Source organism: Pseudorca crassidens, chromosome X (genome assembly GCF_039906515.1).
Source record: "Pseudorca crassidens isolate mPseCra1 chromosome X, mPseCra1.hap1, whole genome shotgun sequence".
Lineage (NCBI taxonomy): Eukaryota > Metazoa > Chordata > Mammalia > Artiodactyla > Delphinidae > Pseudorca > Pseudorca crassidens.
The window spans coordinates 4,727,248-4,954,314 of NC_090317.1; the positions used below are offsets into that span (position 1 = coordinate 4,727,248).

Consider the following 227,067-nt stretch of genomic DNA (forward strand, 5'->3'; position numbering starts at 1 on the left):
GCCCACTGCTCTGCCTTCTTCAAAGAAAGCCAGTAGCCTGGGTCGACTTGGGTGACGTGTGGCTGGCTGTCTGAGCCCGAGAAAGCGCAGCGGGGCCGGGGCCACGCATGCAGCGAGCTCTGCTGCGGACAAGGCGTGCGCTTGTCACACGGTGCGCCTTGCAAACTGAGAGGAGAGCGTGAGGAAGATGCGGGGCCGCTGGCTGGGCTTCACACTGCGGTGGGTGGCGCCTTCCTGCCATAGCGGCCTTGTAGTAAAATAGCACCGAGTCCTCAAACCCAGCCCCCACGTGACTCTGCCGTGCAGAAGTCGCTCGGGCGTCGCTGCCGGGGCCTACGGCTGCAGTGACTGCTGCGTGGAGAAGGAAAGGGACACCAGGCCTTAGAAGAAGGGTGGTCCGCAGGGGCTGGTGTGGTTTCGTCCAGGCCTCTTATAGCCCCGTAAAGGCCAGCATTCCCTCCGGAGACTCTGGGGCAGGGGGAGGGGGACCCCAGGGCTTCTCAGAAGTCTGTCCCACTTAAGATCTAGGACTCATGGGCTGGAAAGCTGGCCCTGCTTCCTCGGGGCCACACCTGCCTCTCAGGGGGTCCAGTCCTTTCCTCACATCTTTAGCATTTTCTCAAGGTTAAAGTGCAGGGGCGTTTCAGATTTTAAAATCAGAATAGTTACCCATTTCAGCCAAAATACTCAACTCTTATGATAAATTGCACTTACAACTTAGTAAATGAATTAAATCATGTAAGGGTACTTTACATGTACTAACTAACTGTGCTTGGCATATAATATAATGACATGTATTGAATGCTTACTAATTTTCCACAAGGGAAAAATCACCAAAAAAAAAACTTAAAAGGACAACAAAAAATGAGACCACAGAGCAAACATTATTTTAATTACGGATTGAAATACTGTGCATCAGATGACGCAAATACAATACTGCACCAGTCTTTAAAAACCTGAACCATAAAGATTTTACATTCTAGTACACTTAAATAAAACTGAAAAAAGAAGTGCTTAGGTAACAAAACTGTACTTCAAGTTGTTTTAGAACAGTTTTGTGCTAGGAACACACAAAGGAAAATGATCTGTTGTGCTGCTTTCAAACGGAATGGGAGCTTCTAGGGGTCCTCCTAGGGCCCAGGACGTTGACATTGGCAAGAACGACCCACTCGGCCTCTCTGGCTCTGTCAAAAGCATCCCCCAGTCCACACCAAGGTTGGCAGTCTTAGTGCAGCTGGGGATTATGTGATATTTCTGGGGAAAAAATGGGTCCCCATTTTTAAAAAATCAGTATGTCAATGTATAATCCAGTTTATCCCTTCGTAAATAAGGTTTCAGCTGTGTGGGAAGCATGAATCAAAAGTTACGTCAATTAAAACAGTTTAGAAGCAAATCCCCCAGATGATAAAAATGGAGAATTGATTTTAGGTTATCAAATTACCTTGAATAAATATTTGATACCTTATAGATACCAGATAATTTTCTATAAGAATCAGAAGGTTCCAAGTTGAAAAAACATCTACTCTCTAAGTATTTGAGTGTAAAAAACCTTTAAGGATGTTTTCAAAAATCAGGTCCCTGTGTAGGGCTTGGGGTAGCATCCAGGAATTTGAAACCAACCAGATACTACAAGGCAGTTGCATGCAGGTCTGACCCGATGAGCTCCCCCCACTCAAAGGCAAGCTTAATTCCTGCAGCGCTGGGGTCCCGGGCGGGGCTGGCAGGAATGGGCGCGGCCCTGGGCACCAGGAGGAGGAGGGCGAGGCGCAAATGTGCAAGATTCTGCGTGACGAGCCACGCGGAGCAGCTCAGAGCTCTAGCTCTAGTGGATGGACCAGCTGACGGTCAATTAATTCCTGCCCAGACTGATGGAGTCCCAGAGCCCAGCCAGTGAGTGGAGGTGTGAGACGGGGAGGAGAGGCCCGAGTGGCTCTGAGATGAGGAAACGGAGGGAGGCGAGTGCTCTGCTTTCGGCATCCGAAGTCACAGCACAGTTGTTGCTTTAAAACACCGACATGCAGTGACGGGAATAAACCGAGTTGAAGGGATCTCGATAAAACGAGAACGATTATTTCAGACAGCAGATAACAGGCGAGAGCAGACCCGCTGTGACAGAGAGCTGTCAGCAGTGGGAAGTGGCAGGTCCCAGAGTCGGGTGAGGACAGAACACGTGGCCTTAAGTGGCCACATTCAAATTGTGCTTCAAATGTACCACATAAAAGTTAGCACGAGCTTGGTTTGAAAATTCCTCACCCAGTCCCGTCAAGCAGATGCCTCCTTGGGTGACTAGTCTAAACATAAAAAAAGGACGTAGGAAAATAAAGGCATGTTTCTCTTTTTTAAAAATACCTTATATGTACACAACAGGAAGTGGTACCGGAGGACCCCTGGCGCGAGGAGACCCTGGGGAAGACGGTAACGGCCTGTCTTCCGCGGCACAGAGTTAACTGAGAAACCCTGGAGGGGAGCAGAGAGCAGGAAGGAGCCATGGGGCTGGCCACGGCCTCTAGGGGAGTGGGGTGGCTTTTCACGAGGATTCCCCACCTTGAGCCTGAGCCCTGCGTTCCGCTCGCTTGAGTGTCCCCCACTCGGCCCTGGGAAAGCGCTGGCAGGAGGGAAAAGGGTGTTGACGGCACAACAGCACTTACGCTGTCCCCTAGCACACGGTCGGTCACTGGTGGAAAGCGCCGTCGAGACGCGGCGGGCACGGGCCTTAACCGGACAAGTCGCAGGCGCCCCGCCCAGGCCGCAGGGACAGCGGCGTCAGACCGACGTGTGCACGGGCGTGACCGAGTGTGACGGCGAGGAGCCCCGCTCAGACGAGGCCGAGGCGCGTGCGGCCACCTCCCGCTGCAGGTCCTCCACCCGCTTCTGCAGCTCCGCGCGGACAGCCAGCAACTCCTTGAGGTTCTGGTGGATGGGCGTCTGCGGGCAGAGACACGGGTCAGCGCCGCCGCCGCTCCCCAGCCTGGTCCCTGCCTCCCGCCCCTCGCCCTCACCGCCGCGGGCACAGGGGCCCCTCCCCGCGAGCCGTGGCCTGGCCATCCTCCCCAGCGGGTGCTCCCAACGCGTGCCTCGACTGAGGCCACCACCCAGCAGCATCGATGGCCATGGCCCCGCACACCCCCTGCACCTCCATTTCTAAATCTCTGTACGTCACGCTGCTAACTGAAAACCCTTCTGTTAAACCGGCACTTCCAGCACCTGGCAGCCACGTGTCTTCATCAGCCAGGACGGGCGCGGGCAGAAGGCCCTGGAGGGGGCAGTGCGGGGGGAGAGGCCCGGGCCACTGGCTCCCATCCCTGTTCACAAAGCCTCTGCCGGCCACGCCAGCGCCGCCCCCCGCCTCAGCCGATTCCTGCACCCGTTGATGCGCGGAGCAGAGAGATGCGAAGGGTGCTCCCGGGCCGTGGGGCCTCCCAGCCTGACTCTTCTGGCCACAGCACCCACTCCCTCCCGTGCTCAGCTCACAAGCTGCCCTGGGCACCTGCCGCAGCCCAGACAGCCCAGACCTGGCATTGCCCTCATGGAGCGAAGCAGACGGGGGAGGGAAGTCGCCACCTGAGGGGCGAAGGGGGTATGGGGTGGGGTCTGGGGAGCTCCCCCTGCTTCCCCTTGGCCCCGGTCCAGCTTCTGCACAGCAGCCACCAGCCTGGGTCCTGAGCCCCAGCCAGGCTCCGAGACGCCACTGAACAGCCTCCAGTGGCTTCTTCCCGCCAGCCTGAAGGTAAGATCCTGACCTTGGCTTCAAGGCCCTGTGTGGTCTAACCCCAGCCTGCCTCCCCTGGTCACCCCTCACCAAGTCCTGCCTCCCCTGGTCACCCCTCTCCAAGTCCTGCCTCTTCTCCCCTCCTGCATTCCCGAACATTCCAGGTTTTGGAAGATGCCACACATGTGCTGTCCCTTCTGCCTGGGGCACTATCACCCGACCCTTTTCACTCACAGACTGGGCTTCATCCTACAGGGACTGGCTGGAAGGGCACTTGCTCTGGGCGGGGGACTTTTGGAGACTCTGCACTCCTGCCACGCCTGCGTGTTTCATCATGACCTCCCCACGAAGTCTGGGAGCCGTCCCATCAGGGGTGCCAGTGGTGACCACCCCAGTGCACAAAGAGGGAAGGTAGGAGACAGGTGAGAGAGAGACGAGACCTGAGAGTGAGTGACCAGAGAGGTGAGCACATGCGAGGGATGAGTGACAGAGGGACAGGGACGACAGAGTCAGACAAGGCAGGGGCGGCGGGGGGAGGCAGCCAGGTGTCTGCAACACACGAGGGTGCTCGGTAACCCACACAGAAGCGGCTCAGAACACACTCCTGACTTTGGCCCCAGGAAGGAGAGAGAAGGCGGCAGTGTGGGAGTCCGATGGCAAAGGCCCCCAGAACAAGGGAAGCTGCCTTGTTTGTTGCTGATTCCAGAGGCCGCTGCGAGGTGGAGAACAGCTCCCCTCTTAGCCTTGGACCTACTGGGTATTTTCTTGTTTTGTGGGACTTGATTCCAGTCGCTTTGCGATCAAGCTACCATTACTAACAGCCAGGCCCTGGGGTCAGAGAGAGGCGAGCCACGCGGGTAACACACGACTTCACACCCACCCAGGCCCGAGACTCTCATCTTAGTCTCCACGCAGCCTTCGTTATCTTTTCTCACACGTTATCTTCATTTACAGTAGACCAAAGGCATGCTTGTTTGAGAAAATGCCCATCTCGGGGCCAGTCGCCCAGCGCTAGCATGTGTGACACAGAACGCCACAAGAGTCCCACACAGCCATCCTCTGATGGCGGCGCAGGCGGCCCCCTCCAGGCAGCTATCCTAGCTGCTCCTCCTCAAAGAGGCCAGCCACCTTGTGCCCCTGCTTTTCTTTTCTGCCCCCCGCCTCTGCTCTGGCCAGCCCGGCTCTCTGCCCCATCACTGGACACCAGCCTTCATGCTGATCCCCTGGCCAGGCCCCGCTGCTGCCCTCCCCGTGCCTGTGCTGCGCTGCTACCGTGAGCTTCCTGCAACGCTGCGGTGGCCCACAGCCCCTGCGATCAAGGCCTCACTTGAAGATGCAGGGGGGACGCACAGAGCTAGACCACCCCCTGACCGCCCTCCAAGCACTGTGCCGGGCTCTGTAGGGATCCATTTGCCACTCGCACCCCCGCGAGGTCTCAGGAGGCTGGGGACCTTCCCCGCAGCGGGCACTGCCTCACCGCCAGGGTCAGGGTCTGGCCCTGGCCGGGGCGCCCCCGCCAGCCTCATCCCGGAGCAGCGATGCCTGCGCTTCTCATGATCGTCCTGAGCTGAGTGTGCTCGGGTGAGTACGAATTCGCGTGCTTTCGAGAACAGAGGAGCGTGCAGCATGCAGGCTTGAAGAAGGAGTTGGGGCCTGTCCTCACCAAGTTCGTGACCAGCACAGGGCCAGGCTGGTAGTGCCAGCAGAGGGAGCCAGGCGGGTGAGGGGGGCGGGGCGGCAGGAGACCTCAGCCCTGGTGTATTTCTAACAACACAACACGTAGGAAGAAGCTGCCAGAGGCTTGGGTGCCTAAGTGACTCAAGACTGGAAAGCAGCGCTCCAGGGGCCCTGGGTTTGGCAGCCTAGGACCACGAGCCGGGTCAGGGCACCGGGTCAGCGCAGAGCACCGCTCTGGGAGCTCGCCTGGGGGTGATTCAATCTCATCACAGCGCTTGTGTCAGGGGCCAGCCTTGCAGAATGCCACATCTAAGAGGAGAGGGAAAAGGTGAGGAACACCACCTTGTCCCTGTGGCCTGGAGAAGGGAATCCGGGAGCTGAGATGACAGACCCAGAGGCCTGGAGCGGGGGCGGGGCGGGTGACAGGAGGCCGCCAGGCGCCAAAGGGGCCGTCGCAGGACTGACTTTGGCTACACGACTCCAGAGTCACAAGGCAAGACACGTGGGTTACAAGAGGGAAGGGGACAGGTTTGGGGACCATGCTTGTGAGGTGGCCTTTTGAAGGCCACGGCCGATTCTTAACTGTCCAGATGCCATGGAACTAACAGGAGGGGTGCTCGTTGGCACAGGCGTGAGCACAGGACGCCTGAAGTTGGTGACTGATGGCTTACTGGCCACGAAACTGAAAACCTGTATTTTGAATACTGACCACTGACCAAAGAAGTTGCCTAACTGTATACTGTTTGTTTGGTTTCATGGGAAAAGAGCTGAGACTGTGCCTCAACTTCCGATGTTGTTCAATAAAGGGAACATTTTACAACTCCTAAAAGTTGGCATTTTTGCGACTCAAAACACACATTACATCCAGAACCCTGGTGTTCGGTAGGTAGAAACGTGCTCTGGCCCTGCTGGCGCCCAGCATGTCTGCGCCGGTGTGGCCGTGCCCGCTGCCCTGGCCACTTCAACACGGGAAGTAGCTAGTGGCCCCATGCCCGCGTTAGACATTTGCCTCATATGTGGTGACAGAAGGGCCCTCAGAGTAAGTGCAGGGGCGGGTCAGGTCAGGGAAGGTTTCCTAAGAAAAGGTTCTCTGAGCATCCCCTGTTGGCATGGTGTGAGGCCGAGGGCAGGGAAGGCATTCTGAGGTCAGAGGGTTTGAGGGGCCCCTGGCGGGATGTGGCATCCATCGCAGGCCAGGAGACGGGCATAGGTGGGGGGCGACGGGAGGCCCGGTTCAGGGGCTGCTCCGGGAGAAGAACAAGTACTGTGCTGAACAGGCCCTGATAGTGGCCTTCTGGAGAACAGTCCTCAGGTCTCCAGGGCAGCGCAGCCAACTCAGAGGGTTAGAGGACAAAAGGGCTTCCATAGCTGAAGCTTCGTGGAACTGGTGCATGGAGCAAGGAAGCAGAGTAAGGGAAAGAGGAGGCGAGTGGCGAGGCGAGGAGAGGGGAGTGGTGAGCCGCGCACAAGCAGGAAGTGGTGCCCCAGGCGGCAGGCTGCACTGTCAGGACGGAGCCCGAAGCCAAGGCTACAGCAAGCGAATTTCTAGCATGGAGGGAAGGTTAGTGAAGTGACGGCCTTGTCAACGTTCACATGCCACGCAACTGAGAGGGACATGAACAGTTCAGTCCTCCCCGTGGTTAGTGGGGCTTGGGGACTATTACAGGTGTCCCTCCTAAATTCATAAGTTGAAATCCCACCCCTCAGTACCAAAGAATGTGACCTTATTTGCAGAGAGAGTCTTTACAGAGGTAATGAAGTTAAAATGAGGTCAGTAGGGTGGCCCTAATCCAGTATGACTGGTGTCCCTATGAAAAGGGGAAATCTGGACACAGATACACATAGAGGGAAGATGATGTGAAAAGGCACAGGGAGCAGATGGCCGTCTACAAGCCAAGGAAAGAGGCCTGGAACGGATCCTGCCCTCACGGCTCCCAGAAGGAACCAACCCTGAGACACCCTGATTTTGGACTTCCGGGCTCCAGAACTGGGGGACAATACACTTCTGTTGTTGGACCCACCCAGTCTGTGGGACTTTGTCACGGCTGCCCAAGCAGGAGGAGACAGATGAAACATGCCTGGAGAGGCTCTGAAGGTGCAGAGCAAGAGGGAGGGATCAGCCAGGAGGGGGGCAGAGAGGAAAGACGTATCTGCACATCCGGGGCCAACAGAAGTGATGAGGTCAAACTGGGCCCTGGAGACGTGCTCCTGGTGCACGGCCAGTAAACCCGAAGATAATTCAACTTTAAAAAAAAAGAAAAAGCCCAGAACCCTCAGTAGAAAGCCACGTGCCCGTGGAGGTGAGGGCTGGCGCCTGGTCCTCCTCAGCCACACCCACCATGTCCCGGCCACCCAGCTGGAAGAGCTCAGCCACTGAACGCCAAGGGCGACCACAGCTGGTTGCCTGGCCCTGCTGTGCACTGTTCTGTAATATTTTTTCAATCTCAGGAGATGTTACAGTGAAAAGGGAGGGGGAAACGACCCCTTCCTCAAGGGGGTACGTGCTCTGTGACTCGGCACGTGCCCTCTTTCTGTTGTGCTACCAGAGTCTATAAGCTGTGACCGAGTCGAGTCATCGGAAGGACTGACAAATGCAGTAATTTACAACACTTCATCAGCTGTGTACCTTCACTTAATTCTGCACCACCATCCCTCCTTGGGCAGAAAGATATGCTTTTTTTGAAAAGAAAAACAAAAAGATACCTGAGGCCTCATTCGTGGATTCCATCGCACGTAATAGTTTACCCATAATTCCAAATGACTCAGACTAGTAACAGGATATAGGACGTGGTTTTCATAATTCACAAAGAAGGGATTAGAAAACTCATCCAGCTGGCTATTGGTATAAGACCATAGAGATATAGTCTTTGTATACACATCCTGAAAAACAAAAAAGGAACACACTGAAATAAATTCAACTTCATAGCCTCAAGAATTTGTACCACGTGGAGAAAAGGACTTGAATAATGAAGGGGGTTCAACTGATAAAAACCAGGAACATTTACTAAGTCCCACCCCATCCCTCTGCACACATGACCCAAAAACAAACTAGTTACTGTCCTAGAAAAACGTACTGCTGAGTTAGATGACATCTGGCGACTGTGTCTGTTTGAAGGCAGAATGAGAACCTTCTAACAATCCCAGGATGATGGGGCCCATATTTAACAAATACATTTTTTATTCTTTTTTGCACCTTGCTTGTGTGACCCTTAATATTAAGGACCATAGGTAGAATTTACAGATAAGATTCCTTTCACTGGAAAATCATGGCTATCTGGGGGAAAACCTGTGGGGTGGCAGGCTGAAGAAGCCTTATATAGAGAATATATCATTAAATTATAGATCCCCACCTCCCAATTTTACAGTACACTGTAACTTTGCATTGCTCATCGGAATGCAGGCACCCAAACCCACAGGCATGATGGGGCAGATCGACATTAAACGTGGATCAAGTACAAAGCCAAAGTGAGAAAACAGTGAGGCCACGAGTGTTTTCCACCATTCTGCTGCTCCCAAGCCAGCTGACTTCTCCCCAAGTTATCTAGACACAAGAGATTAGGATCTCTTCATATTTTATATTTACAAGAGAAACACCAGCAATAATTCAAGGGACCCCAAATAGCCAAAACAATCTTGGGAAAAAACAAATTTGGAAGTCTCACACTTCCCAATTTCAAGACTTAACTACAAAGTTGCAGTAATCAATACAGGTGGTACTGGCATAGGATGGACAGACATAGACATACACATCAATGAAATAGAATAGAGAGTACAGAAATGAACCTTCACATTTATGGTCAACTGATTTTCAACAAGGATGCCAAGAAAACTCAATGGGAGAAAGACAATGTTTTCAACAAACAGTGCTGAGACAACTAGATAACCACGTGCAAAAAAATGAAGGTGAACCGTTACCTCACACCACATACAAAAAGTAACTCAAAATGGATAACAGGCCTAAACATAAGAGCTAAACTCTTAAAAGAAAACATAGGCTTAAACTTTCATGACCTTGAGTTAGGCAATAGTTTCTTAGATATGACAACAAAAGCACAAGCAACAATAAGAACCAAAAAAACCCAGATAACTTGGACTTCATCAAAATTAAAGACGTGTGTTTCAAATGACACCATCAAAGAAGTGAAAATACAGTGCACAGAATGGAAGAAAATATTTGCAAATCGTATCTGATAAGGGACTTATGTATGTAAAGAATACATAAGGAACTCTTTCACTCAATAATAACAAGATAACCCAAATAAAGATGGGCAAAGGGTCTGAATCAACATTTGTCCACAGACATATACAGTTGGCCAATAAGCACCTGAAGAGACGCTCAGCATCATTAGTCATCAGAGAAATGCTCACAAAAATCACAATGAAATACCACTTCACACCCAACTGGGATGGCTAGAATCAAAAAGATAAACAATAACAAGTGTCTACAAAGATGTGAAGAAAATGGGACCCTAAGACATTGCTGGTAAAAATGATAAATGTTGCAACTGCTTTGGAAAGCAGTCTGGTGGTTTCTCAAAGGGTTAAACATAGAGCTACCATATGAACCCACCAATTCGACTCCTAGGTGTCTCCCCAAGAGAAGTGAAAGCATATGTCCTCACAAAACCTTGAACATGAATGTTCATAGCAGCAGTATTCATAAGAGCCCAAAGTAGAAACAACCCAAATGTCCATCTGCTGATGACTGGATGAACAAATTATGGTCTGTCCATACAATGGAATATTATTCAGTCATGAAAAAGGAACGACACACTGGTATATGCCAAACATGGATGAGCCTTGAAAACAGTATGCTTAGTGAAATCAGCCAGACACAAGAGGACAAATACTGTATGATTCTATTTATACAAAATGTCCAGAAGAGGTGAGTTCATAGAGACGGAAAGTAGATTAGTGGTTGCCGGGGGCTGGGCAGAGGGAGGAATCGGGAGTGACTGCTAACGGGTATGGGATTTCTTTCTGGGGTGATGAGAATTTTATGAAATTAGATGGTGGGGATGGTTGCACCCTGAATATACTAAAAACCACTGAACAGTCCACTTTAAAAGGGTTAATTGTATGGTATGTAAATTATATCTCAAGAGAGCTGATTTTTTAAGAGTACATTTTGATTTAAAAAAAAAGATAAGACCATAAGGATTTAAATTCTACATATGAACCATATTGTTCTGTTGACATTTTCTTTAAAAACAGCTTTATTGAGATAAGTCACATACCATAAAATTCACTCATTTAAATTCTTTTTCTTCATTAGGAGGTTAACAGGGCCCCATCACACTGGGCCCTCAGGAATGTGGACTTCACCCTGATCACAGTGGGAAGCCACAGGGAGGTTTCAAGCAGAGGAGAGGCACGTGACCAGTCTGAAGTTTGGGAGCGCTGCCCTGGTCGCTATGCTTGGATTCACTGGAGGTCAGAAATGCTCGTTTCTGGGCAGCTGCCTTAGTTCCAGATGCAAGACTGCGGGCTGGGTAGGCTTCAACTAGGCTTGTCGTGGTGGAGTAGTGAGGGGTGGCCAGATTGCAAATCCATCCTGGGACAGGGCTGGCAGTACTCACTGAGGGACTGAACGTGGCAGCTGAGGTGAGGGCGAGGGAGGGATTGAAGATGGCCCCTATGTATGTGGCCTTAGCATCTAGATGGGCAGAGGTGCCACTGAGTGGGATGCAAAAGGGTGAGGGAGGAAGAGGAAAACAGCATTTGGATCCCCAAGACAGATGAAGCTACCTGGAGAGAGAACAAGAAGAGGACCTGGGCCCGGGTGACTCCAAGTTTAGAGATGGGTTAAAAGGAAACAGACGGAGCAGGGAAGGCCAGCGAGGTGGGGGAGAACCGGAGAGGGCATAGGATGAGGGAGTGGTCAGCTGTGCGCTGAGAGAGAGGGAGGCGGGCTCTGGGGGCCTGCCGTTTTCTCCTAAGTTCTTGAATGTTCTAGCACACTAAACCCGCTGGCAGAAGTCCTTTTCTGTGAACCAGAGGACACTCTTTAAGCTGCCTTCTCCCAATGCTTCCTCACTTTTGATCATTTCTGTCTTTTATCCCAAAGTGAGGAGAAAAGGAAGAGGTAAATCTAACAGAGAAGCTTGGTAACTGCTCCTTTATCAGCTTGATGGAAACAAAGTTGAGCTTGCTACCTCGGGAGAGGTTTGGGCTCATCTACAGACTTCCTTGTCCATGGTCTCCCAGTACCCTTCTGCCCAAGAGCACAGAGAAAGACGAGCAGCATCATAGCATTTGGAGATTAGGGGGTCCAGAGTCTAGTCCTGACACTAGAGACCTCAGGGAGCTGTGGGCTCCCTGGGCCCCCGCACCCATAAAGGAAGGGGCTTTCGTCAACTCAGCTGGAAGATTAGACACATGCGCTGGGGCTGGTGAACCCTGGGAGGGCATTTCGTGCAACCCCTCCATTTACAGACAGCAGCAGGGTGAGACCCAAGTCCCCTCTCCATTTCAGTCCCCCTTCTGCAGTGGCACTTAGTGGGAAAGGCACTCGAGCAGTCAGGAAAGCCAGAGGATATAATACACTTACCTCTTTCAGTCGCTGCTGTTCACAGTTGCACAAGAAAGTCCCAAAGAGACAGCTATAAAGGTGATCCAAAATTGTAATCAAGAATAGTTCATTAAACTCGAATGCTGAAGGAAACTTAAATGGAGAGAGAAATAAGGTTTAGTTTTAAAGTTCAATTTCTAAAACAAATTGGTACTAAGTTTTTTGTGAAAGACAGCTAAGCTACAACTTGGAATATAGTCAAAGATTAAAAGGAAAACTGAGGCCATGTAGAACTTAATTGTCTCCAGGTTCCAGGCCAAGCTTATAGATCTGGCTGAGAAACAACCTGAAGCAACAAAAACTGTTGTACTTTTCAGTGCCTAAGAAAGCTTATGGAGCTTCCACTTCTCGCCACGACGACAGAACAGCCTGCATTCATCCTTGTGCCAGAAACAACTAGAGAGCTGGACAAAATATATGACCCAGCTGTTTGTAGACACTGGCAACAGCCAGGAGCACAGGACTGTGATAACCACACCCCGCCCCAGCTCAGAATGGAAACCAATGAGACAAGTCCTACTATTGTCCCAGCTTCCCTTGTGGAAGCACATTCTGAGTCACAGAGAAGGGAGGGGGATTCCCAGGTAAGTGACTGAAGAAGAAATAGAAAGTCCTTTTCTATTAAACAAACAACTCGAAATTAAAAGCCTTCCCACAGAGACAACTCCATGGACATACATCCCCAGATTCTTACCAATACGTAAGCACACTGAACCTGGCAATACACAATGTAAAAGGGGTAACACCACATGGCCAAGTGGGGTTTGTCTCGGGAATGCAAGGCTGCTTTAAGAGTTGAAGATCAAGGTTACCAAAAACAAAAAAAAAAACAAAAAAAACTATTACTGTAATTCGCTATATTAACAGAATAAGGAGGAAAACCACATGATCCTCTCAATTGCTGTTTCAGGTAATTCTTAATGGGGCTAGCAGAATTCCAGCAAAGAATTACCACTGCCGTGAGTTTCTAGCCAGTAGCTGACATTTAGTAGCCATGATAGAGACGATCTGGAAATGATGATAATGATCCTAGCAGCAGGCATGTACTGGGAGCCTACCATGTACCAGAATTCTAATGTAAAAACATAGTGAAATATTCATCACCTATTCAGTGAAGCAAAGGCAATTAGAACAAAACCAAATAGAATTACCCATCATATTTTTGTGCATCAGTGTACTTTAAAGATCTATTCCCTAATCAGAGATGTTTGCAGACTGTCACAACTAATTCTGTCACCTCTAGAGTGACAACCAGAGTCACTGATGGAAAGTTTATTTTTTAAGCTTATCTTTATTACTTTACTAGACCAGAGACAAGCTTCTCAATTCGAAACAATGGTCAATGCAGGACTGTCCAAACTCCATCTGAAATTGTTATTTTCCTCACCAAGCTGTGACATTAGCCAACCTAAGGAATTCTGCTCAGCGGCCCTAGATTAAGATTTGCCTCTGTCTACCTTAAGGACTGCTCTCAGAGAAACACATAACTTTTTTTTTAATCTTGTTCTTAGATGAACTAAATCAATGATGAACCAAATCAATGATGAACTAAATCAACTAAATCTGGCCAAGTACATTATGTCAATTTTTTCTAGTATTTTTCTATGCAGCTTAGTCATGCTCTGTTTATAAGTTATTGGCACCAAGAAATTTATGAATTTTAAGCAAAAATATAACAGTTACATATATACTGAAGCAATTAAATCAAGGATAGAAATGGAAGGTCTGTATTTCATTTTCAAACGTTTAAAAATATACATTTATCAACAGGACAGCAAAGCTTCTATTGACATATTTTTGAAGTCATGAGTCTTTAGTCCTAACCCTGAGCCCGCATTCTGGATCTGCGAGCTTGGTTGGGCGGGCCGTGGAGGGGGGCATCGCCACTGACTACAAGCCTTACTCCGGCCAAGTGGGAAGCAGGTATGGGAGGTCAGGGTGGGCGGGGCTCAGCCCAAGCCGGTTGGCACCCGAAACACGGGGACACAAAGGCTCCATCTATTCATGTTAGGTCAGGACTGCTATTCGCATCCGAAGGGCATTGTGGTGTTAAACTCAGTTCAGGAAACATTTCATCAGAGGAAGTAGCAACTGCTAGATACAAATACAAGATTAAGCCTCTGTGATTCACAGTTTCTTTTAGCCTTTTCTCCTGGAAACTATACCATACACTTTAAAAAGTGTGGTCTCAAAAACCCCATAGAAATCCATAATGAAATTCTGCACCTCTTGATGGACAAAAACATCAACTATTAAACCGATCCAAAAGCGTAAAAAGTCTGTTTAAACTGGGGTTATTGCAGAATGTCTTTGAGACTCTTCTCTGGAGTCCTTCAATGACTTTTTCCCTCAGTTCCTTTGATATCAATTTGTGCACACAGACTAGTTCATTTCATTGAGATGTCTAACAACGTTAACACTGACTTAGCTTATTTGATTTAGCAGTAGGAAACCTAAAAATAAGTTAATCTTGTCACATTACTGCATCTTTTCTGACAAGCTACATATCTCATTCACTTGTAACTTAATTCATAGTTAGACTGATTACTGGTGTGTCTCCTAATGCATTAACAATGGTATTTTAAAAGAAATTAATTATACACATTTCACGGACAGAATCTTAAAGCTTGTAAGAAGCATCTGAAACCTAACCCAAACCCCTCATTTTCTTTCTTAAAAATCAAACATTACAAAAATTATATAAATTAGACATGAAAATAGACACTAAGCAATATGAAGAATGGAAGTCAGTTTGAAGATGTTACACACACACACGCACACACACACACACGCACGCACGCACACACGCACTTTAGGCAGTTGGGAGGAATAAGCTACTTCACATCCACAAAAATGGTGCTTATCCCTTCAGAAGCATCAGAATTATTTTCTGTGTTCAGCCTTTTTATGTAATTTTTCTGAAATGTATTTCATATCTTCCTGTCTTAACCTGAATGTAACCATCATTTAATTTGTTACTGGCTTGGAATCAATACAAATTGCGAGTACATGGCACTACAAAACAGTAAGACTTGAGGCCAGTGTCCGTGCCTTTTGAGTATGTGTTTGCTGTTCCCTGTTACTCATACCATCGGGTGCCCGCCGCTGAGACCACCCCTCCTCTACCCCCACCCCTCTACCTAACTGGCTGCTTTGAATCAGCCGGGAACTGCGCACTCAGATGATGCAAGAGCCCAATCAGCTTGGGGAAGCTGGGTCTAAAAGTGTGAGGAGGTTCTAAGGGAGGGCCTGAGGACTCTGTGAAATGTACTTCGGCTGCTTAGAACCCCACGCCAGCCCAATTATTTTCTAATTTCTGAAGGCATATCTATCTATTCTCTCATGATCCTTCCTACTCCAGTGTGATCTGTGGACCAGTAGCACAGCCTGGGAGCTTGTTAGAAATGCAGACTCTCAGGCTCTGCCCCAGACCCGTGAATCAGAACTGCATTTTGACAAGATCCCCAGGGTATCTGTGTGCACAGTCAAGTTTAAGCAGCACCCCAGTAGAGCAGAATCCCTGGAGGGCTTGTGAAACAGAGTGCTGCCCCCCATCCAGGGTCAGCAGGTCTGGGGCGGGGCCTGAGAACCTGCATCTCTCAGTTCCAGGGAGGCTGAGGCTACTGGCCCCAGGACTGCACTGGGAACCACTTGTCTGGATCACTTGTCCTGTAACTCATTTTCATATCAGAACCACCTGGGGAGCTTTTAAGAACTACACACACCTGGGCCTCTCCCCAGGCCCACAGGAAGAAGGGTGTCCAGGGGCAGGGCCCAAGCAGGCGCATCTTTAACATGATATGGTCCCCTTCGTGTGCCCGAGGCAGTCAAGGCCAGACCTCCAGGTCAACAGGAAGGAGAGGGCCCAGGCCATGCTCTTCTATCCTCTCTTCCCCATAGTCCCACCCAAGCAGGCACTTTGGAAAGGGCTCTGCATTTTGCTTGCTCTTTCTGCCTCTCCCTCGCCTCTGTCCCTCTCACTGTATCTCTGCCTCTATTTTGGTTTCCCTCCTGTCTCCGGTCCCTCTGGCTGTCTCCGGCACTCTGGCTTGTTCTCTGGCTCTGATTCCAGGTCCATTTGCATGGCACAATGTCCTATCGTGAGGGTAAGACCCCAAACTTGGGTTTCGACGCTGGAGATGAGGGAAGAAACAGCACATGCCTTCTGGCCTGCTGACCATCGGGCCGAGTGGCTTAGGGAAGGGAGACCCCTGCGTGGCCACCTGGCTTACCAGGGCCCCACGCACTGCCAGGTAAGAAATGACAAGATGCTCAGCAGCTTCGTATCTGCCACCGGTCCTGGGACAGTCCTTTTCCTCCTCACCTTGGGGTGGGAGGGGCTGTGGCCTGGGGCGGGGCGTAGAGGGTCCTGGATTCCCTGGTCTCCACCCCCTTTGTTCAGTCACATCCCCATTTCTAACTCCTGGGAATCTTCCAGTACCTGCCCAGCAGCGGGCTGTGTGTGCTTACCCTGACAGAGAGAGGGCAAGTGAAAGAAAGAGAAGGACTGAGGGGCAGGGTTTGCACAGCTGCCGGACAGCATGACGGACAAAAACTGCTTGCAGGAGAAAAGCACCTTTAGGTGTGAAGTTGGTTTCCAATTTTCTGCTTATATTTCTAAGTAATTAGAATCAAACTGAGTTAAATAACAGAAGGGGTCATATTTAACACACACACATCTTCACTTTGAACGAACCTGAAATTAAAGTTTGTCTTCAACTTTAAGATATGCTTAGATCAGACTATAAAGGTCAGAAATAGACTTGAAATCTCTCACCTGTCTTGTCATTTGCCAAACACAGTCAATAAACTGAAGAAATATAGGGGATCGGTCAGCATCTGCATGGTTGTCATTGCCATGGCCCACTCGCTGAAAACAATCAAGAGGTTAAACATTTTAATGTATGCCATGGTCCTCTCAAAAGTCACTTTAAATTGCCTGGTGGCAAGAAGCATGTCTCATTTATATGTCCCAAGGCCTAACAGAATTCCAGGGACATAAAAGGCACTCAAAAACGTTCATTGCGTTGAACCGACTGCCATTACTCTTAGGAAACAAAATTTCAGCGTCCTGTTTTTACACGTTGATTGCTTTATAAGTGCCCTTTAGTGTAGTGGAGATGGAGAAGTCATAAGCAAAAGGCCAGCCGACCTTCCAGTCCACCCCAGCCACCACGCCAAGTGCTTGGTGTCAATGTGGGACCAGCAATTAGCAGCTCACAAAGCACATGACGACTGCCGTTTTCTCCACAAGTGTAGTTTTTTTCCCCCATTTTTCAGAAATGTCAAGAAGTCTGAGAATCAAAACAACAATTAACAGTCCACAAGTTTTAGCCAATTCTGCATGACTCAGAGAACCTCAAAGCCTCACTGTTGAAATGGTAATGGGGAGTCTTCAAGGCAGTTCGGGATTGTATCTCCAGGTTTTCTTCCAGTTTTAAGACATAACTGATATCCACTATTGTATATCATACCTTTTGATATTTTACAAGATGTTAATAGATTCACATTAAAAGGTAAAAGATAATTTCAAACACATAAACAGGACTGACAAAAACACTGAAAATGTCAAGTTAAAAACAGCTCACAAGTGAGCATTCTAACAAAAACTTCGAGTAATTTGATGCCTAAGCAAAAGGATGAAAAGGAAAGTTATGAAGATACAAGGCAATCACCACACAGGAAGATCAAGAAATACTGGCCTATGAAATCGCCACCAAGAAAGACAGAAAAAGAAATAAATGATCAAGTCAACATGAACCCCTCAAAGGAACAGTATACTGTCTTCTTTTTTAAAAAAAATTTAATTGTAGTGAAAACTACATATCAAATTTACCAGCAAAACCATTTTAAGTGTATAGTTCAGTGGCATTAAGTACATTCACACTGTTGTACAAGCATCGCCAGCATCCGTCTCTAGAACTTCCCAAACTGAAAGAGTAACTCCCTATTCCCCTCCGCCAGCCCCTGGACCCCCTCATCCTCCTTTGTCTCTACAGATTCGACTGCTCTAGATACTTCATACACGTGGAATCGTGCCGTTTGTCCTTTTGCAACTGGCTTCTTTCATTTAGCATAACGTCCTCTTAATTCATCCGTGTTGTAGCAGGTATCAGAATTTTCTTCCCTTTGGAAGCTGAATGACATCCCACTGTATGGGTAGACCACAGTCTATTTACCCGTTCACCTGTTGATGGACACTGGGTTACTTCCACCTTTGGGCTACTGTGAGTCATGCTGCTATGAACATGGGTGTGCAAGTAAGTGTCTGAGTCCCTGTTTTGGGGGTATATACTCAGAAGCAGAATTGCTGGATCATATGGTAGTTCTATTTTTAAGTTTTTGAGGCACTGCCACACTGTTTTCCAGAGTGGCTGCATGTATTGCATTACTTCTGTACTTCTATATAAAATAAGTTGTGGAACCTACTCCTCAGTATTTAAGGCACCAGGGGAAGTTTTGCACTGACAGTTTACAACTTAAGATCCATTCTTTCTTTTAATAGAGACGCATTGAACTCTTACGGTGCGTGCAAGGCGTCCCCCACCCAGCCCTTAGGATTTCTGGTGGTTTCATGGGGTCCAGTGGAGGCCAAGCCCCTGGCTAGGAACCTGGGGTACACTATACATGAGACCCAGCATCTGTGCTCAATGAATAATTCACTTGTGGTTTAGTCGCAGGAGAACACCTGTAAACAACAGAGGCGATAAAGTGTGCCGGGGCTTCCTAGTCTGAGACACATATGGTGGGGCTGCAAAGGAACAAGCAGCCATCCCAGGATGGTCTAGAGGAGGAAGCTAGGCGGGAAAGTCACGAGTCACGGTCATGGAGGAGGTCTTACTTGAGATAGAACTTGAAGGACCAGGAGGAACTTGCTGCTGGCTGGCCAGGGATAGATTCTATGAGAAGCAGTGGGGAGGCTCAGGGGGTGGGGGGTTGGTGGCGGCCACCAGGGGTGCCATAAGTAGCAGGGCACGGTTGAGGCAAGGCGAGAGAGGTGAGACGAGGTTGGAAAGGTGGGCCAGGGCCAGATCACCAAGGGCCCCAAACGTGGCGCTGAGGAGTTTGCCCACAACCCAGTAGGCCGTGGGCACTCAGAGGGGTTTGTGCTGGGGAGAGCCGGCACCAGATCTGCTTTATGTAATGCCCCATCTGCTACAGTGGGGACAGTGGGTTGGAAGGAGACAGGGAGACTGCCATAATAGTCCCGAGGGAGCTGGCCAGGCCTGAACTAAGGGGGATGGAGTGGCAATGGGGAGGGGATGACAGATTTGAAATACATGCATTTAAAATCATGGGACTGGCTGAGCTCAGTAAGGGATGAAGCATACAAAAAGAAAAGAAACGATGTGAGGACTGAGCCCTAGGGCACCCCAACATTAAGAAGTTGGGGAAGTTGAAGCCTCATGAGCAGTGGATTAAATCCCCACAGTCAACTTGATGCACCCTGCATCTGTGGAATACATGAACAGACGACGAATCATTGCAAAAGTGAGGCAGTGGACTTTGGGAGCAACTGTAGACTTGGGGTTTACTGTATGCAACTGACTGGTTCCTGATTTTTATGTTTATCTTAGTATAGTTTTTAGCACTTGATATCATTGGTGGATTTGTTTATTGGTTTGGCTGCTCTCTTCTTTTTTTTATTACTTAAATTTTTTTTTATTTTAATAATTATTTTATTTTGTTTCTTTTAATTTTTAAATTTCTTTCTTTCTTTTTTTTCTCCCTTTTCTTCTGAGCCGTGTGGCTGACAGGGTCTTGGTGTTCTGGCTGGCTGTCAGGACTGGGCCTCTGAGGTGGGAGAGCCGAGTTCAGGACACTGGACCACCAGAGGCCTCCTGGACCCACGTAATATCAATCGGCGAGAGGTCTCCCAGAGATCTCCGTCTCAACGCTAAGACCCAGCTCCACTCAACGGCCAGCAAGCTCCAGTGCTGGACACCCCATGCCAAACAACTAGCAAGAGAGGAACACAACCCCATCCATTAGCAGAGAGGCGGCCTAAAGTCATACTAACTTCACAGACACCCCAAAACACACTACTGGACATGGCCCTGCCCACCAGAAAGACAAGATCCAGCCCCAGTCACCAGAACACAGGCACAGTCCCCTCCACCAGGAAGCCTACACAAGCCCCTGAAGCAACCTTAGCCACAGGGGGCAGACAGCAGAAACAACGGGAACTACGAACCTGTAGCCTGCAAAAGGAGATCCCAAACACAGTAAGTTAAACAAAATGAGAAGACAGAGAAACACACAGCAGATGAAGGAGCAAGGTAGAAACCCACCAGACCAAACAAATGAGGAGGAAATAGGCAGTCTACCTGAAAAAGAATTCAGAATAATGATAGTAAGGATGATCCAAAATCTTCAAAACAGAATGGAGAAAACACAAGACACGTTTAACAAGGACCTAGAAGAACTAAAGAGCAAACAAACAGTGATGAACATTATAAATGAAATTAAAAATTCTCTAGAAGGAATCAATAGCAGAATTAATGAGGCAGAAGAACGGATAAGTGGCCTGGAAGATAAAATAGCGGAAATCACTACTGCAGAGCAGAATAAAGAAAAAAGAATGAGAAGAATTGAGGACAGTCTCAGACACCTCTAGGACAATATTAAATGTACCAACATTCGAAATATAGGGGTCTCAGAAGAAGAAGAGAAAAAGAAAGGGTCTGAGAAAATATTTGAGGAGATTATAGTTGAAAACTTCCCTAACATGGGAAAGGAAATAGTCAATCAAGTCCAGGAAGTGCAGAGGGTCCCAAACAGGAAAAATCCAAGGAGAAACACTCCAAGAAACATATTAATCAAACTATCAAAACTTAAATACAAAGAAAAAATATTAAAAGCAGCAAGGGAAAAGCAACAAATAACATTCAAGGGAATCCCCATAAGGTTAACAGCTGATCTTTCAGCAGAAACTCTGCAAGCCAGAAGGGAGTGGCAGGACATATTTAAAGTGATGAAAGGGAAAAACCTACAACCAAGATTACTCTACCCAGCAAGGATCTCATTCAGATTCGATGGAGAAATTAAAACCTTTACAGACAAGCAAAAGCTAAGAGAACTCAGCACCACCAAACCAGCTTTACAATGAATGCCAAAGGAATTTCTCTAGGCAGGAAACACAAGAGAAGGAAAAGGCCTACAATAACAAACCCAGAACAATTAAGGAAATGGTAACATGAACATACATATCAATAATTACCTTAAATGTAAATGGATTAAATGTTCCCACCAAAAGACATAGACTGGCTGAATGGATACAAAAACAAGACCCATATATATGCTGTCTACAAAAGACCCACTTCAGACCTAGGGACACATACACACCAAAAGTCAGGGAATGGAAAAAGATATTTCATGCAAATGGAAATCAAAAGAAAGCTGGAGTAGCAATTCTCATATCAGACAAAATAGACTTTAAAATAAAGACTATTACAAGAGACAAAGAAGGACGCTACATAATGATCAAGGGATCAACCCAAGAAGAAGATATTACAATTGTAAATAGTTACGCACCCAACATAGGGGCACCTCAATACATAAGGCAAATGCTAACAGCCACAAAAGGGGAAATCGACAATAACACAATAATAGTAGAGGGCTTTAACACCCTACTTTCACCAATGGACAGATCATCCAAAATGAAAACAAATAAGGAAACACAAGCTTTAAATGACATATTAAACAAAATGGACTTAATTGATATTTATAGCACATTCCATCCAAAAACAACAGAATACACTTTCTTCTCAAGTGCTCATAGAACATTCTCCAGGATAGATCATATCTTGGGACACAAATCAAGCCTTGGTAAATTTAAGAAAACTGAAATCGTATCAAGTATCTTTTCCAACCACAATGCTATAAAGCTAGATAACAATTACAGGAAAAAACTGTAAAAAATACAAACACATGGAGACTAAACAATACACTCCTTAATAACGAAGTGATCACTGAAGAAATCAAAGAGGAAATCAAAAAATACCTAGAAACAAATGACAATGGAGACACGACGACCCAAAAACTATGGGATGCAGCAAAAGCAGTTCTAAGAGGGAAGTTTATAGCAATACAATGCTACCTTAAGAAACAGGAAACATCTCGAATAAACAACCTAACCTTACACCTAAAGCAATTAGAGAAAGAAGAACAAAAAAAAACCCAAAGTTAGCAGAAGGAAAGAAATCATAAAGATCAGATCAGAAATAAGTAAAAAAGAAATGAAGGAAACAATAGCAAAGATCAATAAAACGAAAAGCTGGTTCTTTGAGAAGATAAACAAAATTGATAAACCAATAGCCAGACTCATCAAGAAAAGAAGGGAGAAGACTCAAATTGATAGAATTAGAAATGAAAAAGGAGAAGTAACAACTGACACTGCAGAAATACAAAGGATCATGAGAGATCACTACAAGCAACTATATGCCAATAAAATGGACAACCTGGAAGAAATGGACAAATTCTTAGAAAAGCACAACCTTTCCAGACTGAACCAGGAAGAAACAGAAAATATAAACAGACCAATCACAAGCACTGAAATTGAAACTGTGATTAAAAATCTTCCAACAAACAAAAACCCAGGACCAGATGGCTTCACAGGTGAATACTGTGAAACATTTAGAGAAGAGCTAATACTTATCCTTCTCAAACTCTTCCAAAATATAGCAGAGGGAGGAACACATCCAAACTCATTCTACAAGACCACCATCACCCTGATACCCAAATCAGACAAAGATATCACAAAAAAGAAGACTACAGGCCAATATCACTGATGAACATAGATGCAAAAATCCTCAACAAAATACTAGCAAACAGAATCCAACAGCACATTAAAAGGATCATACACCATGATCAAGTGGGGTTTATCCCAGGAATGCAAGGATTCTTCAATATATGCAAATCAATCAATGTGATACACCATATTAACAAACTGAAGGAGAAAAACCATATGATCATCTCAACAGATGCAGAAAAAGCTTTCGACAAAATTCAACACCCATGTATGATAAAAACTCTTCAGAAAGTAGACACAGAAGGAACTTACCTCAACATAATAAAGGCCATATATGACAAACCCACAGCCAACATCATCCTCAGTGGTGAAAAACTGAAAGCATTTCCACTAAGATCAGGAACAAGACAAGGTTGCCCACTCACCACTATTATTCAACATACTTTTGGAAGTTTTAGCCACAGCAATCAGAGAAGAAAAAGAAATAAATGGAATCCAAATCAGAAAAGAAAAGTAAGACTGTCACTGTTTGCAGATGACATGATACCATACATAGAGAATCCTAAAGATGCTACCAGACTACTACTAGAGCTAATCAATGAATTTGGTAAAGTAGCAGGATACAAAATTAATGCACAGAAATCTCTTGCATTCCTATACACTAATGATGAAAATCTGAAAGAGAAATTAAGGAAACACTCCCATTTACTACTGCAACAAAAAGAAGAAAATACCTAGGAATAAACCTACCTAAGGAGACAAAAGACCTGTATGCAGAAAACGATAAGACACTGATGAACGAAATTAAAGACGATACAAACAGATGGAGAGATATTCCACGTTCTTGGATTGGAAGAATCAACACTGTGAAATTGATTATACTCCCCAAAGCAATCTACTTTGATTGAGGTTCAATGCACTCCCTATCAAATTACCAATGTGGGCTTCCCTGGTGGTACAGCGGTTAAGAATATGCCTGCCAATGCAGGGAACACGGGTTTGAGCCCTGGTCTGGGAAGATCCTACATGCCGCGGAGCAACTAAGCCTGTACGCCACAACTACTGAGCCTGCACTCTAGAGCCTGTGAGCCAGAGCTACTGAAGCCCATGCATCTAGAGCCCATGCTCTGCAACAAGAGAAGCCACCGCAATGAGAAGCCTGTGAACCACAACCAACAGTAGCCCCCATTCACCACAACTAGAGAAAGCCCGTGAGCAGCAACAAAGACCCAGTGCAGCCAAATATAAATAAATAAAATAAATAAATTTGTTTAAAAAAAAAAAAACCTACCAACGGCATTTTTCACAGGACTAGAACAAAAAATTTTACAATTTATATGGAAACACAAAAGACCCCGAATAGCCAAAGCAATCTTGAGAAAGAAAAATGGAGCTGGAGGAATCAGGCTCCCTGACTTCAGACTATACTACAAAGCTACAGTAATCAAGATAATATGGTACTGGCACAAAAACAGAAATATAGATCAATGGAACAGGATAGAAAGCCCAGAGATAAACCCATGCATGTATGGTCACCTTATCTTTGATAAAGGAAGCAAGAATATACAGTGGAGAAAAGACAGCCTCTTCCATAAGTGGTGCTGGGAAAACTAGACAGCTACATGTAAAAGAATGAAATTAGAACACTTCCTAACACCATACACAAAAATAAGCTCAAAGTGGATTAAAGACCTAAATGTAAGACTGGACACTATCAAACTCTTAGAGGAAAACATAGGCAGAACACTCTATGACATAAATCACAGCAAGATCCTTTTTGACCCACCTCCTAGAGAAATGGAAATAAAAACAAAAATAAACAAATGGGACCTAATGAAACTTCAAAGCTTTTGCACAGCAAAGGAAACCATAAACAAGACCAAAAGACAACCCTCAGAATGGGAGAAACTATTTGCAAACGAAGCAACTGACAAAGGATTAATCTCCAAAATATACAAGCAGCTCAGTAGCAAAAATGCAAACAACCCAATCCCAAAATGGACTGAAGACCTAAAGACACATTTCTCCAAAGAAGATATACAGACTGCCAACAAACACGTGAAAGGATGCTCAAGATCACTAATCATCAGAGAAATGCAAATCAAAACTACAATGAGGTATCACCTCACACTGGTCAGAATGGCCATCATCAAAAAATCTACAAACAATAAATGCTGGAGAGGGTATGGAGGAAAGGGAACCCTCTTGCACTGTTGGTAGGAATGTATATTGGTAGAACCACTATAGAGAGCAGTATGGAGCTTCCTTAAAAAACTAAAAACGGAACTACGCTACGACCCAGCAATCCCACTACTGGGCATATACCCTGAGAAAACCATAATTCAAAAAGAGATATGTACCGCAATGTTCATTGCAGCACTGTTTACAATAGCCAGGACATGGAAGCAACTGAAGTGTCCATCGACAGATGAATGGATAAAGAAGATGTGGCACATATATTCAATGGAATATTACTCAGCCATGAAAAGTGAAACTGAGTTATTTGTAGTGAGGTGGATGGACCTAGAGTCTGTTGTACAGAGTGAAGTAAGTCAGAAAAACAAATACCGCATGCTAACACATATATATGGAATCTAAAAATAATAATAATGCTTCTGGAGAACCTCAGGACAGAACAGGAATAAAGACGCAGAGGTAGAGAATGGAGTTAAGGACACGAGGAGGGGGAAGGGTAAGCTGGGACGAAGTGAGAGAGTGGCATTGACTTATAAACACTATCAAATGTAAAATCGATAGCTAGTGGGAAGCAGCCACATAGCACAGGGAGGTCAGCTCGGTGTTTTGTGACCACCTAGAGGGGTGGGATAGGTAGGGTGGGAGGGAGGGAGATGCAAGAGGGAGGAGACATGGGGATGTTTTTATATGTATAACTGAATCACTTTGTGATACAGCAGAAACCAACACACCATTGTAAGCAATTATACTCCAATAAAGGTGTTTAAAAAAAAAGAAGAAGTTGGGGAGAGAGGGAGGACCAGAAGGTAGGAGGAAATTCAGAAGGTTGCAGCCACCTAGAAGCCAAAGGAAGAAAGTGTTTGCAGAAGAAGGGAGCAATGACCAGTATCAAATGCTCAGGCCAAATAGGAGAAGCACTTGGCAGAGTGGCAGCCATTGGTGACTGTGACAAGAGCAGTGGCAGGGCGAAGGTGCAGGGGCGTGAGGAGGAAGCCTGGCTGAAGCGGGTTCAAGAGAGACCAGAAGGAGAGAAACAGTGAGAGCCAGAACAGACTAGTTTTGTGCAGATTTGTTGTAGTGGGGAGCAGATGTTCAGGGTGACACCTGGAGGGGGAAGTACAGTCAAGAGGGTTGGGTTTTAGGATGGGATAAGTAACAGCACGTTTCTATCAATGGAAACGATCAAGGGGAGAGGGGAGATGGAGGCAGGAACCACCCATGAGCCGGATGACGGGACAGGTGGGCAAGGAGAGAAATTGGCTTCAGGTAGGAGCTCATCCACAGAAACTCGAGGGAAGGAATAGTAGACAGACCCAGTGGGTGAGTGACTGCAGGCTTGAAACCCCTGCCTGAAGGTTGGCTGTACCCTCAATAGCTGGGTGACCTTGGCAGATAGCTCATACTCAGTTTCCCCATCTATCCATGGTAGCATCTGCCTCGCAAGGTCACTAGAAGATTAAAACTGGAGGATACACGTAACTGAGCACCACTGTGTGTCCAGCACTGTTGAAGTCCTAACCCTCAGTACCACAGAATGTGAGTGCATTGGGAGAGAATCACATCCTTAAAGGCCCTAAGTTGAAATGAGGCTGTTCCAGTCTGACTCATGTTCTTATAAGAAGAGGAAGTCTGGACACAGAGAGACACCAGGGACGTGTGCACACAGAGGAAAGGCCATGTGAGGACACAGCAAGAAGGCAGCCGTCTGCAAGCCAAGGAGAGAGCCATCAGGAGAAACCAACCCTGTCAGAACCTTGATCTTGGACTTCCAGCCCCCAGAATGATGAGACAATAAAATTCTGTTGTTTAAGCCACCCAGTCTTATGGTACTTTGTATGGCAAAATCTGGTACACCAATGTTCACAGCAGCATTATTCACAATCACCAACAGATGGCAATAACCCAAGTGTCCACCAACAGGTGAATGGATAAACAAAATGCAGTATATCCACACAATGGAATACCACTCAGCCATGAAAAGGAATTACTGATAAAATTTGATAGGTTCTGTAAGATGCATAAACCTTGAGAACATTGTGCTTAGTGAAATAAGCCTGTCGCAGCGAGACAAATATTGTGTGAGTCCACTTATGTCAGGGAGATGGAAAGCACATTAGTGGTCTCCAGGGGCTGGTGGGAAGAGGGAAATGAGGCGTGACTACTTAATATGTACAGGGTGTCCTTTTGGGGGTGATGAAATGTTTTGGAACTAGATAGAGATGGTGGTTGCACAACACTGAATGCACTAAATGCCGTGGAACTATATACTTTAAGATGGTTAATTCTATGTTATATGAATTTTACCTTAATTCTTTACAAAAATAAAGGCATACCTACGTGGAAAAAAAAAAAAGATTGCCCTGCCAGGAACATACAATGCTGAGGTCCATGGCATTCTCTTATGGCAATTCAGGTCTCACACAGAGCACAAAGCCGTCTCGTGTGTGTGTGTGTGTGTGTGTGATGTGTGATACAAATATGCATATGATATAGCAAAATAATGAAGCGTGCACCTCACTGTCTCAACTTACCAGTGCAAACCTATGTCCAAAGCTTATCCACTCCTTTTCTATGAGAGCCTCGAATCCTTTAATGGTGCGGTAATAACTGTCCAACATCAGCATGGCCAGAGACGTCAGCTGGGATGTTCGGTCCCAACCGTCGCTGCAGTGCACCACCACCGAGGTTTTCCCAGATTCTATTTTATCAGCAATTCTTACTGCCCCAGCAAGAAGCATCTTCAGAAAAGAAGGCACATTAAACCAGGCTACATTTAATTTCTATTACAGCAAAAAGAATTCTGTGGAGAACACTGGAAGTTCAGGTCAATGAACCAAACAAGAATGCAATCAATTTAAGAATCACTAGGAAACATTAGTATCTGGAGGGAAAAAAGAGAAACTTACACTAAGAAAAAAACTACAGTAGTAAATAGGGTCCTTTATCAAAGGGCCACAAAGTACTTTAAAAACCTGATCTGAGGGCTTCCCTGGTGGCGCAGTGGTTGAGAGTCTGCCTGCCGATGCAGGGGACGCGGGTTCATGCCCCGGTCCGGGAGGATCCCGCATGCCGCGCAGCGGCTGGGCCCCGTGAGCCATGGCTGCTGAGCCTGTGCGTCCGGAGCCCGTGCTCCGCAACGGGGGAGGCCACAACGGTGAGAGGCCCGCATACCGCAAAAAAAAAAAAAACAAAAAAAAAAACCTGATCTGAGGCAAGCATTATTGCTTTCTGTTATGTCACAACCCGCCCCCCCCAACAAAGACCACAGTTTGGATGCTGCCCATGGAAACTATGAAAGCCCAAGTACGCAGCAAAGATGCATTCATTTGCAATGCTAAGAAACCATCCAGATAGACAGACAGACAGATAGCTTTATGGCCCAGCTGCAGAGAAATCTTAAGCAGAAAGCACGTAAAGGATGGGCCCTCTCTGTACCCGAATGTACTCCAGCCAGTGCGTCCCGTCCACGTTGGACAGCCACCGCGCCTCCTCGATGGCCGGGTACGCGATCTCCTTCAGTTTTCGCAGCGACTCTCTCATCACGTGAATGTTGTGGATCTCCAGGAACACGAGTTCTGCGTTTGGGTATGCACTTTCACTTTCATAGCCCCCACCCTTTGCCTGTGAAAACAAAAGATATATGTCACTTCATCTGAGTTAACTTTTCTGTTCTTTCTAGTTTTAACCAGATAGAGACCATTAAAGAAGCGACAAACTCATCTGTTTATAATAAGCCTCCTACATCCTTGTATGAGTTTCCCATGGCTGTTGGAACAGAGTACCACAATCTGAGTGGCTTAAAGTGACAGAAATTTCTCCTCTCTCAGTTCTAGAGGCTGGAAGTCCAAAATCAAGGTACTGGCAGGGCCGTGTTCCCTCAGAACCCTCTTGGGGAGGACCCTTCTTTGCCTCTTCCAGCTTCTGGTGGCCCCAGGTGTTTCTGGTTTATAGATACGTTAATCTCTGCCCCATCTTCACATGGCCTTCTCCTTGTGTCTGTATCTCTTCTTATAAGGACACCAGTCAGACTGGATTAGGACCCATCCTAATTCCATACGACTTCATCTTAACTTGATTACATTTGCAAAGACCCTATTTCAAATCAGGGCCACAGTCACAGGTGCCAGGAGTTAGGGCTTCAACACATTTTTTTTTTAATGGAAACACAGTTCAACCCACAACAATCTTCCATCACCCATCATCAGTTTTGAAAACGATTAACAACTGGATCTTACACAAGGTGAATTGGGTTCTAAAACGTTCTACCATATATCTGAATAAAAAAGTTGTACTGTGGACTTCCCTGGTGATGCAGTGGTTAAGAATCCGCCTGCCAATGCAGCGGACACGGGTTCGAGCCCTGGTCCGGGAAGATCCCACATGCCGCGGAGCAAGTAAGCCTGTTCGCCACAACTACTGAGCCTGTGCTCTAGAGCCCACGAGCCACAACTACTGAGCCATGTGCCACAGATACTGAAACCCACGCACCACGACTACTGAAGCCCACGCGCTTAGAGCACGTGCTCTGCAACAAGATCAGCCACCACAATGAGAAGCCCGCGCACTGCAACAAAGAGTAGCCCCCACTCACCGCAACTAGAGAAAGCCCGTGTGCTGCAACGAAGACCCAACGCAGCCAAAAATATAAATAAATAAATAAATATTTTAAAAAATAAAGTTGTACTACCACAAAACTTCTATATAAAACAATTTGTAAATTCCAAACAGTGAGATTTATTTAAGTAATTTAAGTAAAATAAAATGCAAATGTAACAAAAAAGGGGGATACGGCTCACCCCTTGGTAATCTCATAACAAAATCTGGTCTACAATTAGCTTATATTTTGCAGAAGTCAACATCCAAGACACATCTGTTATGAGAATATAGAGAAATTGAAACCCTAATACATTGCTGGTAGAAATTTAAACTGTACAGTCTCTGTGGAAAACAGTCTGATGGTTCCTCAAAAAGTTAAACATGGAACTACCATCTGGTACAGAAATTCCAACTCCTGCACAACTAAAATCAGGTATTCACATGAAAACTTGTACACAAAAAATCATAGCAGGAATATCCACAACAGGGATCAGGTGGAAGCAACGCAAATGTCCATCAATGAATGAGCGGATAAACTGTGCTGTATCCATACAATGGACTATTTTTCGGCCACACAAAGGCATGGAGTACTGATACATGCTACAGTATGGAGGAACCGCAGAAACATCACGCCAAGCGAAAGCAGCCAGGCACATAAAACCACACAGTGTATGACTCTATTTATATGAAGTGTCCAGAAGAAGGAAATCTACATGGAAAGTAAATTAGTGGTTGACAGGGGTTGGGGACAGGGGTTGGGGAGAGTGGAGGATGGGCGGCGACTGCCAGTGGGCACAGGGTTTCCATCTGGGGCTATGGAAGCGTTCTGGAATGAGATAGTGGTGACTGTCTCACAACGCTGTGAATAGACTAGAAGGCATTGAACTGTAAACTGTGGACTGGTTTCTGGAGGAGGAACAGAGCCCTGGGCTTTGAGTGGTGGAACTGTCTCGGGAGCAGGACGCAGAGCTCTGGAGCACGGAAGAGGGGCAGGGCGGTGGCTCTGGGGACGGCGTCCAGGGCTCAGGGACGGCGTGTGTGGTGAGGAGAGCAGTCAGGTCCAGAGCCTGCGGAAAGCCGACATTTAGGGAATGCAGAGCAAAAGAGACTGAGGAGAGCGGCCAAAGACTGGAGGATAAAGAGAAAAGGGAAGAGGGTCTTTCAAAAAGGAGACGGTACTCACTGTGTCAAAAGCTCGCGAGGTCGTGACAAGAAGGTACTCGGCGGCCTTACCATGAAGAGTCCAGGCCAAGACGGGCACGGGGGTAGGGGAACGGCGGAGCCAGCTGCGAGGGGACGGGGACGGGGACTCCGGGGAGGGCTTATCTGCACAGCTGGGACAGACTTCACGGGAAGGAGTGGGCACAAGAGCAGGGTGGGCTGAGCTGGCAGGGGGTCAGGGGAGGACGCAGCGGGGAGGCCACCCTAGTTTCCGGGCTGTGGAGGTAGGGACGGGGTGGGGGGCAGTTCCCGTCTGAGGCTGGGTGTGTTCTGTGCAGAAGGGTCGAGGACGAAGGGCGTGGGGCAGGGCCATCCAGGAGAGAAAGAGTTGTAAAGGGCTGACCCAGCCCCTGGAGGGCCCAGGAGAGGCAGGGAGCCTGGCAGGAGCCTGGGGCCCGGGGCCGGAGCCTGGGGTCCTGCTCGGCGGCCCGGGTGTGGGCCTGGGGTGGGTGGGCAGGGAGGCGGGGGTGGGGGAGTGTGCCCCGAGCCCGTGCCACAGCCATGCCGGGGGACCGGAGCCCAGCCACCGGGGGCGGAGCAGGGGCCGAGGACCTGCTCGAGCTCAGGAGCCGCAAACACGATTGGCGGGGAAAGAAGAGAATGTCGTCATCGGGTCTGGATGCGCCTGTCCTCTGGCCGGTACAGGATGACGTGAGGCGCTCTCACTCAACAGAACACTCTGAACACAAACTGTGGCCAAAGTAGCCTAGAGCTTGGTCCTGCCTGTGTGGCAGGATGATGTTTTCATAAATGATATCCTCGGTGCCCACTGAAGACACTGCTGGCCGAGGGGTTAAAGGCACAGGCTTTGGTGGCACGGAGCGTGGGTTCGTCATCCCAGGTCTGCCACTCAAGTAGCTATGGGTCCTCACCATCTCTCTGCGCCCAGCTTTCTCACCGGAAAGACTCCAGGGGCTCACTGTGGGGATTAAATACTAACTAAATAAACGATCTTAATGAACGCTAATCCGTGCAAGGCTCGGTGCACGCCCCCCACACTCGGGCACTGATGTATTATAACCTCTCCCAGCACCTACCTCGAAAAGCCCCGAGCTGGGCAGGGACCCCTGAGGGAGACCTGAGGCTGGGGCAGAGGCCCCACACCCAGAAAGCACTTCAGCACGGAGGGCGTGCGTGCTCAGGGCTGGTGTTAACCAGGAGAATGTAGTTAAAGCCAGTTTGTTGCCTGGAAACTGATTACTAAAGCTCCAAACAAGACAAATGACAATCAGAAAATGGGCTCATGGGAGAAAAAGGGCATGAGTGCCTACTCCGTGCTAGGACAGGGAGCAGGCGCCCGGAGGGCTGGAGACAGAGGAGGGGGAAGGAGGGGGAGAAGGGGCCCCACCTATACCCCAGCAGGAACAGGGGCAGGGGGCTCAGAAAGTTCTGAAAGACTCGAACCTGCTGGCCAGGCCTCTCTCTATGGGGGCAAAGCAGGGTTCCAGAAGGAAGCCAGCGATGTTTGGACACTGTTCCCCACTGGCCCCCAAGTCCCCAAGGATCAGCTCATAGCAGCAGTGGCGGCAGGGCCATCCTCAACCCTCAGGGAGAAGAAAGCCTAACACCGCTTGGGACGGAGGCAGCTGAAGGATGGACTCGGGTTCGTGATTTCAAGCCAGCTGCTCAGCACCTGGTGAAGGCCCGCCAGGATGCCGATCCTAGGCAGCAGGGAGGATTCCCAGGTGAGAAAAGCAAAGCCTCAGAGAGGGCTGGCAACTCCCAAAGGCCAAAGGCAGCAAGTGGCAGGACAGGTTTCCCATGCCCTCAGACTCTGAAGTCCACACACCTCCCCCAAGACGTTGCAGACTGAGCGTTTGAATCCCCCGAAATTCCCATGTTGAAACCTGAATTCCCGATGGGATGGTGTTAGAATGTGTGGCCTCTGGGAAAGATTAGGTGATGAAGGAGGCGGCCTCACGATGGGATTAGTGCCCCTCCCAGAAGAGACGGCACAGAGCTTGCCCCTTTCTGCTCTGGCAGTGTGAGGACACAGCAAGAACGGGGCTGTCTACAGCCAGGAAGTGGGCTCTCACCACGCACTGAATCTGCTGGTGCCTTGATCTTAGACTTCCAGCTTCCAGAGCTTTGAGAAATAAATATTGCTGTTTATATGCTACCCAGCCTATGATATTTAGTTACAGCTGTCCAAGCTAAGACACCCCTCCCCCTAGTTCTCTCCTGGACACTCCTCCTCTCCTGGCATCTGGGACCTCTCCCTTCTTCTCTGCGGTCTCCTCCTGACCACCTGGAGCACCCTTTCCTTCACTGAGTTCCTCTCTTACCCTCCACAGACAGCATTTCAGGCGGTCTGGTGCCTGGCCCCGCCCACGTGGCCTAGGCTCCTTAGGTAACTTCATCCCCTCCCCTCCAAGGCTGCAACCTCCACTGGACCTCCAACCTGACCTTTTTCTGAGCTCCAGAGCTTTACTGTCCCCACACAGGCTCCTCAACTGCAACAGGTTAAAATGAAATTCCTTGCCTGCATCTTCACTTTCTCAAGAAGAAAGTTGACTTGAAACCCTCCATAATGGAGTCTGGACTTTTGAATTAACATACAATGCCACTCACCATCGGGTCCTCCATTGAGAGACGACCCCGCCCACCAGCCAGCAGCTCTTTGTTCCAGTCGGGGAGGAGAAGACCCAGAGACACAATGAGGGGGAGGCTGTGGGAAGACAGGGGCAGGGACTGGAGGGCGGTAGCCATGTGCACAGAGGAGCCACCAGAAGCCCAAAAACGCAGGGAATGGATCTCCCCGGAAGCCTTCAGAAGGAGCACAGTGCTGCCAGACGCCGGAACTGTGCGAGAATAAACGTGTGCTGTTTTAAGCCGCCAAGTTTGTGGCCATTGGTTCAGCACCTCAGGAAACTCACGCGCTGCCCATCTTTCTCCCCACCCTGGTCCTCTCCCAGCTTCCCCGACTCAGTAGCTGACACCACCACTCAGTGCCAGGCCAGACCCCGGGGCAGGGTGGGGCTAGCCTCTCAGCATCCTATACTGATACACCCGGCACTGTGCATTCTCCTCACCCAATTTCAATCCTTACGCAGCCCTCTACATGAGAGACTGTAGGGGAGACAGCTCCCCTGTTACAGAAGAGGCTTCTGGAGAGGTTAAGTAACTTGCTCAGGGTTCTATCGAGCACTAAGTGGCAGAGCAGGGAGGAAACCCCACATGTAACTGAACACAAAGCTGAGGGTTCTCACTACCCTGTCTCTTAGGCTGGTCTGGATACACTGAGGTTTTGTTACCTGGGAGACAGCCAAGAGGGGATGCCAACCAGACGACGGGATGGAAATCCCATCTGGACCTCAGGAGGGATCAGAGCATGATAGAAACTTGGGTGGCAAACTGAACACATAGGGAGTGTTGAGAATCAGGGCACTGGAGGAGATGGCCCAGCGAGACTGGGCAAAGGAGAAAAGAGGACCCCAGACTGGGTTCCAGGCGTGCTGCCATCTGCCAGTTGGGAAGAGGGAGAGGAAGCAGTGAAGGAGGCTGAGCCGGCCAGGGTACAGAGAGGGGGTGGTCCAGGGCAGAGATGTCATGAGAGTCAAGAGAATGGGGCCGTCCACTCCGGGTCAGTAGCAGAGATGGCAAACTTGACCCGAAAGCTTTCTCTGGGACAGGCACCCATGCAACTTCACATCCACCCCAGGAAGGAGGTGTGCTGCCGCTCCCAGTTCAGATGAGGGGATCGTGGTCTAGATAGAGGCAGTAACTGCCCACGGTCAGGTGCAAACAACCACGCTGCCTCCACGCTCCCGCGGAGCACGCTGCACGCCCCCCGCCACCCCGCCTCACGGTGGGGGCCGCTTGGCAGGCATGTGCCTCAAGGGCCATGGGTGCACCTGACGGCTTGTTTGCTCTTTGAAGTAAGAGGGAAGGGATCCTCCCGAGAGTGAGACGGGGGGCACAAGACGTTGGCTCTTTGGAGACTGTGGTCAACGATGGACTCATCAGTGAGCAAAGAAGGGGCACAAGCTGCCACGAGAAACAAAGACCCCCAAGCACTGCTTAGGGGGACACGGCGGGGGAACCCTCAGACACCCCCCCCCCCCGCTTGCCATTCTCATGAATGGCATGCTCTGGCGCACTGCTGAAGGAGCCTCGTGCTGTCTAGAGTGCCCTGCCCGTCTCATCCCGCTGATCACCCAGGGCCAGCTCAAACGCCACCTCCTCTGTGAAGCCTCGCCCAGCGGCATGAGCTCCCCCGGAACACCGAGCTGGCACCTCCTACATGTAGCCTCGTCTGTCCTGGTGTTTCCCCCAGCACCTTGTCCCTAGTACGTGCTCACTGCATGTTGATTACCCGAGCATCACCTTACAGGTAGGCATGAGATGGTAAGGGCTGTGGCCACCATCCTCATACCTGAGACTCCTTGTGGAGGGGTCAGGACTCTGACTGCCAGAGGCCTGCCTGCAGGACCACACTCTCAGCAAGTCATTTGCGGGAAACAGAAATGACGCCGTTCAGAGCCCTTCCCGTTGGAAAGCGGGTACTGGAGGCTTGACAGCACAGCCTGGGCCTCTTCAGCTGGTGGGGATCAGATGGGAGCTGGGTGCGGATGGCAACTTTGTGTATCTGCCTTGTTTCACATAGCTGACTCCAATCTAACAGAACTTCAGGCAGATATGAATTAATCAAGCAATCACCATAGTTCACAGGTTAAAGGGACTTCCAAGGGCCTCATGATCCTTTCATTAAAATACTTACTAGATTCTCTAGGCGATCATTCTCTTTCTGGGTCTTTACTTAATTAGTTCAGCAGACAGGATTGTGGAGGGGCAATGAGACGACAGGATTCCCAAGGGCTAGGGACCCAGGAGGCCCAGCTGTGGGCTACACCGCAGAAGTCCACCTTCCCTGGGCTATTTGAATGGCATGATGACTTACAAACAGTACAGGAGAAAAACTTCTGCAGCAGTATCAATAATGTACCTTGTTGGTGCTGGCGACCTTGTTTTGCCGGGCATCAAAGATGATGAGTTTGTGAGCCTGCGCATTAGCATCCATTATCGTTTGCAAGTACTTCTCATCTTCCTTGCAGCGTTTATCATTGGGACCCACAAGTGGCTGGCTGCAACGGGTAATCGTTGCCTGACTTTCTGGATGAATCCATGACAACACCTAGTGTTTGAAAGCCATAAATATTAGTACGGTCCTAAAATAATACGTGCTCTATGACCAGGTAGTGAAAACAAGTTCTCTTCTCAAGCACAGCTGCTTCGGCATATTTTCCTCAAAGGGGAGGAGTCAGCCTGAGGACAGCGTGATAGTGGCCCTGGGACTCAATGTTTGGGTCAGGCTGAAAGAAGTCTGACTAAATGAGCTCTAAGAATCCCCGTCTACCTTTAAAATTCTATGATTCTAAGAAAACCAGAGACTAAGTCAAACTATGACTGACATCAAGCCCCATTTCTATTTGATTGACTAGTTTTATTTTGTTTCCTAATTTAAAAACACCTTTGGATCTCAACAGTGGCATACGTGGCCATATGAGGACAAAGTAAATATACAGTCTCTTAATGAAATCTAAAGCTAAGCCCCCCAACCTCCCATTTTCCTCCAGCAGCCAAGTGACTCAGGGTTATACCAGAGCACAAACTCGGGTCTCAAAATCGTTCGCTCCCCGCTTCACTGTGGTGATAGAATCCTGGGTGTACACATATATCCAAACTCATCAGATTGTATCCATTAAACACATGGAGGTTTTTTATATACCAACAAAGTTGTTTAAAAAACTTCACCCCCTGCTGGCTGCTGTCTACTTTTGCAATGGTGCCCCTTCCAGTATAGGTAGAGCCTTGCACTCAGTATCTAAGAAAGAATGCATTTTCTCAAGGATGATTCACTAATTTTTTTCTGTCTTGCTTTTTTCCATGTTAGATCGAATACAGTACACGTTTATATCTACATGACAATGTTTATTACTTACTGGGATTCTGCCTTTTGCTCGAAACGCTGCCACTTTTGAAAGGTCGTCATCTTTTACACTAGTTGGCACGACAATGATGGCGGGGTAGGTGTCACAGAGCTCATAATTACTGTTTACTTTGGATATTTTCCAACTCTCATTTGGCAAGCCCTGCAGGGTGTCAGAGGAAAGTCAGGGGGTGGAGAGGAGCACACTTTTACACTTTCAAAAAGTACTAAGCATGAACCACATCCATTTCTTCTTTTCTTTTCTTTTTTTTCAAAAATTTATTTATTAATTTTTTTGGCCATGGCATGTGGGATCTTAGTTCCCCGACCAGGGATCAAACCCGAGCCCTCTGCAGTGGAAGCGTGGAGTCTTAACCACTTGACCGCTAGGGAAGTCCCCATTTCTTATTTTCTACTAAAATCCATTTGTAATTCATTGTTCATTGCTACTTAAAAGTTTAAATATACATTTATTTTATATAACCCATTTCCTACCTAATTCATTAAAAAAAAACCTAATGAAGCATAATTTCCAAACATACTAAAACATGAAAATTGTATACTTGAATCCCAGTCGTATGCATTTCTTGTCATGTTTTCTATAACAAATGAGCATAGTGCTGTTCTTAAAAATACCCATGGAAGTCATTTAGAGAAGCAGAAAGTTCTTAAAAATGTCTAAAATAAGGAATATAAAATCACCATACCAAATATAAGGTGCAGGCAAAGAGTAAATGTCATGAAAATAACGTCTTGTTGGAATATCTTCAAACTAACAATGCACTAAAGAGCTTCTAGGTATAGGAACACCTCATCAGACTGATGTAGCCATGCCATATACTTAAAATCTAACTTAAACCACTGGTTTCGATCCTTACTCATTCATTTGCTACCAGAATATGTAATAAAAACCATCTGGCTGGTTTGGTTTGTCAACCCCCGTCCCTGTACTCCACTTGCACTCTGGAAAAAGGAAGAACAAACAGTGCCATAACCAAAGGTTTGGTATGGGGAGAACGGACATCCAGAGCTGAAGAACCCACAAGCCAAGTGAGTTACACCCATGGACAACTTGTTTCAAAAGGTTTCTTCTCCACTACATTTCTACCCTTTTAGGAAAAACATGCTCAACCTATTATTTCCCGATTGATAAGCAACACACTTTACCTGTCTTTTATATTCAGATACTGGATCATAAATTTTCCATCCATTCACTGGAAATTTTTCTTTATAGTTGAATGCGAAGAGTGTCTGGATACAAAACCACAAAATACATATGTCAGCATTTCTTTGCTATGTCATATGCCTGCTATTAAAGCTTTTCATTCAGTTATGAGCTGAATGTATTAAGATTCCTACTTTAATCTGTAAATTTTGAAGCAACAAGTTGGCAGTTTTCTTCATCCTACACAGAACTGACAAATTTAAAATATTCTAATATTAGTTACCAACAGAGAGAAAACAGATAAAGGAAACCTCTGGAAGAAAGAACAGTTAAACATGAAATTTTTACACCTCTGTGAAGGCATTTAGACCCACACATAAAAAGATTTATCTTGGTGTACGTACCTGCCCATTGGAAAGAGGAAATGCATGTTTGTTGAGGTTATCAAATATCCCTAGTTTACTCTGTTCTTCCTGTTTATAAGCAAGTCGCAAGTTCCTCATATCCTGTTAAACAATTAGCAAAACTCGTTTATTCAACATGTATTGAGTACCTATGAAGTAGACACCACGCTATGAAGAGATAAATATTTTTATTCATTTCTCATGAAACATAGTCGGCCCTCCCTATCTGCAGGCTGCACATCCACAGATTCAACTAAGCATGGATCAAAAACACTGGGGGAAAAGTTCCAGAAAGTTCCAAAACACAAAACTTGAATTAGCAGAGTGCCAACAACTACCTACATAGCATTGACATTGTATTAGGTATTATAAATAATCTAGAGATAATGTAAAGTACACAGGAGGATGTGCGTAGGCTCTATACAAATACTAACGCCATTTTATATAAGGAGAATTAAGCGCCCCAGATTTTGGTATTTGCTGGGGGGAGGGGGGTGTCCTGTAACCAATCACCAGTGGATACCGAGGCAATTCGCAAAGCACCTCCAACAAGATAATAAAAGATTAAGTGAGAAAATTGGAACAAAGGGGACGTGTTGGAGAAAAACCTCATCAGATGGAACCAAGAATAAGCTTAGTACATAAAAGACATGCCATCAAGTCCTGTGCACTTACTTGCTAAAGGTGTGCTATAGAATCAATCAGTTGTGGGCTTTAAGTTGCTAAAAGAGTCAATTACGGAATTCACACCATCCATCAAATAGAAATGCGACAGAGGTTTCTCCTCTGAACTCAAAGCAAGGACTCTGTGTCATGTATGGCCCTCACTGACTTCCTTACAGAAATTATAATGCTGTTTCTCAAGATCGGTTTCTGAAAGCACCCTGCCATGCAAGCTGCCAGCCAAAAGATCAAGTGGAAGTTTTCAGGAGCAATGCCAACGAGGTGGCTCTGACGGTGCAGTTTCTTCCTGGGACTGATCTGAGCACTACCCCCTGACCTTTCTAAACCTACGTCGTTAGCTAAACACAAAAATCTCATTCTTCTTTAACCTTACATCAAATTTGAAAATAAATATGACCACAAACAAATTAAACCAAGAGCAATTGGGGAAGTGAGGAAGTTACTGTTGTGATATTATTTCTAACAGCGAAAGAATGGAAATAGTAACTTAAATGTCCATAAATAAACAGGGTCTGGCTAGAGATTACTACAAGCAACTGTATGCCAATAAAATGGACAACCTGGAAGAAATGGACAAATTCTTAGAAATGCACAACTTTCTGAGACTGAACGAGGAAGAAACAAAATATTAACAGACTAATCAGAAGCACTGAAATTGAAACTGTGATTAAAAATCTTCCAACAAACAGAAGCCCAGGACCAGGGGGCTTCCCAGGCGAATTCTATCAAACATTTAGAGAAGAGCTAACACCTATCCTTCTCAAACTCTTCCAAAATATAGCAGAGGGAGGAACACTCCCAAACTCATTCTACAAGGCCACCATCACCCTGATACCAAAACCAGACAAAGAAGCCACAAAGAAAGAAAACTACAGGCCAATATCACTGATGAACATAGATGCAAAAATCCTCAACAAAATACTAGCAAACAGAATCGAACAGCACATTAAAAGGATCATACACCATGATCAAGTGGGGTTTATCCCAGGAATGCAAGGATTCTTCAATATACACAAATCAATCAATGTGATACACCATATTAACAAATTGAAGGAGAAAAACCATATGATCATCTCAATAGATGCAGAGAAAGCTTTTGACAAAATTCAACACCCATTTATAATAAAAACCCTCCAGAAAGTAGACACAGAGGGAACTTACCTCAACATAATAAAGGCCATATATGACAAACCCACAGCCAACATCATCCTCAGTGGTGAAAAACTGAAACAATCTCCACTAAGATCAGGAACAAGACAAGGTTGCCCACTCTCACCACTATTATTCAACATAGTTTTGGAAGTTTTAGCCACAGCAATCAGAGAAGAAAAAGAAATAAAAGGAATCCAAATTGGCAAAGAAGAAAAGCTGTCACTGCAGATGACATGATACTACACACAGAGAATCCTAAAGATGCTACCAGAAAACTACTACAGCTAATCAATGAATTTGGTAAAGTAGCAGGATACAAAATTAATGCACAGAAATCTCTAGCATTCCTATACACTAATGATGAAAAATCTGAAAGTGAAATTAAGAAAACACTCCCATTTACCATTGCAACAAAAAGCATAAAATATCTGGGAATAAACCTACCTAAGGAGACAAAAGCCCTGTATGCAGAAAACTATAATACACTGATGAAATTAATTAAAGATGATACAAAGAGATGGAGAGATATACCATGTTCTTGGATTGGAAGAATCAACATTGTGAAAATGACTCTACTACCCAAAGCAATCTACAGATTCAATGCAATCCCTATCAAACTCCCACTGGCGCTTTTCACAGAACTAGAACAAAAAATTTTACAATTTGTATGGAAACACAAAAGACCCTGAATAGCCAAAGCAATCTTGAGAAAGAAAAACGAAGCTGGAGGAATCAGGCTCCCTGACTTCAGACTATACTACAAAGCTACAATAGTCAAGACAGCATGGCACTGGCACAAAAACAGAAATATAGATCAATGGAACAGGATAGAAAGCCCAGAGATAAACCCACACACATATGGTCACCTTATCTTTGATAAAGGAGGCAAGAATATACAGTGGAGAAAAGACAGCCTCGGGGGACCTTGAAGATGGCGGAAGAGTAAGACGCGGAGATCACCTTCCTCCCCACAGATACACCAGAAATACATCTACACGTGGAACAACTCCTACAGAACACCTACTGAAGGCTGGCAGAAGACCTCAGACCCCCCAAAAGGCAAGAAACTCCCCACGTACCTGGGTAGGGCAAAAGAAAAAACAGACAAAAGAATAGGGACGGCACCTGCACCAGTGGGAGGGAGCTGTGAAGGAGGAAAAGGTTCCACACACTAGGAAGCCCCTTCGTGGGCGGAGACTGCGGGAGGCGGAGGGGGGAGCTTCAAAGCCACGGAGGAGTGCACAGCAACGGGTGCGGAGGCCAAAGCGGGGAGATTCCCGCACAGAGGATCGGTGCCGACCAGCACTCACCAGCCCGAGAGGCTTGTCTGCTCACCCGCCGGGGCGGGCGGGGCTGGGAGCTGAGGCTCCGGCTTCGGTCGGAGCGCCGGGAGAGGACTGGGGTTGGCGGCTTGAACATAGCCTGAAGGGGTTGGTGCACCACGGCTAGCCGGGTGGGCGTCCGGGGAAAAGTCTGCACCTGCCGAAGAGGCAAGAGACTTTTTCTTCCCTCTTTGTTTCCTGGTGCGCGAGGAGAGGGGTTTAAGAGCGCTGCTTAAAGGAGCTCCAGAGACGGGCGCGAGCCGCGGCTAAAAGCGCGGACCCCAGAGACGGGCGGGAGACGCTAAGGCTGCTGCTGCCGACACCAAGGGGCCTGTGTGCGAGCACAGGCCACTCTCCACACCCCTCTTCCGCGGAGCCTGTGCAGCTCGCCACTGCCAGGTTCCCGGGATCCAGGGACAACTTCCCCGGGAGAACGCACGGCGGGCCTCAGGCTGGTGCAAAGTCATGCCGGACTTTGCCGACGCAGACCCGCCCCGCACTCCGTGCCCCTCCCTCCCCGCCGGCCTCAGTGCGCCAGAACCCCCGAATCAGCGGCTCCTTTAACCCCGTCCTGTCTGAGCACAAAACAGACGCCCTCCAGCGACCTACACGCAGAGGCAGGGCCAAATCCAAAGCTGAGCCCCTGGGAGCTGTGAGAACAAAGAAGAGAAAGGAAATCTCTCCCAGCTGCCTCAGAAGCAGCGGATTAAAGCTCCACAATCAACTTGATGCACCTGCATCTGTGGAATACCTGAATAGACAACCAATCATCCCAAATTGAGGAAGTGGACTTTAGGAGCAAGATCTATGATTTTTTCCCCTTTCCTCTTTTTGTGAGTGTGTATGTGTATGCTTCTGTGTGAGATCTTGTCTGTATAGTCTTGCTTCCACCATTTGTCCTAGGGTTCTATCCGTCCATGGTTTTTTTTAAAATTTTTTTCTTAATAATCAATTTTAATTTTAATAACGTTATTATACTTTACCTTCGTTCTTTCTTTCTTTCTTTCCTTCCTTCCTTCCCTCCTTTAGACAACGAATCATCCCAAATTGAGGAGGTGGTCTCTGACAGCAAGATTTATGATTTTTCCCCCTTTACCTCTTTTAGTGAGGGTGTATGTGTATGCTTCTGTGTAAGATTTTGTCTGTATAGCTTTGCTTCCAACATCTGTCCTAAGGTTCTATCCGTCCCTTTTTTTTTTCTAAATAAGAATTTTTTAATTCAATAACTTTATTATACTTTATTTTATTTTTACTGTATCTTCTTTCTTTCTGTTTTTCCTTCTTTCCCTCCTTCCTTCCTCCCTCCCTCCCTTTCTTTCCTTCTTGCCTTCTTTCCTTCTTTGCTTCCTTCTTTCTTCCTTCCTTCCCTCCTTTCCTTCTTTCTTTCCTCATACTTCTACTAATTCCCTCTACTTTTTCTCCCTTTTATTCTGAGCCGTGTGGATGAAAGGCTCTTGGTGCTCCAGCCAGGAGTCAGGGCTCTGCCTCTGAGGTAGGAGAGCCAATTTCAGGACACTGGTCCACAAGAGACCTCCCAGCTCCACATAATATCAAACGGCGAAAATCTCCCAGAGACCTCCATCTTAACACCAGCACCCAGCTTCACTCAACGACCAGCAAGCCACAGTGCTGGACAACCTATGCCAAACAACTAGCAAAACAGGAACACAACCCCACCCATTAGCAGAGAGGCTGCCTAAAATCATAATAAGGCCACAGACACCCCAAAACACACCACCAGATGTGAACCTGCCCACTGGAGAGACAAGATCCAGCCTCATCCACCACAACACAGGCACTAGTCCCCTCCACCAGGAAGCCTACACAACCCACTGAACCAACCTTAGCCACTGGAGACAGACATCAAAAACAGCGGGAACTACGAACCTGCAGTCTGCAAAAAGGAGACCCCAAACACAGTAAGATAAGCAAAATGAAAAGACAGAAAAACACACAGCAGATGAAGGAGCAAGATAAAAATGCGCCAGACCTAACAAATGAAGAGGAAATAGCCAGTCTACCTGAAAAAGAATTCAGAATAATGATAGTAAGGATGATCCGAAATCTTGGAAATAGAATGGACAAAATGCAAGAAACAGTTAACAAGGACCTAGAAGAAATAAAGATGAAACAAGCAACGATGAACAACACAATAAATGAAATTAAAAGTACTCTAGATGGGATCAATAGCAGAATAACTGAGGCAGAAGAACGGATAAGTGACCTGGAAGATAAAATAGTGGAAATAACTACTGCAGAGCAGAATAAAGAAAAAAGAATGAAAAGAACTGAGGACAGTCTCAGAGACCTCTGGGACAACATTAAACGCACCAACATTCGAATTATAGGGGTTCCAGAAGAAGAAGAGAAAAAGAAAGGGACTGAGAAAATATTTGAAGAGATTATAGTTGAAAACTTCCCTAATATGGGAAAGGAAATAGTTAATCAAGTCCAGGAAGCACAGAGAGTCCCATACAGGATAAATCCAAGGAGAAATACGCCAAGACACATATTAATCAAACTGTCAAAAATTAAATACAAAGAAAGCATATTAAAAGCAGCAAGGGAAAAACAACAAATAACACATAAGGGAATCCCCATAAGGTTAACAGCTGCTCTCTCAGCAGAAACCCTACAAGCCAGAAGGGAGTGGCAGGACATACTGAAAGTGATGAAGGAGAAAAACCTGCAGCTAAGACTACTCTACCCAGCAAGGATCTCATTCAGATTTGATGGAGAAATTAAAAGCTTTACAGACAAGCAAAAGCTGAGAGAGTTCAGCACCACCAAACCAGCTTTACAACAAATGCTAAAGGAACTTCTCTAGGCAAGAAACACAAGAGAAGGAAAAGACCTATAATAACGAACCCAAAACAATTTAGAAAATGGGAATAGGAACATACATATCGATAATTACCTTAAATGTAAATGGACTAAATGCTCCCACCAAAAGACACAGATTAGCTGAATGGATACAAAAACAAGACCCTTATATATGCTGTCTACAAGAGACCCACTTCAGACCTAGAGACACATACAGATTGAAAGTAAGGGGATGGAAAAAGATATTCCATGCAAATGGAAACCAAAAGAAAGCTGGAGTAGCAATTCTCATATCAGACAAAATAGACTTTAAAATAAGGACTATTAAAAGAGACAAAGAAGGACACTACATAATGATCAAGGGATCGATCCAAGAAGAAGATATAACAATTGTAAATATTTATGCACCCAACATAGGAGCACCTCAATACATAAGGCAAATACTAACAGCCATAAAAGGGGAAATGGACACTAACACATTCATAGTAGGGGACTTAAACACCCCACTTTCACCCATGGACAGATCATCCAAAATGAAAACAAATAAGGAAACACAAGCTTTAAATGATACATTAAACAAGATGGACTTAATTGATATTTATAGGACACTCCATCCAAAAACAACAGAATACACACTTTTCTCAAGTGCTCATGGAACATTCTCCAGGATAGATCATATCTTGGGTCACAAATCAAGTCTTGGTAAATTTAAGAAAATTGAAATTGTATCAAGTATCTTTTCTGACCACAACGCCATGAGACTAGATATCAATTACAGGAAAAGAGCTGTAAAAAATACAAACACATGGAGGCTAAACAATACACTACTTAATAATGAAGTGATCACTGAAGAAATCAAAGAGGAAATCAAAAAATACCTAGAAACAAATGACAATGGAGACACAACGACCCAAAACCTGTGGGATGCAGCAAAAGCAGTTCTAAGGGGGAAGTTTATAGCAATACAAGCCCACCTTAAGAAGCAGGAAACATCTCGAATAAACAACCTAACCTTGCACCTCAAGCAATTAGAGAAAGAACAACAAAAAAACCCCAAAGCTAGCAGAAGGAAAGAAATCATAAAAATCAGATCAGAAATAAATGAAAAAGAAATGAAGGAAACAATAGCAAAGATCAATAAAACTAAAGGCTGGTTCTTTGAGAAGATAAACAAAATAGATAAACCACTAGCCAGACTCATCAAGAAAAAAAGGGAGAAGACTCAAATCAATAGAATTAGAAATGAAAAAGGAGAGGTAACAACTGACACTGCAGAAACAAAAGAGATCATGAGAGATGACTACAAGCAACTCTATGCCATAAAATGGACAACCTGGAAGAAATGGACAAATTCTTAGAAATGCACAACCTGCCAAGACTGAATCAGGAAGAAATAGAAAATATGAACAGACCAATCACAAGCACTGAAATTGAAACTGTGATTAAAAATCTTCCAACAAACAAAAGCCCAGGACCAGATGGCTTCACAGGCGAATTCTATCAAACATTTAGAGAAGAGCTAACACCTATCCTTCTCAAACCCTTCCAAAATATAGCAGAGGGAGGAACACTCCCAAACTCCTTCTACGAGGCCACCATCACCTTGATACCAAAACCAGACAAGGATGTCACAAAGAAAGAAAACTACAGGCCAATATCACTGATGAACATAGATGCAAAACTCCTCAACAAAATACTAGCAAACAGAATCCAACGGCACATTAAAAGGATCATACACCATGATCAAGTGGGGTTTATTCCAGGAATGCAAGGATTCTTCAATATACGCAAATCTATCAATGTGATAAACCATATTAACAAATTGAAGGAGAAAAACCATATGATCATCTCAATAGATGCAGAGAAAGCTTTTGACAAAATTCAACACCCATTTATGATAAAAACCCTGCAGAAAGTAGGCATAGAGGGAACTTTCCTCAACATAATAAAGGCCATATATGACAAGCCCACAGCAAACATCATCCTCAATGGTGAAAAACTGAAAGCATTTCCACTAAGATCAGGAACAAGATAAGGTTGCCCACTCTCACCACTCTTATTCAACATAGTTTTGGAAGTTTTAGCCACAGCAATCAGAGAAGAAAAGGAAATAAAAGGAATCCAAATCGGAAAAGAAGAAGTAAAGCTGTCACTGTTTGCAGATGACATGATCCTATACATAGAGAATCCTAAAGATGCTACCAGAAAACTACTAGAGCTAATCAATGAATTTGGTAAAGTGGCAGGATACAAAATTAATGCACAGAAATCTCTGGCATTCCTATATACTAATGATGAAAAATCTGAAAGTGAAATCAAGAAAACACTCACATTTACCACTGCAACAAAAAGAATAAAATATCTAGGAATAAACCTACCTAAGGAGACAAAAGACCTGTATGCAGAAACTTATAAGACACTGATGAAAGAAATTAAAGATGATACAAATAGATGGAGAGATATACCATGTTCTTGGATTGGAAGAATCAACATTGTGAAAATGACTCTACTACCCAAAGCAATCTATAGATTCAATGCAATCCCTATCAAACTACCACTGGCATTTTTCACAGAACTAGAACAAAAAATTTTGCAATTTGTATGGAAACACAAAAGACCCCGAATAGCCAAAGCAATCTTGAGAATGAAAGAAGGAACTGGAGGAATCAGGCTTCCTGACTTCAGACTATACTACAAAGCTACAGTTATCAAGACGGTATGGTACTGGCACAAAAACAGAAAGATAGATCAATGGAACAGGATAGAAAGCCCAGAGATAAACCCATGCACATATGGACACCTTATCTTTGATAAAGGTGGCAGTAATGTACAGTGGAGAAAGGACAGCCTCTTCAATAAGTGGTGCTGGGAAAACTGGACAGGTACATGTAAAAGTATAAGATTAGATCACTCCCTAACACCATGCACAAAAATAAGCTCAAAATGGATTAAAGACCTAAATGTAAGGCCAGACACTATCAAACTCTTAGAGGAAAACATAGGCAGAACACTCTATGACATAAATCACAGCAAGATCCTTTCTGACCCACCTCCTAGAGTAATGGAAATAAAAACAAAAATAAACAAATGGGACCTAATGAAACTTCAAAGCTTTTGCACAGCAAAGGAAACCATAAACAAGACCAAAAGACAACCCTCAGAATGGGAGAAAATATTTGCAAATGAAGCAACCGACAAAGGATTAATCTCCAAAATTTACAAGCAGCTCATGCAGCTCAGTAACAAGAAAACAAACAACCCAATCCAAAAATGGGCAGAAGACCTAAATAGACATTTCTCCAAAGAAGATATACAGACTGCCAACAAACACATGAAAGAATGCTCAACATCATTAATCATTAGAGAAATGCAAATCAAAACTACAATAAGATATCATCTCACACCAGTCAGAATGGCCATCATCAAAAAATCTAGAAACAATAAATGCTGGAGAGGGTGTGGAGAAAAGGGAACACTCTTGCACTGCTGGTGGGAATGTGAATTGGTTCAGCCACTATGGAGAACAGTATGGAGGTTCCTTAAAAAACTACAAATAGAACTACCATATGACCCAGCAATCCCACTACTAGGCATATACCCTGAGAAAACCAAAATTCAAAGAGTCATGTACCAAAATGTTCATTGCAGCTCTATTTACAATAGCCCGGAGATGGAAACAACCTAAGTGCCCATCATCGGATGAATAGATAAAGAAGATGTGGCACATATATACAATGGCATATTACTCAGCAGTAAAAAGAAACGAAATTGAGCTATTTGTAATGAGGTGGATAGACCTAGAGTCTGTCATACAGAGTGAAGTAAGTCAGAAAGAAAAAGACAAATACCGTATGCTAACACATATATATGGAATTTAAGAAAAAAAAATGTCATGAAGAACCTAAGGGTAAGGCAGGAATAAAGACGCAGACCTTCTAGAGAACGGACTTGAGGTTATGGGGAGGGGGAAGGGTGAGCTGTGACAGGGTGAGAGAGAGTCATGGACATATACACACTAACAAACGTAGTAAGGTAGATAGCTAGTGGGAAGCAGCCGCATGGCACAGGGATATTGGCTTGGTGCTTTGTGACCGCCTGGAGGGGTGGGATAGGGAGGGTGGGAGGGAGGGAGACGCAAGAGGGAAGACATATGGGAACATATGTTTATGTATGACTGATTCACTTTGTTATAAAGCAGAAACTAACACACCATTGTAAAGCAATTATACCCCAATAAAGATGTTAAAAAAAAAAGAAATATTAAAAAAAAAAAAAGATATCAGTAATACCAGAAGAGCTTGCTAAAGATTTTACAAGAGAGAACAATAAGCCTCAGTGCCTTCAAATCTCTAATACTTGCGCCAAACAATAATATGTTTAAAAAACCGTATCAACTATAAGCCATAAAGAAAAAAATATAGCTTACTAGAAAAAAATTAAGGATGTCTATATGCCAGAAAGATGATGAACACATTTCTCAAAAGACAAATGGAATCTGGGTACCATTTTAGACAGATCCATTTGACAAACAAAAGGTAATTTTACATAATACAGTATGACCTTCACACAATTAAAGAGTAATTACTTTATACAGATAGAGAAATTAAGGACAAAGAGGCCCAAGGAAAGGGACATGAATAAGGACATCAGAGGAAAGAAACACCAATGGCTTACTGGCATGTATAAATATGTATTAGTCTTAATGAAATGCTTATTTAAACAAGATGAGGATTATTCAACACAATAATCATAGATGATGATGTGAAAGTTGACATTTAGTGCTTCCCAGTAGCAGTATTCTCACGGGTGCCTATTTGTTTATTCATGTGATCATTCACTCACTCATCCAAGCATTTACTGAGCCGTTGTTACATGTCCACTGCCTGAATAGAGAGCAAAGCCTCCCACTTTCTGTTCACTAAAATCTCACATTATAATAATAAAAGTAAAGGTGTGAAAGATCAGAATCAACTGTGATTAAAAATTTCCGAGCTGGGGGAAGTCTCAAATGTTTCAGTTCTACTCCCCACAAGCACAAATGTAGGGGGATTTCCCCTCCACTCAGTAGGGGTCCAGAGACCTGTACATTTTTCTAATTCTTGCAGATGTTCCGGGACTTCGCAGTGAAGGTTCAGCCTAGGGCCATCAGATGGACACCTGGAAAAGTTTTTAGGCTCAGGCAACTGTCCAACTAGATTAGTCAGCGGAGGAGGTACTGACTGCTGACCAAGTGTGGTCCTCATCAGAATTATGGTGGGTGAAGGGGAAGAGATGGAAATCATTATGCCAGGCAACAAGAAACCAAAGGAGAAGGAGAGAAAAAGCAAAGATAGAGGATCTGAATAATAGAATTAATAAGCACAAACTGGTATAGAGAAAACTTACCCTCCACAAGTAGAGGATACACATTATTTTCAAGCACTCAAGGAATAGTCTCAAAAGTTTACCATGTACAAGTTTACAAAGAAAGTCTCAGAAAACTTTAATGAGTTAATATCCTACAGACTGTGTTGTTTGACTATAATAAAATTAGGTCTTTTAAAGGATAGCTTAAACACCTAACATGCTTAGAAACTAAAATCATAGTACCTAATAATCCTTGGATTAAAGGAGAAATAATAAAAATGAGATACTCCTAACATGAATTAGCAGGAGAAGATTTGTGACTTGTAGCTAACACAGAACTCTGTGAGAAAATTGCTGCTCTGAATACGTTTATCAGAATTCAAAAAAGTATATTGAAGACAAATAAGCTTTGTGTTCAATTTAACAAGCTAGAATGAAGGGCAACAGACTAAATGTGAAAGAAACCATAAAGGAGGAAATAGATATAAATAAACATATGAGGAAATACAGACCAAAAATAAAGAATAATTATAAAATCAAGAAATGATTACTTTAAAAGATTTACAAGATAAACCATGGGAGACATCAGGAAAAAAAAAGAGCCAAGACTAAAGCAAAATATGAATGAGAAAAGTAAACATACTATAGCAATTTAAAAAGTAATGAAATAATATTATGAATTAGTGTACGCCAATAAGCTTGAAGGCCAAGAAGAATGAGCATACTGCTGGGGGAAATAATATAAATGGCTAAATTTTGCAGAGAAAAACGTGAAAAGGCCAATTGTTTGGGAGACTCTTACTTGTTCTAGTGTAACTTTTTATTTTATTTTACTTTATTTTTGGCAGCGCTGTGTGGCATGTAGGATCTTAGTTCCCCAACCAGGGACTGAACCCGTGCCCCCTGCAGTGGAAGCATGGAGTCCTAACCACTGGACCACCAGGGAATTCTCTCTGGCCTAACTTTTAAACACATTTAGCCTCACTCGCTTCTCGCCAGGAAGAGACAGGGATTTCTTTGGTAAAATTGTAAGCAGCAGTGGGGCATGCTTCACCCAGCCCCTTCGGATCCACTCACTTTTCACAGGATCAACCTACCAGCTGAATGATGAATTCTGATCTGCCACGTAGTAAGGAGTGGAGCAAATTCAGGGGTGAATTGTTAGCAAGTCTGCTTGGCTAGAGATCTAAAGTCACAACTTGCAGTCAGCTTTATCTATGTCTCTCTGATGCATACGTATCTACCAATAGGTTCCAAACTCGGAAGGGGAAGAAATGGGTATTATTAATTAGCCCATCTCACAAATCCAAACGCCTGTAACTATTACAGAAATAAAACAGTCATCAGACTCACCCTTGTCCACTGCTCCACATACAGGAAAGCCCTAGATCTATATAGCTTTAGAGATATATTGTACAAAATGTTCAAGGAACAGATAATTCCACCTCTCACACAAGCTGTTTCAGAAGATAAAAAATGAGAGAAACCTTACCAACCCGTCTTATAAGGCTCATATAAACCTTGGTTTCATAGCTGAGATAGAACGGATCACACAATGAAATTTAAAGGCTACCTCCCTTATGAACATAGATACAAAACTGTAAAATAATATATGATCATAGGATAATGCATCATAATCAAGTAAGATTTGTCTTAGGAAGAGAAGACTGATTTAAGATAGGAAAATACATCTGTGTGATCCCCCACCCTAAGAAGATAAGGAAAACATTTAATTTAAATAATCATCTCAATGGGGAGATCAAAAGCATTTGGTAAAGACACATGATTTTTTACAAAGTGCTTTCCAAAACCTAAGAATAGCAGGAAACTTCTTTAACATGATGTAGTCTCTGTAGCAAATAAAACAAAATAAAACCCAGAAAACCTTCTCCTAATTACTATAACACATTAGGCACATAAATTTCAGGATATCCATGTCTGATATTGTCTCTACATTCAACCTAGTACTAGAGGCCATGATCAATGAAATAATACCCCTTCAAAATAAAAGGTATATGATAAAGATATCACCACATACCACATGGTGCAGGAACTCTATGTGGAGGATAACACAAGTATTGAACATTACCCAAAGCATACCAAAGTTCACTAACAAAGAATTAGTATCCATAAAATACAAAGGAATGGTAAAACCAACATGAAAAAGAGAAGAAATCCAATAGAATGAGAAACATTATTAACCAAGAAACAATTTAAAGAATAGAAAATCTAAATAGCTGAATCACTAGTAATCACAGAAGTGAAAGGAGGTTACACTATTTACCAATCAGAGTTTTTTAAAATTAAAAGTCGGGTAATACTAAGTGTCTTTGTTATCACTTGCTGTGTAAAAACTTACCCCAAAACTTAGTGGCTTGAAACAACAGACTCTATTATCTCAGAGTTTCTATGGATCAAGAATATGGGTGCAGCTTAGCTAGTCCTCTGGCTCTGCATATCTTCTAAGGCTACCTCATCTCAAGTCTCAGTTGGGAAGGATCTGCTTCCCTAATTGGGTGTTGGTAGCACGCAGCTCCTTGTGGGTCGTTGCACTAAAAAGCTCAGGTCCTCAGGAGCTGTTCCTTGATATGCGAGTCTCTTCACTGAGCACCACACAATATGCTTTCATCAGAATGAGAAAACAAGGGGGCAAGAGAGACCGTCAGCAACAAAGTTCTAGCAAGAGGAAACTTAATCATGTTGATCACATCCTATGACTTTTGCTGGCTTCTATTGATTCAACTCATTAGAAGCAGGACACTAGGTACAGCCCACACTCAAGGAGAGTGGATTACACAAGCATGTGAACATCAGGAGGCTGGGATTATTGGGAGTCATATCAGAAGCTGCTTCCACACTGTGTATTGATGAGTATGCAGGGAAACAAGTAATAATAGAATTCTATCGGGAAAACAGACTGGTACTGTCACTCTGGAGAGCAACCTGGCAGTATTTAGAAAAAAATATTGCTTATAGACAATGTTTGTGTCCCTCCAAAATCCATATGCTGAAACCCTAGCCCTCTAGATGTGATGGTATTTGGAGGTGGGGCTTTTGGGAGAAAACTAAAGTTGGATTAGGTCATGAGGATGGGGGCCTTATGATGGGATTAATGCCCTTAGAAAAAGAGGAAGACACAGGAGATAGCTGTCTCTCTCTGTGTGTACACACTGAGCTAGGCCATGTGAGGACATAAGCAGGAAGAGGGCCCTCAGCAGAACCCAACCATGCTGGCATCCTAATCTTGGCCTTTCAGCCACCAGAACTGTGAGAAGTAAATGTTTGTTGCTTAAGCCACCAGTCTATGGTATTCTGTTCTAGCAGCTCAAACGGACTAAGGATATCTATGACCTAGAAATTCTATTCCTGAGCGTATATTACAGAAAAATATATGCAGAAGTCCATAGGGAGACATGAATGAGAATGCTCCTCATAGCAATGTTTCTGGCAGTGGAGTGGAGAGCCAACATAGATGTCCCTCAAAAGAGGAAGGAATGGACAAGTTATACTTGGGATATTCGTTCTAATGGAATATGATGCAGCATTAGAAACAATTAGCTAGAGATACATATAGCTACATAAGTTGAACTTAAAAGCATAAGGTAAGAAACAGAACGAGGTCTACGGCACAATGCACCATATTCACACACACACACATTTCATAAGGCTATATGTTTCGCAAGAGTACAAACATATACGAGGGCATGATTCAAACACATCCGAGTAGGTGCCTAATTGTGGGAAGGAAATGAGTGTTGGACTCTAGGATGAAAGAAAAATAGAAAAACTGTAGGAGAAAGAACCTTGTCAAACTCAATGATGACAATATGGCCAGAGTCCAAGAATAGAATAAAAGAAAAAATAAAAGCAACCTTCATGAGTGGGCAGTTAATTCTAATCCCTGCCTTTAAGTTGCAGAGCGGGCAGAAGATAATTTAATCAAAATCAGCAGGCTTTAATGCCAGATGCTCTAGGTAGGGAGATGTTTATTCATGGGAGCTGTCTTTTTGTTAGTTTGTAAGATGATTCATATCTCCACCACTATTTAAATTCAGCCATACAGCTTTTGGAGGGATTTTAAGTAAGATATCCAAAACACTAGCTGATAACTAAGGGTGGGAGATCTCAGAATAAACCACTGAGTAGGGGTGGCCTTGGAGAATAGCTTGGAGGAAAGGTTTGTTCTCTACCATGTGCACCACCACAACTGAACATAGGGATATGAGGAGGGTGGCAGTTCGGCTTGGGAAGACTCTTCTCTCTAACCGAGCCATCCTGGCCTCATCATCATCCCCCCCCCACCCCGCCTCATCATCATCCCCACCCCACCCCGCCCCAGGTGTCAGGAATGGTTCTTTGAAATGTCTGAGCTACATCAACAGACGTGTCACAAGGGCTGCTTTGTGATGGCTAAGTCCCTCCTTAGCCACCATTGGCTGAGGGTACGGACCCTTCATTGTCCTGGGGAGCTGTATATATAGCGTGGTCAGTAGGCCCGGAGTAGACCACTGGTAGGCTTCAATACAGCTGAGGCGTGCCGAAGACTACGAGAGCCTGACACAGACATGGATCGAAAACCCTCGAGAGCCAAACGGAGGAGGGTGGATGAGGCTCCCTATAACCTCAGACCTAGACGTGGTGGCCACGTAAGATGACCCTACCCAAGCTGTTTTCTTCATGGATTCCCTCTCCCCCAAGAATCCTACCCTCTCCCTGCCTGCCACAAACCCCCTCCTCAGCCCTGACCCCTTCTCATGAAGTCTCCCTTTCCATCAGTAGCCCATCTTCTTCTCCCTAATCCAATGTCCTTTTGACCTCACTCTGTTGTCCTTCCAGGTGCTGAAAACAGCCAGGACCGTGAGGAAACCCCGTCAAAGGAGTCTGAATAAAAAAGCCTCTAAGAAAGCTGTCAACCCCACAAAACAGCAGAAGAAAGCTACAAGACAAACACTCTCCAGCTGTTCTCACAGGCTGGATGAGACACTAAATCAACATCAGAATAATGCAGAGCAGAACCAAGAGGCCGAGCAGAACCAAGTGCCGTGCGGCAACACCCCTCCAAGCGAAGAGCTGGTGAGCCAGTAAAGCTCAGGGGGAGGCCAGAGACCTCAGAAATATCTGCCAAGTCTGAGGTCTGAGAAATGGCCAACTGTGTAGACACGGAATTTTATAGCATCAGGGTACACGGATGCTAATTAAATAAAAATCAACTTGTGAAAATTTCTGTGTGTTTCTGCGAGTTCTCTCATGGTGGGAGCAGGGAAGGAAGGGAAGAGGCAGGTGTGTGAGGAGGGAGGGACATTGAGTCCTGCAAGGTTGCGGGGGACACTGGCAGAATCACAGTTAACCAGACAGTGGGGATAAGGAATGGGTCAGGACTGAGTGCTGAAGATAAATTTCCTACTTAATACTTGAACCCACAGGCAAGGTGGAAAGGGGCTTGGCGTTTCTGTCTTTGGGGTAGGGGGCTGGACGAGGGGCACGACAAAGTGTACATTGCCAGAACCTATGTGGTTTGAGGTGTGTAGGTGGCAGTATCATCCCAAGAAATAGACAAACCACTTCCAGGCCACCTACGTCATAGAAGTGTTTGCTACATCTCACCCTACGATGCCAGCGACTAAAGGTCCTCCAGAGGGCCAAAAATCTCACCCTACTAAAAGTTATTGAAAGCACCCTGAGGACTAAAATAATGGTGAATGGAAGCCACAAACTCAACACTGATCAGCCCACTTTCTAAAGAAACTTAAGGTGGAGCAGTGGCTTCCCAAGGGCAGGGAAGTAAGAGCTGTCTGCTCTCAGTACAGGCAACTGTCTACAAAGAATTCTAAAACAACATCATCTCCCCTCCAAACATCTTTTATCTCTATTCCTTCCAAAGTTGTTCTTGTTTTTTCTCTGAAGAGACGATCCTTTTAAGTGGTTTTATTGAAGTATAATTGACATATAATAAATTGCACATGCTTAAAGTGACCGCTGAATGAGTTTGGTCATATGTGTATACTTGTTAAACCATTACCACAATTATAAGTGTGAAAATACCCATCACCCCCATAAGTCTCCCCTTACCCCCTGACAATTGCTTCCTCTTGTCCCTCTCTGCACCTCCATCCTCAGATAACCACTGATTTGCTTGCTGTCTCCATAGATTACATGTTCTAGCATTTTATATAAATGGAATCAGTATGTACTCATTTTTATCCAGCTTCTGTTACTCAGCATAGAGAGTCAATGTTCTTGTGTACATCAATATTACATTTCTTTTTAATATTATGATTGTTATTTTGTTGAGAGTTTAGTAGCATTTAAATGATGCCACAAACTTGCTTTAATTTTATTTAAAAATTAAGATCATTGTGAAGCCATGTGCAGTCATAAGAAATAGAAAGATACCTTATACCCTTAAATGTTGCATATAATGCAACATTTAATAATCTCCCACTACATAATTTTCTCTTTACATCCCATTTTAACCCCCAGTATCTACCTCATGGGTTTCACTGAAGTATATCTGTCATATACAAAGAAAGAGAGAGAGAAAGAGGGAGGAAAGGAGAAAGAGGGAGAGGGAGAGGAAGGAGGGGGTCGGCGGGGGAGGGAGAGAGATTCCACTATAATGCCCTGTAAGGGGTGTTTATTTTCCTATAAACATTAGAACACACTATGCACATCATTATGCAGCTCATTTACTCTTCAGATCACTCCATGGACATCCATGCCAAGATGTAGATATATCACTGGATAGATACATAGATTTATGGATATAGACAGCAGATTTTAAAATTTAGCCTCTGTAAACCACAATGTCTTGTGGGAAGAGCTAGTTTTTGTAAAATGGAATCGATTTTTCAATGGGAGATTCAAATTTCTCTAACAGCATTTTATGTGTTCATTTATTTTCCTACTGTACACGTCATTAAAACTCTAGCTATAAATATATATTAAAAAAACTCTAGGTAATGCCATATTTTAAAAATGCACGTATGACAGAGCCTTCATATACTCTGGTTTCTGCTATTGCCAATCTTCTCAGCAGGCTCCTTTTTTATGGTAAATCTAGAAGATTTTTGTTAAGACTTCATGTGGCAACTAACTAAAAGTTGCGCAGGTTTGCAAATACCAGTTGTGTTGACTGGAGATTTGACTTATAAAAAGTGAAAATAAAATGAAATATCCAATATTTGGGGGGAAAAGATAAAAGCTGTGACCACTGGTGAGAATAGGAGAGTAATAATATAATAATAGCCCAATAAGATAATGAGGAATTATGATATATACATTATAAGCAGGGGTCCTAGAATCTGGGAGACTGGATCTAAGTCTCAGCTCTGTCAGTTACATATTAGTGTGAATTTGGGCAGGTTACTGGACTTCTCTGAGATTCACTGTTCTGATCTATAAAATACTGGGTCAGTAAACATTTTCTGTAAGGGGTCAGGTAGTAAATACTTTAGGCTTTGTAGGCTATATAGGTTTCTGTTGTGTTAGCACAAAAGCAACCACAGACACTATGTAAGTAAAAGTGTACAGCTATGTTCCAATAAAGTTTTATTTGTAGAAATAAGCAGCTGTGATCTATATTTACCCCCACATGGACACTGGTTTTCTGGCCCCTAAATCCCAGTGACTATATATATATATATTTGTTTTTTTCAATAACTGCCATCGAGAAAGAACTCAAGCAAGAATGTAAAATATCCCAACATATTAAATACCCATAAAAGAGATTTTAAAGTGAAGGATTACTATAAGCCACGCTAAGATAATAGGTTTGAAAAATGCAGTCCGATCGATTTCCTTAAGATTATAAAATACCAATTTTCACATATTAAATTTCAAAAAACGGAAAGAAAAGCAGAATAACCGACCCAACTATAAAATTATTAAATGTATTCTATAAATCTCATTTGGTCCTTATTAAAAATATAATAAAGGAGATTTCATTCTAAAGGTTGTTTATAACGGAAAGGCAAAGCTCTGACAATCTGGCCCATCAATACAACCCCCAAATGATTTAACTGTGATGCAAATAAGATAAAATGTGGAAGTACAATATTACAGAAAACACTTGATTTTTTAAAAATATATTTTAAAAATTATTTGTCAGCCCTGGATTTATATTTAGAAAGATAGATTTCTCATATCCTGAAATTGCTTTATCAGGGGGAGAGCATATATATATATTTTTTACCAGTAATAAGAAATATTAATCAGGTCATTACTGACAGTCCAGTCCTATATTGACTATTTCTTGGTACTCCATGCAAAAAGGATAATTTACTCATTAATATTTTACTATTAGAAGTTCTTCTGGGCTTGAAAAGTTAGTTCAGGTTCCAGAAAGACCTATTTGTAAATATTGAGTTACGTAAAGATCAACATTTAAACATTTAAAAATATTCCTCCTTTGTTTTAAGGTTTTTGCTGTTTTTAAGTGGATTCTGAGGCTGCAGCAGAAAATTACGGCACCATCAATTAGCTATGCTTTCATATATGCATTATGGTGGTTGTAGAAATGTCATTTCCCTACCTATTTCTAGCATGAAAGACAGACACTAACAAAAAACTATTAAAACTTGTGAAAAATGTCATAAAAGACATGTATATAAGACAAAAGGTACTTAAAGATATCAGAGGGGGGACCTTGAAGATGGCGGAAGAGTAAGACGCGGAGATCACCTTCCTCCCCACAGATACACTAGAAATACATCTACACGTGGAACAACTCCTACAGAACACCTACTGAATGCTGGCAGAAGACCTCAGACCTCCCAAAAGGCAAGAAACCCCCCACGTACCTGGGTAGGGCAAAAGAAAAAAGAATAAACAGAGACAAAAGGATAGGGACGGGACCTGCACCAGTGGGAGGCAGCTGTGAAGGAGGAAAAGTTTCCACACACTAGGAAGCCCCTTCGCGGGCGGAGACTGCGGGAGGCGGAGGGGGGAGCTTCAGAGCCGCGGAGGAGAGCGCAGCAAAGGGGTGCGGAGGGCAAAGCGGGGAGATTCCCGCACAGAGGATCGGTGCCGACCGGCACTCACCAGCCCGAGAGGCTTGTCTGCTCACCCGCCGGGGCGGGTGCGGCTGGGAGCTGAGGCTCTGAGGCTCGGGTTTCGGTTTTGGACGGAGCTCAGGGAGAGAGAGGACTGGGGTTGGCGGCTTGAACATAGCCTGAAGGGGTTAGTGCACCACGGCTAGCCGGAGGGAGTCCAGGGAAAAGTCTGCACCTGCCGAAGAGGCAAGAGACTTTTTCTTCCCTCTTTGTATCCTGGTGCGCGAGGAGAGGGGTTTAAGAGCGCTGCTTAAAGGAGCTCCAGAGACGGGCGCGAGCCGCGGCTAAAAGCGCGGACCCCAGAGACGGGCATGAGACGCTAGGGCTGCTGCTGCCGCCCCCAAGGGGCCTGTGTGCGAGCACAGGCCACTCTCCACACCCCTCTTCCGCGGAGCCTGTGCAGCCCGCCACTGCCAGGGTCCCGGGATCCATGGACAACTTCCCCGGGAGAACGCACTGCGGGCCTCAGGCTGGTGCAACGTCACGCCAGCCTCTGCCACCGCAGGATCGGCCCGCACTCCGTGTCCCTCCCTCTCCCCGGCCTGACGGAGCCAGAGCCCCAGAACCAGCGGCTCCTTTAACTCCGTCCTGTCTGAGCACAAAACAGACGCCCTCCAGCGACCTACACGCAGAGGCAGGGCCAAATCCAAAGCTGAGCCCCTGGGAGCTGTGAGAACAAAGAGAAAGGGAAATCTCTCCCAGCAGCCTCAGGAGCAGGGGATTAAAGCTCCACAACCAACTTGATGTACCCTGCATCTGTGGAATACCTGAATAGACAACCAATCATCCCAAATTGAGGAGGTGGGCTTCGAGGGCAAGATCTATGATTTTTTTCCCCTCTTCCTCTTTTTGTGAGTGTGTATGTGTATGCTTCTGTGTGAGATCTTGTCTGTATAGTTTTGCTTCCACCATTTGTCCTAGGGTTCTATCCGTCCATGGTTTTTTTAAAAAATTTTTTTCTTAATAATCAATTTTAATTTTAATAACGTTATTATACTTTACCTTCGTTCTTTCTTTCTTTCTTTCCTTCCTTCCTTCCCTCCTTTAGACAACGAATCATCCCAAATTGAGGAGGTGGTCTCTGACAGCAAGATTTATGATTTTTCCCCCTTTACCTCTTTTAGTGAGGGTGTATGTGTATGCTTCTGTGTAAGATTTTGTCTGTATAGCTTTGCTTCCAACATCTGTCCTAAGGTTCTATCCGTCCCTTTTTTTTTTCTAAATAAGAATTTTTTAATTCAATAACTTTATTATACTTTATTTTATTTTTACTGTATCTTCTTTCTTTCTGTTTTTCCTTCTTTCCCTCCTTCCTTCCTCCCTCCCTCCCTTTCTTTCCTTCTTGCCTTCTTTCCTTCTTTGCTTCCTTCTTTCTTCCTTCCTTCCTTCCTTCCTTCCCTCCTTTCCTTCTTTCTTTCCTCATACTTCTACTAATTCCCTCTACTTTTTCTCCCTTTTATTCTGAGCCGTGTGGATGAAAGGCTCTTGGTGCTCCAGCCAGGAGTCAGGGCTCTGCCTCTGAGGTAGGAGAGCCAATTTCAGGACACTGGTCCACAAGAGGCCTCCCAGCTCCACATAATATCAAACGGCGAAAATCTCCCAGAGACCTCCATCTTAACACCAGCACCCAGCTTCACTCAACGACCAGCAAGCCACAGTGCTGGACAACCTATGCCAAACAACTAGCAAAACAGGAACACAACCCCACCCATTAGCAGAGAGGCTGCCTAAAATCATAATAAGGCCACAGACACCCCAAAACACACCACCAGATGTGAACCTGCCCACTGGAGAGACAAGATCCAGCCTCATCCACCACAACACAGGCACTAGTCCCCTCCACCAGGAAGCCTACACAACCCACTGAACCAACCTTAGCCACTGGAGACAGACATCAAAAACAGCGGGAACTACGAACCTGCAGTCTGCAAAAAGGAGACCCCAAACACAGTAAGATAAGCAAAATGAAAAGACAGAAAAACACACAGCAGATGAAGGAGCAAGATAAAAATGCGCCAGACCTAACAAATGAAGAGGAAATAGCCAGTCTACCTGAAAAAGAATTCAGAATAATGATAGTAAGGATGATCCGAAATCTTGGAAATAGAATGGACAAAATGCAAGAAACAGTTAACAAGGACCTAGAAGAAATAAAGATGAAACAAGCAACGATGAACAACACAATAAATGAAATTAAAAGTACTCTAGATGGGATCAATAGCAGAATAACTGAGGCAGAAGAACGGATAAGTGACCTGGAAGATAAAATAGTGGAAATAACTACTGCAGAGCAGAATAAAGAAAAAAGAATGAAAAGAACTGAGGACAGTCTCAGAGACCTCTGGGACAACATTAAACGCACCAACATTCGAATTATAGGGGTTCCAGAAGAAGAAGAGAAAAAGAAAGGGACTGAGAAAATATTTGAAGAGATTATAGTTGAAAACTTCCCTAATATGGGAAAGGAAATAGTTAATCAAGTCCAGGAAGCACAGAGAGTCCCATACAGGATAAATCCAAGGAGAAATACGCCAAGACACATATTAATCAAACTGTCAAAAATTAAATACAAAGAAAGCATATTAAAAGCAGCAAGGGAAAAACAACAAATAACACATAAGGGAATCCCCATAAGGTTAACAGCTGCTCTCTCAGCAGAAACCCTACAAGCCAGAAGGGAGTGGCAGGACATACTGAAAGTGATGAAGGAGAAAAACCTGCAGCTAAGACTACTCTACCCAGCAAGGATCTCATTCAGATTTGATGGAGAAATTAAAAGCTTTACAGACAAGCAAAAGCTGAGAGAGTTCAGCACCACCAAACCAGCTTTACAACAAATGCTAAAGGAACTTCTCTAGGCAAGAAACACAAGAGAAGGAAAAGACCTATAATAACGAACCCAAAACAATTTAGAAAATGGGAATAGGAACATACATATCGATAATTACCTTAAATGTAAATGGACTAAATGCTCCCACCAAAAGACACAGATTAGCTGAATGGATACAAAAACAAGACCCTTATATATGCTGTCTACAAGAGACCCACTTCAGACCTAGAGACACATACAGACTGAAAGTAAGGGGATGGAAAAAGATATTCCATGCAAATGGAAACCAAAAGAAAGCTGGAGTAGCAATTCTCATATCAGACAAAATAGACTTTAAAATAAGGACTATTAAAAGAGACAAAGAAGGACACTACATAATGATCAAGGGATCGATCCAAGAAGAAGATATAACAATTGTAAATATTTATGCACCCAACATAGGAGCACCTCAATACATAAGGCAAATACTAACAGCCATAAAAGGGGAAATGGACACTAACACATTCATAGTAGGGGACTTAAACACCCCACTTTCACCCATGGACAGATCATCCAAAATGAAAACAAATAAGGAAACACAAGCTTTAAATGATACATTAAACAAGATGGACTTAATTGATATTTATAGGACACTCCATCCAAAAACAACAGAATACACACTTTTCTCAAGTGCTCATGGAACATTCTCCAGGATAGATCATATCTTGGGTCACAAATCAAGTCTTGGTAAATTTAAGAAAATTGAAATTGTATCAAGTATCTTTTCTGACCACAACGCCATGAGACTAGATATCAATTACAGGAAAAGAGCTGTAAAAAATACAAACACATGGAGGCTAAACAATACACTACTTAATAATGAAGTGATCACTGAAGAAATCAAAGAGGAAATCAAAAAATACCTAGAAACAAATGACAATGGAGACACAACGACCCAAAACCTGTGGGATGCAGCAAAAGCAGTTCTAAGGGGGAAGTTTATAGCAATACAAGCCCACCTTAAGAAGCAGGAAACATCTCGAATAAACAACCTAACCTTGCACCTCAAGCAATTAGAGAAAGAACAACAAAAAAACCCCAAAGCTAGCAGAAGGAAAGAAATCATAAAAATCAGATCAGAAATAAATGAAAAAGAAATGAAGGAAACAATAGCAAAGATCAATAAAACTAAAGGCTGGTTCTTTGAGAAGATAAACAAAATAGATAAACCACTAGCCAGACTCATCAAGAAAAAAAGGGAGAAGACTCAAATCAATAGAATTAGAAATGAAAAAGGAGAGGTAACAACTGACACTGCAGAAACAAAAGAGATCATGAGAGATGACTACAAGCAACTCTATGCCAATAAAATGGACAACCTGGAAGAAATGGACAAATTCTTAGAAATGCACAACCTGCCAAGACTGAATCAGGAAGAAATAGAAAATATGAACAGACCAATCACAAGCACTGAAATTGAAACTGTGATTAAAAATCTTCCAACAAACAAAAGCCCAGGACCAGATGGCTTCACAGGCGAATTCTATCAAACATTTAGAGAAGAGCTAACACCTATCCTTCTCAAACCCTTCCAAAATATAGCAGAGGGAGGAACACTCCCAAACTCCTTCTACGAGGCCACCATCACCTTGATACCAAAACCAGACAAGGATGTCACAAAGAAAGAAAACTACAGGCCAATATCACTGATGAACACAGATGCAAAACTCCTCAACAAAATACTAGCAAACAGAATCCAACGGCACATTAAAAGGATCATACACCATGATCAAGTGGGGTTTATTCCAGGAATGCAAGGATTCTTCAATATACGCAAATCTATCAATGTGATAAACCATATTAACAAATTGAAGGAGAAAAACCATATGATCATCTCAATAGATGCAGAGAAAGCTTTTGACAAAATTCAACACCCATTTATGATAAAAACCCTGCAGAAAGTAGGCATAGAGGGAACTTTCCTCAACATAATAAAGGCCATATATGACAAGCCCACAGCAAACATCATCCTCAATGGTGAAAAACTGAAAGCATTTCCACTAAGATCAGGAACAAGACAAGGTTGCCCACTCTCACCACTCCTATTCAACATAGTTTTGGAAGTTTTAGCCACAGCAATCAGAGAAGAAAAGGAAATAAAAGGAATCCAAATCGGAAAAGAAGAAGTAAAGCTGTCACTGTTTGCAGATGACATGATCCTATACATAGAGAATCCTAAAGATGCTACCAGAAAACTACTAGAGCTAATCAATGAATTTGGTAAAGTGGCAGGATACAAAATTAATGCACAGAAATCTCTGGCATTCCTATATACTAATGATGAAAAATCTGAAAGTGAAATCAAGAAAACACTCACATTTACCACTGCAACAAAAAGAATAAAATATCTAGGAATAAACCTACCTAAGGAGACAAAAGACCTGTATGCAGAAACTTATAAGACACTGATGAAAGAAATTAAAGATGATACAAATAGATGGAGAGATATACCATGTTCTTGGATTGGAAGAATCAACATTGTGAAAATGACTCTACTACCCAAAGCAATCTATAGATTCAATGCAATCCCTATCAAACTACCACTGGCATTTTTCACAGAACTAGAACAAAAAATTTTGCAATTTGTATGGAAACACAAAAGACCCCGAATAGCCAAAGCAATCTTGAGAATGAAAGAAGGAACTGGAGGAATCAGGCTTCCTGACTTCAGACTATACTACAAAGCTACAGTTATCAAGACGGTATGGTACTGGCACAAAAACAGAAAGATAGATCAATGGAACAGGATAGAAAGCCCAGAGATAAACCCATGCACATATGGACACCTTATCTTTGATAAAGGTGGCAGTAATGTACAGTGGAGAAAGGACAGCCTCTTCAATAAGTGGTGCTGGGAAAACTGGACAGGTACATGTAAAAGTATAAGATTAGATCACTCCCTAACACCATGCACAAAAATAAGCTCAAAATGGATTAAAGACCTAAATGTAAGGCCAGACACTATCAAACTCTTAGAGGAAAACATAGGCAGAACACTCTATGACATAAATCACAGCAAGATCCTTTCTGACCCACCTCCTAGAGTAATGGAAATAAAAACAAAAATAAACAAATGGGACCTAATGAAACTTCAAAGCTTTTGCACAGCAAAGGAAACCATAAACAAGACCAAAAGACAACCCTCAGAATGGGAGAAAATATTTGCAAATGAAGCAACCGACAAAGGATTAATCTCCAAAATTTACAAGCAGCTCATGCAGCTCAGTAACAAGAAAACAAACAACCCAATCCAAAAATGGGCAGAAGACCTAAATAGACATTTCTCCAAAGAAGATATACAGACTGCCAACAAACACATGAAAGGATGCTCAGTATCATTAATCATTAGAGAAATGCAAATCAAAACTACAATGAGATATCATCTCACACCAGTCAGAATGGCCATCATCAAAAAATCTAGAAACAATAAATGCTGGAGAGGGTGTGGAGAAAAGGGAACACTCTTGCACTGCTGGTGGGAATGTGAATTGGTTCAGCCACTATGGAGAACAGTATGGAGGTTCCTTAAAAAACTACAAATAGAACTACCATATGACCCAGCAATCCCACTACTAGGCATATACCCTGAGAAAACCAAAATTCAAAGAGTCATGTACCAAAATGTTCATTGCAGCTCTATTTACAATAGCCCGGAGATGGAAACAACCTAAGTGCCCATCATCGGATGAATAGATAAAGAAGATGTGGCACATATATACAATGGCATATTACTCAGCAGTAAAAAGAAACGAAATTGAGCTATTTGTAATGAGGTGGATAGACCTAGAGTCTGTCATACAGAGTGAAGTAAGTCAGAAAGAAAAAGACAAATACCGTATGCTAACACATATATATGGAATTTAAGAAAAAAAAATGTCATGAAGAACCTAAGGGTAAGGCAGGAATAAAGACGCAGACCTTCTAGAGAACGGACTTGAGGTTATGGGGAGGGGGAAGGGTGAGCTGTGACAGGGTGAGAGAGAGTCATGGACATATACACACTAACAAACGTAGTAAGGTAGATAGCTAGTGGGAAGCAGCCGCATGGCACAGGGATATTGGCTCGGTGCTTTGTGACCGCCTGGAGGGGTGGGATAGGGAGGGTGGGAGGGAGGGAGACGCAAGAGGGAAGACATATGGGAACATATGTTTATGTATGACTGATTCACTTTGTTATAAAGCAGAAACTAACACACCATTGTAAAGCAATTATACCCCAATAAAGATGTTAAAAAAAAAAAAAAAAAGACAGCCTCTTCAATAAGTGGTGCTGGGAAAACTGGACAGCTACATGTAAAAGAATGAAATTAGAACACTCCCTAACACCATGCACAAAAATAAACTCAGAATGGATTACAACCTAAATGCAAGGCCAGACACTATCAAATTCTTAGAGGAAAACATAGGCAGAACACTCTATGACATAAATCACAGCAAGATCCTTTTTGACCCACCTCCTAGAGAAATGGAAATAAAAACAAAAATAAACAAATGGGACCTAATGAAACTTCAAAGCTTTTGCACAGCAAAGGAAACCATAAACAAGACCAAAAGACAACCCTCAGAATGGGAGAAACTATTTGCAAATGAAGCAACTGACAAAGGATTAATCTCCAAAAGTTACAAGCAGCTCATGCAGCTCAATATCAAAAAAACAAACAGCCCAATCCAAAAAATGGGCAGAAGACCTAAAGAGACATTTCTCCAAAGAAGATATACAGATTGCCAACAAACACATGAAAGGATGCTCAGTATCATTAATCATTAGAGAAATGCAAATCAAAACTACAATGAGATATCATCTCACACCAGTCAGAATGGCCATCATCAAAATATCTACAAACAATAAATGCTGGAGAGGGTGTGGAGAAAAGGGGACCCTCTTGCACTGTTGGTGAGAATGTAAATTGATACAGCCACTACGGAGAACAGTATGGAGGTTCCTTAAAAAACTAAAAATAGAACTACCATACAACCCAGCAATCCCACTACTGGGCATATACCCTGAGAAAACCATAATTCAAAAAGAGTCATGTACCACAATGTTCACTGCAGCTCTATTTACAATAGTCAGGACATGGAAGCAACCGAAGTGTCCATCAACAGATGAATGGATAAAGAAGATGTGGCACGTATATACAATGGAATATTACTCCGCCATAAAGAGAAATGGAATTGAGTTATTTGTAGTGAGGTGGATGGACCTAGAGCCTGTCATACAGAGTAAAGAAAGTCAGAAAGAGAAAAACAAATACCATATGCTAACACATATATATAGAACCTGAAAAAAAAATGGTCATGAAGAACCTAGGGGCAAGACGGGAATAAAGACACAGACCTAGTAGAGAATAGACTTGAGGACACGGGGAGGGGGAAGGGTAAGCTGGGATAAAGTGAGAGATGGCATGGAGATATATACACTACCAAATGTAAAACAGCTAGCTAGTGGGAAGCAGCCGCATAGCACAGGGAGATCAGTTTGGTGCTTTGTGACCACCTAGAGGGTTGGGATAGGGAGGGTGGGAGGGAGGGAGACGCAAGAGGGAAGAGATATGGGGATATATGTATATGTATAGCTGATTCACTTTGTTATAACGCAGAAACTAACACACCACTGTAAAGCAATTATACTCCAATAAAGATGTTAAAATAAATAAGTAAATAAATAAAAAATAAACAGGGTCTGGCTAAATGTAGTACAGTACCACTAATGGAATACTACAGAACTGTTAGAAACAAGAAGCAGCTCGTTATATACTGCTCTTAAGGAGACACAAGGTACATGGTTAAGGGAGGGGGAAAGGGGCAGGACAGTGTATATAATATACAACCATTCACATTTTCAAATACATACTTGTGTGCATAGGCCATCTGTGGAAATTGGTAACAGTGTGTGGCCGCAGGGAGCAGATCAGGGTGGCTGGGTGTTGGGTGGAGGGAAACTTACTTTTTACTACACTCAGTGTTTGTACTTTTTGAATTGCATATCACCTGTTTAAGCACGGCCCTGGTAATTCTAGGCTGGAAAACATTTTAAAGAAGCTATTAGCAAAAACTCACCCCAGCCACAAGAAATACCATAGGAAAACAGCCACAGGACATCTGCCTAAGTAACATTAGGTTCCTGCTGTGCCCTCCCTCCAAGCTTCTGTGGCTACACACGTGCCAGCTCACTGACTGAGCTGACTTGCTATTTAGGATTGCTCAGAGGGAAAGGCATTACAAGCAAAGGAAACAGCACGTGTGAAGCCCCAGGAGTTTGTGTGGGGTGGGGATTGGGGGTACAGGCAAGTGTGCACAACTCTAGGAACCTGGATGGCAAGAACAAGGGGAGGGTGGCTGGAGAGGGAGCTGCCGAGGAAAGGAAGTCCGGCTCACACCGCGGGGTCTCTGTAAGCTTTTCCTCCAGCCCAAGGGTAATGGGCAGCTAGTGAAGAGTTCTGAGTAGGGAAATGACCTGTTCCAGAATTACAGAATTGATCAAACCCCCCCTCTGGTTTCAGTTCTGCAACGGCTTCGCACTGCTCTGCGTGTGGCGCCCTGGACTGAGAATCAGGACAGCAGTGATTGGTCCTAGGGGAGGACTGCCGTGTGGTGCCCAAGGTGAGCCTAGTAAAAGCCAGCAGATTCCCGACCTGGCACAGTAAAGGGTTATTTGAAAAAGTGGATTCAACTGCAGTCTAGGGCCAACCAGAGGAAGGTCTCCACAGAGATTTGATCAAAGCAAACAGACTGCCAGGAATCTAATCCAAACCCCAAGCTGGGAAGGGACCTTGATGACGCTCTAGGCAGGATCTCTTGCCTGGTATTTCAGGTGGGTTTGTTAATAAACTGTATTCCATGAGGCAAAGTCATTGGGAATAAAACATCAGTTAAGGCGGTTCTTAAACGACTAGTCCTCGTCAAAGCTGTCACACAAATTTTACTTAACCCTTGGAGGAAGGGGCGAAAACCAAAAATAAGCAGGGCTCAGTGCAAATTCCAACATAGCCAAGAAACTTAACTGTGTTTTTAATCACAGAATTTATGAATATTGTCCCTTTGGGAAGTCTCTGACTGAAGACTCGTCTTATCAGGACAAACTGGAAAAAATATTGATCTCTGCTTTCCACTTGATTTCTCTGAAATGTAACAAATATCGTCACCGCCTAGGTTACAGGTCCATGTTAATTAGAACACTTCAATGGAAAAGAAGCGGTTTACTACCATGGCTTATATAATGGTCTGAATTGGCTGATGAAAGGTTGAAGAGGTCTGGGTCCTGAAAACATCTGAGTCACTAATGTCCAAATTACTCTTACTGTCCAAAGGCTGTGAAGAAGTTCCAAGCTACCCGCCCCCTCTAAGTTTCTCTCATGTCTGGACCGTACCTTGCACATGATCTCTATGCCACAAGAGTTGTCTCCATGGCTCTGCACTCCTATCTTCTCAACTCTGCTGATCACTCCCAGGGGGACATCGAGGACGAAATGCGGGTCCTGGGTTCACAAATTAACATGAATGCCAATCAGTGTCGGCTAACAGAGCTTTCCCATTTTAAGTCTTCGCTGGCTTAAAACACCTTTGCTTACTTCGCATTTCCTCTTGGTCCTGGCTAAGACACCAAAGTCTGATTTATAACCTGCTTTGTGAAGTAGACACTGAGACTACAATTAAACAACCCCCTCACCCCCAGCGCAGGTGGAAGTGCTACTTTAACAGCCCTTTTTTTTTTAAGATACAAAATCTGCTTGCAAATGCACACATCTTAAAACTGACCCTCTGCTTCTCTCAGGGTGATGGCATTTCAGGATACTATTTACTGTATTCTTTATTGTTTACTTTCTTCTGCAGTTATTTTAAAAAATAAAGCACACTTTTAAATACTCACTCTCTCTACATTCTTGAAGTACATCTTAAAGTCTGTCACTGTCAGGGTGCCACTCACTGCTCCCACAAATGGGCAGATATACATGACATCTTTCACTGAAAGAAAAAACCCAAAATATCATCTACTGCCATTGACTTGTGTCAATAAATCTTAACATGAGTTTCCAAATATATAAATTTGTGATTCCAGTTTTCTAGAAATTTAAATTCTTTCATTACTTTAAATAAAGGCATAGATGGATAGTCTTCTAATAAAATTCCACTTTTTAAAACAAAATTTTGATTTGCTACTTGAGGTTTTAAGTAAAAGGCCTCATAATAAGTTACATTTTGTCATTTTTTTCCAAGTGGTTCACATTTTCCCTGAGTGATAAATTAATCACATTCAAAAACACATTAATTAAACTCTGAAGAACCTGGGCTACCATTTCATAAATCACTGCTAATGAAAACTAACTAAAGCTAAACACTGTCCCCTGATGCACCTCCAAAGAAACTGCTTTACAGATGACAAAAACCAAAACCACATCAATGAAGTGGGAAAAGACTGCTTCAAATTCTTCATCAGCTTCCATATCAATTTTATTTTCTTAATGTTAATATCAATATCTTTCACATCAAAATCAACAACATATATGACTCCTATGAATGTTAAGAGGCTCACACCTATCACAAAGATACCACATCTTCCCAATCTTCCCGAAGTGCTGTTCCACTCAAATGGCGGGAATGGACACAGCTACAGATGAGTCCGAGGGCATGAATAATGGTACTAAAGATGTCATTCAGCCAAACTCTCAAAACATTTGCATAAACTTTTCTGTAACTCATTATATACCGAGCGGCTCCTATTGTTGGGGTTCTGGGTATAACTGGACAAGGTTTCTGCCCACCAGGTAACCCGTGAGAGATACTACACAGAAAATTACCATATAGCCTGATAAATGCTATCAGAACCATGTGGACTCAATGTGATAAGAGCTCAGAAGAGGAATGACTTAACTCAGCAGGGAAGCGGGGGAGGGGAAGGGAGGAGAGATCAGTGAGTTCCCAGAGGTTAGTGTGGCTGGGTCAAAGGGTGCACGAGGATGATGGGACACGAGGCCAGAGAAGACTTGTTCATGAGTGTTCATAGCAGTTTTATCTGTAATAGCCAAACAGCAGAAACAACCCAACAGTCCACCAATAGATGAATGGATAAGCACACTGTGGTGTATCCACACAGTGGAGTACTATGCAGCAATGAAAAGGCATGACTGCTGACCCATGGCACTCACAATATGGAAGACTATCACAATAATTATGCAGAATGGGATAAGTAGACAGAAGAACATACTCAATGATTCCATTTCTATAAAACTCTAGAAAATATCAACTAGCCTATAGAGCCTGGGGAAGGGGGAGAAGGCACGGGAGAGAGGGATATAAAGGGGCCTAAGGAAACTTCTGGGGGCTGATGGATATGTTCATTATCTTGACTGTGATGATCATTTCCCAGGGGTATAAATGTGTCAAAACTGTTCACGTTCACTTTAAATCTGTGCAGTCTGTTGTCCGGAGAAGAAGAGGCATGACATAATTAGCTCTGCACTGTAGTCAGATTGTTCCAGAGCAGCACGGAGGCAGGGCTAGAAACGCTCCCAGAGGAGGAAAGCCCAGAGAGGCCAGAGGAGCACCAGGAGTGAATGAAGTTCCAGAAGCCAAAGAGAAAAACAGTTTGGAAATTCAGGTCGGGCTGAACAGAGTCCTGAGCCACAGACTAGGCTATCCAGCAGGAGTAGTTGTTTGGAGGTCCTGGTAGGAGAGCCCAGCTACCCCAACACAAGATGACCGTGCTCTGAGACCCGGCACGCGCCTTTGGGAGAGAGCCATGAGGGAAGAAGGCGACACTCGGCCTCACAAACCAGACCGTCCGACCTAACCCCGGCGATCGTGAGGTGAAGAGGCCACAGCCGGCTGCCCGCCCCTCCAGCCCCGGGCAGTCCGCCTCAGGCCGTCGCCCTTACAATCCAGGGTGGCGACACATGCCCTTTTCCTGCACTAAAATTGTACTTTCTGGACTCTTATAAGCCCCCAAAGTGTCTTTGCCAAATTCTCAAAACTGTCATTAAAAGTATGATATGGATCGTCTGTCAATACGTTTTCCTTATAGTGAATCCTTCCAACAAAGCAGCGAACTGACGTTACCGTGAGAGTCTCATCAGCCTTCAGTTCATGGGGAAAAGCTGGACCCCTCTTCTGTTGGTACTGCCACCTAAGACTCGTTCGGAGCTTAAACGGATCCTCTGCAGTCCCTTACCTCTTAAGGTCATGATGACATTAATAAGAATGACTAGGTCTAGTCCATCTGTCCCCTAATTAAATTGGTCTGGCTGATCTCCAGCACATACATCATCTGTGCTTGCGAGTAAAGTGTCAGTTCATTTTATGGGTCTCTATAAGCAAAGTGTACTTGTTAGACTTACCAATGGCCTTGATTGATTCTCCTGGGAAAAGGGGCGCCTCTTCCATCTGTGCCAGCTTATTTCCATCCCTTAGACCCTGGCAAGAAACCAAACAGGAGTAAATCTCACTTTCCAACTGGGAAGAATGGTACTGTTCTGTGCTCTTGCTACGAGGCTACAGAAGCGTGCAAAATGTATGCCCCCCCTCCCCGTACAAGACAGTTTCAAAGCTCAGCATCACAGGACACCATGCTGCATAGTCTAGCAAATTGTTACACATATTTAAAGTTCACAGTTAGAAAGCATTAATACAGAAATGGCTTGACGTGACAGATAGACACTGTGATCATGACACAGACAGCTATTACAAGGTGCCTCCAGAATTTGGAAATAAGGTCAAAAAAGGTTACCTTCTGAGCGTGAAACTAATACAAAGAAAATCAACATTAGATGCAGATGCTTAGTTAGCTGTAGAAATGGCCCAGCTATGAGACTGCGCGGGAAACCCCAAAGTCTAATTAACAAGAAACCAGGGAGGGGTCTCTTACTAAGGAAAGCCCTAGGCTTCTGTACTGCAGCCCAGCTACCTGCGTCTGCACAAAGCGTACAGGTGGGACGGGCGAGTGGGCCTGTCAGTGTGTATCCCATTCAGGCCACAAGAATGCGCCCTCATCTGGCAGACAAGAGTATTTCACCCACTCCTGTGGAGCAGGGTGTGTTCATCAGGCTTCTCGCAAGTCAGTTCACTCTGTGCTGATTCCACACTCACCAAGCAAATTGCTAATGAGGTATCAGGGTTCCTGCTACAATGCCACTAGGAAAAGGGTGTCTTGGATGGCTGGAAAGATACATGCCCACATTTCTAAATGTTCGGATCTGCACTGTGGCCCAGTAGCTAGTCTCTTGCAAGCTTGGTTGGATAGTACCAGATAACTCAGGGGAGCTGAGAAAATGGTGTTCTTGAACTACAATGCTGGGGACCAGAGCCTGAACTCGGTGCCTATTCCAAGGTACTGCCACCCTGTGAGATGCTGCCAAGGAAACTGGTCACTTTCTCCTGGGCATCTCTGACATAACGTGTCACGAATAAGAATAAGGTGTTCAAAACTCCAGCAATTCCCAAGCTGTGTTTCATAGAGCATTAAATTCCCAAGGGATGTGAACAGGACTTTCTGGGAAAAGTTTGGGAAATGCTGGGTTAAAGGAAACAAGTTTAGCTAGGTTTTTTTTGTTGTTTTTTTTTTTGTTGTTGTTTTTTTGTGAGGCAAGGCTTTAGCATGTTAGTGCATGCCAAATCGGCCAGAGGGCGCTGGAGTATGCTGCATTTCCCCTACCTAGTCCATCAGGGGCTTTCTCCAAAAAATACCTGTTTACATCAGGAGGTCACTAGTGTTCAGCGGAAAACAGATTAGACAATACTAAGTTTTCAGCATAATTCTGTGAAGCAAAATATTAAAAATTGATATCTTTTATAATTCTAATCAAAATTATTGAAAATTCAAAATAATTATTTTTCACAGTTATAAGAATATTTCAATATATTTTATAAAGGGACTTAAAGGTCCATTTAAAATACTATATATAGTAGGTTCATCCAATTTTATAAAATAAAGAAGGGAAAATGTCAAAATATAAAGAGCAAACTCAATGCTAAATGTTGGTCAAGGTATGTCCGTTCGGGGAGGGCACAGACTGACACAGTGCACCCTCCTCCTCAAGATACACGGTGAAAATCATACAGATTAGTGTTCATGGTTCCCCTCAGCAATTTTATTCAGTTTAACTTTTTAGCCCAGATTGGTTTTTATTTTTCAACTTTTTTTAACATCTTTATTAGAGTATAATTGCTTTACAATGGTGTGTTAGTTTTCAGATTGGTTTTTAAGACACTTCTCAATTAACATTTTTAGGGACATAGAGCACTGTTAAAGGGGACTCAGATAAGTGTTTGTGGATGCATTTATACTCACACCTGATTTGGAAATACATCTTTAACACAATAAAGCATAAACCAATATTTATACTTCTAAATGTCCAGTTTTAGAAACACTAAAAAAATCACCAATCTTAATAGAAGCCTTTTTTTTTGAAAGTCTGCTTTCTTTAATTTATTGCCTAAACTAGTGGCTATTTTTATAATATAGTTACAAAGTCAGAAAGCTATTTTAATCAATATTCAAGTTTTAAATAACTTCAAATGCTACACTGTTAAAGCTTATTTTAATGGGTAAATATTATCATGTAGACTTAAATTCCTTAACTGATATTTTAAAATAAATGGGAATAGGTTATTTTGAAATATATTTACTAAAGCAAGCTGTTCTAATCAATTGAATCTGGAAGAGGTGAGGGGAAGTCTGATTCACTTTAAGCTTTATAGCAAGTCATGTCAAACACTTTAAAGTCCTCAACCCAGGACTAACTAATAAAATGTCGTTGATGGGAAGTGCAGTGATTGGGACCATTTTGAGATGGTACAAGGCTCTCAAGATAGAGGCTGGAGATCAAAGGTTTCTCTTCTCTTCTGATAATCATGTTAAATCTGGCTTGAAATACTTGTGCATTTGTATGAAGCATGAACGTGTTGGTGAGACAGAGTGAGACAAACCTCTCACTGATAATTAAATCTAGGACATGCTTTTTTAGGTGATGAAAAAGCAACTATCAGAATAAAACAAGTCAATTGATCCTACTGCTTCAGATATCCCCATAAAAGGTTCGCTGTGTACAGGAAAGACATTCAGCTTTAGCATAGGAATTTGAGAGAATGGCTATTAAAGGCTCACTGCTTTGCGAGTACAGTAGATTCCCTCTATAAAGCTGGTGTTAGGAGATAGCACTCACACTTGTGCTATATTAAGCTTTAACTGCAACTTCCGAGTTGCACAGGACATGATTTGACCCTTGATTTATCCAACCCATGTACAGCATAATCAAAGAAGGAATGTCCTTACGGATAAAATGTGTCTTGTGAACACACCCAGCCCTCTTGGTGCTTTTGCTCAAGGTGCTGCCCAGTTGAGGAATTCTCTCTGATGATTTCATCCCAACCCTGTGCCGGCGACCCGGAAGAAAGGTCCAGCTGAAGGCCCATCAACTTCCTGGCCTCTCCACTACCCTCTCCTCCTCCTGAACCTAAGGCTGCTGGGTGGACAGTTTCTGTAACAGCCGCCTGCCGAAAGCAGTGCTTTTCAAACTGGCTCTTCAGGGTGCTCCCAGGGTCACCAAAGGAGGGTGGGCTGGGCAAAGGCACAACTGAGCACAGGGAATTTGCCATGCTTCCCTAGAGCAGCTCTTCTAGAGGTTTCATACATAAGCTTTGGGGAAAATTCTGCTGCTTTAAAAAACTCCTGAGAGTCCAGAGGTACTGAGCAAAGAGTAAGCACTCAAGAAACCTCGATGAATGATTTTTTTTCTTCTATAAAATACATGGACTCATTCCACAAACACCTACAGCGTGCCAGGCGCTGTGCTGGGTACAGACCTTGCAAATTTGAATAAAGCAAAGTTTGCACCCTCGAGGAGCACCCTTAGCGTATGCATCTGCCCCTCTAAGTCTTTGTGAAGGCACTTCAGAATCCTGTCATGACTGAGGCTCGTTAACCTCATCAGTAAATCTACCTGGGAAAACCAAGAAGCAGAGATGAACAAATTTCTGGTTGACAAAATGTTGGATAAACCAATTTTTGCAAATAATGTCATAATGGAATCTACCAAACTTGGACAGGAGAGTACTACTGTAGTGGAAAAAGCATTTGCTGATTGTCTAGAAATCTAGTATGAAATGGCTTCTAAATACACGATCTGTAACTACAAACAGATGAACACGTAGAACTTGCCACCTGATCAGCTTCAGCTTCAGAAGGGTAGCCCTTGTGTTCTTCCTGAATCTCCTGCACAGCACCAGGTGCATGGACAAGAAAAGGCAAAGAGGGGAAGAGAAACACGTGCAAACAGACAGGTGAAAGGACGGAAGTTCTTTTTTAAAGAGACAGTAAGCATGTAAAAGTCGACACACCTTTCATGGCTTTGCATATCCCAACATTTTCCCCCTTGGAGTTAAGGAAAGAACGTGTAGGCCATCTATAGCATCCTCAGCCTAAAATGGAGTATCTATTCTGTGTTTGTGTTGGGGTAGAAAAATGAAAAGCAAACAAACATCATGGGTTTCAAAGAATGTACTGTCTTTTTAAAATCAAGCAATACTGCAGCATACAGCCAAGAAACAAAATAACAGACGCATAACATGCTCATAGAAAATAAAACATACCACAGAGGGCAAGGAACAAAATCAAGCCAAAAATACAAAGGCAGTTCATAGACATGTGTTTTCAAAAGGAACTATTATGCTGCCCAGGGGTCAACACCACTGGAATTAACAACATTTCCACACACATGTGCATGCGCATATCACATGCTGGGGTCATACATATGCAGATACATACATACACTCTGTTACTTATTGCTAATTAAATACTGTGATTTATGACTCAAAACCATATTAAATCTTTCTAATTATAGTATCAACGTGCTTCGAAGAAAAGCGTCACATATCTTTATCTAAATTTCTTCCAATCCCTTTACATGTATGCTCTTCTTAATTTAATTTCTTTATGGAATCAGCTTATGAAACTCTAAAAACTTGGACTTTTAGTTTAGCAGGTGGTATAATGAGCATGAATATTGACGATGACAAGATTATAACACCTTTTAAAAGTTGTATCAAGTCTCTGAGGCTGAAAATATTAAAATTTAGCATCAATATATTTTTCCTTCAAGAAACTGGTTCTAATGACTACATTTCTTTAAGAGGCAATCAGTGAAGAAGTAGCAAAGCTTTAAAAGAATTTACTCTTTCCCACCACCTTTCATTTTTGTCAATAAAATAAAATAGCTACTTAAAATATTTTTATACTTTATCATCAGACTGAATTTAGTACACAGTTGGTACTGCTACCCTTCAGAGCAGGACAACTTTTTAAATGCAGCCAGGTTTTTTAAATTTACATTCTTTTTTTAAAGACAAAGAAAACGGAATCATTCTTTGACAAAAATTTTAAAAACAGATGAATGAATGACTAAACAACAACAACAACAAAAAAACCCCACAGCATTTCAAAGTCCATGCAAGTGTAAAGCCAAACACTAATATTTAACAATGTGAATCAGTGAAAGAAAATGATTCCCATGAGCAAAAGAAAACATGATAAAAACAAAATTAAACAAAGAAAAACCAACTAGAATAACAATAATTTGATTTAACCTGCTTATTTTTGTACTACTTCATTGGCTTCAATAAGATTAAAACTTTAAAACTGAAGTCATGAAATGATTCTGTCAAAATCCACATTGTTTTCATTTAATGGAAATAGGTTAATTTTCAACATCTGATACTCAGGTTTAAATGCATGCACATTACCAATCTTTGTCTTGCTTTATGAATATTCTGAAATAAAGGGAAGGAAAATCATGAGGAAACTATAAACTATAATCTACTAGCTGTAACAGCTACCTCTATATTTTAAGAAATACTAAATGGGGCTGATTTTGCTAAATTTATCTTTAAGATTAGCACTTCTGCTTTTGGGATTCAGCATGCAAACAGGAAATCTTACTTGATCTTGTGATCAAGACTTGAAATCTTACTTAGATCTCCTACTCAGGAAGGAGGACAACTGACCACTTTGTTGTTGTTCTTGTTGTTGTTATTAAATACTTCAGCATGAACTACATGACAAACGAGGTTAAATTAAGAGGACTCTATAGGCCTAGCCTTATAAACCCGGTGCCATGAATACCCATTTGGTCAGAATTCATGTAACACAACAGAAGTCAGTATTGCACAGTGGTAACAATTTTAGCATCCTGCCCTCACACACATCGGCTTTTTCCGCACATAGAAACACTGTAACAAATAAAGCATTTCTAGTGAACACTGAAAGCTATGACACAGCAGAGCAAACTGATCTGAGTGACTCATAAAATCAGTGAGAAGGCAAAGAACGCTAAATAGACTAAGTGTTCGATAAAGCACAGAAACACACAAGGAGGAGGCCCATGTGCTGAAAGCCAAATATCCTTACCCTTATATCAGGCCTCCTGAAAACCTGTCAGTTAAAACACAGAACATCATCATCACGGACACGTCACTATTGACCTGTGAAAGATGCCATTAAGTTCGCCAGCCCATGCCCTAAGAAACATCATAATACTCCAAATAAAACCGAGCAGATCGATCCTAACACATTTGCCCTCTAAGTTCCATTTGATATCCAATCAATCCTAACACGTTTGTCCTATAGTTTGCAGGCAAGTCTATGACTTGGAGAAACTTATTGCCCTTAGGCTAAGACAAATGACATTATTTTAAACACAAACCCCTTCTGTCAAGGGCTATTACAAGACAGTGTGAACAGGCCGTGTGTGAAAAATTCATTTGTGTGTCTGTTTGGAATACTGAACGCATTTTCCGCATAGAAACAATGATATAAAAAGGCGGTTCTGCTCCCAAACCAGCCCACAGAAACAAAACAAAACCGAACCAAGAAACCACAAAAGCGCCCACAGCTGGCGCAGAGCACAGCTCAGCCACAGCGTTAATGGGATCATAAAGCCTAGTTAAGCAGAAATCTTAATCTGGTTTCGACAGGAATTCTATTTCCAATTCGCACTTGGGACTCCAGAATTAAACTTCCCGATGCGGCCGCCCCACCGGGAGAAGGTGCCCGTTCCTTGCGCCAGCCCAGGAAAGGGTAGCTGGCAGGGAGGGGAGGGCCGGGGAGCGCCGGGGAGGGCAGTCTCCGGGCAAGGAAAGCCAAGCTTTACTAAATCCGGACACTGATTTTAGAGAGGTTATTCCTGTGACTCCTACTTGAACGTGCAGCATGAGCGTTCGGGGAAACAGCCCAGAGAAGGGATGGAACTTTTGAAAAGCGAATAGTGCTAACGGTCTGAGGAAGACATGAATCATCTGTTCCCCACTCTCGAGTCTGAAATCTGATCATTGTTACATACGATAAACACTGGAGGTTCTATGGAAAACAGATCACTTTTTAAAAAAAAAAATCACTGTAGGTTCTTATTAGCTTTACAGGTTTTACTCAGGAAAGATAAGAAGATCACATGAATACAAGAATATAGAGTTCATCACTGTTACCATTAAAAGAAAATACTCTTTGAAGTAAAAAAGGTATCTGAATTAAGGGATGCTGTAGCTCAAAGGGAATTAAAGCCCAGAAGTTCCTTAATATAGACTACTCAGACTAAGAAGCTTAAACCTAGCTTTTTTTTTTGAGGGGGTGGTGGTGATGAATATGTTTATCATCTTAATTATGGTGCTTGTTTCACAAGTGGGCACCTATCAAAACTTATCAATCTGTATACTTTAAATATGTGAAGTTTATCATTTGTTAATTACAACAGGAAAGTTAGTACAAAATAAATAAAATGCATGCTTATGTTCATAAAAAACTCAAACTGGGACATACATGATAATAAAAGGTCAAAATAGTCTCCCCTCCCAAGCTTCATTTGTCAGTGATAACCACGTTTAGCGAGATTTCTTTTTTAATTCTGAGGGTTGCCTCCATAACCTAGGAGTATGCTTACACCACTACTTCTTGATTTCTCAGCTTTAAACAGTACCTAGTGACCTAGCTAGATGACAAAATACGCTTTCTTAGGCTTCCCTGGTGGCGCAGTGGTTGGGAGTCCGCCTGCCGATGCAGGGGACACGGGTTCGTGCCCCGGTCCGGGAAGATCCCACGTGCCGCGGAGCGGCTGGGCCCGTGAGCCATGGCCGCTGGGCCTGCGCGTCCGGAGCCTGTGCTCCGCAACGGGAGAGGCCACAGCAGTGAGAGGCCCGCGTACCGCAAAAAAAAAAAGAAAATATGCTTTCTCAAACTACTCCCTCCCTCTTCCCAATCTCTGCTGATTGAAATTGTAATTTTTAGTTTTTATCGTTGTCCTTCTGCAGCAGCTGCATCATTTTAAAAAAAGCTCAGAAATAATTTTTTGGTGGCACTCTTCTAAGAACCTTGTCTATACTAACTCATTTCATTCTCAGAACAACCTTGTGAGATAAAAATTATTATTGGCCCCATTTTTTGATGAGAAAACCAAGGCACAGTTAAGTAATCTGGCCAAGTTCAAGGTTTCAGAGCAAGTACTTACACCCAGAGAGTCTACTACACCGCCTCAGCCTAGCACCGCTGTAATTAGCCCACAGTAACTAAAGCCTTCAAACGTTCATCTGCTTTCTCTTAGCTCCCTCAAGGGTGGATGAAGAAAGCAATACCACGACCTCTGCCCTCGCTTCTCCTTGCTCCCTCCAAACCTCTGCTCCAACAGGTTATTATTTTCACTTTTGTTCTGTAACTGCAATTAATTTTGTAAAGTTTTGTCTATAAAGTGATAGTAACAATTGACAACTAGAAAGCAGCATTCACAAGCAGCATAACTGGGCCTTAAATGTAGGAGATATACTGCTGTCAACACGCCTTTTGCTACTGGAAGGAGAAACTAAATCAAAAGGAAAGGGGCAGGATGATGGTCCCCTTTGCCACCCACACAGTTCTTCACCTGCTGTATGTAAGTCCCCGCTACTCTTGGTCGGAGGCCGGAAAGGTCAATGGAGGTCACCTGAGTTGATACCCATGTGTTTCTGCTTTATAGTTTTCATCTCTCCTGAAATAAGCCATTTCGGGTGCACAGAGAGGCTCATTTCCTTTTTCTTGAATCTGAATCTGATCGAAGCCAGAGAGCGGTGGTTTGAAGTCAGGCGGCCTGGGGCCAGCTCTCACTGGCAGACTCGGGGCCTCCGTGTGCCTGCACTTGGCCTCAGTTTCTACACGTACAAAAGGAAACGAGTCCACGAATGGCTGCGAGGTCCTGACCAGCCCTCAAACCTTAGGAGTCATTTAAGCTTCATTGGAAGACTTCAGAAAACATCTCCCCAACCTAAACTTGGTGGGGGGCAAATCGGCCTCCAGTGCTGACAGCCCTCGAGAACTCAGACAGCCGCACAGGCTGTATCATTCTTTATATTCTTTATTATACAATGAACTGGTAAACCTCAGTGTTTACCTGAGTTCTGTCAGTTTTCCTAGCAAATGATTGGACTCAGGGAGAGACTTGTGGGAAGCCCCGATTTGTAGCCAAGCTAAGCAGAAGTTGTGAGTAACCTGGGTACCCACTACTTGAAACTGGCATCTGAAGTGAGAACTTCTGTGGGACTGAGCCCTTAACCTGTGGGGTCTGCACTAACTCTGGTTAGTATCAGAATCAAATTGAATTGTAGAACACTCAGCTGGTTTTGGAGAATTCGTCAGTGTGGGGGCAAAACCCACACATCTGGTGTCACAAGTGTTCTAAGAGGGTGGGGATTCAAACCCAAGCTGACTGGTTTTAGTGCCCACGCTCTTAATCTCCATACAGCCCCACCTAAACCTGTTCCCTTTCTGAGGAGGCTGACAAATACCCGCAAGGCTTAATGCCCAGAATGCCCTGTACTGTATTTTTTGGAGTCTCTTTTCTATGAATTCCAGACAGCCCAGCCCAGCCCCACTCCTGTGCATGTTAGGTGCTCACATCACATTTATGGAAGTGGACTGGTGTTCAGCAATTACAATACACTCCTCTTGTAGTCATTTTTACATATCATATACATTTTCATAGAGTAACAGCATACAGTAAATGAGCACTGTATGCATTTCGTACATATGCTGCCCTTTTTAATACATTAAACCTCTGCTGTAACACCCACTATACAGATGAGGACACTTGAGGCTCAGCAAGGTAAGCAACTTGTTGGGCAGCTAGTCAGGTACAGGGCTGGACTCAAGGCAAAGTGCCCCGACTCCAAATTTTATGATCTTTTTGATAAACCATATGATTCTAAGTGAAATAAATATCAGTTTTTTGTTTTTTTTTATAAATGAGTTATCTTTGAGCTTATGCCTCTAAGAAGCTTCTTTTCATGAAAAGATTGTAATAGTGGAGTAAAAACACCACTGTTCTCTGTTTTAGGCATAAAGTCTATAAAGTAATCCTGCTTTAGCAATCAGACCACTACGAAATGAGTTAAAGAGTTTGACCTGCTGGGTCAGGAGATGGCTCCACTTGCTGCAGGGGCCTCAGTAAGCAAGAGTCTGCGCAACTTATTCCTCACCACCGGCTGCAGCCAGAGGCCAAGGACAGGCCAATACAAATCTCAACCAGTCATCCAAATACAACCCTGGTCTTTGGGAAACAAGCCACACCTGAACCTGGCCTGACTCTTGTCAAACCCTAGCCTGAAGCAATCATTCTCCTTCTCTAAAGCCCTCCAGGAAATGTGACCAATGAGCTGTTCAATGAAGCATGCTGGCCCCAACTGCCATGTACAAAAGGGATGAGCATACTTGCAATTGAACTAGTACAGGATAATTGCTGATACCCTTTTCACTAACCAGTTTCTAACATCTTTATTTGCATAACTATATGCTCCATTTAAATAATACTTCTGATATATCATGAGTTGTTAGAAATATTAATCAAAATTTATTCTACATGCAATATAGAGTCGCTGAGCAGTCTGTAAAACTCTTGACTTTTTAAAAATTAAATTTCTAATTTTGAGATAACTTGATTCACAAGTGGTTGTGAGAATAAGAGATTCCATGTACAGTGTACCATGTCACCAAATTTCCCCGATGGTGGCATATTATAAAACTATAGAACAATACCGGAACAAGGACCCGGACACTGACACAGCCAAGATGCAGAACAATTTCCTCACCACCTAATGTTGCCCTTTTATAGCCACATCCACTTCCCTCCCAGCCCCTCCCCTTCTTAGCCCCTGGCAATCACTAATCTGTTCTCTATTTCTCTAATTTTGTCATTTGAAGACTGTTACACAAATGAAATCATACAGTATGTGATCTCTTGGGAGTGGCATTTTCTACTCAGTGTAATTCCCTTAAGAGTTAGCCAATTCTTTTCTCTGACCTCTCTATTCTGCTGTTGAACCCATCCACTGAGGGTTTGGTGGTTTTGTTTGTTTGTTTAGTTTCGTTTTTTGTTTCTTTATCATATTTTTCACTTTTTAAATTTCCATTTGGTTCTTATCTCATATTTTCTTGCTGAAACTTTCCTGTTTCTTGTCTCTCACTTTCCACGTCTTCATTGTTTCAAGCATATCTGTAATTGTTTATTGAAGCAGTTTTATGATGGCTTCTTTAAAACCTTTTTCACGTAATTCTAACATGTGTCATCTCGGTTTTGGCATCTACTGATTCTCTTTTTTCATTCAGTTTGAGATCTTTCTGGCTCTTGGTATGATGAGTGACTTTCAGTGGAAATCTGGCCATTTTGAATACTATAGAGTGTGGGTCTTATGTAACCCTCCTGTTGCAGCTGCTTTCTCTGCCACTGCTCCAGGAGAAGAGGGGCAGTGAGCACTGCCTCATTACAGCCAGGTGTGGGTACGAGTCCAGGTTCCCCTCTTGGCCAACGCTGCCATCCAAGGACAGGAGTCTCCTAGTTACTTCTGGGTCGGGGTGAGAGCTCTAGCTCCCAGTTAGGCTTCCGCCCATACCTGCCCAGCTGGCAGTGGCAGGAGTGCTCATGACTGATACCACTGTAACCACAGTGGAGGTGTGGCCTCCTTGCAGTGGGCGGTAGTGAAAGTCCTGACTCTCCACCAGGCCTCCGACACCACAGTTGCAGGGGTCACTGTGCCTTGCTACAGCCTCGCAACAGTGGAATCTAGCCTCCCCGCTTGGCCTTGCTGGCGGGGTGGGTGTGGGGCCGGAGCACAGTGGTTAGTGTCTAAAAGTTTTCCTTCTACTCGGCTGCCTCCTTCCTGTCCTTTGGCTAGAGAGACTAGGCTTTTCTTGTCTGTACCTGTTGGCATTTCTGGGTTGCTGGCTTCTTCAGCAACAAGTCTGGGTTATATATGGCAAAAACATAACCCAGGGATAGCACCACCCTGTCGTTCCTTAGGTGCTAAGGTCCCTAACCCGTCTGCCTTCTTCTCTCTACCTTTCAAGGCATTCTTACGTCTATTTTATAGATAATGTCCAGGGTTTTTATTTGTACTGAGAGTGAAAAATAAGAAAAAAGTACATCTGCTCCATCTTTCCAGAAGCAGAAGCCCGAATCTTGATATTTTTAAGAAATAATTCTACTCCACAAGTAATCCTGAGACATAGGATAGTACTTTGACATTACAGTGGTTACAAACTGGAGGCCTATTGCTCCAACAGGCAATAGCAGGGTTGTTTTTGTAATTTAATTGTTTTTAGGGGGACATGCTGCAGTCTCCAGTTCTCCACAGCCATGTGTGTTTAGCTTGTTAGCTATACCCTGTAGACATCTGTGTTTGCAAACTCTGATTTAATAAACAGATCACGAGGCCAAGCTATTAACAGTGGACTATGGTCATGGATTCGAAAAGATCGTGCTCAAGCTTCCCTCCTTCTAGACTAGTACTCAATTTAAGAAGTATTAACTAAGACCAAGCTCAAGCATAATGAAGCCTTTCCCACACACTGCATCCCACTTCCCTCCAAAGATCTTCTGGAAACTTTTGTTTAGGATCCAGAGTTTAATCACTGTACTAACCTATTAAATGATTAAATGTAGTATAGGACTCTCTCCATTTTCTCCTTTTTCTTCAGAATGTTTATGGAAGAGATCTAGCTAATGTGTGTGCAGGGATGAGAGTAGGAGAAACAGGAGGAGAGGGACAGAGGGGTGGTGGTGGTGGTGGTGGTGGTGGTGGTGGTGGTGGTGATGGTGATGGTGATGGTGATGGTGATGGTGATGATGATGATGACGACGATGTTGGAGCCAGAGGAAAGAGTATGATCACATTAAAACTATAGTGTCCTAATTTCCTGAAGGCTGGCCAGAATCAAATCCTTTTGGACAAAACAGAATTGAAGAATGTTCTAGAAAGAAAGGAATTTAGAGACTTCAAATCTAATCCAAATTCTCTTAACCTTACACAAAAGGAAACAGACACTCAGAGGTTATACAAGGTCACAAAGCTAACCAGTCCCGTCTGTACTACACCATGTTCCCTCTTCTTGGCCTAGTTCTGCTTTGCAAACAATGGAAGCTGATCAACTGTGTCACTTCTGCTAGCAGTTCCTAAAAATGTTTCATTACAAGTTATAACTGTATTTTTTCATCTAATCTTTGGAACATTACATTCAGATCTTGTTCTTAAATGTTTTGACAAATTCAAGAGAGAGATTTGTACTCTTTCTTAGCCCGTTAAAAATGGAAGCAACTGAGTTAGTAGTAGGGGGGTGGGCAAACAAAACATTTTATTACATTTCTTCTAGTAGTCTTAATTATCAGGTAAATCTTCAGGATGACTTGGCATTAAGGCATACATTTATTAATTTAGTTAATCCATAATCCACATAATAGCTATCTACTCTTTCAACAGGGACAATGTTTTCCAAACTTCTGTTATCTTATATAACACCTCTACAAGTCTGGTTTGCTATATGCATATCACCTGTACTAATATTAGTATTTATCTTTATGTTGACTTTATTTATTTATTTTAAATTTATTTTTGGCTGCGTTGGGTCTTCGTTGCTGTGCGCAGGCTTTTCTCTGGTTGCGGCGAGCGGGGGCTACTCTTCGTTGCGGTGTGTGGGCTTACTTGCTCCGTGGCATGTGGAATCTTCCCGGACCAGGGCTCGAACCCGTGTCCCCTGCACTGGCAGGCGGATTTTCAACCACTGCGCCACCAGGGAAACCCTTTATGTTGACTTTGAATCCACTCTTTTTTTCATGTTTCGCCTGGCTTTAAGCAATAATACCCATTAAATCACAAGTCTGATGTGCCAGGTTTCCTACTACACATTAAAATAATTACATAACTGTTAAAACATGTCCATGGGCATATCACCTAAACTCATCTCACGTGATGACAGTGATATTCTTACCACACCTTGGGTGATCTGACTCTAAGCTAACTGTCAATTTATGACATGGGTAAATAATAAAACAATTGTACTCTAAAATCTAACATGAGTTGCTAATTATTCAGGTTTGTGGGAATGTACCAGAAATGTATGGTCTCATCACCAATTTCAACAGATACAAACCTAGGGAAGCTGAACTTTTTACAATTTATTGTACGAAATAAATAGGGACTTCCCTGGTGGTCCAGTGGTTAAGAGTCTGCCTTCCAATGCAGGGGACGCAGGTTTGATCCCTGGTCGGGGAACTAAGATCTGACATGCTGCGGGGCAACTAAGCCCACCCGCTGCAACAACTGAGCATGCAGGCCACAACTAGAGAGTCCACGTGCCATAACTACAGAGCCCACGGGCTCTGGAACCCACATGCTGCAATGAGGAGCCTGTGTACCACAGTGGAGGATCCCACATGCCGCAACGAAGATCCCACGGGCTGCAACTAAGACCCGACACAGCCAAAAATGAAATAAAATAAAATTAAATGAATGAATGAATGAAATACATGAGGATGGAAGACCTAAAGAGACATTTCTCCAAAGAAGACATACAGATGGCCAAGAAGCATGTGAAAAGATGCTCAACATCACTAATTATTAGAGAAATGCAAATCAAAACTACAATGAGGTATCTACCTCACACCAGTCAGAATGCCCATCTTCAAAAAATCTACAAACGATAAATGCTGGAGAGGGTGTGGAAAAAAGGGAACCCTCTTACACTGTTGGTAGGAATGTAAAGTGATACAGCCACTGTGGAGAACAGTATGGAGGTTCCTTAAAAAAGCAAAAATAGAACTAGCATATGACCCAGCAATCCTACTACTGGGCATATACCCTGAGAGAACCATAATTCAAAAAGACACATGTACCCCAATGTTCATTGCAGCACTATTTACAATAGCCAGGACATGGAAACAACCTAAATGTCCATCAACAGATGAATGGATAAAGAAAATGTGGTACATATGTACAATGGAATATTACTCAGCCATAAAAAGGAACAAAATTGGGTCATCTGTAGAGACGTGGATGGACCTAGAGTCTGTCATACAGAGTGAAGTAAGTCAGAAAGAGAAAAACAAATATTGTATATTAACGCATATATGTGGAATCTAGAAAAAAGGTACAGATGAACCTATTTCCAGGGCAGGAATAGAGACGCAGATGTAGAGAATGGACGTGTGGACACAGGGGTGGAAGGGGATGAATTGGGAGATTAGGTTTAACATAAATACACTACCACGTGTAAAACAGGTAGCTAATGGAAATCTGTGGTATAGCACAGGGAGCTCAGCTCGGTGCTCTGTGATGACCTAGATGGGCAGGATGGGGTCGGGGGTGGGAGGGAGGTCCAAGAGGGAGGGAATATATGTATACGCATAGCTGATTCACTTCATTGTACAGCAGAAACCAACACAACATTGTAAAACAATTACACTCCAATTTTAAAAAAGCAAATTTAACAATAATGTGTAGGATATAATCCCAATCTTGTAAAAATAAGTAACAAAACACCATCAAAAAAAAAAAAGAAAGAAAGAAATGCATGAGACACACTGTTCCCCGCCTTCAGAGATTCTGATTCACTGAGGGGACGGGGACCATGGAAGCTGCATTTCTGCAGGCACCCCAGGGAGTGCTGGTGCGGGAACACCCAAGGGCCACATTTTGAAAAACAGTGAACAGGTAGGCAGTACAAAATTTTAAAAATCACTCTAGCTTTTCAATAGGATGACTTGGGTTCAAACCCCAAGTCTAACTGCATGATACTAAGCAAGTCACTTAACCTCTCTGAGCCTTGCTTTCCTCATCTGTTAAATGATGATTATAATAAAAGCCATCTTACTGGGTTGTTTTAAGAAGTAAATGGATGATATGTCAAAAGAGTATTACAAAACCATAGAGTGCTGCACGTGCTAGAGGGCTGATGAGGATGCTGCCGCAGCCTACAACTGAGAACACAGTGCTCCAAATCGAGGTGCAAGCGCTCTGCTCCACAGAAACATCTGTTCCCATTTCATTACTGACGCTGAGTTTAACCTATAATAAATTAACCCCCAAATTGAGTGTGTATTTCAAATAAGATATTTGCACAATGTATAATTTCAAATATTATCAACGGATGACTGCACATTAAATCCTCAAGGAATTGTATCTGGACCTTCAGGGCAAACCCCATGCATGGCTCCCATGCAAAAGGTGTCCCAAAGGCCCACGCTGGTTACCCTGATTCTAAGAACTACTTTATACATAGCATGTAAAATTATCTGTGGTTTAGAAACATTTTATTCTTTTATTATTTAAAAGAACTCTCTCCTTGAAGAAAACATAACAACTGAATTATAAATTTAACACCAAATTTGCAGACTTGGTTACAGGGCGAATCTAACAAAGACAATGGTTAAAAAATGCTCTCTTACAATAATTCATCTAAAGCTTTAGCAATGATCTGATGTAGGTACTTAAAATTCAATTTACAAAATATAGAAAAGCCTTCTTTTTCTCTGAATACCATCTGTTAAACCATTCCAACACGAGCTAATTCTGCTATACAAAATTCGTAAATAAACTAAAAATTTTTTTTAAAAACCTTAGTTGCTTCATGTTAAAGCATAGATTCAGTCTGATCTATTAATGTAGAGGTTAGACAGCTATGCACACAGTCACCATCCTTTTCTAGAACCCACACAGCACTAACAACTATTCAACCATAATGAAAACCTTACAGTTAACACATAATTGTCCATAAAGAAAATCAATCCGAGGTCTAAGAGCTATTCTCTGCCAATATGGGTCCTTGAGCCTCTCCACTCAGTAGGGCAGTTTCTCCGCTAACGTGGGGCAAGAGGGCGCCTGGGACCAGTGGGGTCGGCAGCTGCCCAGTGATCAGCCGCTCAGGCACAGGTGATGCAGCAAACGCTTCTGCCACCTGGAAACAGCAGTCACGTTTTGCCCAGTCAGGTTCTGAGGAACAGGAGCCCCAGCTCCTCCTACGTGGGCAAACATGAAAACCAGATAGCAGAGAAAACTATCAAGAACTATACTGCCACTCTTCTGGCTGGCCATACTATCCAACTTCTGTTCATCTCCAGCCATGCTTTCCTCTGGGAGGCATAAGCAACAGCATCCAATGGCTTGGACGAAGCAAGTCCAGCACCATAGCCAAATCTCAATTACACAGCCTCTGGAGTCAGTTTCTGCACTTGTTACAGGACAGCTAAAGAGGAAGTGAGGCTAGAGCCCTTCAACACGGACAGCTATTAAGAATGACTTAAGATCGTTATCGTAGCTCTTGAACTCTTCGTAAGATTTGATGCCTGGCAAGGACTATGATTTTGAGAGCCATTGACCTAGGGTAGGACAGGATACTAAAATGTCATTCATACATACCTGTGAAAATCTATTCTCTCTTACTAGTGGGCAAAAATGACTATAATAAACTGAATCCTCAATTCAAGTAAACTGTACTACTGAAATGGAGACATGGTTTCACTTAATGTACCTGTTAATAGTTTCTTGACATTAAAACAAAGTTAGTCTTTAGCCTTAACAAAGATGGAGCACGCAAGCGTTTTATTTGTTAATTGATTCAACAAGAATTTATTGAGCACCTGTTACGTTCCAGGATCGTGCTGGGGGAGCAGTGGTGAGAAAAAGAGCCCCAGTCTCTGCTGACAAGGAGCTTATCACTCTTAACTTTAGAATAAGCAGGGAATCCAACTTTTAAAATAAACAAGAAGAGATTTCTCAATTCAATAAGGACTAAAAAATGAGGCTGCCCATACAACATTCTTGAGATTTTGCAAGTTTTTTGCATTCTAGTATCACATATTAATGCTGAAAACCCATAGGTAGTACATAAATACAGAAACAAATTGTGAAGTTAGGGAAATACTATCTATCAGATATTTTCTGAAATTCAGAATACTAATAAAGAAAATATAGGCATTTATTATAATCAAATCTAAAAATATAATATATAATAAAATGGATCTGGAGTTTTAAAAGAATGATCATAATTGAAAGTCAGCTTTTCCTCTCAATTATAAAACTATGATCACATATACTAGATCCTGGTAAAAATGTCTCTTCTAAAGTTCAGAACTCTAACAACAGAGAATCTTTCACCCTTGTTCCCAAGCAAATGGCCGGTGAGCATTCAAGGGGCCAAAGTCTCACTCGAATTAAAACTGCAATGCTTCTTGGCTACTTAGGATATTGAAAATGAATTAAGGACTCAATTCCGCTTACCTTGTAATCTCTGGATACATTTTCTGATGTCACTGAACCTGAAATCTGACTAGAAATTGTAGCAGCTATAAGCTGTTTACACCATTCAACATGTGATCCTGTAGGACTAAAAGAAATAGTGCAATTAAAATATTTTAAGACATAGCCTCTGAGTGAGAAAACTGAGCACTGACTAGGGATATATGTACATTTCTTTTTTTTAAAGAATGAACTTTAATTAGACTATTTAGTTACCTTTACATTTAATGTAAGAACTGAAATATCGACTGACCACTAGGAAGTAAGATTAGGTTCCAGGTTGATTTGAAATGAATCAACCAATTTATTTTAAGGTTAAGATTCTAGACCTCAGACAGTTAAATATGTTATTTTCTAGCATTTAATAAAATATCACTCAATTACAATTATATAGAGTGAATATTCTTAATGTAAGTAGAAAATTAATTCTAAAGTGAAATATTTATCTTACAGCATATGCTTTTCAAAAATGCTATCACTTTCATGCTGGTGGTTTTAAATCTAGAAAACGATGTAATTTCAAGTGAATCAAAGTGACTCTTAATGGAGCAAAGCTGATTGTATGATTTTAAAAAGAACAGACTAGAAAAGTCCTGTGTGTAGTAATAATGCCGCCTTACATTTCTGTAAGTGCTCTGACAACTTACAAAAGGCTTTTCCAGTCCATTATGATATCAGAGCCTGACAACCACATGTGATAAGAAGGCAGAACGGGGACGAGCCAACAGGTTTCTGGGATGAGAAAATTGAGGTGCAGTGGCGACATGGCCCATCAGAAAGTGGTGGGGCTGTCCTTCCAGGATATGGTACCACCAACGGCGACCAACTCACCGAACCACAGGGCAAAACAGAGGCCAGCGCTACAGATGCTAGCCACTGCCTTATACGAGAACACAAGGACGCAGAGGAAATGGCATCTCGCGCTTGTGTGCTGCTCTCAAATGTTCAACACATTTCTGCACACAGCCTCACCCGAGCCTCACAGTGACCCACCTTACAGAGGAGAAAACTAAGGCTCTAGCGTTTGACTAAGGTCACACAGCTGGTAAGTGGTCGGGCTGTGCTCACCTGACTTAAAGGACCACGTAAGCAAAGTAAGCACTGAGGGAATTAAAAATTGCCTCCAGAGGCCAGGCTCCTCTCTCAACTCATGAAAGCACTGAAGAAATCAAGTAAAAGGGCGAAAGATACTTATGAAAGTTTACCTTGCAGGTGGCTTTCACTGTAAACAGTGTTCCAGACCTTTGAAAATCTCATCACTAATTAAATCCACACTCGTGTACTGGAAGGATTAAAAAAAACCTGGAATCCCTAGGCAGTGTGTGAAATAACGTAACTAGTGAAATAAAGACATCTGATGTGCTCTACGAGCGACCTAAATTGCATTCTCTGACCAGGACAGCCTACAGTAGTTATCTGTGGGGCCGAAAATATAAGTCCAAACATTCGCTGAATGGGCAGACATTCCTGTCATACACCAAGACTCTATTTACCACAATTAATAACTAAGAGGAAGAAGGAGGGGAAAGGGAGGGATATTAGTTTCCTCTTAAATGCTAAGGCACCTTTATTGTCCGGTTCTCCCATACTTTTCTTGCCAAGCTGCCTTTTCCTCTGCCAGCACCTGGGCCTGAGCACAAATCTAACAGCAGGAACCCACCTGTTCACCCACCGCGGACGGGGTGGGTTGGAGGGGGCTGCTGTTATCCTCTAGCTTCCGTTCCCCTTCCTTCTAATGAGGACCCTTCTCTCCACGGTAGGGAGCTGCCCCTCCGCATTTCATAGGATTCTGCTCCACTTGGAGGGGAGTGACCCCAAGCTTTCCTCTTGGACCCGGAGCTGTGTAGACCCGCCCCCAGCACTGGCGGAGGCCACTCTCCACATCCACCACCTCGAGGAACCCACAGAGATAGAGAGTAAGACATGAAGAAAACAGAGATGGGAAGCCTCATCCACACTGTTTGCAACTCTGGCTCTGAATGTGCCTGCGGCCATCTTTCACCCTGGCTGCAGCAGTGATGGGAGCCAACACACTTCCTTTTTGGCTGGAGCTAGAATGATTTGTGTTTTTGGTACCTGCAACCAGAAGCATCCTGGTCAACAGAGTTATAAACAGTGTGGCACGGTGGGCTGGTAGACAGGAGGCCTGGCTCCGGGTCCTGTTTCTGTCACCAGCTAGCTCCGTGACCTTGAGCGAGCCACATCCTATCACAGGCCCACAGCTCCATCAGCATTAAGAGAAGTACGATATTCAGAAGAGAGGGGAGGGCCCACGGTCCACGGCTGAGCCACAGCTGCAGAGCCAGGGTCTACTCTGGGGGTCTCTTAAAAGAAGAACGTGAACCAGAGCCGGTCACAACGACGGGACTGAGGAGGAAGGCCACGTCTCCTCTCCCCTCTCTGCTCTTTAGTCAGTGCAGTCTCCCTCCACACTCCTGGTGGCAACAATCACTTGCAGTCTGGGAGCTCCCAGCTTTGTTTCTCCAGCCCGGACTCCCCCGATCTGGACGCCGAGGATCCCATGAGACAGCTCCACTAGTCGGTCCCAGAGACCCTGCCGGCTCCACGGGTCTAGACCAGCATCAGCCGCCCAGCCTGCAAACTGCTCCTCCAGCCCTCACGTCTCCTAAGTCAGGGAAAGGCACAGCCTCATCCAGGGGCCCCAGGGCCCAAAGCTGGGGTTTACCTTGGAGCCCACTCTCCACTTGGCTCTCACATCTGAATGCTCACCGAGTCTCATCACTCCTATCTGCTAAGTATCGTAAGAATGCACCTTGCCCATCCCTATTCCAATTACCTTTTCCACACGCCCATCATCTGTCGGTGTTCTCCCACCTTATGAATTTAAGCCCCACCTCTATGCTGGTGACTCCAGCCCAGACACCACCCCTGAACTCCAGGCTTAAATAAACCAACTGCCTCTTTGACATCTGCTCTGGGAAATCCAACTGACATCTCATTACTGTTACAACCAGGGCTGAGAGCCTGCTAACTTCCTAACCCCGCTCCACATAGAGGCTTCTCCATCTCAGCAACATCGTTTTCCGCAAGCCGAAGACATTGGGATTGTCCTTGATTCTTCTTCTCTCCTACCCGACAACCAATCTTCACAAACCCTACTGGCTCTACCCTGCAGATTTTCTTCAAATGATAGCTTGAATCGGATCACTTCTCCCTTCCTCCAGCCCACGGCTCCGGTCGCAGCCACCATCCTCTCTTGCCTTGATAACTGCGACAGCCTCCCACCTGCTAGACTCTGATTCTACTCCTTCCCCTTCCGGTGCGTTGTCCACACAGCAGCCATGGAGAGCATCCTGAAATCCACACCATCTGCCCCTGTGACCTCTCTGAGCTTGTCCTCTACTGCTGTCTCCCTAGCTCCCTCCCTGCTGGTGACACTGGTCTCCTGGCTGACTCTTGAACCCTTGGCTCCCCCTCCCGCCTCAGGGAGCGCAGGCCTGTGCTGCCACCTGGATATGTGCATGAGTAGGCCCCTCACCTCTTCTGGGGTGTGACTCAAAGGCCACCTTTCTCAACTAGGCTCTCCCTGACCACCTGGCACAAAATTCCAACCACCCCCCAGAGTGCACAGCCCCACCACTTCCTACCCGCTCCCAGCTGACTTTTCTCCCCCAGCACCTAACACAGAACACATTTGACGTGTTCTTTTGTCTCTCTCTCGCACTAAAAAGATGCTCCAAGAGGGCGGGGATTTGTGTGTGTGTGTTCCCTGCTGTATCCTCAAGCCTAACACAGTGCCGGACACAGAGCAGGCACTCATATCTGCAGAATAAATGACTGAGAGATTAGCATTTCCACAACCAACTTAACCCAACTCAGTGAGACGGCCCACCTGCAGTCCATTCACAACACTACTGCACAGCAATTGTTCTCAAATGCCTACCCCATCCTGTAGCTTCCCTGATAGAAATCCTTTTGTGCCCCCCATAACTAGGGTGACCATATAATTTCTCATCCAAACCAAGACACTATTGTGAGTTGCAGAAGGATGCTACTGATAATTACACTGGCTCGACCAGTACCCTGTACCATCTGGTGCCAAAGAGACCACAAAGCCCACCCTACTTATAGCTAAGGTGGTTATTAAAAATGCAGAATTTCAGGCTCTACCCAGGAGATGGTGGATTAGATTTAGGGTGGGATCCAAGAGTCTGCCTTTCAATCAAGCACTGGAGGTGATCCTGACTCAGGTTATACAGAACTGAGCAGAGAAGCATCGGCCCAGAAGACAAGGGCACAATTCCTTGGAAGGAACACGGGCCCCTTCAGGATCTAACTCCTGCCTTCCCGCAAGTCTTCTCTATTATCAGTTCCCCACATCCAGCATCCAGCCCACATGGCTGCACGTTCCACTCCTGTGGCCAAAAAGCGTCCCCTGCCCCCGTCCCGCCACTAAAAACTGAAGCGAATATCCCACCTCCGTATACCGCAGTGCAGTGGATCACAACTGAGGCTGCGGAGTCTTTTTGAAAAATTCTAACTCCTGGGCCTCACCCAAACCTCCTAAATCAGAAGCCTCAGGACTGGGGTCTGGCCACCTGGAGTTCTTAAAAAGCTTCTCAGATGATTCCCACGCACACCACATCCAGAGCACTTCCAAGCGCACCTCCACCCTGGCACTTATCACACTTGATTTCAATGGCTGGTTTGTTTGTATCCTCCACTCGATGGTAAGCCAGAGAGCAAAAGCCGTCGGGCATTATTCTCTGACTCTCCAAGCCCTCATACACTGCAGAGTATCTGCAGATGAGTGAAACCCTGTCCAGTGCACGTACTGTCTTGGCTGTGGTTAGTTTTCAGTGAAGCTGACGACTTGGGTAACTACTTCATTAAAATACATTGTAATTACACTGAGGTAGAAACAAAGGGAATGTTTCTTGTTGTTCCTCTGCCTTTGGAAACTCCCAAAAGTTCAGCTCAGGGGTGTGACTAAGAGGCAGGAACCAGCATCTGAAACTGACCCAGTGGCGTTACAACAGTATGTCTCGCCTAATTGCACTTTAGCGTCAGCGAAATGGCCAAGATGTGGAAAAGCTGCATATTCCAGGCTATGGGATCACCCACCCCTTGTCCCGAGTGTCAGGGTGGCCCTCCCAGTTGGATCTGGTCGGTTTGTGCTTCTAACTGATTCATCTTAGTTCTCGGACTGCCTAAGAAGCAGTAGCCTTACGTGTTTGTGAAAACAATGAACCGGTTCCTTCAAAGTGTGAAGAACTGAAAGTAAACGATGATGTGTTCTCGAATAGGGAGCAGTTTGGAAGTTTTCCATCCCAGCTTTTCAAATGAGGGTATCTTTGCCTCTATCTGCGCCAGCCCGACACCCACGGGGTGCCGCCCTCCAACTGCCCCTACCAACCCCAGCATCAAAGACCCCAAGCAGCGGCGGCGGGATTTGGGTCTTCAGACCACACGAGGCAAGGGCACGCTAAAAAGGGGCGCCGGGGTGAAATTTCCTCCCAAACGATTCGTGGCCGGGGCAAGGGCTGCCGAGGTGGCTCCAAGGTGCAGTAGGAGGCGGCCTGGGACACGGTTTGACAGCTGTGAAGCCCCTCGGGGTGCGGGGAGCTTCGGCGCGAGGCGGAAGTGAGCCAGGTGCGGGCCCCGGGGACCAGGCGGGGGTTCCCGGGGCTCCGGAGGGGACGCGGGAGGGGGACGCCCCAGCCTGGCCTCGGCCCGGCGCGCGGGGAAGGGGCAGCCGGGCCTCGCGCGGGGCCCTCGGGAATCGGGGACCGGAAGGCCGCGGCGGCCGGGCCCCGCTTACCTGTCCAGGGTCTCCACGCTGGGCTGCCGGGAGCCGGCGGCGGGGGCCCCCACGCCCCGAGGGGGCCTCCTGCCGCCCGCCGGCCCCGGGCCCAGGCCCCCGCCGCCCTCGCCGCCCCCCGCCGCCGCCGCCGCCGCCGCCGCCGCCGCCGGCCTGTCCATGGCGCGCTGAACCCTCTGCCGCGGGGAAGCCGCCGTCGGGAGGGGAGTGGCGCCCCGGAAGGTCCAGCCGCGCGCCTCTGGCGGCCCCAATCTGCCGCCCGCCCGACTCAGGCGGCCGCCGCCATTAGCTGTCACCTGGCGCCCCGCGTTACCCACAAGGCCTCGCGCGTGGGGTGGGGGGCGGGGAGGGCGGCGCGCGGCCGGGAGCCGGGTCCCCTCCCCCGCCGCCCCGCCCGAACCCCACCTGGGCGCCCGGCCCGCGAGCCGGCGAGGTAGGGCCCGGGCGACCGGGCACGTCCTCAGCCACTTGGGGTCGAAATCCACCAATGGATTATGCAGAAAGAACGTGCTCTGCTCGGGAAACTATCATACTGACATTAGAGATGCAGGGTTAAAAAAAAAAAAGTTCAGGGAAATTCAACTACTCAGCGTGATTTGTTTTCCCTCAGTTTTCCTTCCCAGAAAAGTTTGGCGGTGGGAGAAGCCCAGGCCCCCTGGACCTCCCTGGTCTTGACGTGTCCAACCCCGAGCAATCCCACACATTTTACAACCCCTCCTCACTCCGTTCTTACCCAGCCGTCTGTAGGGCAACCAAGTGTTCTGATACCGCCCTCGGAACTTCCGCCCTTGCTTTATATTAACAGTAACATTTAACTTCTGTCAGCTGAATCACGGCTTGTGAAAATCAGGGCAGTAGCTGATGATAAAGGCATTTAGGACATTTGATTCCTGTTCAGTATTTATTTCCCTGCTCATTGTGTTAGGGTTTGCATATCCAACGGGCTCATCCCCTCTCAACCCACCCCTGATTTAGTTGGGGACGGGGATGGGAATCATGGCTAAGCCCCTTTGCCTGTGATTGCCCTGAGTATGACCTATGACCCAAGTCTGGCCAGTGAAATATAAAGGGAATGCTTCCATCCTGATAAAAGGCAGACCTGTAGACAAGGAGTAACTAGTTCCCATCCCAAACCCATCCTGCCCTCCCAGCTTAATAACTTCCAACTGAACTGTGAGCATGTGATGCCTGAAACCCCAGCAGCCATCCTAACACCCACGAGGGGATGAGCCTGGGGTGAAAGGGTGACAGGGTGAGGAGAGCTGGGAGGAAGGAAGGGAAAATCTCCAAATACACTGGAGACCCACCTCTTGCAGGCTTCTGGTTTTCCAAAATTACTAAATCAAATGTTTAACCCACTATTATAGACTGAATGTTTGTGTCTCTCCTGCCACCTCCACCATTTATATCGAAGCCCTAACTCTCAAATTGGTATTGAGGTATCTGGAGATGAGGCCTTTGGGAGGTGATTAGGTCATAAGATCATAAGGCGAGGGCCCTGAAATGATGGGATTAGTGCCTTTTTTTTTTTTTTGTCTGCATTGGGTCTTCGTTACTGCGCGTGGGCTTTCTCTAGTTGCCGTGAACCAGGTCTACTCTTCATTGCGGTGGCTTCTCTTGTTGCGGCTCTAGGCACACAGTTGCAGTAGTTGTGGCGCACGGGCTTAGTTGCTCTGCGGCAGGTGGGATCTTCCTGGACCAGGGCTCGAACCCGTGCCCCCTGCATTGGCAGGTGGATTCTTAACCACTGCACCACCAGGGAAGCCCTGCCAGACTTTTAAAAGGTTTGCCAATATGTGGGTGTGGGGTGGCATCCCACTGTGGTTCGAATGTACATTCCCCTGATATCACCGAACTCCTATTTAACTAAGAAGACTCAGTTCTGACTGCATTCCCAAGAAGTTCCTCCTTGACCCCCTATCTTGGCCCCAAAGCCCCCCAATCTGCCTCTATTAGAGCAGGGTGCACCCTGCATGGGAATTACCAGTTAACTGAACTATCTTCCTACTAGGTCAGACACTTCAAAGGAGGCCACTGTTTTACTCAGTTTTGTTTCCCAACAAAGATCAGCTGACACAGGTCTGGGTCATAGTAGACAGTATTTGTTGATAAATACTGTCTAAAAAAATACTATCGAAAATATTGTCTAAAAAAAACCCACTTGTGGTTCTTAGTCTCATCTATAAAACGACCCCCCAAAAAAACCCCAAACAAACAAAAAACCCCTAAAAAACCAAGCCTATCAATTTTATAAGGTTGTGGGGAGGCTAAATAGTACAGAGTTTGGCACATATGCCCCCAATAAATATCTCCCTTTCTTCCATTCAGGGACCAAGGGGGTTGAAAGTACATGGTCTGGCTTTAGATAGATGCGAGGATAGAAATAGGGAATAAAGTCAGAGGCAGCTCTTAAGTCTAAATATCGCCTGAGATGTAACAAAATGAATTGAGCTAGTTGTTTCCCTAATTGTGAGTCACTGTATAGCTGGTAACAGGAGAGTGCGTCTGACCTCTCAGCTTGCAGGCCCACCATCATCTGCCAACACGGACTGAGGTGTGGTAGCAGCATCATAGCCTCCCCAGATGTCCACATCCTAATGCCTGGAACCTGTTGTGTTACCTTACACAGCAAGGGGGCATTAAGGTTGCTGATTCTCTGACTCTGAGGTGGGGAGAGCAGCCTAGGTTATCCAGAGGGGCCCAACATAATCACCAAGGTCCTTTTTTCCTTTTTCTTTTTTTGGCCACGCGGGGAATCTTAGTTCCCCGACCAGGAATCAAACCTGTGCCCCCTGCAGTGGAAGCGTGGAGTCATAACCACCGGACTGCCAGGGGAGTCCGCTAGGGTCCTTTAAATGTCAGCAAGGGAGGCGGAAGAGTCAGAGTTGAGAGATTTGAAGGTGCTGTGCTGCTGGCTTTAGACACAGAGGAAGCGTCCACGACTCCGGGAAAGCAGGCGGCCACTAGAGGCTGGAAAAGGCAAGGAAAGGATTCGCCTCTAGAGCTGCCAGAAGGAACGCAGCCCTGCTGACACCTTGACTTTAGGCCAGGGAGGCTAATTTAAGACTTTGGACCTCCAGAACTGTAAGAGAATAAATGTGTGGGGAAGATAATAAATCAGCACTAAGTTTGTGGTGATTTCTCACAGCAGAAACACGAAACTAATACACAAGGGCCAATGCCATCTTCTACCATAAATACTGTATGTGCATAAGTGAGGAAAATGTGTTTCTGACAAGGGCTGTTTGACTTGTACGGATCTTCGAGAACGTGCAGTCCATACCCTCACTGAGCAGGTGGACACTAAAGCCTCCTCCCGGGCCTCTCGAGGGGGTGCTGGGAGGGCCTCACATCTTCCAGCCAAGAAGCAGGTCCAGAGCCCAGACGGGAACCCAGGTCCCCACCCGCCCCGACCAGGGTTCTTTCTAATACAGGTTTGTGACATAAAGCTCCCGAAATGAGATGAACAACTTTCTTTTGTAATTTATGTGGACTGCACTGTGGAACAGTCCATTTCAGAAGCACATACGTATTAACCACTATAAATGAATAAGCCGTGTTCTCCGTAACTACTAGAAAAACAAACTAAATCTTAATGGTCATGTCTAAACATTTTAGCTACCTTACATGGTTTAAATACTAAGCATTTAGCTGCCCTACATGGTTTAAATACGTTATCACCTTTGCTTTTAAATGACGAATTACTGCAAATAAGGAATAAACCGTATCTGAATCTGAGCCTCATGAGGAAATGAGAATACTTTGTTTTGCTGATCTTTCATCTTCCAGATATGTTTAATACAAAAGACTTTACTAATAATTCCTTAACTAAGTTATAAATCTAACAGTAGATGCCAGAGTATTAGACTCATTTCAAAAATTGGTATTCCGGCAGCATGCTTTAGTGATTCTGTGAACCGAAAAGAATTTGACTGCAACCTATTTCAACCATTAGGTTTTCCTGCGGATGTGCTAATCCTCGTTCTTGTTTGTGCTGCATGCTGCATATATTTATTTCCTTTGGGTGTCCCCAGATTTTACTTTAAGGGCCACCAATGGCTACGTCCTCCAGTCAGAGGTGTATATACCCTGTAATCAATTCCTGTATTTTAAGAGCATTCCCCTTATATAGTCCTGCCTTTGCCTAATGCTCCCAAATGCCACATGAGCTGTCCACATGACTGACAGCTGCATTCTGTAGAGGGCTGCAAGTGATGAGATACTGGTCAACAGATTTTCAAACTTTTGAGTATTATTCCTTCCCCAAAACTGTAAGGAGAAGCTTTGCTGCATTATCAAAAATAGATCAGAAAGTACTATGACTATAGTTAGGAAAAACCTGTTATACTGTCAGAAATAGATATGATTCCAACTTACTTGAAGGGCTGTCCCAGGAAGAGATTATTCTATTTCATTGCAGAAGGCAAAGCTAAGGCTATTCAGTGGGAATGCAAGAGAGGCAGAATTCAGTTCGATGCCTGCATACGTTTGTTTCAATGCTCTGGGACTTTGGGCAAGTCAATGAACCCCTGCAGCAACAATGCCCTCCACGGTTGAAAAACAGGGATAATAGAACATCACGTGGCCACGAGGGCGCAGTGAGGGTGAAATATAGCCGTGTCTGAAGAAGAACCTTGGAGAGCATTTCAAATACTCATAGTTTTAAAAGAGATACTTACTCTTTTAAGAGTCCTATTGGGATTTTTTAAAAATGGTAAGTTTACTAGTATAACTATTTAGCGTTCTTAGGACACACGTAGATGAATTTCCAGTTGGCCGCATTTGAAGAATTTTAATAATTCTTACCTAAAGAGACATCGAGTATGACTTGTTTCAACCAGTCTCTTAATCTCCCTTAATGTCAACTGCTGTGTTCTCCATCCGGAGTCTGAAAGTCTTGCGTCTCTGCAGCCCAGCACTTTTGTGAAAGCTATCCCTACTTTAATAAAGACAGCTGTGGCCTGACATAGGGAACAGGCTTGTGGTTGCCCAAGGGGGAGAGGGGATGGGGGAGGGAGGGATGGGGAGTTTGGGATTAGCAGATTCAAAGTATTACATATAGAATAGATAAACAACAAGGTCCTACTGTATAGCACAGGGAACTATATTCAATATCCTATGATAAACCATAATGGAAAATATGAAAAAGAATATATATATATATTTATAACTGAATCACTTTGCTGTACAGCAGAAATTAACACAACATTGTAAATCAACTATACTTCAATAAAATACATTTTAAAAAATGAAGGTAGCTGTGGCTTAAAATCTGCATTGTTAATGTACTTAAATTTCCAATATTGTTGGGACTTGGGGAGAGCCCTATACAAGGTTGCTAGTAAGATAAAGGGCATGTGAAGTAGATCCAGGAAAAGCAAGTAAGATGGGCAACATGCACATTTAAGACACATACACAGTTACAGCCCTGGGAATAGAGTGCAATGTTTAGTTAATATATTTATTACAGCAGGTCTTTAGTCATTATTGCCATGAAACATTTGTCATGAAATTTCACAAAATCCTTTCAGCTATTAGTATTAGCTTTTTTTCTTTTCATGGAGTGACACTTTGTTAATTTATGAAATATTTACAGCGTTTACAAAAAGCAAGAGACTGTCTAAAAAATTTCTTATACATACAAAATTTATACATTTATACTACTGCATTTGAGATGTCTTATTTGGTAGACCATTAAGCTATGACATAAAATAATTTACAAAGATATATTTAATCTCTCTTAATTCACTGAAAACAAAACCATATTAGCTATAAATAGTCCTTTACAAATCACTGTAGAACACATTAATTGTTTTTTAACTGTAGCCTTAACTTTTACAAATATACTGACTAAATGAATTAGTTCAGATATCAAATAGAACTGCATTTGAAATTGCATTTAATACTACAAAAAAAAAAAAAAACCTGAAAAAGCAAACCGCTGGGTACTTCAAGTAAAAATTTGTAGAACCAGTTTTTATGCACGCCTGGGTGGGGAGGGGTGTCGAACACCACTGAAATTGAAATGCATAAACACCATACTTTCAAGAATACGCTCAACAAATGTACATCTGCGGCTTTTATTTCAAAGGATGCTGCTCTAGCGACAGCTCACACATCCAAGATGGTCAACCCGACACTTTGGCAGATCAGCTAGTTTGACTAGAGCAACGTTTGCGAAAACATTCACATAAGCAGCATAATGCATCCGACATCTTCAAACAGTGCTATAGAAGGGGTTTCTACCACCTGAAAATAGGTCAGAATCCTAGGCAAGCTCATGAAAGAACTTAGGAAACAGAACTGGCAATGTTAAAAACAATCAAATCATATTTAACTGGGCGTTATCAGTTTTTTTTAAATATAAAAATATGCTTCTCTTGGGGAAAATACTTCATATTCCAAAATTTCAAAATGATGGAAAGCTCATCTACACAGCTATTTGTCCTTAAGCCATCACACTTACGATGGTATGAAATTTGGCAATTATTTAAACACCTTGCTTGTGGATTATGCCTTGGAAGCTGAGCTCAATTTGGTTTTGGCAGGAACACACATCTTTCACATTTGGGTTCCTTTTAGATCACCCTAAGCAACTACTGTAAGCAGTTCGAGGTAAATCCATTTCACAAACATATATTCTTTCCCCTTTAGTTAAAAATGTTGTTCCAATGAGGCCCACAAGATACATATTGTACACATAGTATTTCTGAAGAGGTAAATATAATTTAAATATTATCTTTCAAAAACTGCTTCTGGAAGGTATCAGGATTTTCCAAAACCCCATCTGGGCTCCTTTCTTCCAATTGCCGTGTAGACACTGTAGTTTTCTTGCAATATGTATTCTAGAAGGCACATGTTCAAGAGTTTAAGATTATGTTAGTTCAAGTTCTACATGGAGGCAAATATTTTAACCTACTCTGTACAGAGGCCCCGAATGAAAGTCAGCTATTTCCTTTATTAGAAGTGAGTCTGCACGTGGGGCATCATTTGCGAAGGACTAGAAGGTGAGGTCGAGGGATCGGAAAGCTTGGGAGAGTTGGCGAGCTGCAGCTCCTCAAGTCGCTTTATGTACTCGTCGCGCAAGGCCAAGAGCTCCATGTAGCGCTGCTCCACCGGATTTGGCTGCTGGAAAGAAGCACAGATGTGAGTTCCCACTTTCCGCCACCATGACACGCCTGTGCCCCACATCTGCTGCGGCTGCCGCTTTCTGAACAAACTCACTCGTTGTGGGTTAACACACATCACTTCCTTCAATACTGCGTAATTTACAAATACAGAAAAGCACAAAGATTAATTAAAAAACACCCAGCTATTTGCCACCAAGAAATAACTCACGTACACATATCCACACACATGCGTCAGCATCTTTTTAAAATGCATCAACCCAGGCACAGCTCCGGGCTCCTGTGTCACCTGTCCCTGCTGCCCGCTTTCACTCCCAGAGGCAACAACTCTTCTCAGGTTGGCATGCAGCCTTCCTTCCCGAGCAGACTTGTGACACTTTTCCTCTCAATGAATATCCAGAAACAAAGTACACCATTCTTCTCTATTTGGTGAAAATTTACATCAATGGTGGTATTCTGTACTTATCGACCGACATTGTGATCCGACTCTTTTTCTCAAGCGGATCCCAGTTGAATTCGTTGAATGAATAAACCACAGCTGATCTATCCATTCCCAATAGTGGGATATTCCCCACTAGTATAAGCGACGCCGGGCCATCTTTGGACACATCTCCTCAGACTTGTATGTGAATGTTTCTCGAAGGAATTTTCCTGGTGGGTGAGGAAGGAACTGCTGGAGAGGACAGTATGGTCTTTTCAACTTTACTAGATGCTGCCCAATTGTTCTCTGAGGTGGGGAGATGACCTTATGCTCCCACTAGTGGCATCTGGTGATTCCTGTAGCTCTACATCCTCATTAGAACTTAGCAACGTAAGAGAAAGAGTTTTTGCCAATTTGATGAGTATAACATGGTATCTCATGGTAGCTTTAGTTTGCATCACTCTGCCTTAGCACATCTTTTCACGTGCATGGCTGAAAGCAGTGGCTCTGACGGGCAGCCTAGTGTGAATCTCCAGTCTGCCTCTTAACAGCTGTGTAACAACTCTCTGGGCGCCTCCATTTCCCTATCTGTCAAATGGGAATAAAACCAGCCCAGACCACAGGGTTGTCGTGAGACTGAAGTTGGTCAATACAGTCTGTTCTGGTACAACACTGATGTCTTTGATTGATAAATAGGGGACTGATGGCAGTACAAAGGTAGAAGTAACACCAAAACACAATGAGATTCTCCCTGGTACCAAGTACCAATTTAATACTTGGTACTTTTATTTAATATCCCTGGGATGTTAATTGTTTAAACTTTTGTATTGAGACAGAAATTACATACAGTGATGCAAACAAATCTTTAAAAAATGTTCGGCTCAATGAATCTTTGCATACATATACACTAATGTAATCACCACCCAGGCCAAAATATACAACAGAACAGACCCTAGACTCCCTTGCCAACATGTTAAGGTTCTGAAGTGATCAAGGGCAAGCTTCTAGAAAGCTTGAGCAATATATGAGGACATTAAGAAAAAAGCTGAAAGTCTACAGAAGTGCCTTCCTTTATGGCTGTGGCTTCTAGAACTGTCCTGCTTTCCACTGCATTAAGCTATCTGCTGAAGCTGCGAGTACCAACAAGGAAGTTGAGAAGATGCTACGCTGATGAAGAAGGCTATACCCTGGATCTGAGTTGTACTGGTCAGAATGGTCTGTATCAGAGGCAGATGCTCTCCAGGACCTGCATCTCAGAGAAGGGGGCAGGAGCCCTGGGGTTTAAGACTGTGTATGAGTTTCCTGTGGCTGCCATAACAAATGAACATCAACTTGATGGTTTAAAACAACAGAAATTTATTTTCTCACAGTTCTGCAGGGCAGAAAGCCCCAAATCAGGCTGTCAGCAGGGCCACACTCCCTTTACAGGCTCTAGGGGAGGAGCCTTCCTTGCCTCTTCTAGCTTCTGGCAGCTCTAGGTTTCCTTGGCTTGTGGCCACATCACTCCAATCATTCTCTGTTTTTACATGGCCTCATCCTGTCTCTCAAATCTTCCTCTCTTCTCTTATGAGGACACGTACCATTGGATTTAGGGCCTGACTAAATCCAGAAGGATCTCATTTTGAGATCCTGAACTTAATTATATCCTTAAAGACCCTTTTTCCAAATAAGGTCACATTGACAGGTTCCAAGTGGATGTGTCGTTTGGAGGCCACCATTCAACCCACTACGGGCTGCCAAGGCCTGATTGCTGCTTTCATCGGCGCTCTGGTTACAGAGGTGCACGGGTTTAGAGTGGTCTCCTCCTACCTCCTAGCCCCATCCCTCTTGTTAAGTCCCTGTTCTTTTTACTGCATGACTTTGCAGAATGTAAGGTTTTTTCCAAAATGCGTATTGGCATTAGAACAGGAATGCTTGGTAGAGCACCTGACACCCAGTAAGTGCTGCGCACTGCCCGTTAATATCCTTTGCCCATTTTTCTCTGAATGTGCTCCACCGAGGGCCGGACACTGCTCTAGGTGCTCAGGGTACATCAGTGAACAAAGGAGGCCCAAATGCCCACTTTTATGGTGCTTCTCTTCCAGCAGGGGGAGACAAACAACGAAGACAACCCTGTGAGGTACATAGGACGTGGAAGGTGATGAGGCCTACGGAAAAGGAGAGAGCAGGGTGAGAGGGACGGGGACACGCTGGTTACACTCTCAACGGGGAGGCGACCAAGCAGATGCTTGAGTGTCTTGAGGCTGAGCAGGGAGCCCAGTGTGGCCAAATCAGGGTGTGTGGGCACGAGTCTTCGGTGGAGAGGCCGGGAGGTCAGAGGGGTCAGGCATGGCGTGGGGGCCACACAAGGCCTCAGAGGTCTGAGGCTTTGGGCCTTGGGCTTTGACCCCGGGGGAGGCGAGCGGCTGCCTGGACAGTGCTGAGGAGAGGAGTGCTGGCATCTGGGGGGTATATTTCACAAGGAGCACTTTGGCTGCCGTGTTGAGAACACACTAGAAGGAAGCAGGCTGAGAATCTGAGAGTCCAGCTGGAAGGCTCTGCAGCAACGCACAGCCCCAGGCTCGGAGGCTGGACAGGTTTCTGAAGGCCGAGCCCAGCAGGCTCTCCTGACAGCCTGGAATGAGAGAGCAGGGAGACGAGGATGACTGGAAAACGGAAGCTCACCTGTGGTGACACGAGCGTTTGCTGGGGATGGTATGTTCACAGCCTCGACTGTGCTCATAGTGTCACAAGTATAGACACGTGTGAAAACCCACCGCACTGCACACTTGGAACGTGTACAGATTACTACATGTCAATTATACCTCAATGAAGCTGTTGTTTTAAAGTGGGCAGGCGGGAGGATGAGTGTAAGGTTTCTGGGCAGGGCGTGTAGGATGGAGCTGCCGAGTGCTGCGATGAGGAAACCCGCGGGAGGAGCAGGTTCGGGGAACGGGAGGTCTGTGTGGACGTGTGACATCTGCTGTGTCAGGACCACTTACCAGTAAACATTTACCACCAACAGTCCATCCTTTCCCCTCCGCCACCTTCTCACCCTCCCCAGTCTCCGAACCTCCATGCTCTGTTTCTGGCCTTGGCTATTTTGAAAACCTCTCTTTCCCATATGACTGTCAGAATCTGTTTGTTATTGTACCAGCAAGTACAATTAAGACAAGACAAATAAATGAGGGGTAACACAATCATTTTTGCCGATGACGAGGCTATAGAGTTAGAAAACTATTAGAAATAAGACAATTCTATCTAGTAATGCGTACAAAATATGTAGAAGTCATTAGTCTATAAACAAACAAAACCAATTTAGAGGATATAATAGAAGGAAAGAGTGCATTTGTGACAGTGTATCAAAGGACACAATGATGAGAAATGAAATTCGTAGTCAAGTGACTATAAATCCCACACCTCGACGTCTCCCTTGGGGAATGAAGCATGAAGTTCTAACTTTTCTATCAGAAATGACTTAAACCCCACCCACGTAAGCCTGTGAATGTCTGTCCTTGTTGTGATCCTAAGCAAAATGGGAACGGCCCGGGGCAACTCTGGTTCACAGCCACGTGGAGTGCAGAGGTCCCCAAAGGACAATATGCGACTCACCAGCAGCCGAAGGTCCCACGCAGGTTTACGTGACTAAATTATCCTTAGGCTTTCAGTATGAGCAACTTCCTCATATTACATAAAAGTACCAAGTTTGCTTATTCATTGCTTGTCAAATGTAAGCATCGGTCTGATAGTTTACCACAGTCACTGCCTGTATACCAACTGGGCCACACAACTGAGTAATGGCTTCAGTGGTTAAGGATATTCTTTTAGGTCTACATTATATAATTTGCAAAGTCCTGTGTGATTGGATTGTAATCTATTTCTGTATGAAATAATGTCCTGCATAAGATCTTTCGGGAAACCTGATGCACTTCATTCACACTTCCGTTTCCACATTTCTCCTCGATTGTTTATCATCATCGGCTTACGTTCCTGGGTGCCCCTGCCAGTCTGGGAGCTCCTTGTGGGCAGCGACCACCTCTTCTTAATTTCTGGGTCCCCCCAGTGCCTGACGCATGGGAACGCTCAGTACTCGGTAGATGAAAACACAAGATGCCGAGCGACAACAAAGACGCGTGTAGGACCCTTGACGTTCAGAAAATCTATATAGAAAGGGTAAGCTATTTTCTTCGGGTAAATGTCACAGATCCTAAAACACACCAATCAGTGTCTCAAAATAAAAACCTCAATCAAACAAATATGCATTCCTACCCGGCCCAGTTCCATTTTGCTAAGAGAGAACAAGGGGGAGAACAAGGGGGAGAAACACATCACAGTAAGTTCTGCCAGTGATGTCCCTGCAAACTTGACTTGTCACACAATTGTCATTACCTTTGTATATCATAAATGAATTGCTCTAAATGGTGCAATTACAAGAATTTCTCCAAGTACAAATGGGTGACGGGAGATTATAGAATCTGTACAGAAATTGTCAACATTTTCTAAAAAACAATGGTTTTTTAAAAAGCCATGATAAATGCAGAAAAGGTGAAATTTATAGGACAAACAGTGCTCATCTATATTTTTTAATCAGAAAAGGAACACACCCCAGGTAACACTGCTTAGAACCCTGTAAAAATTCCCATTTCCTCTTTACTTGATACTCCAAATGCCGGAGCTGCGCTCAAGGCATTCCCTCTGTGTGCTTCTCAAATCCCAAACTAAACAAGCCCTGGAATCTGTCACTTTCCAAACGACTACACATTCCAACCATTACGAAATTGCAAAAGGCTTTCATGCAAGCAAGCAGAGGCCTTGAAACAAGAGGGCCAGCTTAAACGTGCATTTCCCCAGTGGGAAGAGAGAGCACACACACACTGGCGCGTGGCCAGCTGCCAGAGTGGAATAAACAAACCGAGGGCCAGACCGAGCACCGGGCCCTGCTGTTGCCCGACTACTCGTAGTGGGATTAAAGCTGCTGCTTACGCAAGACTGGCCTGGGACTGCAGGAAAACGTGCAAACCTTTACAGAGAGCAACCGCAAATATTGACTATTTAGAGCACTTAGAACAAATGGCTCAGTGGACATACTTCTGAGCCCTCACAAACAGGCTGGACTTTCCTTCTGAGCTTGGATGCAGTGAGGCTGGGAGAAGGGAAAGCCTGACTGTGCCTTTAATAAAATGTGCAGTCTTTCGCTTCAAAAATCACCATCGCCACGCTGGACCGAGAAATGGCCAAATGACTGTACTATCCTGTGACAGATCAATTATCTCTACTTTAGAAGCAAAGACCTTCAGTAAAGAGCACTCTCATATTAGCTGACAAGTACATACACCTGAACAGAGAGTAGAAAATGTTCCTTTTCCTTAAAGGACCATCTCAGTCCAGTCGCTGGAAAGAACCTTCTTATGATGTCTAACAACTTACAATGATTAAAGAAAATCCTTGACAATCAAAACTCAGAAATTTTCCAGAGCTTTAAAATAGTTTACATCTTAGTAAAAATAAAAAATGTATTATTCATGTTGTCAGGAAAAATGTAAGTTTAACACCAATCAAAATAAATGGTTTAGTGGGTCTTCCCTGGTGGCACAGTGGTTAACAATCTGCCTGCCAATGCAGGGGACATGGGTTTGAGCCCTGGTCTGGGAAGATCCCCCACGCCGCGGAGTAACTATGCCCGTGCGCCACAACTACCGAGCCTGTGCTCTAGAGCCCACGAGCCACAACTACTGAGCCCGTGAGCCACAACTACTGAAGCCCACGCTCCTAGAGCCCATGCTCCACAACAAGAGAAACCACTGCAATGAGAAGCCTGCGCACCGCAACAAAAGAGTAGCCCCCACTCACTGCAAGTAGAGAAAGCCCGCGTGCAGCAACGAAGACCCAACACAGCCAAAAATAATAAATTAATTAAATTAATTTAAAAAATAAATGGTTTAGTAATTAACAATTTTTAACTAAAGTTGTGTTTAAAAGCAAGTGTCACGGATGAATGGATAAAGAAGATGTGGCACATATATACAATGGAATATTACTCCGCCATAAAAAGAAACGAAATTGAGTTATTTGTAGTGAGGTGGATGGACCTAGAGTCTGTCATACAGAGTGAAGTAAGTCAGAAAGAGAAAAACAAATACCGTATGCTAACACATATATATGGAATCTAAAAAAAAAATGGTTATGAAGAACCTAGGGGCAGGATGGGAATAAAGACGCAGATCTACTAGAGAATGGACTTGAGGACACAGGGAAGGGGAAGGGTAAGCTGGGACGAAGCGAGAGAGTGGCATGGACATATATACACTACCAAATGTAAAAGAGATAGCTAGTGGGAAGCAGCCACATAGCACAGGGAGATCAGCTCGGTGCTTTGTGACCACCTAGAGGGGTGGGATAGGGAGGGTGAGAGGGAGGGAGACACAAGAGGGAAGAGATATGGGAACATATGTATATGTATAACTGATTCACTTTGTTATAAAGCAGAAACTAACACACCATTGTAAAGCAATTATACTCCAATAAAGATGTTTAAAAAAACCCATTAAAAACAGATGCTTAGTCAATAAAATAGTTGAGCCAAGTGGACTCAAAAAATAAAAAAATGAAAGCAAGTGTCATTTTTTAGTCTGCTATTTTTCCTTTCGTAATATTTTTGAAAAGCCACAAAAAAGAACGAAATAATGCCATTTGCAGCAACATGGATGGACCCAGAGATTGTCCATACTGAGCGAAATAAGACACAGAAAGACAAATATCATATGATATAGCTTGTAAGTGGAATCTTAAAAAAGGGTATAAACGAACTTAGTTACAAAACAGAAGTAGAGTCACAGATGTAGAAAATAAACTTATGGTCACCAGGGGGAAAGGTGGGGGGAGGGATAAACTGGGAGACTGGGAGTGACATATACACACTACTATATATAAAGTAGATAACTAATAAAGACCTACTGTATAGCACAGGGAACTCTACTCAGTACTCTGTGATGGCCTATATGGGAAAAGAATCTAAAAAAGAGTGGATACAGGTATATGTATAACAGATTCACTTTGCTGTACACCTGAAACTAACACTACATTGTAGATCAACTATACCCCAATAAAAATTTAAAATAAAATAAAAATTAATAAAAACGTACTACATAACATTATTTAAGTCCAGAAGTGGTACTCAGTCGACATCACTATAGTTCACGATGCTACTTCACTTACTTGTTGCTTGATTCTGGGGTTCCATCTAATGTAGTAATTCACCCAAAGTTCCAAGTGACGCATACTGGCAACTGGATATAAAACTCGATTGATGTCTTTAGTGTAGAAGGGATTTTTGAATTTGTCTTTATTACTGTTTATCAGCGACCATAAAGAAACAGTTCTTTCTGTAACTTTCTAGAGGAAAGAGAAAGTAGAAAGCCTAAGTAAAAACACACCCTGGTACACAAACCATTTTGCAGGTTGCGGCGCTACAGCTGAGCATCAACTTGAATCACACATGTACATTATCCCCATAATAGCTCAAAAAGCCTTCTGCACCTGCGAGTGCCGAGCACCACTTCCCAATATTTGCATAGATAATGGCTTGAGAGCCACTGTTTCTGCCTGAAGAGAGAGGGGAAGGATGCTCTAACATTAAATGCAACTCACTGACCTAAGAAGACTATTCCTGGCTAGGGAAAACATTTATGAACAGATGGGCAGTACGCTCTTTTGAATTCAGCAGCAAGAAAAATTATCATAAGATCTCGCTGACTTTTTCCATTTTTGTGTTTGTTAGAACTACAAAATCTCAACCTGTATCTACTTGACAGCAGGCATCTAGACAAAGCGCTATGTTAATCAAACATCCAGATGTTTAATGCATCATGCCAGTATCCAGATATTTGAAACACGTGGATAACTGACTTCACTGAATCTTCAATTTTCAGTCTGGTGTCCATCATCTCATACAGATATTCACATCTTCACTGTTTTTTAATTATAGATTTTTACCCATTTTGATCCTAAGTAGAGGAAAATCAAAACTTGGGAAATAAAAGTACAAATATTAAAATTACTGAAGGCAGAATTGGAAACTCTTCCTAGTAATGACATCAAGAAGAAAGGACCAGTAAGCTAAAACTGGAAGCTGAAAAGAACAGCTTGAAATAGTGACTGAAGAAATTGTTTGAACATACACGTTTCGTGAATGTGAACGGTAATAATAGCAGCATAATTTTGCCTTCCTTGGGATCCACCTAAAGCTTCACTTGTCCCTTTCTGATTCCACAGTCTACACTGCCTTGTGTTTATTGGCATGCTTGTTTTTATTTTTATACAGACACACAGTTGATTTAAAGTCAAACAGCTTGACAAGGTTTGTTATGAAAAAAGTAGTCTCTCACCTTTCTCCCCCAAGCAACTGTGTTTGATTTTTAAAATTGATTTGGTTATTTGGTACTTACCTCCACCCCCGTGAGAAACACCCTTTTCTTGTTACTTGCTGACTATAAAGTTACAGGCATTAACTGCTGACACTGCCACAGCGAGAACGTTCCTCCCCATCCTGCTGTGCTCACACCTTCTACCCTGCCTCAGACCCCCAGTTTACAGCGTTGCTCTGGTTAGATCCATGTTTAGGGTTTAGATTGCTATGACTCAGCAAATGCTATTCCCAGGTAAGTCATGTCTTTTCTACTCTGATTTCTTTTCCTGTTCAATTTCTGTTTTTGTTTTCCTTTAATTTAACAGCTGTCTATTCTGCTTGCTTACTTCTTTTGGCATCTATCACTCATTCAACCCCAAACTCTTCCTCCAATGTCTTTAAAACTCTGATCAGGACACTCAGCACATCTGGAGTCCCCAGGTGCATCCTGGGAGGAAGGAGCTGCCCCGGCCGCCCCCGCGCCATGCACCCAGCTCTCGTTCAGGAAGTCTCTTCTGTTTCGCCCTCTGAGGCTTCCCTCTGGCCTCTCTGTGCTGGAGCTCCTAGCTTCCTGAACTCCATGCAGTCTTCTTTCTTGATGCCACGTGTGTCTGAGGACACGTTTGGTCTACTTCACATCTGGTTGACAGTTGGGTGGCGAGAGGATTCTAGGTTGAAACCATTTTCCTTTAAAATTCGGAAGGCAACGCTCCGCTGACTTCTACTTTCCAATATTGCTGCTGAAGAATTCAGTCTTCCTTATTTCTGTTTCTTTGCAAATAACCTACTCTTCTTCTCTTTGGGAGCCTGATCTCCTAGTTTTCTTATCTCCATTTCCTACCTGTCTCTATGCCCTACTTTTTGGGAGACTTTCACCCTCATCTTACAACTCTTCTGCTGAATTTTAGATTTCTATTGATAGCACATTTTTTTTAATTAATTAATTTCTTTTTGGCTGCGTTGGGTCTTTGTTGCTGCGTGCAGGCTTTCTCTAGTTGTGGTGAGTGGGGGCTACTCTTTGTTGCAGCGCACCAGCTTCTCATTGCGGTGGCTTCTCTTGTTGCAGAGCACGGGCTCTAGGCACAAGGGCTTCAGTAGTTGTGGTGCACGGGCTTAGTTGCTCCGCGGCATGTGGGATCCTCCCCGTCCAGGGCTCAAACCCGTGTTCCCTGCATTGGCAGGTGGATTCTTAACCACTGCACCACCAGGGAAGTCCCTTATAGCATGTTTTTAATTTCAAGTTTTCTTATCTCTAAACGTTCTTTCTAAATAATATCCTGTTATTATTTCATGGTACCAATATTTTCCTATCTTTCTTGGGATATTAACTGATAGCTTCCTGTCTAGGTTTCTCCCCACCCTACATGGTAACTATTTTCTCCACGCTGTTTTATTTCCCTCCTGCTTGTTGCTATTATGTAAGCTCTGAAGTCATGCGGCTTGGCAACTTGAGCTTCACCATGGGGAACCCTAGCTGTTGGTAATCTTCAGGTCCTTCTTCTTGGGCTAGTCAGTTTCTCTAGAGATGATTCCTTCTTTTTTTTTTTTTTTTCCAAATTGAAGTGTCGTTCACGTACCATAAAATTCACCATTTTAAAGTCTACAATTCACTGGCTTTTAGTACTTTCCCAGTGTTGTCCAACTGCCACCTCTATGAAGCTCTAAGACATTTTCATCATCCCCAAGGGAAACCCTGTACACATTAAGAAGTCACTCCCCATTCTCCCCTCCCTCCAGCCCGTCAACCACAAATCTGCTTTCTGTCTCTATGGACTTGTTTTTCTGGAAGTTTCATATAGATGAAATCATACAATATGTGCCTTTTTTGTGTCTGGCTCCTTTCACTTAGCATGTTTTCAAGGTTCATCCATTTGTGGCATGGCTCAGAACGTCATTCCTTTTGATGGCTGAATAATATTCCACTGAATGGATAGACCACATTTAGTTCATCTATTCATCAGCTGATGGACAGTGGGGTTGTTGACGTCTTTTAGCTATTCTGAGTAGGGCTGCCGTGAACATCTGTGTCTAAGTTTTGTTTCAACCCCTGTTTTCATTCCTCTTGGGTACATGCCACTAGCAACATCCAAGGGTTCCATTTCCTCCCCATCCTTGCCAACAGGCTCTCATCTGAAAGATAAGGACCTGCTGCCAGAATGCTGGGAGTGAGCAGGCGGCATGGGCTGGGCCTTTCACAGACCAGCTCTTCCCATTCACCTCATCCCCTGAGGACACTCAGGTCCCCAGCCCGGATACCTACTCTCACCCTCTCTCGAGAAGAAACCTCTGTCCTTAACTCCAGAGACAAGTGGAGGTGATCTGGGGAAGCTACCTGCTCATTCTAAACAGACCCTCAGGTTATCTTTTTTGTTTTTTCCCTTCAGGTTATCGTACCCTTCCCTCTTTGTCCCATACGCTGGTACACCCTTGCCCCAGAACCCCTGAGTCATATGGGGTTGCTGTGATGCAAAGTGGCCTGGTTCTTGGCTTCCCCACTGCTGGTTTGCGAGTCACTTTTCTCAAGTAAAGTTATTTCCCACTTATCTACTTAGTTTCCAGCTTCCAAGTTTGTTGCTGTGTCTCCTTCCTTATTTCCCCCTGTTCTTGTGGGTTTATGCCTTTTAAAAAAAAATTTCCCTTATTGACATTTTTATGGCATTTTGGGAGGGTGACCTTGCATGCCTTTAACAGCCATTCCTACTCTAATAGCTAAGATATGGAAGCAACCTAACTGTCCATCAACAGATGACTGGATAAAGAAGATGTGCTAGGGGCTTCCCTGGTGGCACAGTGGTTAAGAATCCACCTGCCAATGCAGGGGACACGGGTTCGATCCCTGGCCCGGTAAGATCCCACATGCCGTGGAGCAACGAAGCCTGTGCGCCACAACTACTGAGCCTGCACTCTAGAGCCGGTGAGCCACAACTACTGAGTCCGTGTGCCACAACTACTAAAGCCCGCGCACCTAGAGCCTGTGCTCCGCAACAAGAGAAGCCACTGCAATGAGAAGCCCGTGCACTGCAATGAAGAGTAGCCCCCGCTCGCCACAACTAGAGAAAAGCCCGCGCGCAGCAACGAAGACTCAATGCAGCCAAAAATAAAATAAATAAAAATAAATTTTAAAAAAAGAAGAAGATGTGCTATGTATATACAATGGAATATTACTCAGCCATTAAAGAATAAAATAATGCCATTTGCAGCAACACGGATGGACCTGGAGGGTATTATACTAAGTGAAATAAGTCAGACAGAGAATGACAAATACTGTATGTGTCCACTTACGTGAGGAATCTATAAAGCAAAAGTGAGCAAATGTAACAAAACAGAAACAGACTCACCAATATAGAGAACGAACTAGTGGTTACTAGCGGGGAGAGGGAAGGTGGGAGGGGCAAGATAGGGGTGGGGGATTAAGACGTACAAACTACTAGGTATAAAATAAACAAGCTATAAGGATATGTAGCACAGGGAAATATAGCTGTTATTTTGTAATAACTTTAAATGGAGTATAATCTATAAAACTATTGAATCACTGTGTTGTACACCTGAAACTTATACAATATTGTAATCATCTATACCTCAACAAAAAAGTCATTCCTACTCCCTGAAGGCAAAGTCAATGTCTTACCCCCGAAATAAACACGATACACTCAACAACCCCTGGTTGAAGTGAAAACGCCCAAGCTTGGGGTACAGAATGAGACACTTTGCATTAACCACAAACCAAGCTATCAAATTCTTTGTTATTTCACAGCAGACTAAACACGTTTTGGTGAGTCTTTAGCTAAAAAGATGTTAAAGATGTTAAAACACTCACCTGTTTCTCTCGAGCGGACTCACAGTTGTATAAGAAAGTACCAAAGCGGCAACTGTACAGATGATCCAAAATTATAATCAAAAACCGTTCATTGAACTCAAAAGCTGTAGGGAACTAGACGAAAACAAACAAGCAAACAACGCATGAAAACTTGGGGCTGATCTCACACAGAGCCGAAAAGAGGTGCATAAATGCTCCAGGAGGACAGCTGAGGCTGTGGTCTGCAGCGTGCTACAGCTCACCTGTTGGTGCTTTGCACAGGGCTGAAGAGCTTAACTGAGCGTCAAGTAAAGGAACAAAGAGGGAAAAAGGGAAAATAAGCCCATTTTCTGGGCTCTCCTGAGCGTACAGGACACACAGGATGGTTTAATTATTTACGGTAGTCTAAGGTAGCAGACTCGCCTACACACAAATGCCAGTGTAGGATGAACTGGAAAAGACGACTTGCTATTGTCAATTATGCGGCTCCTCCACCAGCAGAGAGAGTACAGTTAAATAGTAAAATTTTAAAACGTTATTATGAAAAATCCCAGTCAATATAAATAGTAGTGAGAATAAAAAAAGTGAACCCCGTGTACCCATCACCCGGCTTCAACAGTTATCCGCACGTGGCCAAACTTGTTGCATCTCTATCCCTACCCTGTGTTACTCTGAGGCAAATCCCAGATATTACATCAAAATATTTCAACATTAAGTCAGATGTATTTTCATCCTAATATCTCTTACCTGTTTTGACATCTGCCATACACAATCAACAAACTGGAGAAAAATAGGAGATCGGTCAGCGTCGGCGTGGTTTTTATCGCCATGACCTATTCTCTGAAAGGAAGTGATGATTTGTTTTAATCTCTGGGTACAAAACTGAGGAAGCATATTACTCACAAAGTGTGACAATCACAACTCGGCAATCTGCATTCTAAACGCCAAGCTTCCCAGAGAGTGAATAGTATTTTTTTTTCCCATGGCAATACAGAAAATAACGTATGGTTTCAAAATAATGGAAATTAAGTATATAAACTTCTATAATATATCAATACAAACTGAGAAAGCATCATGATGCTATGTGAACGTGACAACTATTTTATCCGATTGGAATTTTGTACAAGTCGTGGGCAGCTGCAGGTAGAGTTAAGTTACCAGTTGCTAAGGGACCAATCCCAAAGTTTCAAGTCTTGAAACCATGTCCAAAAGGGTGTGATTATTATAATTAAAAGTTCTTTAAAAAAAAGGTTCTTTCTCAAAAACAAGACAAAAACCTCACCATTTATTCATTTACTAAACAATGACTCTTTCTACTTGACGATGCTATTCACACTACTTGTGAAATTCAGATGAAGGCTACAAGGCTACACAGCAGTGTTTCTGAAACTGTCTATGGATTCTCTTCATGAGAACCATGTGGGGAACTTGTTCAAAATGCTTATTCAAAGGGTGCCTGGAAACAAGACACCCTTTTAATAGGAAATTTAATTTTAATAGGCTCTTTAGGAAAATAGGAAATATGAATTTTAATAGGTTCTTTTGGTTTTCAAAATGTCTATCAGAGAATAGTAAAAGCCTCAACAAAAAGTCTAGCATTTCTACAAAATATTTGGCTCTAATAGTTATAATATTAGTTGAGAAAGGAGTATCTTCCTTCTTTTGCACAATTTCAATTTAAACACTTTTTGTATTACTTTCAAGCGAAACTATTAATAGTGCAGATGGACAAACATGTCTCCTAAAAAGACTGGCTAAACCCAAGGCGTCACACATTTTCAAACCTGCAGAGTGTTTTTCATTACACTCCTCAGATTTTCTTTTTAAAAGGAAATCACTGGTTTCACAAATAGTTTTTTTAATCCCAGATGGTGGTGATCAGACATTTAAAAAACTAGCTTTATTGTTTACTTACAGATGCGAATTTGTGTCCAAAACTGATCCATTCTTTTTGGACCAATATTTCAAAGCCCTCGATGCTCCGGTAATAACTGTCCAACATCAGCATGGCCAGGGATGTCAGCTGGGCAGTCCTGTCCCATCCGTCGCTGCAGTGCACCACCACCGAGCTCTTCCCTGAAGAAACCCTGTCTGCGACCTGGATGGCTCCCGTCAAAACGAGCTGCCAAAGAAAAACATGCGAGTCAGTAGCGAGCTGGAAGGGACTGCTTGAATTTGAACTGATAGCTTTTAGCCCTAGTTAAAGTTCGTTTTAAAATACTATTAATGTCTAGAACAGAAAGAGTTCTGAAAACGGAAGGCCAGAAGCTGCAGGGTCTGTTGCTTTTCCTCTAAAGAAACTGCCTTCGAATGCAAGTAGGTATTAAAAAACAAGACAAATACACGAAAACCAAACCGCATTTCAAGCTTTCTTTCACATATGTGATTGTACGAGTTCACTAGGGCTGTCGTAACAAAGTCACACAGACTGGGTGGCTTAAATGACAGAAATGTATTATCTCCCAGTTCTGGAGGCTGGAAGTCCAAGATCAAGGTGTGGGCAGGGTCACGCTCCCTCTGAAGGCTCCAGGGAAGGACCTGATCCAGGCCCATCTCAAAGCTTCTGGTAGTTCCTTGCCTTCTGGCAGCATAACTCCAATCTTCAGATGGTATTTTCCCTGAGCATGTATCTGTGTCCAAATTTCCCCTTTTCATAAGGACACCAGCCTTATCGAATGAAGGGTCCACCCTACTCCAGTCAGACCTCATCTTAACCAATCACATCTGCAGTGACCCTGTTTGCAAATAAGGTCACACCCTAAGGTACTGGGGGTCAGGACGTCAACATATAAACTTTGGGAGGACACAATGCAACCAATAACAGTGATCACGTTAGAAAAATCACTGGCCCAAGAGGTCCAGTCTAGACCTTAAAGGCATGATACAATGGAAATCACCTTCTGGCCTTTAAACCGACAAGATATGAACCCTTATGTGGCTCATAAATTGCGGAATCCTCACCTGAAGATAAACTGACAGCCTCTAGTAGAAATCTGAGACCTAGCAGTGACTAAATGTATGCGTACGAAGAGCTACTGCTCTGATGGCATTTTTTGATGATTTAAGTATTTACAGAAGTACACTTTACAAACAGTAGAATTTACCTGTAAGTGTACACTTCGATATGGTTTAATACACTTATACAGTTTTGCGACCATCACCACCATCCAGTGGCAGAGCAGTTCTATTACCCAAGATAGTTCCGGGTGCCAATCCCTGTTCCCACCCTCAGCCCCAGACAACCAATGATTTGCTTTCTGTCTCTACAGTTTTGCCTTTACTAGAAATTTCACAGAAATGGAATTCTACAGTAGCTGGTCTTTTATGCCTGGCTTCTTTCACTCAGCATAATGTTTTCAAGGTTCATCCATGTTGTAGCCTGTACTGGTTAGGCTCCATGACCAAAGGGCTGGGTTTGAAACCTCATTCTATTTTTAACATGTCTCACCTTGAGCCAATAACATAACTGTGGTTCTTTTCTTGCTCAAGTGAGGAGTGAATGGTACCCCCAACCAGTATATTCACCTTTTCAGACCTGTGTAGTTATTTCCTTTAAAAAATTAAACACACCTATGCAGTGGTTAAGAATCCATCTGCCAATGCAGGGGACACGGGTTCGAGCCCTGGTCCAGGAAGATCCCACATGCCGCGGAGCAACTAAGCCCGTGAGCCACAACTACTGAGCCCACACGCTGCAATTAGTGAAGCCTGTGAGCTCTACAGCCCGTGCTCTGCAACAAGAGAAGTGACCGCAATGAGAAGCCCGCGCACCGCAACAAAAAGCAGCCCCCGCTCACCACAAGTAGAGAAAGCCCGCGCGCAGCAACAAAGACCCAAAGCAGCCCCAAAATAAATTAATAATAATAAAAAAAATTTAAACCCACCTAAACTGTATCTTTTTGCTTTGTCTACAAAAGCCCTTGAAGAGCCATTCTCAAAATCTACAGAAAAGTTATAAAGGTACTACAGAAGGTTCCCATATACTCGACCCAATTTCCCCTATTATTGACATCTTAGAATAGTATGGTACATCTGTCACAACTATGAACCAATATAGATATATTATTAAATTATTAATAAACTTAATTTTAATGAAGGCCATGCTTTATTCAGATTTCCTTAGTTTTTACCTAATGTTCTCTTATTCTAGTCCAGAATCCTATCCACGATACCATATTACATTTAGTTGTCACAATTAGATTTTTTGCAATTCATTTTTGAGGATGATAAACTATGAAAAAAAACCCGAAAGTTCGAGAGACTGACTAAAATTATAACTCCTGTCAAGTTGGAAAATAAATTTTGACTAGAAAACACTCTATCTTCAGAATCCACCTATTTAAGGTTGGCTTTTTGTTTGTTTATAGAACTAAATGGTGGCTTCTAAAATTGTTAGTTCCCTCACATAACTTCAAGTACTTTTTTTTTAATTATTATTTATTTTATCTATTTATTTTTGGCTGTGTTGGGTCTTTGTTGCTGTGCGCGGGCTTTCTCTAGTTGCAGCGAGCGGGGGCTACTCTTCGTTGCGGTGCATGGGCTTCTCATTGCAGTGGCTTCTCTTGTTGTGGAGCATGGGCTCTAGGCGTGCAGGCTTCAGTAGTTGTGGCACAAGGGCTCAGTAGTTGTGACTCATGGGCTCTAGAACGCAGGCTCAGTAGTTGTGGCACACGGGCTTAGTTGCTCCACGGCATGTGGGATCTTCCCGGGCCAGGGATCGAACCTCTGTCCCCTGCATTGGCAGGCGGATTCTTAACCACTGCGCCACCAGGGAAGTCCCAACTTCAAGTACTTTTAAAAGAATGGAGGTTTTTGATGCCTCTATCAAGATGAAGGATTGAATATAATAAAAACACAAAACTCATTCTTTAAACAAAGTCAATTTGAGGTAAGTTTCAATAAAAACAATTGCTCTAGGTTCTTGAGGGTCATACCCAGTAATGGTTCAATAATAAATTATCTACTCCTAAATAAACCTGGGTGAAAGCCTCAACTACTTGCTATTGACGAGTTGGAAAGTGACATCTCTACAAACTCTAAAAAATATTCTGGAGATAATATTGTGAAATCTTTAATTTAGGTAAGCAAATTGTAAAGAAACACAAAATTGTCAAATGTAGAGCTACATACAACAAATATTTTCTCTCTCGCTGTTCAGTTTTTTTTTAAATTTAAGGAATCAAAAAAATTTCCTGATCCACTAAACCATTACTTTCTTTTTTATATATGTGTATCTTTTTTCAAAAAGATATACTTGCCTTGATATGTTCCAACCAGTGAGTAGATTCTAAACTGGACAACCAGTGGGATTCTTCCACATTAGGATAAACAATGTCTTTGACTTTCTTCAAAGATTCCCGCATGACATGAATGTTATGAATGTCTAAGAAGAAAAGTTCGGCGTTATGATACGCATCATCACTTTCATATCCTCCTCCTGTCGCCTAAGAAACAATAAGATACACAAAACAGTAAGTTGGGTTTTCTATTGCTTCAGTAACTTACACAAATATTTCAAAGGTTATTGGTCCTCCAAATCTCAACCTAAAAACTTGCAACTTAGATACGATAATTGATGTGACCCGACTTCCTATCTGACGCTAGGCGTCAACAACATTAGTCACACTTTGAGCTAGGGAAAAAAGACGGTGAGTTGGCAATTTCCGGAGGATCTGTATTTGTGAGAAAAAATCATTTTCAAAATGTTCTATAATTACTAGCTCTTCTTCTGGATCTGGAAAGGCAAGAGCAGGTTCTGAATGGTCGTTGTCTTCCATCGGATTTTAACAGTACTCTTCAGGGGCAGGCTCCCATGGGACTGGACGGGCTAGAGGAAAACGACAGGCTTTGGAGACAGATAGACCCAGGTCGATAGCTCAGTTTCAGCCCCTCTTTGCTGTGTGATAAGGGGCAAGGCACTTAACCTCTCTGCGCCTCAACGCTGTCTCCTGTAGAACAGGGGATAATACTACCCAGGTCTCATAAGATTAAAAGGAGCCAGGCTCTATAACAGTTAACACCAGCCACCATTTAATGATACTGTGATTCTTGCTTTACATAATTTTATCTAACTCTTACAGCAATGCTGCAAGACAGGTATTACTAACTGCATTTTGAAAATGAGAAGAGATGCTATTTAACTACACCCAAAGTCAGAGGTAAGCAGCAGAATTTAAGTCATCTGACTTCACAGCCTGAACCTTTTCTAGTGCCCCATGACTGTCTGTGTGCTATGCAAACACCAGGACAGTGCTGCACGTGGTGGGCCCTGGAGGGACAAAAGGTTTCAAGCGGGGACGAGATGGCTACCACCTGCCGTGGCGCCTACCAGCATCCACCCGCTAGGCTGGGCGTCACTTCCCTTTCACAGGGTCGTGAAGATGCCTCTTTTCCACGAAGACAAAAAGAAACACTCCGGCTTTGTTTAGGAACCTGGCTGCATTCTGCTTAATGCTTTAAAATGCCATGGAACGTGTGGCCTCCGGCCTTTTAAGAAAAAGTTAAATTATTCGGGGACCTTCGAAGAAAGCAAGCTGAAATGGAAGGATGCTAATTAACATCATAAAAACATATGAATATGTAAACTCACCAGTAAAGGTAAGTAAACAGTCAAAGCCAAGTTGCACTATCTCGGCAGTGCCCGCAGGTAAAGGACAGACAAGCGACATGCCTGCCATTGCCACGGAATACCTCTTCTCTTTTCATTTACAATTGAAGGAATATAAACTTGTAGCTCGGGACAGAAGGGCCAATACATCCTATGGTTTTTTTCCGGGGTTAGTCACAGAGAAGGTTTCCTGCAGTAGAAGTAAGGCTACCACTTGAACTTCAAACCTGGAGACCTATGTACAAGCCAGAGGCCTTGATCTCCAGAGACTCTAGGTAAGAAATTGTATTTTATTTAGACAGAAATGTGTTTTTAAAGCTTGCTACAAATGGCATCAGTAGTAAGTAGACAATAAACGTTCACTTTGTTTTTAAATAGTTATCAGCTAATGAATCCATACACAAATGGGTCATATTCCCCTCTCCTTGGTTACCCCTACCTCAGGGAATAACACCTTGCAGCTGCCATCAGAGGTCACAACAGAGGTGCACCTATCCCCCTGGCAGTCACTGTTGTGAACTGGATCTGCAAGCCTCTCACACGAGGACACACGTTACCCTCCCACGGACATGTGACCTGTTTCTCTGTACATGTGGTTTGTAAACAGTTAGTGATTTTCAAAGACATTCCTAACTCTGGAGTTTCTTTCGTAGATCACTGAAGATGATAGGAGGAAAAAGTAATAATTCATTGCCAAAGTTTCTGCCAAAAACAGACATTAACACAGTCCTGCTTTAATTCATCACAGGCTGCTGGATCTTATCTGCCTCTAGGTTTCCTTTGTTTGTTTTTTTCTTTAATTTAAAATGGTGCAATGTTGCTTGTTACATACAGGGCTGTAAATGTCTAAATATCCACAAGGGCAGAACAATTCGGTCCAAAGAGGAGAGAATTCAGAAGGGTAAAAATCAATCAGTCAAGCAGAGACTGAGTCCCCAAAAGTTCAAATTCCACATCTCTGATTAGTTTTGAAGTTTTCTTTTCAGTTCTCTTCAACAAAAAAGAACCACCCATGTCACCTAGTACAACCACGTACACAGCCTGTTGCTATGGATACAGATGACTAGGAAGACACGGTCGAGGGAGGAGGGGAACCTGAGTGTGTTTTTTTAGAGAATGATGCACAGATCTTTCAAGCCTAGGTTTTTTTGCTTAATTTTTTCCTTCCCTTCATTCCTAAATGGACTAGAAACACAGGCATATTTCCTGAGTGTTAAAAAGGCATTCAAGAATTCTACTGCTACAACAATGAGCTTTAGAGTTAATACAATAAAGTTATTCATTTTATACATTTTATATACTTAAAAAAATTCTTTCTAAATACCCCATTTTAATGTTATATGATATCTGTTTCAGGCTAAATGTATACATGGAAATACTTCATTTTATACATGTATTCAACTCTGAATTATACCTGAAGGATAGCAGGAACAGAAATATAAAGGTAAGGATAATACAACAAGATATTCATATTTAGACTTAATTTCCTAAATGTTGTGTTACATTTCCTAACCTATTTATCGATTTCACTACCTGACTGCTTTACAAATAATTTCAATACCATTTTCGTCTTGTAAAACAAAACCAACTGCAGTAACAAATACCGGGTCCAAAAGTAAATGTGTAAGGTGCACAATCTGTGTGCAAATAATTATGAGTGGAGCCCCACACACACGCCTGTGCAGACAGACATCACAGGGTCCATTTAGGAAGCTACTGAAACTATCTGAGCTGCTTGAGGACTTGTTTTGCTTTCAGGTTCTTGTCTTGTGCTCTGAATAATTGAAGATGCCAGATAAATGACCTTGGGATAAGCAAAATATTCAAGATGATGAAATTTAAGCCTACATCTGACAAGAAGCCATACATCTGAAAGGTGGAATGGGGCAGGCCCACTGTGAATACTTATAAGTGACAGCTGGCAATGGGAGAGGGAAAGGGAAAAAAAAAACAAAAAGGTTAAACTGAATGTCAAAGGTATTTCTGAATCTTGGGCCCTGTAGTGCAGGGGCAAACAGCCTTCCACCTTGAACATCTGCTGAGGAGTCCTGCAGGCAACACTGCCTTGTCATTCAACTTTAGGGGCAGTCTGCATACTCTGCTTAAGAAGGCCAAGACGACCCTTGAGACAGATTTCTTTGAAAATATTACCATTATGTGTATAACTGTAAAACTCACATACATGGATCTACTCATTTCTTGGATTGTCTCATATAAATGAGAACACACACTTCTGAGTATGGTGAAGAGAATGCTTAGATAAAGCTACAAATTTAGGATTTTAACAACTACAGCTTCCCACAATCCTCACAGATGCCTCACTAGTGTACACACTGAGAATCACTGTCAACAGCCTAAAGAGCTCCAAAGAGATTCTCTTTCCCAAGTTCACTACAGCTCTAGACTTCTACTTTACCTAAAGCTTATTTTCATTTGGCTTTAATGTATTCAACTTTTAAGATATGTTTTGTGATTAAAACTACTTTCTACCTTCAGTGAACTCGTTTTCCTCTTTAAGCGAAGTTTAATTTAAACCCACATGTTGATACGCCATGGCAACAACCTTCAGGTAAAACACTGCACACTGTACGTAAGGCAAGTTTCTACCATGTCATTAAATATACTTACCTTGTTGGCCACTGCATTTACATTGGGTCTAGCATCATAGATTGTGAGTTTGTTAATTTGTCTATTCGTCTCCCTGATGACGTCGAGATATTTCTCATCATCTTTATTTCGTTTACCACTCATACCAACAAGAGGCTGACTGCAACGCATGATGACCGTCTTGTTTTCTGGATGAATCCATGACAGCACCTACGGTTGGTTCAGAAATTTTAAGCTATCGAGAAAGAACCAAATGTCAAAACAATTAAAACTATAAAAAAAAGAGAGCACTAACAATCAGGATGAAGTGAATCTCATTTTGCTGAAACGGGATGCTTGTTCACCTGCCATTTCCACGTGTGCCCAGAAACACACATTTAACAACGATGACTATTCAGAGCCAACGAGAATAACCAGTTGCTTTACTAGTCTTTTCTTAATTCGCACCACATCTAAAAACATTAAATGCTTACCTAAAAATAGTTACATCACTTAAAGGAAACAGAAAGCTTCAGATATTTTATTTCAGTCCTGTAGCTTGCACTGGATTTGTCATCACCCAGAAACAGCTTTAGCAAAAGGTGAGAGGTAAAGAAAACCACCCCTGGTACCTCACACCTGCAGGTCATTTTCCCAACACTCTCAACTCTAGAGTCTAACACAGGGGCTTGAAAACCCAAAGAAAGCAAACAGGATCTCAGGACAGCCAAAGAGCTGCCAGAGTCTCCACAATGAAGCTTGGACACCCGCCTCCTGGGAGAGCTCTGAGCCTTTACTCAGAATCAACCTTCTCCAATTTTACACACAAGCCCAGCACACTTGCTACCTGGTCTCTCAGTTCATAGCACCTGAGAAACAAGACCTGCAAAAGGAAGCTAAAAATGTAATACAGCAAAAGCTACAGAACTGTCCACTTTCAATGAATGAATGGTTTCATAGATGAATTCTATCTCAATAAAGCTGTTAGAAGAGAAAAATAAAATAAAACTAACAGAAGCTGGAAGGTAAGTGTGGTGGCTGAGTTCACAGCCTCTGTAGCGTCCTTTCCCTCTTTCATCAAATGCGGAGCCACGTGACAGCATGACGCTACTGGGAGAATGAATGGAGAACGCATGTACGAAAACCCATGAAAAGCAGACACAACCCCAGAAGCACAAGTGTTCGAGCTCACTTAATACAAGGCCAAGTACACTGTCGTCTTTGAAGTCACCTCCCCACTATGGCAAATGACGAGCAATGATGTTCATAAAAATCACTGTGTATAATAATGACAACACGTCAATGAGAAAAGATTATATAATACGAATGAATACTCATTCAATTTAGTCTCTGTGCCTGCCAGGGCCCAGTCAAAACACCACTGTGGCCCCCAACTAAGACTCCAAAGGCTCAGGCCTGGGAGGCCTGGGCACAAGTGCTGGCCTCCCTCAACCTCCACTTTCTAATCTACAACATGGAGGTGAGACCTGCCCTGCCCACCTCCTATGGCTTTGCCTCCAAGAGGGAAAAGACGTGAGATCGCTTATAAGTATCTATGTATTTTTAATTTTTTTTAGGTTTATTGACATATACTTGACCTATAACACTATGTAAATTTAAGGTCTACAACATGTTGATTTGATATAAGATCACTCTTTTTTTTTAATTTTATCTATCTATTTATTTAGTTATTTATGGCTGCGTTGGGTTTTCGTTGCTGCACGCAGGCTTTCTCTAGTTGTGGCGAGCGGGGGCTACTCTTCGTTGCAGTGCACAGGCTTCTCACTGCGGTGGTTTCTCTTGTTGCGGAGCACAGGCTCTGGGCATGTGGGCTTCAGCAGTGGAGGCGTGCGGGCTTCAGTAGTTGTGGCATGTGGGCTTCAGTAGTTGTGGCACACGGGCTCAGTAGTTGTGGCTTGCAGGCTCTAGAGCGCTGGCTCAGTAGTTGTGGTGCACAGGCTTAGTTGCTCCACGGCATGTGGGATCTTCCTGGACCAGGGATCGAACCCGTGTCCCCTGCATTGGCAGGCAGATTCTTAACCACTGCGCCACCAGGGAAGTCCCCACTCTTTTGTGGAGGGGCCGCGCTGGGCAGCTTGTGGGATCTTAGTTCCCCAACACAGGGCTGGAACCTGGGCCCTCGGCAGTGAAAGCGTGGAGTCATAACCACTTGACCACCAGGGAATTCCCAATATGAGATCACTTTTAAAAGAGCAAATCGCTGCACATACAAGACAGTTATTATTTGATAAAGACCCTCATCAAGTTTTAAATTTAAATCAGGTCATATGCAAGAAACGGCCCTGTTCCCCGCATGCCCTCCATTCTTCTGCCCTTCTTCTCTCTGCTTGGGAGATTTAAGACTGGAATCACCAGGCCATGTTAAGAAATGCTATTGTTACGAGTGGTTTCACCTCTTACCTGCTTTTTCTTTCGGGATCTCAACTACCTTTATAAAAAGGATGCTTGCCATACAGATGACCAGGTACAAGTAATGCAAATATCACAACATCAACTACCGTGAGTGCTTTTAAAGTATACGCTACTATATCAGGCTATTCTTTTTGAAGTTAATATGTAGAAGCCATAAATAATTAAGGATGTACACAAATATTTAGCCACCAAAAGATGTTTATCACAGCACTGTTTATAATAGGAATAGAAAACTGACTGACAGTTTTCTGTCAATCTATACAGTACATCTACACACCAGCACATGAAACAGACAGTCATCAGTGTAGAAAAAGCAGACTGAGACATAAACCACAGAATAATTTTCTTTTTTCCAAATAAAAATATGTATGCATAGAAGGAAGTCTGGAAGCACATAACTGTGGTTCTCACTAGGTGGCAGTCTCCTTTAGCCTTACCAGTATTTTTATAAATGTCTAAAATAAATATGTATTACTTATATGTTAAAGAATTCGATAACATTAAGACCAACCTGTTTGAGAACAAAGGAGTAAGTATCCATTAATGGGAACACTAATACATGTGGATCATTTTGTTATTCAGTGATATTTTATAATACTCTGCATCTTATTTATGGACAACATAACAAGACTGCTTTCTCATCAATGCTTTTTGTATCTTTATATGTTTTTTTAAAAAGAACTGAATATCAAATATTAATGATTTCATATCAAAAGCAAATACATTTCCTGGGTTATAGTCAAGAGTCAGGTGATTAGAAGGTATATCACAAAGAGTACATTATCTATTATTAGATATTATATATATATTTTTTTCGGTACGCGGGCCTCTCGCTGTTGTGGCCTCTTCCGTTGCGGAGCACAGGCTCCGGACGCGCAGGCTCAGCGGCCATGGCTCACGGGCCCAGCCGCTCCGCGGCATGTGGGATCTTCCCAGACCGGGGCACGAACCCGTGTCCCCTGCATCGGCAGGCGGACTCTCAACCACTGCGCCACCAGGGAAGCCCTATTATTAGATATTATTAAGCATGGTAATCTATAAAAGATAGAGAAGTGATGGAGAGCTTAGCCTCAGTTTTTTTAAGGAAAAATAAATGCAAATTGGCCATCACAAAGTAAGAAGGATCAATAAAATGGCTAAGTAAAAAGCTAAGCATTCTATTTACTCTACGGTGGGCTCCCATTCACTCAGAACAGGGGGAACAACTGGATCAAGACGGCAGCCTGAGCACAGTGGGCTGGGTTCAGTTGTTTCATTTCCTCTCCTACCCCCAATCCCGTGAAATTCACACACACACACACACGCGCGCGCGCACGCACGCATACACACACAGTAGATGTTCAATAAATATTAACTGAATGAAGGAGTGAACAAAATCAATTCACACTATCCTAGCCCAGTTCTCCTGCAGGTGAGGCATGGATTAGCAAGACAGCTAGCCAGGGCAGGGGTCGAGCACGAGAGGAGCGAAATGGTAATTCTAGCTTCATCAGCACAGTATTCTCGCAAAAGGAGCCAAAGAACATACTTTCAAGTATAATATATATCGTGAAGATACGAAAGGACACTCGTGCTTAGCGAAGCAAGTGCATTAAAAAAGTTACAATTCATATTATGTTGATAGCATAACGAAAGTTTCACACAAATATCCTTTTAGGGACAAAAATGTCTAGACTTGGAAGTTAAAGGCAACGTGACATTAAATCTTAATTGTTCAACCCTTGTTTTTCAAAATCAAACCAAAACAAAATAAGACAATGTACTTATTATGACATGCCCTGGAAATTAACAGAGGGGAAAAATTCTCTAAATTTTTAGCCAACAAGATTTATGGACACAGAGTAGACAGGGTGACTCGTACATAAATATTTAAGAACCAAAGACTAATTTATGAACTAGGTCCAGTGATACCGTAAATATAGTTTGGGATAGTCTGCACCTGACCCCAGGTTGCTAATGGTATGAAGGCAGCTTACAAACGTGATGAGGATAGACAAATCCTAATAAAGGTGGTACGTAAAAGCCTATACTCATAGGCTCCATAACATAGGCTAGGTGCACGGTTTCCAGCATAACTCAACCGACATTACCCAGAGCCTAATGCCTGTCAGTTATTGTGCTACGAAGACACAAGCCACAGGGACCCTGTCCTTCCTTCTTCCTTTCCACCTGGTGTTACCTGTACCCTCTCCTGTATAAGAATTACTTGAGTTCATTCTCTGTCCTTGATCGCGAGCTCCTGGAAGGCAGGTGACGTCTTACTTCTTTCCCCATTTGGCCTGCTGCTTTGCACTCAGAGGACACTTGATAATTATTTGTGTGACTGAAATTCCAAAAGAGTGTTCCTCTGACTACTGTTCTCACGGAAGAAAAGGCACTCCTTACAGAAAACATTAATTGCAGTACTCACTGGAATTCGATTTCGGGATCTAAAAGCTGCAACTCTCCTGAGATCATCATCTGAGGCGCGATATGGAACCACCAAGAGAGCCGGGTAAGTGTCGCACAGTTCATAGCACTTATTAATAAAAGTGATTCTCCAATGGTGATTGGGCAAGCCCTGCAGGAAGAAAGGAAGTCCACGTCAGCACTGATGCTTTCATCTCTGGATCTGGCCTTGGATGGGTCTCCTTTCTTCTTTCGAGCAGAATGTGCGTGTGCCTCTGACAGCGGGGTAGTAACGGTGTACTGATTTATAGTAAGGGAGGCAGATCGATCGATAATCCAGACAATGTAAGAACACAAGACAAAACACTGGCGGGTTCCAGAATTCTAAACTATCGCTGGTAAATACAAATTCTCTTGAACTTGAGATCTTCCTTGATTTCATGTCAAACTTTTCTCTACTACTTGTACAATAAAGAGAAACCCAAGTTCCTCCCCGACCCGTGCAAACCGCCCCACGCCCTAAAGAAAAGTACACTGTGTAATCTTCATCTGTGTCTGATTGAGGGTAAAAAAGCCATCAGGCCAATTCCACTCCCCACTCGCTTCAACCTGCTCCAAAGTAGAAAGAGGCTGAGCTTATGAAGACATTCACAGAAGGGAAGTAAGGAAAACCCCTCCGGGGAGGCTCATTTCGCCACCTCCTGAGAGTTTCTTCAATCAAGTGGTTTGGGATGGGTGATTGCTCTATGGGCTGTGTGAGAAATACACTCATCTGCATTCTAAGCAGACTGCTAGTGTGACACGGAAGACACCTCCCATCCTATCGCCTACCCACAAAATTGTAGCTACTGTGGACAAGGTCCAGAGGTGGTGGAATAACTCTCTCCCCATGCTCACAAACACACAAGTACACACACAAAAGTGAGCCATGTGGGTGCTTGCTCTGGGGACGCAAATAGTACCTCATCTTTACGTCTGGCCCTATAGAGCTCGGGCCAGACAGATGAGTCGGATGTCGAGTCCAATTAGAGAGTTACAAGTCCCATCAGAAAGGTATAAGAAAAAAAGATGGAATATAATGGCATTCTAGAACTAAATACCTTCAAGAGTTCATATATGCATGCAAGCTTAAAAACAGGAAGCCCTAAAAAGTAAGTCTTAATATTGTCAATAACACTCAAAAACTAAGGTGCAAATATTTTAATACATAACACTACAGAGGTCTCCAAAACATGCAAGATGTTTTCATGGTCCCTCTTCTGCCTCCACAACTGACCTGGAATAGAGGTTATTAAAATGAGAGGTACACACAGCCTTCAAAAACTCAACAAACTAAATCTGAGTTCTGGAAGCAACAGGACATACTACCGCATACACGTGCCCTAGAGATAAATTCCCACACCCACATCCCTGAGCACCGAACCTTCTTATGAACAGAGGCAAACCACTGATCAAGACTAAACGGGTCACCACAGAGCACTGAGTAGAGTTCCCTGTGCTATAGCTGATTTACTTTGCTGTACAGCAGACACTAACACAACATTGTAACATAACTATACTCCAATAAAAATTAATTTAAAAAAGAAAAAGGCTAAACCGGGAAGTCAACCCAGGTGCCTGGTAGTGGAAGTGGTGGCTAGAAGGTTCTTCTCAAGTCTAGGGTTCTACGATTTTACTTTACATTCACTGGGCTTGATTTGATTCTCAAACCTCATTCAACAAAACTTCCCAATTACTTTATGAGCTTTGTAGAACGAGAATTATGAAAAACCTCATCACAAAACTCCTAACTGTCCTATGATTTGGTTACAGCAGAGGTCAAAGTGTAGCTGTTGCAGAGAGACCTTTGCCCCGAACAGCAACAATACACGAAGGCTCCCGCTTTATTATTGCAAGTAAACATGCATGTGGGTGAAGTTTACTAAGACAGCAGTAAAGGCAATTCTCATACACATTCATCAAAGCATTCTTGGAAAAGTCATTACAGGAAAACAGTTCTAATTCATTTGAATCTTTAAACTGAAATGAATATAACAGAAATCTAACTGCCAGTAATACTTAGGCTCCCAAATACATACATCATGACATCAACTCCTGAGTAGTAAGGTACAGAAGTCTGGCTTCTCTAGACTCTGAGTATTTGATTCATTTCACGGACAACAATATAATGGATGTTCTTCGCGTAGCGGAAGGAAAGAGAACTTAGCCATGCAGCCTCTAGTGCAGCTTGAACATGGCCCTGGGATGAGCCTGTAGGTTCCACAGTACTAGAATGAGCCATATTATACCACTGCCAGGAAAAATTTATTTAGCAAGGGTGTTACTGATACTCAAAGAGCGTGACTGATGGCATATCATCACCAGGCAGGTTTGAGATTCCCCACATCTACAGTATCTACTGACTTACCTGCCTTCTGTATTCTTCAACTGGATTATAAACCATCCATCCATCCACGTCAAACTTTTCTTCATTTAAAAATGCAAATATTGGCTAGAAAAGGCAAAAAAAAGAGAAAGAATTTCAAGTTCAGTGTAAAGGAACTAATACTCTATTAATACTACATCCTTTGATTTTTTTTTTTACTAGATTTGCCTACCATGAAATCACAACCCCAACTGAGACTTTTAAGCAAGAAATAACAGTGAAAAATTTAGACTAGACCTACACTACCTTCTATCTTGATTAACAATTGTATACTTTTGAGACCGCAATTTTCTATGGCTACAAACATCTCTTTTGGTGTTTTTTTTTTAAATGCTGCTGCACAAAACTCAGATTTCCAGACCCAAAAATGCCTATCAGTTTTAAGCAGTATTAGCAATCGACGGGTAAAAGACACTAAAATATAAAAGAAAAAGAAAAGCAATGATTATTAAATAGTGCAACTGTCTCAAAAGGGACCAGTGGTGTGTTAATCCATTAAGAAAGTGACAGAACGTTAAGAAAATTCTTAATTAACTGTTCTCTGTGAATTCGGAATCAATGCCCTGATCTCTGAAACAACAGGCCTCAGGCCTCTCACCTCTTCTCTATGCTCACTCTCAAGGTGACACTGATGAATTTCAGGGCTTTGAATACCATCCATACCCTGGCGACTCCTAAATATCTATCGCCCTCCAGCCCCACTGTGATCTGCAGACTTGGCCACTGCCGCCGGAGGACTGCAACGTTCACAACTCCTCCCAGTCTCCCCATTTCAGCAGATGACAGCGCCATCCTTCACACTGATTGAACCCAAAACCTTAGCATTATCCTCATCACCTCACTGCTACCACCCTGGTGCAAGGCTCTGCCATCTCCACTTGGATTATAATAACACCTCCTAACTGGTCCTCTGCTTTCATCTTTACCTCTAAAGTCAGAGTAATTGTGTCACAACCTAAGCCAGGTCAAATCCTTCCCTTGCCCCAAATCCTCCTGTGGCTTTCCATCTCACTTTGGGTAAAAGTGGAAGTACTTGCCACCTGGCTATGTCCCCCACCACGTCTCTGCTCTTCCTCTCGCTCAATCCATTCCAGCCACGCTTTCGGTGCCGCTCCCGGAAAGCAACAAGCGTGCACCAATGTCAGGGCCCTTGCACCTGCTGTTCCACTTGTCTGGAATCCTTTGCCCTCATGGTTTCCTCCCTTACTTCTTTCACATCTCTGCGCAAATGTAACCTTAATCAGTGAGCCTTTCTCTGACACATGTTCCCCCACAACAGGACCACCAATCCTCCTTCCCATTTTATTTCCATCACTTATGACCATTTGACCTATATTTATTTATTTGTTACTGTTGGACCCCTACCGTCCTCCCTCCTAGACCACGGGCTCCATGAAGGCAGACACTTGCTTTTTTCCCACCCTGGATCCCCAGTAACCAGAATGCTGTCTGGCCTGTGTAGGTGGAATACATATTTGTTGACCGAATGAGGACGGGAAGCATTATCCAGCCCCTGCTCAAGCGCTTTCTCTGGAGGCACTTTTCCTCTAAGTATCTTCCTTCCACCCATTTTCCTGTTATCAGCCTGTGGCCTCCAATGCTAGTGTTCCCCCGACCCCAACGTTACAGAGAACTTCTGGTAAAGCATCAGTTAGCGGCAACGGTTTTCTGTACTTAAGTGGCAAGAGGTTTAAGGTGAAAACTGATCAAGATCATGCTCTCCGGACTGCCTTCTTGAACTTTCCAAAGCGTGTGGCACCCTCAGCAGGTCTCATCTCTGGCAGCACTAGGCCCGAGCGCTGTGTATTCTGTGACCGCACATTAGCAATGCCGCTGAGCTAGCTATGAAATTGAGGCTTTAGGCTGACGGGGAATCCACAGGAATACTTAGTTATTCAGTACTCCCGGGGACAACAAGTGATTGCCGTTAACTGAAGTTCAATTCAGAGACAGAGGGACTTCTGGTGCAAAGAGCACTAAAATGTATAGCATGCTTCTCTGTCCATACACGGAACCTACAGAACATGTCCAAGCATCCTCCTGGTGACATCTGAGCACGGGATACTGCCCTGGTCAGTACCTGGCCCGGGGAAATACTCAATACTGCTGAACCTTGTACTGGTGACATACTTGTAGATGATGTAAGGCTGCACTGTCACTCACTTTAGAAGAAAACCTAGAATCTGCTTTCTTGAAATAAGTTCCTGATCTCAACGTGAGTTTTGTTCATTTTTCGGTTTTTAGCTATTTGCATCTTTCCCATGAAACTCAAGCAAATATGGTGTCCTTTTAAGAAGAAAGAATAAAATTGTTCACTCAGAGGCCAAATAAACTTTCTCTCCAGAAAAACCATCATGTGTCTTAATGCCCAGAGTGTCCTCTGACTTGCCGGCAGCATTTTCAATGTAACTTTCTATTTCTCAATCACTATAAAGCAACTCCTTCTTTGCTTCAAATATCTATCCTCTTGCGTCTTACATTAAAATTACCAGTAAGTGTAATCTAAGTATACAAAACTGTTATCATCAGAAGATAAAGTTCTATAGCTCAAACCAAAATTATGCCCATAATTTCTTTAATGTCTGAAAATAATTCATATAAAAGAATTGTCATTAATATGGGAATGATAGTGTCCTCAAGGTAGCGACCTACCAGGTGGCCTTTCTCATGAAATCGGTCTGCAGTGACACTGAGTGATGTCCAGATATATAGGACGAGTGCATGACTGGCATCCTTTACCTGGGAAACGCGCCTATGGGAACTCTATGACGGACAGAGCTTCCAGGAGACTCTTTTATTTTATTTTATTTTATTTTTGCGGTTCGCGGGCCTCTCACTGTCGCGGCCTCTCCCGTTGCGGAGCACAGGCTCCGGACGCGCAGGCTCAGCGGCCATGGTTCACGGGCCCAGCCGCTCCAGGACATGCGGGATCCTCCCGGACCAGGGCACGAACCCACGTCCCCTGCATCGGCAGGCGGACTCTCAACCACTGCGCCACCAGGGAAGCCCACCAGGAGACTCTTGATGCTAAGAGCCAGACCTCAAATATTTCAGGCAAGTTTATGAATCAAATAACAGCCAGATAGTTCTTGCCATGAATACGTATCAACACATCTAACATTGAACTGGAGCTTAAGGTGGAAAAGACCAGGTGCTCAAGCCAATATTTTAATCATCCAAATAAATCAGCTTACAATTACAAGAAAACGTTTCTTTAAAAAAGCATTACTTGTTAGTTTTTAAAGGAAAACACAATGTAAACACTAAGCTGTCATTAACTCCTTGGCTCTATTGAAGCAAGCGTCCTACAAGAACCAACACTGACAGTTTCTAAAGTTGAACGTACAGGACTTACTTCCCAGATATTTCAATTTTTACCTTATTTCCCTTAAAGATTCAGATAAGAGAACAAAGCAAGACTTAAAACACAAACTCTCAATAGACTAACATAAAGGTGGATTATTACAAAAAACTTAAAACTACTAAGCATCAAAGCAAGGACAACAGAACCCATTCATCTATATCTCATTATTAAAAAGTACAAAATTCCCTACAAGTGGTTTACTTGTTACAAGGCTAATTACAGCTCTTGCCTGGAAATTGTTAAAACCTAAAGTTAGCAGGTTACGTGTCTTGAGGTTTATGGCTGTCCTTTATTTTCTTATAGACTCGCAGTTTTTAAAGCTCTGAGTCTTTTAGAACTTGATCTGCGGATTGACGTTTTCCAGTTGTTCCTAACCACACCGCTGGGTCCGTAGGGACCCTGGTTGGGAAACACAAGTGCCACAGAGGGAACTGCTTCTAGAGACTCTCCCTCCTGAGGGCACGCAGGGAGTCAGGTTCGCCAAGTGAGTGATGATGTGCCCTCGGTGACCCCGTTCCCGCACCCATTCTGCTTCACGGCCTGTGCAGAACCCCAGAAGGATTCAGTCCCAGCTCAGCAAAGCCCCGGGGCAGAGGATGGTTTGCCGAAGGTCAGCGTTCAGCGGGCACTTCCAGAAGCCCTCCTGGCTTTCTCCTGGGGCCCGGGCCCTGCCTCGCCTCTGCCTCGGCACCCTGGGGTGGGGAGCACTTCCCCACCGTGCCAGGCACTGCCAGTGCCCCGGCTCGCCCCGCTGAACCAGAACCTCCAGGGGGTGATGCCCTGATCCTCAAGGGCCACGGAATACTCCAGAACACGTGGGAATCTTGCCTGGGGGTTCTGTGTGGCCAAGCTTTGGGGGGCTGCTTTACTTTTCTTAAGTGATTTTGCAATAATTATAGATATATGAGAAGTTGCAGAGAAACGTACAGGGAAGGCCCATGCACCCTTCACCCAGCCTCCCCAATGTGAGCATCTTGCATAACCGGAGCCCAGCTTCAAAGCTGGGAAACCGACATCAGAAAACAGACACACTCAAGTGCTCACCCCTGGCTTCAAGTGAGCAGGTCTTCCTTTAGTTGGCTCTGTATGAATACCTGGGCATTTCACCAATTCAGATTCCTACTAGTCAAGAGATACCATGCATGGAGCGCATGGAGACTTGAGAGGAAAAAAGGAAAAAAAAAAAAAAGCAATCCTGTGCATTTTTTCCAGGATTAAAAATAGCACAATGTAACATTTGAAAAATGTTAAAGGACAAAGTTGAGATGAAAATCTCCAATTTCACACTAGAGATAAAAACAGCTCTGACAAAGAGAATGTAACTTGTCTTTTTAATTTAGCTACACTTATCACTGTTATGTCTTGTGGGAGCAAACATCTGAAATGACAGCAGATTTTAGCTTTCACTTAATTAGCCCTTATTTTTAAATGGCACTTATATAAAGATGCACTGCCTTGCTTTAAACATCTAGATTGGATTTATTCTTACTGAGTAGAATCTATAAATAATGAGTGATTCATGAGTTTCCTTCTTTGGGGAGGGAGAACTGTCTGTCACCGAATTAGGATTCCCTGATCTCACGATGGCCCCTCATGGACAGCCTCTTCTCCCAAAGGCTTGTCAACAATGTCGTGTCTCAGAAGTGGATGTTTGAGAGTTAGATTTATAGAAATTAAAGATCATTTAATAGGGAGACAGTCACAGAAGAAAACAATTTTCTCAGTATTGAGGAAAATAAATTGATAAGCTATGTAGATGCAATAGTGCTTTCAAATGGTGCTGCCACCACACAAAGGCATGGTCATCAGTGGACACGATTTACTACATCTCTGAAGACCTAGCCTTAAAAATTCAGGAAACTGGTCACTAACTCTTTCCTGATAGAATTTTGGAATGTTTGAACAGGAATCTAAGTGAGCATTTTTTTCTAATTTGATTCCTGAAATTCGCCTTTTTCAAAGCTTCCATCTACCACTGAAGGAAGCAGCTATGTAAAATGATCTCATTTTCATCTTTTAGATTACACTTAAGAAATAAGACCCCTTCGTCTAAGAAAAATAATTCTTTCACTCAGGTTAGGAGAAAAAGTCCAAAATTTTAAGGAAGAACCATAGGAGGTGCTGAAACTTGGCAGAGTTCATAATTGTAAGTAACAGCTTCATGCTAGATAGGGATTTCAGCCTCTTTTCACACGACTTGACATAGTTAATTCATACAACTGCATCAAAAGTAATTTCATCCAAAAATCTGACAAAAGGCTCATAGGTCAAAAAGCAACTTGCTTGTCCTATTTCTACCACTTTCCCTGGAGAAAATGGCTTTAATATTCTTGAGTCACCCTTACCTTCATATATAAATGTACATATTCATTTTTTCAGGAAAGGACTACAAAAGGACATTTGAAATGTCATTTGAAAGCATTTTAGAAAAAGGACATTCTTTACTACTTGGCCACAATCATAAGCATTTAAGGCTGACATTTCTCAGGGTTCATCCACTGCACCCCGATTCTCACTGTAATTCTCTCTCCTGGCAATTTTGGTCGCATCGATGAAAATGCCGATGATCACAGCTGGTCTCCCAAATAAACCTCTCCCCAGGCCAGAGCTCCAGGTCTTCGTAGCCACCAGCCCCCCAAATACCCATACTTGGTTGTCCCACAGACACCTGCAACTCAGCACAGCCAAAATGGAACGTGCCCTCTCTGCCTCACTCCCCTCCTATGTTCCCCATCTTGACCACTGGTCCCACCATCGACCTGTTTATCCAGGCTTGGTTCTTTCCTCTTTATCATCCCATCCCCCCTCGTAACTATAACCAGTCAATCAACAAATTCTACTGATCTTACCTTCTAGGAACATTCTCAAATCCATTCTCTCCTGTCCCTGTCCATTGCCCCATTTCAGGGACTCACGATCATACACCAAGGCAACTAGCAAACACCCCCAGAAATGGACTACTGCCCCTCTCTATCTACTCTGCATGCTGCAGCCCAAGGAATCTTTTTGAAACAGAAATCTAATCATGTGACTTTCCTGCCTAAACCCCTTTAACGGCTCCCCTCACCTTCAAATAAAAAATGAAACTTCTTGGTGGGGCACATTAGGCTCTGCCACCCTCACACGGACACCAACTCCCGGACTCTAATCAGCGTGTGGGGGTCAGCCTGTGTCCAGCCCCTGGACAGCTGCACATACTGTCCCAGCACGCTCATCTTTCAGGATTGGCCCCCTCTAGGAAGCCCTCCTCGACACCAACCCACTGACTTTCCCCTCTCCTGACACCCTGTGTATCTGTATCTGTATTGTATGCATTTGTTCGTCCACATCACCCAGGAAAACTGTGCTCCCTCTGGGGACAGGGAGTGGGTATCAGCTCCAGCTCCAGCTCCAGCGCACGGCTGTAATGTAGGCATCGTCTAAATGTCTGCTGACCAAGACTAGGGATGAAAGGAATGAAAAAGAGAAGGAACAAAAAGGGGCTTGCCCTACCAGACCTTACATCTTATAAAGCCTTGATAGTCACAAGACTGTTACTGGTGCATGAAGAGTGATTGATGCGTGAAATGAAACATTCAGAAATAAAACCAAATACAGAGAGGAATTTGGTGTGTGATAAAGGTGGTATTTCAAACCAGTGGATTGGTCTTCAAATGATGTTGCAGTAAAAGGGGGAGAAAGAGTTGGATCCCTATCTTACAAGGCAACCCCAGATAAATTCCAAATTGCTCAAACATTTACATGTTTAAAAGGAAATTAAAGTATTAGAGGAACATGGGATAATTTTTTTATAACTCTGACTGGGGAAGACCTTCCTACCTGGGATGTAAAACCCAGAAGCTATAAAAGAGAAGTGTGCAGAAAAGAGTTAACCTAGCAGGTCTGAGACTGCTGTCCTTACAGAGGCCTGTGGCATGGCTGGCCCCTGGCTGGCAACGGGGAACCTGGATTTTGGGAGAGTGCCCACCACTCCTTAACTGATAAGAGTTTAAGTTTACGGCACCTAAAATGTTTATACCAACAACGTGCTTTAAGTCGAACCCCTGCCTTCCTTCTGGGACTCTGAAAGTTTGGTATGTGCTAGGCAGAGGGTGTCTACGTGACCAGCCCCCTGGTTGGCAACACTTCCCATGGGTTGTCACAACTTGCTACTGTAGGATTTAAGTGTGTCCTGGTTTCCCCCCAACATCGCCCCACGCACCTTTTCCTTTTGCTCTGTATCCCTTTGCTGTATTAAATCATACTTGTGAGTATGACTATATGTTGAGTCCTGTGAATTCTCCTAAGGAATCTGAACTTGGGAGTGGGCTTAGGGACCCCCATCTCTCTCTCTCTCTCTCTCTCTCTCTCTCTCTCTCTCTCTCACACACACACACACACACACACACATACACACACACAAAAAATCGATAAATTCTACCAAATAAGTATTTTTAAAATTCTCCACAGCAAAAGCCACCATAAAAGTCAAAAGATAAATGGGAAAAATATTTACAATTCATAAAGAGTTCCTACAACTAACAACAACAAAAAAGACCAAAATCCCAAAAGAAAATGGGCAGAAGCCAAAGAGAATGAAGAAACAGAAATACAAATAGCTCAAACCAAAAGATACTCAATTTCACTCAAATAGGATAAATACAAAATAAAACTAGGAATCTACATTTTCACCTATTAGATTAGCAAAGATCAAACAATTAGAAGGTATACTGGATTGGTGTGGTAGGCAGAATAACGGTCCCCCAAAGATGTCCATGTCCTAATCCCTGGGACCTGTGTTATGTTATCCTACACAGCAAAGAGGAATTAGGTTGCAGGTGGAATTAAGATTTCTAATCGACTGACATTAAGATAGGCTCTGAAGACGGAGGGAGAGGCCATGAGCCAAGGAACACGGTGGCTTCTAAAAGCTGAAAAATGGGTCTCACGGGCTAAAATCAAGAGCCTCCAGAAGGAACACAGCCACGCTGAGACCTTGATTTTAGCCCGTGAGACCCATTTTGGATTTCTGAACTCCAGAACTGTAAGATGACAGACTCGTGTTTTTAGAAGTCACTACGTTTGTGATAATTTGTTACAGCAGCTATAGGAAACTAAGACAGTTGGAGAGGATGTCTGGAAACAGGCACTGACACACTGCATGTGGGAGTGAAAGCCAGTACCTCTTCCGTAAAGGGGAACTTGGCAATATCAGTAATTCCACTTCTAAGAATTTATCGTACAACATACATGAACACGTACAAAATGATGTTTATGCTAGGTTATCCATTGCAGTAGTTTGTATAATAGAAAATGATTGGAAATGATGTCAATATCCATCAACAGAGGATTAAATAAAGTATGATACAGTCAACAGAATATTGTGCAGTCATTAACAGAGTGAAGAAGCCCATTTGGTAGGCAATACGTATTGGTAAATTTAAAAAGCAAGGTATGGAAAAGCATACGTAGCATGCTCCATTAGGGTCCAAGGAGGAAGGAATATAAATAACAACTTGCCTGCATATGCCTAAATATCACTAGTTGTCTGTGAGGAGGGGAATGGCATGGCTGAAGGGTGCTGGGAGGGAGTTATTTTTACTATTTTTACTGTTGTGGTTAGTTGGGCCTACTACAATATAACAAGATACCACAGACCGTGTGGCTTAGAACAATAAACTATTTCTCACAGTTCCGGAGGCTGAGAAGTCTGAGGTCAAGGAGCCAGCATGGTCTGGTTCTGGTGAGGTCCGCTTCCTAGATGGCCTTTGTGCTGTACCTCACATGGTGGAGAGTGCGAGTTCTGGTGCTTTCCTCTTCTTTTAAGGGCACTAATCCCATCGTGGGGCCCCACCCTCATGACCGCATCTAAAGCTAATCACCTCCCAAAGGCCCCACCTCCAAATACCATCACACTGAGGGTTAGAGCTTCAGCACATGATTTTTGGGGGAACACAATCATTTAGTCCTTTTATCCTTCCTGACTTTTCAATCATGGGCATACGTTAGCCATTTTTGAAAAGTTTAAAGTATTGGGTTGGCCAAAAAGTTCATCCAGCTTTTTCTGTAAGATGGAAAGGCTTTTTGGAAAAAAAACGGATGAACTTTTTGGCCAACCCAGTAAATGCTTGCTGCATAAATGCCCTAGCTTCTAAACAGCAGAATATTCTTATTGGTCACTTGGTTGCTGCTAGCTCCTATTCATTCACTCTACTGCCATTAGTAGATTCACTTAACAAACATTTACTGAGGGCCCACTTACGAACAAGGTATTAAGTAGAGAAAAAGATAAGACACCACCACTGTCTTTAAGGAGTTAGAAATACTCCGAAGGAGAGAGATGAGGAGAGCGCAACTACTGATCACGTAAAGAGGAGAACGGTAAGTGCCATGAGAGGTACAGATAAAGCGCCAGGGGCGCCAGGGGATGCCAGGGTTACTTCTGGACAGATGGGCCTGGAGGAGTGGTGATGGCATGTAGCTCCCCTGGAAGGGTAAGACAACTTTGGACAGGGTAATGACGACGATGGCAAAAAAGTCACAAATGAGAGCCAAACTCAGAAAACACGTGGCCATCAGCAAACACCTCGGTCTGGCAGCCAGAGCATAGACAGGTAGAAAACCAGGAGACCATGGAGAGATGCAGCCCCACAGTGGAGGAGACAGAGGTTTGCGTTTACACTGACAGGGAGGGAGGAATGGCTGAAGTTTCGGAGGTGAAGGGATGAGGTAAGCTGAGCTGCATCCCAGGGACAGCGACCTGACAGGAGGCACGTGTAGAAGTGGGTTGGATCGGAAACAGAACAGAAATAGGAAAACCAGCAAAAGCACCATCCCCACAGTTTAGAAAAGAAGAGATGGAAACCTGAACTAAGTTGGGTTGGGGAGGAAGAATCCCCTGGATTCAGTAAATGTTATGGAAAAGGAAAATCTCACAATGACCTTGATTTTGGAGGAGGAGGAAGAGGTGGAGAAAGAAGTGACAGCACTAGAGAAACTGGGAGCTCAAAGGGGGCTTGAGGGAAAGATGAGAGATTCATTTTAAACAAAGGTTTAGGCATCAGTTGAAGTTATGGAGCAGCTAACGGGAAACATGAAGCTAAGAAGGCAATGCTAGTCAAAGTGAGAGAGAGAAATACAGCTGAGGGGATGGCACGGAGCAAGGAGGAGGGGAAGGATGGACTTCTCTAGAAAACCCATATTTAGATGACGGAAGGAAGCCGAGGAACTAGAAAAGAAAAGGAAGACAAGGAGATCAAGACCTCAGAAGCAACAGGGCAGGTAGGTGTCCAGCAGTATGATGGTCTAGTTGCTCTAATTGAGACTTCTGCTGACAACATCTAAAACTGCTGGAGAAAAAAGAAACCCTTTTAAAAAATGCATTTATGAGTCAGCTAGGGAAGAAGAAATACTCAGAAGCCCAAGCCAAACTGCGAACAGAATGCAGAGAGCAAGAGGGACACGCCGGCTTCCCCCCAGGGCAGGACCGGTTTTCGTGGCCTCCTGGGCTCTAGGACAGAGGATGTAACACCCCGGGCCTGCCCCAAGATGCCAAGATGGATGTGAAACTGGAAACTTCCTTCAATAACACTGCGCCCGCAGGGTGAGGACGAACAGGAAACAAGCACCTGAGACTCCGAGGGATCTTACCTGTCTAGACGATCCGTGCTGAGTAACGGAGCCTGTAGCACAGGGCAGCCAAAACTCATAAAGCTTGGATGGTCCGAAAAACATCAAGCAGACAAGTTAATCTGTGGCTGGCCCAGGTTGGGAGTGCCCCCCAGACGCCTGGCAGAAGAAAACGTAAAACTGCCTTCAATCCCAGCCTCGGAGTCTTCCCATACATAGACAAAGGTCCGAGGAATGAGTCCACAGGCAAAATCATCACAAAATAGCCCAAGAAAGTAGGCCCCACGAGCCAGCAGATAAGACGGCAGCAGGCCAGGCCCGGCTGAAGAGAGAGGGGGTAAAGGAAGTAGAAGACATAGCAGCCCCGAGACAAAGGGATGCCCCGAAGATCCTGACTCTGGACATTTGATGGGCATTTTATAAACATTATCTTGCAGCTACTCAATATTTTTAAAAAACCTTTGAATGGTGGTGCAGTGGAAGAGGCCAAGTCCTCCCAAGTAGCAGGGTGGGCAGTGGGGCAATAAGGTAGGACGTGCAGGCGGGCCATGAGCGCTGTGCTCATGGGCACGGAGGGCAGCGTGGGGGGGGTCCAGCCGGGACCACGGTCCCTGGAGATGGGTGCGGGGAGGACGGTCGGACACATCCCGAGGCCGGGGGGAGAGGGCAGCGGAGAGAGAGCCACACAAAGAGAACCGGGGGCCAAGTCTTGGAGGAGGCACGAAGGGAGGAGATTTAAAAGCATGATTAGACCCTCAATTAGCCAAGTTTACTGTTTATTCAAGAAAAAAAAAGGAAACGGAGAACAAAGCCACACTTCAGTCTCAGGCCGCATCCAGGCAGAGAAGTGTGGCTTCTCGTTCAATTCCCAGCTGAAAATGAGCTTTTTGCTTTTAGCTATTAATTCTGTAATCAGCCTAGAAGGTAAGAGCCTGCTCCATTTCAGCCTGGTTTACAATCTCAAAGCAATTTATAAAAACGTCCCCGCCTTCTGAACTGAAAAACGAAGGCACAGGAAAAAGTACCCTATGCTCTTCATTTTCTCTTCGTAGGGTCATTTATACGCCTCATTTAAATGGTCAAAAAAGATGCACAGCCCCATAGCCCAGCGTAGTAACCTTTACGGAATTATTTTTGTAGGCAAGCGCCATGGGAGTAGAGCCAGAGAGGGCACAAGGGGAAACGGCACTGCTTATGCCACACGGCAGGGCGTGACGGGGTTCAGTGAAGCCCAGGAAAAAGGGAAGGGCCCTGCTCGCTGGTCGCCACAGAAAGGCCTTGCGAGCCCGTGGCTTCTCTCGAGATTAGAGCCAGCGGGTCTTCTCTCCTGTGCCCATCTCCACCGCCCATAAGATGCTCAAATTTATCAAAACAAACAAATACCAGAAAACTTAGAAACTCTATGACTGCCGATTAGCTCACAGAATAACAAAAAGTAGGAAGCACTGCAACGCTGAAGAGCTGCGTCCCGAGAGAGCTACATTACCCCGCGCAGAGTCACCGGTGGAAAGAAAAGAAAACAATTTCTGAAGAATTCTGTGTATTGCATAGCATCGCGGCCCATATTTCCCATTTCTACTTAAGATGCTTTCTGGGTTTAATGCTCTGAAACTGAAGACTTTCAACTAATCCTTTAGCAACGTACAGGCAATGGTTTGTTAATAAGGATACTGACCTAGTATCTGTAGAGCATCTTTCTTTTAAAGGGCTCAAAGTGTCCCATATATGATCACAATTACTTTACTCACATTCTTGGGAAGACTGGGTTGTGGTAATCATCCTTACTCTCTGCACCTGCTGGGAAAAATGGGGCACTAAGAACAGAAGCGCTGACATTTATTGGGCACTTACTGCGTGCCACGCACTTTTGTGAGCGCTTTCCGTTTAATCCTCACAAAACCCCTGTGAAGCAGAGAGTGTTATTATCCCCATTACAAATGAGAATGCTGAAGCACAGAAATATTACATGATTTTCAAAGTCGCCGAGCAGGGTCTGGGCCGCCGGGAGCCTGGCAGCCAGGTCTCCGGCTCCATCTCTTCAAGCACTACGTTTCCCTTATGTGTGTCTACAGGCCATGAGCTCAGTCATACACTCAAGCCCTTCACTTAAAACAAAAGTCAAGAAAATCCACGCAGGCCTATAGCTGTAAAGATAGATTTAAGTGACTGTATTGGTGCCTAAATTAACTTAAAATGCATTTTATTCTCCATATTCTACCATTATCTAAAAGACTGTTCATCACACCATGACCCAGACACACACACACACACACACACACACACGCAGATAACCGAAAGAAATCTTTCATGAAACCATACTTATCTATATTATGTGTTATGCTCTTAATGTTTTCTATTTCATTAAAAAATGCTGGTTACAACCTAGTCAACTGATTTCATGACTCAATAATACAGTGGGATTCAGAGTTTAAAAAAAAACCTCCCATCTAAAATTTGAATTATCTCTGACTATCTCATCTGAGTAAAAACTGAGCAAACAGTAAAGGAAATCAATGAAAGAGGAGCTTTGGCATTGAACATACCACTCCAACAATTAAACTATTTTTCTGTAGTGCTATCAGGTTCTGTTCATATGTACACACTTTTTGTTCCTGCTTTTAAAAAAAAATTACCATCATATCAGAGGCATTGCCACATTTCTTATCATAAAAATGTAGCATTTACTTAGAATTGGTATTGAGTTACAATGCAGTTGAGAAAATGGCATACAATTTCTACTGTTTGAAAAGCAAAGCAAAAATAAAACAAGAAAATAACTGCTTTGGTGGAAATAGAAAATGTAATCTAAATAATTTTCAAGTCTTAATGGATTGACATAATATAGAAACAATCAAGGTAATGGTTTGGGGTCCACTGTTGTGTGGCTAAGTTTAATTCAAGTTCAATTCAAAGTTTTAAGTCTCCAACTGAACACACTGAGTGGTGAAAATACTAATGGGGAAGGAGGCAAGAGAGCTGGGGCTGGTGTGAAAGAAAAAAGCTCACTCACACACCGCTCACCCCATGGCTGGATTTAGAACCCAGCTCTCTTGGCCTCCAGACACCATTTCAGGAGGCAACAGCAAGTTTACTTCTGGCTTCCAATGCCAATAACAATCACTGAGATAATCTGCAGTTGCTCTAACAGTTTCAATAATATTAACAACGTGATCTTTTTCAAGCAGGGGCCCTCTGTATTGTTGAATGCAATCAGGCTTAGATTACGCTTCCAGGAAGTCCCTTTCTGGCACACTCTCGCATTCCCCAAAGTGGCAGTTTGGAAACTTTTCTTCCCCTCCTGTCTCAGAGGAATAATTGTCCCTTCTCCTTTCCCAAACTGCCCTACAAACTGGCCTTAATCCCATCCCCCTCTGCCTTCCCCAGGATCCCGCTCAGGAAAGGAACCCTTCTCTCTCTTGCCCACAAATCTTCATTCACCTTTTTCGGATTCTCAGGGAAACACACCTTCCCTCAACCTGGCCGCTACCACCATTTTTGTTTTGAAACACCACCCTCTCTCTTTAAACCTCTACCAACTGGCTCTGGTCCCCTCTACCCAGACCATCCTCTGTGATTCAAAAAAGTTCGATAAGTGTATGCCAGGCACTGAACTTGGCGCTGGGGAACAACATGAGGACAGAAGGTCCCAGCTTCAAGCAGTCCACAGCTAGCGCGTCCAGGCCCCAAGGAACTCGTAGTCATCGAATGTAAAGGACTCTTCCTGAGCCTCGTCTTTGTCCCCGCAGCCTCACACACCCATCACTACCTTCTCAGACCTCTGTCTGCCTTCGGCCTCAGCAGACCCCACCCTGCAGGCTCTCCCGTCACCTCTCTAACCATCCTCATTCACCTTGCTGGCTCCTCTGTTACACACCAGGGTTCCTCACCTGGGACCAACAGGTGAGCTTCCAAGGGGCTGCGAGTCCCCTAAAATCTTATGTCAAGTTTTGTACATAGCGCATCTTTCAGGGGATGAGACACCCTAATTTACGCCGTATCACCAAAGGAATCCACGACTCCGAACAGATTGAGAACCACGATTCTAGATCTACACCTCTGGACTCTCTTCTGAGGGACAGGCCCGCAATTGCTGCTGTAAGTTCTGTCAGAAGATGCCAACTGCCCCGCAAACGAAACAGAGCTCCCCATTCCTCCCTCCTCGCCCCCTCTTCCACCTGCTTCCCCAAACGAAATCCTTTTCTCACTTCCCTGCTCTGTCACCACTCGGGCCGCAGACCTCAGAAGGAAGGATGATTCAGCCTTCTCCCTGTTCTCCAGGATCAAATTACTGCCCAAGCGTGTGGTTTCCGGCCGCATCACCACCGTCTCGCCTGGCCCTCCCTCTGACTCCCCTCCCAGCTTCCTGAGCTCTCCTCTCCTATCTGTTCTTCGTGACGTTGTATTCAGTCCCATCACTTACTTCGAAACCTTCAGTAAGTCTCTGCTACTTCCCAGGGTACAAGCGCCTGACTCCGGCAGGGCCGTCCACCAGATGCGCCCAGCCTTCCTCCTCCCCGCCACACTCCAGCCAAACATCCCTGCCGACCCTCGTAAGCTCTCATCACTTCCAGCTTTCCCTCCCTTATGCTGAGGGTCAGGGTCTTGTCTCTGCCTGAAATGCCACCTCCTCCACCAGGAATCCTTGCCCACTGGCAACGATGACCATCCTGCCAAGGCCCAACACAAATGACTATCGATTCCACGCAAGCTTTTCCAATCTAGGCTGGACCTGTGCCCTTCCCCCTGGGAATCCCCAGAAGGCTTCCTCGGCCTTTCTCTTACAGCACTGAATATCAACCGCCCTATATCGGAACCATACACATCTGTCATATCACTTCTGTCACATCCCCAAATGGGAGCAGGTATCACTCATCCTACTACGACTTTTCAACTGCCTTCATGGCTCCCCAACACCACCCAACAACACACTACTCTGAAATGAACCTAACTGATGAAATAGCTGCACACACTGAATGGACTAGCAGGGGCTAATATTCCAAGGGCCACGTCAATAGCTGATCTGTTTTTATCTGTATCTTGTATTGTTTTGGTGACTAGTTTTTTTTTTTTTTAAGATGACTTTTACTGGTTAGAACTTCGAGAATGTAATTTTCCAAAAATTTATATAAGCAATTCAGTTCCCATTTTTCTCTCCAGTTTTTCACTTTACTGACTTCCTAAAGAAAAAAGTAGGGATTCCTAGCACAGACACGAAAAATAAGGCAAAGCACCATAGACTTGAGAAATCAACCCCTCTGTGGACCACTCCAATGACAGCCACCCAGAATCCTATGCTCTGGCACTAGCTCCACAATATCCAGAAACCCAGCCCATCTGTTTCCATGGAATGGACTTTTCCTTCACTTTCCACTAAACCTGTGTTCAATAAAAAAGCCGTCATTATACAACTGCCATGCAGCAGTCATTATGCTGAGGTTAGAGAGATAAAGCCTGATCCCCGCCTTGATAAGCTTACAGTATAGGAGGGGGATGGGTAATTCCTACATAATTATGACATAAGGCAGACTGAGGGAGATAAGTGCTCTAGTAGAAGGACCTGCAAAGTCTGACAGGTTGAGAGGTAAGAGGAACTCCCACCAGGGAACACACATGGCATGGGAAAGGACCTAGGACTGAGCAAGATGGCGGAGGATAGGCTCTAAAGAGATGAGGGGACCACAGGTAAAGGGCACAGGAAAACCAAAGTTTCCCTGAGTTGAGAAAGTTCTATGTATACCAGAGAAGCACAGGGTGGTCCTGTGTGGTTGGAGTCACTGAGACTCCATGGGAAGTCACTGAGAATTTTTTGTGTGTGGAGAGTGGGGTATAGAGTGACATGATCATACCTAAAAAAAAAAAAAAAAGACAACAGCATTGTGTAGGATAAGCTGGAAGGGAAGGAAACTGAATGAAGGGAAGTGAGTTGGGAAGCACAGGGAGAAATGGGAAGAAATATTTGAGAGTTACTAATAAGCAAAACCTACGGGATTTGGAACTGATGCGGCTATAGGAGAAGTAAGGCAGGGGAATGAGAAAGTTGACTTCGTACATAAGACACAAGGTTGTAATGTACAGCACAGGGAATATAACCAATATTTCAGAATAATAACTTTAAATAGAGTATAATCTGTAAAAATACTGAATCACTATGTTGTACACCTGAAACTAATATAACATTGTAAATCAACTATTTCAATAAAATAAATAAATGTTATGCCTGATTGGGGTGGGGAATTGACTTCAAGTTCTCGAATCTGAGCAACTGAGGATCATCCACATTGAGGGAGATGTCGGCTGAAGAGCAGGCCTGCTGACTGCAAAGAGGTCAGGGAGATGCTGAGCCTATGATTCTCACAGGCTTCCAGAGGAAGCTGTTTGAGAGGCTCATGAAGATTCACTCAAGGCCAATGTCAGAGCTGGATTTAGAAATCGCCCATACAGCAATGACAGCTTAAGCTATGGATTAAATGAAATCATCAAGGCAAAGTGAGTAACATGACAAGAGGGCTGACAGGGAACCACCATCAAGATGTCTACCTTTAAGGAAAAGACAGAGGCAGTGGAGACTGGGAAGGAACAGTCAAGATGGTACAGAAACACAGAAACCAAGACTTGCAAGAGGGTGGTCAAAATTATTGAACACTGAGGGGAGATAAAACAGAATGAAGATTGAAGTGAGTCACTAAATTTGGCCAGTAAGAGGTCTGAGTTCCAAGAAGGTACTTGTGATAAAACTGGATACTAGAATGGGCTGGAGGAATGAGTGAACTGGAGATGTGGACAGCCTAGAATATTCTTTCCAGAAGTTTGGGTTCAAGTGAGAGATGGGACAGTAGTTTAGAGGAAAGCTGGTCCGACACTTGACCTCTTTTTAGGGGAGTAAACTCTCAAGGAGATAGAAGATACCAGAGAAAGGGGATGACTGATGGAGCAACATTGTGTAGGAGACGGACTGGGGCCTCAGCTCGCAGGAGGTTTGAAGAAACCTGCTACGTGGGGCTTCGCTGGTGGCGCAGTGGTTAAGAATCTGCCTGCCAATGCAGGGGGCACGGGTTCGAGCCCTGGTCCGGGAGGATCCCACATGCCGCGGAGTACCTAAGCCCGTGTGCCACAACTACTGAGCCTGTGCTCTAGAGCCCGCGAGCCACAACTACTGAAGCCCACATGCCACAACTACTGAAGCCTACACGCCTAGAGCCCGTGCTCCACAACAAGAGTAGCCACCACAATGAGAAGCCCGTGCACTGCCACGAAGAGTAGCCCCCGCTTGCCACTAGAGAAAGCCCGTGAGCAGCAACGAAGACCCAATGCAGCCAAAAATAATAAATAAATAAATAAATAAATAAATAAATAAATAAATAAATAAACAAACCCTGCTATGTGAACCATCTTTAAATCTCTGATCACTTAAAGCCAGATATGCAAAACCCAAGACATAACCCATTCCCTCATTGAATTTTCGTGGATTAGATGTACATTCTCACTTTCATAGGAATTCCGAGGATGTGTTCCCATTAAACTCTTTTTATCCTAATAGTTTAAAATTTTTAATATTGAAATATCTTTTAAATCACATATTTAATCAAAAACTGAGGAAAGGCTAAGAATGTATTCAACTCTATGATATCAGTGCATTTCCTGGAAGCATCACATTTGAATCTACAATCAACACATGACTCATGACGAGTACTCCAGATCCTTCTAGACCACCACAGTCTTTGTATAATTGTCCTTTCCATCAACCATGAATTTCCTTTGACGGAAACAACTGCTGATGAAATTTGGGAAGAGAGAAGCCTTGTCTTGCTAGAAAAAAAATCTAAGCCTTCATTGCCCCCAAATAAATAAATGAATATAGATAAATAGATAGATAGATAAAAGACGGGCATAGGAAGAAGAGCTCCATTACAAAGCAGCTCTTCTATTTAATGATCTCTTTCATCACCTTCAGTCTAGCTGGAGGCATATTTACTCCATACTTAAAATAAAGGCATACCTTTATTTATTTATTTATTTATTTAAAGAATCATCTTTAAAGAATTATTCCCCTGCTCTCCCCTTAGCAGACGTCTGCTTCCACATTTGTTTAAAGTCAAGCAGAGAATCCTGTGATAAACCATAATGGAAAAGAATACGAAAAAGAATATATATATATATATATATATATATGCATAGTAGAGTCACTTCGTTGTACAGCAGAAATTAACACAGCACTATGAACCAACTATACTTCAATAAAATTTTAAAACAACCATTTGGGGAAAATGCTAAGAACACTACCAAAAATAAAATCAATAAATCTTTTGAAATTTACATTTCAAAAAGAAAAACAACAAAGTCAAGCAGAGGAGAAGGAGGGGGTAAGAGGACAGAAAAAAAGAAGGCAAGATCAAGGCAGAATATGAAGGAAGATGGTTTGAAGAGCAAGACACGTGGAAAGCTTTATTTCGGTCCCGTGGTAGAACAAAGTGAGACTACTCAGTCTACTAAATAGGAAGGAACAACTCTCGGTATACACAGCCCAAAACTTGCGACGGACTAAGTCATAGGTTGTAAGTAATTAAATGCATAATAAGTGTGTCCTGCCAAATATATAGTAAACGCTATCAAATGACATTTAAAGTGCCGTTCCTTAAAAATAAATAAAGAAACCTCCCCTGTCCAGTGATGGCCTGCAGCACCTAAGCCATGAATCTGCATTTGAGAAGCACATTGGCTTAAATGGCACTTAGGCTCACTCTTGGGTCCCAAGTAGGGGGCGACGAGCTCTGGGATGTGACGTCACAGTGCTACACTGACATGCTCGTGGTCACCTCGCCACCTGCTGCCTTTGGAAGAGGGCTGGCCCAGGTGGAGGGCAGGCTCGGGGCTGGCAGGAGCCACCCCACAAAGACTGGCAGAGCAGAGGCCCGCTCCTTCAGGGAACGGGTCAACCTTCTGTAATGAACAGCCTCGTACACACAGCACACTGGGGAGCGCAGCACAGAGGAAGGAGCGGACACCCAGAAACCCTCTGATGCCACCGCGGAGAACCCTGGAATTTACCAGACTGTGGGCCAGGGGGAAGGCATATCTCGTGAGGATCTCAAACATATCTCTTCTGCTGTGGCCCTCCTGTTTCAGCGCGAACCTCAGGTTTCTCATGTCCTGGGGGCAGAGGAGAAATGCGCCAGTTCAGTCTGCAAATCGAGTCACATTTGTTAGCAGAAACCTTCTATTCAGGTAGAAGATCCACTTACCTGAATGGGCAATAAATCTAGACTACTAAGAAAATTACTTTGTTTTGTACAATATTTTGAAACATCCGGTTTAAGAACACCTGAAAATATTTCCATCAGAGTCATGATTGTAAAGACAAGACAACTCGTGTTAAAGAGTAGACAGAGCTAAAGTTCACTGGATAAAAAGAAAAATCAAACCTTGCCTTGCGCATCATGTCTGTGCCTGTCTACTCTGGTTTTCCGAGGTATTTTAATTATAAAACAGTATTTTATTCTTAGGACTTTTCAAATGTGTATCTGCCACAAAATATCATTTCAAAATTGTCAAACATGTCATTAAAATACAGAAGCTCTCTCCCTCTCCCCTCATGCTTTTAACTTTAAAGTCTCCCTTTTAAAAATTAGGAAATGACCGGCATTTTAAGCTCTAATACAAGTAATGTAATACATTTTTTACTAAACAATTTTACTTTCACAGACTTCTATAAAGAGCACATTAAGGTGCCCCATAGTAGGAGTGACTATGATTCTAGGAACTAAGAATTAATGCTCAAAACCAGATTTTAAGGATAGTTTCCAACACATATCTAATAAGCAGGAAAACCTTCTTTTAAACCAAATTCAAATAAAATAAGCTCCCTTAAATATCAATTTGTATTACACAGCAAAAGATACAACATTCGAACTTCTTTTCGAAGCTGGCGGGTTTTGAGGTTGTCTCCTAAATCACTCATGGTGCTGTGGCTGAGTGATGGCTGTTACCTTCTGCATTGCACTTTCAACACCTCAGGAGTGAGACAGATCCAGCCCCTGCCCTCTCGGATGTCACCATCTTCATAGTTTTCCAAGTGCTTTTTCATTTGTTATGTCAACAGCGTGCTTGAAGCTTCCTAAGTCTTCAACGTGTAGGAGCAGCAAAGGCCGTGCCACACACATCCCAAAATGCAAAGGGGAGTGAAGGGAGTGTACGGCCACGGGCTCTCAGACCGCTCATCAACGACCCCAAACCGATCTCCCTGTATACAGATGGCATCTACGGGGCCTCGCCAGCTCCAGGATCCCATGCTTTCTATTTTAAAAGCACGTAACTCAATAACATCCAAAAACTGATTCACGACATATCCCAAGAACGCTGGGATGCCAGTTGTTGTCTCATGATGCAAAGCACTAGGCAAGTAGATGGAAAAATAATCATTTCAATCAGATGACGTGCTTTCAAGGGGTTTGCAACGAACCCCAAGTATAGCACCTGCTAGCTGAGTATCCCCAAGGCTCACAGACGTATGAAGGATTTTCTTCTGACCAGCCTTGGTTCCGATGATAACTCTGTAACATCATGCTCTTAACCACTCAACCAGAAACTAGACCATTTCTAGATAAATATTTATTCTGGTCCATCAGTGATTCAAACCACGACTTTCGATGTGCCGAAGTACAAGTGATTCCAGCGACTTCGTGTGGCCATCTGATTCAGATGGAATTAAAGGACAGGAAGAATCACTACCCTGTCTTGCCAACAAGAAAAGTGAAGTGGAAAAGGCAAATGGCTCACAGGTGGCAGATCACCAAATCTGTAACAGAAATACGAGCATATACTGAGGGGTAAGTTGCACCTGGTCTCCTAGAGCCTGACCCATCAGGGAAGGACACCTGGGAAAGAGCCTCTTGGTAGAAGAATCTCGCAGTCAGACCTCTGGTGTTTAGCAATTGGGGCGCTCGGCGCTGAGCCAAGCCTCGTGATGACAAACGAGTAAACACACCCCTGTTGCAACAGCCCTGGTGGGATGGTTCGGCTCTGTTTTTTTTTTTTTTAAGCTCTGAGTTGTCGGCAGGGGATGGCATGGGGCCTGGCAGGTAAGAATTCACATATTCGGAGCTACCTTCTCCTCGGTTGCTAGATGACAACCACTGCGACTTCTATCCATCACGTGCAAGTTGCCACTGGCAAGCAGAAATCCCCACGTACGGACCGGGTGGAGCCAAATTTGTAGGGGTTCTACGTTCTTGTTTCGGTGAAGCAGCACAGTTGTACTGTGGTTACTGCCTGCAGGTGAAAGGGGACCTACGGGAGACAGGAGGCAAGTCTCTGCCCCACTGCAGCAGATTCTCTTTCTGTCACCTTCAGGTCTGTTCCTGAGAAAACGGAATTCAACGCTCAACATCCGTGTTTCCAGGGAGATAACTGAGTTAAAAGGTTGTGCTACAACACTGTTCTAGGCCATTGTCTTTGGGCTTGACACTAATTCCAAGAAACATACATTCTTAACATTTGAGAATTATGCCTGCCGAGTTGTTCCCAAGACCTTTGTTCTTAGAGTAAACAGTCAAAGGGTAAGAGTGTGCTTTGTCTTATTAATTTGGGGGGGTTAACATTTAAATACAAGTTTTTCCCATTGATAAGGCAACAAATAGGATTTTTTTTCAACTTGCTTAGAATGAAAGTCACTTTGAAATCATCAAAACCTCATTTTCCCTGGAGTACTGTAATATAACACTCTCCTCCCATGGATTTTTTTATGCAAAATGCAAAAACCTTCCTTAAAAGTAAATCCCCACATTTCTAGGCCCAAAAGGGTAGACAGTAGCTGGGATTACAGGTAAGGCATTAAGGGAGCTTGGATTCAACCAAAAACAACAAAAACAAGCCAAGGTGGGGAGTGAGGGAGAATTTCAGTTCAAGTTTCATCGTGACAAAATCCTTTGCTTTCTAATAGAGTGTACTAGTCTTGACCTTGTACAAACTGGAGACAAAAAGGTATTATCTTCATAATCCAAACAAAAGTACAGGAGATTGGCTTTAAGAAATCACAGTGCACAAGACCAGGAAAAGGAGACTTGGGCTGGGATTCTGACTCCTGCATCAGCTCCTCGGGGACCCATAGGCAAGGAAGCCCGTTGAGCAAATGCCTCATTTCCCATCCACAGAATGAAGGACTTGGATTGGCCAGGGGTCAGCAAGTTTCAGCCCAGGTCAGTGTTGGCGTGGTCTTCAAGCCAAAATTGCTTTATATTTTAAAAGGGTTGAGAAAAAACAAAACGCAAAGAAGAACATATGACAGAGATCCTGCTGGCCCACAAAGCCTAAAATATTTGCTTTCTGGCCCTTGACAGGAAAAGTCTGCTGACCCCTGCACTAGATTGAGGGTCAGATACATGAAACAGCCCCAGCCTCTGGGACCCAGCCTTCAGAGATGATCTGGGGATTTGGGGTAGAACCCAGAGCTTTACCTTTGTCAACCCAAAGAGGGCTTCCCAGGTTCCCTTCATGCATATTTAGCTGCGGGAACCACTGGGACAGATGACCTCCAAACCCCTTCTAGCTCTTTCTAGGACTGGGCACTGTAGTCTTCCGATACAGAATACCTGAGAAGGAAGTTTTCTTGCAAGAAGGTTTATTCCGTCGTTTGCAAAATGATTATCTCACCGGATTTGGATTCCAACTTTGCCATCTGTTGGGTAATCTTAGCTAAGTTACCGAACTCTTCTTAGCCTCAGGCTCCCCATCTATACAATGGGGACACCACTGTCCATCTCAGAGGACTGCCCTGAGGATTTAATGCAAAGCCCCTAGTACCTCTTTGGACCGACAGAGATGTTCAATAAACAGTTACTATTATAACTGACTGAACGTTATTATCGCTACATCTCTGCTGTTCCCCATGCCGAAACATAACAGGAGGCCACCATCTAAGCAAAAGTGGGAGGGGCTGTGAGAGGTAAGAACACAGACTCTTCACAGAGGGAAAAACCTCCTGTATTTCTCCTTCCTGTTACGATGTGAAGGTGTCTGGCTGGAAACACATCACACGAAGGAACACCAGGAGCAGACTTGTGCAAAAACAAAAAAGTGTGAAACGTGATTTATGAAGTTTTCTTCCTAGTCAGTCAAGCAAACCAATTGACTGGCTCGGGTTCTCACACTTAAGAACGACAGCAGGTCCCTTTCATAGGAACTCTTTCCCCAGGAGGCTCTGGAGCGCTTGATCATGAAGGGAGAACCACACCAGGGCCTCAGATAAACAAGGGTCTTTGACTTTTCTTTTAAACCCACATTCACTTTTTACTTGTCATTCAACGCTAACGTGCCTATTTTCCCGTAAGAAAGTACTGAATCTCTTACTTTACAAGTAATATCTAGCCCATAGGAATTCTCTCCTCTACTTGTGGCGCCTCCCATTTTTTCAATTCTTGAGATCACACCCAGAGGAACATCAAGTATTAGAGCAGAATCCTGTAATGGACAAAAAGACACAAGTCAGTATTTCTGTCAGTACAATTAAAACATCAAAAACATATTAAAAAAAAAAAAAAAACCCATGTGCTTTCAGGGCATTTCTACCTTGGCCCTTTTACCACCTTTTATGAATAAAAGCATGATAGCGATCACACATGAAAAAGCAAGCGTGAAAATAGTCAGTTATGCAACCAAAATCCATCCCCAAATGTGTGCCATTCTGCACTGCCTGCAGAATAAAGCCTGAACTCCTAGGTACACAACTCGAGGGCCCCGGGACGTGGCTCCCAACCTGTCTCTGTGGGCTGCTGTCCCACAACGTTCTCCGCTCCAACTAAGTAGATGCCTTCACCATTCTCCAAACATTTTGTCTACACTCAGGCCTAGGGGCTCTGTGCACGGTGTTCCCTTTGCCTAGGATGATCTGACTTTCCCAACTACCAACATTCTCCAACGACGCCCCGCTTCCCATTAGATCAGAGTTGACCACTCCCTCCTCTGCAGTTCTGCAGCACTCGGTTCGGACTGGTGTTACACCACCTGCTTCAAGTCTCATTGTCGTGAACTTCCACATCCGTATTCCCCCACTGGAAGCCAAACATCGGGAAGCGGTGCCTATCTTAGGCATGGGTGCTCTTCCCAAAGGAAGGGCCTGAGGGCATACAATGCTTCTCCATAGCTCCTTACCCAACGCTGGACTCAAGGGGTCCAGAGGGCTGTTGGCACGAAGGACGGAATAACGTCAGTAAAGTCGTACCGAGATCGTCCCACCAAGATAACAGCAGCTGCTGTGTTCGGAATACATCATCTGTGCCGGGTACCACAAAAGGCCAATGCGTGTATCGTCCTCACAACCATTCTGGACACAGGTGAAGTATTCCCATTTCCTGATGTTGCAACCAAAGCTTTCAAAAGCTTCGGTAACTGGCTTAGTAACTACAGGGAAGGGTTGAGATTCAAGCCAAGGTCTGGGAACACACAACAACAGAGCCATAAAAATGGTCCTACCCTTTGACTCCACAATTGCACTCCTAAGACCTTATCTTACAGCTGTGGAGCAACAGGAGGAAAAGCTACATGCGTGAAGATGCTCGATAGAGCCAGAGGTGGTCACTGGGGCGAAGAAAATTAGTCAGTCAACTTGATGGAATAAGCACGCAGCTACTAAAATAATTATGGTACACGGAAAAATAAGTTTAAGTGCAAAAAAGCAGCATACAAAATACACTGTGACTACAATAATGTAAAATATATATTCATATGGACAGAGACAGAAAGGGCTACACAAATGTTTTAAGCCAGTATCTTCTTTAATGCTCTGTTAGATGACTTTGCTAACAAATACTTTATTTTTTTTTTTTATTTTTATTTTTTTGCGGTATGCGGGCCTCTCACTGTTGTGGCCTCTCCCGTTGCGGAGCACAGGCTCCGGACGCGCAGGCTCCGCGGCATGTGGGATCTTCTCGGATCGGGGCACGAACCTGTGTCCCCTGCATTGGCAGGTGGACTCTCAACCACTGTGCCACCAGGGAAGCCCACTAACAAATACTTTAAAAGCTGCTTGTTGAGTTTTTGTTCTTTAAAAGATGTCCTCTGGGGGGAATACAAATAATAAAGTTAATTTCTTCTTTTACTTTAAATGCTTCTCTTTAAAACACAATACAACAAACTAAGCATCTCTTCACAAAATATAAATATGGCTCATGGGTGTTCTAGAAATTAAAAAAGTATAAGACTGTGGTGTATCCATGCCATGGGATACTGTCAGCCACAAAAATGAATGAACTATGGATACACGCAACGATCCGGAAGAATCTTAAGGGCATCATGCAGAGTGGATAAAGCCAATCTCAAAAGGTGCTGTATGGTTCCATTTATATCATTCTTGAAATGACAAAGTTTTAGAGCTGGAGAACACAGAAGTGGCTGCCGGGGCTGAACGGAAGGAGGGCGTGGCTATAAAGGGAGCACAAAGGCTACAAAGGGAGTTCTGTAGCAACAGAAGAGTCGCATACTTTGACTGTTGGTGGTGGTGACATGAATTTACACATGGCATCAGATGTCACTGAACTGTACGCAAAAACACGCCAAAAATGAGTGCATGCAAAAACCGGTGAAAGTCAAGTACAGAGTCTTAGTTAACTATACTGTGCCATTCAATGTCCTGGTTTTGATAAAGCAGTGCAGTTATTGGAGAAGTGGGGTGATGGGTACCCAGGAACTCTCTGGACTATTTTTCCAAGTTCTTGAGAGTACATAATTACTTCAAAATAAAGTTTAAGAAGTGTGAGAGTATGGCTATCGTGGTGTAGAGAAAAGAGCACAGACTCTAAAGTTGGACAAAATTGCTTCCAATCTGAGTTCTGACATTTATTAACTGGATGACTTTGGCAAGTTACTGTATCTCTCAGCCACGTTTACCTGTAAAATAGGCATGATTAGAGATAATGGACTTAAAGTAACTGGCATGGTGCCCGGTATATGGTAGCTAGATAACAATGCAAGTTATTATTATTATTAGAGCAAAGAATATCTTAGTATGTGAAAGACATAACTGTGCTCTGCAAATATAGTGGATCAGTATGCTGTAGCAAGTAGTTACAGGGCTTTCTGTTTGTACCTATGAGGAGGTATCTTTTAGCTGGCGCCATGCGGTGAGACCCCTCACTCCATGACCGAATTCCAAATGCATAGAGATTAAAGACACTACTCAGTAACCATGTACATATGTAGCTGCATATTATAATGTATTTACTTCTCAATATAATCTAGTTATTAAAAATATACTATCAAGGGACTTCCCTGGTGGTCCAATGGTTAAGAATCCACCTTCCAACGCAGGAGATGCAGGTTTGACCCCTGGTTCGATCCCTGGGTAAGATCCCACATGCTGCAGAGCAACTAAGCCTGCGTGCTGCAACTACTGAGTTTGCGCACTCTAGAGCCCGCGCGCCACAACTACGGAAGCCCACAGGCCACAATGAAGACCCAGTGCAGACAAAATTTTAAAAAAAAAGATATTAAAAAAAATACTATCAGGCTTCCCTGGTGGCACAGTGGTTAAGAATCCGCCTGCCAATGCAGGGGACATGGGTTCGAGCCCTGGTCCGGGAGGATCCCACATGCCGCGGAGCAACTAAGCCCGTGCACCACAATTACTAAGCCTGTGCTCTAGAGCCCGTGAGCCACAACTGCTGAGCCCGCATGCCGCAACTACTGAAGCCTGCACGCCTAGAGCCCGTGCTCTGCAACAAGAGAAGCCACCACAATAAGAAGCCCGCGTACTGCAACGAAGAGTAGCCCCCGCTCGCCACAGCTAGAGAAAGCCCACGCGCAGCAACAAAGACCCAATGTAGCCAAAAATAAATTTAAAAAATAATAATAATAAAAAAATACTATCAAGCAGTCTGTTACTATGCTTAGATTATATTGAAATTTACGAGTGTCTATTCAACTGTACCCCTAAATATCAAACTTGTACCTAAAAATACATAGAGTAGACAATAAATAAAAGTCTGATATCCTAATATCAAGATGGAAGCAAGAATGCAAATTTAAAAAGCAGAAGGATTAGAAGTGAGTGAGACCTTCCTGTTCTTTGTTCCTGCAGCAAGAAAATTCCTATAGCTCTGATTACCCTGACCCAACACAAACCAGAAAATGGGACACTGAGGAGAACCAGCCAGCTCCTGACCAAAGGCACCCACAGTCTAATGAGGCTAACCTGCCACGTTCTCCCCGAATGACAGGTTCAAGATCAGATAACCCAGCAAGCCCAACTGGAAGATCCAGGAATAGGAAAATTAGCTTTACTCTCTAGAAACCTGAGTCATCACTATCTAAGTATCATTAAATATTTAAGGATTCCCAAAGGTCCATGCTAACTCAAAATCTATTCCTCTGTACCTGTACGTATCTAAAATAGCTGAGAAGTAAATGTAACAGCTTAGAAGATGCAATCATTTGCCTTCTCTCTCGAGTGCATACTGAGTAACAGAAACTACTGGATGCTAGGGACCACGGGGAGAATTAAGATGTAGGTGCTGCCCTCACAGAGCTCAAGGCCCAGTCTGGGAAATGAGACACATGTACGCAAACAGCCACAATGCCAGGTTGTAAGTGCCAAGAGCCATTTAAAAAAATCCAGATGAAGTGGAACGGGAGGTCAGAGAGGGCAGGACGATTTCTAACTGATGGGGTCACACGATGGTTCTGCTGTGATGGCAATGTTAAAGATGATCCTTAAAGGGTGGAATAACAGCAGCTGGAGACTGGCCTTCCAAAAACAGGTACAGTGACAGTGGCTACACGTGTGGGAAAGCATGGGAATTTTATTTTAAAAAAACAAAAGCAAAACCAAATGGGCCAGGTTTAAGATCAGGTGGCAAGGGAATCCCCTGGGGAGTAGCCCAGGGCTTGGCTCAGGGTGACTGGGATCTGGGAAATGTGTCTTGGGCAGAGGTCTGCAACGCCGTAAGGTGGCTGTATGCAGCTGCGTCCAGCAGCGCCGAGCACTCCGCACCAGCACAGGGAGGGTCCACCCATTCCCTGCAGTCCTGGAAGCTAATGTTTCAGTGCAAGCGACAGGATCACCGTGAGGGTCTGAAAGTGGAGAGTGTCCGAGGTGGAAAGCAAAAGAAGGAGGTGAGCCGTGGGGAAGAATCACAGAGGCAGGCCCAAGTGTCTGGGACAATGGTGGTCCCACCAAGACACATGAAGGGCACAGGAGGGGGTTCTGGAGAAAGGTTAACATTATGAATTTTAGACACACTGGGTTTGAGTGTCTAAACACCCTGGGTTTGGAATCTAAAAAAAAAAAAGAGGTCATGAAGAACGTAGGGGCAGGATGGGAATAAAGACACAGATCTACTAGAGAACGGACTTGAGGACATGGGGAGGGGGAAGGGTAAACTGTGACAAAGCGCGGGAGCGGCACGGACATATATACACTACCAAACGTAAGGTAGATAGCTAGTGGGAAGCAGCCGCATAGCACAGGGAGATCTGCTCGGTGGTTTGTGACCACCTAGAGGGGTGGGATAGGGAGGGAGGGAGGGAGGGAGACGCAAGAGGGAGGAGATATGAGGATGTATGTATATGTATAGCTGATTCACTTTGTTATAAAGCAGAAACTAACACACCATGGTAAAGCAATTATACTCCAATAAAGATGTTTTAAAAAATAGAAAAAAATAATAAAATAAAGTGAAAACTAATAAAAATAAACACCCTGGGTTTGACTGAGAATCAAGTACAGACATCCAGGAGGCAGCTGGAAATGCAGAAGTGGAAGATCCCAAAGGCCCCTCAAACTCAAAATGCCCAGAACGAAGCGCACGATGTTTCTCTCTCCAAACTACATCTTCCTCTCAGTGGCTGGCACTCCACCGTCCAGTGACAAAAGCTGGAAACCTACAAGTCATCCTTGACATTCCCTCTTCCACTAGCCTTAATCCAATCTCCATGTTTACTTCTTAAATCCATCTTGAATCTGTCCGCCTCTCTCCAATTCTACCAGCAACTTCTCTGGGCCACTGGAATAGACGCAGGGGTCTCTTTGCATCTACTTCTGCTCCCTTACAATCTGCCCACCGCACAGCAGCCCAGGTCATCTTCTACAGAAGTAACTCTGATGCTACCATCCCTCTGCTTAACCCATTTCCAAAGCTTCTCATTGCTCAACTCTAAAAACCTAAATCCTTAACGGGGTCTACAAGGCCTAGGTCATCTGGCCACTACCCACATCTCCTGTTCATCCCTTGCTGTTCTCCCAACCCCCAACCCAACCACACCATCACTTTTTCATGTCCCCTTTGGTCCCAGGTCCTCTCCTGTGCTGTTCTCTCAGCTTACTGTCTCCGACCCAGTCCACGCCAAGCATCTAGGGAACTGCCATTCATTCTTCAGACCATGGGTCAAGCATCATTTTCTCAGGACAATTTCCCGGGCTCCTCAAACGACCGCCCTCCTGTGCTGCTCCCAGGCAACACCTAGCATAGCTTGTTGTTACACCCTGGTGTGATTATCTGACTCATGTCTGTCAGTCCCACCGGAACCAAAAGCTTCGTGAGGGCGACACCGTGTCTGTTGTGCATGCCACTCTATCCCAGTGCCTGGCACGGTGCTGGGCACACAGCAGGCTCTCAGACAGTGAATAAAGAATGAAAGATCAGGTCTGGCGCTACAGAGTCGGAAAGCAACTGACAAGTGAGGAAGAAGAGGGCAAGGACAGGGGAAACAGACATTTAGGGGGTGGGAAGGAGAAAATGAACTGCAATAAAGGCAAAGGGACGCACGGAGAAAAGGACAAAGAAAGCAGGAGTAACCAGCAATACCGACTGATCACTGCAGAGAAGGTAAAGAGCTGAGAGTCTCCCGAGGTCTACAGAATTGAGTGGTCAAAGAGGAGCTTTACCAGGGAGCATGAGCCAGACCCTGAGAGGTGAAGGAGTTAACAGTCCGGAAGCAGAAGCAGTGTGTGTGGACTCATTTTTTAAAAAGTCTAGCAAGGAAGGGGAAGAAAGAGGATAGTATTGTAGTATCAGGGTAGCAGGGATGCAAGAAGGTGTTTTAAAGTAAAGAGACTTGAGCGGGTCTGCGGGCTGGGGAGCCAATGAAAACCACACACGCAAGACACAGAGTAACTGGTGGGGCACTAGGGCTCCAGAGGGGCTAGAAGCAGAAAGGCTCCCTTTGTAAAAGAAGACATCTAGTTCCTTCCTCTGAGATGGCAGAGGAGGAGGAAAAGAATTTATGGGAGCTCAGCGAGGATGACTTTTAACTTTGCAACAAAGCAAGAGATGAGGTCTGCAAAGGAGCTCAGAGGGGTCTGTCACTGGTGTGGTGGGGAATGTGATGAGAAGTCAATCTGAGATGGAGAGAATTGCCAAAGCAGCCACGAGCCCCTTTCTGAGGTCTGAAAGCCCGAACTTGTAGTGGAGCTAAATAATTACTTAAATCCACTGTGTGACTTTCAACAGGAGGGCTCAGTAGTGCACAGCCTCTCAAGCTTGGTGACTGGCAAATTGGGAATGGATGGCAACAAGGGGCAAGGGGACCTGGGGTATCAGCAGGGACTGTTTTAACCTGAAGATCTCAGTCGTCTTGCAGCAGCAAAATAAAGAGACGATTTAAGACTGAAATTTAAAAGAAAACCTATAGTACGGATCCTACGTTCCCACTGATGCTCCTACTTACAGACACTCTAGGATGTTTCATTATTATAGTCTTTTTAGCATTATTTCACCTCTTTTAAAATGAAAAAAGGTGCTAACTCCATTAGACGGACGGAACTAAAAAAGGACAATGTTGAAAAGTTCCCAACGTATTTTTTTGAAAAGAAAAATACTACAGGAACCCTTTTTGTTCATGCTTGTTATAAAGTGGGAGGCAATACAGGTCTGCCACTCGTGTCAGATGCCCAGCTCTTGGGAGGCACAGTACCTCGCACCTGCCCAATGCTCATTTCAGAACCAGATATTTGAGAGGCAGATACAAGGGCCATCCATCCACCTTGATTCTCCAAGTCCCATCTCCGCACTGGTAAATCATCAAACAGCAAAGTCAACAGACCGCAGCCTGCTAGTCCCTCCCAGAAATACCTTTACCCAGTAAAAGTTAACATGTGTCCTGTCCTTAAAGAGGGTCTTGAATGGTATTCAAGAATCTTTAGGTAATACTCTGCCTAAAGAATGAAATCACTATGGTCCTACCTCTTACAGGAAACCCTAATGACAAATTTCTCCTTGAATTTAATCCAGGAAGAACATACTGTTTCCGACTGTCAGGTAATGAAAAGTGTATACACGACGCGCTGCTCATCCCACCGGCAGCCCTAAGGGTTATCATCTGCTCATCTGTGCATCTCCGGAACTCCATCCTATTTTTAAAGAGGAGTTTGTGGAGTGACCGAGAGTGAGACCTAGGAACTTTCAGATGGTATCTACCGCTGATGGGGAGGGGAAAAGGATTTCTTCAGCTGGGGGGCAGATCCACAGATGTTTATGTTATTCTTTACAAACTTTCTGTGTTAAATATTTCAAAATAATTTTTTAAAAAGTGGGGGTGTGAATGGCAGAGATGGGTGGGGATGAATATGTGTGAGTTCTAGTGGAGAAAACAGCCAGGGCAGAGAAGCGGAGGGCCGGTTTAGGGAACAGTGAGTAGGGTACCTGTGCCAGCATGTGGGGTGCACAGAGGAGAGAGGTGGGGAGGCGACTCAGGGCTGAGCTGCAGAGGACCAAGAACACTGAGGAATTTGAAATGAGGGAGGAAAGGAGCCACGGAGAGTTTCCAAGTGGGGGGCGGGGAGAATGTCTGTAAGAATGTCTGTGGGAGCCAGAGAGAACGCAGTGGGGAGAAGATGCCGGCAGGGACGGGACAATGAAGACTTCAGAGGAGAACGGAGGAGGGGGAGGAGGTGACTCCACGGTGACTAGAAGAAGAGTAGCACCATCAAGAGAAGTAAGAACACCCAACGAAGGAAGTGGCAAGGAGAAAAAGCAGGAGAGTTTTGGCTCGGCCGTGCACCTGGGGTGCCAGGTGGAAAGTCAAGGGATCTCCAGCAGGTAGTGAGAAAGGAGAAGCTGGGGCCCGAAGAAAGGTCGCTGCTAGAAAACCGGGAGCGGGCTGGGCGGACTAGGGAAGGGGCCGGGCGGTGGCTGCTTTGCCCGGCAGCTGCCGTCAGACGGGCTGAGTGCGTGGGCAAGAGCTCGGCAGGCCCTAAGGAGCTTTGCTGACACACAATGCTAACTGGAGAGAAGCGAGTGCAGCCGGGAAGTGGAGGAAGCCGTGGGGAGGATGAATAGAGAGAAGTGTGCTGAGGGCCTGGGAGCTGCAGAAGCTTCCACCAGGCAGTGGAAGGGGGAGTGGAAGCAAGAGCAAGAGAGGGACCGTCTCCACAGCCTCTGTTCTCGCCGGGGCTCCCAGCCACCTCCCCATGACCACCCTCCGGGGCCTCTGTTCCTTCTTTATTTCACTGAACCTTGCAACATTTCACTCCCTTGTCCACTCCCTTCCTTCTAGAGATTTTGCTCTTCTCTCCACTTCCACCAAAGCCTTGTCTTACAAGCCTGTCCTCTGCTCTGACTGCGGCTTCTTCCTCTCCCCGCCCCGGAGAGCCGGGCCCCCCGAGGCTCCCTCCGCAGCCGCATCTCTGGTGGTCGTTTGGTCCCCTCAGGTAACCCTGTGGCTAGACCCGACTGTTACGGACACCCGCATGCCCATCACTTCAGCACCTTCAGACTCGTGTTTCCAATGGCTCCCGAGCCATTCCCACTTCGCACTCAGCAGCTGTAAGTCTGCACATTCACACTTGCCTCCCGGGGCCTCAGCTCCAACCCACCCCTCCTGTGATGTCTATTTCCACGAATGAGAGCAGCTGCAACCACTCAAGCCCCAAACCACAGGGATCACTGTCGACTCGAGTCTTCCCTTCGACTCCCAACTCCAAATGCCACCCAGATCCTCCTGCCTGGCTCACGGCTGTTCCCTCCTTTCTACTGCAACGTGGGCTGGATTAGGACCTGCTCGCCTGGAAAACGGAGAGCACTTCCTGGATGGTCTCCCTGCCTCCAGTCTCCCCCTCCCCCAATCTGTCACACACGCTGCGACCCGACCTCCCTTCCTGCAATGCATGTGTCGTTCCCCACGTGACACGCACACTGCTGAATGGTGACTGATGACATGCTAGAGGCTGGCGAGGCTTCCAGCTTCGTCTCCTCCCTTCCCCTCCACACTCCCTCTCCGGCATGTCCCTCCGCCGCTGCCGCAGTATACAGGGCCCCTCCAGAGCCCTAGACCCGCAACGCGCAAAAGCGCCCTGTGGAGCCTCCTCCCTCCCGCCCTCCTGTCCAGGAAACGGTCCCCGTTCTTCGAGACTTGGTTGGAACATCACCTCCTCTACAAGGCATTCTGTGACTCAGCGTAGAGTTAACCCGCCTCTCCCTTGTAACCTCATGGAACGATGCACCCGCCGTGGGCTCTGCCACTACACCACACGTGCTCATCTCCGTGTCGCGCACCCGGCACCGTGGCACTCACCCGGGCGCTCAGTGAGTGTTCCTGGGATAAGGATACGGCCACATGAATGAACAAAGGGTTAATCTGTCTTTCTCACCCACCACAGCGCCTGAGCCCGAAGTATTCCTGCGAGGGAAACTGGAAGCGGTCTTGCCCCCGGGGAGTCCACAGATGACAGAGTATTACAGGCCTAAATAGCCCCACTGGAGTCACGAGATCGAACGCAAGCCAAACCCCTCAAGGTCAAAAGGCGGCTATGGGATTTCTCAACGCCAAACGCAACGGTGGTGTTCGGGACCACCAGGTCTCGCCACTAGTGAAGGCCAGAGAGCGTGACAAATAAATACGGCTGAATTCCTTCCCTGCCACATGCCACGCTCCATCCTAGGCCTCACGGCTCGGCGGCGAACAGACACAAAGCATCCCTGGCCTCGGTCAGACGGGAAGGAGGCAAAGCAGTGAAATATCCAAAATAGGAGGCAGTGGCAAGCGCTCAGGAGAAACAAACAAACATGAAAGGGGGAGAGGAGGAGGGGGAGGGGTTTGGGACCTTTAGAGCCGGTGGGCAGGGTAAGTTTCCCAGCAATAAGTGTGAACATGGGGACATGAACACAGAGAAGGAGTGAGGCCTTCGGCGGAAGATGGCGAAGCCTCCAGGGAGGACATGATTTTTGAGGTGGGTTCTGAGGGACGAGAGGGCATCCAAGCCCAGTGAACACAGCCCAGAAGGGCCTCAGGTGCTGGGAAGGGGGCCGGGGCTTTGTGCAGCTGGACAACAGCACGGGGAGAAGCAGTGTGAGTCGAGGCAAGGGAAGTCAGAAGGATTTTTCTGCCACACGAAGGAGAGTGGATTTTATGCTGCGGGCAATGGGGATCCAACAAGAGTTTTCAGACTGCAAAGTATGCTGCTCAGAGTGGAGGGGGGGAGACCCCAAAGGACGCCCAGGGGAAGAAGGCCGCATGACAGTCCAAAGACCATGGTGCGTCTACTGGCCGGGACATCAGGGGCAGGAACCTGCCCTTGACACCTGACGAAACAGGACAGCTGACTCCCGAGGCAGGCCGTGCTCCCACTGCAGTGTTTACATACCTGAACCACACAGGTGTCCGCTTCAAAAGGCCAGTGAGATGGCGGCTCTTTGTCAAACACATGAGAAACATTCACATTTTGCAGCAGAATCCACAATTAATGTTCTTATTTAGGACTTTGAGATACACTATGATGACTGTGTTTTGAGGCTTCTGCATAACCACCCAAATGGCTTGCTTTATATGATGTTTTCTCTCATGAACTGCTTGTTTTTAAACTTGGACTAAACGATGTGGCCAATTGGTCAAAATACTTATGTAAAACTTGGTAGAAGAAGAAAAAGATTAGCAGTCAGCGTCAAATGGGCATTTTATTCACCCACTCCGCGCTAACCCCTGGCCTCTGGAGTGCTGTATGAAAACGAAATAAATAAAGCTGGCCAAGTGTCGCCCAATTACAAAAGTAATGTATGCTCACGCCAAGTGGGAGGAGGAAAACAAAAGCATACGTAATTCCACCGTCCAACTATCGCAAGTACTAAACCTTTTGGTGTATTTCTTTCTGGCCTCTTTTCGACAGATAGTTTTTGTTTGGTCTCCACAGTTGAGATCACAGAACAGACACAATCTTGTCACGGCACCGCAGTTTAAATAATTTCCCCAGTTCATCACTAGTGACAGCACGAAATGGAACCGGGCATGTGCGGCTGGTCAACAACTTGCTCTAATTCGATTTTTGATGATTCTCGCATATATTAGCACAAAATCTCTCAGTGTGTCCCAATCTGACACTTGGAAGCTGTACCGAACGAGTCTCACTTTGGCTGGCCATATTGTATTGTATAGTACAGTATAGTATAATGTTATATAATGTTATATTATACTTTTGTTCGTTCAGCCTACAGGTATGTTAACTTTTTAACCAATCCCATCCAATTACTGGATCAAATAAACTTGAGCCCCTGTAAAGACAGACCTCTTCCATCCTTCACCGATACAACTGGCTTTTATGAAGTAACTATTAGCTACGCTCAATTTTACATTAGTGGCTTCACTCCAATATCTTAGCCGATTAAGACTGCTTCAAACCCCTTCCCCTTCCCTTTAACCCCCTTCCAAGTTAAAGGCTTGATACCAGTTACACAGTCTGTCAATAATACTCCCAACGGGTTTCTTTCTTTCCTGGGTACGTAATCATCTGTTCAAATGATAAATTCTACAGTTGTTGCCAACTGTTGCCAAGGGTTGACAACCAGCTCACTGCTCTGTTAATTTCCAGAATCTTCTTTCACATTCTGGAAAACTAAAACATTTGTTCAGCTCCAGTCTTGCTTAGAAGCCTGAAGAGAGTCACATAAGTAAAATGCCCAATCTCAGGCCCATGGGGGTCTAGGAACACTACAGAAGTGGGCTCCCACAGCTAAGGCAATAACAGTAATAAACAGCATTTTTCGGAATTCGGACACAAAGATGAACATAATTTTTTAAAAATCCAAAGGTGCAAACTAATCTAGATTAGAACTGTCCTGAAGAAACTCTGAGGTAAAAAGCAGTCAAACAAAAGCTAGATTCCCCCAACACTCCCAACATCTCCTGCGTTTAAGCTGATGCTGGGCTCCTCTTCCACGTGCCCCGGCCCTATTTATCCCTCCTCCATCCAGCCCATCAAAATACAGCTGCCCCTTCAGGCTGGCCTGGGCAACGGCAACCCACCACAGGCCCTTCTGGGACAGCCTCAGCAGCTGTTCATTCATTCTTTCCCTTCTGGAGCATCTCGTCTCCATCACGTTGTCCCATCGATGGACAATTCGTTGAAATACCATGGCAAACATCTTATGGCCACGGAATGAGAAGGTAGAGTGGCACTAAGCCACAACATAGTCATCCTAGTTCTAAACTGCTACCTGGTGTTCTGTAATTGAACACTTGGAAAGTTCTAGAGCAGTGGGCCTTAACAAGGGATTCACATCAGATTCACACAGATCAGCATCCTCATCTGTGATGTTTAAAAATGACCGCTGTGCCTGGACCGCAAGCCTGAACGTTCGGATGCAGTACGTCACGGCATCTGTAGTGGCTGCTAAGCGCCGCAAGTGGTTCTCATCGGGGCTTCTGGTAAAGAACCACTGTGCTACACCTAACTAACTTCTCCAAACTAGCAAATGGGTACAGTTACAAAACTCCCCTCCCCAGATTATCACGGACAAAACTTATTTTAATTCACTCTATTCCTACATAAACAGGTGTTAGTGTTAAATGAGCTTTGCAAAAGCCAAACATTGAGAGTTGAGAAGCAAATACACCCCCGTGTTAATCTGACCCACAGTCGATCTTGCAAGGTAGAAGAGAAACAGTTTAGCATTATCTTTAACAGTTAGGGTCATCTTTATGGCCTTAGATTCTACTTACCGTTTCCAAACTTCTTAAATAAAGGCGATAATTTGTGATGCAAACTCTTCCCTTAATGGGGCCATTGAAAGGACATATGTAAATAACTTCTTTGTCTATTAAGATAAAAAAAGTACCCTAAAATAATGGAAATATATACCAAGATACACAACAAATGGCACTAATTTAATAAAACTATTTGGCTAAGAATAACTACAATTAAAAAAAAAGTCACTGAAAAGGTCTAAAGCAAGCACTGGCAATGCTTCTACATTACCATGCTAGGTCGAATGGGGCTGCCACTACCTCGGGACAAGGTGAGAACAGCTGGAGAGCAGAAGTGAAAGAGGGTACTGACGCTGCTACCCTCAGGTGGTTGTCAAGGTAACTCGTGAACTGCAGACTTCAACCAGAGGATGGCAATTCACGTAGGACAGTCTCACAGACTCACCACCAGATCGGCTTTGAGGTCTACAAACCTCTAACCACACAGAACATCATGATGTTTTTAATAAATGAGTGTCAGCAGTAGAAATGTTTAGATAGTCTATTCTTCCTCTTTTAATAGGCCAGAGAAGAGTGGAGCTAGATTCATTTCACATATTAAGTGAGATGAAACAGATGGCCAAGAAATTAGTACATCTTTGGTAGAATCAAACATAAGGAGAAACTAAATCAGGAGAGTTGAGTTGTTATAATAAAATATATCTTTGTCTTATCTTTCAAGGATGTCCTTGAATGTGTTAATGGCATTTGTTTATCTATCTATTTATTTATTCATAGTAATTTTGAAATCCCTTTCTCCTCAGGTGCTAAATGAAGAGTACCCAGTAAGGCTATTTCATGCTCATTCAGTCAGTTAGTACCTCAGTGAAGGTGCTGGCACTGATACAGAGCACCAAAACTTTACGAATGAAGACCATCAAAAGTAAGCTATCCTCTTTGTTCTTATCCAGAAATTGGGATGGACACACGCCACTGGTTTCCTTTTCAAGACTAGGATCACGTGTGCAAGTCCGTGGACATGGACTAGTTTCTCATGGTGCATGGCTAACTCATTCACACAGGTACCACGTCTATGACCTTAATCTGATTAGCACCATGCTTTCAGCCATTTAAGCTAAACAACCCAGATCTTAGTCAATAAAACGAAAGGTTCTCTGAAACAATGGTAACTGTATCATCACCAAATGGGAATCTGAGAGGGGGATGTCGACTCTAATAAAAAATGTGAATGCCCACAACATGAGCACTTCGCTTAGAAGCTGTCAGGTGCTTCTGGATTGTTAAGCCAGAACGATCTAGTCTTTCCGAAGTAGATACCTTCCTCGTAATATGAATTTATAATGAAGAAAATAAGCCAACAATCAGAATGTGACATCAACATAACTAACTTCGGCTATCTGGCAAATCAAAGGTATTTTAAACCACTGTGGTCTCCTATATTTCAAAGAAGACAATACTTGGACTTTAAGCCTCTGAGTTGAGGCATTTTAAAGCATACATCATAGACTGGAAAACCTTAATACCATTTTGTTCTTATCACCTCAAACCATAAGAGCTTAGAGCGCCAATAAGAGACTTTCAAGAGCTAATCCACATTTCTTTTCCAAAATAATTCTGTCTTTGGTACAGAGGAAAAAAATATCACTATCCCGGAGAGCGTGAAGCTCTTGAGAGAACTCTTTGATCAAGAAATGTAACTTCTAAAGAGTCCGTGGGATTGAAGCCACCTGACCCTGCTGGACCTCTCATCAATGTACGAAAATCCTAACTTCACAGGCTCCTTACCAGTGATGCGGGTTTCTCCTGGAAGTCGAGGAAGAGCCTCACCGATATCCCGATTAACTCCATCCCTAGAAGTCTGGAAACAAAATGCTGCCATCAGGAGTAATGACATTACATTTGCATAGGATTTTGAGCAACCAAACAGAGATATCGTTTTCAAAGAAAAAAATTAGAGAAATAGTGACCATTACAGAAAATTGGCACAGAAAATCCAAACGACTAAAAACTAAACTTAGCATTCAACATTCATTAGCTGTGTTAACTTTCAGTCTGTAAATAACATTAGCACGCTTTTCAATGATATTAATTAAACACCCCTTCCAAGCAATTTATAGTTAACAGTGTTCAGGAAAGTGATAAAAAGTAAATATTAAGTGTATTCTATAGGTACACATATACTGTGGCAGCTTTTTTTTCATATTAAGTATTTAGTCCTATTTTGTTGAGAGAAGGAATGAAAACTTGATTTCAATAGGGCCTTAACTGAGCAACAGTAATTACAGCATCTTCTCACGACACCAGAAAATACCAGTTACTACACACTGGGTTTCCTATTTTATTGAGATCTTTCTTCATGTAGGTGACTAGATAAGAGGACGGGGTGGCCTGTCATTGAACTTTTGAGCCAACAGGGGCCTTGGGAACCATCTACGCACAGATTCTTCGCGTGACTTTACTGCGTCTCTAGGCCTGGCTCCCCACGCATGGTCCTCGTTCAATCACCGCAGCCGCTCTGCCAGACAGGCAAAGCATTAGCCACTAAAAGTGAAGGTGAGTTCTGAGAGGCTCATTTGCCATGTGACTTGGATGCCTGGGAAAGGAGTCTTTCAATCTATTCAGCCGCCCCAGCGGATCAGTGCCAGGCACATCACTAACATCTGTTTGGGCAAAAGGTTTTTTCATCGCTGTTTTTCATTCATTTTTTTCTAGTTGTTTTCCAAAGTCACGCTGCAATTATTTCATGTGTGAAGCTAGTAATCCTTGCCTCAAAGGAGTTTCGTGAATATTAAGTGAAACAAACTACACAAGCACACTTCTGAGAATTACCAAGGGCTACGCAAATGTAAAGTATTCTGAAACAAGAGAAACGTGGCTTGTGTATTTAGGTGAGAGATAAGCTGTCAAAGAGGGGGGCTCTGCTGGATTTTTAATGGTTTTAGTCTTTTTATTCAGGTACAAAGTGAAAATTCCTAGCTAATTTTCAACATGTTTTAGTGCTTGTAAGCTAAGCATTTTATAAATCAGAGGGTAAGGCAAACTGTCCCCAGCCAGGAATGCCTTCTTCAACGAGGAGCAAAAACGCACGTTTTATATAAACGATAAGACTGCAAAGAAATTATCATCCTCCTTTAACACTGCCTCAAACTAAAAACAAGTATAACGAGCAAATTTAATATTCATACAGCCTTTAAATACCACAGTTCTGGGTCAGGAGAAGAAAGCGTAATTCAGCCACAACATAAGGGAAACAAATGTCTATTAACACAGGAAAACATGGGATTAACAGATGTACTTTCACAGTAGAGTAACGTTACACAAGGACTTACAATTACCTTCTTGAAGTTACTCTTGTGTTTAGAACTGATCCTTGTACCATAACAATACTAAAATACAATAAAGACTTTTATAATGGGGGGATGAAAAGGTCCTTACAAACATGACACAAAAAGCAGAAAATATAAGAAAAGACTGATGATGTGGTTACATAAAAATTTAAACCTCTGTATTCCAAAATCCAAACACATAAATATAATTAAAAGGCTAACAGTAAACTAGAAAAAAGTCTTATATGTTATTATTATATGTATTATAAAGAATAATATATATTACTAAGAGTTGATCATCATAATTTATAAAGAACGCTTGTAAGTCAACAGAAAAGGATACCCCAAACACCCCAAAACACAAATAGGCAAAGGACACAGACAGCCACTTCACAAAACAATTACAAATGGACAAGAAATACACCTTTAAAACAAAACAAAACCAAAAAAAGGTACCCTTGTTAGTACTCAGGGAAATACAAATTAAAAGACACTAGTTGGCTCCCTTCTGATTGCTTGGGTAACTCTCTACACTGCTTGTGGATGTGTAAATGAATCTCTCTGGCGGATAATCAGTAATATGCATCAAAAGCCTTAAAGGGCCATGAATAAAGCTTATTTAAAATTCCTCCTTTCCAATAGTTGTTCCAATATCTCCCTCTAATTACACAATTTCTCCTTGACACTTGGAACCATTTTCTGTTAATGCTGTATTTGTTTTGGTCCTATAACTCTTTTATCCTCATAATTAGAAAATAACACCAATATTTAGGAAGGTGTTAACAGCCTGTTCAGCGGGCCCTGGCTTCCAATCTCTCCTTCAGAAAGCTTTCAGGGGCAAGAGATTGCCTAGTATCTTAAATGTAACACTGGAAGTAGTTCACAAGTCAGAGGTTCTCAAAACTGAAGTTATGTGAAAGGATTTACAAACAAAACTCACTGAACACACATAAGATAATCAGTCTTTTACTGAACAAGGCGGGTTAATGAAACCACATGTATCACAGAATTTACATTATGTGAATAAATAATGAAATTAATAATTCAAGAAACCCAGAATGAGCACCTAATATTCAAATACGAAAGGAGAAATGAGAGAAGGAGGCACAGATAAATCTGAAAACTCAACTTACCCTCTTAATAGACTCATTCTCCAAGGAGTGTGAATTATATTTAGAAGTCGGTGCAGAGGCCATACTGGAAACTCTACCAAGAAAGACAACATTCAGTATCAATGGAATTGTATGCAATTTCAAACATACTGCAATTGAGAACAAGCAGGAGTACGCTTGACAAGCCCTGTTTCCCTCGTAGTCTCCAGTGGGAATGAGACACACGAAGTATCAACCACAACACAGCTCATGGGAAAGAGCTCCGATGAAGGTGCAGGGAACCGTGGAGGACCAGAGAAGGGGGAGCTCAGCAGAAGACACCACACATGTTCCCGGAATTTTTATTCCTAGCCTTCAAACTGTCATGGGAGAAAACTTAATGTTCACTAATTGTGCAACAGGCTTCAAATTTCCACATTTCTTAATTTTTAAAGACAGTTAAGAGGCAGCCAGGCGGAGTGATAAAAAGGGGAGACTGCTGAACTCACTCTTCTTTCCCCTTTAATAATTCTGTTTTCTCTAAATTAAGGCAAGTTAAAGTGGCATGGATTTGATGGAAATCAAATTAGGAAGATTTGATTTAATCAGCATTTTCTAGGGAAAGTATATACTTCATTTAAATAAGGCTTATTCATCACAATTCAGACATAAATGAAACCATCATATTCGGAATACATACAATACCTTGGTAACCCAGGGGTTTATTTAGACTTTTGAAGATGATAGCAACAACAGGAAACTAAGTAGTGCTTTGGTTATTTTATTTATCAAAGTTAATGACACCGAGAGAGACATACGAAGTCACTGGTGGTTAAACCACATCCAATTCAGCAGGTGACTGTGGATATTTATAGGATCTTTTTTGCCAGGCTCATTAAAAAGACCAACCACTCACTAACAAAATATGCCACGGAAAACATCACTACCCCTTGGAACAAAACCTAGTGACTTGATAGCTGTGCACTGCTGTTCAATGTCCTTAAGTAAGGCCTGAGAGGTGAAAGAAGATGCAGATGAGGGTACCCATCAGGACAAAGAGGCAGCAAGATGGCCAGGTGAGAACAATCTTACAAGATTAGCACCGCCAGGCTTCCTCCACCAGAGCTCAGCTCTCCAAGGGCAAGGCTGGGGGTCCATTTGGGTCAAGGTTATCTCCTGGCACACGATGACACTCATAACTATTTGATGAACGAATGACTGATTATGTGCAAAACACACACTATTGTGAAACATGATGATGCTCTGAGCTTGTGTATCAGTTCACCAAATCCCAGAACACTGGAACTAGGAAACTACTGCAGAGGCTTAAACATGAACACTTAGGGCAAAATAAAATACTTCTTTATAGAAAGGAATACTAAACTTAAAAGACCTGAAACTATTAAGAGGTAGCACGATCTAAAATTAGAAATAACTTTTTAAAAAAGATTAATGAATAACTCTAGAATGAATTAAATGCAGACAAAATAGTTCAGACAATACAGCCTTGGAAAAAACCTCTCTAATCGTAAATTCAAATCCAGTCAAATAACCCATTATTCTCTGAGACAGCAGAATGGATGAGATGGACTGGATAGAGCAAGTCAGATGTTTCTGCCCTGAAATTATTCTACTGACTAAACAATATTACATATTTGGGGGATTTTCATCAGGAACGGATATAGAATTACTTTTAGTAATCAGATGCTATAATATTTAAAACATTTTTATCGTATAAGTCAATGTCTTCAAACACATGTTAAGTTATTACTGTCAAGTCAACATAAGACATTTCAAATGCTGGGTTATATAATCGACTCAGTCTTCACGGTCCTGTTTATAAACCATAAAAGAAAGATGAGTCTTCCTGTTTTCATCAATCCTCATTTAAAAACTTCAATTTAAAATGAACTAAATAGGGACTTCCCTGGTGTTCCAGTGGCTAGGACTCCGTGCTCCCAATACAGGGGGCCTGGGTTCAATCCCTGGTCAGGGAACTACAGCCCACATGCCACAACTAAGAGTTCGCATACTGCAATTAAAGATCCCGCACACCGCAACTAAGACCTGGCGCAGCCAAATAAATAAATATTTTTTCAACATAAATAACATGAACTAAATTTAACTATTTTTAACTATCTGATTGAGCTATAACTCACCTACTATATAACACACCCCTTTCAAGTGAACAATTGAACAGTTTTAAGTATATCTGTAGAATTGTACAACTATCACCACAATTGGTTTTAGAACATTTTCATCACTTCCCCCCCAAAACCCCATACCCATTAGTAATCATTTATCACTCCCCATTCCCCCAGCCCCTATCACATATTTGCCTTCTATCTCTATAGATTTACCCATTCTGGATATGTCATATAAACAGAATCCAATAATATGCAGTCTTTATGTCTAAAGCCCTCATTTTTAGAGTTACCCTAGAAGACGCTACTATTACAAGCTGGATTGAGTACAAAGCTGAGAAATCCAAGGGTCTGGGTAACATGGGTTAGTTCCATGATGAGGTTTGCTTTCAAATGTCACCAGTGAGCCTCTCTTTGTTGAAAGGTTGCAACAGACCCTTGAAATGTACAGGAATTGGAGCAGCATGACACTGAACAGCACAGGTACTGAGCCGACTCCATTCAAATCCCGACTGTGCAATTCACTATTTGACCTTGGGTAGATTATTTCACTTCTCTGGGTTTCGGTTGCTATTATCTCTATCTTACTACAGCATAGTTGGGCAAAATGAAGTAATACACATGAAGGGCTTAGAACAGTACATGACATATTTGCTAACAAATTATTAGCATCCTTTTCAATAATGAAATGATAATAACTGAATGCTGACGCCACAACCAATTCTTCTACAAATTAGGTCTGACCCTAGAAATACTAGGAAGAAAGTTAACTACCACAGGGACAGTGCATGGCCAGTGGTGATCTAGCTATATAAAGCTTCTCTTGAAAAAGTACATGGAGGGACTTCCTTGGTGGCACAGTGGTTAAGAATCCGCCTGCCAATGCAAGAGGACAGGGGTTCGAGCCCTGGTCTGGGAAGATCCCACATACTGCGGAGCAACTAAGCCCGTGCACCACAGCAACTGAGCCTGCACTCCAGAGCCCACGAGCCACAACTACTGAGACCGCGTGCCACAACTACTGAAGCCCACGCACCTAGAGCCCGTGCTCCGCAACAAGAGAAGCCACCGCAATGAGAAATCTGCACACCACAATAGAGCAGCCCCCGCTCGCCACAACTAGAGAAAGCCCGCGCGCAGCAACGAAGACCCAGCGCAGCCGAAAAGAAATAAATAAATACATTTATATTAAAAAATAAAGTACATGGAAATACTGTCTCATTTGGACCCTGTGCAGAGTTGTAGAAAACGTACTAGATGGGTGAGTGCAGGCCCTGAGCTGTCTCTAATATCCATATCTTCATCTATAAAATATCTCTGTTGGTCTAAATGGGGTTCAATAATAATTAGAAGCTATAGTAAAGTTTACAAAAGTCAGCTACCCTTTTGGTTATAGTGTATTTTGCCCCAAACCCCTAAAGATCAAGCTTCAATCCTTTTTATTTTAAAAAACATTGAATTTGGGCTACCTTGGCTTTAAAGTGAAAACTGAAACTTAATTCCCTATATATATGCTAATTTCAGGAATCTAACCAAAGGTAGACTTCTATCTTTTTTGATCCTGAAAAAAACTTTTGTGATGATTTAAGCCCAGTCTTCTCCTATTACCGAGAAGATGGCAGGAAAGCCTAGAGAGGGTACTATGACAAGACCCCAGCGTTGAGTCAGTGGCAGGACCAGCTCTAGCTGACATCTCCTAACAGGGCAGTATCCTTTCCATCCAGGGAAAAGTGAGTCCAAGTGATCTCTATTTTTCAAGAAACCAGGTTGGATGAGACTGGTCCCAGTCTCAGTAGAGAAGGAGTTTTAGAGTAAGAAACATAGCTAGGAAAACTCATCTAGGCAAGCAATCTCTGAGACCCCCCACACACAACCCCTTCAAATAAAGCTACATAAAGGTGGCATTATTTAAAAAATCAAATTTTAAAGTTACAGCATGGCCTCAATTGTGTCTCTCTTTAAATTCAAGCCAATTAACCTCAATGGTCTCATGGTATCTCCCTCTGTCCCTCCGTGTCCCTTCACCTCTCTTCCCCCTCTCCCTCTGTCTGTCTCCTTCCTCTCTTTCTCTCTCTGCCCCTCTCTCTCCCTCTGTCTCCTTTCCCTACCACTTACCACCTTCCAGATAACCTGTTGTTACTGTCCACCCTCCACACCAGAATAAAAGCTCCCACCAGAATACAAGCCCCTACCAGAATACGAGCCCCCAGCAGATGAGGATTCTGGTCTGTTTTACTTAATGCTGCAGTTACAGCACCTGGTACAGTGCCTGGCACCCAGTTGGTACTTAATAGATATCCATTAAATGAATGAATGAACTGGGCTTTAATAAAGACTCAGCCAAAAAACTTAACTGTTGTTTGCCCGATATTTCACTTAAGTCAGAAATTTATGCAAGCTTAAAAAAGGGTAAAACCAATCCTTGGCTAATCAAGATGCTGAAGGCACCATGGCTCTGCACAGCAGAATGGCATTAACTTCTGGCGCCTTGAAGCACCATAAGGAACTTGCACCAAAAAGAACTACCATCCTGCACTACAGACTTTACAATGGAATAGATATTTCAAATTAAGGTACAAAGACCTCTTCCCCCACGCCCTTCTTCCAGACTAAGAAACCGCTCCCCTCTCCGTTGCATATGAAAAATAGGATTTCACAAAACACCTGCGGCAGACGTAACTATAAACACTCTCAAATAAATAAGGACCATTTTTACCCTTACCGGAAACATCTAAAAGCAGTAGAATTAGAAAATAAATTTGACATCCACCTCATTGGGCCTTTGCAAGCAAAATCTAAACTCCAAGGGGAGCTCAGTGGCCATGGTCACCGATTTGCAATCGATGGCCCTTGATTAGGGGTTTTCCCACACTTTCCGTGTACAAACAGTGAGGAAAGGCACACAGGCCTTCCTCTTTGGATTTTACTCGTTGTGCTTTCTTACTCTGTGTTGCTGTTTAAATGAAGCTTACGGGTGATCGCTCTCTGGAGGCTCCCTTGAGAGCTGTGGGAACCTACCCAGTCTGCAAACCGACTTCGAAAGGCTGCCAGCGAGCAAGAAGTCCCGCACAAGCAGCCTCTGAATCCAGAATTCCAGGTCTTTCGAAGGGAGCTTTCTTTACTTGGAAGTCTGTTTTGAAAAAAATGTGAAATACTCAGGGCAGAGCTGCTCAGTACTCCCAGACCCAATGCTCCCCTTATTATAAAACAAAGGTGTGCAAAGCCCCTTTGGCTAGCCTGCAATGAAAGTCAAGGATATTATCAAACCAACCACAATTTTAAAAATCAGCAATATAATGCCTGTGCTCCAGGATGAAGGAGAAATATAATAAAAGGACAGTGATTTATAATAACGTATTTTTCAATACAAATTACACTAAAAACAAAAACACCCCCCGTTTCCAATTTGGCCTCTAGGGGGAGTATCGCCCCCAGTGAGAACCACTCGCAAAGAGAGTTCTGTTCCGCACCTGAATGCCCAGAAACACGGGATCTACAAGACTAACTTGTGCTGACTTTTGCAATAAAAGGAATCCAAGTCAGAAAAAAAAAAGTAAAGCTGTCACTGTTTGCAGATGACATGATACTATACATAGAGAATCCTAAAGATGCTACCAGAAAACTACTAGAGCTAATCAATGAATTTGGTAAAGTAGCAGGATACAAAATTAATGCTCAGAAATCTCTGGCATTCCTATACACTAACGATGAAAAATCTGAAAGTGAAATCAAGAAAACACTCCCATTTACCACTGCAACAAGAAGAATAAAATATCTAGGAATAAACCTACCTAAGGAGACAAAAGACCTGTACGCAGAAAATCATAAGACACTGATGAAAGAAATTAAAGATGATACAAATAGATGGAGAGATATACCATGTTCTTGGATTGGAAGAATCAACATTGGGAAAATGACTCTACTACCCAAAGCAATCTACAGATTCAATGCAATCCCTATCAAACTACCACTGGCAGTTTTCACAGAACTAGAACAAAAAATTTCACAATTTGTATGGAAACACAAAAGACCCCGAATAGCCAAAGCAATCTTGAGAACGAAAAATGGAGCTGGAGGAATCAGGCTCCCTGACTTCAGACTATACTACAAAGCTACAGTAATCAGGACAGTATGGTACTGGCACAAAAACAGAAATATAGATCAATGGAACAGGATAGAAAGTCCAGAGATAAACCCACGCACATCTGGTCACCTTATCTTTGATAAAGGAGGCAAGGATATACAGTGGAGAAAGGACAGCCTCTTCAATAAGTGGTGCTGGGAAAACTGGACAGGTACATGTAAAAGTATGAGACTAGAACACTCCCTAACACCATACACAAAAATAAGCTCAAAATGGATTAAAGATCTAAATGTAAGGCCAGACACTATCAAACTCTTAGAGGAAGACATAGGCAGAACACTCTATGACATAAATCACAGCAAGATCCTTTTTGACCCACCTCCTAGAGAAATGGAAATAAAAACAAAAATAAACAAATGGGACCTAATGAAACTTCAAAGCTTTTGCACAGCAAAGGAAACCATAAACAAGACCAAAAGACAACCCTCCAAATGGGAGAAACTATTTGCAAATGAAGCAACTGACAAAGGATTAATCTCCAAAAGTTACAAGCAGCTCATGCAGCTCAATATCAAAAAAACAAACAACCCAATCCAAAAATGGGCAGAAGACCTAAATAGACATTTCTCCAAAGAAGATATACAGATTGCCAACAAACACATGAAAGAACGCTCAACATCATTAATCATTAGAGAAATGCAAATCAAAACTACAATGAGATATCATCTCATTGTCATCTCATGGTCAGAATGGCCATCATCAAAAAATCTAGAAACAATAAATGCTGGAGAGGGTGTGGAGAAAAGGGAACACTCTTGCACTGCTGGTGGGAATGTAAATTGATACAGCACCTATGGAAAACAGTATGGAGGTTCCTTAAAAAACTACAAATAGAACTACCATACGACCCAGCAATCCCACTACTGGGCATATACTCCGAGAAAACCATAATTCAAAAAGAGTCATGTACCAAAATGTTCATTGCAGCTCTATTTACAATAGCATGGAGATGGAAGCAACCTAAGTGTCCATCATTGGATGAATGGATAAAGAAGATGTTGCACATATATACAATGGAATATTACTCAGCCATAAAAAGAAACGAAATTGAGTTATTTGTAGTGAGGTGGGTGGACCTAGAGTCTGTCATACAGAGTGAAGTAAGTCAGAAAGAGAAAAACAAATACCATATGCTAGCACATATATATGGAATCTAAGGGAAAAAAAAAAAGGTCATGAAGAACCTAGGGGTAAGATGGGAATAAAGACACAGACCTACTAGAGAATGGACTTGAGGACACGGGGAGGTGGAAGGGTAAGCTGTGACAAAGTGAGAGAGTGGCATGGACATATATACACTACCAAACGTAAAACAGATAGCTAGTGGGAAGCAGCCGCATAGCACAGGGAGATCAGCTCGGTGCTTTGTGACCACCTGGAGGGGTGGGATAGGGAGGGTGGGAGGCAGGGAGATTGAAGAGGGAAGAGATATGGGAACATATGTATATGTATAACAGATTCACTTTGCTATAAAGCAGAAACTAACACACCATTGCAAAGCAATTATACTCCAATAAAGATGTTAAAAAAAAAAAAGTTGCTCTGACTGTAGGCCACCTCGGAGGCAAGAAATGAAAAAGATGTGTTAAGATGCGCTCAACCAAACCACCCTGCACCAAAGAGAGATGTTCATGCCCCAGCCATTCAGAGACCAGGAACGATCAATTCAACCTCTATACTTGCTCATCCCACATGAAGACAAACAATGAACTGCAAAAGTAGGAGTTTATTTCATCTTCATACATTTTTCTTTGAACAAGCGTTGCAAACTTTTTCTGTGAAGGGCCAGAGAGTAACTATTTTAGGCTTTGTGACAGCTACAGGCAATAGGGAAATACAGGGGTGTGGCTGTATTCCAGAACGATTTTATTTACAAAAACGGGCTGCCACCCTCTGCCTTAAACTATCAAAATAAAGTTATTTCCAAGTGAAATTTCTTCAGCCAAAGTAAATAATAGTCATGTCCTATTTTAAAATCTTTTATATTGTTTTATTAATACTTCTACCAGCAGTCTATGTGCACTTTTTTTAACATCTTTATTGGAGTATAATTGCTTTACATTGTTGTGTTAGTTTCTGCTGTATAACAAAGTGAATCAGCTATATGTATACATACATCCCTATAACCCCTCCCTCTTGCGTCTCCCTCCCACCCCTCTAGGTGGTCACAAAGCACCGAGCTGATCTCCCTGTGCCATGCGGCTGCTTCCCACTAGCTAGCTATTTTACATTTGGTAGTATATATAAGTCCATGCCACTCTCACTTCGTCCCAGCTGACCCTTCCCCCTCCCCGTCTCCTCAAGCCCATTCTCTACATCTGCATCTTTATTCCTTTCCTGCCCCTAGATTCTTCAGAACCTTTTTTTTTAGATTCCACATATATGTGTTAGCTTATGGTATTTGTTTTTCTCTTTCTGACTTACTTCACTCTGTATGACAGACTTTTAAACTAATATATAAGCCATTAACCCCACCATTCGTAGCTTACACCTTGTAAAATCGCACTATGACCAGCTGCAAAATCGTGTGACACAGTTGAAAAGAGGAAGGGAATCTGTATTCGGACCAGTTTGGCTTTCACATCCCAATTTTGTCACTTGGTTAATAATAGTCATTCGACCTTGGACAGACTGCAGTTCTCTGTCTGTGAAGTGGGCATGATACTACCCACTTCATGGGGCGGTGATAAGTAACGTGTAGAATGCTGGCATGGCAGAGGGTAAAACAGAGGCACTCAAATACCAGGTCCCTTCCTCTTACAAGAGATGCTTTGAAGTCATTCCTCAAAGTGGCGCTGACACACTAGGCCGGATTTTCCATAAAATATACAATATCCAACACTGCCTAACCACTCTGCACACATTTTCTGAGATAATCCACCTAATCTTGGCAAAGCTCTAGACAGCCTTAAAGCAGGTTATTCTCAAAGCATGCCTACTTCCATTAAAAAAAAAAAAAAAAAAAGAGACAACACTCGACTCCTAGCCCAGGGAAACTTTCCATGGGATCCCTAACACGGAGATCTTGCCTCTTTGCCTTCTATTGTGACTCAAGGATATCGAAATACACTAGAGGTCTCAGAGTAGATCTAACTGTAGTTATTCCAAAAGAGTACCCCCTGTCAACGTAAGCGGCTTATTGTCCAAAAAGATACCTCCAACACATGTGTTAGAGCCCCCCCCCTTTTTCTTTTTTTGGCGGTATGCGGGCCTCTCACTGTTGTGGCCTCTCCCGTTGCAGAGCACAGGCCCCGAACGCGCAGGCTCAGCGGCCATGGCTCACGGGCCCAGCCGCTCCGTGGCATGTGGGATCTTCCCGGACCGGGGCACGAACCCGTGTCCCCTGCATCGGCAGGCGGACTCTCAACCACTGCGCCACCAGGGAAGCCCTGTTAGAGCCTCTTGATTTAACTCAGCCAAATCAAATCTCAGGGCTCAAGGGACATTGTTTTGATGACTCTTCTTTGGAAATTATAAAATCTTAAACAGTATTTCATTTAGAAACTCACTCTTTGTATCATTTTGATATTTACTATTCACTTTAAAGATCACAATACACTTACTTCCACTTCTTTAAATGTTGCCAAGACCTTTTGGCTAAAAACACTATAATTCAGATTCAGTGAAGAATGCATTTTGAATCATTTTTTCCAGTGGTTAGTGATGGATTTGAGCTGATCCACTCAGCCTAGTCCTTGGTCCCCTCATGACAAATGGCACATCTTCAGGACAGCTGATTGGCTCCAGCGGCATGCGCTGTGGCCATGGAACAGGGTAACTTTAGAAATGCTTCGTAACTTAAAATTGGTATGCTAAAGCAACTATTAGAAAAGCCACCTACCAGCAGGTTAACTTTTTTTAATGTAAAAAGGCTACCTAGCAATTTTATATACACTTAGATCATTAAATTCACCAATGGATTTTGTAACCACCAAATACCTGCCAGTAAACAAAGTTTTAAAATAGGAACAAGATCAAGTTCCCCATCCACCTGCCAATTCCCAAACTCATGAGCCCAGCTGATCTGCTCCATGACAGAACTATTTTCCCCGGGCAGAAACTATTCCCCAAAAGCGTATTTTCAATTTATAAGTGAAAAGTACCTTCTTACACAGAAGTTAAAATGGTAATTGTTGGGCTTCCCTGGTGGCGCAGTGGTTGGGGGTCCGCCTGCCGACGCAGGGGACATGAGTTCGTGCCCCGGTCCGAGAGGATCCCACGTGCCGCGGGGCGGCCGGGCCCGTGAGCCATGGCCGCTGAGCCTGCGCGTCCGGAGCCTGTGCTCCGCAACGGGAGAGGCCACAACAGTGAGAGGCCCGCGTACCGCAAAAAAAAAAAAAAAAAAAAAAAAAAAAAGGTAATTGTTGAAGGTAAGAGTAAACACCTAAGAGCCACAGCTATAATAGTGAGGAAGGCGCTGGTTCAGAACATCGAACTTCCCACAGACCTTCCCAGACTGGGCATTACTAACGCTGAAACCTCCAACTGGAATTAGCACTGCGGGGGGAAGGATTGGAAAGAAACTGAAGAGCAGATGCGCAGTTTCTAGAAAAACAAAGAGAGGAGAGAAGGTTGGAGATGAGCACCTGCCATTCAGCCCAATTCCTCCAGGCACGTTCACTGGGAGGAGAAGCAGGAGCTTCAAGACAGAGGAGGCTTCTGCCCGTGTACACACGCGCACATACAACGCACATGCTTCATTTCTCTGTATGTTGTAGAAATTTCTAACATTTCACTTCTCATGCTGTACTGCACTTACCTATCCATTGACATTTTATGTCTCTCTGTTAGATCAGAGCTTCCTAAGGCCAGGGGCTGGTTCCCACTGCGATGCCGTGCGGAGCAGCCTGGGCCCTCAGCTGATGAGGCAGTGAATACACTTCCACCCTCAGAAACCTGCGTGATCTTGGAGACAGCCTCTGGGCACTAAAGGTGCTCCAAGCTCCCTCCCTAGGGCTGATCTTTGTGTTGATGACTCCCTCGCATACCTGTATCATTTTCTACATATGGATATATCCCCAAATAATACGTTGAGTGTGCGTGGTTTTGAACTTTTATACGTAGGAGGAATGGTTACACATTCTGCGGGCCCTTGCTCTTCTCACACGGCACTGCTGTAAGAGCCACGGATGTGGACGTGGGGCGCCGGGCTCTGCTCCTCTTCCCTGCTGCAGAGCGGTCCACCGTTCCACACGCTGCTTGCCATGCTCTCCTCAGCGGCCACGTGAACTGGCTGCAGACACCGCTATTACGTTCCGAACAGCTTCTGGCACACGTGTCAGAACTGCGACGGCATTTGTGTGCCAGGTTTTCCAACACCTTTGTCTGACCTTGCAGGAAACTTTTTTTTTAATTTCAAAATATATGGGAAAGATGGATAATGGGAGAAAATGGAGGCAAATCAACCATTTGAGAGGAAATGAAATTGCAGGGTTGTCAACACTCTAATTCAAGCAGCAAAGGGGAAAAGGGCAAGATAATGGATGGGAGTCTGAGTTTCTTGGGGCTGCTGAAACAAAGTACCACACACTGGATGGCTTACAACAGAAATTTCTTCCCTCACAGTTCTGGAGGCTACAAGTTTGCAATCAGGACGTTGGCAGGGCCATGCTCCTGTGAAGGCTCCCGGGTAGGAGCCTTCCTTGCCTCCCCCTAGCTTCTGCTGGTTGCTGGCATTCCTCGGCTTGCAGCTGCATCACTCCAAATCTCTGCCTCTGTGGTCACATGGTGCTGTCCCTGTGTGTCTCTGTCTCTTCACATGGTGTTCTCCTTTCTTATAAGGACACCAGCCATACTGGATTAAGGATCCACCCTACTCCAGTATGACCTCAACTAGTTATATCTGCAGTGACCCCATTTCCAAATAAGATGACATTCTGAGTTACAGGGGGCTAAGCCTACCAACATATCTTCTATGAGGACACAATCCAAAGTAGAGCAAGCAAGAGGTTAGCTTCAGAAATTAACAATCTACAAAAAGGTCGACATACGGTTACCAGAACAATTTAGCTTGTCAATCCATATATAAACATTCACTGAACACCTATTAAGTTAACCAGCACGGAAATATTAATATAGCTTCTTAGAAGAAATAATGAAATGACACCAGGCTAATCATTTCTGAGATACTCCTTACTCGACATATACAATTATTTAATCCTGTTTCCAAAGAGGTCAAATATCAATCAACAAATGCGTACTAGGCAACTACTCTGGAGCATGGTGAGAAATTCTAAAAAAAAAACTGAGATAGGTCTTCAAGGAGCTAGCAACGGAGTTGGGGAGCTGAATAAATATAAGACAAGTTAAACAGCAATAAAGACAACGAACAGGTGTAAGTTAAATAGACAATTAAAGCAAATTGGCTTCCATTTACTGATTTTCTGCTACGTGCTAGGCATTGTTCTAAGCACAGATGAACTCCTTCAATACTGCCAACAACCTCATAAGGCAACTACTAATACTCCTTCATATGAAAACACACAACCCTGAGAACAGGAAGGTTAAACATGTCCACCAAGAACTTTCGAAACTGGAATTCAAACCCAGGCAGTCTGGTTCTCTTACCCACTATACCCACTAACAGATGTCTGTTGCTCTAAATTCTCTAATTGATGATCAAATTAAAAAATGAAAACGTTATGCCTCCTGCTTATACAGCTGAATAAAAAAATTTTTTTTTGGAATTCCATCTCTGTAATAAAATCTGGTCACAAATAAGAACACTAGACTTCATTTTAAATATGATTAACCAAATAGTGACTTTCCCCTCCAAATCCATGTCTGTGAGGCCCTGAGCCAGTATATTCCTTCTTGTTTGACTGCAGTAGTACTTTGTATTGTGGAAGAGTCTTTTCAAATTATATTAAAAAGGACAAAATTTAATAAGGGTTAAAAATGTCTATCAGAGCACATGTAGCTAGTTGAGTTATTCTACAAAGTCGTCCCTTTTGATGGTGTGTACTTATTCCGGGGACACTGTCACTATGCAAAGTATTCTTCCAATTCTTTTGAAAATGCTTTTAGAGCTTAAAGCTAGATAAGACACCATCTCATGACTTTTACCATATCTCAATTTTTACACTTGATCTTAGCTCAAAGGCCGAGAAGCGATGCATATCTCAATTTTTAAACAAAAAACAATGCTTCCCATGAGTGCCCACTCTCTTTATTTAATAGATGGGCCTCAAAATGATTTGGGACTGAAGGCAAATGCCAAGTCTTTACTCAGAGATTTGACTCCATTGAGGATATTTTGTAAAAGTTGTCATGGTCATGGTCTCCGAAGGCAATTCCAAAGAAGAGTTCCAAAAATTGGGCTGGAAAATTTTGATTTGGAGCTACCTGTCCCTTCTCTACATGGGCTAGAAGAAAAAGGAGCAGGTGAGGTTTCTGAATGTTGCCTAGGATCTCCCAATTGTTAAAAATGCTGGGCTTGATACTTCTTAATTAGTCCTAATTTACAAGAGCAGGTTGGCCTTGAGGGTTAACAAAGATCAGCAGCAGGACTCGTAGCCTGGGCAATAGGCACTTTGCCATAGTAGTTAAAGGAGTGTCTAAAGGGAATCTCCAAAGACTGGCTTCGCTAGAAGCCTTGTAGTTTCAGAAAGAGACTTGCAGTGACCCACAGTATGGACAACGGTTATCTTCCTACTTGGGGCAGTTACCTATTATTCCAGCCACAAATACAAGTGGCTACCCATCCCTGCTACAGACACACACACACATGCACACACTTCAAGAACTTGGCACTATTAGCATGGAGGAAGTTTTCACAGATGTGGAAGAAATAATCAAAGAAAAAAAGGCAGAAATAAAAAAGGCAAGGAGATGAAGAGGAACCAAAACCGTGTCAAAAGAATGGCAAAGAAAGAAGATGAAGAAATTCCAGTACCATAACAATGACACATGACTCCGACACAGAATTGCCATGGCTTTTGAAGGAGCAATACAGTCGGCCCTCCATATCTACGGATGCAGAACCCAGAGATCCAGAGGGCTGACGATGGCACTTGAGCATCCATGGGTTCTGGCATCCACAGCAGGTCCTGGAACCAATCCCTCATGGATACTGAGGGATGACTGTATGCGCTGATCCACAGAAAAATAAAAGAATCCCCAAGCTCCAGATGGAGGAAAAGCTGGGTAGTGGTGGTTGATAATAGTGTGAATGTGGTGATATGTAGAGTCAACAGGGCTATTCATGAGGTGTACTATCTTCCTGAAGATTATATCTGAGACATAGCTTCTACAAACATAATTCAACATCTAATACTGATTCTTTAAAAAAAATCTCAGCAAACTAGGAATAGATAAAGTAACCGATGGAAAACCTATAACTAACATCTACTTAATGGTGAAAGATGCAATGCTTTCCCACCAAGTGTGGGAATAAGGCAAGGATGGTTGGTCTTATGGCTTGCATTTGATATATTTTAGAGATCCTAGCAACTTTAATAAGACAAGAAAAAGAAATAAAGGACATAACATATTGAAAGGAAGACTTAAAATTGTATTTGCAGACATGGTCACTTGTGTACAAAATCCTAAGAATACTAGAGAAAAACTAGTAGAACTAGTAAATAAATTTAGTAAGTCAGCATGATATACAATATCAACATAAAAAATGTATTTGTATCATTAGCAATGGACAAATGAACACTGAAGTATAAAAGTATCATCTGCATAATTTAAAAAATGAAATATTTAGGGATGCATTTAACAAAAATGTGTACAAGATCCATACACTGAAAACTGTAAAACACTGCTGAGAAAAAGTAAAGACAACCTAAATACATGGAGAAACATATCATGCTCAAGGATCAGAACACTCAACATTGTTATGATGTCAATATTGATCCACAGATTCAATGCAATCTCTACCAAATCCCAGTAGCCTTTGTCATAGAAATTGACAAGATGAGTCTGAAATTTATATGGAACCAAGAATAGCCAAAATAGTCTTGCGGGGGAGAGGGGGAATAAAAAAGAACAAAGTTGGAGTACTTCCACTACCCGATTTCCAAACTTACTATAATGCCTCAGTAATCAAGACTGTGTGGTTCTGGCATCATAAGATTAGACATATAGATCAATGGAACAGAACAGACTGCAGAATTAGGCCCACCTTTTGGAGGTCCTAGCAATGGTTAATTGACTTCCAACAAAGGTAACAAGGTTATTCAATGGGAAAAGGACAGTCTTTTCCACAAATGATGCTGGAACAATTTGATGTCCATATGGAAATAAGTGAATCTTGACCCTTACTTCACACAATATGCAAAATTAACTTGAAGTGAAGCACATAAGTATTAGTTTTATACTGTTGTATTACAAACTTAATAGCTGTAAACAACACAGGTTAATTATCTCACAGTTTGTGTGGGTCATGGGTCAGGAGTTTGGGCATGCCTTACCGGGATCCTCTGCTCAAGGTCTCAGAAAGCTGTATACTCAAGGGAAGGGATTACACAGGGTATGAACATGGGGGTGGAGGGCAGAAATCAGGGGTGCCACCCTAGGGTCTATCTGCCCAAATAGGTCTAAACAAAGAGCTAAAACTGCAAAAGTCTAGAGGGAGACACAGGGGGAATCTTTGTGAACTTAGGCAAAGTTTTTTTAGAGCACAAAAAGCATAAACCATAAGAGAAAAAACCCCCAATAAACTGGACTTCATCAAAATTAAAAACCTTTGCTCTTTCAAAGGCACAGTTTAGAAAATGAAACTGTAAATCACAGTTCAGGAGAAAGTACTTGCAAATGACCTATCTAATAAAGGCCTGTATCCAAAATATCAATATATAAAGAACTGACAGACAATCCAGTAAGAAACAGGCAAAAGATCTGAGCGGACACTTCATCAAAGGAGATATACAAATGCTCAACAAGCACAAGACATACTCACCATCATTAGTCATTAGGAACACGCACAATGAACTACTATGACACACCCACTGCAATGGCTACAATTTAACGGGACAGACAGTAACAAATGTTAGTGAGAACGTGGCCCAAGCAGAACTCTCATACTTCACTTTGCCAGTGGGATGGGAACGCAAAACTGCACAGACACTGGAGAATAGCGTGACAGTTTCTTTTAAAGTTAAACATACACAAAGCATATGGCCTGGCAATGCCACACCTAAGTATTTACACAAGACAAATGAAAATATGAGTCCACACAAGGACTTGTAAGCAAATGTTCATAGCAGCTTTATTCATAATGGCCAAAAAATGGAATTAACTCAAATGTTCCTCAACTAGTGCATGGACATACTGTTACAGCCAAACCATGGAAGAGTACTTAGCAAAAGAAAGTCACCAACTGCTGATACATGATGAATGACAAAACATGGATGAATATAAAAAGCTTTACACTAAATGAAAGAAGCCAACCACAAAATACTATCTATATAAACCTACCATCAAATCACTTCAAAGAACTACTAGTATTCAGACCACATTCTCTGACCATCATGCAGTTAACTTAGAAATCGGTTTTTAAAATACCTAGAAAACTTTTGTAAATTTAAAAATAAACTTCTAAACAACTCCATTGTGAATGAAATAATCACAATGGAAACCAGAATATATTAGAACTAAATAATAATAAAAATACTGTGTTTTGAAACATCCAAGCAGCAGAATAAATCCAAAGAAAGAAGAGAAAATGAAGACAAAAAGATTTCAAGGGGGCTTCCCTGGTGGCGCAGTGGTTGAGAGTCCGCCTGCCAATGCAGGGGACACGGGTTCGTGCCCCGGTCCGGGAGGATCCCACATGCCGCGGAGCAGCTGGGCCCGTGAGCCATGGCTGTTGAGCCTGAGCGTCCGGAGCCTGTGCTCCGCAACGGGAGAGGCCACAGCAGTGAGAGGCCCGCGTACCACAAAAAAAAAAAAAAAAAAAAAAAGATTTCAAGGGTATATTTTAAGTGAAGACAGCAAGAGGCTGGGACTTCCCTAGCGGTACAGTGGTTAAGAATCCACCTGCCAATGCAGGAGACATAGGTTCGAGCCCTGGTCCGGGAAGATCCCACGTGCCGCGGAGCAACTAAGCCCATGCGCCGTAACTACTAAGCCTGCGCCCTAGAGCCTGCGGGCCACAGCTACTGAGCCCGCGGGCCACAGCTACTGAAGTCCGCGCACCTAGAGCCCGTGCTCCACAAGAGAAGCCACCGCAATGAGAAGCCTGCGCAACGCAACGAAGAGGGGCCCCCCGCTCCCTGCAACTTGAGAAAGCCCGTGCACAGCAACGAACACCCAATGCAGCCAAAAATAAATAAATTTATTTTTAAAAAAAGAAAGCAAGAGGCTGAATAGTGTATGTAGTATGCTTTTTTTGTGTAAGAAAAGGAAGGAAATGCAGTAAGTGTGAAAGTGTGGGGGGGCGCACGCACGTGCGCACTAGCTCAAATGTGCAAAAGAAGAAACACAGAAGAATGAACTAAAAACTAATAATATTGATTGGAGTGGCTGGAAGAAACAGCATGGCTGGCAGGAGACAGGAGTGAAAGTAAAGCTTTTCAGAATATACCTTGATAAAAATCTGACTTTCAAATCATATCATTTCATTAAAGTTAATCAAAAAGACGCTGGAGAATATAATTCTGCTCATTCCTTTCTACATAGTGACAAACCTCACAGTGCATAACCACAACTAGACAAACCTTTGGTAAGGCTCATCAAGAAGAAAGAGAGAAGGCACAAACAATATGAAGATTTAAGAATGAAAAGACGGACGGACGTAAGTACAGATCCGGCAGATATTAACTGGTAGTTTAAACCTTCCCACACCAAAAGCACCAGGCACAGCTGGCTCTGGGGCAAGTTCTACTAAATATTCAAGGAACGAATAACTCCAGTTTTATACAATCTTCCAGAGACCAGAAAAAGGGAATGCTCTCACTCACTGTATAAGGCTAGCAAAACGATACTAAGCTAGACAAAGACAGTAGAGGAAAGTAAAATTAAAGCCCAATCTCACTCACAAATACAGATGTAAAGATCCTGGAGAAAATATTACCAAACAAACCCAGCAGTAAGAAACGCGTCCATGCCAGCAATGCAAACCTGGTTAACGCTACCAAGTTATATTAGAAAATCCCTTAAAATAGCCCATCGCATTAACAGGTTTAAAGGGTGAGGGACAAATCTCCATAAAGGCAGAAACGGGGGTTGATAAAACTCAACATCCATTTGCACCACCCCGCCCCCCAAAAAAGTGCACTAGAAATGCGCCTACGCAAACCCTAAAGTCAACATAATACTTTGTGGTGAAATATGGAAAACATCGCGCCTTCTTCAGTACAGATCCCGGGCCCCACCCCAAACCTCCTGAATCAGAAACTCCAGGCTAGCTGCCAGGGAACTTGGAGCTTGGGAACCGCCCTCAGGTGATTCTGGAGCGCAGGTTCCTCGGAGTCAGAGCTCGGGCCGCGGCTCCAGCATCCGCGTCCCCTGCGGGAGGAGGGCTCTCTGCCCGTCCCCGTCCCCCTGAGTCAGGATCTGCACTTCAACCCCAAGTCCGGGTGGTTATAGGCGCAGCAAAGCTGCGGACAGCTGCTCTCGAGCTGGGCGGCACGCCAGAATCACCCAGAGCACTTCTTTAAAATGCAGATGTCTGATCTCTTCCCTCCCACCCCATCAAATAAATCTGAATGTCTGGGTGGGGCTGGGGCAGCAGGTCGTTAAGGCTCCCCAGGTGATTCTAATGAGCAGCCAGCGTGGCCAACCACGGGTCTGCAGGTCCGCAGCGCGCAAGGAAGCTTCCATTTCCGCCCTGAGCCAGAGGAGAGGCGTCCCTTGAGTCCTTTGAAGATGCCCCCGAGAAAGAAGCTTGCATTCCACACGTCTACCGATGGCGATTTTTCACTACAGGTTACCAAGCTGAAACCCTGAGAAGAACTCTCTGAAACAAAGTTGTGAGGATTCAGATGAGATGTACGCGGTAGCACCGGGCAAAGGGCTCTGCACCGATTACACCGAACGTTAATGCAAGTTACTACCCAGGCAGAGCAGCTCTAACTGCTCTTTGAGCATGGACAGCAAATCTGATGACATCATCAACAAATCAAGGCCAAACTGTATCTCTCAAAGCTATTCGTGCTGCAGGTGTAAAACACCTGCTGGATTTCCACAGCTTAGTGCAAATAAGGGGAGGGGAACGTCTCACTAATTATCATACTGATTGCATGTTGAAATGATAATATTTTGGACACACTGGGTTGAATAATATATATTATAAAAATTGATTTCATCTGTCTTTTTTAATGCGGCTACTAGGAAAACGGGATTACACATGTGGCTTGAATTATTTTTCTAATGAACAGCCTGGTCCCAAAGGATCCGGAAGCCGGGATGCGAACTGCTACTTAGACCAACTTTCTCAAACTTTAATTTACATACAGATCACCTGGGGGTCTTGTTAGCCTGCAGATTCTGGTTGTGTAGGTCTACAGGGGCCTAAGATTCTGCATTTCTCCTAAGCTCCCAGGAGCAGAGGCATCAGAACAATTTTATCAACAAGGAAAAACTGTTTTGTGGCACAGACATGATGGGAAGCTCTGGAGAAAGGATCATATCATTTCAGAGTTGATAATAGTGAGGAAAGGAAATGGTGGCAGGGTTACATTCAGCCTCAACTTTAAAAAATCAGTTATTACGTCTCGCAGCAAGGGCTACAGAGAGGTGAGGGCCAGCTCCGACTGTCCTCCACCTGGGAGGGTGGCAGCGACTCCCACCGTCTCTGACAGATCCAGGAGCACCGACATGTGCAAGAACATCTCAGGACCAGGAAGCTCAAAATGGAATCTGGATTGGGGGTTCTTCTGTCCTGCCTGCCACACAACCAGTGTCAACGGCAGCACCCTCCTGGGGTCTCACTGAAACCGAGTGCAATCTTCCTTCTCACTGTGACGCACGGTTAGTACTGACAGGTCGCAGCTGCTCACTGCTGCGCAGGTACATTTCCTCTTCCAGTAAAACTGTTCGGGCGGATTCCTGGCCTGCTGGAATGAACCCTGACAGCTCAGTCCCCGCCTAAGTCGTCCCAGGGCCATAAAGGAACTTGAGGGTCATACAAGGGCATTTCAAGCCACACCACCTGACGCTAAGAATCCCCTGTATGACCCACCTCCACCTCAAGAGCTCCTGTGAAGGTGAAAGTAGGACCCCCTGGCGGAGCAGCCCCTTCTGTTGGAAGAGGCTCCTCGCAAAATGCCCAAGGACAAGACAGCAATATATGACAATTATCACAAGGTAAGGAAAGGGCAACACCGTGTCCCCGAGGTCTGTAGGCAAGGGAATACGAGCTGAATGAGTTACAAACAAGTTACTTCTACTTTTACTTTCAATTATTACCTTCAACTTCCCTTACCCCTTCCCACCCCCAAACGTACCAACAAGCAAAGCAAAAAACAAACCTAAACTCAAACTACTGGTGACAATAGTCTGAAAGTCCAGAAGCTGGGAAGAAAAAGGTAGGAAAGCAACGTGTGGGACCTCTCGCCCCACTGGACTCAGTGCTTTCTTATTCATTTGCTAACTGACCATGGAAAGAAAGACTAAGCATGAGCTCCCTTTCATCTTGTACACTCATCCCATACTCTGATCTCCAGAAAGATAACAGAATTTGTTGAAATGAACACATCCCAACAATTCTAAGCTATGCCCCCTTGTCCAGTTCAAGTCAAAGAACATTCACTAAATGTCCGCTGCGTGTACAGGGCCATGTTAGGTTTCACCTGCCCAGGAAAAACGTCTTCAACCTCAGCCCTCTTTATTACAAGCTTGGAAGATGAAAAAAATTACTGCTGAAATACACAGGTGTTACATATCACAAGAGAGTCAAGGAAGAGCAATACTAAACATACATGAAATTTCAAAGCTACTTATGGAGTCATTTCAAGATACCGAGGAACAAATTCAAGTAACAAGAAAGGAGCACTCGGCACCCATCCTGTTCGAACAGGGAAGGTGCTGTGGACCCGGAGAGCAATCAAGTCCCTGGATTTCTTCCCATCCCGTCCCCAGGAGTGGAGGAACTCGGCAGGGCCTCAAGCTGCATTGTGGAGCTAAGGTAAAGTGTTGATTTAAAAAAGGAAAGGCTTCCATTCTGAGACAGGAAAGGCAGGCAATATTCCCTGGTGCAGAGATCGCCTCGTTATCGCCCTGGGATTGTTGGCTACACAGTACTATCATTTTAGGAATAAACAAAATGGAAGCTCACAAAGTGTACCAATGGCTTCAGGTCTGAGAGAGGTAACAAAACACTTGCATATTTCAGTGCTGACAGAAGCTGGGGGTGGGGGTCAGAGAGGCCACACCTACAGCTCGGGGGCAGATGGGCCAAGAACAGGAAGGATGCTGCCCTCTCACACCAGTTCTCCAAATAGCGACGGCTTATATAACGCACGGATGCAATAATAATAACGCCCACAGATGCAATAATAATAACGCCGTACAGTCTGCAAAGGACGTTGGTGCACACTGGATTCTCTGAAGAGTTCTGGGAGCTTGGTGGTGCAGGCTGTCTTAGCTCTATCTTACAAATGGAGGAAGCACCAGCAGCAAGGCGAAATGACTTGTCCAGTGTCATGGAGTTAAGAAGGGGCTTCCTACCACCTCCCACAGACACAAGGCTCCTTTACCACTCTTTGTTCCTCCGGGTAGAAATAGAAAGCACTAGTGCACGATGCCGATTTTCTAAAGAGATGCCTGCTACATTCTTAAAAAGAAAAGGATGCAACTCTCCTGGTGGTCATGTGGATAAATCCGTTGTAAACATTTACCATGAGAAACCATCCTCTGACTACAGGATGGCAACTGGATCTCACTCGACTAACCCCAACTGGGTCTCCTGGTCCTCTCTGGCTCTCGAGGGAGAGGAACTGGAAGAAAGCCTCTCTTGCTCTATTCCTGTCTGTAGCAACAAACAAAATATGGGCTCGAGTAATTTCTGAGTCCAAACAGAAAGTTCTCTTTAGAGAACTTAGCCGTGCAGGAACTGTGTGAGCTGCTGCCAATGTCACCTGAAACTCAAAGCTCGGGTCAACAATGAAATGCAGGGAAATGTCTAGAAAATCATGCTTTACTGGATTTCCCAAAGTTTACTGGGACATGGTTAGAATCATTTTTTTTTCTTTAAAAGAAAGGAGTTCCATGTAGCTCAAGTCAATAACAGTTAACATTTCTTGAGTGCCTACTATGTATAAGATGCTACTGTAAGCACCTAACATGCCTTACCACGCAGGCAGGCCAACAGCCCCGGGAGGAAGGTACTGTTGTTAGTATCTTCATTTTACAGACAAGGAAGCTGAGGCACAGAGGTATGGAACTCGCCCAAAGTTAGATAGGATTCAAATCCTGAGTAAACACCTTAAAGGTGAACGACAGCCCCTGTCCCCCCATCTGCCAAAAAGGAATAATGAACAGAGAAACTAGAAAAGAAAGAAAGCAGAACTTCAAAGAGGTCAGAAACAGGGAAGGGAAATTACTAGCAAGTAATGAAAACAACCTCTTATTCTCTGATAAAATTGAAAAAACTTTGGAAATAAGAAAAACTCTGGCCTTTTGAAATCCTTGGCCACCAGTTCAAAATGTCGCCTAAGCCTTGAAGAGGCTCCGCTTTTCTCCTTATTTTGGAGCCCCCAGTAAGAGCAAGAACCCCATGTTCTTTCAGTGGTTTTTAAAGTAACTACATTCTGTTAATCCTCCTTTCATTTTGGAACAAAGAATATGGGCGTATTTTTTGGGTAACTTTAATGATTTTTCGGAACCTATAAAAATGAAAACATTTGCTTTGAAGCCACTGAACATACAGAAAAGGAAAGAACTGAAAAGGTACTAAGCAGATGAAACTCTATGGTAAGTTATCACTAATGCCATTTCATTGGCACTCTTCTGGGGAAGTTGGGCGCCTCTTGACTCTAGAGCTACTTTCAAATTGAACTAGTTTCTTTACAAAGCACACAACACAAGGAATGAGGATCCCTTCACATGATAGGTTCCCAGTACAAACCAATGTGCGGGAAGAGAAATCCTTGTGTCAGGTAGCTCGCAGCCAGCAGACACTGGCATGGGATCAACACCTAACCCTGACCTCGGTCAGCAGGGCCTTCCGTAGCTGGAGTGAGGCAGCTACTGAGACTGCGAGGGATTTGAAGGGCGCCTCCCTGGGTGTTTGAAACCACTTACTGTTTGCATGGGAGGGGAAAACGCAAGTAAAAATGAGGCTGTGACAAACTTATCATCCAAGAGGCAATGGCTGGAGAAATGATGACCCCGTAGGATCTCCCGGATTCAGACAGATTTACTTTTGGATTTGGCGATTTGCTTTAATGGAGCCGCCGCTGGCCATCTAACACTAGCGATGCTAAGTGATACCCAACCCCCGCTCAATCATGCTGGCCTGCTGCATGGTCATGTCAGAGTTTCAGAGCTCTATTCTTCCTCATAGCGCTCATCTCCGCCGGAAAATCTATCATTGTTTATTTTTTTATTGTCCGCTTCCCCACACAGAAGCTCTGTAAGGCAGGGACCTCGTCAGTGGTGCCGTCTGCCGTCTTCCCGGCACTCAGGACACTGCGGGCACAGCATGGGCATTCTGCGTTTAATGAATGAAACCACTGACAACTTAATAAATACAAGTTAGAATTTTAAGGTAAGGAGACCAATCGTTGAATAACCATACTAGACTCTAAAAGCCCCTACGGACGCTCTCCACTTTCAAGTACCTCGGGAAGCTGCTACACAGTGGCAGGACCTCTGGTTTGAACCTACTGCATGCTGTGGAATCTCTCAAGGGTATATTGGGTTTTGTGAAACAGCCAAAAGTCATTCAGAGTCAAATCTGGTGAACAAGTGATCATGCCCAATATATATGTTGGATGAAAGGGAAAGCTGTCTATAAATGAACAAGCCCAAGAGTCTTATTTGGCTGGTAAACTGGTTTTGAGGGTAATTCAAACATGGTTTGGACTACAACAAAATCGCTGGCTCGGTCTCTAGACTCTACGGTGGATACTTCACAAGGAACAAAACTGAGCTGTGATAAAAACTACCCAGGCTACACAGATGCTGAGATGCCCCCAGAAACCTGACTTGTGATATTAGCTTTGCCTTTAAGTTGCCATTAAGTTGTCACATTAGTTAACCTCTCTGGGCCTTAGCTTCCCTAACGGGGAAACAATATAAACTTAAAGGTCCCAGTCAATTCTAATACGGCATGATTCCATTCTTGTGAAGGTCTACTATGTCTGTTTAAAAACCAGTCTCAATCCACTTCGCTTCACACTTTGCATGCGTCTATAAAGCCCGTGATATGGGTTTTTCAGCAGACTGATTTCATATTTGCTTAGGCAAAAACTAAAATTAGTTTTCACTTCCTGAGCGCAGCAAGACAGTTAAGGGAGGCAACCCGGCAACGGGCGCTTGCTCGTGCCTGTGCATACTTCCGACTGCGTATCAGGGAACTAACCGTTCCCTCCTCAGATCTTCCCTCAACTGTTGCAAAAGCAGACAAACCTCCCGTGCATGGCACAGAAACACTGTCCAGGAGCGCCGATCGAGTCTTCGCGGACACTGCCGGGCTACGGCCCCTCCGCAGGACCCACGGGGATGCGGCAGGCTCCCGCCCCGCCCGGAGGGCCAGGGTGAAGACCAGCCGCGGCGCGTCGCCGGGGAGGCAGGGCGGCCGCTCGGCCCGCTCGCCGCCCTGGGACGGGGAAGGAAAGTCCGGGCAGCGGCTGCGACGCCCCCACTCCCCCAGCCTCCCGGCCCGATTCCTGTCCCTACCTTCGCCCGCCGCCGGCCCGGGACCTTGGGCGGGGAGAACGAGGGAAGCCGGAGGCACCTGCCTGCTGCTCCCCGGCCTCAGCCCTAGCCGGCCGGGACAGCGAAGGCACTCGGGCTAACCCCCCTCCCCCCGCCCACCTCCGCGGGTGCTGCGAGGCCCCGTGGGACTTGCCGGCCCCGGGAGTCCCAACTTCCTCCTCCCGGCCCCCCCACCACCACAGGTCCCCGCAGCGCCCGGCTCGGAGCCAGGCCAGCCGCGACCGCGCACCCACCTCGGGGTCCGGGCGCCACCGCCGTTGCCAGGCTGCTCGGCTCCCGGGCCCCGCTCCGCCCCCTCCAGGGCCCGCCCCCTGCGGCCTCCCCGCCCCCGGCCACCGCCCGCCGCCCTCCTCCACGCGCCGGTTGGTGGGGGTGTGTCACGTGCCGGGGGCGGGGCGGGTAGAGGGCGCCGGCCAAGTCTGGGGAGCAGCCCCGAGGGGCGGGGCTCTTCGCCCTGGAGGCTGCTGGGAAACCTTGTTTCGGGGGCCCGGCGCGTGGAGACAGCTAGGAGTTGTAGTTCTAAATACGGTGCCGGGAATGGGCGGGACCAAGATGCTAGGGACCACCCCTGTTAAGGGAAGTTGGACTAGGCGCCGAGCGGAGGCCGCTGGGAAGTGTAGTCCGAGAATTACTCTTTGCGTCTCCCTGTTTTTCTCCAATAAGGGGGAAACCCAGAGGGAAAACTTCTCTAGATAAAACTTTAGCGGCTGTCGCTAAATTGAGCTATTTGGGGGCTCATAGGGCTGGCTGCGTGAAGTTGAGATACTGTAAGGGAAAAAAATTTCACTGACTCTGGTGTCCTTCATGCTACGTCAGCACCTTTACAAGAACTCTCTTGAGACTTAGTGAAAGTAAACATTTCAGGACAAAGTTCCTTCTACTTTTTTGAGGTTTGGGACAGGCGAGTATTAACCCAGGAAAAAGAAAGGAAAAGAAAAAAAGACAATTTCAGGAAGATAATTCAGTGTGTAATTAGAAAAAAATACTCATAGAATATCTGTAATTGTCCTTGTGCTACATTATAATTATACATAAGCAGCTCAGGTAAATGACGGTAAATAGGATTACTTTAACATGCCGTTTTTTGCCTCTTCTATTCTTAGTACTCCAGCATCTAAAAACACGATACCACTATATGTGTGTCTGTGTGTGTAAATAACCATATATCATTATATATATATATATATATATATATACACACACATATTAACGCTATTGAAGAGTCAAGATTCCTCATCTGAGTAACAAGGCCCTTCAGACGCGAACCCCACCTACTCTTCAGCCACTTCTCCCAATGTGCCTCTTCCTTCTCTCTTCACTCCAAGTTCTGGTCTAATCACAGGGAACTTCTTTCTATTCTCAGGATGCACCACTGTTCTTTCCTCCCTCCAGCCCCTTACGCTTGTTCTTCCTTTCTCCTGGATTGACCAGACTCCTAGAAAGGAGCAGAATAGCACTTGCTCGGGACCAGGCAGAATTAGAAGCTCCCCCCTCCCCCAGAGCCCTTCTCAGAGCACTGATGAGAAGTGCTTACCCTTCTTCCCTGTCAACTCCTCTCCCCAGACTGGGAACTTCTTTGAAGCACATTCACTTTTGTACCCGATTTCAAAGAGTGCTCAGTAAAAGCTTCTTGATCGCATGCATTGCGTCAGTAACCAGATTCCCCGAACCTGTGAGTCTTGGAGCAGAGGGCGAGAGGGACCTGTGGTTGGATGGAGGGAGGACGGCCGCTGGGTGGGCGGCCTTGCCTACCGTAGGCACTGCGTTCAAGGATGAGGCTGAAACCCTTCGCTCAATGGGAGTGGGGGGCGAGGGGCAGGGCACAGAGCAAGGACACTCCTCGTCCTAAGGAGGTGGTTACTGAAGAAGATTTCTCCACCACCTCCAACCTGGGTCCAGCCCCGGCCCAGCCCAGCTCCAGAAGGAGGCAGCTCAAGCAGAAAGGGCCGGGAGAGAAGACCAGTCAGTCTTCTGGCCTGTGAAATGGAGGGCGAGACCCCTGCCCGCCTTCCTCACAGCGTAGGTGCGGGATCACAGGATCACGCAGGGAAGAGAAGAGAAAGCACTTGGAAAACTGTACAGGCTGAAGCCTGCAGAGGAGTTCCCACCGTGCCCTGGCGAGCTGGCGGTAGTCTTGACCAAGTCCCGCTCTCCCTCAGGCTGGGGCTGCAGCTCACAGGTCAAAGTATATGTGTGAGTGTGTGTGTGTGTGTTGGGGGTTCTTCAGGCTTCCTCGTGTTTCACAGGTGCACACACACCTCAAATGCAGGGGCCTGTGGAGAGATGGCAGGCCTCCCAGTCAGGGGCTTCTGCACAGCAGAGGGGGAACAGCAGTAGGCCTGACAGAGGCTGCTTCTCCGATAAGCTTTCTGGGTAGGGCATCCCGCACCCACCCCCACCAATGGCCGCCTGCTTTTGCTAAGGCACAGACTAGAGGTGCCTCCTAGGTTCTGGGCTCCATCCTGTTCCCCCAAGTTGGGGGAAGTAAAGCAGGCAGAACCAGGACGGGCCTACACCACTGGCCTGGCTAGTTATGCCCCTTCTCCCACCCTCAGCCTCCTGGGGGAGAAGCAGGCCTGAGAGAGGAAATGGCCTATTTCCTACTTCTCTCCCTCAGCACACTCACCCCAAGGGCCCTGGTGATGATACTCTGACCCCTGCGGTCCCCACCCCGCCTCGGCTTGATGCAGGCTGGGGGCTGCGATCACCTTATTCTACCAGGTTCCCTCCGTTGGGCCTGAAGTGGAGGAAGTTGGAGGAAAGGGAAGGGCGTCCCTATGAAGGAGAAAGCTGGAGACGGAAGTGGTCAGAAATGAAAACTTTTCGGTGTAGCTACAGGGAACTGGGCTCTGGCAGAAAGTGCTTGGAATCAGGAAACCTGGATGCCAGTCCCAGCAATTCTATAGACAAGCTGTTAGCCTTGGGAATGTCACTTCACCCCTCTGATCGTTAGCTGCTTCCTCTGAAAAAAGGAGTCAAAGGCCACTTCCCAGGGTTGCTGTGTCCTAGCACAGCAGGGATAGAGGTGAGTGTGCGGTAGAGTGTCAAGGCAGCAGTGTGCCCAAGCTGCCAGGTGGCTGATGGGAAGAGAGGTGGGAGAGGGTGGGGGCAGGCCCCTGGGCATTGGCACGAAGGCCCCTGGACTCGTTCTAGCTCTTCCATTTGTTGGGTGTGTGACTTTGGGCAAGTACATCTCTCGGAACCTGGATTTCCTCATCTGTGAAACGGGGATATTAATATCTACTTCATAAGCTTGTTGCGCAGAATAAACACATGAATGCCTACGACTAACTTCTGCTTCTAAAAGAACCGCAAAGTCCTTCTGCTGCCTCCTCCCCACCCCGCCCTTTATTTAAAAAGTAGCCTCAGCAGAATGGTGCAGCCACTGTGGAAAAGAGTTTGGCAGTGAATTCTAAAGTTAAATGCACACACGACCAAGCAATACCACTCCTAGGTACTTATGTAAGACACAAGGAAACTTATGTTTCTAAAAAGACTTGTATTCAAATATTCATAGTAGCCTTTTAAAAATAATTGTCAAAAAGGTAAGCATCTCAGATTCCCATCAGCTGATGAATGGCTAAACGGGGATAGGTCCACACAATGGAATACTACTCAGCAATAAAAAGGAGGAACCGCTGAAACGTGCTACGACAGGAATGAATCTCAAAAATGTTATGCTAAGCAGAATACATAATATACAAGATGTTATATACTGTATGATTCCACGTATATTACATTTGGGGAAAGGCAAAACTATACTGACAGAAAGCAGATTTGTGGGGCCAGAGGTATGGGAAGGGGATTGACTGCCAAGGGACAAAGAAGGGAGTTTGGGGGGTGATGGAAACATTCTGTACTTTGATTGTGATGGTGATTACGTGGCTGTACACCAATGCCCCAAACTTATTAAGCTCTAAACATAAAATAGGTGCATTTCATTGTAGAGAAATTATACTTCAGTAAAGTTGAGGTTTAAAGGGCGGGAGGAAGTAGCCTCAGGGAAGGTTCCTGAGGCTGCCCACAATTGTTCCTATGTTTCTGTTCGTTTGTTTGGTTTGGTTGGTTGGTTGTTTATAAGGGGCCCAGGGCCTTGAAGTGTAGAGGGTGGGGATGCTTGCCCTACACATACCAAGGGTGTGCTGTAAGGCAAAACCTTGGGTGGGGCTAGGGAATGGCCACCACCAGGAGAAGATGGTGGCCCAGCCCCGTGGGGGTGGGATGAGGAGTGCTTACCTGGGTGGAGCATGACACTTGTGGGCCCCAGGGACAAGAAGTTTCCCCCTCCTTCTCTCTGGGAATTGCCAATGACCTGTGGCGCACACGGAGGGACTCCAGGATACTGTGGGCGTCCACCTGGACCCTGTGTTTATCTGTAGACCAGGGTGCTGCTGCTGCCGTTTCCCTTCCAGTTCCCTGCGAAACTCAGTGTTGAGTCAGGGCCTCCTCGGAGGGGCCCCGCTAGTCAGCAGGGTCTATTTTCCCAGGTGCTGGGTGGAAGTCTGAGCCAAGGAATGGGACATGAAAACACACACAGAGAGAAACCCAGATTTCTTTGTCTCAGGGCCTCTTAGACACAGGGACCAGACATGAGGGGATTATTGTTATGACATCACAGTGTTTCCAAGGGCCATCTCCATTTGTCTCCCTCATCATCACTAGGCAAATAGAGGGTGTTCAGGGATGGTTTTGAGGTTTAGTCCACAAGCAGCCTGGTGAGAAAATTGCCCCAGGCCCCAGTCAGATCACACATCAAAACAAAGCCACTGGGAAGAAAGGCCAACTCACAAGATACCCTCCCTCTGCCCCCAATTATGAGTTTTCTTTTAAAATCTCAGTTTCTTACACTAAAATTATTTTGAGGAAGTAAGCCCCATGAGGAACTATTTCATGATACATTCAAGTGTGTTTTATTCAAAACAGATTTTTAAAAAGAGCTTTATCTTTTTATTTAAAGGGGCTGGCCTGATTCATGTTGAGGTAAACGGTGCTATTTTCAAACACTGAGAGATTTGGAGACCCAAGATTGAAACTGAACAAGAATATATGAGAAGGGGAGAGATGAAAGGGGAAAAACATGAATCTCAGCAAATATTTGCTGAGCCTGAATCAAATTTTGTTATTTAAGATTAATTAATCAAAAAGAATAAAATACTTAGGAGTAAACTTAACCAAGGAGGTGAGAGACTTGTACACGGAAAACTACAAAACATTGCTGAAAAAATTAAAGGCAAATAAATGGAAAGACATCTGTGTTCATGGATTCAAAGATTTAATATTATTAAGATATCAGTAGTACCCAAAGCGATATACAGATTTAATGCAATCTCTATCGAAATCCCAATGACATTTTATTTTTGCAGAAGTAGAAAAATCCATCCTAAAATTCATATGGAATTTCAAGGGACCCCCGAATAGCCAAAACAATCTTGAAAAAGTAGAACGAAGTTGGAGGGCTCACAGTTCCTGATTTTAAAGCATACTACAAAGCTACAGTAATCAAAACAGTGTAGTACTGGCATAAAGAGAGACATATAGACCAAGGGATAGAATAGAAAGCCCAGAAACAAATCCTCACATATAGGGTCAAATTATTATTAACAAGGTTGCCAAGACCATTCAGTAGGGAAAGGACAATCTTTTCAACAAATGGTGCAGGGAAAACTGGATATCCACAGGCAAAATAATGAAGTTGAACCCTTCTCTTACACCATACACAAAAATTAACTCAAAATGGATCAAAGGCTTAAATGTTAGAGTTAAAACTATAAAACTCTTAGAAGAAAACAGAGAGAAATTTTGACATGGACTTCTTAGATATGGCACCCAAAGCACAGGCAACAAAAGTAAAAATAGATAAATTAGACTACATCAAAATTGAAAACGTCTGTGCATCAAAGGACACAATCAACAGAGTGAAAAGGTAACCTACGGTATGGGAGAAAGTTTTGCAAATTGCATATCTGGTGAAGGATTAATACCCTGAATGCATAAAGGACTCCTATAACTCAACAAGAAAAAATCAAATAACCCACTTAAAAAATGGGCAAAGGACTTGGATTGACATTTCTCCAAAGAAGATATACAGAAGGCCAAAGGCAAAGGAAAAGATGCTCGACATTGCTAATCATTAGGGAAATGCAAATCAAAACCACAATGGGATACCACATCACACCCATTAGGCTACTATCAAAAACAAACAAGCAAACAAAACCCCAGACAGTAACCAGTGTTGGCGAGGATGTGGAGGAATGGAAACCTTGGGCACCGTCAGTAGGAATGTAAAGTGGTGCAGCCACTATGGAAAAGTGTACGGTGGCTCCTTGAAAAGTTAAACAGAGAATTGCTATATGATGCAGCAATTCCATTCTGGGTATCTACCCAAAAGAATTGAAAGCAGAGTTACAAAGAGATTTTTGTATACCCATGTTCATAGCAACAATATTCACAATAGCCAGAAGGTGGAAGCAACTCAAGTGCCCATCCACGGATGAATGGACAAGCAAAATGTGGGCTACCCACACAATGGAACATTATTCAACCTTAAAAAGGAAAGAAATTCTGACACTTGCTACAACACGGATGAACCTTGAAAACATTATGCTAAGTGAAAGAAGTCAGGCCCAAAAGGACAAGTATTGTATGATTCCAGTTACAGTTATGTGAGGTACCTAGAGTAATCCAGTTCATAGTGACAGAGAGTTAAATGGTGATTACCAGGAGCTGCGGGGAGAGGGATGTGGAGTTATTGATTAGTGGGTACAGGGTTTCAGTTTTTCAAGATGAAGTTAGAACCCTTCACAATTGCATAACAATGTGAATGTACTTAACATTACTGAACTGTACACTTAAAAATGGTTGAATGGTAAATTTGATGCTTGTGAGTATTACACCACTATTTTTTTTAAAAGATTAATTAAGGCTCCACTGTAGTCTGAGCTAAGGGGACCAAAAACCTAGACTCGTTGACAAGGTCCTTCATGGTCCATTTCAGATGTGATTGTACACTGACAAGGTCAGCTTCCACCCAGGACTGGAGGTCCCGTGTCCTGCTTCAGAAACAAAGCCTCCCACAGGGAGCCAGAATTAGCCAAGAGCCCCAGTCCCAGGCAACTAGAAGGATGAGGGAAGCAAGAACACAGGTCCTTTCCAAAATAAATACTACCACCTCTTCTTTGTGTCACTGTCAAAAACTCACGGGACTTGTGGAGGGAGATCCTTTCCCAGAATGTCTTCTAGCCCCTTCCTCTCCACTCCGGAGGAAAAACACCAGGGAGAAGGCTGGGGTGTGCAGAGGAGCAGGATGCAATGGAATCGCCCTAGAAGCGGCCTCCTGAGGGTCACACCTATCAGGGGTGGGGAGCTGGGGGGAATTCTTTGGAAAAGTGCCCCAGAGAGAGTCTGAGCGAGGCGCTCCATTCCCAGTTAGAGCTTCCAGGGATCACTTCAAAGAAGTCCTCAGCCAATGGCGGGGGGGGGCATGTGCACCCCCCCAAAGGAGCTTGTTAACCCTATGAGTCTTCAAGTGGGGGCCTCCAGAGGTAGCTATTTGTGAGCAGGATGGAGCCTCAGCCATCTCAGCCCTACCGCTGCCCCTGTGGGGCCTCTAGGGAGTAAACTACGGGTGTTTCTAGTGACAGCTGCAGACCACCCACCTGCCCTTCCTCACACCATGGGGCTTATGGGAACAAAGCTGAAATGCTGGGGAATGAGAGTGCTGGCAACTTTTCAGACTGCTAAGGGAACACCGGCAGAGCCCGGGCCTCAGTGCTAAACGTGGGAACCAGCTTGGGCTAAGCTCCCCCTCCCAAATCCTTGCCCCTGCCCCCAACACAGAACGTGGCCCATGCTCTCTGTTAACAGTTTTATTGAGATATAATTTCTACACGATAAAAGTCACCCATGTAAAAGGTACAATCCAATAGTTTTTAGTGTAGTCACGGAGCTCTCCAACCACCACCACTAAGTCCAGAATATTTTATCACCCCCGAAAGAATCCCCATATCCGTGAGCGGTCACTCCCCATTTCTCCCTCCCCACTACCCCCTGGAAACCACCAATGAATTCTCTTTCTCTATGGAGCTGCCTGTTCTGGACATTTCATAGAAATGAAATCGTACAATGTGTGACCCTTTGCGTCTGTCTTCTTTGACCTAGTATAATGTTTGTAAGGTTCATCCATGTTGTAACATAAATCAGTAGTTCAGTTCTTTTTTTAATTGAAGTATAGTTGATTTACAATATTATATTAGTTTCAGGTATGTACTTCATTTCTTTTTTTTAATTTTATTTATTTATTTAGGTTGCATTGGGTCTTCGTTGCTGTGCGTGGGCTTTCTCTAGTTGTATCGAGCTGGGGCTACTCTTCGTTGTGGCGCACGGGCTTCTCATTATGGTGGCTTCTGTTGTTGCAGAGCACGGGCTCTAGGTGTGCGGGCTTCAGTAGTTGTGGCACGCGGGCTCAGTAGTTGTGGCTCACTGGCTCTAGAGCGCAGGCTCAGTAGTTGTGGCACACGGGCTTAGTTGCTCCGCGGCATGTGGGATCTTCCCGGACCAGGGCTTGAACCCGTGTCCCCTGCACTGGCAGGCGGATTCTTAACCACTGCACCACCAGGGAAGTCCCTTCATTTCTTTTTATGGCTAAATAATATTCCAACGTATGTCTATACCTACCACATTTTGCTTATCCATTCATCCATTGGTGAACATTGGGGCTGTTTCCACTTGTTGTCTCTTATGAATAACGGTGCTATGAATACTTGTGCACAATTTTTTGTGTGGACCTACGTTTTCATTTCTCTTGGACATACACCTAGGATTGGCATTGCTGGGTCATATGGTGACTCTCATGTTTAACATTTAGAAGAACTCCCAGACTGGTTCCCAAAGTGGCTGCACCGTTTTACATCCTCACCAGCAATGCATCAGCGTTCCAGTGTCTCCACATCCTCCCCAATGCTTGTCATTGTCCATCTTTTTCATTCTAGACATCCTAGTGGGCATGAAATGGTACCACATGGTGGTTTTGATTTGCATTTCCTCGTGACTAATGATATTTACCGTATTTTCATTTGCTCACTGGCCATTTGCACATCATTTATGGAGAAATGTCTATTTAGATCTTTTGCCCATTTAAAAAAATGGAGTTACTTACTTTTCTATTGTTGAGTTGCAAGAATTCTTTATATATTCTGGGTACAAGTCTGTTATCAGATATATGATTTGCAAAATTTTCTCCCATTCTGTGAGTTGTATTTTCACTTTCTGGATGGTTTCTGTTAAAATACAAATGTTTTTCATTTTGATGAAGTCTAATTTGTCTATTTTTTTTCTTTTGTCACTTATGCTTTTGGTTCCATATCTAAGAAATCATTGTCAAATCCAAAGTCATGAAGATTTGCCACTATGTTTTCTTAGAAGAGTTTTAGTTTTAGTTCTCATGTGTAGGTCTATGAGCCACTCTGAGTTAATTTTTGTGTTTGATGTGAGGTAGGGCTCCAAGTTCATACTTATGCATGTGGATATCCAGTGGTTTCAGCACCACTGGTCGAAAAGATTATTCTTTCCCACTGAATGGTCTTGGCACCCTTGTTGAAAATCAATGACCATATATGTGTACGTGTTTCTTTCTGGACCCTTCATTCTAGTCCATTGATCCATATGTCTAGCCTAATGCCAGTACCATACTTCTTTCCTTCTCTTTTCTCTCTGGGTTCATTAGGAAGGCCACCTTGGATGGCTCCTAATATACCCAGTGCTTTCAAGTTCCCCAGGCCCTCTCAACCCCTCTTCTTCTCTGGTCCACACAACAGCACTCAGGGACAAATTAATAAGGTGATCGTACCTCTTTTACAGATGAAGAAACCAAGGCTCAGAGAGGCTACCGGTAGCTCAAGGTAACCGTGTGGGTGGGTGGCAGAGCTGGGACCAAAACCCCAGTTTTCAGCTATAAACTCAAGCTCCTTCCTGGACAGCCCAGCTCTCTTTAAACGGCAGGACTCTGAAGACATGCTATTTGACCCTTTGAAATAAAGGCCGCTTCCACTTGCTCCTTTCCCTGCCCTCATTAGTTTATAGAGGTGTGAGATTCAACATAGTTCATTTAAGTGAAAACGTTTTATAAACTCTCAAGGACTAAAATACACATGAGGAGTCACTAGTCCTGTGTTTCTACAATGGCTCTTGCCTGAAAGCATCTGGATCAGGGGCTGAAATGGGCCATTTCCCACACCTTCCCCCACCCTGCAACTATTGCTGGACAGCAGACTACTGTCACTGTATCACTTCTCCATCCCAGTAGAACAGTCACTCCGAGACCTACGATTGTCCCAGTTGCGTTTATCGTCCAGGAAGGCCCCAACATCACATGGTATTCCCGCAGGGAGGGAAGAACATACAATATCCCTTTTTGACTCTTAGTATTGTTCAGCCACTGAGTTACGTTCTTAAATAAAACACGATCTCAGTAAACAGGCATCGAGCGCTTGGATGTTCTAGACACAGTAGCAGGTGCTAAAGGGCAGAGAGAGGATGAAGACACAGCCAAGATCGGCAAGAGATGACAGCTTTACAGGGAGGACAAGAACCTAAATAGTCGCTTGTGATGTTTCTTCATTCAAATTGTGTGCCAGGACACAGACCTCGTGCCTGCCACCAGGGGGTGGGAGCAAATACTGGATTACCATGATGATAAGACTCCCCCAAATAGCTCATTACAGCCCGGGCTACAGACCATGAAGGGAGTGGAGTCCATGGTACCATGAAAGCAATGGCCAGGGCTCTGGGCCAGTCAGGACATCAGGGAGTCATCCTGAGAAGAGCTTATTTGAGCTGACATGACGTAGTGAAAAGCGTTGTGAGCTGGAAATGTATAAACTGCCCTGGGGACCCAGAGGACAGATTGATGAGAACCTCGCTGAGGCTGGTTATGTTTCACAGAAGCAGTGATGTTCAAAATGGGCTTTGACCAACGAGTGGAAGTTTACCAGGTAGAAAAGGAGAGGAGGCTCACTCAAGCTAGTGGGACCACTGGTACAGCGTCCAAATCAGGATGCCTTTGAAAAGGGGCACTGTTCACCTTTATGCTGCGACGACGGGCATAAGCTGGGACTCTTCCTGGAAACCCGGATGTGTGATTCCTCGGAGCCAAAGCACACGATGGAAGTGGCGAGGCTGCTGGGACTGGTGTAGGGAACAGAGCAGTTAGAGTGTGAGCTTTGAGGGTGGGGGAGGGATCCGCGGAAGGTGAGTGCATTAGGGCTTCGGGAACAAAGTACAACAAACCGAGTGGCTTAAGCAACAGAAATGTATCCTCTGGGTTCTGGAGGCCAGAAGCCTGAGATCAAGCTGGCCTTTCTCCCAGCTTCTGGGGGGTCCCTTGGCTTGTTTGTGGCAGTATCACTTGGATCGTCACATGGCGTTCTATGTGCATCTGTCTCTGTGTTCAGATGTCCCTTTTTTATGAGGACACCAGTCATTGGACGAGGGACCACTCTGAAGACCTCATCTTAACTTGTTACCTCTGTAGAGACCCTATTTCCAAAGACAGTCACATTCACAGGTACTAGGGGTTAGGACTTCAACATCTTTTGGGGGGGTACACAATTCAATCCTTAACAGTGAGGCAGAAGATGGAGACAGCTGTGAAAGAATGACAGGCTAAAGAGTCTAGACCATCCTGAAGGTCATGGGGGATTACTGCCAGTTGGTAGGCTGGCACGTAGCACGATCTGTTTCAAAACAGTCACCCTGGCAGCCCAGCCCTTCAATTTGGTCCAATTAGAGATGGACAGTGCTTCAGGGGCTTTTTTTCCTCCTCACATTTACAAAAATATCTTTTCTTCGTATTGCACTTCCCTTTGGGAAATCAAAGAAAGCAAAATATGCGTCCTGAAAACAATGGGACCCCTTTAATAGAAAGGGTAGTTCCTCACGCGAAAACCATTTTCACCACCTGCCTTGCGAGATAACAATTGTTAACCTGTTAAAGTACACCGTGTAGGCTGACTCTCAGTGCATGCTTTGGGGGGAGCAGAATAAAAAGCTGTGTCATTTCACAGGGTGAACTTTAGGGGTGGTTGTCAATGCCTTGGTGCTGTGTGTGATGCACAACCAGCACTGAAAAATCTCATTTGCCTTTGATTCCTGACTTACGACCAGGGTTTCCACATGGCTCCTGGTGCCCCAGGAAGTACCCTGGTGACTGCCCAGAGGGTGGGCAGGGCAGACCGGAAGGGCTCAGCCTGGACTGCGTTTACACTTGTCAGAGTTGTCTGAAAAAATGCCCTGTACTCTTCTGTTAATAGCTGGGAAAACCTGGGACTTTGTGCCCATGACTGGCTTCTCTCACTCGAAGGGCAAGTCCTTTGGGCCATTAAATGGATTTCATTATATTTACTCATCTGGCAAATGTTTATTGAGCACCTACTATATACCTGGTACTGTTCTGGGGACCCGCATACAGCAGTGGTCAGGGTGTGTTTCTGAGGTAACACCATTAGAGGGGAATTTGGTGATGATGGAAACCACTTTGAAGCACATTTTTGTCAATTAACAATATTCTCATAAATAATAGCTAATAAAGATTAAATCTGAAATGCTACTTTGGCACAAATTTCAGTTAGGAGTATGTAGTGGGTTGGATAGTAACTGCCTGCCCCCGCCGTTCATGTCCAGACAGAACCTCAGAATGTGACCTTATTTGGAAATAGGGTCTTTGCAGATGTAGCTAGTTAAGGATCTCGAGATGAAACCGTCCTGGCTTTTGTGTGGGCCCTGCATCCAGTGGCTGGCGTTCTTGTAAGAAGGGAAGAGGACGCAGAGACACAGAAAAGAAGGCCACGTGGAGATGGAGGAAGAGATTGGAGTGATTCAGCCCCAAGCTAAGGAACACCTGAGGCCACCAGAAGCCGGAAGAGACAGGGACGGATCATCCTCTAGAACCTTCAGACACAGCACGACCCTGCTGTCTCCTTAATTTTGGACTTCTAGCCTCTAGAACTGAGACAATAAGTTTCTGTCGTTTTGAGCCACCCAGTTTGTGGTTGCTTGTTCCAGCAGCTCTACAAAGGCCTCCCAGCAAGGCTCTGCAGACCCCTTATTTAGCCTTCTCTCACTAAAAGAGGGACAGACCACAGCCGTTTCCACCCACACACGGCACGACGTGGTGTGGCACCAACCCAGCTGGAGCAGAGAAGTGGGCTGCTTCTCGTTGCTTCTCGGCCTTTTCCTCACCTGCTCGCTCAGAGCATGAGTGCTGGTGCCCCTCTGCTCCAGAAGGCCACTGGGAGAATCTAAACAAGAGTGCGGGCGGACAAGTCTGGATCACTTCCCCCACCCACCCACCCCGCCGCCTCCTGTCTCACGGCAAACATGCTTTGCACACGGTGATCTCAGCAGCAGCTCCAGCCCTCTGCACACCCCCGCCTGACCAACCCAGGCTGGCCAGCGCAACCTTGGTGGATAAACATTAACCAGCACAGCCCCACTCCCCTCTCCCCACACGGAGCCATCCATTCTGCACCCTCCACCTCGCGGCATCCACTAGGCCAACAGGAAGTGGGGTGCAGTCGAGCCCGTGCCAGGTGGGTCTCCACTCAGTGAAGAGTGCAGAGCGAAGAGTGGTAACTGCGAACAAAATGCCCCCAGCCTGGCGCCCACAGCTTCCTGTCTGTGGGCCATGTGTTTGCTCTGACTCTAACAAGAGGGTCCATTTCTTGAGCCCTGAGCATAGCTTCCCATATAGCATCTTATGAAATCCTCACAACTGCCCCGCAAGGTCAGGACGATCATTAGACCCATTTTAGAGATGAGGAAACAGAAGTTCAGAGAGGGTCGGGGGCCATCCTAAGGTCACGCGGCTCTTAAGTGGCACCGAAAGCAAATTGAAGCCAGGCCGATCCTGTCCAGAGCCCATGCATGTGCCCTCCACTGTGGAGAGGGCGAGCATGGTGCCATCTGCTTGTTCATTGTGGTTGTTTAACGGTCACTTCTAAGATGGATGGGCTACTTCCCAAGGCCTCCAATTCCTACAGTAAATTTATGGGAGCTAGAAGGAAGGCATTGCCCCTACCTTCCTCGGGGCAGGTGTGTGTGTGTGTGTGTGCCTGTCTCAGGAGTGGAGCGATCTAGATCTTTAAAATACTGTCCCCCTCTAAAATGCTTCTAACTTGTGCCAAAGCAAACAAAATAATTGCTAGTTTGCAATTTCCTCCTGTTCGCATCATTTATTATAGTCCAAATTAAATTCTGGTTTTATGTGGGCCATGTGCACTTTGTGTGACCTTGTACACTTTGTGCGTCCCGGGCCCTGTATAACCCATGTCCAGACAACATCTGTGCCCTGATACCCCCTTTTCTCTATTTTCAGTGCTTCTCGGGATTTAGAGAGCTGCTGCAGTTCCTGGGGGCCACACTTGCACCCCGGGAGCCCCGAGTTGGTGTCAGGACCAAAGCCACTCACGGTCCCTTCCCCAACTCGACCCCAAGCCCTGCTGGGGAAAATGACGAATTCCACAGCCTCTCGGAGTCCTCAGGGCATCGCTGGTGTGGAGCTCGGGAGTCCCTTCTAGAAATCCTCTCCAGGAAGCCTCTAACCCTTCAGGCCTTCATTCCGTGGGTGGGACTCCTCCTAATTCCTCTCTTCCTCCCCTCCCCCACCGGGGGCTGCCCCTCCTTTATCACACAGGGTCCAGGGCACTATTGGACAACAGTCGCCACTCGTTCCAGGGCTCCAGGTCGCTGTAGAGACAGTTTCATTTTAGGGGGGATCGCCAGACTGGGGACTCTAGTCAATGCCCCCCACCCCTTTGGGCCATTCCCACACGGCACTCCCCAAAATTCCCAGGTTTAGAAAATAAAAATACAGTTGCCCAGTTACATTTGAATCTCATGTAAACAGTGACTATTTTTAGTGTAAGTACATCCCATGCAGTATTTGCGATATACTTATACCAAAGCGACGCCCTCGCCCTCACCCGTTTGTCTGTTTGCGTCTCTGTCATTTAAACGTACCTGGACGTCCTGCATTTAACCCCATACCTCGCACCCTGCAGTCCCACGATTCACACCCCACCTTGGTGTTTGCACAGGGTAGCGAGTCCCGCTCGCAGTCCGCGCTGGAGCCTCTGGGCGCGCAGAGTCAGGCCTTGGGCACAGCACTTCCTGGCTTCCAGTCTAATTAGGGGGTTTCTCGTCTTACTCTCCACTGGGCTTTGGGAGCTTCTCGTGGGCTGGGGTGATTCATCTTCACTCTTGTCCCCCCACTCTCTCCAGCCAGCCCTCCGTAAAATGCCCAGCAGAAGTCGGGACCTAGGGTGGGGAGAGCTCAAAGGAACACCCACAGAGATAAATGAGTCTCTGACGGCATCTAAAAACAAAGGGCTGGGCCACTAGAATGGCGGGTCCCTAAGGGCAGGAATCTTACCAGTTTCCAGCCCTACTCTATCCCCGCCCCCCCCCGCCCCCGCTCACCCAGCAGATGCTCAGTAAACACACTTGGCTTGAATCAGCGGTTGCGTTCACGGCGACTGGCCCACCGTGTCTGCTACCCATCTCCACTAACACTTCGGAGCTGCCGGGTCCCCAGCTCCCGTGGAGGAGCTGAGCTGAGTTGACAGTGACCGGCTGTAAGTCCGCGGGCCGGAGGGCAGCGGGAGGGAGGCTGAGGGACGCAGAAGGGGCGCACGTAGCGGGGGAGCGAGCAGCGAGCCGGCGGCGGAGCGAGGCGGGGGCCCGAAGGGGCGGCTGCGCGCGGGGGACTTGCGAGAACCCGGCTCGGCGGCCGCTCGGAGCTGCCGCCCGCTGGTGAGGGCGGCCGCGCACGTGACCCGGCGGCCAATAGGGAGGAGGCGAGGCCCGCGGTCAAGGGCAAGGGTAGCCGCCGAGGCCCTGGGAGGGCCGTGCTTTTCCGGGGCGCTGTGGGGAAGAGGGGGCGGGCAGGGGACGGGCTGCCCGGAACCGGCTGGGCCTCCCCCTCTAGCCGAGTCCGCCGGGAACGGGACTCCCAGCGCGGCCCGACGGGGAAGGGGAGGCGGCCCCTCAGCAGCAGGCCTGCCCTCCCTCCCGGGGAGCCACCCTCTGATGTGCCGGGGACAGCTTCGGAGGCCCCCTCCTACCTGTTCCACATACCTGGAGCCTGAAAGAGGGGCAGAGAGGTACCCAAAGCCTAGGGGACGGTTAGTGAGGGGACCCCATTGTCGTTCGCGATCAGCTAGGCGGCACTGGATCGCTCAGCCCGCACCTCACAGCTCGCACCTAGTAGGTGCTTCCCAAGTATTTGTTGCTGAAGAAACACGTGAACGGTTGAATGAATGAATGAACGCATGCATGCATGAGGCCTGGGCAGGTGCCGCAGAGGCTGAGGACTGGCCTCCTGGGGGATGCTTCCCGGTCATCACTGTGGGTGTCTCCATCTGAGCGGCTGTGAGCATTCTCCAGTGAAGTGCGACGTTTGCTGCTGTTCTCTTGTTCCCAAAAGGGGTGACCTCAAGCCAAATAACCACAGTGCCCCCTCTGGAGGGGGTACCGGAAGCCTGAACAATACGATAATACAAGTCTCCTTCTTGTCCCAATGTCCACTCCTTCCAGCACCGCTGTCCTCAGGCAGGGACCCTCATGGGGTCCACACTGCCACACTTTAGGGGCCCTCCAGCTCAGCAAAGCCAGCTCCTGGACCTCCTTCTTCCACCAGAGGCATGGACCCCTCCCTCCCCTGGACCTCCTGCACTTTGTGTCATAGTTCCACCCTCTGGGCAGGTCCAGTCTCCTGGAGTCTGAGAAACCTGGGTTGGAATCCTGGCATCCCCACGCCCTTGCTTCTGTCTTTGAGCCTCTTTATCTGCATCTATAAAACTGGATGGTCATAATAGCACTAGGATCATTACGAGGCCTGAACGCGATTCCTATAAAGTGTCTGGCACAGAAGTGGGCCTTGACAGATGGTAGTCCTGGGGCTGCTGGAGGGCAGGGGCTGGGTCTTCTTTGCTCACCGCCGCATCGAGCTCCGAAGCCTCTCAGACAGCCTGGTGCGAGTAGGCATTCCCGGGAAAGGCGCTGAGTGAGCTGGGCAGGGCTGGGCTTCCAGGCTGCTGCTGGGGAAGGGAGGGAGGCTGACCAGTGTGGGGTAGTAGTTCAAAAGCCCCCACCACTGAGACCAGTTGGGTCCCTTTTAGAGCTGGGTGTGGAGAACTGCCTTCCTGGGAGCTGAACCCACAGACAGGAATCAGCGCGCTTGGCTGTCCCCCTAGTTCAGTGGCATCCACAAGATGGCTGCTTCTGGAGGGCTGGGCAGCCAGGGCTGGAGCTCAGGCAGCCTTGAAACCCCACTGCAATTTGCCTAGTGACCCAGATTTGTGGCCAGGAGCTGGTCTAACTCCCAGCTGGTTTGGCCGGAGCCGGGGTTTCCAGTTTTAGCAAATAAAAATACAGGATGCACCGTTAAATTTAAGTGTCAGATAAACAATGAATAATTTTGTAGTGTAAGTATGTTCCATACCATCTTTGGGACATACTTACACTACAACACTATTTATTGTTTCTCTGAAAATCCCATGTAACTGGACTCCCTGCATTTTCCCTGGCAAACCTAGCTGGAGCTTGTCCAGCCGCTGGGGATTGGAAGGGACTCAACCTTGGGGGAGTGGAGAGGGAGGGGACTGCTCCCACCCAAGGCACTTTGAATTGATGTCAGAACAATGGCATGGGTTGTTCTGTTTTTCTTTGCATAGAAAAAGAGCATTCCATGTCACTCAAAAGAAAACAGAGCGGTGGACTGCAGCTCTGCCTTGCTCCACTGATGTTGACCCGGAACATGCCTGGGTTCTGAAAGGGATATTGACTTGTAGACAAGTGGCTCTTTCATCTTTCTCTGCACCACGCCTTCTCATGGTTGGTGCCCACCACCCCGTGGCCTGTTTGAAATACACTCGGGATGGGATGCGCAGTGGCCATTTGCCTCTCCAGAGGTCCCTGTTCTGCTGGGCTATTTGGATGTTCCAAGTACAAAGGCCAGTGAGTCAAGTGGCTTGAGCGCTGGACTACGCAACAGATATTGAAAAACAAAGAAGGGTAGTTCAATTTCCCGAGTACCTCTGAAGCATCGGGCCTTTTATGCCACATAACTTCTTCACAGCAACTCTGAGAGGCCATGCCGTTATTCCCATTTTACAGATGGGGAAACTGAGGCCCAGACAGGGAAAAGCCTTGTGTGGTGTCATACAGCAAGCACGTGGTGAGGCTGTGGTTCAGACTCCATTCTCTCCGAATCCAGTGCCTAAACTCTTCCCCCTCCAGCCCCCTGCCCTGTGACCCTTCTGCCTGCCACCTTGCTCAATTCCTGCTCCAGGCCTCAGTTTCCCCATTTGGTAAATGAGGGGGGGATAGGCGAGGTGATCCCTGAGGTCTGTGCAGAGATTGTCTTTTCACTCACCGTTTTCATGCATTCGCTAGTGGCAGTGGCAGGAAAGAGACTTCTCAGGATATTGTCCTTTGTCTCAGAGCAAAAAGACTGACCAACATTCATATTGCAAAACTTGGCCAGTAACACCCCGTCCCCCATAGCATGGGCCTGGTGGCTGTATAAACACACTGAAGGTCAAGGGCTCACAGCACATCGTATGCAGGCTGCAGGCCACCGCAGAAAACCCTTGGTCTTCAGGCCTGAGTAGGAATGCGGCAGTAGGATTAGCTATGTGCCCAAGATACTGTGCACGTAACCCACACGTAACTCATGAAGCATGGGCCCGGCCTCTTCACCTGGACTCCACTCCCCCAAACATCATGAGCATGCAGGAAAAAGCAGGTCTGAGAAGACTTGCTCTGCCCTCCCCTCCCAGACCCGCTCTGACCCAGCAAGTGGCCAAGATGCCTCATAGATACTGCCAAAGCACCTGCCAGTTGGCGGCTGTGCAGCGACGTGACTGGCGTTGGCTGGGGCTGGGGACCAGGAAGCGACGCTGTTTCTCAGTGGGGGCAGCGGTGTGGTCTTAGGAGTTCAAGGCTTTCCCTTCTAACAGGGAAGAGCGAGTCTGACTCCACATGAGATCTGCTCCTTTTACTTTAACCCTTTGTGCTCTGTTGCCTGTGCTTAGCCATGCTGGCTCTGCACCTTTTGTAAGAGGATGTTGCCCATAGCCTGAAATATACAGGATAGACCATTCTCAGGACTCTGACCTTTAAGAGTCCATTCATATAGAGATACAAAGTTGTAGAACAGAGAATAACATTTGTTCTGTTGGAGGTTTACAGGAACATCGTGACCTGACTTGTGTGGACAGCGGCAGGAACGAAGGATTCCAGCACCCAGAAGTCTGCCGCAACCAACCTTTCCCCTCCCTCACCTTGCCTTTAAGCAGCCGCATAGCACAGGAAGATCAGCTCGGTGCTTTGTGACCACCTGGAGGGGTGGGATAGGGAGGGTGGGAGGGAGGGAGATGCAAGAGGGAAGAGATATGGGAACATATGTATATGTATAACTGAATCACTTTGTTATAAAGCAGAAACTAACACACCATTGTAAAGCAATTATACTCCAATAAAGATGTTAAAAAAAAAAAGCTTGGGGTAATAAAGTTTCTACCTAAAAAAAAAATGCTTTGCCGAACCCCTTTGAGAATTGGGGGGGGTTTGGGGCCAGGAGCCACCTGTCTTCTTGCATGACCCTGTAATAAACATTTCTCTGCTCTAAACTCTGGCATTTCGGTTTGCTTGGCCTCACTGTACGTCCGGCACACGAACCTGCGTTCCGTGAACACCCCTTCCTCTTGCCCTGGCTGACTCGCCCCATTCTTCAAGGGCCAGCTCAGGAATCGTTTCCTTCCCTGCCCTCACCTGCTCACCCAGACAGAGTCGGCACCCTCCTGCGTGTCCCCCCAGTACTCCGTGCCTGTTGCTTTCGGAGTGATTTCACTGTCACTCAGCACGTCTCCCCCACTGGGCTGCGAAGGTGGAGTCCACATCTATCTCATCTTGTTGTCCTGCAGTGGCCTTCTCTCAGCTCTAAGTGTGACAGGCTTATTACTTTCAAGTCTTAGCTTAAATGTCATTTCCTCTGAGAGGCCTTCATGGACCTCTCTGGCTAAAACCCACCCCACCCTGGTTCTTCTTTTTTCAATGTCTACACAGCACTACTCGCTACTGAAATCAAGTCATGTATTTGGTTTTCACGGAGGTGACATTCACATAACCATCTTAACCTGTACAGTTCAGTGGCAGTTAGTATATTCACAGTGCTGTGCAACCGTCACCTCTACCTAGTTCCAAAATATTCCCATCACCCCAAAAGGAAACCCAATCCCCTTTAGCAGTCACTCTCCATGACCCCCTCCCCCAGCCCCTGGAAACCACTATCTGCTATCTGTCTGGATTTGCCCATTCTGGACATTACGCATAAATGGCATCATACAATACGTGGCCTTCTGTGTCTGGCTACTTTCTCGCAGCATAACATTTTCAGGGTTCCTCCATGTTGTAGCAGGTGTTAGGACTTCATTCCTTTTCATGGCTGAATTATAGTCCATTGTGTGTGTCTAACACATTGTGCTTTCCCAGTCACCAGCGGATGGACTTTTGGGTTGTTTTCACCTTTTGGCTATTGTGAAATATGCTGCTATGAACATTGGTGCACAGGTTTTTGGTGTGAACGTCCGTTTTCAATTATTTTAGGTCTAGAGCTAGGAGTAGAACTGCTGGCTCAAATGATGACTCAATGTTTAACTTTTTGAACAACTGCCGAACTGTTTTCCAAAGCGGCTGCACCCTTTCACCTTCCCACCAGCAGTGCACAAGCTCGGCAATTTCTCCACATCCTTGCCAACAATCGTTATTATTTGTCATTTTGATTAGAGTCATCCTGTGGGTGTGAAGTAGTATCTCATTGTGGTATTTTTTAATATAAATTTATTTATTTTATTTATTTATTTTTGGCTGCGTTGGGTCTTCATTGCTGCGCACGGGCTCTCTCTAGTTGCGACGAGCGGGGGCTACTCTTCGTTGTGGTGCGCGGGCTTCTCTTTGCGGTGGCTTCTCTTTGCTGTGGAGCACGGGCTCCAGGCGTGCAGGCTTCAGTAGTTGTAGCTTGAGGGCTCCGTGGCATGTGGGATCTTCCCAGACCAGGGCTCGAACCTGTGTCCCCTGCATTGACAGGTGGATTCTTAACCACTGCTTCCCCATTGTGGTATTTTTAAATTTCTTCTTGTCCTTTCCTCCCGAATGTGGGATTCACGAGGTCAGGGGTCATGCCTGGCCCAGCCTTTCCTATATCCAGTTCCTATCCCTGGCACGTGGAAGGTTCTCAACACAGGGAGGTCAAGTCAATGCATGAGTGAAATCGTTCTTGCTGAATCCTCAGCTCACAGCCCAGGGCCTGGCACAGAGAAGGCCAGTAGTGGCTGTGTGTTGCATGTCCTGACCCAGTGGCCCCAGGATGTGGTCTGGCCCCCAGGGGAAGGGGCTCTCAAGGACCACCCAAAGGGAAGGACCCCAGCCATGTGGGTTGTGGGTCAGAGAAGTGGTCCTGCCTCCATGGGACCTGGAGTAACAAGGCAGGGACTGGAGCTGGGGCTCAGTCCATGACAAGGATCCCTGTTGCAAGTGAGGGTTTGCAAGGAGGTGAGTAAGCAAGGCCGCGGCACCCCAGGAACACTGGCTCACAAGCTGACAGCTCCTTGGCAGTCCCCCTTCATAACTCCTCCTGTAGTAGCCCCTTGGGAAGTTCCTTCTAGCCTGGCCTCCCCACCCCATGTTGCCCTTTGGGATTTGAAGACCAGGCTCTGGGCTATCAGCCTGCAGGGACTGAACCTCTTCAGATGCAACTCCTGGTAATTATCTCTCAGCTGCAGCCACAGGGATGGGGGGCTCCTCTCACTGCCTGGTGGGAGAAGTGTAATAGGGAAGAACAAATCTGACTCCATATTCAATTGGTTTCCATACTTTAACCTTCTTCTTCTATTGCTTTTGCTACAAGTTAAGAATGTTGCCTCTAGCCTGAAATATACAGCATAGACCATTCTCAAGGCTCTGACCTTTTCCATTCATACAGAGATAAAAAGTTGCAGAACAGAGAATACCATTTGTCTCGTTGGAGGTTTGCCAGGAACATCATGACTTGACCTACTTGGACAGCTGCAAGAACAAAGGATTCTAACACCAAGAAGTTTGCAGCAACCAACCATACCCCCTCTCCTTTTAATATAGAAGAAGCCTGAATTCTAACTTGGGGAAGATGGTTCTTCGGGACACGAGTCCACCATCTTCTCGGTCTGCTGGCTTTCCGAGTAAAGTCGATATTCTTTGCCCCAGCAACTCGTCTCTCGATTTATTGGCCTGTTGTGTGGTGAGTAGTTCAAGCTTGGACTCGGTAACAGTTTCTCCAAAAGTTAAGCACATAGAGTTACCTTGTGACTCAGCAATTCCACCCCTAGGTTTATACCCAAAGGACTGAAGATAGATGTTCAAGCAAAAACGTGTGCATGAATGTTCATAACACCATTATTCACAATAGCCAAAAGGCAGAAACAACCCCAATGTCCATCAATGTATGAATGTATAAAATGTGGTATTTTATTAAACTATTAAAACATGAAGTATGAAATCAGTATGTTGTACACCTGAAACTAATATAATATGTCAATTATATCTAAATTTTAAAAGAAGTAATAAAGTATTGATCCATGCTAACCATGGATCAACCTTGAAAGCATTATACTAAGTAAAAGAAATCAGATATAAAAGGCCACTTAATGTATGATTCCATTTAAATGAAATGTCCAAAATAGAGACAGAAAGTAGATTACTGGCTGCCAAGGCCTGGGGGTAGGATGGGGACTAATGGCTTAATGGACACAGGGTTTCCTTTTGGGGTGATGGAAATGTTTTAAAAGTAGGTAGAGATGTTAGTTGAACAACACTGTGAATATACTAAATGACACTGATTTTTTTTTTTTTTTTTTGGCTATGCCACGCTGCATATACTGATAGGATCTTATTTCCCCGACCAGGGATCGAACCCACGTCCCCTGCAGTGGAAGCGCAGAGTCTTAACCGCTGGACCGCCAGGGAAGTCCCATTGATTTATTTTATTTTATTTTTTGTATTTATTTATTTATTTTTGCGGTACGCGGGCCTCTCGCCGTTGTGGCCTCTCCCGTTGCGGAGCACAGGCTCCGGACGCGCAGGCTCAGCGGCCATGGCTCACGGGCCCAGCCGCTCCGCGGCACGTGGGATCTTCCCGGACCGGGGCACGAACCCGCGTCCCCTGCATCGGCAGGCGGACTCTCAACCACTGCGCCACCAGGGAAGCCCCATTGATTTATTTTAAATGGTTGATTTTATGTCATATGAATTTTGCCTCTATTTAAAAAAAAAAAAAGCAGTCTTCTCTACCCAAAGCCCCTTTAGCCTCAGGATTGCAGGTCGTCATCAGGCCTCCGTTTCAGGTGAAGGCAAGAACATGGCGGGCAGCCTCATGCCAGGAATCACCGGACTTTGGCATAAGAGCCCGCTCAGGCCCTGTCACCCTGCTAACAGCTCAGGCCCATGGAGCCTCCCCGACCACGGCTTCCTGGCCTTTGTCCATCACCTCAACTTGCAACGTCACTATGCCCACTTTTCAAAATTTAAACAAGAAGGAAAGTTAGTTATTAACTCATAACAGGAAGTCCAAAGGTAGGGCAGCCCCACGGTATCATCAAGCGCTCCGAGTCTTCTGCCCCTCTTTGCTGTCAGCCACAGCGCTCATCCAAAGGCCGACTCCCCCGGGGCCCCTGGTATGACAGCGGATAGCGATTCTGGCTCCGTGACTTCTCGTTTGCATCCACGGATGAAAGAGCCAGTAAAGGTTTCGATGGGCCCGCTGAGCTCACAGGCTCACCCGTGGATCCGTGACCGTCATGGAAGGAAAGGCCACGTGCCATGTGGCTTGAACCTAGGCTCCCGCTTTTCACCCTGAACTTCAGAATTGCATGTGTGGCCAGGCCCCACCCAGTCCCCGCCCCTCACCCCAGGCTGAGTCAGGCCTTCCCTTCTCGGGGCTCCCCCAGCCCCTGAGCCTCCTTACCATGGCAGTGCTGCCACTGTGTGTTCATGGAGGGCTTTTTTTTCACTATGATCTCTGGGAAGATGGGGGGTGGCGGGGCGGCTGTCTTGGATGCTCTGTGGCCCTAGGGACCGTCCCAGAAGAGCTGCTTTGCGTTACTTGTTGAATGAAGGAGAGGATGAGTGAGCGAGTAGTTGGGCGGGTGGAATGCTAGGGATAGGAAGGAGTGGGTGTGAGGGCAGGCCATTGCTACGGGCAGGTCCTGGTGTGTAGAGGCCAGAGTTGAAGTGGGATGTGCCTGCGTGTGAGCGCTCGGAGCAGCTTGACGTCCCCAGAACTCTCCTCCCATCTGGAAGTCCTGAGCTGCAGCCACAGGGAGCCCTGGGTGACCAGAGGCCAGCCTGGTGTGGCTCCTTTAAGCAGCTGGGCCCGCACCAGGTCTGACCCATCCCCCCTCCCTCACACTGGCCTTTCCTGGCCACTGACCTCACTCCTTTGCCTGCCTGTCCTGTCTCACCCTCTGGATTTGACACACACTGGTGCCCTCTGGTTATTAATAATACTCCAGGGTCATGCTAGCAGTGCCCGTTCCCGGAGAACTTTCTCAATGCCAGGCCCTGCGCTAGGGGCTGCACCAGGCGCTGGATCTCCTTCCAGACACGCAGTGACGTGGGAGTCATCACCCTGATTCCCAGAGGCCACTGGGTTGGGGGCGCAGGAAGACGGGTGCTGCCTGAGGGGTGGAGACTCTGTGGCTGTGCCTGGAGAGAGCAAAGCTCAGTTGAGGCCGAAGTCAGGGTGCAGCACAGTGCAAAAGCTGCAGAGCCCTCTTTCCAGGGAAAACACAGGTGTGTCCCTGCAGAAAGATGGGTGACAATGGACCTGCTGGGGCTGGGAGCTGGGGACAGGAGCTCTGCCTCTTCAACTCCCCATTTCGTGCTCAGTGGACCCTGAGGCTCAGCCTGTGCTCGAATCTCATCTCTGCCACTTAGTCGCTTGGTGCCCTGAGCAAGGGGCCTTAGCTCCCTAAGCCTCCGGTGGACCATCTGCAATGAGGGAGGGAGGGGGAGAGCCGGGAGAGGATTCTCATGAGCATTGCTTGGTGTGCTCGTTGGGCTGCCCAGCACACCTCCCTGCATTCCGAGGACCCCTTCAGAGTGCAAGCCCGCTTTTCCTGTAGCTCTCCCCATCCTCTCCCAGCCTGCCCTGTATCGCCTGTGTCCCCTCCCCGTCCCTGCATCCGCCCATCCACTTATTCATGTGACAAATCTCTGTCGGGCACCTACTATGTGCCAGGCATCGAGCTGGGCATGGAGACCCCGCCAGGTCTCTGCCCTCACGGCGCACTTGTGATCATTCAGTGTCCGGAGAGTTGGACTAGGAAGGCATCCCTCCCCAGCCTCCAGCCGTTGCCACAGGACCAATCCATTCACATCTCCCCATGGCCCCCACGCTTGCTGCAGGGGAGGCTCTGGGGTGCGTCCCGATGGCGCTGGGAGAAGGCAAATGATGCTAGGCTAGCCTCCCGCCCCCCTCCCTTGGCCAGGCTTTCCCCAGGGTTCTGCTGGTGCCCTCGTGCATGCACATGTGCTAGACAGTCCTGAGCCCAGGAGACCCCCTCGGGGCCACTCTGGGTAAACCCTTCGGGGTTTGACTCAGGCAGCTGGAGAACCCCTCCCTCCGCTGTGAACCTAAAATCCCTTGAAATCACAGTCACTGTGGAGGGGAAGACAGCATTTGATTTACAAAACTCCTGTGCATGTATGTCCAGCAGCCTTGAGTGACTTTCTGGGCACTCTGTGGTTCGCCACTCTCCTAGTCCATTCGGGCTGCTATAACAAAGAACAACAGAAACTTATTTCTCACTGTTTCGGAGCCTGGAAGCTGAGATCAGGGTGCCCGCACGGTCGAGTTCTGGTGACAGTCCTCTTCCAGGTTGCAGACAGCTGACTTTTTGTTGTATCCTCACATGGAAGAGAGCAGAGAGGAAGCAAGCTGTCTCGCATGACCCTTATAAGGGCGCTAATCCCATTCACGGGGCTCCACCCTCATGACCTCATCTAATCCTAATTACTTCCCAAAGGCTTCACCTCCAAATACCATCACAGTGGAGGGAAGGGCCTTGATGTGTGAATTTTGGGAGGACACATTCAGTCCATAGCAGCCCCCTTCCCCTGCCATCGGCGTGGGTGTGGGGAGTTAGGGGGATGGCCCTCCAATGAGACAGCCACACCCTCCCTTCCCCCCGGATCCCTGAACTGGGCCAATGGGCCCTACTTTGGCAAGCTGGGATGCCAGGTGGGCGCACGAGCCGCTCATGTGCTCACGGGTGCTAATCTGGCCTGCCAGCCTGGTTCTCATAGCACACACGTGGAGGTACTTGGAGATCCTTAGCTGAAAAGGGTGGTCGGTTCTCTGATTATTGAAAGGTCAGCACACTGGCAGGAGCACGTGCTGTTGGCTTCACCTGGAACGCTTTTCCTTCCCCAGCCCCTTAGGGGTCCTTCTTGCCTCATCATATACATCACTTCCTCCAGGCGTGACCCCTCCCCCGGCACCCCTGGCCCTGGCCAGGCCTGGCCTCCTCCCTTGCGGTTTCACAGCCCCCGGAGCTTGCCTTGGCCAAGACACCTACCAACCTACCATCCTGTACTATCATGTCTTTTTCCACCATGACCCTCTGATCACTTCCTTATACCCCAGCTCCTGGCCAAGGACCTGGCATAGAGTAATGACCCAGAGCATGAATGAGTGAGCATTCCACCGTCGAGGATGTCTTCAAGGGCAGGAGAGGTGAGCCACACGGAGCCCACCAAATGCCTCAGATCGCCCAAGCACAGCCCTGGCATCTCAAGTGGTGGGATGCAGGGCCCATTGCCAGGCCTGGGGGCATGTAGGGGCCCTGGGTTGCTGCCTGGCTGAGGTATGCAAGACCTTGAGCCCTCACAGGGGCCAGGAGCACAGACGGCCAGGCAGGGACGGCATGGGGCCACCAGGAGGAACAGGGGCCAGTGCTGGGAGGGGGAAGTGGTGAGCACTTAGCACTGAAAGGCAGCCTGGAGCAACGCCAGCTTTCTCCAGCTGGGATCCCTACAGCCTATGCCCTGTCTTCCTGGAGGGTAAATTTTGCTCCAAAACTGGGGCGAAATAGTTACTTTAACTGGTCAGTAATGTAAAGATTAGGTTTTTCTGTTTAAACAGACATGGATGTAGTATGCCTTCGAATGCAAACTCCATATGGACTTTTGAGCTATAACCTAAGGTATCAAAAGGGCAACTTTGGGCTATGACCCAGCCCATCCTCGGGAGCTGCATCTTACTCTGTTCAGTTCTTAGGGAGACGCAGCTGAAAAACATGAGGGGCACTGGCATGTTGGGGGGGCCTGGGGAAGGTGGCCTTTAGCGTCAGATGGGCTTGAATTTCCGTCCCCCTTCCCTCCATAGCTTGACCGCCCTCCCCATGGATGAGACCCCTGGGAACTTGAGCAAGCAATTCTTTTCTTTAATTTAATTTTTATTTTATATTGAATTATAGTTGATTTACAACGTTGTGCTAGTTTCAGGTGTACAGCGAAGTGATTCAGTTATACACATACATATGACACATGCATGTGTATCATTGAGCAGGCGATTCTAATACTTGGGAATGACGCCT

General features: G+C 44.8%; 2 protein-coding genes and 1 long non-coding RNA gene across 17 annotated transcripts; all 3 read right to left on the reverse strand.

Moving 5' to 3' along the window:
- Positions 1–865: 865 nt before the first annotated feature.
- On the reverse strand, positions 866–96,582 carry MTMR1 (myotubularin related protein 1). 11 transcript variants are annotated; one of them, XM_067723020.1, is made up of 17 exons: positions 96,546–96,560; positions 90,013–90,118; positions 77,861–77,884; positions 77,197–77,223; positions 71,799–71,874; positions 69,335–69,429; positions 68,835–68,942; positions 38,219–38,320; positions 37,817–37,900; positions 36,663–36,812; positions 35,666–35,854; positions 28,339–28,524; positions 27,435–27,641; positions 16,735–16,827; positions 11,937–12,050; positions 8,090–8,266; positions 866–2,925 (listed from the first exon to the last, which is right to left on the reverse strand). In XM_067723020.1, exons 5-17 carry the CDS (start codon positions 71,842–71,844, stop codon positions 2,764–2,766), a joined length of 1,713 nt encoding a protein of 570 aa, XP_067579121.1. In that variant the 5' UTR covers positions 71,845–71,874; positions 77,197–77,223; positions 77,861–77,884; positions 90,013–90,118; positions 96,546–96,560; the 3' UTR covers positions 866–2,763. The 11 variants fall into 11 exon arrangements, with proteins under 11 accessions (XP_067579121.1, XP_067579123.1, XP_067579124.1 ...); XM_067723022.1 differs by lacking the exons at positions 77,197–77,223; positions 77,861–77,884 and adding an exon at positions 89,373–89,481 and having other exon boundaries at positions 96,546–96,582; XM_067723023.1 differs by lacking the exons at positions 77,197–77,223; positions 77,861–77,884 and adding an exon at positions 73,144–73,214 and having other exon boundaries at positions 96,546–96,577.
- Positions 28,562–35,655, reverse strand: LOC137216899 (uncharacterized). The gene is made up of 3 exons (XR_010939883.1): positions 34,575–35,655; positions 33,292–33,521; positions 28,562–31,639 (listed from the first exon to the last, which is right to left on the reverse strand). It is a non-coding gene; the product is annotated as an uncharacterized lncRNA (long non-coding RNA).
- Positions 96,583–101,247: 4,665 nt separating the features above from the next.
- On the reverse strand, positions 101,248–199,687 carry MTM1 (myotubularin 1). 5 transcript variants are annotated; one of them, XM_067724565.1, is made up of 16 exons: positions 199,615–199,667; positions 179,428–179,539; positions 174,308–174,380; positions 171,634–171,706; positions 169,864–169,958; positions 156,292–156,402; positions 151,996–152,097; positions 131,961–132,044; positions 129,576–129,725; positions 124,775–124,963; positions 120,798–120,983; positions 117,455–117,661; positions 116,287–116,379; positions 115,561–115,674; positions 110,555–110,731; positions 101,248–102,940 (listed from the first exon to the last, which is right to left on the reverse strand). In XM_067724565.1, the coding sequence occupies exons 3-16, from the start codon at positions 174,368–174,370 to the stop codon at positions 102,773–102,775; spliced, it is 1,812 nt and encodes a 603-aa protein (XP_067580666.1). In that variant the 5' UTR covers positions 174,371–174,380; positions 179,428–179,539; positions 199,615–199,667; the 3' UTR covers positions 101,248–102,772. The 5 variants fall into 5 exon arrangements, with proteins under 5 accessions (XP_067580666.1, XP_067580663.1, XP_067580662.1 ...); XM_067724562.1 differs by lacking the exon at positions 179,428–179,539 and having other exon boundaries at positions 101,248–102,937; positions 199,615–199,687; XM_067724561.1 differs by lacking the exon at positions 179,428–179,539 and having other exon boundaries at positions 199,615–199,687.
- Between the last annotated feature and the right edge of the window lie 27,380 nt (positions 199,688–227,067).

Coding starts and splice junctions, on each gene's coding strand:
- MTM1 (XM_067724561.1), bottom strand. CDS start 174,370: ATGGCCTCTGCACCGACTTCTAAATATAATTCACACTCCTTGGAGAAT. Junction 129,726..131,960: donor TTGAAGAATACAGAAGGCAG/GTAAGTCAGTAG, acceptor TTCTTCCTGCAG/GGCTTGCCCAATCACCATTG. Junction 120,984..124,774: donor TAAATGCAGTGGCCAACAAG/GTAAGTATATTT, acceptor ATTGTTTCTTAG/GCGACAGGAGGAGGATATGA.
- MTMR1 (XM_067723015.1), bottom strand. CDS start 95,973: ATGGACAGGCCGGCGGCGGCGGCGGCGGCGGCGGCGGCGGCGGGGGGC. Junction 68,943..69,334: donor ACTTCAAGAATGTAGAGAGA/GTGAGTATTTAA, acceptor TTGTGAACCCAG/GACCCGCATTTCGTCCTCGA. Junction 12,051..16,734: donor TTTGGCAAATGACAAGACAG/GTGAGAGATTTC, acceptor TCTCCATTTAAG/TTTCCTTCAGCATTCGAGTT.